General features: G+C 43.2%; 6 protein-coding genes and 2 long non-coding RNA genes across 22 annotated transcripts; 4 read left to right on the top strand and 4 right to left on the bottom strand.

The window, feature by feature from the left end:
- Nucleotides 1-6,955: 6,955 nt before the first annotated feature.
- Nucleotides 6,956-8,097, bottom strand: FAM181B (family with sequence similarity 181 member B). Its single transcript, XM_042778986.1, has one exon. It carries the CDS (start codon nucleotides 8,033-8,035, stop codon nucleotides 7,007-7,009), a length of 1,029 nt encoding a protein of 342 aa, XP_042634920.1. The 5' UTR covers nucleotides 8,036-8,097; the 3' UTR covers nucleotides 6,956-7,006.
- Nucleotides 8,098-33,174: 25,077 nt separating this feature from the next.
- LOC116992579 (ras-related protein Rab-30) lies at nucleotides 33,175-125,995 on the bottom strand. 3 transcript variants are annotated; one of them, XM_033052346.1, is made up of 11 exons: nucleotides 125,544-125,995; nucleotides 94,521-94,621; nucleotides 93,085-93,168; nucleotides 49,201-49,341; nucleotides 47,299-47,400; nucleotides 46,797-46,978; nucleotides 45,211-45,368; nucleotides 44,443-44,615; nucleotides 42,873-43,037; nucleotides 41,519-41,706; nucleotides 33,175-36,293 (listed from the first exon to the last, which is right to left on the bottom strand). In XM_033052346.1, exons 2-11 carry the CDS (start codon nucleotides 94,611-94,613, stop codon nucleotides 36,089-36,091), a joined length of 1,491 nt encoding a protein of 496 aa, XP_032908237.1. In that variant the 5' UTR covers nucleotides 94,614-94,621; nucleotides 125,544-125,995; the 3' UTR covers nucleotides 33,175-36,088. The 3 variants fall into 3 exon arrangements, with proteins under 3 accessions (XP_032908237.1, XP_032908238.1, XP_032908240.1); XM_033052347.1 differs by lacking the exons at nucleotides 93,085-93,168; nucleotides 94,521-94,621; nucleotides 125,544-125,995 and adding an exon at nucleotides 64,170-64,277; XM_033052349.1 differs by lacking the exons at nucleotides 33,175-36,293; nucleotides 41,519-41,706; nucleotides 42,873-43,037; ... (3 more) ...; nucleotides 47,299-47,400; nucleotides 49,201-49,341 and adding exons at nucleotides 77,820-86,265; nucleotides 88,172-88,355.
- DDIAS (DNA damage induced apoptosis suppressor) lies at nucleotides 64,818-76,283 on the top strand. 3 transcript variants are annotated; one of them, XM_033052345.2, is made up of 7 exons: nucleotides 64,818-64,847; nucleotides 64,945-65,148; nucleotides 66,965-67,093; nucleotides 67,851-68,012; nucleotides 69,092-69,209; nucleotides 70,933-71,601; nucleotides 72,183-72,359. In XM_033052345.2, exons 3-7 carry the CDS (start codon nucleotides 66,981-66,983, stop codon nucleotides 72,261-72,263), a joined length of 1,143 nt encoding a protein of 380 aa, XP_032908236.1. In that variant the 5' UTR covers nucleotides 64,818-64,847; nucleotides 64,945-65,148; nucleotides 66,965-66,980; the 3' UTR covers nucleotides 72,264-72,359. The 3 variants fall into 3 exon arrangements, with proteins under 3 accessions (XP_032908236.1, XP_032908235.1, XP_032908234.1); XM_033052344.2 differs by having other exon boundaries at nucleotides 64,823-64,847; nucleotides 64,945-65,069; nucleotides 70,933-76,283; XM_033052343.2 differs by having other exon boundaries at nucleotides 64,823-64,847; nucleotides 70,933-76,283.
- A 672-nt stretch (nucleotides 125,996-126,667) lies between the features above and the next one.
- Nucleotides 126,668-130,688, top strand: LOC116992003. The gene is made up of 2 exons (XR_004416964.2): nucleotides 126,668-127,871; nucleotides 128,114-130,688. It is a non-coding gene; the product is annotated as an uncharacterized LOC116992003 (long non-coding RNA).
- A 22,567-nt stretch (nucleotides 130,689-153,255) lies between these two features.
- PCF11 (PCF11 cleavage and polyadenylation factor subunit) lies at nucleotides 153,256-174,289 on the top strand. The gene is made up of 16 exons (XM_033051820.1): nucleotides 153,256-153,708; nucleotides 158,397-158,522; nucleotides 160,733-160,921; nucleotides 161,303-161,494; nucleotides 162,264-163,372; nucleotides 163,633-163,822; nucleotides 163,908-164,541; nucleotides 164,622-166,099; nucleotides 167,455-167,542; nucleotides 168,260-168,379; nucleotides 168,903-169,011; nucleotides 170,100-170,283; nucleotides 170,702-170,857; nucleotides 171,936-172,028; nucleotides 172,555-172,590; nucleotides 173,173-174,289. The coding sequence occupies exons 1-16, from the start codon at nucleotides 153,520-153,522 to the stop codon at nucleotides 173,380-173,382; spliced, it is 5,103 nt and encodes a 1,700-aa protein (XP_032907711.1). The 5' UTR covers nucleotides 153,256-153,519; the 3' UTR covers nucleotides 173,383-174,289.
- LOC116992336 lies at nucleotides 174,105-175,175 on the bottom strand. The gene is made up of 2 exons (XR_004417032.1): nucleotides 175,101-175,175; nucleotides 174,105-174,936 (listed from the first exon to the last, which is right to left on the bottom strand). It is a non-coding gene; the product is annotated as an uncharacterized LOC116992336 (long non-coding RNA).
- Nucleotides 175,176-175,410: 235 nt separating this feature from the next.
- On the top strand, nucleotides 175,411-193,847 carry ANKRD42 (ankyrin repeat domain 42). 10 transcript variants are annotated; one of them, XM_033051826.1, is made up of 14 exons: nucleotides 175,567-176,210; nucleotides 177,074-177,227; nucleotides 177,620-177,783; nucleotides 179,291-179,398; nucleotides 179,701-179,820; nucleotides 180,424-180,559; nucleotides 181,145-181,195; nucleotides 183,387-183,587; nucleotides 185,723-185,816; nucleotides 186,414-186,589; nucleotides 186,972-187,113; nucleotides 189,705-189,849; nucleotides 191,065-191,150; nucleotides 193,377-193,847. In XM_033051826.1, the coding sequence occupies exons 2-14, from the start codon at nucleotides 177,179-177,181 to the stop codon at nucleotides 193,384-193,386; spliced, it is 1,482 nt and encodes a 493-aa protein (XP_032907717.1). In that variant the 5' UTR covers nucleotides 175,567-176,210; nucleotides 177,074-177,178; the 3' UTR covers nucleotides 193,387-193,847. The 10 variants fall into 10 exon arrangements, with proteins under 10 accessions (XP_032907713.1, XP_032907712.1, XP_032907721.1 ...); XM_033051827.1 differs by having other exon boundaries at nucleotides 175,568-176,210; nucleotides 191,065-191,191; XM_033051828.1 differs by having other exon boundaries at nucleotides 175,569-176,210; nucleotides 186,987-187,113.
- On the bottom strand, nucleotides 191,951-202,622 carry CCDC90B (coiled-coil domain containing 90B). 2 transcript variants are annotated; one of them, XM_033051831.1, is made up of 9 exons: nucleotides 202,505-202,622; nucleotides 200,559-200,678; nucleotides 197,841-197,944; nucleotides 196,429-196,530; nucleotides 195,748-195,789; nucleotides 195,597-195,668; nucleotides 195,461-195,514; nucleotides 194,425-194,539; nucleotides 191,951-193,305 (listed from the first exon to the last, which is right to left on the bottom strand). In XM_033051831.1, the coding sequence occupies exons 1-9, from the start codon at nucleotides 202,617-202,619 to the stop codon at nucleotides 193,250-193,252; spliced, it is 780 nt and encodes a 259-aa protein (XP_032907722.1). In that variant the 5' UTR covers nucleotides 202,620-202,622; the 3' UTR covers nucleotides 191,951-193,249. The 2 variants fall into 2 exon arrangements, with proteins under 2 accessions (XP_032907722.1, XP_032907723.1); XM_033051832.1 differs by lacking the exon at nucleotides 202,505-202,622 and adding an exon at nucleotides 202,283-202,396.
- Nucleotides 202,623-252,660: the final 50,038 nt, after the last annotated feature.

Below are 252,660 nucleotides of genomic sequence, written 5' to 3'. Positions count from 1 at the left end.
TGAAAAATGAGGTAATTTGAAACCAGTGATATAACTAGCATGAACACAGGAAAAATATATCAATACATGTAATAATGTGGCAATATTAATACCTATTTCAAGCTCAGAAAGGATTATTGTGTCATCCAAACATGACACTAAGCCTGGCAATTTCCTGATACCTGAATCACTTCTGCCAGGAAAAAAAACCTTCACTTCTTTTTGCTTCATCACTTATGTCTCTCCCTTTATTTAACAAAATTTCATCTTATTTATAATTCCAGTTGGTCTGGATTAGCCAGGTAGCATTTGTCCTGTAGTAAAACATGTCCTTCCTCCCCTGGCAGGGCCCATCTATTGGCCAAGACAGTACATTGCTTGGAGTTGCCACAGGCTGTAGCACTGGCTTATCTCCAGGAGCATCCAGGAACCAACGTGTGGCTCTGACAACCCAAGGGGCTCTGAACAATACAGAAAAAATAAATTATATTGAAGTCAGGGCCATCCTCCTCTGGCCTGACTTTTTACTTCAGCCCCTGTGCCTGGTGTTCTGTCAGCTGGGTCTAGGCATTAAGGGTCATCTAAGCTATAAAAAAAATTAGTCACAGACTTTAGGAAAAAAGTAATGATGTCTGGCCATCACATTTCTTAGGAACACCAGGCATGTTCTTACAAGTAGCCACCCCAAATTAAGCCTCTACCCTTTAAGTCGTGTTCTGAGGCTTCTTCCTCACAAGCCCTGACTTCATGTGCAAATGGGAGACATTTGTTTTGCTGGCACTTCAAGGATGTGATGACCTTTCCATCCTGAAAGGAAAATCTTGATAAAATCGCTAATTAATGACTGAGCTTGAATCATTTGTCCCAGATATGTGGATAAACAAAGAAGCTAAAGGTCTGGCTATTAAACAGGAAAGAAAGGTTTTTATTCATAGAGCGAGCTGTTCAAATACCTAAAATGGTGGTAATTGATTTATATGCAATTATTGGAGTGCACAGAAGCAATTATAGCTGTTATTTGAAGCCCTGTTCTACTGTCAGGTGTTTCTATGCAAAAAATTCCTTATTAGTTACCCACTGATGAAAAATGGTGGTTGGAGAATGGAATTTCTCCTCATTTAAACTTCATACTAAATTTTACTCCTCTGCTTTCTGTATCTTGAGAATAACAGGGCTATTTACTCCAGACGTAACAAATCTAGCTGAAAAACCACTGGCAGAGAAGAGACTGCTGGCAGGGGAGGGGATTTGATCACAGAACTGTAACACTGCTGGTATTATTGAAACAACATCTGCCAGAGTCCAGCTCAACTCATAGTCACCCAGGCTGTATTCATACAGTCAGCAGTCAGAGCACTAAATGTTATTTAATCTGTAACTCCTGCAGATTGGTCTTGAGAATCACTGAGATGTCCAGAGATCTCACAGACTATGAACCTCCATCACCTTTCAGGGTGCTCAGCCTCAATACACAAAGAAACATTCTGATGAGCTTGGGAGCTGAACACATCAAAGAGAGATGGGAAGAGAAGGATGTAAGAATGCCATGCTAAGGGAGGGTCCAGGACAGCTCTCAGTACCACCCTGGAGTTTTGTGTCCACCTGAGTCCAGAACAGAGTCCTGAGCACACTCAGCACAAGCTCAAGCCCTTCACTAGGAAGTTTGGAAGACAAAAAGGGTCATGTCTACCACATCACTGAAATTAGTCAATGGGGACCAGTCCCTATAATTTCTCGTTTACCCTGTGGTGCAGAAGAGCCTGTATCACATTTTGAAATTTAAAAAAAAGGGACAAAATCTGGGCCACTATCTCTCCTGTGACACCATCCTTGGTCCAGCAGCTTCTCAGGCAGGAGTCTTCTGTTTGAAGAGTATTGTGGCAGCATCAAATTAAAAATCATTCACTGAGCTTTCACCACTGTGGAGGTGTACAAAGGGTTGAAGCTGTGGGCCTCTATCTTTTATGAAGCTGAACAAAAATAAAATTACTAGCAATTATGCCCAGCTTCTCCAAGAAAGAGCAGTCTGTATTCCCCATCTACAGCTACCAATAAAGTGATTTGTTGCCCAGTGTTCTAGGTTTAACTCACTCCCAGCCTGACAGCAGATTTGCTTCACTTAGCTGTGGCTGAAATGTCTGAGCTGAGCTCCAGCTATTCCAAACTGTCCTCACTTCACTCCAAACCTTCCTTGAGGATGCACTTGGGCACTGATCACAGGTTGTAGTAACAGAGGCACAAGTACAGTTCCCTTCAACATGTAGCTAAGGGATGGCACCTACAGCAAAGAGAGAGCAGAAAATAGAGACAGGAAAATGGAGACAGGAAAATGGAGACAGTCACCTCTTCATCTGGCACAGCAGGATTTGCCAGAATTTGTTCAGCAGAGCCCGCAGAATGAATTACAATTAGCTGCTAAGGCTGAAGCAGCCTAAAATGCCAGAGAGACAGGAGACATCCTAGCACACAAAACAGGGTACACCAGAACCTGTTACTACAAATCTTGAATCCTCTCCTCCCTCCCTCAGTACAGACCAGTCCACATTTTCCTATATGCCCAACGTTGGAGAATACCTGGAGGGAGCAGAAGATAAATCATGCCATTTTAGCTGCCTCTGGGAGGGTGGCACAGATTGTATAAATAAGATGTGATTCCCCCATTTCAGAGAAGGAAAGATGAAGGATCATCTGGGAAATGCTGCCTATTCTTCAAATCCCATACTGGCCAATTCAAGCAATTAAAAATATGTTCCACTGAGAGTAATGCAGTGACTTTGTGATCTCTGGACAACCATAGCTCTGTGGACTACAGTCATCACAACCCTAAAAATAAGGCTTAGACAGTGCCTTTACATTTCATATGGAGGGGGTCAAAAAAGCATAAATGCCTAAAAACCTGCAGGCTGGTGAAGTAGCTCTTTGCCAGCAAGGAAGGGAGGGGATAATCAGGGTTACAGTGAGGTATTGAAAAATACTGTAAAACACCTTCATCATTCATAGCATTACCTTTCAGCAATCTCCTGCCAGTCTTTACCCACACAGAACTGGGGAGAGGGCGCTCATTATAATACACTCTATTTTTGGCTGTTTATGTAGATGTTTTACAAACACCACCAGATTTTAAGGAAGTGTTCACCCGCCTCTTTGGATGACACAAAGCTATCCTAAAAGCATTCCCAGTTCTCACTTCATATAGTCAAGCTTCTAGGCTTGAACTCTCACAGTCTCATCTGAATTTCTTGCACATCTCTACAGAATTACTCCGCCACCTTTTTCCTCTTACAATAAGTGCAGAATGACCTTCAGTTTTTGCACTGTTGCCAAAAGCGGTTTATTTAGAAAGTCAGAAAACAAAGAGTTTACAATAAACTTCTGTATCTTTTTCACTAATGCTTTGATCAACTCTGTAAACTCAACGAAGATGATTCATCATCAGTGGCCAGGCTGTACTGGAGCATTCCCAAGATCAAGCCATGAAATAGTTAATGAGCCTGTTTCAAAACACTTTCCTTTTGAAAAAGGAACCTTTCTGCTTTCTGAAAGTGGCTTTGGAATAGAATCAGACCCTTTAAGTCACAAAATACTGAGGCACAGTAGTAATTATTCATGGTGAACCTTTACTTATTTGTCAGTAAATCATCATTAAGGAAAGGTTAAGATTCTCTCATTTAAAATGAGAAGCAAGGGTTCTTGTCATCCCCCTTTATAATCTTTGACTATATATGAGAAATTATTAACATGTGTATGCTTTCCCATCAAAATCTCCAGTTACATCAGGCAATGTGTGTAAAATACACCAGCAATAAAATGGATTTTAGTGTATCTGAGGATGTAAAATGAAAGAGTTTGGTAGCCTGACCTCGATCCAACCAAACAGAACCCATTTCCTTTCAAAGGGGCACACTTCTTTTAAGACAGAAAAGCTAAAAAGAATCAGCTTTAGTCCTTAGGGACAGACTCCTTATAAAAGTGCATCAAAAAAACCCAAAATATCTTGCTCAATTAGAAAAACTTTTATTCTTGCAGATGCTTAAGATGACGATCTTCAGTGTTTCAAAGGAGAAAACAATTTTCCAAGGGTGTTTCTGAGTGGCACTGTTAGGTGATGTTTTCAGTGCCTGCACTATTCAAGCTAGGGGAAACCACCCAACAAAAAGAGCCCACACATGCACAAAGGAGATCAAAGATGCAGCCTCACTAGATGGCAACCCCTGGGTTCTTCAGGTGCCCTCACCACCTCCATAGCATGGAGAGGGGCTCCAGGGCTCCTCAGGAGTTACACAGAAGTTCTTTGTTTGGTCTGTGTTGTGGGAAAAGCTGTTGTTAGCTCCTTCCCAGGCTTATCAGACTTCCCATGCCAGGTACTCCTCAAATACAAACACATCCTCTGGCAGTAATGTAGTCATACTTCGAAGAACACTGATTTCTAGATTTCTTTTTTTTTCTTTCAGAGTGCAAGCTCCTATAATGTGAATATCCCCCTTAAGGAACTATAGCAGGATAGAGGCTAAGCTGAAGAGATTTCTGCAGCTGCTGCTCAGTCAGCCTGATTCCCAGAGCCTGACCCAAAGTACTTGCAAGCCCCAAACTGGCAACACTGGGAATGGGCTGCCACTCCAGCCTTGGATCAGCCCAGCTCTGCTGGCATCCACAGAGCTGCTTCTCTCACTGGTTTTAGACAAGGTCTAACCCAAGAAGGCTGATTGATGCTCAATTCTGAGCACCACAGGTCAACATCTTCAAAGCAGCAGAGCACCAAATGAGCAAAAATCACCAGCTGAGCATATTTGTGGTCCTTCAGGGCTGTTTGGAGTAAGAAGGTGAGGCCTGTGGGCAGACTATTCAGGTTTGCAATGTCTATCCCAGAACCAATTCCTGAAAACCTCTTTTCGACTTTTTCTGAGGAAAATCTCACACCTGTGAGACAGCTGACAGGGTAGGCTATGAAGTCTTCAGGATGAGATCAATAAATCCTAAAAAGGTGGGTTTGTTCCTTAGCAGAGACCGCGGCATTATCAGCTCCCTCATCATTTGCCTGGCCTGCTGGAAGCCCAAATCTTAGATGCACAGCTCAGGGGAAAAAAGTGGGCACTGAGATTATTAGCACAGCATCATCAGAAATACTCTGAGCAGCTGCCAGAATGTGCTGTAAATTCTCATGCTTGAAGAGCTAAACAAACAAAAATATAATGCAACACATCTTCACCTGAAATAACCCCCGCAGCTGGTCTTGGCCAGGTAGTCTCGGATGCAAGCTCTGCTGGGAGCTGGCACTGTGCAGCTCACCAATGCACACTGGGAGGTTTGCCAAAGTGAAGAAGGCAGGACAGCTTACTGAGCAGAACATTGTCCCATCATCAAAACCAGCAGCAGGGCAGGATTAACCTAATTTGTAGCTACCTTGGCTGGACAGGCTGCTCATTGATTCTCATACATGCTCTCAAGAATCTGAGTGAAATAAACTGCTGCAAAATTGTTCTTGAATAGCGCATTTCCTCAACAGCACTCTGCTATCAGACACTGGAATGTTGTGGATGTTCATCCATGGTGGTGCCTTTCTGCACATCTCGTGGAGACCCTTGGGCAGCTTGTCGGGAGGAAAGAGGAGCCAGCAATTACAGCTCTTGATTTTAGAAGTAAAATTAAAACATTTGCCAGAACAAATTATCTCCGTTTATTTCCAGAAGATTTTGCTTCACCTCTCTACACTTCCCAGCATGCTTACCGCAAATCTCTGAAAAGTTAAGTCTGTGTTGAAGAATGAAAAAAAAAAATTGTTTTATCTTTCACATTATCTTTCAAACCATAGAAGGCCCAAGGATTTGTCACCACCGAGGGTAAAACCCCAGGCTGATCCCTATGTGGATCCGTTTAAAAAACAAACAATCCACTTGGGCCTGGCAGGGAGTCAGACTGCGGGACTGCCTTTGAAAACTTGCATCTCAATAGGAAACCTCCGAGTATTTTGATCTGTTTTCATAACTGTAACAATTTTCATCCCTTGACTTTGTAGCGTATTATCGCTCTTTTCTACTAAGTTACAGAAACAGACGGTACAAATGAGAGCAAAACAAGCATGGGTCGCTGTGGATAAAATACAGAATTTCAAAAGATTTAGAAAAGACAAAACCCGCTGCCTGTCTTAACTCCTGCCAAGAAACCATTACAGAGGATGGAGGCACGGTGAAAGCCCCCGAACGCCGCGTCTCAACAGCAGTAACAACCACATATCTCGGATCTATTGTGTAGCTTTATTTTTATAGGACCTATCATAGACTCTTTTACATAACTTAAATGATTATCAAATAATCTCCTGTGCACAATGAGACGGAGCCGCATTGCTTTCTGAGCTTTGACACATTCCTGGAAGAAATCCAACAGTGTAGGAATCACATGGCCGCAGTGGCTACAGTACATTTTTGTCCCGAACTTACACCATCAATTAACTTAGGAATCGTTGTAAATTGCCGCTTTGCAAGATCCTGCAAGACGCTGTTAAAATTTCAGGACACTGAGTTTTGGTAGCAGCATTTTTAATTTTGCTTCACTTTCCTGCCTTTGTGTCCTCAGCTGAACACCCACCAGCACTAGTGACAAACGTGAGCCTGGGAAAATTAAACGCACCTCAAGTGTTGACATGAGCTTTAGATTTGGACTGAAATCAGTGACGAGTTGTCCCCACGTCGCCTACAGGTACAGCAACGCGTCTGCCTACAGCCAGCCAAGCCCTGGCCCCTAAGGAAGGAGGATGAGAGGGGGGCACCGGCCGCTACAAAAACACCTGAAGAAACCCAAAGTTTCACATTTTATTTCCAGCGTCGCCCAAACCGCAGGAGAAGAAGACTGGCAGTGCCCAAGGGTGAATCCTGCGGGGGCCGTGGCCGCGGTTTCGGCCGCGGGGCTCTGACATGCAGCGGGCTGTGCGGAGCCCCGTGCGGCCCCCGCGCTGTCCCAGCGTCCGCCCGCCCCGCGGGGGCTCGGCTGCGCTCCCCGCCTGCCGTGCTGGCGGCCCCGAGCCCCGGCCGCCCTACAGCCCGGGGTAGCCCCCGCGGGGGAACCCGCCGCCGTACTCGTAGGGCGGCTGCGGCAGCGGGCACTCGGGGAAGAAGGGGGCGAAGCCCGCGGGCAGGTGCCCGCCGGGCTCCTCGCTGCCGCCGGGCACGGGCTCCGCGCCGCCGGGGTAGAGCGGGCGCAGCGGCTCGGCCGGAGCCTTCCTGGGCGGGCTGCAGGGCGCGGCCGGGCTCCAGGGCGGCTCGGGGTACAGCAGCCCGCCCAGCAGCGGGTGCGGCCCGGCGGGCAGCGGCAGCTCGTACAGCCCGTGCTCCAGCCCCAGCTCGGCGGGCAGGCGGCCGCCGAAGGCGTCGGTCGGGGCGGTGTGCTCGGGCAGCAGCGCGCCGTACTCGGGGCACAGCAGCTCGAAGAACTCGGCGGCCTCCGCGCCCCCGCCGCCCTTCTCCGGCTCCTTGGCGGGCGGCCCGCGGGCGGCGGGCCCGGGCAGCGCCGGCTCCGTGAAGAAGGAGGGCGGCAGGTTGCGGTCCCGCAGCGGCACCTTCCGCGGGCCGCCCGCCGCCTTCTCCCCGCCGCCCGCGCCGCCGCCGCCCGCCCTCGCCTCGGCGCCGCCCGCCGCGCCCCGGCCCCGCTGCAGGGAGCCGAAGAGCGCGGCCAGGCTCTTGCTCTGGAGGCTGCTGCCCGCCGCCTGCGCGGGCTCCCGGCGCGGCGGGGGCCGGGCGGGGCAGGCGGCGGGCGGGCAGGCGGCGGGCGGCGGGGCGGCGGCGGCGATGATGCCGGTGCAGCGCTTGATCTGCTTCTGCAGGTACTTCCTATGGTTCACCTTCCGCCGGGACTTCACCGGCCGGTCCAGCGCCAGCTTGATGTTGCTGGAAGCCGAGTCGATGAAGCTCAGCAGGTCCCGGGTGGCTTCTCTAAAGTCCCCCGCGTCGCCGCCGCCGCCCTCGTAGCCCTTCTCCAGGTCGGCATAGCCCAGGAGCCCGCTGGCGGCGGGGAAGCAGAAGGAGAGGAGGTGATGGGGGCTGAGCAGCGCGGCGGGCACGGCCATGGCCGGCGGCGAACGCCGCCGCCCCGAGTTCCGGCAGACTCCGCTGGGATGCGCCCGGCGGGCGGCGGCGGCGGCAGCGGGGAAAAGGCGGCGGGCGGGGAAGGAGGAGGAGGGGTCAGAGCGGGGCTGGCCCCGGCCCTCCCCGCCTCCCTGCCCGCAGCCCGGGGGCCGGGCTGGCTGCACCCACCCCCCCGCCGGCCCGGGCGGGAACATCGGCAGCGGCGGGGCGGGAGGAGCATCGCCCCGGGGCTTGGACACACCCGCCCCGGCACGGAGAGGCAGCGGGACAGGTGTGCACACACACCCAGGACAGGTGCGCACACACACCCGGGACAGGTGCGCAGGCATCCCCTGACCAAACACACGCAGTCACCCCGGAGCAGGTGCACAGCATCCTCCAGACTCCACCAGTCTTGGCCCTCCTCCTGCAGCTGCTCAGCTGGCGGAAAACATGTTCCTCTGTCTGGGGTCAGGCCCGGCACTTGCATGGCTCTGGGTGCAAGGGCGCGGCGACATGCTCCTGCTCTGGCAGCCGCCAGGATACACACACTTAAATTGATTTGTAAAGGATGCTTTTTTCCCAAGCTCATTGCTATGCACATTACATAGCAGATTCTCTGTCTCGTCAAGTCCTAAGAAAATTCAGAGCTGTGATCCAGCAGAGATTTCAAATGACTGGGGTGCATGGAGTTAAAGTCACAGAATCATGGACTGGTTGGATTGGAAGGGACTTCAAAGATCATCTACTCCAACTCCCCTACAGTGGGCAGGGACACCTTCCATGCTTGTGGTGTTGCATGGATTTAGCAATGCAGCACTATAAATCTTCTGTACGGAACATAGGAAAGTTAGTGAAGTGGCTACTTAAAGTACTGATAACAGCTCCTGAAGCAACTACCTTGTCCTTTTTTATGGGGAAAAGATATTTCAATTCACCTTCAGAAAACTCTTACATTGATGCAGAACAACCCTCAACACAGCTCCAGATTTATGTTCAGCAATTTTATATGTCCAAATTTGAATGAAGATCCATATCTGATTTGGCATTAAATAAAAGTGGGTTTTCATGGTCTGCATTGATTCATTAAAAGTGCAACAGTTTTGTATTGGAAGGAAAAAACAGAAAGCAAAACTGCAGAAGGAAAGTGAGATGGAATCCTAGGTCTGTAATTAGTGGTAAAATGGAAAAAACAGCCAAATTCACCTCACTGTGGTTTGAAACACTTGTTGAATGCAAAGCAAGTACTGCAAGGAGAAAAAAGGAGAAAGCACATATTTCATGAGAGGAAAAGAAGGCTCAATATCCTCTACAAAACAAGAATGCTGATTTTCTTGGTCTCTCACCAGCATCTCAGCAGGGTCCCAGTGGCAGGCAGAACCTCACAGTCCCAGCCACAGCCTTGGCTTGCCTGGCACATCTGGACCGGGTCTCCTTTGCAAAACTTGCTTAGCTGGAATCTCCCAGAATCTCTTATTTGGGGACTTGCTCTGAGTGTGACTGTGTAATTGAAGCAAAAAAAACCCTAGTAGGCAGAGGGCTATGGGAAGTTTATGTATCTGTCCATGTCAGAATAAGTATGTCTACATAGAAGGTGGATTTAAACTACTTAGCTCGAATACAACTGACAGGGATTAGCGGCCCGAGCTGTTACCCTCAGGCCCTGTCAAGCCCTGTCAAGCTTTGCAGCCTGCTCCAAGCTCCCTTATTGATGAGAAAATGTGAGGAACAGCATATACAACCCTGTGTGCTCCATGAAATAGTTTTTCATCCCCTCTGAAGCCACTTCGAGCTGCACATGGGTCTAGAAAACAGGGGGCACTATCCTTCATGAATGTGCAGACAGTCTGGGACTGTTTCTTATCTGAGCAGCACGAAATTATTCAAACAGAGTGGCAACAAAGTTGTCCTCAAATTAGTATCCGCTTCAGCATCGTAGCAGCAATATTCCGTAGCTTGTCTAAAGGGTTTGTTAATGAGTCTGGGTGGTATTATATGCAGAGTGGCTAAATATCCGGTGGCTCAGATAAAAAAGAGCTGAAAGCCCCAGCTTCTCTTCTGTAAGGCTGAATTCATTCAATTAAACAGCTTTGAGAGCTCAGCTACGGTTTAGCAGGAGACTTTATTACCTCCTAAAACTTGGAGCGTATTAAAACAATTGTCAGGCATGCAAAGGAGAGTTTGTATTCAGTTGTGCTAAGCAGCTGAATTTACATATTCTCAACCAGATCTGGAGATTTAGAAAGCCTTCATAATTGCATTAAACATGCTTATTCTCTGTGTTCTCTCAGGCAGAGCTGATTACCCCAAGTTGGGCAATGCCTGGAGGGAAATTTGCTAAGCCACATGATGTCAACAACTTGTAAAGAAACTTGATTTTTTTTTCAAGGAAATAGAAGTTTGGTTATTCCTGCAAAACATATCTCTTTTCCAGCAGCTGTATGAGCCTGCTCGTCTTCTGCCTGTGCTCTTTAAGGATGCTGATGCTCAGCCCACTCGTGGTGACTCTCAGGCCCAGCTATCCACCTCCGCTTGCTAGCAGGCTCTAATGTCCAGAAAATGCTGGGATTAGACCCACAAAATAGCCCCAACTTCAGGCAAAATTTTGGACCAGATGTCCTTTTCCCTTCACTTTACTGCCAACAGACTGTGGTGAGTGAAGCAGCTGCAGAATTGCTTCCACCACCCTAAACCTTCAACCCACAGGAGAGCACTCAGTGCTTACTAACAGGCTCCAGGGGTTCTACTGCTATTTTTTTTGCCCACTTTTGTGTAGGCAATTTATCCAGTTTTGTTCGGTTTTTTGTTTGTTATAGAGAGCAGCATCTCAAACACCTCTGGGGGTTGAACTAAGGCTTCTGAGAGTAACGCCCTTGGCATCAAGTTTGGCTTTTTTAGAGAACCAGGGCATAGTCACCCTGAGAATCAAAGGAAATAGGGGCATGCCCTGATCACTAATACCATAGACTGAGCTCATGGCCACACAATCAAGCCCTTCACAAGAAGAACAATTTCTAATCCTTGCAGACCAAGCTGGACAGCAAGGAGAGCAGTTTCCACAAGCAAGGAAGCCTTGCATGGTCAAGGGCCATGCTACAGTGCCAGCACTTCCGTGGAGCAGCTTCTCACTGGAGCCAGTTGCAGGAGCTCTGTCTGCCCTCCTGGTGCTCATGGAGCTTCCCAACTCAGTGTCCCACTCCAGGGTAAATTCTCCACCATGCAGGGGCAGGATCCCACCAGGATTCAGCCTGAAGGAAACATCTCACGCTGTGCCCCTTCACTAAAAGGAAATAGATTCAGGCTGATGGAAGCCTGAAGGAAGAAATGTTTTATGAAGAGAGTTGTGAAATGCTGGAACAAGTGCCCAGAGAGGTAGTTGATTCCCAGTCCTTGGAAGTATTCAAGGCCAGGTTGGATGAGGCTTTGAGCAAGCTGGTCTGGTTGAAGATGTCCTTGCTCATTGCAGGGAGGTTGGAACCAGGAGATCTTTACAGTCCTTTCCAACCTGAACTGTTCCATGATTTTATGATCACTAGGAACACCTTCTCCTAGGAAAGGCAAACCAAATCCAGCACTGAGCCCAGCTTTCACAATTCACAACACCCATTTTCCTTTCATCATGGCATCAGGAAGGCAGTATGAAAGTAAGAAAATCTCTGCAACAGGGCAGGGAGGGAGGGCTTTTTTTTTTTTTTTCCCCTTCCTGGTTGTATGGCCCATATGGTTATCGAGTTATGGGAAAATCTGGCTGTCCAAACAGGTGTCACCGCTCCCAACCTACAGACTCATTTCCTGATCGCATCTTAATCGGCGAGTTGGTTGTGAAAGTTGATTTCTTGCACATTCTTATATCAGTGGGAATTTCTGCCCTTCCCTGACAAGTATTATAGGCAGCCTTTGACATACAGCCCTACAGGACCTAAATAGGCTGCTATTCTTTCCCTACACTGAAAGGGAGCTTTGTGCCAGGGATTCATTAAACTGCACTGCACAGCCCTTCATAAATGGGCTCAATAATGAACAGTCGATTTAACTGGAAAAGCTGCTGGAGCTGTTAAATTAAAGGGAAATAAAGTGCACTTCAGGCTCAGTCTGCCAGAAGAAAATGTTGACCTAAAAAAAAAAAATCTTTATTTTACTCAATCTCTTGCAAACAGGCTAAAATCTTCAGGAAGTTTATACTTACAACAGTGGAAACAATTTTAAAACATCCCAATTTGCTTTGCCACTACTAAAGAAAGAATTGCAGTGAAATACTAAATGAAGTCAGGAGTGATGAAAGGCGTATTCCACTTAAGCCAAATTTAGTCCCCTTAACGTAAATTTAATATCTGTGTGTAGATCCCTCATCCCATCAACTTTATATAGGCAAAGTTTCCACTGGAGCTGGGTTCATAAAGTCATTAGGGAGATACTTTATTTCCAGTTTGCCAACATTTTCTGAAATTGGGGTCCAGTCCTTCCGTGTCCAGTTCTGTCATCACGTTGCTCATAATGCAGTGGTTGCTTTGCCCATGTGAGGTGTGCAGGACTCAGCTGAAAAACAGGCACACATGGGAGACTCCATTTAATCTTCTGAATGAACATGAAAGTCCATCATTCAGCTGACCCTGGCCCAACTCTTGGTTGTGGAGGAGTGAAATTCCTTATTTCAGTGAGGTTACTCCAGTATAAACCTGGAGCAGGGAATCAGCTCTTCCATCACTCTCCTTCATATGGACAGTTTTAAATCCTGTTCCTCACCTGTGTTCTGTATCTTATATATGAAATATTGTGAGGAGAATCTATCTATGTGAAGGTAGATTGGAAGCTTAAGGCCAAAAAGATCAGAAGAAGCATGCAATGGGGAAGGCACCACCTCCAAATCTAATTCCTGGGGCAGCTCATCTGAAAAGAAACCTCAGCGCCAGCTTAAAGAACTTAGTGTTGCTTTCACATTTCACACTGTAGCTATTTTTTTTCTTATAAAAACTTCGTGATTGGAGAAACCCTCATCTTCTTCATACTATTGTGATTTTTGTTCAAATCTTGTATATAATATATAGGGTGATGGCAGCAGGCTTTCAGCTCTTCACTGAAGCTACCTTCAGTGGGCTTAATATTTTTTCATACTCTGAAAACATGGAGCATTCAGGAAGAATGCTAAAATTAGCTGAAATACATCAGTCTTCCACCAAAATTGTCTATAATTATATAAAGTTTGATTATAAATTACCTGGAGTAGATCAAAATCCCACAAGAATTGCAAAATCATGAACTTGTCTGTCAAAAAATAGTGCACTTAGTAAGTTGATAAGCCACCTCTTATGCTGGTGACTCACCAGGGCAAGAGCTGTGCAAAAAGCACCACTGGCATCTTCAGGAAAGAGTTTTGGGGGTTGAAATTTTAAGTTTTATCATAAAGTTCTGCTCATAATCTGGCACTTGGCTACTGGTAGGAATATGAGGAAACATTTACAAATATATAAAATAATTAGAAAGAAACCACTTTTCATACTGCTGAGAATTTATTTTATTATTTATTTTGGTCCTCAGTTCTTGTGTATTCCTTGGAATTTTCAGGGTTTTATCTTCATTCAGAGACATTTCTGAAGGTAAATGTGTGGGGGTTAGGATCAGATTCCTTCCTTTATTTCTCTAGTAGTGTAAGTTGCTGCTTGGAAGAAATGTGAAATGCTATCAGGCAGAAAGTAATGTCAAGCACTGTCTTGTTTGCTGCAGACTATCTTCCCTCTAATGTTTTTTTTGGCTTGGCAGGAACCAGCTCATTTGCTCTCCTGGTCCCTGACAGGCTTTGAGGAGGAGCTGCATGGCTTTGGGGAGGACAAGAGCTCCTCAAACCTTACCTGATGCAAACAATGAGGATCTAAAAATGCTACAGAAGAGCCCTAATGTATCTCAGAATGGCCAGATACTAAAGGTGTTCAGTGTCCCTCAGAGGTCTGGCCATGCACTGGAGGGCCAGGTGCTGAATCACACACAGCTCAGCAACAGGGTTTCAGGAAGAAACCTTCTCTTCCAGTATTTATGCTCTGAAGTAAGGACCTGGTCCAATTCCCAGTGAAGCCATTTCCACTGAATTTCATTAAGTGATGAATAGCTCTGTTTGATGGATCTAATGTTCAGAATTGCTGGGCATCAGCAATTCTCATGGCTCTGGTAAGCCAGTCCCTGTCTCTGCCCTCTGTTTGTGAATAATCAATTTTCTTGAGCCAGGAAACCCCATGCCAAAATCTTCATATGATTTGTGGCATCTTTGCTCCATGTAGCTGTGAGTTGAACTCTGCTTGTCCTTCCAGCTCTCCTGTGGCTTGGGATCACCACTCTCTCCTGCTCTGAACAGCTCTCAAATGATGCTTCAGCCATGCTGACTTGGAGGTGACTTCTCTCTGACTTGAAGGTGATTTTCAGGTACTTCTGACCACAGCAGTGTTATCATAACTTTTCCTACTCCTTAATGTCTATCAAACACACCTGGTGCAGCTCAGCTCTGGGGAAACCTTAAAGCACCTTCAAGTACCTGAAGAGGCTCCAAGAGGCATGGAGAGGGACTTTTCACAAGTGCTTAGAGTGACAAGACAAGGGGGAATGGCTTTAAACTGGTAGAAGATAGGTTTAGGTTAGATATAACAAAGAAATTCTTCACTGTGAGAATGGTGAGGGTCTGGCATAGGTTGCCCAGAGAGGCTGTGAGTGTCCCAACCCTGGAAGTGTTCAAAGCCAGGTTGTGTGAGGCTCTGAGCAGTCTGGTCTAGTGGAAGGTGTCCCTGCCCATGCTAGGGGTTCGGAATTAGACCCTTAAGGTCCCTTCCAACCAAAATCATTCTGTGATCCTGTGTGACTTCATGGCAGACAACAACAGAACCCAATCCTCACAGATATTTACCCACAAGGAATTTTTTTCTGGTGTGTTACAATTGTTACGAGATATTTTCAGCACAAGTCCATCTGTAAAAATACTGTTCAGCAACATGTTCCAGTATTTAAATAAAAATAGTTAGTTAATTAATTAAAATAAATGAAAACTGGTTAAACCCTATTTCTTTACAAGAATATTTTTCTCATAAAAAGAAAAACAATTGTGGAGATTTTGTTTTATTTTTAACTTAGAAAGCTATCAAAACTGTGTCCAGTTTTGCCTATCAAAAATTGCCTATTAGGAAATTTCAAATCATCTTTAATAAGCTTAACTCAACAGGCAAATATGATTTTCTGCTCCCAGCCTTGCCACCCATCCACTGCAGCACTGGGCTGCTCTGAGGGGCCCTCCAAGATCTGGAACCAGATCAGGAATATGCTTTTGCCAGGGTGACATGAAGATCCATGTGAAAATTTATCGGGTGTAGGACAGCTGATGTTCCTTGTCTGAGCTGCTTCAGGGAAATCAAAATCCCAAATTAATTTCATGGTCTTCAGATACCAGGACCAATTTTATTAATGCTTTATTATTTTTTTTCACTCTTTATTTTCTCCCTTGCTGAGGTATGTCTGCAGGGAGTTTAATCTCATCAGGAGCAGGAATTGGTCCCAAGACCTCTTTCTTACAGTAGAAATAATCTTCTCAGTGGTGAGGCACAGCCTGGAGGCTGAGATGAGCACTGGGCATGGCAGGAGACTGCTGCTGCACAAAGAGCTGCCTTGGCCCACCATTGGCCACAATACATTCTCCCATAGGAAGCTCCAGACCCTAAATCACCACAACACCAGTGTCAGTCACCCAGGACAAGCTCTGGGTTTCAATGGGGTTGCTCTCCTGCTTAGATTTGGGCATATCTTGTGGAATGAAAGATTTTTTCCACAGCAAGAGGGGTTCAGAAACAGTTTGTAGGGCACAGCTACCTTTTAAATGGTACCTGTGGTAGGTTGCATCAGGAGTTTAGAGTCTAATATTTTATTTGCCTATAAATTGTCTAAATAAACATATAATAAAGACATATATAGCCAGAGTGGGAGTATACCGCAGTTAGGAGCTTTGCATACAGCCAATACTGTATATAGACTAAAATTATAAACTAAAAATGCTGTTAAGAAAAGACCTCTTCTTTAAAGCTAGAGCTGACATAAATATTGGATTCTTGGTTACCAGAAATGTTTTCTTAACCAGATGTTTCCAGACTTTTCTTAACAGACCCACTCACAGATTGTTCCCTGAATTATTTAATGTTTAGAAATGGTGTCTGGTTAAAAGAGAGAGGGAGACGGAGGGAGAGAGTCGCACAAACTGCCATTATCATGCAAATAGCTCCAGAGGAAAAAGGACAGTGAAAATGATAGCACTGATCTAATTATCTGCAGGCCAATATAGCTAAGTCACTGAAAGAGGCCCACAGAAAAGGCTGCCACAGAAACACAAAAAACAGCCAGAAAACAATAAGGAACTTAGCAACAGTATAAAAACAGACTTCTTTCTGTGCACAAAGACTAGTTTTATGAGCATTTTTCTTGCTTTCAGTTTGCAGAAAAGGTTAGAGCACATTTTAAATTCTATGCCAGGATATTCCCCCCCTTCAGCTCCTAAAGATCCTTTGGCACGCCGTCATATCACCCGGCGGTGGGAACGTGCTGCTCCTGCTTGGTGTGTCCGGACCGCCAGGCGTGCTGGGGGCTGGGGGGTCTGTGCCAGGTGGGGCCTGGCAGCTCCCTGCTCCATGGATTGGGCTCCACCACCAGATCCAAGCTTTGCCCTTTCCATGTGTTAATGCTCTCATCTTCCGCCAGGGAAGGATCCTCCAGGGGTTCCCAGCTGGAGGATGGAACGTTTGTTTGTTTGCTTCCCACCCTCCCTTTCAAGAGTCTCATCCCTCCCTTCTGTGGAGCCCCAGGAGGAGCCCCCAGCACCACAGCTGTGCCAGTCTGAATGGGCACAGCCATCGCCGTGATCCAGCTCAGCAAGGACCACAGGCCCTGCCCACCAGATTGCCAAATACAGACACTGACAGCCAAGCAAGAAATATTCAGAAGGCACAGAGTGTGGTTGTCAAAGAGGACCCTACATGATCTCACCCCTAATCTCTTATTCATGGGGAGAAACCGGCAGCTCCAGAGTACAGTTATTTCACGGCTATAAGGCACACCCTTTGACTAAAATTTTGATTGAAACCCAGAAATGCGCCTTATAATCCGTGCGCCTTATATATGAACAAAGTTCGGAAATTTGCCAACCTGGAAGTGCGAGCAGTGCGCCGAGCCACAAACCGCAAGAGCGCATGCCGAGCTGCAGGCCGAGCCACACCGCGAGCTGAGCTGTGAGCCGAGCCATGAGCTGCGAGAGCCATGTTAGCCGCGAGAGTCGCGCCAGCCGGCGCCGGGGGCAGGCGTGAGTGCCAGGGCCCGCGGCACGGGGAGGGGACCTGGGGCTGCATTTAAAGGCTACGCCAATTTGTGAAAAATGTTTGCAAATTGAGCACCTGCCAGTAAACCCCACGATCGTGCAATTCTGTTACTAATTCGTTACCTTGTTGCCCATGGATCCTCGCTGCAAAAATAAAGTGCACCGTATAGTCCAGTGCGCCTTATACATGGACAAAGTTTGGAAATTTGCTGACACCCGGAAGTGCGCCTTATAATCCGGTGCACCTTATAGTTGTGAAATTACTGTAACTTCCCTGCCCTGATTCAGCAATGCTGCTGACCTTGTTTTCCTGCTGACCTCAAAAGGGGCCCCGTTATCGACCTAATCAAACTAATCTCAACCAGGTCTGAAGAACTCAGGGAACCTGCCAACTTGTCCCAACATCCATTGGAGCTACAAATGTCAAGGCAGGCAGTTGCCCAAAATGTCCTGAAAATGGTTTTTAGAAATCCAGAGGTTACCATGCTTCTTTTTGAGAGGGGAACTCCCCTCCAGTACTTGCTTTTGTTCATTGCAGGTTTAAACTGGGCTGAGACCAAAGTTAGAAAGGGGAAAAACAAAGAGCACTTCTCTCTCCAAAATCCCCAAGTCATCTAATCTCTCTTACTCCCATTTTTAGGCTTAGAAAGTCTACTAATACAACAAAATATCCATAATTAGCCTCATGCCAAGAATGCACACTACAACAAGTAGTTGCCAAATGTAGTAAACCCTGTTCATATGACTGAATGCTCAGGAAAATGAAAGTGAGGAAAGGCATTATCTTCCAAACAACTTTTAATTACAGTAATTTCACAACTATAAGGCACACCCTTTTGACTAAAATTCTGGCCTTGAACCCGAAGTGCGCCTTATAGTCCAGTGCGCCGTATACATGGACAAAGTTGTGAAATTTGCCAACCCAGAAGTGTGAGCCGCAAGCCGTGGGGGGAGCTGGCAGGGCCGCAGCCGGTGGGTGCAGGCGGGGCCGCGGGGCCGCAGCAGTCGGGTGGAGGTGGAACCACGGCCAGCAACCACATGGGAGGAGCCGGCAGTGGATCCTCACTGCAAAAAAACCCCTGCACCTTATAGTCCGGTGCGCCTTATATATGGGTAAAAGTTCAGAAATTTGCCAGCACCCGGAAGTGCACCTTATAATCTGGTGCGCCTTATAGTCATGAAATTACTGTATTTATTGTGGGCCTATGGAAAAGGACTTTTAAGAAGGATGTGAAAGGGAATATGGAGCAGTCATTCAGCTTGGATGTGGAGACTCGCCAATATCGACAAAATTCAGTCTTCTAATGGCATCACAAGGAGGAAGAATAGAATCCACTGGAAAACCCTGAGGGATGAGATGTCTCAGACTACATCCTCAGGCAGAGATAGGGTGGGCACTTTTGCCAATTACTCAAGCCAGTTCTGAGCCTGTCCCCCTCACAATTAGCTAGACATGAAGGTATGGAAATACAAACACTGCACTCAATTTTGCCCAGACGAAGTTATGTATACCTGTTTGGAGTACATCTGGTGATACTTTTTGTGCAAGACACCATCTTTGAGCCATCTCTCCAGGCTGGAGCCTTCATCTCTGATCTTCAGGTGGGGACCACCAGGTGGGGACCCCTGCAGAGTTCACACATGGCCTAGATGCACTATTTAAAGGTGGTTTTCCTTACAAGCATGATTTTGGTTCGTGGGATGCTATGGGGCTCATGGAGGAAGAATCAGAATGAGAAAGAGGGCAGAAGGACTGTTAACAGAATTTTGGAAGGGGTGGGCAGATTCACTTGAAGAATTTCATTCTTGAGAAGGACAACTATCAGATGCTTAAAAAATCATTGTGGATAAAATGCTCCGATATCTATCCAGCAAGGGCTCCTTGAGACCCTGCCCAGTCTGTGTGCCAAAGGAAAAACTGTGGGTTTATAATGCACATGACTTCAGTGGAGATCTATGGACACTTGGGTCAGTTTCAGAGGGAATTGGTTAGGGCAGTAGAATCTTAGATTAGAAATCTGATCACGAGCCACAGGCACATCTGTGCACATCTGTCGTGGTCCTTCTTTTTTCCCTGTCTCAACCCCAGCTCTCACCACTGTCTGCAGCCAGCATCACATACAGCCCCATGGTGAGCAGCCCAAATTGCTGCTAAAAGATAAACCTGTCCTTTTTCAATCTTGACAGGTTCACCTGAACCCTGATCAAATCCCTGCACTGCCAAACCCTTGTACCAGCTTTTCCTACCTTGCAGACCTCTTGGAAATACAGAAAATCACAGAGGGAGGAAGCCCAGAAGTCAAGTTGGCATGAAGAGTATGGCAGGCAGCTCATTCTCCAGCGTGGCCATCTAACTGCACAAAGTCTCCCTGTATCTGAGGATACAACAGGCAACAGCAAATAAACAAATCAGATGAAGGAAACTACCACTAAGACAGAGAAATAACAGGCACTCAGCCCCTCCATCCAGCTCTCTGGGGCATTCATTACATCTTACTTTGATTTTGTAGTGCCCACAAACTCCATTTCTTTTCTAGGAGAGCTTTGTTAGCATTTATGCTATGGCAGGGGGAGCTGTCAGCTAAGGTCAGAAAACAGATTTTGGTGGCAAAATTGGCTGTGTCAGATAAATGTTAGTCATGGTGATTATCTGCCAGGGAGTGTGAACAGGCTAAAAAATGATAAGAGGAGCTGCTGGCACCAGAGATTCAGTTTCATTTTTTTCCATGGAATTTAATTTATGCCATCTTTGCAAACAATACCTGGTTGCTGTGTGAGATGGTCCAGCACCAGAACAGCAGCAGCCAAACTGGTACCCAGCTGAACTCACCTCCTTGTTTGCTGCACTGGAGAGAGATGGGAGGGAATCTGAGCCTTCTTCCTCACAGTTCTGTGCATTCTCTGATCTTCACATAGAAGTCTCTCCCCACCTGATACTTCAGGGAGGAACTAGATCAAGAACTACTTAGGTTAAAAAGGGCCATGAAAACTAGACTTGATTGTCAATATCTAAACCACCCCTAAACACTTCAGGAAGTGATGGGTTTAACTCCTTTCTGTGTTTCCAAGCTGCAGAATACACAGCAGTAATGAGCTTGATGGAGGTGGGGAGATGAGCCTCACAGTCTGATGCCCACCATCCGTGATTTGCTCCATGACCTGAAGGGCTGTGTAGAGAGGTCCAGCGATAACCCAACTGTCTTTAGGGCTCTGAGACCAGAAGCAGCTTTGGGAGGATGCCCTGGGTCAGGCACCATCATTAAGAGCTGTCTGTCAAGGCACTCTTCCCATCACCAAGAAAAAAAAAATGGCCTTTTTAAGAGTCTGGGATACACAGATCCTTTTCTGAACACATGGAAGATATGTCTGTGTTGGTAGCCCAGGGAACCAGTTTCCAGCTACTTTGACTGATAGTTTGATACCTGACTTGCCCTTATCCTTGCCCCACTTGATCCTTCTGGCCCTGGTCCACAGTTACTTGCCAAGGAGGGGATGGCTCTACCTCCATAACATTAGTCGAAGTTGGGCACTTGGGGCCACAGAGGCTGCCTGGGATGTCCAGACATGTTTAAGGAAACATTTCCAAGTCACCATTACTTGCTTTCCTCTAGGGATGGCTGAACACTTGCCTGCCCATAGGAAGTGGGGAATTAATTCCTTATTTTGCTCTATTTGTGTGTGCAGCTTTTTCTTCACCTATTAAATTGTCATTATTTCTCACTTCAGCCCTTCCCATTCTCTTCCCTGTGTTGCTGGGGGGTGGGGGGAATGACTGTGTGGCTGTGTGGGGTTGAGCTGCTGGCTGGGGTTAAACCACAAGGAAATGGTAATTTCAGAACCCAAGGCAGAAGAAGTTGACTTGCACCCTTCACACTGGTGTCCAATAGTTGAGATCCATCGGGACAGCAAGCTGAAGAGTTCCTGTAGCTTTGTGCCAAAGGCATGGGTTGTGAAGCCCTGAGTTCAGGTATTGGCTCCCAGTGCTGCTTTGTTATTTAACATGACAGAGGGAACTGTTGCCCACTTTCACTGCCATCCTCTCCATTTCCTCCTCGATCAGCAAAGGCTGATGTACATCTTTGCAATGCCAGGAAGGACCTTTGTGTTCCCTTTGTGACAGCAACTCTCTGCCTTGAGGACAAGGTCTGAAGACAAGGATGTCTCATACACTGGGGTTTTGGCTGGAGAGAAGATGCAATTTGCTGCACAGAGAGACTTTTCTTGTTAGGCTAAACCTTGAGGCTCAGACTCCTAAAGGTGTCTAATCCCTACCAGTTTTAGCATGAGTCAGGGAATATTGCCTAAAGCCAGAGATGATCCGTGGTGTTAACTCTCCAGGGCTGTGAGACTTAGAGGAGAATATGTGACACTGGGTCAGGTTCAAGCCAACTATACTTTAGAAACTTTGGAATTTTATTCACATTTTCCAGTTTTCCTTTTCTCCATCCACCACACACATTACCGTACTTTTGCTTTGGAAAAAGAGAAGGAAAAAGAGAAAGGAATGAAGAAATAGGAAAACATCATGCCCAGCTAAAAAAGAAATAGTCAAAATGTTTTAAGAACACTTGGTAAAACTAATCTCATTTAGCAATCTCAGCAAACTCTTGGTAACAAGTTGCCCTAAGAGTAGTGCCATATTCCTGGTTCTATTCCTGGAATGGCACATGGGTGCATCATTCACTCTGCCACTGCTGCCTTCCTCCACTGGCCACAGCCTTCCCTGGTTAGGGCCATCATGGAATCACAGAATCACAGAATATTTTGGGTTAAGACACCATTACAGGCCACCTAGTCCAACCCCTGACAATGAGCAGGGACACCTTTCACTAGTCCAGAGCCCCATCCAGCCCGGCCTCAAATGTTTCCAAGGATGGGGCAGCCACCACCTCTCTGGACAACCTGTGTCTCTATATCCTCATTGCAAAGAACTCTTTCTTATACCTAATCTAAGTCAACACTCCTTCAACCCTTGGTTGCATGCTCTGAGCATGTGTGCACATGTAAATTCCCATTCTAAGCCAGAGGCATTTTCTCTCAAGATGTGCGCACCTCACAGTTTGCTGCTGTCACTGTCCTCTTTCTTTTGAACATAAAACCTTGCCCAAAAGCAGTTGCGTAAAGAGGGCACAGCCTAATTATGGAGCCCGAAGCCACAGCACATTTTCAGGACCCAAGAGTAAGAGCACAGCAGTCACTGTGCTAAAATCCTGTTTTTCCCTCTGGAGTCCCACCTGTGCCCACGGTGGGAGCAGAGCCCCCCGTGATAGCGCCCAGCTATAGGTCCCAGCTACAGGTCCCAGCCCTGTGTGTGCAGCAGACACCTCTCCCAGGCTCTCCAGGAGCCGCTGGCTGACTCGCCTCAACCCAAACCAACAACGCCCGTCATCGCTCCTCTTCCCAGCTCCATCCCCCGCCCCGGAGCAAGGAGAAGTGTCGAATAATCCTCCTCCTCCGTTCGGTGTGTGGTCTGCTTCTCGGTGTCGTCATGCAGACAGTGCAGAGACAGGGGGTCAGGCGGGTCATCAGAATGCTAATAAGAAATCTGATTGATGAGCCAGTGCCTCGGGGATGAATGGGGTACTTAATTAATGACTTCTGCTCTGTTTAAGAAAAAGTTTCCCTTAACTTCCATCCCTCTTTTTCTAGGAAAAAAAAAATTAAAAAGGAGAAGGAAAAGAAGAAAGGGGGGGGGAAAAAAAAAAAGGAAAGAAAAAACCTCTATAATCCCAAGTTTTCCAAACAACATAAAGGGAACTTCAAAGACAGACATGGCCAGTTTTTATGTGTTGGGTTGGTTCAGTGATTCTTTCCTTTCTTTGTTTACAAGGGCAGCCAGGCTTGATTCCAAGGCTGAAAAATAAAAGGCCACATTGTTCAACCAGATTCTGGATTTTTACAAGAAATTTCCTCCTTCCCAGTAGGGCAATTAACTGCTTCATTTCTGGCTCTGCCAGTACCAAAACATGCTGCCAGGCCTGTGAAACTCAGCAGAGGTCAGTTCCTGCCAAAACACTGCTCTGCTTCAGAAACAAGATGTACTATGGAGATGCTATTGTCCCATTAAATCCAACCAGTGATCCGGGACTGGTTGTTTGTGGGGTGTTTTGCAAGGAAATAAAAGCCCATCGGGAAAAATACCTGGTAGGCACTTAGCTTAGGAACATTGGACTGTGTATTCAGGGCGATTCGAATGGGATTTCAAACCAGCAATTAGCAATGGGAAAACAGCAACAGTTGCAAATGATCTCTTCCGGATTGATTTGGAGGGTTATTTCATGCTAAATGAATAGCAGCAGGAAAGAAGATGAAAAGGGAGAAGGAAACCCACACAAATTATTTTTTTCCTTTCGAGTTTTTTTTTTTTTGAATTATTTTAGGAACAAAATATTTTTTATTATTTTAGGAACAAACAGCTGCAGCCTTAAGGGCAGAACAAACCACTTGGTATCAGCACCTGGGAAATGGGAAATGGCCACGAAGGGATGCAGAGAGTCATATTGGAGAGTCATGTTTCCCACACAAATTCATTCACCCCCAGAAGACAGTTCCTGGTCTCCCAACAAACAACATGAAGCCGGGCCCACAGTTCAGCAGATTTGTGGGATCTTGAGCCCCTTTGTGGACCCAAACAGGGAAGGAAGCTGCATCCCTCAGCCCCACCTGGGCTTCACCAGTCTTTTACTGAATGAAGGGTGTCCCAAATGCTAGGCCCATTGCAAGAGCATTTTGGTAGGCAGGAGCTGCTCATGCACCACTAGTCAGTGTGTATTTAAGTGCTTGGTTGGTCTGAAACCCATGGGAGGAAGACAAGGATCCTGACCAAGTCCATGACTGCCCCTGGCAGTGATGCTCAGCTCAGGGTCACAGGACCTGCAGGTTGCTTTTGGCTGGATTGCTGGATCTGAATTTTGATGCTGGTGTCTCATTTTTAACTTTTCCCTGTAATAATCCTATCCAGCAACATAAACATAACCTGCAGATATGTTCAGCTGCAGCTTTAAATACAATTACAGTAATTTCACGACTATAAGGCGCACCCTTTTGACTAAAATTTTCCCCCGAACCCAGAAGTGCGCCTTATAGTCCGGTGCGCCTTATATAATGTACAAAGTTGCGACATTTGCCACCCCGGAAGTGCGAGCCCGCAACAGTCTCCAGCCGAGCAGAGCCTGCCCGGCGGCGGCATCAGGCCAGCGTCGAGCTGGGGCAAACCCGGCAGCATCGGGACAGCGGCTGTGCGGGGGGGGACAAAGCGCGGCGGCACAGCCCAGGCAGAGGGGCAAAGCCGTCCGCATCAGGGCAGCAGCGGCCCAGCGCGGGCCTGCCAGCATCGGGGCAGCGGTGGCATGGGGCGAGCCTGCGGGCATCGGGGCACCCGGAGCGTCAGGGGACTTCCAGAGCGCCCGTGCAGCACAGGGTTCCCGGAGCACCAGGGGGGTGTGGGACATCCGGAGCGCCAGGGAACTCCCAGAGCAGCGGAGCCCCGAGGACGCTGCATGGAGCTGCAGCGGGCATAGCCCGGACCCAGGGACGCCCCACAGAGCTGCGGCGGGCATAGCCTGGCCCCGCCAGGTATAAGCGGGCCCGGGGGCCAATGGCTGCCGGGCTGAGGCAGGGCCTCGGCCAGCAACCAGCGTGGGGGGAGCTGGGGGTGGATCCTTGCTGCAAAAAAAAGCGCGCCTTATAGTCCGGTGCGCCTTATCTGATCTACAAAGTTGCGAATTTTGCTGACTCCCAGGGGGTGCGCCTTATAGTCCAGTGCACCTTATGGTTGTGAAATTACTGTAAATTAATTTATTTTTAAATGAGCAAGAGATTCTGAGGACACAGAGTTGGCATCAGACTGAATTTGGGCACATAATGGAATTTACCAACTGCAGAAGAAGAAAGGGCAGACATTAATTTAACCTGGCAGTCTAGGCTACTATTTGTCCTTTTTAAAAAATTGTGCATGAATTTTCCAAGTGAGTAGGCACCTGCTTTGGCCTAAGGGTTTAGAGCACTGGTTACTCCCACCAGCCTTGCTAGTTTAAATCCTCCTTTTCCAAATCCCACTTGTGGGATATAGGAGTCACTCATTTAGGTAGTTTATTACATAAAAATCACTGACTTATTTAAAGTGATAAGAAGGTTCAGAGTCCTTCCTTCTTCTGATCTTGGGTCCCCATAGCTGTGATTTTCAGTTTTGTAAAAGAGATGAACTGCGTAGAGCACCAACAAAGCAGGAACATAAAGGGTTCTGTTCTCATCTGGAACAAGTGTGGCCCACCTAACCATTATTTTAGGGAATCTGAGTGAGCCCTGGTTTATTTTTAGCCCTTCAGTTCTTTCTGCACAAAGGGTTAATAAAGACACAAGTTGGGCAACAGGAAGAGGAAGAGGAGGGCAGAGGTGTGGGAATGGAGCAAGTCTCTGACCCTCCTGGAGACCTTGCTTTGGACACACCAGCTAAAGGAAAGGGAGGAAAAGAAACAAGTGAGAAAAGACCTGCCAAGCAATGGTGGCCAGACAGGAAAAAAAAAACCAAAAACCAAAAAAACAACAAACCAATGGCCCAGAGCTGATTTGCATTTGTATTGGGCACTTGGGGAATAGGATAAAACACTCTTTATTTTTCAGGGGAGTTTGGGGAATATCAGTAGCAACATCCATGCATGAGCACAAAAGAATAAACAGAGGAAATAGAAGTATTTTGGTAATCCTGTTCTTAGGCAGTAACAGTGATAACATCACAATAACATATCTCTCACCCCTTTTTCCTGGGTCTCATCAAGAGAAGCAGCACAGGCACAAAATTACAGACACTTCTGGCAGTGCTGTGTAGAAGGGAGGGAGGTCACCAGCAATGTATTGCTAAACTATGAACAAAAGGAAGGGCCCAGAGCCTAAAATTAATATCAGAATGCCCCCATACCTCCTGTCATCAATGCCTGCAGTGCTGTGTGGGCCTCCTGTCTGCCTGATGGGCACTGGCAGCACAAAAGCAAAGCAGAACTGAAAACTCAAAAAAGACCAGTGGTCAAACACTGAAAAAGATCACAGAAAGAAGTCATTTGTGGCCAGTAGAACAATTTGTATGGGTGTGCTGTTTCTTAAACCTCAGGTCTGACTGCTCACCATGGGTGTAGGACACACTCATCTATCCTACTTGCCCCTGGTTCCCAGCCAGAAATCCCATCACTACATTTCCTTAGAACAAATAAGTTGAGTTGGAAGGGACACTTAAAGACCACCTAGTCCATCCCCCTTGCCATGGATAGGGGCATCTTTCTATAGATTGCTCAAAGCTCCACCCAACCCAGCCTTGAACATCTCTAAGAATGAGGCATCCACACATTTATAGGGTTGTCCCTCCCTATAATTGCCCAAGTCACAAAATGCCTGTCTGCTGGGCTTCCCTCCAGCCTGGTGGTTTTGCAGGTTCCTGGGCACTTCTCCTTGGTTGATGAACATTTATCAGCTGCTGGACCTCTGCTTAATTCTGCTTTAGTTACACAGACATCTGGATTCTATCCAACCAGTGAAAAAGCAGTGAATTGGCCATCTTCACTCCTCCCATGCCAGGCGTGCCCAGTGGAGGTTGAAGTTGTCCACCAGTGCACCTGTCCAGGGTACTGCCTGCCACTGGGCAGCTCCACATGGTCAGCTTCTGTTTGCTACACAGTTTTGTGGAGATGTACTCATTTCGCACTTTTAAGTGGCAAAAAGGACCACTGAGTTCATCTCATACCCTCAGCTGAAGTGTGGATGCTGCTGCTCCTGTCACAGCCAGAGATGCTCCAGGAGGGCTCTGAGCAGAGCAGGGCACCTCAGGCGTGATGGTCACTTCCCAGTCAGGGGTGGTGACCTATCCCCCACACATGTGGTGGGTGCATCAAGCAAGGACATGGATCTACCACCTCAGGAGTGCCTGAGGTACCAGCCCAGCTTCATCCTGGAACAGCCCTGGGGCTAAGGATCTTCTGCTGTAGGCCAGTGCCTGCTATTTATCCCTACATAACAGCCAGGAATGACTCCGATGCTCTAGAAGCCCTGGAGAATTACTTGCCCTCATGTTTAAATAAACTGTGCTCTTCTGCATGAGGAAGGATGAGAACCAGGAGGGCTCTGCTTGGCTGTTTATTAGCCACGTGTACCAGATCAAAGCAAAGCAGCAAGTAGCCCTCTGCTGTCATCTCCCAGCTGAGAAACAACTCAGGGTTACTTCAGGCTTGATTCCCTTCAGGCTTCTGCCACCTAACTCCTTATTGTGCATTTGCAGCCACCTTTAGACACGCAGAACTTTGACAGGAAAGTTCAGAAAATCCAAAGTGGTGTCGTGATATGATTTAAAAGTGCAGTTGTGCCAATGCCACCCTGTTGGCACTTGCATCTCTGGCACCTGCATGCCAGGGTCCACACACATTGCAAGGTGCTGCCTTCTACACCTTACATCCTATCTATCCACAAATCCTCCTTTCACCAAAAGGTATTTCTGCTGCCATTCCTCCATGTTTTGGAGGATGGGAGAGGGAAGGGAAGGGAAGGGAAGGGAAAGGAAGGGAAGGGAAGGGAAGGGAAGGGAAGGGAAGGGAAGGGAAGGGAAGGGAAGGGAAGGGAAGGGAAGGGAAGGGAAGGGAAGGGAAGGGAAGGGAAGGGAAGGGAAGGGAAGGGAAGGGAAGGGAAGGGAAGGGAAGGGAAGGGAAGGGAAGGGAAGGGAAGGGAAGGGAAGGGAAGGGAAGGGAAGGGCTGAGGTAGCAGAGGTCGAGCCCCTGGCTTACTCTGCTGATCAAATCCCAGGCTGCAGCATTACCTTCCCTTTCGGCTGACCCAGTCCGAGCACTGTGACTGCCTATTCCCACGCCACGTCAAAGGGAAGGTTTACATTGTTCACTGGATATTAATTTAAATTATTCTGGGGCGCTTGGAAACCACCTCCTCCCCCTGCTCCCGTTCAGTCTCCATGGGGACTATCGCAGGGACTGGGCAATAGAAATGAGCAGCACTGACACACGGATCTTCCTCCCCTTCTGCTGCAAACTGCCATCAGCCACTTCCACTGCCCCAGGGGACACATTCATATTTCACTGAATGACTTGCTAGGACAAGATAGATCAGTTTTTGGAGTCTGGTACAATATCCTACTAATACCATTTTCCATTTGTTCCTCAGGTTCACACGCTTGTGTTGTGGCTCCTTTCTTCACACCAACATCCTGCTGCTTGTTGATGGTATTAATAACACCCGCGGCAGGAGGCTGCGCCACCCGGGGTCCGGGCTGTCGCAGTAATTATTGAATGACATTGGGGTTGTTCTGTAAATTACTTTGTGACCCAGGAATTCAGCAGGTTACCGCTATAATTCAGGCTCTCACAGTTGATTGCACTCACCTCCTGCTGCCCCAACATTTATTAGTCTCGTTTGCCTAGCAAGCACTGGCCCCATCTGTGTGCTCACACATAGATACGTGTTCTGTGGAGGGGAGCATACTGTCCTCCCCTTAGACCAAAGGAACGGGGCTCACATCACCAGAACCTGCCTCAGCCAAGGAGCTGAGGGCAGCTGGTGCATCTGTGAGATGCTTGGAGGAGCACCAAGAGACATTAGACACTACAAAATGTTGGGTTTCTTCATAATAAGGCTGATGAAGGTGTGCAGGTGTGGAAGCAGAGCTCTGGGTGCTCTGGGAAGCCAGTCCTGGAAATAGTCACACACTGAGCTGTGCCTGCCATCACTCCTGATGACTCCTCAGCATCTCCCCAGATGTACTGGATAGCTTGCCAGGGAATGCTGAGCAGCCCTGGAGCACTGCTCAAGATTTAGACAGAGATATCACATTGAAATGTTTATCATTCCTTCTGAAGAAAAACAATCAAGACCTTACTGGTCTTATTGTGGTCCAAATCCCCTACTTATGAAATGGTTATATAACATCTGTGATGGAACACTGGTGATCCCATGCACAGCTCTCTCAGACTCGTTTGATGCTATGAACCCGCCTCCGGAAGAAATCCCTTACCCTGTGTATGGAGGCAGCCCAGACTGCTCCTCTTCCTCATCCCTGTTGCTTGGACATTGATTAACTGTTAAACCTGTCTCACAGTCCCTCTCAGAAATGACTGGGCCTTGTTTTCATTGCAGCACGGAGGCTGTGAGGACTGAACATCACTTCTACAGCTCAAAGCAGCCAAAGATTTTCCTCCCTTGTCCTGGAAGCTGGTCAAATCTCAGCTGACAATCCATGACAGGATTGATGTAGGGATGCAGACAGCAAGAAGGTGGTCAGCCTTTCAGTGCTGCAAGTTTTAGAGAAAAAGTGTTTTCAAAACTAGTCCTAGCATATCTTCTACAAGAGAGACAACGAAGAAGCTATGTTGTTCTCAGATTTCAAGTTCTTTGGAATGTCTTAGCCTTGCAGATGACACCAAGTCAGAGGGAAGAACTGAAGGAAGGATGGCCATTCATACATGTGCTGAAAGGAGACAAGAATTTCATGGCATTCAGTGAGAGCAAGCACAAAATCCTGTCCTTTTGGGAAGGAAAGACTCACTGCAGTGTTGCAGAATTGCTTTTCCTTCCTTCAGAATATTCAGTTTGATAAAATCTGGAATTGGTTTTTAGGTGGTGCGCTAAGTACTTGAACACTCTCTCTCTCCATGACAGAGAATCCAGCACCAAGACACAGTCAAGGCAGGTAGATGAGATAGAGAAGTATAGCTGAGTGTCTGTCTTCACAAGGAAGACACACTGATGTTGAGGTACCTCTTTTTCCTGTGTTGCTGTACTATGTGGTGAAAGGAGATTGTGTTTCATTCCAACTGGGACAAGCAACATCCTTTTCTTCTTTATGTGCTGTTTTGAGAATGCTCAGAAAACAAATTAGAAAATGCAACCTGTTTGTCTCCGCTGTAAAGCCAAATCCATTTGCTGGAGTCCCAGAGCCACTACTTGCTTTGGTAAATGCTTCAGCATTAATACATGGGGGGTTTTACTTATCTTGTTAACTGTTCCAAACAACAAGATTTCCTAATGTGTCTAAGATCTGTGCCTTCAGAAGGACACGAGAAAACCGAAGAATCACAAGCACAGGCCTATGAACAGCTGAACACCACCAGGCTGGCGCCAGACAAGGTCCAGCTGTGGCTGCATCCCACAGCATCACCCTTTGGTGCTGTCCTCCCTCCCCTGCTCAGGCACCACTCTGCAAAAACTTGTCTGAAGGTGCAAACCTTTCCAAGGGGTTCATATGGAAAACTGTACCTTTGGTCTAAAGCCCTGGATGGGCATGGGTAGGGCTGCTCTCCCAAAGCACAAAACCGGACAGGGTCTTGTCATCCAAGTAAATGCAGATGACTTCACATGCTCAGAAAGGAGAAGGAATCCCTGCATTCCATGCTGCAGGGAGTGTGGTTTGCAGGAGGGCAAAAGGGAGGACCCTCTATTCAGGTGGCAGTCAAAGGGAGCAGAGAGTGCTCAGCAGCCTGCCGGAATCGGTCCTGTATTGGTTACACCCCCAGCTATTTGAGGTAAAACTTGGCCTCTCAAAGCTCTCTGCTTCTCTCCTGCGCCTTTGTATTCTCTAGAAGGTGAAGCATAAGGGTATAAAAAGCTGCAAACAAGTTCCTACCTCTGGAGACCAGGCATTTACTCTAAGAAAGAAAGACCAATTGCTTCCCAGAGCATTGTCCACCCACATTAGAGAAAGGATTAAGCAGATACATTCAACTATTCTAACAGATTTTCTTTAAACCTTGAATACGCCTCTCACACTTGGTAAGATAATCACATTAGTTTTGTCATTAAAAGATCCCTTTTATAGAAAGTACCTAAACCGCTTAAACCACCCAGAGAGGTCGCATACATTAGAAAACAACAAGACAAACGGAAGGGATTTGCCATTCCCGGTCTCAGTGTTTCACTGCCCCTACTTTCTAAACTGGGGGGTGGAACCAAAAGATTTTTCAAATCACCAGCGCAGGGAAAAGCCCCTGAGAGCCGGGCAGCCCCCACCCACCCTAGGGAGCCCTGGATCCCCACCCAGGAAACACTGAGGACTTTGGAGAGAACAGTGTTACACATGGAGATGCCCACAGGTTACACCCAAAGCACCCCCACAGCTGATTTTCCTCCGCTGAATATCCGCACCCAAAACCCAACTGCAAGATCAGCGACAGCTGAGGCTGAGCTGATTACTGCCTTGCACAGCACAGCTGCGAGGTGAAGGAGCACATCCTCCCTCCTCCCTGCTGTGGTGTTGAGGGCATTGCTGCCTCTGCATCATGCCCCAGGACCACGGGATCCCCACAGGGGTGCAGCAAAGACAAAGCAGGTCCCCACCTCAGCAGGGCTCAGGGTAGCACTGCAATCAGCTGTCAGCAATCTAACTCTGCTGTAAAGCAACTTCTTCATTGGGCTCGTGCTACTGAAAGGATACAGAGATGGACACTGCCTTAAAGCATGTGGATCAAATGGTTTCAGATTTGCTGGTAAAATAAAGTTGGGCTGGGGGGTAAAACAAGAAAGGCTTATGTTCCTGCAGGGCTGGGAAATCAAGGAACCCAAACAATACAGGAGCACAAGTCTACTCAGACCAGTGGAAGCTCAAATGCCCAAGCATATTTAGATGATAAAATCTGGATTTTTTTAACAATAGAAGGGGGAAATTAAAAAGTACTTAAGCACTGTTAATTTACTGCAGTTATCTTCAGTTCATATTTTTGTCACTGCTTCACTGCATGTTTTCTGCTAATCTGGACTGCCAAAACAAACCATTTTAGGTTTTTTAACAGGCACAGTCTTAAAAAGAGACAGATTTGCAGTCATCTTTGTATGACCAAGGCTTTGGTCTAAAAACACAAAGAGAGGTTTGATTATTAAAAAAACTCCAAAACTTAGAGGCTGCAGTAGTAATACCCAGTGAGATTCCAGTTACAGCGTAACAATGATGTTCTGAATCAACAGGGGAGAGCTAAAAATGGAGGCTTGAAGTATACAATCCCTGTATTCCTTCATCATAGTGTCCTCCTGACTGCCAGAAAGGCACGATTCCACCATTAGTCTTGCAAGGAGCTAAAATATCCAAGTGTCTATGTGCTGTCTTTAACCTACATAAAGCTCTTTAGGTTACTCATTATTCCTTAGAGATTCAATTCACAACAGCTAAATACCCCTTTTAAGAGCAGAGGTAGAAAAAGAAATCCCTTTATTTAAAGCATAATGACATTTTTTGCAGCATCCTTGGTGGGCAGACATGTCGCATGAGAGACAAAAACTTCTCACTTTTCCTGTGATTTAGAATCCATGCTCCAGGAGGGAGTTTCCTTTCTATACACTCTTTTGATGACAAAATGAGCTACAGAACCTATTTAGCTCCTTCCCTAGAATCTGCAGCCTTAGCTCTGCCCTATTAACTGTTTGGTTAAAACCTCCTCTTGCCAGGTCGGTTACAGATCTGTCCTCATAACCTTCCTCAGTACGGACATGTGGGAAGTGTGTGTGTGCCTGGGAAAACTTCCAAAAGGAAAATGGACTTCTCCCATTGTAGGTATCTTGACTGCATTCAGTGTGGTCACCTACAGAGAACAACCAGCTCATTCACCTGCTCCTCACCAGAGCCAGAGCTCTGAAGTGAGAAACTCCCAAAGGAGTGCAGATTCACCATCTGTCATCCTGACTGCTGTGTGTGTGACTCGAGGATTCCTGTAACCAGCTCCCCCCCCACTCCTCAAGAGTCAAGTACAAACCAATGTCACTTGCAGAACTTGGAATCTGCCAAAGGATAAAAACTGATGTCCCTGCAAAACAAAATCCAGTTGCAGAAACTCAACATTATTTCAATGCACTTTTATTGATACAAACTGTAGGCTCACCACTAAGATTCATGCTTTGGGGAAAACTCTTTTTCCTTCTGCATTTTTCCCAGTGAGTAGGAAATATACAGTCTTAAATTCCAGTAGTTTCTGACACAAGCCAGGGGTTTACATAAGCCTGAGACAAAGTATGGCCCATCATCATATTCCTGGAAAGATAAATCAACCATTTGTTAAGGGCCGACTCGTTCTCACCTGTATGAAACACACAGGAGAGCCAACACTGAGATGAGGTAGCCAAACCACAAGACAGTCCCTTGGTAGCATTCACAGATGCATACACGGAAGTTAAGATGAAGTCTGAATGTTTCAGATAAATAAGACCTAAAGTTTTGACTACTCACTTTGATGAGAAAAAAGTAAAATCAACTAAAAATACCATTAAAAAAGTCACGTAATTCATAGGCTGGTCCAACCAATAAGAACCTGATCCAAAGTGCATTTGAATCAGTCTCACAGACAGAAACTGTATGGAATACAGTAAGATTATTAACATTGCCCCCCCCCAAACAAACAACACAAATAAAAACCTCTCTGCAAAAAATTTAAGTATCATTTCATTACACTTAAAGTTGAGAAATTGCATGTTGTCCTAAATGTTGTTGAAGGTAACTTTTTTGCTAATGAAAGGACTGAAAAGAGAGGAATTAAATTTTAAATTACTTATGCTGCTTGAAATTAAAAAGTGTTTTCCATACAACAAAGCAGCAGCTGTTTCATGAGACAGTAAGTTCACTAGCAGGGGAGAGAGAAGAGACACAAGCTGACTAATAGTATAGAATAGCTGTTAATTTGGGCTGTTCACATCTTTCCCCATACAACACGGAAATGCTTATCCCAAATTTTTCACTTGGAGTAGCACCCTGAGCCATCAGTGGGCTAGTGGGAGCAATTGGACCAGGATCTTACTCACTCAATTAAGTAATTTCTGATCCCCAAATTGATATTAACTCTTAGAGGTTTCATTCCCCACCCTACAGCAAAGCAGGACATTACCACACAGCAATTAACTTGTAAGAAGATACAATAGTATTTCTAAAAAGTCACTGTAACATAATTGATTAAAAACCAATATATTTTATTTGTTTCAAAAGAACCAAGGACATATTATAAAGTCCATGAGTGAGAGTCTGGAGTGTTTTTATAGCAAAAACTGGAACTATTGGAAACAGGCAACACCAACAGCTTTCAGTCAATAGGTTTCAGGCAAATCCTAAACAGCTCATCCTTTATCCCTGTAGCTCTTATCTGGCCTTGCTCTCTGGAGTCTCTAAGAAACTACCTTGCTCAAAAGCACAAGATGTTTAGACTGAAGAGTCTGAACATAAATGCCATGTTTAACACTAGATGAGGAACAAGACAATATGTTGGAGAGAAGATACACATGAGTGTTTGAAAATATAAAAATTCAGTGTTGGGTTCTCTTTGTTCCCACAGGACAGGAGACTGGAAACAGAAAAGGCCACCTGGGATCTTAGGAAAATACTCAACTATCAGGCATATCATCAAAGCTGAGAAAACTTTTCAAAAGAGATGGAATTTTAAGAGTCTGGGGACAGGAAGACTTGCCTGAGTCATTCTAAAATGGAGTTGTCCTTTAAACTGCAAAGAATCCTTTCTGAAGAAGGGCTGCAGTGTGAATGAAGCCAAAGCTGGAAAACAAGGGGACTGCCCCAGCCATTTATTAATGTCAAATATGCTGTCTCATGAATCAGGGTAGTTTGTCTGGTTTGGAAGCCTCACAGAAAACCCAGTGCACCTGGCTTGGCGAGCTCAGCATCAGGCTTTTAGGCTGATCCAAGGGAATAGCTGCATTCTGTGTTTTCAATAGTTTGTCCAGCAAACAATTTTTTTAAAGGCTTTTATTGAAGAGCCATCAGCAAACAGATCATGCAGGATTTGAACAATACACAGAATGGAGGGGAGGGAAGAACCCACACAAGGCACAGCCCCAATTATTTGCCACTTCATAAGATGTAGCCAGCACAAGTGTCACATTTGCTCTTCAAGAGAATAACTTCAAAAGCTTCCTGATTTTAAAAAGCTAAGTGTTTGTGAGGGACGCACACATATACACACACAAAATATACTCAGTTTTCTTTGGTAACTATCATCACAGATAGTGACAGATATCTCAGAATTAGGACTCACAGCAAAAGAAGAAATAAAATCCTGATGCAGATTCTGCATGCTCAGCCAGTTATCAGCAGAGTGAGTCGGGGCCCAGCCCTGACCATTCATTACAACATAGAATACAAAAAGCCACCGATTAATAAGCTGCTGAAAAATTAAGTAGGAAAAGAGTTGTATGTTTATTTCTTTTCCAACACTAATTCCAAAGGGTGAGGGCTGTTTAGTTTTCTTACAAACAGCACAGTTTCCCCAGGCCTTCCCTATCTCACCACCAGACATCACAGTAAGATGTGATTTCTGTTCCCACATTATCTCCACAGCAGAGGATGTCTGAAATTCAATGACATTGGAGGCAGCAGGAGTTTCACCATCAACAGCACTCCTATGTAATCCACTGTTGGATACGCCACCAGTCGGAACAATCACTCAGCACAGTGAGAAGGGCAACAAGCCTAGAACAGGAACCCATTATTGTGTAGTAAAGTACAGCATTTGAAAAGAGCAGAAGAGGAAAGCAAACCAGAGCAGGCAGCTCAATCCATGCATTTTGACTGGAGTTTATCATCTGAGAGTGCTCTCCATCCATCTGCTACCTGCCTCTCTCATGGACACAAGCAGTGACCACTGCTGTGCAGGTGAGGAAGCAGGGGGGAAATGCTCCAGTGACCATATCACAAGGCCTGGTCCTACTCCAGCAAAGCCAAGGGAGGTGTAATGGCCACAGTTGTTGCGGTACCACTTCAGTGGCTGTGCCTGGCCTTTTTAATCCACTCCTTCATGAGGGAGATCTCCATGGCTCGAGCTTGCTGTACAGACTTGGGGTCCAAAGGGTTCCGGCTGCGTAGGTCCAGGTGATGGGCTCCATCTGGGATCACAACTGCCACGAGGGAATTGGTGATGTTCTGGGTCACCCCACCTGCAGACCACGGATCTAGGTCACCATTGCTGGAAGAAAAGATTATTTCATTAGGGTACATATGCACAGCAGTCAACAGTGAGGCTGCAGCTCGCATCAACATTTCTACTAGTTTTGCATGTGCAGCACCAGAAATAGACCTCAGCCCTGTCTTAATGACTTGTGCCCACCCCTCTGCTAAAGAAGCATCTTCTTGACAGAGGTATGGAGCTATCAGCAGCTTGAGCAAGGCTATACTTCTCATCAATTATCTGCTAATTCAGATAATAACCTATAACGGTGCAAAAGCCTTTGAAGAGAAATCTGCTGCCACCTGCAATTGTCATAAAAGTTTCAGGTTTCCATCTACCAAAACATGCCTAAATTCCCAAATCAAAGCACTTCACTTTCCTTCTTCACAATCTGCCATAAACAAATTACTCACTGGACCTTTAGAGCTGAATTTTTAGGAAGTTCTACCTTTTTCTGTCTCAGCTGAGTGCCATCCTCCTTTTGCAAAGAAATGCTTGGATGGTTTGTTAGAGTGCTAACTTTAGTAACAACCACATGAAAATGAAGATTTTTATCCCTTAAAAAACTGTCTAAAATGACTCTTCCTTTGTGACAGGACAACTTAATACCATTTACTCCCCCTATTCTCTCACCCCAAATCAGTTTTAAAAATTCCTGACACTACAGATATGGCTCCAAATAGTACTCCATAGAGCAAGCCAATGGCTCAGCTGGAAGAGAGCTTTCCACCTCTCATTCCTAGCCTTGGACTTGACCCAATAACCCCTACTACATCTTATTTTCCTTCACTGCAATGCCCTTCCCACATGTGGCTCATCTCTCTGCACAAGGAAAGCAACATCCATATACTTGTGGAACTACACAAACCTAGATCTGTTTCTCACTTGAAGCACTGGACCTGCCCACAAAAGGAATTTTCAGAGATGGGCTGTGGTATGAGAGGGTAAATTTCTAGAAGGAGCTAAGAAATTAAAACATCCTTGGACACAGAGATGCAGCTAGAAAAATACCACAATGGCAGCATCAGAAAATAACAGTAAAATAATGAAATTTTAAAAAGCTTTTTTAGAAATAACCAGGAGTAAAAATCTGATGGGGTCTAAACTAATATTTTACTTGTTTCACCACTGGAAAAAACAAAACAAAACAAAAAACAACTACAGTAATTTCATGATTACAAGCCGCACTGACTGTAAGCCGCACTTCCGGGTGTCGGCAACTTTTCATTCTTTGTCCATATATAAACTGCACCTGATTATAAGCCGCACGTTACAATACAGAGTGTGATAAAAGGTATCTATTCTATCACCATCTGTTGAGGGTAGGGGCAGTGATCCTTATCTCAACGGCAGATATTCTGCTGATGGGCCATCCATTGAAACCAGGCAGGGCATTGTTCTTTATCTTTTCACAACCCATCCTTCCTCCAGCGAGTCATTTTCTGCTAATGGCCCACTGAGTCCCACTGGGTGACTGATAAAATTACTGCATCCCATTGGAAGTTGCTCCAGCCAGGGGGAAGGGCCCAACATTTCTTACCAAAATAAAAACAGAGGTTTTGGGACACTAAGGGAGCCCCTTTCTCCACTGGACTCCAGAGGAAAATCGGATTTCTCCACATCACCACTGGACCTCCAGAGGGAAACTGCACCTTCTGCAGGAGCACTGCTCCAACTGAGCCACATCTGTCACTGCAGGAGGATGCAGCCACCATTTAATTGGACTGCTACCAACACCCTGCCTGACGGGGTGTCAGGTTGTACTCTGACTTTGTCAGGGTTTGGAGTTTGTTTCTTTGTAGTACTGTATTTCTATTTTAATTTTCCTAGAAAAGAACTGTTATTCCTAATTCCCATATTTTTGCCTGAAAGCCCCTTGATTTCAAAATTATAATAATTTGGAGGGAAGGGGTTTACTTTACATTTTCCATTTCAAAGAGAAGCTCCTGCCTTTCTCAGCAGACACCTGTCCTCCAAAAACTAATACAGCAACTTTTAATTCTTTGTCCATATATAAGCCGCACCTGATTATAAGCCGCACTTCTGGTTTCAGACAAAAATTTTAGTCAAAATGGTGCGGCTTATAATCATGAAATTACTGTAAGTATTCTGAGTCTCTGTAGTTCTTTACTTTCAGTGATTCTAAATATTACTTAGGACAAGAGAAACATTTTGTATCTGCAAAACAAAAAGCACTGAGAGCTGCCCAATAAGCCAAAAGCATTGGATTGAAAAGGTCACCTGAATCAGCAGAGCACCTTGGCAACAGGGGGATGAGTTGCTGAGAAACCCATGATGCACATGAACTTGGATCTTTTGGTCCTAGTCATGTGAAAGCTAAGCATGCCACAGGCTTTTCTGTGAGCTTCTGGCTGCATCCTCTGCATCTCCTTCCAAAGGATGGCACCAGAGGCACTGACGCAGTTTGGGAAGTGAAATTTGAAGGGAGGGGGGGATGGAAGGCTCACCACAAAATCATACATCTTAGCAGTTTTTGCAGACTAAGATCATTCCAACTGGAATGAATTATTTATGTGTTAAAACTAAGCATCTGTGTAAGTACTCAGTTGTTCATCTCACAGGACAGAAAGAAGAGAAAGAATAAGTCAGACATTTCTTTCTAGCAGTGGCCAGGCAAGCAGGACTTCAGAAAAAAACTGATGCAAAAATCAGCATGCTACTCCTGTTTTCAATTCATATACTTCCTTGACTGCATACATAAGGTTCTGCCTATCCCACAGAACACAGTTCCCTTTCCTTCAGTCTCCTCAACCCTCCTGCCCTACCCAGAAGTTTTACACAATTGTAGCAGCACTGTCTGTGCATCCTGTTTTAACATGACCTCCCTCCACAACTGTCATGTTTCCTGTTAACTTTTTTCCCTAACTTTTTCTCTTCAGCCATGCATTGTTCTGCCTTCTCTTCTTTGCCTCCATTCCCTTCTTTAGTGCTAACAATTCTCCCTTCTGCACAGAGCACCAGAATCTCTTAAAACAGAGCCTTCACTTTTGGCCTCTCCCACTGCAGGACTGGATATGTGGGTGTCCTAACTTAGAAGCCTACAACTTAGGTGTGATTCATTGAGTTTGAAAATGTCCCATTTTTAGACTGTGCACACCAAATTTCATACTGTCTAATATAACTTGGGCTGATTGTGACAACCACAGTACACTGATGATGAGACACTACAACTGCTACAAGCTCTCTGCCACCATACATATGAACAGTGTTAAAATGTCACTTCCCCCCACTCTGCAGCACTTCCACACCAAGTACACAGAATGTTCCAGTAAGAGGAGTGAAAATGGCTGGAAGGGAAAGGGGAAATGGTGTTCTGAAACCCTCAATTTCCTAGTTTTAATAAAGATGTACTGCCCAGGACAGGCAAGTACCACCTGCCCACAGCCTAAGTAACCACTTACACACTACATAACTCCAGGAAGGTACCAGAATGGCAATGGAATTCCCTGCATTAATCCCACACAGTACAAACAACAGTGTGACTGTGCAGAGTGATGTACTGTTCACAGAGGGAAAAGCAGCAGTTCAGGCATCCTGGCCAAATCCCACTGTGTCTGGATAAATCCACCCTACAGTGGTTCTCTTCAGATGGAGTACTTTTCCCTTCCTGCATTACACTGTTGTGCAAGTTGCCTGTCACTTGAAACACAGTCCTTTTCACCCCACAGGGAGCCACATCCCCTGGTAAACACTGGGATGTTTTTTGTAAAGCACTCTGCAGTGTTTGAGGATAAAAGGCTCTTATATAAAATGTACAGTGTTGACAATGTATTTGTTTGAAGAGAAACATCCCAGCTTGAGATCCAAAAGCTTTGTGTGTACAGCACTACTTTAACATTCATTTGGTTGCTTTCAGGCCTTTCTCATTTCCAGCTCCTTCAGCTGGCATAAATTCTTAAACACTTATTTAGATTTGTTTGCTTGTCTATTGCTTACAAATCAGATTTCTACTGTACAGGGCTGTGCAGCCTTGGAAATAAGAAACACTTTGCAGAAACTAAGCGAAACCAACAAATTTTTCTTATTAAAAAGTTTCTCAAAAAAGGGTGGGATTTCTCACTCCAGAGGAGATATCCTGCTGGGACAGAAACAGCAAGAGGCAAACAAGAGGAAAGAAAAATGCATTTGCAGCCAAACAGACCAACACTAACAGCAGTGATCCAGAAAATAATCTCCAATTCAAGTGAGAACATTCTACTCGTACAATGCATACCTATCTAGTACATCCAAAAGACTAATTCTGAGCTTGATTCGTAGAAGTGGCAAGGTGTTTTATGAAGAGGCTTTGCAAAATTTAACCAGAACACAGAGGAATACATATCCAGGAGGTTCCCACAGTGGGCAAACAATGCAAGTCAGGATGAGGCCTCAATGGGTGTGTGGAACACCTCCCTCTCACATAAGAACCTGATGAATAGACAGTACTCACCTGGATCACCTCACAGCATATGTAAAACCATATGAACCTTCCTTCAAAGACAGCAGAGTTTGATCTTAAAAACCAGGGAAGCGAAGGCTGAATAGAGAGCAAGCGGCATAGACTAGTTTTTTGTGTTAGACTGAAATGTTTCTTTCATTTTTTTCTACATTCAAAGGTGTTTCAGACAAACTTCTGTTGTACTACCAGTATTCCTTACTAAAATGGAAGCATCTTAGTATTTGGCTCTTACACAAGTTTGTTAAAACTTGCCTAAATGCCACTAAAAGAAAAAGCTGTTGGCAGTAATAGAAAACCTCCCAAAGTTACTTCCCTCTCTTTTCTGTATCAAAGGGAAAAAGGAATGTCATGCCAACCCGTTCACAAGGCTATCACTCAGAGCAATAATTTTGGTGACCAAGATTCTGTGTTATAGCTAGAACTCATTTAGACTTTCCTTTTATGTGCAAGTAACAGTGCTTTGGATTCATAAAAGTAGCAATTTACCAACATGGGAAACCTGGATTTTGGTCACAAGATAAGAATGAATCCACATGGAAAGATGTTTGGCAGAATCCCAGCCCAGATTCTTCTTTTAGAGTCACACAGGCAGTAACAGAACAGTTGGTTTCTTCAGCCACTGCAGAATGGCCATTTTACTCTCAATAGCAACACAAAGCATGCCCATCATTTTTATTCAGTTGGAGTGCTGGAGACAGATCCTTTTGCAAGTTGGGGCAGATTCTCCACACTGGAAACCCAAACTGGTGGAAGACTCTACACTATCAGTTGAAACAAGGCTTACCTGAAGATGATGTTGCTGTGTGAACTGATGTTTTTTCCTCCATACATAGAAAGAATCCAAGAGAGGCGAGGCCTTACTCCCCACATCCTGTAACACTCTTCTGAAAATGCATCAAAGTCCCACTTCTGAGGCTCAAACATGTCATGGACACCATCCGTGCATAAGGGCATCACCATCTCAGTGCAAGCCTGAAAGAAAGGGCAGGTCAATAAAATACATTCCTATGAGAACATCCAATAGCTGTTACTGCAGTATTTAAAAAAGAAGGCTCAAACAGCATTTGATCACTAATTACTACCTAACTACTACAGAATCATTTAGGTTGTAAAAGACCTTGTAAGAACTGAGTTCAACCATAAACCACAAAGTGCCAAGTCCCCCTCTAAACCACGCACCTAAGTGCACAGTCTCTTTTAAAACACTCCAGGATGGTGACACCACCATTTCCCTTTGTAGCCTGTTTCAGTGCTTGACATTTTTTCTAATATTCAATCTAAATCTGCCCTGGTACAGCTTGAGGCCACTTCTTCTCATTCTACTGATTGTTACTTAAGAGACAGAAACCCACCTCCCTACAATCTCCTTTCACAAAGTTGTAAAGGACATTAAGGTCTTTCCTCAGCCTCCTCCTTTTCTCCAGGCTAAACACCTCAGCTCCCTCAGTCTCTCCTCATCAGACCCTTGCGCTGCAGACCCTTCCCCAGCTCCTTGCCCTTCTCTGGACACGCTCCAGCCCCTCAATGTCTTTCTTGCAGTGAGGGGCCCAGAACTGAACACAAGATTTGAGGTGCGACCTCAGCAGTGCCAAGTACAAGGGAACAATCCCTGCCCTGGTCCTGCTGGCCACACCATTGCTGATCCAGGCCAGGATGCCACTGGCCTTCTTGGCCATCTGGGCACAGGCTGCCTCATGCTCAGCCACTGCTGACCAGCACCCCCAGGGCCTTTTCCACCAGGCAGATTTACAGTAAACTCCGCCCCCAGCCTCTCGTCCTGCATGGGGTTGTTGTGACCCAAGTGCAGGACTCACCACTTGGCCTTGGTTAGACCTCATAAAACTGACTGCCCTACACAACTTGCAATTGTCTGCTGTACATAATTTTCCAGTCTATATGAACAGCTGACACTCAACAAGTAGCTAGATAACAAAGATACAATCTAAACCTCCTGAGAAAGCTGCCTTTCTTTTCTGCCTTGCCTTCCCCACTACAAACACACTTGGTTTGTGATTATGTTTGCCACCAGTACATCAATACATCTAGCACAATATATTGACAGCTAAATGACAATTCTCATCAGCTCTAGATCAAGAAACCACCACTGACTTGCAATTTAAAAAGATTAGTGAGCACACCTGGTAGAACCAACCGATTTCACCCAGACTCTTTGTTGCAGTCTGCGACACATCTAAGCATGAGGCTTCTCCTGTATAATTGTAATATAAATTTACTGCCTGAAAAACATTCTGCAGCAGCAATTTGTCAGAGAGACTGGGATCCTTCAAGAACTTGCAGACTTCCTGAAATGAAGAGAGAAGTAGTCTCAATCTATAGGAATTAAATATTAATACATGACAGCAGGTAGGATAATAATTTCTTTTTCCAAATACAGTCAGACCATTTCCAGAAAGAGTCTATGAAATTATACATCCTGATTATCACTAAAAGCAGTATCACATGTGTAGTGCATACTACTATAAGGAATAAAATCTTTTTCAAAAAACCCAACAGCAGCATATTAATATTTCAGTCACCACATTTTTCAATCCATTTCCCATACTTTAAAATGGATTACATTTAATAAATAGTATTTAGTACCTGTAATTAAAGACAGCACATAGAGAAGCTCCAGGTACAGACTGGGGTTCCCTGCAGTTTGATGGAGGTAGCTCACAGCAGAGAACAGATTAAACAACATACATACATATATATATCCAGCTACTCATTAAGGTTGGAAAAGACCTCCAAGATCATCAAGTCCACATCTTCCCTCCCACTTTCTTGCCCTCAAAGTCATAACAGAAAATAAAGTATCTTGACAGCTTATATAAATCAGATTTCATAGATTAGTATTGTCCAGATGGGTAGTGGCCTTTTCTGGGTTAGGCTATACCTCAGTTAAACAGAGGTAACATGGACAGTGGTGGAGGTGAATATGTTTCTTGGTTTTTTCAGACTGATAAAAAGCAGAAATAATTTTCAAGGTGTTTATCCTGCTCTTTGCAGACAGTCACATAGGACAGACAAATTTCCCTCTCTCCTCCATCAGCCAGCTCTACACAAAGGACAGATTTTGTTTTATAATTAACTACTGCCTAAAATACTTATATCTTACCCACCTCACATGCCTTACACAGTAACACAAAGTCCTGCAGGGAAATTCAGCCAGAGTCTTAAAAGAATAAGAACACTCCAAGGATAAAGAAATCTTGGAGGGGGCACTGTGGATAAACAGAACTGCACAAGCAAAGGCTCACAAGTGTAAAAAGAGGTTCTGCTTTGAGAAGAGACCCTGCAAGGAATATGTTTGTGGAGATGCACATTTTCTCTCTTGCTAGTATTCCCACATCAAAAAGGACATGGGCTCAAAACTTGTTCAGTTGCAAGCTCTGTCAGGTAAGTATCACATTAGAAATTCAAATCACATGTGCTTTTTGTGCAGTATTTCTGCTACTCAAGAACAGTTCTGCAGGAGAGCTGAGGTTTCTCAGTCATCCTTTTTTTCTCCTGGACTGTTGATATAACCTATTAGATCTACCAGTGGCAGTTAGGCAACAAACCAGCTCATGCACAAGATATTATCTTGGTTGTCATTTCTCAGTACACTGCTTCTACAGAGCCAAGAAAACAAAGGAAAAGTGCAAGCTAGGACAGGAAAGAATTAAACCAAACAGTAAATTCTACAAGATATTGGTTCTAAATTACCTGTATAGGCCAAGCTGGCAGAGGCTGCAAGAAGTCAGCTTTATAGGGATAATTCACCATAGCCAAGTTTACCCAAGTTTCACTCAGCCAATTTTTCAATACAGCAGCATCCTGAAGAGTTTTTAAGGGGCTGCACAAATGAAATGTGCTAGAAAGCCACTGCAAACCTGCATCTTTAATAAAAATAAATGGATAAAACAGTATTTAGTGTATTGGACCATTAACACAAATGTCAGCAGTGTTGCTACTAAACTATATTAGTGAAACTATTTCACACACATATCAGCACAGCAGATCAAGTTTTAGTCAGCACCTCACTACATCCTCTTTTCATGTAGTTGTATAATCACAGAATCACTTAGGTTGGAAAAGATCCTCAAGTCCAACTGAGTCTCTAACACTGAGTTCATAATGACTACAATCATTTTCTTTTCCCAAATACCTCAGCTGGCAAACAAAGTACTTGTTTTACTGTAATGACTATCTGGCCTATTTTGTCAGAAGGAATATAAGCCTTGAGGTTCTGATCTTAAGTCTGCTCTTATCTCACCTTAGGAATGTTTGGACCTGGATTCTGCACCCCTGAACACCAGGCCTGAAAGAAGTCTGTGATACAACAAAACAGGTATTTAAAAATAGTGCTAGGTTCACTAGGCAGTTTTCAGTACTAGGAGCAGAGTTTCAAAAATCCTAAGACACACACAGGTGAAAGTTATGACACACTCCTGATGATTACTATTCTTTGAAAAATCACTGGTGAGGTCTTACCTGTTGAGGAAAGGCGATAAATAGCATTCCAGGAATTCCGGATGCTCTCTGAGCAGCCCACGCCACTCTTTTTGAAATCATTGGTCACTATGCTGAAAAATGTGCCACATGGAACCAAATCACCAAACTGCCAGATCGGGGCAGAGGCTGCCAGAGCTCTGCAAAGGGACAGAAAAAGATCCTAAACCCCCACAAAATGGATGTCCATACCCTCCCCACAGCCACTATCTAAGCAGCATTTATAATTCAGCTTGGACACTGTGCTCTAGGTGAACTAACCATAATGCTGCAAAATTATTCCACAGGTCTATATGCAAAAGGCTGCTGGAGGATATAAGTCTTGGATCTTGTACAACAATATCAGCAAATACAAGAGGTAGAAATTCAGACTTGGTTAATTTACTGTTTTTCATTCACATCTATCAATTAGGTCTTTCTCACTAGGCATTGTGTGAACTCAAATGAAGAGAGGTATAGTCCAGGAAAATATACAGTAATTTCACGAATACAAGCCGCATTGAGTATAAGCCACATCTCTGGGTGTTGGCAAATATTTCGTTCTTTGTCCATAAATAAGCTGCACCTGAATATAAGCCGCTCTATCGTTCGCAGCGAGGACCCGTGTGCAACAAAGTTGCCAAATAGTAATGGAACCGCAGCAGGGCGGGGTTTACTGGCTCGGCTCGGGCTGTGCAGGCTCGGCCCGCTCGGGGCTGCCGACAGGGCCAGGTGGCCCAGCCCGGTGCTGCCACTTGGCGGGGCCGCTCGGGGCCAGCCGCCACTGCCACTGGGCTCGGTCACCACGGCCCGGCGCTGCCCCGTGGTGGCAGGCAGGGATGGGGACCCCGCCGCCTCCCAGAGCCGCAGCAATGGTGGCGCGGGGCCCCCGCCTCCTCCCCGAGCTGCGGCAATGGTGGCACGGGGCCCCCCCGTCTCTCCCCCCGGCTGCAGCAGAGGAGGGAAGGAGAGAGCTCTCCTGCCTCTCTCCCCGCCCCCCGTGCTGCCTGCAGGCAGCCAGGCTCCACGTGCGGTGCAACAGAGTAGCAATTTGTAACAATCGCGAAATGCCGGCTTTGCAGCTACTCTGCTCGGCACCCTGGTTGGCACTTCTGAGGTTGTAAATGTCAGAAAATTATTCACATATTGGCCGCTCCTGAGTATTAGCCACATTTCCGGTGTGGGAGCAAAGGCTTAGTCAAAATGGTGCGGCTTGTATTCGTGAAATTACTGTACTCTCTAGCTTTTTTCCAAGAGGGTAACTAGGTTACTGAAGAGATTAAAGACCTGCCTAAAGTCATCAGGAAGTCTGGAGACCTTAAAATTAGGTGCCAAGTCAATGTTCACATGTTGTTTTCAAAAATCTAATAGATAACTCTGACAAAATACACCATTCAGTATCTGCTGACTGACAGTTGCCTTTGTTAGGCAAACAGCGCCTCTTCCCAGATTCAAAGTTACTTGATTCCTTCTCCCAGTACTGAAAAATTCAAGCCAGCTTGAATTATGGTACTTCTCCCAGAGCAGTAATATTTGTAGCACAGAGGTAACAAATGCCTGCTGTGTTTAAGCAGGAGGAGCACACTCACCCAACCACCACATGGGGATATTTCATCCTAAACCAGGCTGCAAGCATTCCCCCATAGGACCCTCCAATAGCTATGACTGGACTGCGCTGGGCTCCTGCAATGGTTGCCTTCAAGTACTCAACAAGTACTGCAAAGTCTGCCAGAGCTTGTTCTGATGTCAGGTAATTGAGATGCTTGGAATCCTGAGAGAAAGGAGGCAGGTTATGGACAGCATGAGTGATTTCCAGTAGCAGTCACTCTATTTCCCACAGCAACTACAGCTAAGATCACAGGTCTAAATCTGCACCTGAGAACAAATGAAATATTCTTTGCAGGTGTCCCTTGAAGCACGAAAAAACAAAAAAAACCTCTAGGTTTTGAGGGTTTTTCACTCTAAAATTGACAGCTACAAAAAAATTACATGTTACTCAAGTTAACACTCATTGCCTGGGCAAGAATTAAAATACGCAGAATTATGTTCATATGGAGTACATTTATTAGGAAGACAAAAGATGACACTTACACTGAAAGACTCATTCCCAAAGGGCAAAGATTCTCCATAATATCTATGTTCAGCAAATACCAACATGGCATTAAGTTCTTCAGCCACATCCCACATAAAACCCTGGTTGGAGGAAAACAGACACTGAAAATAATTGATTCAACTTGTTTAAAAGTCTCTAGTTTCAGTCTAGTGTATTCCAATTCTTTGATTAGAAAGATATCACTATCAAAACATCACTAGAGAGACAGTCCAATCATTTAAGTAAGAAAACACACAAAATAGATATCAACCCAGAGAAGGTGATATATACAAAGACAGTATGTATATTTCAGTGCTCTGAAATGTTAAGTACAGTAGTTTCACGAATACAAGCCGCACCATTTTGACTAAAATTTTGCTCCCACACCGGAAATGCGGCTAATACTCAGGAGCGGCTAATATGTGAATAATTTTCTGACATTTACAACCTCAGAAGTGCCAGCCAGGGTGCCGAGCCGAGCACCTGCCAGTAACAGCCAGCATTTAGCGATTGTTACAAATTGTTACTCTGTTCCACTGTGGGTGGAGCCTGGCTCCCTGCAGGCAGCACGGGGGGGCGGGGAGAGAGGAGGGAGAGCTCTCTCCTTCCCTCCTCTGCCGCAGCCCGGGGGAGAGACGGGGGGGCCCCGTGCCGCCATTGCTGCGGCTCTGGGAGGAGGCGGAGGGCTCCGTCCCCGCCTGCCTCCGCCACCGCGGGAGCTGGGGGCGCTCCGTCCCTGCCGGCCACCGCGGGGCAGCGCCGGGCCAGGGCGAGCGAGCCCAGAGGCGGCGGCCGGCCCCCAGTGGCCCCGCCGAGCAGCAGCGCTGGGCTGGGCCACCTGGCCCCGTCGGCAGCCCCTAGCGGGCCGAGCCTGCACAGCCCGAGCCGAGCCAGTAAACCCCACCCTGCCGTGGTTCTGTTACTATTTGGCAACTTTGTTGCACGCGGGTCCTTGCTGCGAACGACAGAGTGGCTTATACTCAGGTGCGGGTTATTTATGGACAAAAAACAAAATGTTTGCCAACACCCAGCGATGCGGCTTATACTCAGTGCGGTTTGTATTCGTGAATTTACTGTACCCTTGTTTTGTGACAACACACAGGCAAGTCTAAGAGAACTCCTATGGCATGAGCTTAATCCACAGGAAATAAAAAAGGCTGCAGGAGAAAAGTGTGCATTTGACCTAGGACTACATTACAGAAAATACAAAACTTGTTTGGCAATAAGCAATAATCTAGAGCACTGCAATATAGTTATTTTCAAATAATAAATAAGTAAAACTTGATATTACTTGTTGATAACAATTTGCTACCACCAAACAGAGATCATCTGCTGGCAGCACAAAGCATGCAAGCAGTCTTTGGTGGCTGTGAGCTCAGCACATACCACCTCCTGTTATGTTACTGCACTTTGTATTGGAATGGCTGAAAAATACCCACACACTCCAATTTGCATTTGTATCAGCCAGGGAAGTAAAAACGTCCACAGGTACTGCAGAGAACAAGAATTAAATGGCTATGATTTCAAGCTCCCTTCATATTTTTCTTAAAACCTTCCATTTTACTTGGGGAATCTAAAGTACTAGAGTAAGTTTAATTTGGTCCAAAATTCTGAATTATTAGCTCAGGGCAACTATAATGTTTCCTCTAGAAATCTTTACTGCTCCAGGAATTTAATACAAGCTTATCCCTTTGGTTTGTTTGGGCTTCAAAATAGGACCCTGAACCCTCTCAAACTTTGTCTGTGCTTTTGTACAGCTTCCTCTTCCTCTATAACAATGACAGCAATCATTACAAACTTGTCTTTCAATGACTTTCTGTGAGTGTCTTCTTGTTCCTCCTCACTTTTTCAGTATGCCATTACTGGCAGAGAGAACTACAATCCCACTGTTTCCCATGTACCGTGTTGTTGCAGAACCACTCGATGTCTCCTTCATTGCCTGTGTAGAACAGTATTGGTCCATTGCCCTTCTTCCAGTACTGATCTGCTATCAGGTACCTCTGCTGGAACGTATGATTCTCATCAAAGCCAAAGTGATCAATCTGTAAGAACAAGCATCAGCAACACGTTCAAGAAACTAGAACTGATCCCAGAGTCCACTGGGAGTGCTGACAGTTACTTTACATATTTTTTAAAAAGTCATTAAATTAATTTCTACTCATCAAATTATTTCTGCTTCATGAAAAAAAATATTCAAAATTATAGGTATATATACTGAAGGAGAAATGCTGTTTTCAGCCATTAAGAAGAAAAGAAACAAACATGCCCTTTTTATAGCATCCTACTTAACACCAGACATTCTAAATATATTTAGGAAGCACACAAATCCGCTGAGAGGTCACAAAGTACCTCATGCAATAAAACTATCAACAAGTAAAAAGAGTCATCACAGGATGTTTTGAGTCTCAGGAAAATCTTACCAACCCAGTTATTAAAAAACCTGAAAAAATCAGTAAACTATACAAAAAAACCCTCCAAAAAGAAAACCAACAAAAAACCCACCTCTTCTTTCTTTCTTTCCTCCTTCTGGCATGAGAATTAAATTTAAACAGATTCTTGCTAGAAAGTGGGTTTTATTGCTTACCACTGCTCTACAAATACTGCCAGCCTATATACATAATACCCCTTAACCCACAGTGTTAGATTTATTCCCTCATTAGAAATTCAATTCCTAAGGTCATTTTTTTCCAGGTTTTACTCACACTGCTTTGCATTCACCATCCACATCAACCCTTCCCCTAGAATTCATCCAATGGAAATTTAATCCATTGCTTTTACAATTAACTCCCTGTATAGGCATAATCTTATTCTGGAATACCCATTCAGGCTATTACAACAATATATTAAAAAAATCAAACCAAACCACAGAATTACTCCAGAAGACCTATCCTACTTCATTACCATGTATTCACAGTTCTTCACTACTTTTATTCATCAGCTGAAGACGATCTGTAGCTTTGCAATTTTGACTTTCATCAGTGCATCAATCCACCTTTTCCTGTCATAGTTCCTGCTGGTGGTAACAGCCTGACATCTGCTGGCTTGAGGATCTCTGTTCGTCCATCCATCTGCCCTCACATCCAAATTCTGCCACTCCTCTCAGATGCTACAGCAGACAAATTTTCACATTCCATATTTTGGGAACATCTGCAAGTTAAAGTTGAAAAGCAGCAGACTGCCCCCAAATCCAAGCACTTGCTGTTATCACAGTAACATATCTGCTAGGCAGGTTCCTTTAGGCAGCTCAAAAAAGCCTAACTCTTGACCTGCAGGATCCAGTTACTCTGGTACTTATATTTGCTTTGGGTCGAAGAGAGCACAGGAACCTATTTCAGATGTACAGTCTGCTGCAAAATGTCTTTTCTGAACTCCCTCACTCCTGGACTCAAGTGGGAGGATGCGTGAGAGTGCTGCAGTTCCCTGCTACAAGAGCAGGAGCAGATGGAGGTCTGTGCATGGTGTGGACAGACATGAAACACAGTCTTTGCCTCCAGTAAGTAATTTCAGGGACTGCTTTCACACCCAGATAAATCTATTCTAGGTACTTTCACAGTTTTCCTCAGGGAGGCCATTTGCTCCTTACTCATAAGTACACAGTGATGCTATCATGTGTGTATTTAAGGGCTCTTTCACTGAACTTCAGTACTGACAACACACGCTGGGCTTGTTTCACACTGACAACTCACCTGCACAGTTATTCATTTCAGTTTCATCTGTTAACAGTGATTAAATGTAGAAAGGCAGCATCTGAAAAAGTCTCTGGTCATAAGACTTTGGGACAATTAAAGAGAACAAAAATTTAAGGCACATCTAAAAAGTCACCATATAGTTTGATATACTCCAACACTATAAGAAAGTACAACTAACACATCTTTTGTTCCATGTCTGTTTGCAAACGGGAGAAATTATTTTTCTATTTAAAATTTCTTGTTAGGTTGCTGGCCAGAGATAGGAAAAAGAGGCCCATGTGTCCTGCTTGCCTCTAATGGAATCATCTAAAATTAAATATTTAGATTTAGAATTTGATTATGCATCTTTCCTGCCTAAAGACAGCGTCAACTAGAGGACTACATCCCAAAAAGTATTAAATATTCCTAACTACGAAAATATATACCAGTGCAGACAGCTTAACATGCAAACATCAAAAAAGAGTGCAGAGGGAAAACTAAAGCAAAAACAAAACAAAAAAACCCAAAACAAACAAACAAAAAAAAAACCAAAAAGAGAAATTTTTTTCTATTGAGCTGAGATTATCCAATAGGGTATTGTGCAGAACAGATTGTAAAGCCCATCTTACTGGTCCTATTTCACACAGCTAGAAAACTAGGAGAGTGATACTCCAACATGCACATATTTTCCTAAATTATGGCTAGTTTTCTTTAGAGATGTGATTTACTGTAGTTTATCTGCAAATCTACTTCCCCAAAACAAACTGCATAATCACAATGCTCTAGTGAGTCTGTCTTTCAAAACCAAGAGGGGGAAAAATACAGGAACTTAAGTTATTTTAGTAGTTTTAGCAATCATGTTGAGCAAAGAGTCATGATTCTCTGTCTTTGACAGAGAATCTCTCACTGCCATCAGCCATGTTACTCTTTCCTATTTCTCCCTCAATCTGTAGAAATTTGATACTTCCACAACAGCTAAATTGCCTCTGTTCACATTCACCCCACATCCAACCATGGACACGTGTAAGATCACCGGTAGAACAAACACAAATCAGACTTCTCCAGACAAAAAAAAAAAAATTTAAAAAATGCTAAAGTAGCTATTATTCAGCTGAAGAGCAGAGACTCCTTTAGATCTAGATGATGAGGTTTCATATCTTGTAGTGCCTTGTCTTTGCAAGGGTAAGACATACAGCATAAGCAAAGAAAAATCCAAACCAAAACAAGACCTAATGTTTGTAAAGCAGTCAGAGAATAAAGTGTCACAAATGCTCGTTATTGCCAAGAAGTTTAAAATACAGAAGGTCAAAGCACGGTGTGGAGGTATCCCAAGGAGTATCTTCTCACAAGAGTAAAAACTGTGTTAAAATTTGTCAAGCCAGAGAGAAGAAGCCCAAGAATCAATATAAAATTGTGAAGTAAAAGGTTGGGACACGCAGAGAAAGCTGCAGTTCAAGAACAGCAGATGGAGCTGTTGTGTAGCCAAAGTGTGCAGCAGGAGTGTGCAGGGCTGTGCACAGGAGCTGCTGGGTGCCATTCAAACAACTGCTTCATTTCACCATTCTTCAGAAAACAGGCATGCAAACAGGTAATAAACCCCAGAAACTGCGTGAAGCCTACTGTAGTACTCAAATCTACCAGATATTTTTATAGCTTTTTTTCTTTAAGTCAGATGTTATTAAAAAGTTGAACCAGAAAGGATTTTTTCCCCACTCTTATGCAAAAGGGGTAAGATAAAATCAAGGACTTTTACAACCAGACCACAAGAGAAAAAAGAAGAACAATCTGTTTAGCTCACATTTAAAAGACCTTAACTGCTGGTTAAAACAATAATAATGGTATACTTGCAGATATTTGTTTTTTCCAGTTAAAATTTTCATAATTACAACTGTGTCCAGGATGTCAGCAGTAAGTACAAGGTCCTGAGCAATCCTAAACAATTTTTAAATTGGCCCTGCTTTGTGTGGGAAATTTGAAGAGATGATGGCAAAGTTCCCTTCTAAAACTAAACTATTCTAGAATTAATGCAAACCAGTTACTCAGCCCAAAGTTCTAAACTTCCGTAAGCAGGACTATCCGGCAAGTTTGGTAAACAATAACACAGTCATCAAACTATGATCTACTGATACAAGAACAGTCATTCTGATACTAATAAGAGGAAGAGTAAAATTAGAAAAAGCAGCACTGAAACTTTTAAGTTATGAATAAGTTTTTAAGAGAACTTATTCATAACTTAAGTAAAACTCTTGTCAGCTGAGGCAGGCAGGAGCGCAAAGTGAACACCTAAACTTCAGTTACACATACAAAAACCTTTATGAACACTGCTCGATTAAGAGAGCCTCGTATTTTCCTGCACACCTTTGAGTCCAAAGACTCACAAAGCATTTATGGAAAAAAAACCACATAGAGTAGGCATTGAGTCTACGAAGCTGATGAGAGCACCACACTGAAGTCTCAAGACAGCAGCTTTGATCCTTCAGCTCAGAGAAACTTTCTACAGAGAAGTGCAGCTCATCAGCTCAGGGTGAGGCACCTTCCCCAGACTGGTTTACTGAACAAACTCGCACTGGGAGGAATGGCCAAACTCCACCTTGGTGCCTTCTGTTTGAACTATGCAGCACCCTTCTGTAAATTTACTTTATAAGTGCACATGTACCGTGTGCTTTTGTTGAGCTCTGAAAGATCACTTATCTCAAGGTGGGTTTTTTTTGGAATGCACTTTTCTGCTATTTTAAAAGTCCACTTAAAATAAGCCACTCTGCCACACATCGCCCCTGGGGAGGAGACAAAAAAGGCACAACAGATGTTAGCCTGCTTAATGTACTTCTGGAAGTATTCAGGAACTTGGGCAATGAGTAGAGTACAAAGACAAAACAGGACATGTGGGCTAAAACCCACTTCCTTCTCAGCAGCACCTTAAGGTCATCAGTGACTACAGAGACAGGGCAGCAAAGCCAAGTCTTTACCAAAAAGAAGACTAATTCACAGGGCAGTTTTTAACCAAAAGCATCCAATACCATTTGAGGCAGCAAATCAGCACCTGACAGTTTTATGCTTTTGGGTTTCTGGCAAGGTTGTGAGCGTCTGAAAGCCTTTCTGTGATGCCTTGAATTTCAATCCTCTATGTGATAGCTTTATTTGCCCAAATTGGATATTCCACGTGAAATCAAGCCAGTTGTTTTACTGGGGAGAAGCCAGGGGATTTTAAATCATGCTTTACTCTCCACATGACCAAGGAGTTGTTTTGAGAGCTCATCCTGTCTGAATTATTTCCTGAGGACAGGAAGATACAGGACAGCCTGAGGATATCCTTCTCTGTGCATGGCAGTGTGGACCTTAGCCTCCTTGGGATTTCACTGATGTGTTTCTATTCCTGCTTTTACTTCTTCTGATGGGCTGGGGGGGATTCCAGTTCAGTCATCTGGCCCAACTAGTTTTGTTTCCTCTTATAACCTTTGCTTCCTCTATTCAAATTTGAAGTTCGTGAGGGCAGGGACTTTCTTGTCATGTCTGTATCACAAAGGAGAAGAGGGTGGGGGGCAGCATGCCTAGACCAAGGTTTCATCCCACCAGTACCAGTTAATATTTTCTGTTTGTCTCTGCTCAGTGCAGGAAAGGGAGAGGAAAAAAATAAGAAAATCAAGCTTAGCGTTGTTTCATCTTTTTAATTTTAAATGCAAGGAATGAAGTGTTTCCTTGCTTTCAAGGCTGATAATTGTGCAAGGAACAGCAGAGATTGAAGATTTGCACCCTCTGTTGAAATGCATAATCATTTGGTGCTCTGTGGAAGAGCAGGGAGATGGTAAACTCCACCTTTTTGCATCAAGTTGCACCTAACCCACTAAATGGAAAGTCTTAGACATAAAAAAAATACCAGAAATTTAAAAGAGATAGGATCATAGATAAGAGTAGTGGAACTGCTCTAGGCTGGAACACCACCATTAAGACTGAGTCCAACCATTAACCCAGCACAGACAAGCCCACCCCTAAACCACATCCCCAAGAGCCACAACCACACACCTTTTGAACACTTCCAGGGGCAGCAATTCCACTACTTCCCTAGAGACCCTGTTGCAGTGCCCAACAAGCCTATCTAATCTAAACCTCTCCTGTTGCAACTTGAGGCCATTTCCTTCTCATTCTACTTCTTGTTACTTAAGAGACAGACCCCCACCTCCCTACAATCTCCTTTCACAAAGTTGTAAAGGACATTAAGGTCTTTCCTCAGCCTCCTCCTTTTCTCCAGGCTAAACACCCCAGCTCCCTCAGTCTCTCCTCATCAGACCCTTGCGCTGCAGACCCTTCCCCAGCTCCTTGCCCTTCTCTGGACACGCTCCAGCCCCTCAATGTCTTTCTTGCAGTGAGGGGCCCAAAACTGAACACAGGATTGGAGCTGTGACCTCAGCAGTGCCCAGCACAGGGGGAGGTCACTGCCCTGGTCCTGCTGGCCACACCATTGCTGATCCAGGCCAGGATGCCATTGGCCTTCTTGGCCATCTGGGCACAGGCTGCCTCATGTGCAGCTGCTGTTGACCAGCACTCCCAGATCCTTTTACCCTGGGCAGCTTTCCAGCCATTCTTCCCCAAGCCAGTAGCCCTGCCTGGGGTTGCTGTGACCCAAGGGCAGGACTGAGCACTTTGCCTTGTTAGATCTGATAAAACTGGCCTCAGCCAACGGATTCAGCCTGTCCAAATCCCTCTGCTGAGCCTTGCTGGGCGCCAGAAGACCAGCAGCTGGATTTAAGCCCACTCACCACCACTCTCTGGGTTTAGCCATCCATCCAGTTTTCCACCCAGCAAAGAGTATGTTCATTCAAGCCAAGACTGACTCTGTAATTGTCATTTTCCACAAGCTACAAAATTCAAAGGTTTTGTTCATCAGATTTAATTTTATTTGTTAATCCATCACATTTACCAAACCATATGGATAACAATACACATGCTTTTCGACTATTTATTGTTTCTATCTTCTACTCAAGTATTGAGATGGCCTAGGTAACTGTTACCAAGTTTTCCTTGACTGTAATGAGCTTGCAGGCAAATATGACCCCAAAGCAAATGCAGGCTTAGGATTTTTGTAATAGAAAGAATCTATTATTGCAACAGTGTCCTTGAGAATACACTGGCCTTTGACAATGCATATGGGTTAATGATAAACGTGGCAGTGTTACATTACAGACAGACTTGATCTTAAAGGTCTTTTCCAGCCTACATGTGTCTATGATTCTACACTTCATGTATCTTTCTGGAGCTTCTCTTATACTGCAGCATTGCTCTTGCAATGCTGTTTAAAGAAGTCTGATTTTTAGCACTGATTTATCTCTTCAGTGATTAAAATACATGAACAAGGAAAACTTCAGACAGGAACTTTATCCCTGCCCTGAGTCACACAGTTTGGACAGGCACTTGAAAAGACCAAAGAAAATTTAAACAGCTACAGGATATGCGGTAGGAAAGTACAAGGGTACTCAGGTCAGCCCTTGTTAGAAACAAACAGTACATGATGAAAGGTTATTTTTATGTCGGAAGCCCAACCAGCTAATGAGAACACAAACAAATTGACTTCAACTTCCACAAACCATTAATAGTTTTGTGATGCAATTGAACCTCCAGATTCTGCTTACCATGCAAAAATCAAGTCCATAAACACATTTAGGACATTTTGTTTATTTAGGTGCAAAAATCTTCCAGCAGACACAGCGAAGATGGTAGTCTCTGTTAAAACTCCTCCATTAGGAAGGAGAAGTACCACAGGCACTCTCAGCATTTTCTGTCCTGGACTTGAGAGCCACAAAACTCCAGCACAATGGGGAGAATGGGTGACCAAGGCAGGAATCTCTTCATCAGCTTTACTGCTATCCTTCCTTAACGAGTCTCCATTCCCCTGCTACCTGGTTCTTTTCAGAGCAAAGAAGCTTGTACTGCTCAGACTCCACCAGCTCCGTAACTCTGCAACAAGCTACCATTCCAGTAAACACCCCAAATGTTCACATCATTGATGCTTCCATTCAAAGCATTATTTTCCTGGTGAAATTCTGCCACAGAACAAGGGATGGGGCAAGGCATAGGGAACAACCAGCTCGGAGCCCTACTTCACAAGGTGTGAAAAAAGCACAAAGATGCACTACACCAGCAAGAACAAAGTTACCCTTGTGCAAGGTCTCTCAGACCCCTAAAAGGCAAAGGCCACTAATTTTTTCCATGTGCCTTCCAGATTGAATTACAAATCCATCACATTCAGAGGACAGGGAAAAATTGGATGCAAAATGTCAGTATGTCATAGATTAAGCAGCATAAAAGCATTCCAGGTCTTTCTAGGATTGACGTAAAGTTCTGTGTAATATCTATTGTTTAAGCAAAAGAATTTGCAATGTTTCATCTTCTCTGAAGAACATGGTTTTCATTTGAAAGATTTAATCTTTTTTTTTTTAACAGACACAAGAAATAAAAGCATTTCAGATCTAAGATAATATTTTTATTTAGTCAAATTAAATATTTAAATCAACTCTACCCCTACCCCAAAAAGGTCTAGAACTGTCTACCTTGCTAAATAATTTTAAAAGCTTTAATTCAGGTTGCAATTGTTTTATTTCCCAGGTTTTCAGAACTACAGATAAATTTGCTTTATCATTCTTCCAGCCTTAGTTCAACCACCATTAGTTGCATTTTATTTTCTATTGCTAGTCCTACAATAGAGTATCCAAGGAAGTAGAGATGAACAGTGACAGCAAATAGGAAAACTGTCCTGTCATCTATCCAGATAATCTTCTAATTAGGCAGAGCAAAGACAAAATGCCAAAAGCTCAGTGCAGGGATGGCATTTTATCAATATTAAAAGGCTAAGAATTTTACATGTGCCACTGGGGATCATGTATTTAGTGGCAACCAATTCTGATGAACATTGAGGTGAGGGGAGAGAAAATTTCAGGAAACAAAGCAGGAAAGCAGAAATTACTTCTGCAGCTCTGATGCAATAGCAAAAATACCACCTAGCAACTGCTACTTTGGCAAACTTGCAACACCAAGGAACAACTTCTGCTTGCAGGGCTGCAAGAGGTTGGTAGACAGGATGATGGGGAAACCAGCAGCATTCAGGGAAATAACATCTGAGGCTCCCTGTACCACCAGCATCTCCGTATCAGTAATCAGAGGGAAAGGACATCACACACTATCATGGCTCCATGGTATCCCACGCAGGTAGGAGCCATCTCCTCTTCAGGAAAGGGACACATCTCAAATTTCACTCTGCAAGCACCTTTTCCAGCTCATCTTCACATAATCACTTTGGCTCTAAGCCTGACACAAGGGTGAACTTGCTGACTGTGCTTAAAAGAAATGAAAACCCCATTCTTCTGTCTATGTTTAATTCTCTGAATTGACATGACTAGAAAACAAATAAATTAACCATTTTTCAAGTATTGGTAAGATGAGCCAGTACAGCCTTGTTTAATCCACTAAATTTCTTGTAAGCTTTACTGTTTTAGATATAAAAAATAAATATTACAGTATGTATGAAACAAATTAAGGTATTCAGTTTCTGAGAGCTTAAAATTAAATAATCAAGTTTGACTTCTTGTCTCTCACCAGCTTGAAAAAATGCTACAAATTATCTGCATGATCTACAACAGCTTCTTATGCTGATGGTTGGTCTTGATCTCCTCAGTCAGATGAAGAAATAGATAAACTCATTAGCATAAAATTTCAGTTTTTACTTCATTTCCTCCATATCTCCCCACACAGTCACTGCCACAGGAAAAAAAAAAAAAAACAACGAAAACAAACAAAAAAACCACAACAGCTCTAAGATTTTGCTTCAACTTGTAGACTCTCATGGTACAAGTCAAATTCAATGAAGCTAAACCAAAGTTTTCATGCACATCTCCCTTGTATATAGCTTGCTATTTCAGCCATATGCAGTTCTGCTTATTGTTCTTTACACTGTCTTTAATCTAGACAGCTATCAGAAATCTTTCAGTGGCCTATTGCAGCTTTTAACCATTAATGTGAGTGAGATACGAAATCCTCACTTTCAGTGAGGGACTAGTGATCATTGATTTTTTTTGAGTCACTAGTATTAACTGCTCACTTGAAGGAAGGGGCTGCAAGTTGTGAGGAAATTGTTTCCTGCTTAATTTGAGAAACTGATGTCTGCATTGTGACCCCACAGATAAGTAGTGCATAAAAATAAAAATTCACTGACAAGCTTTAACAAGTACTTCCCCGTTTTCCTGTTCACTGAATAAGAGCTATTGTTCCTGCTTGTGGACCTGGTTTATAGCTTACAGTTCCCATTTTCAATCATGCTATGAAATCACAGAGTAAGAGCTGCCAAGTATCCCTGTACTACTTGATGAGTAAAACACATATTCCAAGTAATTCACCTCAGAGACAAACATCAGCATCACTTCTTCTCTAAACACCAGGATAACATTTAATTGGTACCAAGGGGCTCTGTAAAAAGCACTTTGTTTTTTCCTTTACCAGAAGCCAAAAGTGCTATTGTATTATGGTGCCAGGCTTGAAAAACAAATCCATCTTAACCATTCCCAACATCTGTTACTATTCTGAGACACCAACCTGAGTCACAATAAGATGCTAACCGCAATTAAAAATGATAACCTCAACCCATTTCAATGTCTTCCTAAGCAAGCTTTAAGCCTATGATTGAAAACTACTTCAGTAAGTTTAAAAAACATTTACATCCATTCTAATTTTCAATCAGGGTTTTTGTTTTCTGTACTTCAGAATTTCAGTTTGTAATAAAAAGCAGGGTATTAAACACTCCGGATAAAGCTAGAAAGGATCAAATTCCATTACTTTTTAAACTTCACTTTGATGCTTCAACACTTCTTCCTTTTACGTACACACAATATGAAGTGTGGATGCATTTCAGAGCACAAAGACTTGCACGTGAATTTATGATGAGATACTGACATAGGTGTGAAACCTAGGAAGTTATGAAATGTAATCAGAATCCTTATTTTGGGACAGGTGAACTAATACTGATATGTATTAGTTCAAATGACAATCTGATTGAAGGACCAGACTCAGTAAGTTGTTGAACAAATATTAATTTGTACTTGTTACACTGGTTCATAGACAAATTTACAGCAGTTCACAAACTGTGACTGAGGTGAAGGGTTCACCAGTACAGAGTCACACACCGCCATCAATTATCAAATTGAGTGAAGAGACACCACATCTACTCTCCTTTAGTGATTAGTTTATCACTGAAAAGCCTTCAAAGAAGGAATTTTAAGGCATCACACTCTCAGCAGTACAGCACATAAAGTACCACAAGTCCTCAGGCTGTGGTTTTTGTAACACTGCTACATGTGCCAAAGACAGAGATACCAAGGTATAAGAAAAGGCTCCCCAAAGCTCAGAACTGACTCCAGAGTCTCCTCAGTAAGCTGTAAGATTATTTCTACTTGGGTAAAGAGAACTAGATGGATCTCGGATGCCTCACCAAGTGATTCCAATGAATTTGAACTGTGGTCACAGGCACAGCTGCTTATAAAGAAGCCATCCCAACAGTGGTGATCCTGATACAGCTCTTTACGTTCTACACATCATTCTCTCTGTAAAGTTCCATTTTGGATGGATTAATTTAACACACAAATCACAACCAACTACTTAGGCAAGCAAATTACCACAGACTTGCCTACAAAAGTCACATTAGTACATCAGAAAACCTAAAAAGGAGATAATCATTCCCTAAACAGACAAAATTTGTTAAAGATGTAGCTGATGGCAGAGTTTCTCCTTCAAGGACCATCTCCTCTTCTAGGTCTGCATGAGGTGCCTTTTTACAAGGTACACAGGAGGAGTAGAGGGCTGAAAGACAGTTACTTTTGAAGGGAGAGAAAAAAATACCTCCAAGACAAAATAATAAAGTTATTACATACATACAACATACACAGGTCAGCAAACAAGCTAAGATGCTAGTCACACTGACACAGTCACTGCTTGACTGATTTCTCAACATTCTAGACTTTAGCCCCATCACAGATGCCTGACAAGGTGGTAAACAGGAGGAAGTTTAATGCAAATGAGCATTGAGCTTAACTCTGACCCTGTTATTTCTCCATTTTTACGAAAACAGACTTAAATGCACCGATTCACAGTAAAAGCTGACACTAAACCCTCAATGCTACATGTCTATAGACTGTCATGCCCAGAGGTTCCAATGTGTAGTAACAAATTATTCACAGTGATCAAGTAGTAACTTTTTAAGCAACAAATCATGTAAGGAATCTGTTTACACTTTCAAAGTTTTCTTCTGTAGAAGTATTAAATATTTAAACTATTTAGAGGTATTTTTAATATTAATAGGTATAAAAATGTTTCCTTTGTGACAACATAGTATTTTGCCATATTATGAAGTATTTTTTCATATTGAATGCTTTTAGATAAATTATTTCAGCTTGTGATGAAAACCACCAAAAGAGAGAAACAAGAATCAAAACGGGAACCTTAACTAAGAAGAAAGACTTGGCAGCAAGGAACACAGTCAGATAATTCGTGTCATAAGAAAAATAATGTAAGTAATTTAACTTCAACAATCCTGAGGGGTGGCAAAGTATCACCGCCCTTATTTAACATATTAATCATAGTTTTTATGTCACACTACAGAATAATAATGCGATTACAAATTCCCAGACAACAGCACTGAGTGTGTGTTTCATCAGGGCTGAATGCTATCAGTTCTACACACTGTGCTACTGATAGTGTGTCCTATGCTCTCCTTGTGATTAGACCTCTTGTGTCTCTCACACTCTGTTCAACAATATTAGTATTGGACAAGGAAAGCAAGGATTTCCAGGCCTGTGAATGGGCTCCCTCTTTCCTGCAGCTGCCACTCTCAACCAACATGATTTTGCTTGAAGCATTAGAGGAAGAGACAGAAGGGTGAACAAGATGTGGCATCAATATTTACAAGAGGTTGTTACTGTGACTCTTTCCTCCCTTCTCTCAATACCTGTCCACATCCCAAAAAACCCAGAGGTCTTGACCACACCAGTCGCTTTGCTGGCAGCTGGGAGGCACCCGGGCTGTCAGCACCAGAGCTGAGGAGAAAAGCCAGGTGACACCACAGCCCGGGAGGAGATGAGGACACGAGTGTAACAGACGGTGACAAAGGGTGGCTCAGATCACAGCGCAGAATTAGTATCGCTGATACTATGATAACAATGTGCAACAACCTGTGTGCCACAACAATCAGGGTTAATTACACCACTACTGCAGGAGTGATATCCTGGCCAACACTGGCCACACACTGCAGAAGGTATCTGCAGTATGCTCACAATACAAGATCCAGGGCTATTAAAAAAGTTAATGCAGGGACGCAAATCTCAAATCATTACCCGAGTGAACATGAGGCAGAGATGTTGTTGAGACACAAGAATTCTATAATTTATGCAGGGAGAGCCCTAGAACAGGAGCATTCCCAAACCAGTAACACTATCTGCAGACAACTGTAACCTCAGAGAATGGAATTATCACTAAAATCTTTCCCAATCTATCTCCACCTCAGATGACAGCAACCTTGACCTTAAAATTATTCCATAGCTATTCAGTATAATCTTACAAAGGTTAACTGTTTCCTTTACATCTATTCTCTGTCAGTGTAATCTTCCCACTTTGCTCACTCCATCATAACTTCACCTTGTACAAAGCTGAAACAGGAGATATTCAATCCACACGTCATCCAAGATGCCCAGCCACAAGTGGCACAGTTATCAAGCATTGGAACAGGCTTCCCAGAGAAGTGGTCAAATCAACAACCCTGGAGGTGTTTAAAAGAGGTGTAGATGTATCACTTGGGGCATTGTTTAGTGGCGCATTTGGCAGTAAGCACTGGGTTAATGGATGATCTGAAAGCTCTTTTCCAACCTAAATTATGCTGTGCCTGTAAATTAAACCTTCTCCTTTCCCACCATGCCCTATGTAGAACAGAGCATGAAATTTGGATGCATGCTACAAGCCTGATGCTAAACAAGCCAAGACAGTAGCAGAAAAACATCCTCCTCCCTTACTATGCCTGCCAGTAAAAAGAACCATTGCCTCCCCTGCAAAACCGAGCCACAGAACAGGGGACAATGCAGACACTCCCGGACACACCAAAGGAACTGTTGCCTGTTTGTATGAAGCCCTATGAACAAGGTGGGTTCCAAGTCTGATACAAGGAAACCACACCAACACTTAACGCTGCAGAGCCCTCCATTCTGCCCACATGCCATGGATTTTGCCAACAAGTTGCAGGAGGAGACAGGATGACAGAGCTCAAGTTAGAAATCTGCTCCTTGTTCCATGTTTGCCTTTTTTTTTTCTAACTTGGAAATAAACTCGAGATTATTTTACTAAGGAGGCAATATAAAAGTGCATCTTTATTGAAGGCTTTTGGAGGCAGTTTGGAAAGATGACCACAAAAGCCCAGCCCCACAGGGGCGAGTACATTTTTATAGGTTTTAGGACATTAGTATAATTGATAAAAAACACCAGTTAGGAGGACAAGCGGTGACACAATTCCCCCCTCAGGTCAAGTCCCTTCTCTGGAGCCCCCTCCGCTTTTGTACAAGTTGTACTTTGCCCATGAAACCTATCTCAAAGAGCTGTTCCCAACCTTGGTTCCCAGGAAGAACCAAGATAGGAGAGGGGCCTTGGACCCCCCCCAGGGCTGGGAGCTCTGGAATTTGTTTGGTCTTTTTGCCTACGGAAAGGCCACGGAAAATTACTGGGAAAATTAGCCATTAATACAATAGGCTACAGAGCTACGAATATATGTGTGAAGAATACGGAGAACGTATAAAAGAATTTAAAAAGGCGAAAACCAAAAGGGCATCACCACCCAGGGGAAAGTGCGGGAAGGTGGAGTTAGAGGGATCTTTACGGTCCCTGCCAACCCAAACCATTCCATGACAAACAAATGCCCCCACACCCGCTGTTCGCAGGCACGGTCTGGGGACAGCAGGGCCAGGACACGGTGCAGGGACACGAAGAGAGCACCTGACGCTTTAAACACCTGCACTTCACCGGAACGCCCAAGGCTTGGAGCGCTTTACCGAAGAGAACCAGCGTCCAGCGTTTCTTAAAATCCTGCGAACGGTCGTGTCCCGCCTGCGGCTCGTGTGAGGCTCATGACGGCGGAAAATGCCCCCAGCTCCCCGAGGAAACTCCCTCCCTCCACAAGCGGCTCCCACCTGCTGGCTCAGGTAGCGCGTCGCGTAGGGGCCGGGGGGCGGCGAGGCGCTCCGCCGGCGGCGGAACGGCGTGGGCAGGGTGCCGGCCGCGCCGAGGAGCGGCAGGAGCAGCAGGAGCCGCAGCATCGCGGGAGCGGCAGGAGGAGGAGCAGCAGCGGGCTCGGCCCCGCCGCTTTATACGGGCCCGGTCCCCCGCCCGGGGCTGCCCCGCGCGGCCCCGCGGGGAGCGGCGGCCAGCCTGGGGGCGGGGCCAGCCCCACACGTGCAGGGGCGGGCCCTAACCAGCGGCGCCTTCCGATTGGCTGCCGCTCGGCGTTCAGCTCGCGCTCGTTTCGCGGTTGGCTGAGGCGGTTTCCATAGGTGTTTCGGCCGCGCGGCCTCCCGCGGGGAGGCAGCGATTGGCTGCCCGAAGCACGTGAGCCGCCCGTCTCTCCCCTCCGCGCCGTGCGGGGGCCGCCGACGTTCTCGTTTTGTGATTGGGCGAGAGGGGCCGCTCTCCCCTCGGAGTGCGTCGCGATTGGCTGAGCGCCTCCTCGTCCCGCCCCCGCGGCGGGGCTCAGCAGCCGCACTTCCGCCCTTCCGCTCTGCCCTCAGGCCGTGGGTCCGCCCGGGCGGCCGAGCCCCCGCTGCTCCCCCGGCCCGGCCCGGCCCGGCCCGGCCCGGCCCGGCCCGAGCCCCGTGAGTCGGACCGGCAGCGCGCTGTCAGCCTCGGGGAGGCTCAGGGATGCAAACGGGAATGAGATGTGTTAATGACCCGCCTTTTGGTTTTCCTTAGGGAGAGAGCGAGGCAGCGGGATCACCAGAGGGCAGCAGGAACCGCGCTGCGAGCCGGGCCACGAAAGGCAGCGAGCGCGGCAGGAGCAGCTGAAGGGCTCTGGGATTCCCCGGCCGGGCGCTGAGGTTTGGGTTGTTTGGTTTATGACAAAAAGTTCAAGTAAAGCAGATCCATTCGTGCCGACCTCTTTCAGTCTGCGTCCAGGTAGTGAGCTCTGTATTTCTTCCAAAGGGAAATAGAGGTGGAGATCTTGAGTCTGTTTGCGCTTGACAGAACGCGTGTGAGCACTTAGACGCTGTGCTTTATCTCCCGTATTTCAGTTTAGGACTTGGGGTGTTCTCTGTTTTCTGGGGGATGCGGTTATGTTGGTTCTGGTCTTTTTGTGTGTTTTTAAATGTATTTTTAAAGTGCAGCTAACAACGACTATGTAAACTTTGTTTCTAGAGTTCTGAGTTGAAAACAGGTGGGAATGAAGCACTTGCTAATTTCTCCAAGGACATCTTTTCAGAAAAAAAAAAAAATCAGACTTAACTTTATTACTCCTTTTCTATCTATTTATGTATTTTCCATGTACGTTTTACTGTTATCTTGTACTAAAACAAAATCTTTGTAACTAAAACAAAGCAGTTCCCTTTTGATAAGAGTTGAAGGCATGCACCATTCAATATACTGGGTCAAATGAGTCTCTGTTAATATGTGCATTCTGAAGAGATTTTTTTTCTCATTTTGTTTGGCCCCCTATTGCAGCTTTTCCCTTTCCCTACCTATGTTTTCCAGATGTAGGGAATATTGGGATTCTTTTTTCATCTGAACTCCTCACAGTGATGAGTTCAGTCACATTTTTCTAGTAGTTAGTGTTACAGATCTTGTTTTTATCAGGATGCTGAGAAAGTTATGCCAGAGGGTAAAGGAATAGTCTGTAAGTTTAACTTTCTTATGGAAAATTATGAACAAAACACCATTGTTGATTATAGAATGTGGGATTTTTTTTTTTTTTAACCTGTGAAAGCCATACTTGAGTCTCCTCTATCTCTTTGGTCTTTTGCCTCTCAGAGAGTTTTGGGATGAAGATGTCAATTCCCTTCCTGTTCTGCAGTTTATTTCAAAGAGAGATTTATATCTAGCTACAGCTGTGATAAAAGAGCTTTTGCAAACATGGACTTTTAAGGAGTAATTTAATTCAGCTGTAGAGAACATTTTGGTCATTTAAGTTGGAACTCTGTGATTTGAGGTATTGGATGAGGCTCCAAGCAACTTGGTCTAGTGGAAGGTGTCCCTGCCCACAGCATTGGGGCTGAAACTAGGTGATATTTAAGGTCACTTCCAGCCCAAACCAATCCAGGATTCTGTGATTGTTGTCTATATTTTTCTAATATCTGCTGAGGAAAAAAATCTAAAATAGGGGAAGTTTCCTACAACTTGGTATTTTGGGGAGTATAGTATAATAAAATATAATAAATCTGCAGGAGAGTAATGCTGAATAAAAATGAATTCATTCCTATTTATTTAAATGTTTAGTTCATCATTTATTTGTCAAATCTCTGTTGACCTTTAGCTCAAAGAGTGTGATGTAGGAGCAAATATAGTTACTGTTGTGAGCCTTTTTCAAGATTTTCTGAGTAGCCTCTCCAACTCATTGGTGTTGGAACATTTTCAGGACTACAAGTGCAGAATCATTTCAAGTTTGAGCCTCATGTTGTGACTTTACTCTAAATTAAGGAAAATAATTAGAAAGCCATTTGCTGCAGTGCTGTACCCAAGGATAATTCTAATAAAGATCCCTAAATACAAGTGAGAATTTGCCTGATCTGTGTGCAATAGTGTGAAAATACCATGAACAGTTTCTTCATTTTACATAACTTTATCCTTTAAAAAAAAAGTTAATTAATAGAATTTTTATTTTCAAAGATCAAAATTTCCTGAAGACTACTGTTCAAAATGTTAAAATAACCCAACTGAAAGAAGTTAATATTAACATCTTGTGAGAACTCTTTGAACCATTTCAACTTACTTGTTTCAGGTGATGCTGTGAGCACATGAACAGTGTGCAGGGACTCTTGGCTGCCTCTGTGATTTCCATCCAGAATTCCTGCTTCGTCTATCCTGCCTGTCAAAACTGCTTTTCTAGGCTGGTACTGGATTCCAGGAGGTATGTCCTGTTTTGGGGATCATTTACTGATCTCTGTTAACTTGGGGATCTCTGTTAGCTGAACACAAAACAAAGTGGTGAAAATCCAGCCCCTCCAGATCAAATCCTGATTTTTTAATTTTTTTTTTCATCTCATTCTACATGTGCAGCACACCTGGTAGTCCTGTATGACTCTTCACTGAATGCATGTCCAGAAAGGGATGAGCTTTCTTTTTTAATTGCAGTGGTGGGTGAAATCTCTGACACACAGAAGAACAGTAAATCAATGAATGTCAGCACTAAATGGAAGGAGCTGACTTTGTAAAACAAGGATATCTGTTGTTTCAAATGCTGAAGTACAAGATAACGGTGCTGTCTCCTGATTATTTTTTTAAACCTAGGTATTTGTACTCAAGCTGCAGGGAAAAAAATCCCAAACCAGAATGAAATGGGGAAAAAATGAGCGCAGGGAATTCAAAATCGCACCCCAACAGTCTCTCAAAGCCCACTGTCCCTTCAATTTCTCAACAGGCTAGCATTTAATAAATCAGAGAAAGAAACCAGAGTCATTGTGTCATTATAGACACCTCTTGCTCTGAGCCTTTGGTAAGATTAATGCCTCAAGGAGTAAAGAATAAGAAAAAACTAGAGTTTTTTATGGAATATTTGATACATTATAGTAGTAATACTTATGGCTGCAGATTAATTCTTACCTCAGCAATGATTAACAGAAGTTCATGTATTAAATCTTTTTTATCATTTTACTGTCTTTTGTCAGGTTCAGCTGTCTAAAATGTGGCTGCACAGGTGAAGCTAAAGATGCAAGCTACAGATATAGATTGTCCCTAAAGATTGCTGACACTAATGATTTGTTTGACATCACTGTTTTTGGAAGTTGCTTAGATCCATTCTTTGGGGTCACCGCAGAAAATCTGCAGAGGTAAGGAATAGATTGACTGTATAGCTGCTGCTATTTATTCAGCGTAAAAAACTGCAGTGAGCCTAGATGGTGGGAAGATGACTGGGAAGTAACTGCTAAAGTGCTCCCTTCCAGCATTTCCTTGGTACTCATCACCTTGAGAAGGTGCTGAAGTTTGTTTCTGCCTGAAATCTTGATGTTTTGAGATGGATTACTTCTAGGTAGTAGAAGAAATCCTCCACTTGTCTATTGAAACAGCTACTACCTGTTAAGTGAACCTCACTGTTTGGTTGGTTTGACTTCTCTTCATGTCCCTTCTCCTTTTTATGAGATGATTGAATTCCCTTTGTTTAAGTAAGTTGGCTTTTCCAGACAGACCCTCTGGTTTTTCTTTTTTAACAGTTTGAATGCACCTTGAGACTATTTGGCAATATGACCAAATTTTCCTGAAGAAAGAAGGGATTTCTAAGAAAGTCTGTTAGTCCTCACATCCTGACTACCCACATTATAGGTTTCAGATTTGCTGAACTGTGAAACTGCCAGGATGGGATATTCAGATAGATTCCCTGCTTCTTTCTCTAGTCTGTTATTTTCCAATGTCTTGTGTTATCACTGGCTCAAAGATTAATTGTTTGTAATGCCATATTAGCAGCATTAATAACATACTTGTGACAGGCATAGGGCACTACACTGCTATACTGCTGTCAGCCATGAAAAACAGTTATTTCCATATCTTACATGGATACTGTCATGCTATCATGGGCAGGAAGGATGTGTAAGGAATAGCAGCATCTTGACAGCATTGTACAGTTACTGTGTTGGCAGAAAAATCACAGCCATGTGGGGAACACCTGAAAGTCCTGTGTGTACTAAACCTGTTTAGAGTGGTTGTTCTCTTTACTTTATCTCACTAACAAATTAGGTGAACTAAAGAATTTAATTTATAGGTTCATGGTTTTCCTGTTTTTCATTCTAAGTTTAGTTGAAGCTAGCACTAAATCTCCTTAACAAGTGTCTTCATTAGCACTATACTACAACTAAAATGCAGTGTAAGGCTTCTTCCTCTGTTGGTCCAATACTTCCATATGTTTTTATTCTAGGTATATTCAAGACTTCAATCAGCTGTCAGGAGAAACAAACACAGAGTCATCTACAAGAGCATTAGTTCAAGCAGTGGAAACCTGTTTCATTGGAAAAAGGTTTATATTCGGAGTGAAGGTAACTTTTAGTCCACATTGTGACCTTTTATTGAGTTTCTGTAGCCAGTTAGGGTATAGATTGAGTTATCAAAGTTTCATATACAACATCTTTTGGGAATTTGAGTAAATATAAAGCTAGGACATAAGAAGGATTCTGCTCCTTTTCCCCAAGACTCCTGTGGTTTGTGGGTTTTTTTAATGCGTCACATCCAAAAATCATCTTGAATGGCAGTAGTCAGCTTAACAGCTTGTCAGGGTGCTTTTTGGAGAGCCTGAGCAATGCCAGCTCCTGTGCATATCAGTAACAGCTTGGAGTCTGTAAAAAAACCATGTATGGTTGGAGCAAGAAACAGACTCTCTTTCCAAGCACTGCCCTACCTTTCCCATGCTATGCAGTCTCCAGTCTGAAATGTAAGGAAAAGCACATGCCCTTGATAGCATTTTAATATATCTGGATTTAAGAGCATTTTCAAAATGCTGTTAAAGTACAGCTGCTCAACATCTGCCTTAGTGGCTCTTTTATGTGTTTAACACACTTTGAAATATTAGTTCTTAGCAATATTTCTGTAGAAACAGTCTTCAAGGTTCTCTTCAAGTGGTGCTTATGTGAGTCATTCATATTATGGAATCTGTGAACTAAATCCTACCTGGCAGGTGTTTTGCCTCTCCCACAGGTACAGTGAGGTTTGTATCTGAACTGAGAATTTTCCTGTGTACAGCATCTTAGGTAATGAAGTAGGAGGACTTAATGGCTTAACTTTACTTACCTGGAACACTTGACCATGTCTCTTGGCCTGATGCCTTGACAAATGTAACTAATCCTAGATATCACAGCCCTTGGCTGTAGACATTTCTGTAAGTTGTGTTCAGCTGTGTGTACAGTTGTACTGTCCCAGATAATACTGCTGATTCTGATCAGCATAACATACTTTATAAAGGCTTACCTAGGAGGGTGTTGTCCTTGGCTGGCAGCCTTCAACCTCAAACCTTGCACAGACTCACGGAAGGAGGAGGGTTGTTGGAGATAACTGTATCTGCTTTTTGGCCATTCTGGCTTTGCCAGACCTTGAGGGGTAGATGAGAAAGGGTTTATTCACTCCTTAAAATATGAGCTAATTCTCTCTCTGTTCAATGTCATTTTTCACCCGTAATTTCGGTGTAGAGGGAAGCAGGTTTTATAAAGAATTGCAGTTGAAGCTCCTTTGAAACACTGCTCTCTAAAAAAATCTGAGCAGATAAAGGTTGTAGCTTATTTCCCTTTCACAGATCTAGTGCACAGAAAGTACCATGCTGGCTTTGGCAGCTGAGTTGCCAAGTCAAGTGTCTGGTACCAGAGTGTTTTGTTTCAAGTGCTGCCCAGTGCCTCCTGGATAAAAGCAACGCACTGGCCTTAGGCTGCCAGCCATTCACACTGAACTACACTGGAGGAAGCCCGGAAGCATCCAGTGCCCTAAAGGGAGGAAGAAATTTTCTGTGAAGTCCTTTCTCAGAGTCCTTGGTTGTTTTTCCAGCTCCAAAAGTCTGTAATTGCAACGAGCAAAGAACCTCTCACTGTGATGCCCTTTACAGCACTTGCCAGGGTTTATTTCCCAGGGACTGCCTTGTGTGACAGAGCGTTTTGTATTCTCTTCCCTGCAGATCCTGACAAAAAGCGAGACCTAAACTTACGGCTGACTTAAAAGACGTGTTAATATTTTTTTCTCTAAGTTGATCTTTTTTTTGTTTTCTTTCCCCCCTCTCAGGGTTGTGCAAGGGAAGATGGAGGGCATTCTGCTGCCAGCAGCGTCTTGCAGAAGTGTTCTAGAATTAATAGAAGTACAAGAAATCTTGTAGCATGCCAGATCTTCCTGCCGAATGCTGCACTTACTGGCTTTACTGTTATCAGCTACTTAGATCGTCTCCTGCAGTCGGCAAAATTCAGGAGCTGTAATAACAGCTCATATTTACCTGATGTGTCATCAGCTCCCATAGATGAACCTCTCAGTGAGCTCAGCAGCTTGTCTAGCCTGAGCAGGAGCTCCTGTTTTGTTCAGTCTAGTGGCAGGGAAAGTTTTTTAGGGTGCTGGCAGCAATCCTTTAGCCTGACTTCATCTGTTGCTTGGGTAACAGCGGAAGACTTTCCCACTGTGGAAGTGGGAAAGCTGGTGAGTGAACAGCATGAACAAGAGGAGAGGCCTGTCTCTGCAGAATTGGGCAGTGTAAGCCTCAACAATCAAACTCTTTGGGACTCACAGTTTCTGATCTCTTCTGTGAAGGAAGGGAATAAAGAGAAGGATAATGAATCAAGTTCACAGCTTAATCGGACTGACAGTATCTCTGCAGCTGATAAATTAGAGAGCATTGGCTCTTCAAACACCGAATGTCCACATGGAAACAGTTCCAAGTTGTTACAACATCCCTTGGAATCTGAGGTAAAAAATAATTACCTAAAAACTAATAGTAGAAATTATTGCTACCCAGAAAAATCCCACAACTCCCTTGTTTGCAAGAGAGATGCCTCAGCTCCTAATCACGTAAATGCAGCTGGAGTGTCTCGGGTGGACTCTATGCTCTGGGAAGAACTCCCATTCTCAGAAAGCCTAAATGAATTGTTAGTCAGAATAGAGGATGGCAGGAGTGTTGTAACATCACCCAGCCTTGATGCAGGCAAACATGTCCATCTTGAAAATGGCAAGTTGGGTGTAATTCTTAACAAATCATATTCCAGGCAATCTGTAGGTGGTTTGCCTGCAGCTAGTGTCTCAGGGAGGCTCTTGCCACCAGCAGAGAATGATAGTTGGGAGAACGCAGTGTTTGCTTGTCTTCAGTCAAATACAAACCCTCTGAGTGATGTTTCCCAATGTGAGTCTTCCCCTAGTGATTTATCTTCAACCCTCAAGGAAGGTGGCACATCTTCACCAGTTACACCAGAGCCTTCCGTTTCCCAGAGCAGATGCGTGCAGTCCAAAGAAGCAAATAGTGACCCTGCAAATTCATCTTGGTCTTTTATTAGGCTGCATGGAGAAACGTCCTGTGTAAAAAAGAGCAATACCTGGGTGCATTCGGCAAGTGGAAGCTTTTTAGCTGCTTGTGAAAATAAAGAAAACTGTTCTACACCAAGCCAGAAAACAGATCTTACACTCACAGGGCCCCAGGTCTTTGATCCACCAACTCCCAACAATGCAAGATGGATACATAAAAGAGAATTAAAACCATTGACAGAACTGTCAGAAAATACCTTCAAAAGTGTTAGTAGGAAAGAGATACAATGGAACAACATCTTCCCTGAAGGCAGCTACAATGCTTCTGCTGATCTCTTTGATGCAAGTGTAAGAGAGGTAGCAAAACCTGTGGAATTCTTAAATAAATCATGTAATTCTTTAATACAGGATGATACTTTGACAGAGAAGATCACAGCTGAATCAATACTTTCTCCTGGAGGTGTTCCTTGTAACAGTTCAAAACTGGACTCATCCCTACACAGGTCCCCTCATGCTTTCAGCAAGCACAGTACACCTGTAATTTCCTCCTTTTGTGACTCAGAATGCAGTTCAGTTTGTGCTCAGGACTTTGTTCCTTATTCACAGTCAACTCCTATGACAAAACCTCTGCAGAAACTATGGCCTGTTGGGGAAAGAAGCTCTTTTATCACCATCTTCACCCCTAAAAATCCCACTAAAATCCATTCCAAATGCAAACGATCCAGGTCTTCCTTTCAGAATACCCTGCTGCAGCAGCTTACCAGCAAGTTTGTGAAACGTGGGAGACCAAGGAACAGGGAAAACAAAGCAAGTGGTAGCTCTGCTTCTCAGCAGTTCCTTAACAGCCAACTGCCTGCCAGCTTGGAGGAGTGGATCCCTCCATCTTCAAACAAAGGGCTGAAACCAACTGCGTCTTTTAATTTGGAAACAGCTAGTCGGGCTGCTGACTTGCAATCCACCTGTGGGCCCATTGGCAGGAACCCTATTTCTGAAAGCAGAAAGAACAGTGAAAATGATGAAAATCTCATCCAAAGTGAGAGAAGCCCTGGGGATAGATCCAGGATTCTAACAATTCCTGTATCTGCAAGTGTTACCAGGACCTCATTTTTAAATGATCCAGTCCTGAAAACTTGTTCCCCTTCAGAAGGTGAGAATCATCTCTCAGGTGGAAATTATTCAGGGATTGTGTTGGAAGGGCCAACTGTCTGGTCCCCTGAGCTGTTCTTCCAAGCACGAACCCCTTTTTCCAATAAGCCAAAATACTAAGAAAGATACATTTGTATTCTGTGTTCTTTTTAATTTTTGTTGTTGTTACTTTTTGGGAAGGATCCAGTGGAAGAAAAGAGCTATTTAAAAGTTAGCTCACCTGTCAGCATATGTCTTGCAAAGAAGAGTTAGGTTTATTTTCAGACCTTTGTACCACAGAGATGAGGGAAATTACAATTTGTAGTTACTATATTTTCTTGAAAATTAATTAGGATGTGCAATAAACACTTTTGTAAATGTGTGAGTGTTGAGATCTCACTTCATAAAGTACAAGTAGGTGAAGTGTTTTAATGTTCACTGTTGTCTTTACATTACTAGAGCAGCACTGGAATCTGTGTCCACTCCAGATTCTTGCCCGATGACTCCTTTGGGAGAAGGGCCAACTTTTTATTGAGGATTTGATGGTGCCTTGTATGTGAGCCCATTTGGGATCCTGTGACAGCCTTCAGCTGGGTGAAGGGGGCCATCCTGAGAGCTTAGTAGCAGCTCCCAGTTTTCCTACAGGCTTTTTCAAGTTAGACTGCTGGTGGCAGATTCCTGACAGTGTCTTTCCTCTCCTTGCTTTATGGTCTTCCATATCCCCGACCCAAACCAGCTGCATTTAGGATCATTAAACAGAGAAATCTTGGATCTGCTGCATCTAAGCTTGTAAGTCAGGTCCTGCAGAAGGATATGGGAATCTGGTGGCACAGGATCTGAGCAGCCTGAAAATGCTGACATTTTATTGTGAATGAGTCTTTGAAGGTCCTGTTGTGGCCCAAGAGGGTGGAGGGGATGTACCATGCTTGTAGAACTAGAATCAGACCTAAAAGCACTTGCTGTGACTTTTCCTTTGAGTTATAAAATGAGTATGAACCATTTACATTGTGACTGATGACAGGGGGGGTTACTTGATTCCTTCTCAGCTACAAGGTGGATGTTTTTATCTTCCTATGTTTAAGGCCTCATATAATTTCTACAGCACTACTTAACCCTCCCTCTTTGTTCAGAAGAGTTTTTCAGGAATAAGTGCATTTGCACTACCTTGTTCCTTATCCATGATTTTTAGCATGGATCACCATCACAGAACATACAGAAATACTGGGAAATTTTTCAGTTTCTCAGTCTCTAGCCTAAGTTCTGCACCTTCTAATCAAATGCTTTTCCCTTTGAGGGATGGGAGGGAGAAGGATATTTGGAATCAAACAAGCTTCTGTGGCTGGGCAGGGTATAAATGAGGTACAGCCTCTCTTACCAAGGGTGCAGATGTGCTGAGGCTGCAGGCATTCCTGTAGGCCAATCAAAGAAAAAGTTACACATGGTTATGCAACAGGTCTGCACAGGTAAATTCATTCTACAAAGAAGCCTTTTCAAGTCAGCTTTGGTTTGGCTTGTTGGTTTTTTTTGCCTCCTTATTTACAGTTGAAATCTAGGCACAGGTTCAAAGACTAGCCTGACATTGAAAGGACATGGAGATCACTGAAAGACCTTCTCTCTTCTTGCTGTCCCCAGCAAGATACTCAAGCACAACACGAAAGTTCTTCTGGTGTTTAAGAGTCATGCAACAGCAGATGGCAGTGGAAAGAGGCACGAGATTTCTTCTGACAGGTCCAAGCCTAGAGCCCTGCAGTCCCTGAACCCTAGACATAAACAGCAGAAAAATGAACATTTGTTACAGCAAAGAGAGAGATAGAAAAAGAGCAGAATTAGACATCACAATTTTTTGCAATGTTTAATTGATAAGCAGATGATGGTTTAAACTGAGAGAGGGAAGATCTGGGTTAGATACACAGTAAAAATTACTCGCTGTGCAGATGATGAGGCCCTGGCACAGGTTGCCCAGAGAAGCTGTGGATGCCCTATCCCTGGAAGTGTTAAAGGCCAGGTTGGATGGGGCTCTGAGCAACTTGTCTGGTAGAAGGTGTCCCTGCCCATGGCAGGGGGGTTGGAACAAGTTCTTTAAAGTCCCTTACAGCCCAAAACCATTCTGTGGTTCTGTGACCAAGGTAAGCTGTGAATGAGTTGCTTGCTAAGTGTGGAGCCAGTGACAGCACTGTTGCAGAAAATGGCAGGGCTCTGCTGTAAAGGACACAGAGCTGTGCAAGGCTTCCTGGCACAGCCAGAGGGATGGGAAGTAACAGCAGAAGTTGTAAGGGCTTTGCAAGCTGCTGCTGAATTGACCAGCTGAGCTTTAGCCCAGCAAATCAGCACACCGAAACCACACCAGGGCTGCTTCATTCAGGGTAGGGCAGGGCTCTAGGATGAAAAGGCCTGGACTTGTGCCTGCATTTACCAAGTGCTGTGCCTATTGAAAAGATTTTATGTATTGCAAATCCTACTTCATGAACCCTTGGGGCAAGTGGAAAAGGATGAAGAAGTGTTGCCTTGCCTGGAAATTATGAATCTGCATGTATAGCTTATGTAGAAGAAATGAAGTGAAATACTGCATTACTCATATCCAAATCACTGAGCATAGGAAAGGCAATACAGAAGAGGTTTTAAGACATCATAACACTTGAAACCAGTTTTTTCTACTGCAGCACAATAGGGTACTGCAGTCATCATTGGCTCTTTAAGCATGCCCTTGTGATGAACTGGACAGATACCCACTCAATCACCAGGAGTCAGAACTGATCCAAGTGAGACAATAGAGACAATGCAGATAGCGATGAAACACTGCCAGAGCTTCTACATCACATACCTGACAGCATCTTGACATGAAATGTTTGGTGCAGCATGAGTGATTTTTTTCAGCAGACAATTCATTCACATACTACAGTAAGTGATAGCTTTGGTGCAGGCCGATGTGATTATAATTATAAGCTTGTACAAAAAGACTAAAGCTCAGCATGTTTAATTCTGAGGGTAATAAAACTCCTGAAAATGCATACTGGGTTTGTGATTGATTCCTTGCGCATAGAAATCCATAAATCAAGACTAGATTTTAAATTAGGCAGGACTGTCTGTGCCATACCATTGAAATTAAAGCAGGACACTCAGATCTCCTGTGCTTTGTGCAATAGGACTGCACACAGAGTGAGAGCAAAAAGTACTGTTGTGTGACAGGCCCCTGTCAGCAAGATGACATCTTCTGGGCAGAGCTCCCCATGAGCTCAGTAGGGAGACTTTGACCATGAGAGGATGGAAGAGGCAGAAAAAGCTCTCTGCATTTCTTCCCCTGGGCAGCTTGTTCCCTTTTTGCAGGGAGCCTTTGTGTGCTCACATTCATTTCACCCTCAGCAAAGCCTGGCACAGGCTGTACCCTTCCTGCTACACCCACTGAACAAGAAGGTTGCACATCCCACTGGTTAAATGTTCCTTGGAAGGAAGAGCTGCCACTCTTCACCTGCCCCTTACCTGTCCCCAGAAGGACTTGGGTTGGTTTTCTCCGGGCTTCACCCCTAAAAGTAACACACTCCAGCCCTCCTCTCTTTCAGTAAATATTCACTTCCCAAGAAGTCTGATCATCTGAAGGATGTTTTTTCCTTCCCCTCCCTTTGCCTTGTTCCTACCTAGAAGCATATAGGGACTTTTCCCTTTCCAAATACCTCTCTGCTCTCTCACTGATTCAAATTGCCAGCTTCCTGGGGAAGGAAGAGCAGATGGTCCAGCCCTCATGTCAGACATTTACCAAGGAAGGAGCTTCAAGGTCAGTGGAAGAGGCAATAAAAGACACATGGTGTCTTCAGGCTTCACAGCTCATTTCTCAGTGCAAGTGTTAGCAGGAGTCATCTTTGATGTGGGGCAGAGCACAGGGGAGGAAACCTGATCCCCAGAAGGAATCAGAGCATAAACTCTATGTCTTTACCAAAAGACAAAAGGCTTAAAATGGGAGACTTTGTCCAAAAGGATTCTAGGCCTTGAGGAAGGTCATTAGGGAACTCAGTGGAGTTCAGTGAGGATGAAAACAGCAAGTTGAAGGCTGAATAGAAGGAATGGCATTAAAAAATAATAATAATAAAAGGGGATTGGGTCAAAGAGTAAAAGACAACCAAGGCATCCAACCATCATCCGACACACCCTACACAAATCCAGCATTTTGCTAGGACAAGAGTTGGACCTGCCACAGGCTTGCAAGGTCAGTGAGTGGATGGTGCCTCTGTCAAAGGCCACCCTCTAGTGCCTGATGCTGGCATTTCTTTGGCATTTTAAACCTCTGTAATTTCTCCTACTTTGAGTATTTTTCTTCTCTTCTACTGCAAAGGGACTTCATTCCCATGGGCAGCAGCTCTTCCTCTGCTCTTCTTGTGAGGTCTCAGTGCAGCAAGAGCCTCTGTATGCTCAGCCCAAGCAGAAAATCCTGGGTAGCCATTCGTTTGCTGGCCTGATGTCAAATCATGTCTCTTGAATGCCTTGTATTTAAGGCAACTTTGCTTCACCGTCCAAATCAAAAACCAAACAAATCAAACACTTCGAACACTAAGTGGAAAGGATTAAACATTTATTTACATACAGATACACATGTCAGCAATTTCTAAGTATAAAAAGGACATTACAAATAAACATGAAGGATCATACATTCATCATCCTGGTCAATCCAAAACACATTCCTTTCTCAAGCCCACTGTACCACACTTGACCACAAGAACTTAAAGAAGAGACAAGCCAAATGCTTCTGACAGTGAATGGTTCACAGTTTGGTGATTTGCTAACACCTATACCCTCCCCAAAGACAGCACTACCACACCAATGAGATCAATTGTCTGACCAGCTGTAGTGCATTTTTTCCACTGAAGTGGTTGTGCTTGATCAACAAAAACCACATCCTCTCCTCATTCTTCTGGCCAAATGTTTAGGAATCAGGGTTCTTGCTAAAAGTCTGTACATTGTGCTAAATTCACAATTGTTGGTGAAAAGACAGCAGACCTTTGTGGGAAAAACTCCAACACAGAAAATTCCTTTAATGCTGTGACTTCCCTGGCATGGGAATCACAAACAAAATGCTGCTGTTAGTGCCTAAGCAGATTTTTAAACTACAATTCAAACTATAGTTGATGGTATAAAGCATACTTTGTTCATGCTGTAAAAGAAATCATGTACTTCCATGTTGATTTGATAGTAATCAAAGCTGAGGGTAATTCAGGTTTTCTCCTGAGGAAATGAAGATGCCTTTGTAGCATCTCTAAAAATTATCATAGCTTTCAGGAAAGAGGAAATGTTTTAGATTCAGAAGTCTAAAGGTAATGCAGAGCATGACAAACTTGTCAGTTAGATAACATTACAAAGGGAAACAAGCCAGTAAACATAAAATTAAAATGCCTACTCAAAGTATTAATGAATTTAAATGAGAACTGGGTGAGTCTTTCTGTATAGATCAAAAGAAGTTTGAAAAAAAATCTCATGATCTGCAAATTCACAGAACAGCCAAATATGTGCAGCAGAACAGAGTGAAGTGGAAATAAAAGAGCAGAAAGAGCCTTGTCCCATATTGACAGCTGAGTGACTGCAGCTGCTCCAATCTCAGGGTTTGGGGTTTTTTTTCCTTTTGTAAACAGCTGTGGAGAATAAAATGGATGTGACATATCTGCAGTGCATCGTATTATGCTAAAAACGATGGCATATTTTAAACTACTTCCCTAATATCCAGAGATATACTTGTCACTCCCAATCAGCATAGTAACAAGTGCTGGGCTTGCTCCATACTCTCATTAGAGGGACTTTACTCCACCAAAATGTTGGCTTCAGAAGTAGTTTTTCCCCCTTCAGTGCTGGCTGTGTGTGGGGGTGAGTGGTAACCCTTTCTTCCCAACAGTCCACAAGAGCCGAGGCAATGATAGTGCCCGAAATCATGGCAGCTCTCCCCACCAGAGACCAAGAATTTTATTTCCCCTCTATGAAAATGTAAAACTGGTATTCCCTCGCCTGTTTGCCCTTCTGTAAAGACTCAGCTGCTGGAACACGACATTTACTAAAGCTCTGTGCCAATAATGCAACCCCAGCCCTCAGAGACATTCACAGCACCCCCTAGCCACAGCTCCTCCTCACCTCCCCAAGTCTCACTGGATGGAGAGCAGCACCCACCTGCTCACTAGAAAGCAACTCATTTCCACCAAACTCCCACCAGTTTTTAATGTCTGAATCTCTTCTATTGGTCCTGTAAGAAAGGAAGTATCCCTTAAGGGGTGTCCTGGCTGGAAATGGCTTATTGAATTATTAACTTTACATCCATACAAAGAAGCTCGAGGTGGCACAGAAAATGAGCCTTTGATGCTCTTTGTTCTAACTAAAGCAGGAGTCAGATCCAGCGGTTCATGCAATCAGATCATCCCTCCACAGTGCTTGAGGCATGAGCAGTAATGAGAGAAGAGCAGATTCATTGATGAGAGGTGCCAGAGGAATCAAGCTTTGAAAAGTGCCGAGGTTTGCATTCATGTGACACCAGACACTCCAGAGCCCTTGACTGCTGCCCATGAAAGCATAAGAATACTTTTACCATCCCCTCTGCCCCAGGGAACCGTGCACAGCTAAAATCATGATTGACACAGGTTTTGGCCATGTCATTTTTTGCCCGAGGACCAGGCATTCAGAAAATGCTCACCAGCAATGCACCACCACCCTGTACTCACAAGTGTGCATGTCCTTGAGAATGTTATCCCAAGATAAGCAGAAGTGGAAAAACCAAAAGTGCAAATGTAAAACTGGTATCTGGTTTTGAGTAATATTGTAGCACTAACCAGACCTAAAATTCTCTTCTGAGCTTACTGGAAAAGGATAACTTGTTCAAAATATGTGGTCACATCCACCAAGTCCTAATTGCAATCTATTAATGTGAAAACAGAGACAATGTCTGAGAATTGTAAACCCAGCTCCTGTTCATCCAGACAGATAAGCTGAGTTGTTGACCCTGGCTGTGCTCTCAAAACTAGTCTAATTTTTCACTGACAACATTCACAGCCTAAATTACACTCACTGCCATCTCATTTTTTGCTCTGTCTGTGTTATCTTCCCCCAGTTATCCCATTGACTGTATTTGAAGGAGCAAGCTTCAGAGATGCGGCTGTTTTTCTGGATATGTGGCTCCCACTGGTAAAGAAACACACACCTGTGACTCACATGGTTTAAGTTACAGCTCGTTGACATGAGAGGAAAGGTTGTGATGGCATCTGTGAGTGACAGCAGCTGGTGATCTATCCCAGCTGGACGTGGTTCAGTACAGCAAAGGCAGCTCTGGGTCAGGTGAGTGAGGTGGTGCTTAGAGGGGTCAGAGCAAGGCAGCGTGCTGCTTTGGGAGCTCTGCATCACCGTCAGCATGACTACCCTGCTGTCTTCTTTCCCAGCCAAGACAAATCCTACACGGGGGCAGATGTGAGATCAGTAATCATTTATGGTACATTTAGCTACAGCTCAAGTGGATGATTGCATTTCAACGACATCACCAGTTCCAGTTGAGGCTGCTCTGCTTAGGATGCACTATTTGCTGATAAGAAATCAAGCTATTGTTTCCCCACCATTCATCATCATAAGACAATGTCCTTCAAAATGATGATCCTTGAACAGCAGCTACAAAAATTATTACCCACAGCAACAAGTGGACAGAACTGATGCAAGGAAAAAGGGTCATGTCAAACCCCAAATATGCTGAGATAACAAAATTTATAAAAAGAGGAAGAAAAGATTTTGATCTAACAGGGTTTTCACTACTAGAATTGATTGGAGTATTTCCTTTGGCTCCAGACGGTTTTCTGGTGAGCCCTTATGTACAGAGACATTTAAAAAAGTACAGTTTCCATACCTGCTCACTGGGAATTCACAAAGTATCCTCTAGAAACACCTTTTTCTAACAGAATTAACTCAAAAAAAGGACTTTGTTGGTAGGAGCCAATCACATAAGGTTATTGGATGCTTTGACACTAAAAGTAAAAGAATGCAGAATTTCAAACTAAATTTCAAAGCAAACCTTTATGAAAGCCCAGAGCAATCAAAATCCAATCCACATATGCAATTTTAAAAGAGGATAGGATCGAGAAAAACCTTGAGCATGTGGAATCATCTCTTTACTTGCACTTTCTACTCCAGAAAGTCATCTTTCCATTGCAGAAATAGCTGTAGCATTCATCTGCCCACAGCCAGGAGAGGGTTTCTGTGACAGTGTCTCTAGCCATATCTGACCCCAGTGGCACCAGAGGTTCCCAAAGGGCAGCACATCCTGCATGTTTGCTCAGCCTGTTTCAATAGCTAGAGAATTCCACCTATTTCCCAACTGAATTCAGTTTCTGACTGCAGGAATCATGCCAGCTCAACATTTCAGCCTGATTTACAGACAGCCCCTCATACTGAGAAGAGAAGTGGAAAAGCAGCCGAACAAATGGCAGTCCTTAGGGATAACAAACAAGGCAAAACCCAGTGGATTTGACTCTAACTAATTGCATCCCTTGTCAGCAGAAGCTCTGGAAAGCCTGTTGTCCCATGTGTGTGCACCCACCGTGCTTCTGCATCGCTAACTTCGACTTTCCCTCTTTTCAAATCACTGTCTCCTGTGTCAGCCCCTGTCTGCTGCTGTTATTACTGATGCTGAAGGAATTCAATAGCCATAAACTGCTAAACCTAGACTAGCAGGAGCCAACTGCTACCAAGACAGCCATCTCCAAAAAAACACAAACAGCACCAGACAGATTTTAAGGGCTGTTTCATGTGTTCTACAGCAAAGAACAAAGTATCTTGCCTGATAATTTGTCATGTGTACTTTTCATTACATAATGATCACAGAGCCATTTAGCACTCAGCACAAACAGGTATCTGACTGCATACTCAAACAGCTTACCTGGAGGTCACATCAAGACTTCAGGGCTCGAGGTAGGAAGAGGCACCCAGCATCCCCTTCCTTTACAGAGCTCATAATTTCATTTTTTCCATCTTATTTCTTTGACCTCATGGGGTTTTTTTCTGATTTGTTTTTTGTCCCCTAGCACTTTCATGGCAGAACACTAATACAGACAGAAGGGAGTCATGGCTTGTCTCAGCAAACTCTCAGTGTCAACACCCAATGCAAAACTCCACAGCAAGTACTTCACATCCAGTGATCTGAAGCACTGAATGTTCACTGGTTTACTCAAGATCAGCCTGACTGAATCAGTGGCTCCCACTGGAAATCAGAGTTTAGACCATCCGATTTTCAGAGATGCTTCTGTTAATCTCCGCAAACAGGCTTGCTAGATTAAGAAAACGTCTGTTCATCATCCAATATTCTGCTGGACATAATCATTGTGCTAAAAATGTCATGAAAGGGTCTCATTACAGGACTACTACAAAAATTAACATTCAGCCAGAAATAAGATTACTCCATGGCTGTTGACTACATCACCCTCAAAACACATTCAAATCCAGCAACCTCACTAAAGGCTTGGCTCTCGTGATAGTAGAGAACATTCCCAGTCAAATTTGGCCCTGTTGCATATCAAATCTGCATGGGTTTTGGATATTTTGTCCAGCAAGCATCACAAGGCTTTTACTGACAGCTCTCTCAAAAATCTAGCAAGGTGTTTATTTGGAGAGCCGATTATCACATAATTGGGACTTTTTGTTTTTCGGGACTCTGCAGTTGATAAAGTTCCTCTTCCAGTTGGGAAGCCTTCAGCAGTGAATGAATCAGACTGTAGAAGAGAAGATAAGCCCTCAGTGCTACAAGGAAAGTTTGGCTGTATGCACTACAGAGATATTCCAAGGTGTACAAAAGTAACTCCAGTAAAGGAATTACTACAAGAAAACATCACTTCAACAACAGGCATGTTTGCAAACAGCAGAAAGAGAAGTCAGTTTCAAACTACAGCTTTACACAGTCTGTGACCATGTAAAAAGCATTGCATATACCACCAATTTCCTTTCAACGTTTTAAGTCTACACAGATAAACACTGAAAGGAATAAATTCAAATTTGACTGGAGGAGTCAGGTCATTCACTTGAACATCAGCCCAACCACAGCACTCCACCCTGCCACAAAAGCACAGCACTGTCTGGAGATGGAGTCCCTACACAAAGATTCACTAGCAATAAAAACAGCCGGTGCTTTGAGGCCGCTAGTAGGCAGCTAGTTTCCAAAATAATCACCTACAGATTGAGAAAGCACTGGGAAAAGATTTATGTTTCTAGAAATCTCAAAGTAAATATAAAAAAATAAAATTAGCAATTTCTTCTATCAGCTTGTTCAGTCACATTCCAGCTCCAGAAATGGTGCAAAGAGCACTTTAAAATGCATTTATAGTGCTACTTGGCAGGGATGAAAAGTACCTGCCCAGCTCTGACCTTTTGGAAACCAGGCTGAATAACCCATGGGTGTTTTATTGGGCAGTCTCCTTCCCCCTTGATGAAGCTGATCAAAGAGCCCTGCCCTATTTATTATCAATTATATGCTGACAGGTCCAGGTTCAGGGAGTAAGAGCTACGACAAATTAAATACACATGGTATTGATTTTTAACTTGAGTTTTACCTGCCATGGAACACCCTGAGCCCAGCTCTAAAGAGCTACCTAAGGGCTCAGCTCAGAATCAGCTGTCTTGGAGTTGGGTGCTCTTCACAAGCTCAAGTGAAGCTGCATTTGGCAATTTGGGGAATGCTCAAGAACAAAGAGACTGCTCTTCAGCACAGGTTGTATCACATGGTCCACCACAGCAGAAGCCACCAAGTCCCACACATTTCCAAATCCTCCAGATTACAATGAGTAGAGCCTGAAATGGACCACAGCAGAGCAGCAGATGATGTGTTCCCCAACATCTCGCACTTGCAGAAGCGCTTTGCTAAATGCTACCTAAATGACAAACAAGCTTCATACCACAATTCTACATCTTCCTTTTGCCACTAATCATAAAAATGATCTAAAATTAGCAAGAAAATATATTAAAAATGGCCATATGACAAACGAATCCCTCCCTCTCTCTGACATAGAGTCAACTCCCCATTACATATCAAAGGCACAACATGATACAACCCAAAGAAATCTTTCCATGAAACAAAAAAAGCAATGCAAAATGCCTCTTTTTTTAATTACTATTTTTTTTCAAGAAGTACTTACTGGCAGTTTTTTATGTCAATACAAAAGCTCTGTTACAATCTTCAGTAAAAGCCAAACAATATTAAATTTATTAACTCTAAATTGCAGCATATCACAGCCATGTAATCGCCAGGAGAGATTTATCCAGATTAGCTAAACTGAACTCAAATCCCTACATGTAATTGTTTATGTGCACATTCACTATCTTCTGGTTTCGCTTCCATGCCAACACGTAAATTTGCAATGCACTGTATGGCACTAGAGGTGGAGTAACATCAACTCCAGGGTGCTTCCACTTCAGAAGTTCTGCAGGAAGAAGTTACATGTACCAGAGTTTGGGATTAAGGGTACAAAGCATCGACTCTACAGCCCTGAACGTAGAAGCTACCCTAAAGAAGTGACCTTCAAGAGCAGCTTTGAGAGCAGTTCCACAAGGTGAGAGCTGGATGGGGCAGACATGGAAGGACACCACTCGCAACTCATTGCTCTTTCCACGGACCATCAAACAAACCCTCCACAAATTTGTACTCCTGCCTTCCAACAAGAGCTGTATCTACAGGCTTTGTTTTGTTTTTCAGCTGGACACATTGTGGAGTGCCAGTTCACACTGTGCTTCCTTTGAACCCTCATACACCATCCACGCACACACACAACTGTGGTCATGACTGGTGCACTTTTGCCAAGTCCACCAATAATCTTACCCAAGGCTAACTTTCTACATCAGGACATGACTAATTACAGGAGGAATGGTTAATTAATTTATTTATTTATATTTCTGGAAAGTCTTTTCATCCTTTGTTGGATATCAAAGAAGCACACAGTCTTTTCCCACTATATTTAGGCCTAGAAAAAGAGGTAATGAGATTTTTTTTATTATTATTATTTTTATGAACAGTGCTTATTAGTGTTTTTTTCCTAACCAGTCTAAGTTACACATTCAGAAGACAGTAATGTGGTAAGACTACATTTGGCCTATGGAATATTTACTGAACTGCTAGCACCAAAGGGAGCAACTGAGCTGTATCCATGTCTTCATCATCTTGAAAACGCTGTTATATGTAACTTTTTTGTTTATTCCACGTTCATGAAAGTGCCTGAAGATGACAGACATAATACTATTTCAAACACCAGAGTCCTCCATGGAGACGCAGACGTTATGTACACTCCTAAGAGCTTGCTTGCTGACAGCCCAGAAGATTGCCAGTGTAGCCCAAAGTCAGCGTTCATTGTTGCGTTTCTTCTTACTTTGTTTTACTTGAAAAAGGGTCAAACACATTGTGGTGTAAGAGAGATTTTGATCTCTTCAGTATCTTCAAGAAAGGCTGGTCTACTCTCCCACAGAAGGAAACAAAACAGCTCATGCTCTGCATTACATGAAGCACTTGTGCAACTCTTCCTTTTCCAACCTGCTCCACAGACTGCAAGAAAAATGAAATTTAAACCCTGTTGTATTCTGCTACAATGCTATGCAGCTGGAGCCATCAGCCTGCCATGTTTCCAGGACTGTAACCTGACTCTGAGTAAGCCAGATGGGTCAGATTGGCAGGAATTCCTTCAAGTAGATAAATCCCAGCATAGAAAAAAAAAAAAATCCACTTGGCCCATGGCAGAAGGGGCAATCACATGCCAGCTCTTCAATTAAAATTACAGCAAGTCAAGTAGCTGATACTTTTCCCCTCTCCTGGTAAGGGGGATGAGACATTGTTCACAAGGGTGTTCTGTCGTGCCTCGCTGATCAACCGGCAGGCCAAGTCCAGGAAGAGTTTTTCCACATTATCCGATTCTTTTGCTGACGTTTCCAGATAGTACATGTCCTGTGCTTCAGAAAACTCTGCAGCTCTCTGCTGAGAGACTTCCCTCTTATCAGCTAGATCAATCTTATTACCTGCATTGATAAAATATTTTAGAAAATGAGTTAATTTGATTTGATTTGTTAGAAACTGAGGTCTGTTAAGGATAACTAAGAGTTTAGTTTGATATATATATGGACAGTGATTTGAATACCTAACTCCTAGTGCTTGCTCTCCCCTCCAAATAATGGATTCCCTGAAACACCCGAGTCCATTTAATATCAGTTCATGTAATGAAATATGCCCTGTGAATATCCAAGCCAGTTTGCTTTAATTTAGCACCAGTGCATCTGTTTGCTGCTATCAACCAACATTAAAGGATTTCCATGCTACAATCTATTGAAAATCCTCCTGTGCTTGCTCTGAGGAGCACTTAAAATGTCAATTATAGCATATGAGACACTAAGTGTGATATTAATCATGTAGTTACAAGCTTTTTAGAAAGCCTGGCAGGGAAGGTTCCCTATTTCAATATTCCAGTTTAGGACTTGACTGTGGAGGCTGCAAGAGGGATGGGCTTGAGGGACACTTGCAGAGTGAGGTGGGGCGAGAGACCAACCCTTTGGTTCAGGGAGATCTGTTTAGCAGAGAGTTGATTAAAGCCTCAAGCAAGCATCTGATATGATTATACACTATTGCTGGTCACTTAACTTCAAACATGATGTTTCTGCTGTAAATTAATCTTACACCAATTAATCTTACAATGAAGGTAACAGACCAGGACCAGGGCTGCTCTATCCACAGACTCAGCAGATTCAGGAGGAAACATCTCCTGGCCCCACTCCTACCAGCAATTTTGTGGGAGCTCATGGGAGGAGAAGGTCATGTTTCCACCCACAAAGCCTTGTCTCATTGCCTTCCCCTCATCCAATAGCTCCTTTCCCAATAAAGCAGTGTCTTGGACCTACTACCTGCACTGAAGTTACCCTTCTAAACAGATTGTAACTCAACACAAGTGATTTATGAGTGTTACCATCTTCAAAGGGTGCATTATGACTAAAATATGATTTATATGTTGTGCTGCAGATGCTAGCAATTAACTTAATATTCACTAAAAAAAATCAATTTGTTAGTAATTTATTAATTATTTCTGCACCATTTGTACCCAGGCCATACTCATGAAGCATGAGTTTCTTGTATGGAAGCTCTATAAACCCCATAGTTCACCTAAAGTAGCACTGGGGCATGTTAAACGCAAAAGATTTTTTTTTTCCCTTTAAAATAGACTTTTAGACACTTTTTACAATGACCTAGATTTTTTCATTTAAATAGCAAACTATTAAAGGTGACACAGTAGCATGAAACTTTTTAGCTTTCCCCAAATTATTTTTCCACTGTTCTTTATATATTCTTGGACCTTTAAAAGCCAAGTTCCAACTCTGAGATGCTGAAAGCAGAGCATGGAAAAGCACTGGTAGGCAAAATAACCTTCGCCTTGCTTGTAGCAGACAGATGGCCCGAGGTCTGCTTTGCCTTGAGTTGAAGCTCTGCAGATTAATATAACATTGAGTTGTTTATTTTTAGTTTCCCTAAAATCCATGCAAGAACATCCAGTTTTCCAGCTCTGCCCCACCTATGAATGCTATGATCCACACAACCATCATGTCCTGATGTGGCTTCCAGATCCTGACCACTTGAGACAAGACTGGTCGTCCCACACCTATGGAGTATAGCAAACTCCAGATCCTGACATGTTTGTAGGGATGTGAGCTTGGAGCCACAAGGGGAATGCTCTGCTCTTAGCTCGGTGGTGGCTGCACCATCTACACTTCAGACTGGTGGGAAGCATCCCCCTCTGCACACATTAGACCCAAACCAGGACCACACCTCTGGAGGTGGCCGTGGCATCCTGGTCACCACTTGGAGCATCCTGGGGCCACCTGCAGAGGGAATGCTCCCAGCACTGGAGCCCTGCTGCAGAGCAGGAGCAGGGTGGCTTACCCACGAGCACGGTGATGACCTTGTTGCTGGCGTACTGCTCGATCTCGCGCAGCCACTCGGGCAGGCACCTGAAGGACTCCTCGCAGGTGATGTCATAGGTCAGGATCAGCGCGTTGGCGCTGCGGTAGTAGCTCTGCGTGATGGATCGGAACCGCTCCTGCCCTGCCGTGTCCCAGATCTGCAGCTTTTGCCACAGCAAGGCAAGGAAGGATGGTAAAAGGAAAAAAAAAAATATTTAATTTGTGCTTTTTTGGGGGGTTTTTTCTGTTTTTTTTTTTAATAGCAGCACCATTTTGACCTAAAAAATCCCCTTCAGGGAAAGCACTTTGCTCTTCTCCCTTTGGTTTCCCTTCCCCCAGCATAATTTGTTTCTGTTCCTGCACTTGTGGATTGAAATGCAAGGCACAAAGTCAGCTGGCACTGTGGCTGACAGCCCTGGAAGCTGCAGGTCTGTCAGCTACCATGAAACTTCCTCCAGCATCTCCCTCTGCAGTGGGCAGAACTGCCAGCCTGGAAGGGCTAGAGACAGAAAGTCACTTCTCCCAGCCCTGAAATCCAACAACAGCAGCTTCCATTCCCAAGAAGGAGTAAGAATGCCTCTCCTCTAGCTCATGGAGCCGGTTGCAGTTATCCAGAGACAACGCAGTGAAGGGTAGAAAGCACAGGACTGAACAAGGAGCTCAGCTGAAGGCTTATCTAAGGTTTGGAACACATTTCCTCTCTACAACTTCAGCCATCTCATCCAGCTGCTCACTGTTTGCCTTCCGAACATGTAGAATTGGCTACACCACAGATTTCTAAAATGGTTTGAGTTGGAAGGGACCATCCAGTTCCAGCCCCCCTGCCATGGGCAGGGACATGTTCCACCAGACCAGGTTGTTCAAAGCCCTATCCAGCCTGGCCTTGAACACTACCAGGGATGGGGCATCCACAACTTCTCTGGACAGCCTGTGCCTGTGTCTCACCACCATAAAATCTCTTGAATGTTTGCCAAACCCTCTCAATCCATGAAGACAACATTTCCCAATACAAACAACACTTATATTGGTTTTATGTTTTAACCATCTGATAGTTTTTAGTGGGTCATCAAAACCTCAATTCTTCAAAAAGGAAATCTAAGAAAAACATCCAAGACTAACATAACTTCAAGATAAAAGAGTATTTCTCGGTTTCAGTTTTTATTTTTTCTAAAGCACCTCTCCCTGGAATTAAATATGTGGAAGGATGATTTCTAGCCAAAATCCTGTGTACTTTGGGAAGAAAAAGGTGAAGTATTTGAGATTTTTTCCATATATTCAGCAGCCTGTACAGAGAAAATCTTATTCTTGCCCAGTTCCAAAGCTGAGCTACGCCAGCCACTGATGATAAATATGTTAGCCTGAAATGAAAGCGCCCAGTAGCAGCTTTTAGATGTGGGGCATAATTTTGGAAGAAAAACTCCACTTATTTTTTTTCTTTTTTTTTTTTCTTTCCAGAGAAAGTAATTGTGGCTGGCTCAGAGCTCCTGGGCACCTTTGTGCTTTAATATCTTGACATAGTTGTACTTAAATGGCTGAACCTGGTATCTGTAAAGTGACACACAAAACCACAGGTGAAATGACTTGCACACGAAAACCAGATAATGACTGAATCCTTGTTAAAACAAACCAGCCTCCAAACTCTGGCAGATGGAAAGATACAGATAATTCTGTTGTTACTCAGCTGTTTCCCAGGAAAAACATTTAATCACTGTCTACTGGTAAACTCCAGCTCATATATGTTCTGCCTTTATTGAGAATATATCTAAATTAATAAAAACTTGATGTGAATATGTTCTGCCATTGCTTTAATCTAAGAGACATTGAAAGCAAAAGAGATTGCGTTGGGGAGAGCAGACATGAGTCTACCTGTGAGCCGGGTGCAGAAGGCAGGAAAGAGCCCTCAATCTTACATCCACCAATAAACTCTTCATGAATCCAAAATGCACATCTCACACTTTCCCTCACTGGTCATTTCTGTCAAATAAAATATTTCACAGCAACCGTTTTATTTGTACATTTTCTTCCCCCCAGAATAACCAAAGGACGGTTTCTGACTCAGCCTGCAGAAAATATAGATGTTTATTTTCTTGGTGTCAGCTGATGCTTCCCACCCTCCCAACATCTGCACACACATTTATCTTTCCAACAAGTCCATATAGCACAGCCCTCTGCTTGCAGCATCAGGGATGCTCGACTTTGACCAGCATGGTAACTGCTATCTGCTTTGCTTCAGTTTGTGGGCTCTCCTGGTACAAGTGCTGCACATATTTTTGGAGTTGATTGGAAGAAGCCAGGCAGATCAAAATCCCCTCATAACTGCAGAGTGCTCTCTCAGCTCATTGGGCAGTGAGCTTTGGTAGCTGCTCATATCAGGAAAAGCTTGCACACAGCTTTCACACTAGAGAGTCCCTCTCCACTGGCTTTATAATGCTATTTTGAAAGCAGGAAAATATTTTTCCCCAGAAATCCATAATGTATTTTCAAGTCTGAAAACTCTTTTGGTAAACAGCTCTGTTCCCTCATTCTGGATCGCAGCAGACACGCAGGGGAGGCTGCCCAGCACAGAGGCAAGAGAATCATGGCTTGGGCACTGCTAAATGAGCTAACAGCCAGAGCAGCTCTGTTCTCTGACTCATTCCTGCTTTCCCCTCTCATTAAATGTTTATTCTCACAAGCACTGCTTACTCAAAGAGTTTCAGCTGCAATACCACTGAAAAAAATCTGTTTGCCTTCCGGACTCCAGAAGGCTCATTCCAGTGCCCAAATGTATCATACTAAGATCCCACTAAGGCTTGGTCACAGAAACTAAGCTCCAGCAACTCCAATTTACTGCACTGGTGGGAGCAAGAGAGGGACTTTAGAACCCAGCATTGGCCACGTGAAATATAGCAGATACACCAGATAGCACTTGCTAAGGCACTGTGACACACAATCCTGCCCCAAGGTGATTAAGAGAGGACACTTGTGCATTCATCAGACATTTGCAGGACAGCAGAGAGTTTTCATTTAGCTTGTAGAGTTTCCCTGAACCATCCTTGCCCCTGAGACAACTCATACTGGCACAACTGCTTCCAATTTTCTCTTAAGAACTTTGCACCCTCAGTCCAAATTAGTCTTAGGATTAAATCACAGGAGCAACACTTCAAATGCAGACAAGTCCTGAGGGTAAGTTCACCAGTGCAAATCCCAGACCTCATATACAAGTGATGTTCTAAAGGCTTCAGCAGAATTTGACAGAGAACCAGATGCTTGAAAAGGAGAGGTATCTCAAGTGGATGGGATTCATGTACCCCAGTACTGCTTTTATCCCTCTAATGATGAGGACAGTCTTGAGGCCACTGATTTAAACTGTGTATATAAGAGAACAAAATCCAGTACAGACCAGATCAGCTCCGAGTTGCTTCACTGGAGCTGCTTTTGGCCAAGAGAAACATCTCTGCCGCCTGAGGAGCTTGGGACAAGCAACATTCATGTCCTGGCCAGCCCTGCTAATGAGCATCACAACCAGCAAGCTGAGCACCAGCACCACCTGGGCTACACCTGACCCTCACTGCTGCCCTGCCTGCAGCTCTGGCCCACCTGCACAGCCATCTGCTAAGTATAAACTTGGTCTTTATCAGGTGAAGGATTTTCTACCTCTTGTCCTTCACCTGCTCAGGTGGTAAGGTCTCCTGGTGAAGCACCACCATTTCCCATAGGTTTGTAAGCTCCTCACGCAGCACAGTCACAGCTTGCCAACATGACCACAGTTCTTAAAATATGTCCTACACTTACCAACACAACATCCCATTTTCTTCTTAAAACCTCTCTGTGGTGCTGTGGTACAGGTTAAAAAAATTCTCAGGGCTGAAAATCTGCCCAAGTCCACTGTTTCCATCCCATAACTCACAGAAGCTTAAAAACAGGTCTTAGTGTCACACTGGTGCCACTCTTGCATTTGCTCACTATTGGGTTTGCTAAAGACAGCAAGTGGGAAACTGCTAGTTTTCACTTTGATGCCCCTGAATTTCATGCAGGAGCAGCTCAGGGACCATGGACACCTTGGTCCTTATTAGAGGCTCAAATAACCACTTTTTTCTTATCTCAGAAACCACAGCACCTTAAGTGAAACCTCTACTAATGAACAAAGTGGTAGCAGCCAACATTTCTGGCCTCTGGAACCCAACCATGGACCCCATTAAAGCATGAGATTGGTCTCCAATCTCGTGCTTTGTGTGTTTTGGCTCAGGCAAAGTAGCTCTCTGCCAAGTGATGCTCAGGCTCAGTTTGGGAGTCAGCTCATGACAAGAACAGTTTCCCAGTATTAGGTTCCACCCTATTTTAGAGGGCCAAAGAGTTACAAATATGGACAACTTTACCCTTTGCAGTTCAACCTGTTGGCTGAAACACAAGTACTGTGATGAGCTCTGCTTCTCCCAAATCTGTAACTTGGTAGAAGCAGAAGATGAGCCCTCGCTGTGCAGAACCACACAAGTCCAGATGTCTGTTCTCCCCAATGGCCATCTTGGGAGCTCACAGGAGACTTTCCTCAAGCACATTCCAGTGGGAATACAACAAATTTCTGCTTACCAGAAACAGTGAGCAGAGGCTGCACTGAAATGCTTCTATGGGCTTCCTCAATCTGAGCCAGGCATAACCTTACTGTCTCCCAAGCAAGGACAACAGTTTTGCAAGGTCTCCCTGTTCCATTTTCTCCCCCTCCAGTAGGTTCACTGTTACAATCCTGATATTAATGGTGGAGAGGAGCACACAGATTGTTAAACCCCACATTGCCCAAGCCATGCCAGACAGCCCTGACCTTCCTAGGGTATCTTCCAGCAGAAGGGCTGCACCAAGAAACCTCAGCTATGGCACTGCCACATGAATTTACACTTTAAATCATCAGGTTCCTACCTTTACTTTTTCACCGTTTATCTCCACAGTTTTAATCATAAAGTCAACTCCAATTGTGGCTCCTTGCCCTGGTGGGAAAAGACCCTGGAAGAAAACAAGAGTTTGATTAAACTTATTTCTACAACAAGACAAAAGTATCTCTGGTGTAAATCCTCACCCTTTTCCTTCTTTAAAACACTTAAAAATTCACTCATTGTCCCCTTCCCATGACATTTAGTTCCATCACATTTAGAGTGTGACATTTCCCCAGCATGAAGGTTACCAAAAATTCAACCCTGTTATATTTTCCCTGCTTTATCCGTAGTTATGCAGCAAATCATTGACTTCAAAAGTGGGAACACAGGAAAAGAAAAGGAGGAAAAAAGAGGGGGGAAAGCCCTCCTGTACAGTTGGAAGAAGAGGGTACCTTCCATCCTACTTCCCAATGCATTGAAAGATGTGTGAAGATCTGTGTGGGACGAGACGCATTCGCAACCTCACGCCTTCCCTTTTCTCTCCACTGCACCCTATGGCACCAATAGGCATTTCTGGCAGCTCTCAACAGTGGGGTCACATCTGTGCACCGCATTTTGGGAGCAAAGCACAGAGCCAGCCATCACCAGTGCCACAGCAACGGCAAGGGACAGCACAATGCTGGTGGTACTTGATTGCAGCACCATCAGAAAGGAGCAGCAGCAAACAAAATGAGAGCTTTATGATTTCTGGTCTACCAAGTCCTGTTGATTCAGGGGCACATCTATCCCCTACAGCAGCTATCCTGCCAAAGAACAAGCAGCAGAAGTTGCCAAAAATTTTTGCTGTTAACCTTTCGGGTATGACTAGCTTTACTGCAATGGCTGCCACACGTTTTTGTAGAGCATCTAAAATCACTATAGCTTCAAAACTAAAATTAACAGCAAAGGGGAAAACTGCTGAAAATTCCTAGTGGAGAGTGCAACCAAAGCCCCACAATTTGTGCTTTATGATGTGCCATGCAAAGTCTTCCTTTGCTGTGGATCACTGACACAAAAAAAGACACTGGACTGACAGCTCAGGACCCAGATCATTAATTTACTAATGGCAAATAACAGGGAGTGCTCCGTGCAGCAAAATTTGGGGAGGAGACCAGGAGATGTGTTGGTCTTGTAACTGGTCCAGAACACCACTGAAGCAGGAGGAGTTGTCCTGGTGGTTTTCAGAGGGGACTTTCCATCTTCAGAGGAACGAGGTTTCTCCAACCCAAGCTCCAGCAGAGGGCCAGGTGCAGCACTAGATAGAGAGGCACTGCTTGTGCCGGTATGTCACCGTGTGATGTACACACCAAGGGTGTGAACAGCAAAATGCTCTGGAGCTGTGACACTGGCAGAGCCCTCAGTACAGAGTCACAGGCTCCATGCTCCCAGACCAGCGCTGTCCCCATCCCAACATTCCCCAACCCAAGAGCTGGCCAGCCTTACCTGAGTGAAGCGACGGACTAAGCAGGTCTTCCCCACCCCGGCGTTGCCAATTAAAACAATTTTGAAGAGGAAATCATAATCTTCCATACTCATTTACGCAGCTGCAAGACAGACAGAGAGCACAACACTGTGTGAACCAAGCCAGTGGGGACATGCCCTTTTATCCCTGCTGAACTTTATTGCTCCACATATTCCGAACAAAGGTCTCTTGGCACATGCATGGTTCCTCAGATAAGGGAGAAGAGCACTTTTCACTCTGATCTGGGGCATCCACGTAGTCAAAGTCAGCTGCTGTGAAACCTCGGCCCCATTTTGGTTCTTGTGGGCATCCAGGTGAGACCATACAAGTTAGAGATGCTGGTTTTCAGCTTTCCAAGCAGCGCTCCACAAATCAGACACACCAATTCCTAGATGTTCCCAAATGTTTACTTTGCTTTTGACTACATCTCCAAAGGACAGCATGGACTTTGTCACATTGTCTGAGAGGATCACATAATTTACTCCTGTTAGGGAAATACCCCAAACCCCACCATGAGCTCCTCCAGGAGCACGCTGGGTACAAGCAGAGCAGGGCTTGGACACACGAGGGCAGAACAGGTGGGGGCTCCATTTTAAAACAAGAGCAGCAGTGCTTGCCTTAAAAACAGAAAGGGTTCATGTGTTAAAAGTGTAGTGAAAAGTGGGGCAACAGTTTAGCTGAAATATGAGAGGTTTTTGGAAGAGAAGAAATAATAGATGCTATTAGGAATATTACTACTCTGATAATTTTCTTAAGTTTTGTGAAGAATCTTTAGATTGCTCAAATGGGAAGTGAACAGAGAGGAGCTTAGGAATTATCCAGCACACTCCATGCCTCAACTCCAACTCCATCCTTGGCAGGATGCAGAGACAGATATTTCAGCAATGTCACAAAAGATTGACAGGGTTGCCTACATGGGGGAAGATCCACATGGCTTCCTACATCACTCACAGCATAGGGAGAACCAAACAAACAAATGCAGAGCTGAGCTGCCGACAAATGCATTTGCTGCAGCTGAGCAAGTCATGAGGGATGAGAATCCACACCTCCATCTCCAGTGCTCCCAAGATTGCTGCCAACACTGGGCCCAGAAAAGGGGTCTGTAACTCCAAAGAAAGCAACAACAGCAAGAAGAGAGTCAGCTGGAGATTTTATGCAGAAAGAAAAACCCCGAGAGACAAGGAAGCAAAGGACAGTGTCCAAATCCAGCTATAGCCAGGAGGATCCAGGTATTACACATGGCATCAAAGACCTGTCCTCAAGATATCAGAAGAGACAGATTTACATGCCGTCAGTTCAGCTGCCATGTAAGGCAAAACCAGAACACCAGTACCTATAGATTAGGTAAAGAACAAGGTGACAGAGTCAAAGATGGCCAGTGCAGCAGAAGAATGGGGCAGATGGGTGGGGAATGGGGGGAGAAATGTATTATACAAGTGCTATCCTCACTAAATTCCTACATTGCTTAGAGGATTTTTACAGAGCTGATGAAGGGAGCAAATGCAGGCTGGGCTGAATGAGAAACTAGCTTCTCATGCTCAGTCCAAAGTCAGGGTGCTGTCTCCCACTGCCATTGTGACACACACCAGAAGGCTCCAGATACAGACTCCACTCCCAAACAGCTGTGATAGACTTAAGTCAAACAATCAGAGAATACAAGATAAAGCTGAGACTGCCTGTTTCTGCCTGGCAGGGAACATTGAAACACCTCTCCAAGCACCACCTAGAGTCTGGCAGGCCTGAGGGCAAAAGAGGTAGAAGACTGACTCAGCTGCTTCACATCTATGTGGCCCTTGGCCTTTCCAACAGCCTAAAAAAAGGGTAACCACACCAATTAGTGACTAATGAGCTGCATCACATCAGCAGATGGTTAGTAGGAACACAGCTGAGTCACTGCACAGATGTGTCACTTCAACCGGGTCAGGAGCACAGCGCAGCACAGTGCCACCAAACAGCAGCAGCTGCAGGTGTCCAGAGGATGCTCTGACTTCACCTTGCTCCAACACACAAGTCCTTGCAAATCCTTCCTCTTAGCAGGGTAAAAGAGTGGGATCTTAAAAAACAGCCCAAAAAAATGCCCTTTATTATTTTACTTGAGTTCTTCGTTGTGTAATAGTTTCCTATCTCTGTGACTGGCTTTCCCAGAGTGGGACTGGGTAACAAAAGCAGTATGAAACACACATTGACAGTGCTCTTAAATGAAGACTAAATTTTAACAAAGTTTCAAGGTTTCACACTAGCTTCTCCCATGAAGAAAAACATGATCATCCACCAAAAGCTATTTCAAGATTAATGACACTCACACAGCACTGCATAATTATTCCTGGGATTCTTCATACCCCAGAGGGTATGTTCCACCCAGAGAGATTCCAGTTCCATTACTTGCACCCTAAACAATCCAAAATTCAAATTTATCTTCTTAGGAAGCTTAAAAATAAACTTTCTCTGCAGATCTTGGAGGTCAGAAATGCTAAATGGCTCAGACATACCCTAGAGTCATGTCTGATCCCCTTCATTAGGCTCTAGGACTAATCATATGTGATAATGACCCCAAACGGGAACTGAAAGATGAGCCAAGACCATAAAACAAACCACGCAATGATGAGATGAAGTGCCAGAACTGCAGAGATACAAGAAGTCAGGGCATGGGAAGGGAGAAAGCAAAGGAAGCCAGCAGCAAGGAAGAGTGAGCAGTGCTTTGTGAGGCAGTGTGCGGGTGAAGCTGACCATCTATCACCCCACTGGAGCTGTTCCCTCTGAGTGCACACACCACCCCAGCACGCTGTCAGTGCTGGACACAAACACTGCTCTGGCCACGTTTTGAAATCCTCTCCTCCCGCACGCCAAGTGACCTTTGCTGCTGACTCAGACTCACACTACCCTCCCCTCTCCCCAGAGATGTCTCAACCTCTACCCCACTTACCACTGCTGGGGAATGTGCACCTCAGCAATACAGCACATTGCTCAAAAAAAACACATGCTTCAAAAAAACCCAAAGCAGACACAGAGCACAACTTCTGTTTTTGTTTTCTTGGGTTTTTTTGGTGTGGGTTTGGGTTTTTCTTCCCCCCTCTTTTCTTGTGTTTGCAGGTGCAAGGTTCTGCCTCACATCCCCTGCAGTGGTTTAAAGTGTTCAGGATGCAGCTGCCTGTCCCACCCTCTGGGAGAGACAAGACCCTGCAGCGAGGGCAGGAGATGGGATGCCAGTCCATGCCTCAGCCACCCCTCACCACATTCATTTACTACAGCACAGAGACATGCCCTGTCATGAGATGAAGCAGGAGTACACCCCAAGACTGGCAGCAGGGCAGAAAGTTTCGCTTCACAGCTGTTTTTCCCCAGGGCAGTTTATGCAGTTGGTATCCCAGCCAGCCTCCGTGGGCTGTTCCTGCCAGCCTCGCACAGGATCAGTTTTGTGGGGTTTCTCTCAGTTGTGCCACTGCTCTGCTTCACTCCATCATGCAACCCCACACACAGTCACTCTGGACAGAACAAGAGGCCAGGAGGGATAAATCGAAGCAGGGCAACCACCTGGAGAGGTGGTCCATCAGTGGGAATGCAGCTGAAGGACAGCAGGACATGTTTTAGACATAGTTTTCACTGATTCATAGAATCATTAAGGTTGGAAAAGACCTCCAAGATCACCATGTTCAGCACTACCAAGCCCACCACTAAAGCATTTCCATAACTCCCACATCTACATGTTTTTCATACACTTCCAGGGATGGTGACTCCACTTCCCTGGGCAGCCTGTTCCAGTGCTTCACCATCCCTTTAGTGAAGAAATTTTTCCTAGTACCCAGTCTAAATCTCCCCTGATGCAACTTGATGCTTCCTCTCATCGTAATGATTTCACATGACAGGAGATCAACCCCTACTTCACTAGAACCTCCTTTCAGGCAGCTGTAGAATGGGAAGGTCCCCCCGAGCCTCCTTTTCTCCAGGCTAAACACCCCCAGCTCCCTTAGCCACTGTTCATCAGACCTGTGCCAGACCCCTCATCAGTTCCACTGCCCTTCTCAGCACGTGCTCCAAAACCTCAGTGTTTCTCTGTTTGGGCAAGACAGTGCAATACGTGCTCTTGATATTCTCCAGCTATTAATTCCAATTCAACCAAAAGACTGTCAAGATGCACCCAAACCAAAAGCACAGGGACCAAGGACTTTCACCTCTCCTTCAGTCACCCCAGCTTGTACAAACAAGTCCCTGCTCCCATGGAGACACCTGAAAAGGGAATGCAGAAGCAGTGGGCTGCTTTCCCCATGCTCATGTTCAGCTGCTGTTGACCAGCACCCCCAGGTCCTTTTCTCTGTGCCCCCAGTCTCTAAGCTGGGCTTGCTGTCATCCAAGTGCAGGACGCAGCACTTATGCAGAACCTCATACAGAGCTTCAGATCCTTGGCCTCAGATCCAGCCTGTCCAGATCCCTCTGCAGAGCCTTCCTGCCATCCAGCAGATCAACATTCCCACTCCAGTTGATGTGATCCACCTGACTGCCACCAGCCCCCTGACTGAGGGTGCCCTTGATCCTCTCTCCAGGTCACTGATGAAGAGATTAAACAGGAGTGTCCCCAAAACTGAGCCCTTGAGACCAGCTGCCAGCTGGATGCAACTGCTTTCACCACCTCTCTCTGGGCTCAGCCATCCAGCCAGTTTTCTACCCAACAAAGAGCTGGGTGAAAAACAAAACAGAACAAAAAACAAACTATCCACAGCTGCAAAGGTTTCTTCCCATTTAAGGATTAAGACCAAAGCCATATCAAGCCATGAATGCTGATAATTTGCACTTCAGCTCTATCCCACCTCAAATTCCCATTACAACCTAGTGCTACAATTAGACACAGAAGGATCTGCAGCTTTCTCACCTGCTGGATCTAACCAGTAGCAGGTGTTGATGTATTTATATAGTTTTTAATAAACAAGTACTTTCTGTTCTTCATCATCCAACAGCTATAAACAAAAATAAATTTACCCAAACATCTCAAGTTCAAACAGCAGTAGTTATGTATACAGATATTACACTGATTGCATATGCCATATGAGCCACAAAATTCAAAGCTAAGGCTTAGATTTCAAGTAGAAAATTATTCCTCACAGGCCAGAAAATTGCAGGGAATTCAGGTCTGGACATGCTGCTGCATTACATAACTCAGGATAAAATATTTTTGTTTTCAAAGCACCTGCCAACCCAAGCAGGCTCCTGCACTCAGCAAGCATGAGCCCAGCTTGTGCCCCTCTGCTGGCTGGACTTCCCTCTGCTTCCTTGCCCACTTTCCTTACTCCTCATCTCCACAGGGTCTAATTTCACTTCCATTTACATTAGAAAAATTAAGAGGGACTTAATTCCCAAGAAAGTTTGGATCATGCATGCCTCTGCCGATGGTGGTAAAACCACAAGTGCATGCTCTTGGCGTGGTGCAACATGAAAATTCCAGGAATGACTTTTCCAAAATCAAGGGAGAAAGATTTACTGTAGGTACCTGGGGTTGACATTTCTCACCTCCTTCTACCACACCTGCCATTGCAGGTAAGCTAAATCCAGTAGCCTGTGCTCTGGCAATCACTTCAAGAAAGAGAAGATCCCAACAGCACTCAATAAATCCATCCAACAATTCCAGGAGGCATCAAGCAACTATGCAAATAGTGCAGGGAGGCATGGGGCTTCCCCATGCACAGCAGACTCAGCAACATTGGCTGATGAGTTGCTGATCATTCAAAAGTCTAGACATATTTTAGAAAGTGCATCTGGGAAAAAAGCCCCAGTTATGAAAGCCACAGCCCTACCCTATATGGAAAGATTCATGCTCTTCAATGCTTCAGTCAGGATGCTTCTACTACAACCAAGCAAGTTGAGTAGGTACAAGTCAGATGTATGTTTCATCCCACAGACATAGTTCTATAAACAAAAGGAAAGCTGAAGCTGAGGATCAAGATCAATGGCCATACAGAACACACAGGCCTTCCCTTTACCTCTTTTGCCACCATGGAAAATTTGCAGCTCTCTGAACTACTTTGTTGAGACCACGGCTCACAAATGAGTTGGCCTCCAGGAGCTTGTGCAGGTACTACAGAGGAACCCACTGACCAGCAACTACAGCTGCTTCACCACAGAACAAGCAGGTAAATCCAGCACCAATATCATCCCAAATAAGAGCCTGGAGCCAGAGCTCCAGAGAAGAGGATGCCCTGCTGTGGTGCTCCCACTTAACAGAAGACACCCCAGCCACGGCAGGACACCAGAGGTCACTGCCTGCAGACTGCCCTCTGCATCTGCCTCCTTGGCTTAACTCTAGAGCCTACAGACCTCATACTCAGGAACAAGCTTCGGATGTTCACATATGCCAGGCATCCCCTGATGGTGAAAAGGCTTTGTGTAGAGGCTTCACTTCTGAGGGAATTAATCTTTTTTGGTTGGGCACATCCTTGTGGATCTCAGTGACACCAAAGACCCTTGAGGAGAGATCAGGCAACTCACAGCTTGCCTGGTGCAGTGTCCCCATCTAACTCTCACCTCCTGGAGGGAGAGGAGACCCAGAGACATTTGTGCATGTCAGCGTTGGGAACAGCCACGAAGTGCTAAATATCACATGCAGACAGCAAGTTATATTCCATCACACTCATCTGAGGATTGAACTGTTAATAATTCTCCTCACACAGATAAACTAATCAGATTTCTGTTATGTAGGAACAATGAGTTACATTATTAGCAGTAGTTATAAAATGATAAGTTAAAAATTAATTTAAGATTAGAAAAAACTAGCTGACATGCACAGCCACAATGCCTCGGTGATGTCTGACCAAACCACATACCAGCACCCTCAGGGTACACACCATCTTCAGAAGCATGAGAACAGCCTGACACTCCATTTACCATCAGAATCTCAGTTTTCACTGCAAAAACGTTGGTACAGTATTAACACATGCTTTTATAAACATCTCTTAAGACATGCCTGGAGATGGGGACAATACTGCATGTTCAAAATAACACTCCATTGGTCTTGGCTACATTTTAGCACATCCTGCAACCACCAAGCTGTACAGTCTGCAGCAACACGTTTTTGTGTGTTGAAGCAGCTACAGCCAGCACAGCAGACAGGCTGACTTCCAAGTGTGGAAAAAACTGCATTGCCAGAAATCCAGCCAAAAAATGCTGTTTCATCCACTCAAAAACAACAGCCTTTTCCCAAAGGGAAAAAAAAAAAACAACAAAATTATTTTTTAAACTACAGCCAAGAGGAAACTGATACATACCTTGCATGGAAAAGCCAGGAAAGCTTACTAAGTCCAGCTCTCTAGGTGAAATAAAGCTCCCACACCAAAACCTGACCCACAAAAATGGGGGAGCCCATCAGCAACTTAGGTGTGATTTTGTGTCTTTAGAAACCAGGTGCAGGCTCAGGCTGAACCCCAAATGTCTCACACGAGGTTTCTGGGGACACTGCAACTCCAAGCACTCACAGGGAGGCAAAGCCAGCGGAGAAAAAAAATCCTTGGTTTAGCATAAAGGCTTGTGCACGTGAAATACATGAAAAGCAAATTAATCTCCTGATGCATTAGTTTGCTGGGCTGGTAGAGGTTTGAGTGGTACCATGATCAAGTTTTGAAACTGGGTGAGACAAGGTTCTGCTAAAAACTTGGAAGATTAGACAGCTTGACACCATTTTTGAAAATATATGAGACAAGCTACCATAACTAAAGAATTTCAGTGAAGTATTTACAGGAACATCATGACTCATGAGGTTGCAAGTGCAGAATTAGCACAAGCGTAACTATGCAATTTAGCAGTGACAATCATAAATGTATTGTGAAATATGAATGTGTGCCTTAGACACACTTTCATAACCCAGACTGTCCAAGAAAATTTTCTGGAGTTTTAACTGCAGTGACATGTCTTACTGCTGTTGACCATATTGTTTTCATTGTGTCAGAGTCTGTGGTATAAACAAAATAATAAAAAAAACTAATAAGGTTTTACTTAGCAAGAATGCTTTCTAAGTGAAAAAATTAGCCATTATTTCCATCTCTTCACTTCTGCTTAAGTAAGCTTGTGATTTACTGGCATTTACATAACTTCTCCATCAAACCTATTAGAAGTAATAAGTAATTAAACCTCAGCTAATTGCCTTTTCGGGTGTCGGAGGTCTGGGCTGTGCTTGGTACCTCACAGCTTGGGCTGTGAGCTCCAGGCAGCCCTGTGCAGGATGCTCCTCTGCCACGCCATGTCACTGCCACTGGCCAAGGCCAGGCTGTGCCAAATCAACAATGTCCTGGCATAGCAATCAAAAAGCTAACAAATGCTTTTGGCTCGAGATGTCATACCTGAAATCTAAAGATAGAATATATAAATATATTCCCCAAAAAATTTTTAATATATAAAAGCAGTAAGTATTTAAATATATTATATTTTTATGTATTATAAATATGTAATTTAAATATTGTAATAATAATAAATTAGCAATACCAGCAGCAGAAGAAGAGAAATATAAGAAAGATAAAAATCATAAATCCATACAATAGTTTGGGTTGGAAGGGACCTGTGAAAATCATCCCTGGAAGTGTTTCAGGCCAGATTGCATGAGACTAAGTAATCTGATCTAGAGGAACGTTCCCTGCCCATAACAGGGGAGATGGAACCAGATGATCTTTAAGGTCCCTTCCAAACCAAATCATTCTAGGATTCTACAATAACACTTCATTGAGGGGAGTTCAATTCCTAAACAGCTCCTCTCATACATTTTGTTACAGCGTGAAGTCCAGTGAAGCAGCCTCATCAAGACAATTGCTTGTTCAAAGGAACTTTATCCAGGACCAAGAACAAGATTATCAGGGGATTATTTTGCAAAGGTCAAGCAACCCATCTTCAGTCAGCCATTTGCATTTGGGTTATGGGGTACACTCTTCCTGGTGACTCAAGGTGGCTGTCATTCCCAGGCAAAACTCCCAGGCATGCCCCCTAATTCAAGGGCAACCTACTACTCCCGAGGTGGATTGTTAAGAGAAAAGAGTTCTTTGCTGTGGTATTTGTCAGCTTACACGAGGAAATAAAGAAGTGACCCTGTGTTTCAGCTGGAGGCTCCTTTTTCTCAAGCACACAAACACACCATCGTACGTGAGCCACACGTGAGCTCTGCATCCACCACAATAGGGAAGGCAGAACTTTGCCACAGCACGTCTGCATTTCAGAAATTTCTGTCCGTTATGCCTTTTAAGGGAAGGTTTCCTATCTAGAAGTGACAGGATTTTTGAACATGAAGTGGTAGGATAGGAGGAATACAATACAGATGAGTGTTACAGGCTTTTGCCCCCAAATATGAGCTTGGAATCCCGAATGAGGGAGTCCTCTCTGCCACTGAAGTTGAGATAAATTCTGACCTACTCCTCGGCTGATTACTGCCTCAGTGGTCCTCAATTTCCCACCTCCTATTTCCACATGGGAAGCACATTTTACCTCTACCAGGCATGCTCATGCACACAATGCTCCAGATTCCTAATGGAACTACACTACCAGCTCAAGCACTGTGTGTGCCCTCTAAGAAGTCTTCCCCTCTGAAAATGGTCTCATCTGATGGAAACCCCTCAGCTGGGATCAACCATCCCATCTGGCAATCGACTGATCTGGCAGGGAATATTCTTTGCATTTCTGCAAAGAAACATTGTGTTACAGCTTTAACTGTGGGTATCTGCCAGAGCAGCAGATGTTTCATGAAAACAAATTGTTCAGAGAGGGAAGAAAGTAGAAACAATAGAGACTTGGGTGTAGCTTCAGGACTGGCTTAAGAAGATGTTTCCAAAGGGAAGGCTTCCAGCCCTGCCTGCTCCAGACAGCTGCAGAAGAGACCCAATCCAGATGGAAAAAAAACCCCTGAGGGTGGGACAGCAGAATTAGATTTTACAGCCTGGGTTACACAATTTTGTAAAGAAGTATGTTTACTATCTTGAGTATCTCAATAACAGTAACTTCATATCGTGGCTACCAAGTAAGATTTTTATAAGGATATCACAGCTCTCTTCAGAAGGTAAGGAACATTATTCATGTTTTGGTTACATTTTAGCTCACACACTAACACACAGCCTATTTTCAGTTCCCCTTGTAGTTTCAGGTGGTTACAGTACTTTTTATTTACCCTAAGCCACTGCAAATGTACAGTTAATCTTCTAGGGCAGCTATCTCCTGTTAAAACCTCACCTCAGCTTTGGACCAGCTGCAATTCAAGAAACTGCAGGGGGTAAATCTGGCACTAAAACAAATCCTTAAACACAAAAAGTCAGCTCTTTAGCGGAAGCTTTCTGCTCCAAGCCTCCTACCCTGCAGGGACATCAGTCAAACAGCTCACCCAGAAGCACAAAATCTGAAAACATTGTTTTAAAAATTGTATTCCAGGGTCGTTGAGATTTATTGTTCTGAGCTAATGCAGCAAGCAGTACCTTGAGGACTAGGCAGGCAGCAAGCATCGTGTGCATGCACACACACGAAAAGATGGCACTGGCCACAGCAGCTCTCCAGCCCAGATAAACCATTCTGCACCTCTGCACACCTCTACACCCAGCTCAGCTACTCCCCATCTCCAGCCACATGGCTTAATAAATTATTGCAGAGATCTGCAGAGAAAGATTTGCATTTGGAGGAAAGGTGAAGGCAAAACCGCAGCTTCTGCTGCACCAGTGTTCACCCTTCTGATGCCATCAGTGACCAGCAACTCTGTGACACAGCCCAAGATCTCCCAAAGAATGCTGCTTTTATTCAAAAATACGTTTCCATCTCTCAGGGCTCTTCCAGTACAGACATAGCTGTATTATAGATAATAGCACATAAAAATTTATATAAATTTTTGCTGTACTACTACTATGTCCTGGCAGCAGCCCTCTGAAGTTTTTACCTCTTTGGGACTAAGATTAGGAAACAGCAAGTTAGTTCCTCTTGTCCCCTTAAAGCCAGCAGCAGCCAGTCCCTCGTAGACACTGATGCCAACATGATGTGTGCAGCCTGGGCACTGCTGCCACTGGGACAGGGACCTGCACTCGCAGCTGCATGGTCATGGAGACACAACTCGGCACGTCAGCACCATGTTTGTGACCACCTATTTTTATTCCTTAGCAACAGAGCAGCTTTTGGGGTCAAGCTTTGAGCTTGTGGGGCTTTTTTGTGTGTGTTCAATCTATATTTGGCACCCTGAGGAAATTCCTAAATAGAAGATAACAATTTTTAAAAGAGAGGATAAATGCTGGCACTCAGCTTTGCTGACAGCAACACCACCACCAGGCACTTGGTTAGTGTGAAGTGCTCCAACTTGGAGCCAAGGGAAGCTCTCACATGGATCAAACATCAAGGGTCACATCCCTCACATTTTCTGCCTTTGCAAAACCTTGCTCTGGCACAAGAACAGGAAAAGATTTATTGGCTCATAAAGTCTCTAAGCCATTTGTATCCTGTATAAACCAACATCTCCAAGGCTCTGAACCTCATCACTGCTCAGCAGCACTGATGGGTCCTACGATAATTTTTGTCCCGTGGGAGACGGTGCTACTGCTGAGCAGACCAGTCTTAAAGGGGGAGAGGGGCAGAGGGGGGAAGACTTCAGTACAATACAGCAATTCTGAACTAAGATACCATCCTTACCATAAATCATGGAAATATCAATACCCCCCCAGCTCTCTACAGCTCTTAAATAAAACCATGCAAATTAAATCCTGACTTCTCTACATGAGAAAAGCAAACAACACCTGATGTTTCCCAACTGTTAGCAACATGACCTTAAAAAATAAATAAAAAGATTTGATCATAGGAAGGATAAAGATATCACACGGCTTGGCAGTTTCATTGGTTGTCATGGCAAATGAAAATTCCTGACTCTCCAACTTAACTGTTTTAGAGGAAAGGAAACAACAAAAATGCCCTTTTTTATGACTAGAAAGGAATGTTTTCCTAATAATCACTCATGAACCCACACTATATATAAACAGCTGCTCCTTCCCAGGGAAAATGTTTGCTGTTTCTTACTGAGCAGCTCTCGAAGACCCAGGCAATTCAGCCCCAGCAGACATTCAGGCGCGGATAATGAAAATCATGTGCTCTTGGATGGGGTGGCTTTTTGCCTGCCAAAGGGAGCCTGAACTAGCTGCAAGGGCGGGGCGGGGGGGTCTCAGCTCCATGAGGGCTCAGCCACCAGCTCCCAGGGGAGGCTGCCAGCGCAGCATGGCCAGGAGAAGCTGGCAGCAGTGTGAGCCCCCTCCTCTGCTCCCACGCTCAGCATCACCGTGCCATTTCTTGCCAACATTATCCTACAACAGGTGTGTTTTCCTGTGTTCTCACAGCAAGCCAGAACCACAGATGTTTGTGTGAGTTTTGATCTGCCAGACAGGTAACAGCAGCAAAGACATCCCAGCGTTCACTCCCACCCAGGCAATCCAAACCACCTTGTGCCCTGCCTGCATGACCAGCATCACTCATTTTTCATTACAGTAGATTTTCTAAATACAGGGAGATAATTTGGTTGTTACTTCAAAAGCAGGTCCCCAGAGAGCCTGCACCTTCCAGTCACACTGCCTTTTGTTTTTGGCTGTATGCTAGAAATTTGGGAAGCTGAGGATATCCCCACAGCAGAGTCACATTACTCATTTCACTACCAGGTTTTAGTTCATCATTTTGTCTCCGGCCCTTCCCCTCCTGCAAACTGCTCGCCACTCTGGGGTTTCAGTGCAATACTCTTGTCTAGAAGGAACAAGAGGACCCTAAGGAATAATGCTTATTGTACAGTGTGGTAAGCAGTGGTCCTCTGTGGGCTAGGATTTTTCCAACACCCCCATCCAGTGTGATTGCTTGGCGGGGAGCAGAAGTTGCACCATCACAGATGGGTAGCTGGCTGGAAAGCAGCCCCCTCTCCAAGGAAAGCCACAAGCTCTTTCCCTTATCTTCCTGGAAAAGCAGCTGTGTCCCCAACAGCACCACTGCACTCCAACATTAGCTGTGTATGTACACCGAGGGCCACATCCTCCCAAAGCCCCCGGCATCAGTGAGCTTGCACTGCAGAGCCTTCATTCCAACAGCAAAACCGTGCTCCCGCACAAACCTCACCCATAATCAGGGATGGCCACACAAATTAGCTAAAGGTAATGAGATAACACAGGGATAACTGATTTGGATCCATTATCTTTTGGATATGAGGCAGAAGGAAGGCAAGCCATCGTTGTCCTCCCTCCGTGGCCAGGCTGTGCCTGCAGGACTGCAGATGAGGCGCCCACCTTCATTTGCAAGCTAGAAGTACCAAAACGAGGTCACTCTATCAAGTACCAGATAAATAGATTCCCACAATAACTTCAGCTGCAACACTGAGTTGTATCGCAAGCCTCATGCATTAACCCTTACCCACACCAAGGAGATGGAACATTCAGGTCACTGAAGTTACTAGGAACGCAGCCACGAGCCAAGAGGCAGAAGAACTTGTATTTTTCACCCATCCAATAAGCCAAATACACAGAAAACATGATTTTTCCATGGAGGATTCCAGCCAGACTACCCCTCATCCCACTGTTCCTGCAGCATACCCTCCCTGCAAGGGTTGCTGGCTGGCACACTCAGTCCCCCGGTGGTTCAGGTTCAATCCAGGGTGTTTCTGGATTCCTGTGCATGTGGGTGGCTGTGGGCAAGGGAGAGAGCATGGGACAAAGGGGAATGTGAAGGCATGCTGCAAAAGGAAAAGGGAAACAGAGAAAAAAAACCAAATCCAAGCAATACTAGCTCTTTTTGGGTATTACAGAATAACAGGCTGGTACTGTTGGATACCACACAGCTTTAAGTTGAAAGGATGTGACAAAAATATTTTCTGTCCCAACTAGGAGATTTAGTAGTAATTCAAGGTTACATCTAGTCACACTCAGGTGTTCAAGGTCATGACACACAATCCAGGAAGTGTTTCAGTCACAAAAAAGACTATTTTCAGCTTCTCAAATACATATATATATATATATATAAACATTTTGCTTTAGGATAGAGCTTGACAGTTGAGATGGTATAAGGCAGACAGACTGCTTCTGGGGGCAAGGCACATTTCACATTTGTTCATTCCTTCCATTTTCCCAATTTTGCACAAAACTATTTGGGCTAACACCGTTTGTTATTTAACAAATGGGCAGTCTACCCAAAAAATACTACTTGTAATTCAAAACTTAGCATAAGGCATTTTTATTTAGCAAAATAAAGAATTCCCTCACATCATGTTTCAGTTTGCCATTTATCCCCTCAAATACAAGCACAGCCTTGCTGACCTCCAGCATAGCAGGCTCCCACCAAGTATAAAGCAATGCACAAACAGCTCCTACTGCACAGCAAATTATCCTGAGTTCTAAAGAGATTTCATGTCTAACAGAGCCTGGGTAAAGCAAAGACAAGACTTCTGTAGAAGCTCTGTATTTATTTCCAGTTTTCTTCTGTATGTATTTCTATACTACATGTGACTGGAATCAGATATCCTGAGAACAGATTTTTTCCCTTTTGGTGCATATTTATCTTCTTAGCAGGTAAAAGATGTGAGGACCAAAACCACAAGTGAGAATATAAGATTTTTGGCTCTGCTGATGACTGCTTGCTGGACAGGTCCTATAGGGCACTTAAGATTTTATTCTTTCCAAGTCAACAGTCATCAGCACTGCCCTGAAATGGCACTGAAGCCCAAATACATCCATCCTGCAAAGCACTGTGCAAGGAACTTGAAGGAGAGCATTACCTTAATTCTTAATTTTAAAGGCATTTTATAAAAAGTCACTGGTTTTCTCCCTGAAAAAAAGAGAGTTTACAATGACTCGCACAATTTTATTGCAGTCAGCTAACTCCAGCAAGAACATAAGAATCCCAGGTTTGAAATACATTTTCAAACTACTCTCTCCCTCTATTTAGCTTCTCTCCAAAGGAAAAAGAACTTCCCTTTTAACATGTGCTGCTGCTCCCTTGTAGCCTAAACTGCTGAGACTCTCTGCAACTGTCACCTGCACAACAACTGAAATTGAGGTAACTTAAACTACTGGATATAGGTATGATAAAAAGCAAAAGAGAAGCTGCTGTGGTGGTAAAGAATCCAGGCAGGGTAACAAGGCTTGTAAAACTGGCTTCATCTGGACTGGGATATTTGCTAAGCCGGCAGTACTTTCAATTGCTACAGATGATGGTGAACAAACATGTTACAGCTCTAAAAATTTAGTTTAAAGAGGGAGGGCATGTGTTTTTAAAGAAACCACGAGGCAATTTCAGGTTATGATTATAAGGAGGAAGAAATAAGATTTCTAGGTTGAAAAGACAGGGGAAACAGGAAGAACAGAAGCATAGGGCATGAATCTGGATGGCTAAGGATGTCTAGGCAGATGCTGCTGGAGCACCAAGGCATGAGCCCAGCCAGCTGCACTGCGGAGAGGAGCATCCCTGCCCAGCATAGCAAAAAAGGGAAGGAAAAATGCTGCCCAGAGACAAAGAAGAGAAGAACAAATGGCAAATAACTATCCCCAACTCTGGAATGACACTTGCCGGCTATCTACAGAGATAGAAGCCATAGGGTTATCTCTGCCAAAAGTCAGAACACCCTCTGTTTTTAAAATTGCAAAGGAGGTGCACAACCTGGCAAGACAATGCGTTGGATTTGGGAATCTGAATTCAAACCCTGAGCATAAATCAGGTTCTAGTGCCAGGCTGAGCAACAGCCACTACAGCCCCACCTAACACACCCACCTGTTACAGAACATGTATTTGTTGGTCACAAATAGGCTTTTGGTTCATTGTCAAAAGCACCAAACAACCCACAACAATTGGGGAATAATATGCATTAAAAGTTAAGTATCCCATTTGTGGTGCAATGCAAGGGGACAGGTTTGAGTATGGTTTTGGCACAGCGATGTAGGTGGGCTTGGGGCAAAGCCAAGTGTTCCACATCCAAAAAAAGTCTAGGTAGCATTTGGAGTGATGAACTTCACCTCCAGTGGAGAGATACAAATTTTCACAGTGGGCTTGCTAACCCCATGCTAACCCACATACAGCCCGAAGTTATAGCCAGCAGCTCCAAGTGCTCCCTGATGCTGATTTGGGTCTCCTTGGCAATGGATAACCTCTTCTCTCCCTTCCCACAACATCGGGCAAGCACCAAGCAAGACTTCCCAGGTACAACACAAGAGTTGCAGATTATGGGGGTCACACAGAAAGCACCGTGTTTGCTTTTTTTTGTATATATTTATTACACTTAAGCAATCAGTGAAGACAATGCATGTTTTTTGGAGCAGGCCTTTGTCCACTCACGTCCGCCCCAAAGCCAGCAAAATAAAGTTACAAACATCACTCTCTTCACCCTCAACAGAAATACACCCTTGGACAGATCCAGAGTCTGGTGGTGATAAGCACATAGGAATTAGGAAGCCACAATTAAATGTATAATATGGAATAAAAGTAAATCATTACTTCATTCATTACAAGAACTGACACTGAAAACAAAACTAAGTCAAACATTAGCTGGGTTATGCAAGAGCACCAGAGGAGTGTTGCAGACCTTATATGGGTGATGCCTCTGCTTTACACGTTAGACTCTTCTTTCAATTTTGTTATTGTCTCCTTGTTGGTACCTCCGTGTGCATGAGAAGAGTTTTCTTTATACCAGGTTGTACAGAAGGTTGTATGGACTCCAACAACACGTGAGTTGTGCTTTGAGAGCATATCACATGGTCTTGGTCTCTCACATTGAAAGTAGCCTGTGGTCTTTTTAAATGTTGGAGTAAGAAGCCAAAACCTTAACTCAACATTTAACTATTCCAAGCACACTTTCCACTTCACACCTACCCCCTTGTACATCTTTAAATTTTAAAGGGAGAGCAAGTTGCTCATAAACAATAAGCACATATTCCCCTTTCCTCATCATTAACAGTAACTTCAAGTCTGTATCATGATAAAACTTGAATTTGAGGCTGATAGCCTGGCTATACTCTGTGCTATAGAAAAACTACTTACTAAGAATTACTGTCCATCTTTGAGCACTCAGTACACAGAAGCAAAATAGGGAAGCAGTAACAGGTCAGGTGACTTGTCCAGAGAGAGAAACTCAGGAATAAGCCCATGTAAACCAAACATGCCTCATATTATCTTTGTTGAGTTATTTTACCTCTCCAGCCTCTTCCTTGCTGATGTCCCCAACTCTGTTGTGCTTTTCTTTACTATCATTGATGAGTATCTTTTCATTCTGCAGTCTCAATTCCCACCATGTGCATTTTTGTCTTCCAAGGAAGTTGTAATAGGGTAGGGCTGGTATTTTTCTATGGGAACTATTTTCATATATTCAGGAAATCTCCCCTTTTAACTAAGTTTTGTATAAAAGCTACAGCTACCACAATAGAGAAAATAATACTTTCTTCTACCTTCTCTCCCCATTCACTCCTGGGTGCTGGAGGACAGGCCACCCATGATGGCCCAGCCTTTCCTGGGGTCTTCACTATTTCTCCATGCAGACAAGTCACATCTCACTGCTCTGCAACTGTCCAAATTCTCTCCCAGCCACTAGTGCCTTCGTGCCACCTCTGTCCCCAGACTCGAACAGCAGTGCTTTCTATCCTAATTTAATGTTCTATGTGCAGCAATGGAACTGGTTGATGCAGTTCTCAAGTAGTTGATTCTTACCTAAGAAGATTTCAGACTTCCTAAGCTGAATCCTAAGAAGATATCAGCTTAAAGCAGATACCATCCAGTTTCTTAAACCCTCTCCTCCCTTTGCTCATAGAACAGCCCTTCTCTTCCCAACCAAAGCCTCACCAGCCTGCACCTTTACTGCTCACACAGATCATTCACATGAAGAACTGGCTTAGTCACAGCTGGCAAGAAAGTTATTTCCTGCAGAAGTACAGCAGTGAAGCCTTCTTAAAAAAAAAAAAAAAAAATCAGGATTAATTCAAGCCAGCATCCTCTCACATCTCAGTTATTGCAATTGTACCTCTCTAGCCAAAATAAATCTCATCTTGGATCACTGGCATCCCCACACAAAAAAAAAAAAAAACAGAAAACAAAACAAAAAAAAAAAAAAAACATTATTTGCCCAATTTGTATCTTCAGGGTTTCCAGTTTTTCTTCTTCTTATGGCTCCAACTCCTGGTTACTACTTTGGACATTCATTGTACAGCCTAGCCTAGATCCCACTAATTATCCTTAAAGCAAAAGCAGCCCTGTCAACCATGCTCTCCCTCAGAGCTGGTCAGGTCTCCTTGAAAACACTCACTGAGCTTGCCCCTGCTTAAAAACACTGCTGTTATGTGGCCTTTTGCTATCTTTTAGTGATCATAACCTGTAGTCACCTACCAGAAAGCATTGAGCTCTGCCGGGTGGAAACTGCATTTGCCAGTGACAGCTGCTGTGAATGTTAAATGATGGACCACCAAATGCTGCAGCAACACAAAATGACAGGAGATAGAAGGAATCCCACTTAAGTGATCACTCTTAATTTAAAGCAGCAGGTCTCCCCTCTTGAGGCTTATCCAACTGCTCCTAAATGGCAATGTTAGGCTATTATGCCTGGGTTACTCATTTTCCTCCAGGTCTGACCTACAGAGAATGGCAATGCCTCTTGGATCCATCAGGCTGAAAGGTGATGGTGAGATGAAAGCATGTGGCTTGGGTTTCTTGCAAACAGCAGGAGAGTAGGGAATTATGGAGGATTTGAAATGTGACACAAGATGCATTTTTGATATTTTCAGGGATTTCTGTGACTTCAGAGGGAGCCCTTCCCACGCAAAAGCAGAAGTGTGATGGAGAGCCTACTTTCCCAGGAACGGCCAAAATAGCTGTTATGAGCCTATTCTTTGCAAGAAGACAAACAACCTCAATCACACACTGAAGCACACTGGGACCCACTTCAGGCTTAGGATAAAATCACAGATGTTCCTGTTTAAAACTAGAAGTTGGAGAGTAAAATACCAGGGCCTTGGACAAAGCCCTCAAATGCCAAACAACCTTCACATCTCTCGCACATGAGAAAGCCAGTGAGTTTCAGCACACAGCTTTTCCCAATGTACCTCTCTGCATCACAACACACATTGTGTGACTCAATACATTCTCCCTTTCAAAAGGGCACACAAGTTGTAAGCACTTTCTTCTTTCCCAAGAAGAGACAGACGCTGATTACAGGAAGTTCCCTATAATAATTCTCTTCCTAAACCATACCAATTGTCTTGCCCATTTGAAAGATGCAGTTGCTGTATAAGAAGAGACTCTTATCACCAACGTCTGAACCACTAACCATCAAAATCATTTGCTTACTGGGCACGTCACCTTTTCTGCATAGCACTGCTTGAATCCCTGTAGCACCTTGCCAGACAAAGTGCCATTAACATGCAAATGAAAAGTTCACACTCATCCTTGAGATGGTACACAATTATAGTCATAAGCTAAGGTAATGAAAGGCTCAAAACAAGACAGGTTGGTTACACATGTCACAGCACTGCTTGCAAATCATTCTCTCCTCTAATTACCAAAGCATTTCCAGGAAGAATCGATTACAGCAATATGGATGAATGGGATGCTCAAACTGAAAAATGTACTGAATTAAACATTAAAGTACTCATTGACTGTTATCAATATATACATTTTTAATGGTATGGCCTAGAAAAATACAGGACTAAATATCTAGAAAGACCAGAATCCTGCATGCTGAGGCTTTAAAATAGTCCCAGCAACACAATATACAAAAATATAAATTCATCCACCAGGTTATAATCACACTTTGAGTTTTGCTTTTGCTGTAAAGATTGATGTAAGCCTATAGCCAGGCAGAAAGCCAAGCCACAAACTGCGTTCTGTTGACTGCTGAGGTCTCCATTAGGTGCTCCTACAGAAATGCTCATTTGCCAAGACCAAGCCCAAACATGATACAGTGCAACCTCTACTCCATGCCAGGCAGTATTCGGATGAGCACTGCCAAACAAGCATCCAAATTCAAAAGCTCCCTGCTCCTCAAAGCATTATACATGCTTTAGCCCTGTTTTCTAAGGAAAACAAGCTTTTGCAATCTTCCAACCCAGCCAACAGGCTCAGAAGTTACTGAAGGAAAGAGCATTTTGGCAAAATTATAAACAACAACAACATTCTTTTGATCCCCATGTGGCTGGGATGAGCCCAAAATCAGCATCCACACTGTCACTATTTGGCTGACTTCTCCTCTTGCCATTTTTTGTTTGGCTACAGCTGGCTGGTTGTTCAGGGCACTGGTGCCTGTCAACCAAAAGCACACCTAGCAGCCATGCATTTCTTCTCCAGCTGCTCCATTCACAGCTTCCAGTTCAGCTACTCATTTGTGCTATCCAGCTTTTGTACCTCCCTCCATCTACTGCTTCTGAGCCCTTGAAGCTGCAGCACTCAGCTACCAGAGTTTAAAGTGCTCAAAACATTTCTAAAAGAGATGTTCCTGCATGGGACAGAAAAATTAAACCACTCCTTTATAAATAAGTGATCTAACACCTTGAGCCCTGTGCCTGGTTCCATTAAAACAAGAACTTGTCTGTCAGATTATATTGTACATGGTGGCGATGTTTTATCTTAACCACCTCTGAGGAATTAACCAAAATGACCCACTTCTGACTCTGCTATCTCTCTCCAATGATGGTGTCTGGGACCTAAAATAACAATAATGTTATTTAGACAATGCAATTGAGGCACCTATGATTCAGGGGAAAAAGCCACAGCTCCACCATTCAGTCAACAAACCTAATTGAATGCCAGCATCTTTGCAAAGTTATTTACACTTTCTAAAAGGATTTGGGATTAATGGGACATCACCTTCAGAGCAAAGAGGGTATGTTTTCAAGTCTTTTGGATCATACACAGGGCAAATTTCAAGCAACTGTGCCTTTTGCCTCTGCAAGAGGACATCACAGAGCCTGAGGAACCACTGAAAACACATTGCTGCACCCCAGCATTTGAATTAAGACATCCAGAAACACATATGCTCTGCATGTAAAGAGAACCCTAGCTGCTAGCAGAGTTTGTTCTGCTCAAGTTCAGTTGAACCAGTATCACAGCATCATGAGGCTGCAACAAAAATGCCACCTTTCACAGGAGAGCCACTCGATGCATAAGAATCAATCATGTCAAAGATAAAACTCAGAATTCAGGTAGTAGCTGCTGGTTTTCTTACTTCTCTCCTTATGTCACCTCCAACACTTGCAGAACTCCTTTTCTTTCTTGCTATCCCCTCACATCCAGCTGCACTGCAATATCCACCACACTCCCTGATAGCTGGTGGCTGCTGAGGCAATATTTACACTACGGTTTGCATTGCAGTTTATAAAATTCTTTGGAGTTCTTCCAAAGGGAAAGCCCCACATAAATCAAAGTTATTAGTGTCATCTACAGGCTAAGTCCAGTCAAGAATTTGCTAGAGCTCAGTGTGGAGACTGTGGATCTTTGAAATACCAATCAATGTGCAGCAGAGGGGCCAAGTAATAAACTTCATCAGCATTGCTGGTAACTATTTTCTTCAGTGGCATACAATAAATCACTGAAAAATATTCAAGGCAGCCCTCTGAGGTTATCTCAAATTTTATGTATGGAGGTAACCAAGAAACAGAAAGTTTAAAAGGAACTTGCCTATACACAGAAGAGAGATTCAGAATTCAATTGCCTTGCCTTCAAAGTACAAAATATGTAATTTCTAGAGGAAACTGTGAATTATATAAATTGATTGGCAATGAAATTAAGTAGACTGTTTCCCCAAAACTACTAGTGGCCAGTTACAGCATTGGTTACTCATATTACAGCAACACCTACAGACTGTAGAAAACTGCAGATTTTTCACTGTAGAAAGTGGGGGCTATCAGACAGCAGTTCTATCCCAAAGACCTTATAGTGGATAATAAAACTCAATCTACACACAAAACACAGGAGCACTCATAGAGAGATTAATGACTCAAAAACTGCATCAGAGGAAGAACAAGAAATGGATCAACCCCCTGGAGTACGAGACAGACATCAATAAATTCATTAGGTAAGCATCACCCAGCATTGCCCAGGAGATATTTTTAAAACCTTCCTCTGTAAGTCCAAGAACTGATGTCATCAAGCAAAATGAGAAATATTGTGAGAGATGTGCTAATAAGATGGAAAGAATTTTTATGTAGTTTCACACATTTTCCAGCAAGAAGCTTGACATTTAAGCAGAATGACCTGGTTACTAGTGGCTACTCCACAAATTGATGCACCATGCTCACCCCCACAGTGACTGACAGCTGCAGTAAACAAACAATCACTCACACCAGGTTCTTCCTCCCTGTGGCGACAGCTTTTGCAAAACTGCGGAAACTAATGAGATACTTTATTTAATATTTATTTCACAATCAGCCTCATTTATTCTAACAGAATTAGCTTCAGCCCACAATGAATGTTTTCCTTGGTTATCTCATTGTGCAAATCAATACTCAATTTATTTTGAATTTCTTCAGTTGCAAATTCTTAACTAGGGGGGATTTGTTTTAAACATGCCTTTGTTTATTATTATTGTTATTAAATACCAGCTAACCACCCACATGGCTGCAAAATTAATCAGCCTGAGGACGCTATCCCCAAAAGTTAAAGTTAATCTTTTTCCTTAGGTTAAGACAGACTTATCCAAGCAGTTTCTCAATCCAGAGGCACAACAGATCAGGGATAACACTGATAAAAGTGAGATAGCTTTTGACAAGAGTGAATATTCACAATGAGCAAGGTGAAGTTACTCATGATGGAAGCATGCATGAAGGTCAGGCAGCAGCTTGAGAAGGAGCTTTAGAAGTTCCCCGTGCTATATTCACACCTGCAGTAGAAAACTCAGGAATTGTCCCTAATAACCATGTATAATGGCACAGGACAGGGCAATCTCAAGCATCTCCAGCACCGGGATGTCCAGTGGGACCCAGCAGACACCTCTCACAAGCCATGTTTTTGAAGATATTTTTGTCAGTGCTTCCTAATGACCCGCATAGCTAAGTGCGAGGGCACCAAGACACAGCTTCCCTGTGACAACAGAACTGCTGCTTAAAAGAAAAGGAAAACAGACTTCCTAGTAGAGGGAAACACTCTACAGTAGCAAAAGTCATTTACAAATATAATGGAAGTACTGAGAAGTACCTCAGGATCCCAACATGGATACATTTAAGCTTATTTTCCAGTTTTGGGTGATAGGTAGAAGAGACAGAATTTGGAGTTAACAATTGCTAAAAGACACTGATTGTTTCTGCACTGAACATGCACTACATCCCTGCACAAAGTGTTCAGGGCATGCCAACCACTGGCCACAACACGAAACTTCACTCCTACAGATCCCACAAAGCAGGTTCCATCCGAGTCCTATGCTCACGCTATCTCCTCCTAAACAGATCTAGCAAAAATCCACTATCCTAGAGTTTAGAGCCCAACTTGAGACTTCTGTTTGCCTGTCGAAATTAAAGAGTTAACAGAAACCTGTGTTTATCCATGTGTGCACAAACACATCAATCCAAGTAAAATGCTATTATCACATTTTAGAAATGCAAATACTGCTGACTTGAAGAGAATGGGCACAGCTCCCTTTTCTGAAGGAACAAATTGTTCAGAACAATGATAAATGCAATAGAGAAATCAGGCACTGACTCTGTTTCTACAGTTTCAAGCTGCTGGTACATGTAACTCTGACACAGTCTTTATATGTTTGGTTTTTCCAATAGACCCAACATTGTTCAAGAATCCCCCATAAGTACCTAACACTCTCAAAAGCAAATATTAACAGTAAAGAGTTTTATGTTTTTATATGTGAGAAATTAGAGGGTATTAGAGGGTTGGCTACAGACAGGAGACAGCTACAGCCAACAAGGCTGGAGTAATTGCAATGGTGCAGATACTCACTGCACTTGAGTGTATTTTAGACAGAAAACATAGAATTAGCTGCAAACTGTGTCAAAACACCCCCTTTAGAGTAAAAGCACTTTCTGCAATTATGCCACAGAAAAAAGGATTGCAGAGAAGTACAGCAGAGCCCAAAGTCCTTATCACACAGGTTGAACTTGCTGCTGCATCTCCAGTGAACCAGATGCTGACTATTCTGACATCCTCAGCAGTCCACAGATACAAAGAAATCCCAAACCTGCCCTTACCTTTTAGCGACAGCTAGAGATTTCTCCAGTCTTTTCTGGGGTTTAAATAAACTCATTACCACAGGTTTATCTGAATTTATACCTTTTCTCCACAGGACACGTTGCACTGCGAACTTCAGGGGCGATGCAAGAATAAAGAAGCTAATGTTACTTCTCTTAACCTTCTTCTCAATATGCAAAAATGAACTGACACCCTCCCAGCAATTTCAGACTACCTGATTCTCTCCTCTAACGATTAATCTTCTCAGGATGGAATAATCTGATGTCTCCAGAGAATTAGCAGAGATACCAAATGAGCTAGGAAAGCTTTTTCAAGCCTACATTTACTTTTCAGGTATTTGTGTTAATAACTGTAAAGCAAGAACAATAGCAAAATAATAGTTTTTTTCAAGCGGTAGTTGTCCTTTCTCTCAGTTAATCAAGTTCAATAGATATTATAATAAAGTCTCAATCTCCAGTGCTGGAGAAGGAAGAATTTAGAACTCCCTTCTACCATCAGAAAGCAATAGGATAATAAGACCACACAGTATGGAGATGCCCTAGTGGATTTCTCTGTGTCAATTCAGGTTATACAAGGTTGTCTTAATATGTTTTAAGTAAGGATGTTATTTTCAGTAAATACTCCCATGCAGGCCCAACTGTCATGAAAACACCACTCTTTAGGCCCTAGAAGCACCATGAAGAAATTCTCACTAATTAGACACAAATCTGGCTTTCTTTAAAAACTTGTTAGATGAAAAGCCTTGACTGATCTATTTTCCATTTCTGAGTTCAGGCAATGAAATTTAAATCACAGAGAAGTGCTAATGATTATTTTTCAAGTCCGCTTTTCATTACTGAAAGCATTCTTTGCAACACAGCACACCCAAAATCTCTTTTCTAATCCTGGCAGTCCTTTAAGTTTTCTTTGATTGCTTGTAAATCTGAATGCTGGTGTTCACATCTCAACTAATGGCTAACATCCTGAGCATGAATCTGGGATTTTTCTGGAGCACAGACTGTTCTGGATCTCTCATCACACTCGTGTTTATGGATAAATGACTATTTGGAGCAAAAGAATGACCACTGAAAAGACAGGAGGGTTTGACAAGTTTCCGTGCCTTAAGTTTCATGTCTCATGTAGGGTGATCTACTAACCCGACACAAATTCTTGTACTCAGCACCTTTCATAATCTGTTTCCTATAGCATTACATATTCTTCAGTTATAGTCTCCATTTATGCCTACTGCTCAGATTTATTTGTAGTCTGGGAGTATCCAAGCTCCTGAAGGTGCAGCTGGGGTGGCTGCATTGGAGCAAGAGGCTCAGGTAGATGGAAAACAAGCAGGGAGAAAGCAAGTGGGAACAAGGACATTAGCAGTTCCCCCGGAGCTGGTGCTGTCTCTTTAGCAACACCCCGCTAAGTAGAGAAACATCCTGCACAACCCCACACAGCTTCGTCAGGGCTAGAAGAGCACTATGGAGAGCAGCAAAGGCTTTGGGCTTCTCCGGTTTGGAGAAAATGGGTGACATCATTGCTCCCTGAAGCTTCCTGAGGAATGGAAGTGAAGAGAGTTGCTGTGTTCTTCCTCGTGGTATCCAGTGATAAAATGCACAGGAATGGTTCAAAACTGCACCAGAGGAGACTAGACATGAGGAATTATTTCTTTACCAAGGGTATGGTGAAACACTGCAACAGGCTTCCTAGAGAGGGAGTCAATATCCCAGCCTGTCAGTGTCCAAGAGACATTTGGACAATGCCCTTAACATGTTTATGGTCAGCCCTGAATTGTTCAGGCAGCTGGACTACATGATCCTTGTAGGGTCCTTCCAATTGAAAATACTCTATCCTAACTGCTTCATTACTCTGGAGAGAGGTCCCATCCTTCCAGAAATTGATAACAGGGTAATCCCTCTGCCAAAGCAAAAAAAAAACCTTTTTTTTTTTTTTTGGCTGCAAGGATTTTGGTTCAAAACACTCAGGAAAGCACATGCAAATGATTGTCACTGTGGGGGAAGCGAGACTCTCATACGCAGTCAGATTCATTTTCTGCACTGTTCCAAAAAAATTGGCATCAAGGCTCAGCACCAGCCCACAGGATGGTAGTTCCATGACAATTCTCTTCTACAAACAAAAGCCTGGAATTATATCAAGAAATACTCCCACTTTAAACGCACACATGCTGCCCTTTGAGTAACTGAGATTTTGCTCAATCAAAAAAAGCAGAGTTTTGTTTTTGGAACCTTCATTGCAGAGGAGAAGCAGCACAGTGCAGCAGTGGGTTGGGCTGCTGGGGCCCTGCATGAAGTGCCTCTCTGTGGAGGGAATCTTTAGCAGGACACAGTAACCCAAGCACTGCTTGACTTCTGTGCTTTGGCATCTCTAACACCTCTTTTTTTTTTCCCTTCCCTTTTAAATTCAGCCTGCGGGATACAGTCTTTTAAAAAACCATGCAGAAGCTCATCTTTTTTCATGCCAGCACAGCCTTTCCTCCCTCATCTCTCTTCCCTTTTCTCACTACTCTTTTGAAAGTCTAAAAGAAAACACTATTCAGATACTTTAAGGTTACAGTTAATTTTTAGTTCAGCAGTACTCAAAAGACAGTATTTCTGCTAAAAGGAAAGAAAATAAACAGGGTATCCTGTGATGTTTAAAAGGACAGCAGCAGATTTCTGCGAGACCATACTGAAGGTTTTCTCCTCTGTTTGTACAAGTATTCCCTAATTATCTCAGGAAACTAATAGCTATGTTAAATATGTTTTAACTAGGTTTAAATTTTGCCTTAAGTATATTTAGGGAAGAGTGCACCTCTGCAGTGTAGTCAGAGCAGTAACTCCAGGAGAGGCAAGATGACAAATAGCAAGTGAATCTCAAGCTGTTCACAACCTAAATATCTCTCCTGAGCTCAAAGCAACAAAGTACTCTAATTATTTTTATCTATGCAAGGTGAAATCAAATGACATTACAACACAAATCTCACTAATACCTTATGCAGGGCCAACATTTAATAGCACAGATTAGTTATGAAACCACTGCAACAGACTTCAATGTGGTCTTGACTGTTTAAAAGCTGACAGTGATTTTAAGGGACAAATTTTATCCTTGTTCTGCCCTAATTATTTCAACATATTAGCACCTGAGGAATATTTGACTCAACCCCTTCCTTCCCCTCACTTTAAATAATTTATTCACAGACCAACCAGGATTATATGACAAACATGACAGATCACTTGTTTCCCACTGTAAGAGAGCCATTAAAAATAAAATGAGAATTTAGCTAGTTATTGACAGAAGCACTGGGAGGGAGCGGGAAGCTAAATGACTTGCTGCAAAATGAAATTGTGGAAACTAGAAAGTCAATCAAAATACTGCCTCAGGTCATCTCATCTGTCCTCCAGCCAAAGCAGATCTGTTGCTGAGCATCTCTGCCCTAAGACCTCTCCAATGTTTCCGGCGTCAGAAACCCACTAGATTATTTTACTGTTGCAAAGTTTTGCAAACATCCATACACGTATCAGTATCTAAAGAGCTTCACCACTGCAAGGTATGCCCAAGGTATGCTACTTTCCAAACTCCTGCCATGCCAGCCACACAGTTGCAATGAATCTCTCTAATTTTCTCACTGCCTGGGTGGTTGTTTGCCAATATGTACAAACTAGCACCTAGCACATTCCCCACTCCTCCTTCTGTACCCATAGAGAACAAGGCTTGCACTCCAACTGCTGGTCCTGTCCTTAAAAAAAAAGGCAATAAGCCTTAAAATGAAAAATGGAATCAAGCTAGATCCCTGCTATTAAAATTTCTTATCTGGCTAAATTTTTATGTAAAAAATAAGAAAATGCCAACAAACCTATTCCACCCACAAAAAATCCAGCTGCAAATTCATCTCTCTGGGACACACCACAAAACTTAGAGCAAGCGTCCCAATTTGCCAGTTGATGGATGCCAGCTCGGCTGTCCCAGCAAGAACCCAAACCAGCTCCAGAGCTGAAACCAGGAGCTCTCTACAGCTTGCATTAGAGAGTTGCCACACTCCAGCTCAGGCTGGAGCAGCACCTACCACTTGTAGCTAGGTCTGGGAAGATGGGAAGCACACAGCACAGACTGGCCAACAGAAAAAAGCTCTTTCACAGCAGGCTGACAAATGGGGGCTGTTTGCTTGCAGATGTCTTTCTCACCTTGCTTATTTGGGAAGCAACTCCACAGTTCCTCCCTGAAGCGCCACCTTCAGCCATCCACCTCTCGCTTCAGGAACTTCAACAGCCCCACCAGATTCCAACTCCAGGCTACAGAAATCCCTGTCCTCTCATAGCTCATCTCTGGAGCAAAGAGGAGAGTTAAGCTGGAAAGTCAGCAAGGCTGGCCCAGCTCTGGCTCTTCCCCCTTCCCCTCATCTCACCAGCCTTTGGGTTGCCCCATAATAAGGTTGGGTGACACTCAAGCATCCCAGGGCAGCAACAGCACAGGCAATTTAACACACTTCAGGGCACACAGGTGATGCTCATAAAACCAACTTGTGATTTCTGGCTTCACTAAGAAGCCAATAAATGGCATCACACTCAATTTCATGGGGAAAAGGACTAAAATACAAGAAAACTCTGCAGAGTATGACCATGAGACCACCTAATGCTAAATTTCCTTTCAGAAACTGGACACTAGTAAGAAACAGGGGGAAAAAGTAAAAGACCTGAGGGACTATTTAGTGCTGCCTTCCTGGGATTTTTTTTTTCTTCCAGCAACTGGCATTTTGGAGAATTCTTGATTCAGAGTAAACACATACACTGCATTTAGTCCTTTGTGGGACAAGAGAAAGGGTCCCCTAGCTCATCTGGATTTTTTCACAGCAATCATTGAGTGATTTTCAGCTTTTTGTCCCTTTTTATGCATCTGTACTTCAGTTTTTGAAAAGCAAAATTTAATCTGATTAACACAATAGTGTGTATTTCTGAGGTAGATTTTAAATCCACATCCTGATATAGTGTAATATAGCTTGAAAATGCTAGCATGCATTGTCACAAGTATTTCTAAATCCAACAAATTTAATAAATTTTGAAAAACACACAAATATGTATTACTATTTATGCTTGTTTTGTTCAAGATATATGCATATAGAAAGATGAAAACAGAATTTTAAAAAGATGGGCATCACAAAAATTGTATTATTTAAATGCAAAATCCCTGGCCGTGGATTCTTTTCTTGTCACCAATTTCTACATCAGCATTTCCCAGAACAATTCTCAGGCTACACTTCCAAATTATCACTTCATATCCAGTGCCTTCTATCCCAAGCTAAGAAAATCACTGCTGTAAAACCTTTCCTTTTACAACCAAGATGGGAAACACTCTATTAGATTATCTGTTCCCTCCCTTGTAAAATAAAGGGGAAAACGCCATTGCAGGAAACAAAAATGTTAAAAAAAGACCAACCAAAGGCAACGCCTGTGTGCACTGTTGTTCTTCCCTTTGAGCCAGTAGTAAAGAGGAAGGAAGGAAAAAACAGAGACAAAATAAATGCAAGGAGGTGTGGATGCAGCATGTTTATCCCACTTGAAGAGGGGAAACTGTAAAACGCCATCCCTTACATATGGACACCCCAACACTGCCTGGGTGTTTACAAACACTTTGAGCAAACTAAACAGGGAGTTGCATTGTCCCCACTGCACTCATGTCACGCTCTCCCCAGCACTGCGATTCCAGGGAGAGCCCTGCCAGAGGACACACAGTGCCAGTTACACAAGAGAAGCGCAGAAGCAAATATGCAGCAGAGGGAGGGAAAAAAAATTAAAAATATCAGCTCAGCTGCACACTCTCTTGCTGCTCTCAGAACAGCCTCCAAGTCGGGCTTTGGTGAGGATTAACTTTAAAGGGCACTGAAAGATACTGACAGACTTTCAGCAAGCAGGACCCCTCTGTGTGCACACATTTCACTGCCACCAGCACAAAATGAGCTGTCTGGGGTCCACCAGCATTTGCAGAAGCAATTTAGTTACAGAAGGGGGCAAAACCTTCTGAGGTCATACAACACCGAAAAACAATATTTGTTGTGCTGTGCTAGTATCTTAGCTCTATTCAAGTAAAGATCCGAATTGAACCTCACAAACAGCAAGGAACGGGGAAACGAATAAATAGCCACACTAAAATAAAGCTCTGCGGGGCCACAAAGTTTCTACAAAGTTTAAAATAGAGGCACTTCTTGTATTTACGATAAAACACAAGAAAAAGATCAGCACAGTAGTTTGGAAGTTGAAATAAAACATCAGACTGTTCAGCCAAGAATTTTTAAGAGACTAACTCATGATATGACTTGGAAAAGAAACCTGGACCAACTGCACGCAGCCAGGGCTGAGAGTTAGCTGGATTCAAATCTCCCCCGTTTCGCTGGAAGAGGTGGGGGGGGAATAGCGGTGTCAAAACAACGACAGCACACCAACGCCCCCAAAACCACCCTAAACCCTCGTATTTATTTTGTCCTCGGGAGCCCGGCTCTCGCAGGCTCTGCAGCGCTTAACGACAGCAACTCAAAATCCATCTCATGTTCCACTCCTATCCAGCGAGGGAGACAGGCGGCACAGGGCTCCCCGCCGCTCGGCACCGCGCAGCTTCGGGGCGCCCGGAGCATCCCGGAGTTGCGGGACTTTCCCGGGGGCTGCGGGACGGGACGGGGCGGTGAGGGGGACTTATCTCCGCGGGACGAGACCATGTAGCGGGCTAAGGTTTTTTCCACCCGCCTTCCCCGTCCCTCCGCCCCTCGTTTTCCAGCAGGACCAGGGAACGACAGCGCAGTCCCGCCCGGCAGCGCTGCTCCCCGCTGAGGAACACACGGTGCGGGAAAGGGCATCGGGAGATGGGGGCCTGGGAGGGAGGAGTAACAGGACAGGGAAAAGCACACAAAAAGAGAAGAGGAGCGCAGAACTCACCTGGTTTGGGATTTTTCCTCCCTCTCCACGACCATGAAACGAGGCGGGAGCCAGGAGCCGGCCGGCGGCGATGGGAAGAAGCGGCAGCCCCGGGCCGCCGCACGCTGGGGACAGCGGAGCTGGGCGCTGCAGCCCCCGCACGCCGGGCTAGGTGCTGACCGAGAGGAGCAGCCCGCTTCCACTGGGATGGGTGCTGGCCGCCCTCCCGGCGCAGGGCAGCTCCCCGGGATGGGCGCAGCGGGGCTGGGTGCAAGGCAGTCCCGCTCGGGGATGGCTGTTCGGTCCCCACCGCCCGTACAGCGCACCGCAGCGCAGCCCTCCGGAACGGTGTCGAGCCACGCTGGGGCCAGGACGCCCGGGACAGGAGGTGCAGGGCTCGGCGCAAGGCAGCCGTGTGCGGGGATGTGCGCAGGGCCGCCCGCCCCAGGCAGCGCAGCAGCGGGAGCGCGGCCCCCCCGCCGTGTCCGGCAGCGGAGGCGGCACCGGCCGAGCACAATGAGCGGCGGCGCGCGGCGCGCCCCCGCGGCCCCCGCTGGGCAATGACATCACCCCTCTCGCCCGCCGGGGCGGGGCCACTGCCCGCGCCGCCGCCTCGCCATTGGCTGGCGCCCCCTGGCAGCGGGGCATTCTGAGGTTTGTAGTTTCTTTACGGTGCTACAGCGCGGCAGGGTGTGGGGTGTGGACTCCATTTCCCGGCAGATCCCGCGCCGCGCGGCCGCGCTGGGGAGCGGGGTGGGGAAGGAGGCGGTGGCCGCCGCCATGTTGATGGCGTGGAACGCTTAGCTCTGGAGGAGCGGTCGGGGAGCCGGGTTAAGATGTCGGAAAAGGGGGAAGGGTGGGAATCATGTCTTGGTTTAAAAGGCAAGAAAGAGCTTGTACGAGCGGCTGAGCAAGAAGGGGGAGGCTGAGGAATAGCCGGAGGGGCGCGGCGGGTAGGGAAGGGGGGCCCTGAAGGACACGGCCGATTGTTACTCGGTGACTGCCGGCTCTGGGTGGGGCTGCGCATCTCCGTGGTAGGAGCGGGGCCGTGGCATGGGAATCTGTGCCGGGGCTTGGAGGGGCCCGCAGGGCTGCGGCGGCTGTGTGGCAGGAGCGGGCGGGCTGGCGGAGGGGCGCGGCCGGTCGCAGCTGCCGGGGTGTGTGGGCGCCGGGGCGGTGCTGGTGGCCGGCGGGGAGGCCGCGCTGTGCGGCGCAGCGGCCGGGGCGGGTCCGGTGGCCCTTGGGGCTGCGCCTTCCCGGGAAAGGGGCCCATGCCGGGCTGTACCAGACACGGTGCTTGGACCTTGAACGAAGTACGGACTGTGGGTTAAAGAGCAGGGCTGGCCTTGGTGGGGCGGCTGTCAGCAGGGAGCAGACTGCGGCATGACCTTGTCACACGCCAGGTGATAGCCTGCGCTTCGCTGGTTTAAAGGGTTTTTTTAAGGGTTCTGTCTCTGTCTGATGCCTGATAATTGCATTAATGGTGTCTCATTGTCAGGGACAAATGGCTTGGTGTGACCAGCAGGAGGAGCTTTGCTTCCTTTTAAAGTCCTTAGTATGTCTGGAAGAAGGTAGATTTAGATTAGATATAAGGCAGAAATTCTGTACTTTAAGGGTGGTGAAGCACCATCACAGGTTGCCCAGAGAAGCTGTGGACACCCTATCCCTGGAAGTGTTCAAGGCCAGGCTGGATGGGGCACTGGGCAGCCTGGTCTACTGGAAGGTAGAGGCAGGGGAGGGTTGGAACCAGGTGGTCTTTGAGGTCACTTCCAACCCAAATGTATAATTCTATGTCCGTAGACACGTAAATCAAGTGTGAAAGAAGCTGAGAGAGCAGATGAGATGGTATAAGGCATCTCAGCATGGTATGGGAGCAACCAAGCTGACTTGCTTCCCTGCTGTTTTGCCTGTGCTCTCTGTCTCATGTTGGCATGGCTTAGCCAGCTGGCTAGGTGCTGTCTTAGTTTCAGCCCTCTGGCTGGCACACAAGAGGTAGGCTGTAATTTTGGTTTTAAAGGCTTTCTTGTAGTGAACATTATCCCTGCTTGTGCTAGTCTTTTGTGCTGGGGAATGGGAAATATGTGTTCACCAAATGAGAGAGTAGTCAAAGCTCTGTGAGGCTTAAGGGGACTGGAGTTGCCTGAAACCATGCATGGAAGGCCTGTGCTCGAAACTGGAAGGGAAGATGGTCAAAGTGTAGCATGGCTTGTGAAATAATGCTATTTCTAGTTACAGCTGACTCCTGTGAAATAAAGCACTTTATTAGACCAAGAAGATACTTAAAAGAGTGGTGAAGAGTTGCAGGCTTGCTTGAAGTCTTGGCTGAAGTCCAGTAGTGATACAGCTCAGGTAAAATGGAGTTGCAAGGGTTTATTTCATACTTTGGCTCCTCCTGGAGGTAAGTACAAGGCATTTGCTCAAGGTATTGCTGCACAATAACTATGCAGGTGGTATGTTTGCCACAGGATACATGAGTGCCGCAGGAAGGATGTTGTGAGACGTTCTGTGGTGCAGACACTTCACCTGAACATTGCAGCCTTCCAAGATTTACTGGTACTACAGCAGTGTATGCTATTCTTTTATCATTTTAGATGCAGCTCCCTCTGTTAAAGAAGCTGAACCAGTTGCATGCCATCCTTCAAACAGTCCAGTGTTCTGAGGGTGCTTCTCCTCACAGCCAGGTTCTCCTGTTTCATCATATTCCTCACTGAAGAAAAGGAGTGGTGGGGGTGTAATGGTCTGCTAATAAAATTCATAGAATCAATAGTTCCATATATCTGGAGAATTCTGAATAACAAGTACAGTCCCTTTTATTTCCTTCCTGATTCTGTTTCTTCTCTACACTGATACCTGTACATTAGGTGAGCTGTGGGTAAAATAAAGGGCACTGGCATGATAACTTGTGTCAACAGCTGCTGTCCGCTGTAGACTTTAGACCTGTGCTTTTATCTCTGCAGCTGATACCTGGTAAAGATGGTAAGTATTGCAGTGGAATGGTTGGGTCAAGCTTGGTTATCTTTTCTATAATTGTCAGAAAAAGTGCTTGTGAAATTTTCAACCAAGATGGTCTACTGGCTGAATGACAGGGTGTTTTGTTAAACTGGTTTAGAAACAGTTGGTTTTACTTGCAGTGGTTCCCTTGACTCCCTCCCCATCCCCTTGGAGTCAGTGCTGCTGCTTTAAGGACCATGCTGTGCGCCCCACTTTACATATAATTGCATTTTTTTTATATGTTACTTCTTTATCTGTAGATGTGGATGCCACTAATGTCTCAGCTATGGTAGGAAAAAGGAGATTACTTCAGAAATCTACCCAAATGAGTACCTGGTGCGAGAGAAAAGTAGAACATATTTTCTCTGCATGTGTTGTTCACTATGGTCAGTTTTGGGGGATTTGATACTTGCCAGTGTATGGATCTTACTTGTTGGCCACAGCTTGTGAGAGATGTTAATGATGAAACTTGTGTTAAGTATCTCAGACTTGAATAATCTGTTCACCTGAAAGTGCTAATGTCCAAATCCTGACCCAACAGGTCTTAATTGCAATGTCTAAGAAGCTTGCAGTCCTATTGCAGAAATGAGAGGTGTGGCTGCCTTTCATATGAAAAGATAGAAGGTTACAGTAGAACTGAGAACCCACCTTAGGCATTTCTTAAATATCAGTATGCTCTGCTTGATTGCTGTTAATGAGAACCTACTCCAGTGTCTGCATGGTCCTCAGCCTATGAAGCTGAGAGGTTTGTGTGTACTTTACTATGCCGACATCCTGTACTGCAAAACCTATGGGTTGTCTTTGTTACTGAAGTGATTTTGGTCACTGTGGACTCCAGTAAGCAACCGCTCTGTTTTCTGACCTGGAGAATCAGTTGGAAGATCCTGAAGGAGGGATGAGGAAGATAAGCAGGAATGTGTGATGACTTCACTCTAAAGAAGAAAATGCTCAGTCTAAGTTTAATCCAAGTTCGTGCATAAAGCCTGTCTTCATGTCTCAGTGTTTGTTCTGACAAGTGTTTGCTCTTAAAGAAACTAAGCATTTGGATGCTTAAATTGAGTATTCACTGGGTAGTATACAAAGCCAGGCTGCATGAGAAACACAGATTTCAGGATGAAGTGTACAAATACATCATGTCATAATTTTTAAGGTCTAGGTCTACTATCACTGTCAACATCCATGTCAGTGAAGCACAGAGAACTGTTGGGGTTGTCTCAGTTCTTGGAAATGATCGTCACGCATAGTGTCATTCCTGGTATGCAAACACTGGACAAAGGATTTGCGTCTGCACTCAGAAAGTGACAGAAATTAGAACATGGTTTGTAAGAGTGATACTAACTATGCTAGTCTTGGCACATAAATTTTGTTTTAAGATCCTCTTTCCTTAATTATCCCAACTGTAAAACTTAGTTGTTGCAGTCTGGAGGAAGGAGTGTAAGTGTCACTGACCAACTGCTTATTTCAAAGCTTGTGGAGGAAGGGTGTAAACTCTTTCACATCAAAATTGCTGCTGAGATGATAGTGGATGAAGAAGCTGTGATGAAGGTTGGTTTATTTTAATTGTTTCCTGTAGAGCTGTTTTCCAAAAAGTTTCTGGAGTTGCAAGCAGAAAGGTGAGTGGATGAGTTCAGCTGGGAAGAACAGGTAAGTACTTGTATATCATGTTACTGTTTCCAAGTGTCTTAATGCTAAGAATACATGGTGAGCTTGGAAAAACACAAAAGAGTGGAAGGCTTCTGTGCCTCTTTGAAGCGTTCTAAATGAAATTGTGGGGAGGCAGCTGTTAAACCAGTATCTGGAAGAGCCTAGTATTTCTGCACAGCCAGAACAGAGGAGTGTAAAGCAACTCTGGAAATAATTCTAATGACTAATTATAAAGTGTTACCCTTTTTTTGTCTTTCAGCAAAAAGAAGAGTGCTCTAAGACCAGTCAGGAGTCAAGCTAGGATGGACGTGTTTTTCAGCTGAAACATGGCAACAGTTCAATAACAGTTACACAACAGGAGAGGGTGTGCAGGCTACTGCAAGTCCCTGTGTTCTTAAGATCTGCTATCTAAAAGAACTCAGTAGAGAGAAAAAGGTGGTTGCTCCCACAGCTTTGAACTCACTCAGTTCACTCGAATGAACTCATTTGAAAAGAGAGCTCATACAATACTGAAACAGGAAATTGATTTTATTTTAGTTATTTGGCAAGATAATCACAATATGCAGAACTTAAAAGTGCTAGTCAGGACAAACTAAAACTGCAAGTGGCTCAAGTTCAGGGGACTCCAAGACCCCAGTTGTGGGAAGCTCACTCTTGGAAGGCACACTAGCAGTGGGGAGAACTGGCTAAACACAAGGAGAATCTAAAGTTCTGCAGCTAGTAGCTACACAGCTCTGTCTCTTAAGGTGGGGTGGTCTGACATGACTACTGAAAACCATAACGCTGTAGGCAGACTGCATTTCTCTTAAAAGAATTTATGCCACTACCCAGTTCAGAATCACCCAAACAGCTTCAGTTTTTGCCAAATACTCTTAGTTCCTGGAACAGTAGCTTTTCTTGGTCCACCTAACTCTTGGCTGATTGCAGCTGTGCATTGAAGATAAGCCTTCCCCAGCCCTGGGTTGCTGGGTAGTGGCACACGAACATGACTCAGATGGACTCCAGGGCTGAGCATAAATCCTTTGGCTGCCACTGTTTTGGCTTTAATATACATGGTGGGTGCCCTGAGTACCATGTGGAACAAGAAACACTTGGAGTGTGTGTCTAGATGTACTTTGTGTGTGCACTGCCCTCTTCAGCACCAAAGGTTGATAAAACCCTATTGCATAAAGCAGGTGGAGGTATCACACCGAGGTTACGCTTGGTGAGGACCTGAGTCAGTTGCCATTAATCCCGGGAAGGTCTATTTTTATTGTGGTGTGGTAAACCTGAGTTGGTAACTGATACTGTTCAGCTGATGGGCTTTTCTCTGCCAGGAGAGCAGTCCATCAGCTGATAAACATTCAAGCATGGTACTAGCTTTTACTTCTTTCAACATAAAAGAATAAAATTTGGAAGGTGGGTGGGGAGAGAGCCGGGGATTTTTAAGGGCCACATAAATTCTACTGAAGTTAAAAGCTCATTAAGAATATCTTCATTGAAAGAATGCATTTTGGGAAATCACCTCCTTTGAAGAGGTGAGCCTTTGATTATGGCAAGTGTCCCAACACTGTTCCTTGACCCTTTCTTTTGTGAGGTTGTAGGGGAAGAGTGTTGGATGAAGTGAGAGTGAAAGCCATAACCAGAGATTAATACTTAATTGTAGCAACTGTTTTTATGTGAAGTGATGCACCGTTACTAATTTTCAAAGGAAGTCCCGCCCCTAAATTGATACACTGGAATCCCTTATTGTGTGTGCAAGCATCTTTAGGTTCTTCAGCTATTCAGTTCAGCAAAATTACACTTTGCTTCCCACATGATTCTGCTTAAAATACAAGCTTGGGCAGTGTGAGTACCTAAACAACAGTATTGCAGTCAGAGCATACCTCAGTGCACACAAACCATTCCCATTTGGGTTAGTAATGCTGCACTGTGAAAAGGCATACAGCTTCTAGGACAGCATCATTTGATTGTGTTGCCTGTGCCACAGTTCTGTGCGTTTTTTCTCTTCCTAGACCTGGACTCTTTAACCAAACTTCTAGTTTTTCTATACGTTACCACTGGTTGACTCTTATTTTTGGGTGGGTGGGTTTTTTTTGTTCCCTTTTTTTTTTTTTTTTTTTTGTGTTTCTTTGCAATTGTGTCTTCCTGGAAAACTGGCAGTGACAGTAACTAGCTCAGGTTCCTGGCCAAGTTTCCACTCACATGATTTCACTTGCTCTGTTCTGTCAACTTATTTACATGTGGTGTCCTAAGGATATAATTTAGTGGATTGCTTGTGAGGAGTAACCTTCATGTCTTGGCTGCAGTCTGCATAGGTTACACAAACCTGCTTCCTCAGTAATTCGGTGGCTATTCTTGCAGCTCTTGGTTTCCTGATGCACAACTTTATGAAAAAGATACTGTTACACTGCTCTTGCAGAGATCATTTTGATCACTTTACCTGCTGAGTTGCATGACCCAGAATGATTTCTGAACCTTGTTCTGCATACACCTAGGGCTCACAATGTGAGGAGGCTATGTTCTTCATGTCTTAATAGGTCTGATGTGCCACAATATAGGAAACGGGGCACAGAGATGTGTAGTTGATGACTTAAGCAACTTTGCTCAAGGTAGTCTTAACCCTCATGTTCTGGTTTCATGCATATCAGCATTGTTTTGTTTCTAGTAGAGCCTCTTTGGGCATGCATTCCCAGGTGGTGTAATTACTTGAATTCCCTGCTTCTGAGCTCTTGAAAAATGCAATTGCATGAAGCGGAGGCAGCAGTGGCCTTGGTAGTTTGTTGTTGCCTTCTGGCCTTGCTGTCCCATGCTGCAGTACACCCTTCCCTTTCACAGCGATGTAACTACCTGGAGCAGTATATGGAGCTATTGATGTCTTAATCAGGGTGTTAACACACACTCCTTACTCTGAGTATACTTTTCTGTGGGTCATTGGTGTTTGGAGGAGGTGGTTTGTGGTTTTGTGGCTTTCTTAGAACCTGAATTAGGTTTGTGAACTGGTTTAAAGCGTTTTTACCATGGCACGAAATCCAGGGGGGGGCTGGGTGCATGCCAGAAGTCCAAAGTCGTTGCGTTGTTGCTGAGGTCTGTGACTCATTAAACGATGCGTCTAAGGATGCTGTTAATTTTGTGTGGGGGAGGAGCAGCAGTGTCCCTTGTGCACGTGGGTGCTTTTGTTAACCATGTTTTTCTGTATTAGGTCTCATGACACAGCCTTGTTGTGGTTTTGCTGTATGTAGCCTTCTGACCAGGCAGCCAGCAGCTCAAAGTGACCCTGCTGTCTGTAAGTAGTATTAGAGATTGTTCAACTTACTCTAGACAAATCCTTGTGCAAAAAGAGCTGGAGTAAGAACTGTGGAACAGTTTTCTTCCTACATTTGGGGTTTTTTTCCTTACTGAGACTATCAATATATTTTCCTTTGATGGAACTAATCCTTATATATAGGGAGTTGTGTGTTACCCCTGCACATATAGCCAAATAAAATTTTATATATAATGGCAAAGTAGATCAGCAAAAGAGAGAATTAGGTACTGAAATGTTCCATGTATGATAGCTGAAAAGCTAATCCCTGTTTTCATTTTTTGCAATGCTCATGCTTCCAGTGAAGGCTGCTCTGCTGTGAACTCTTACTATGCAATTGCAATTTCTTTTCTCTGTTCTGGTGGTGAAGTGTTGCCCTCTGACGAGGACAATGAAGTGGCAGCTGTTTCAGGGAGACCTGCAGTGGCTTCACTGTACCTGCTCTGCCTCAGTGGATGTCAGCTAAGAGTAATTGCATCCCCCAAGAGTTAGATTGTTGCTGCTGTTAACCTTTCTGGAGAAACAGACGTGAAGTAGAGGCAGGTGTAATCCTCACATGAGTTGGCAGCCGGGTGGGTGTGTGTGTCACCAGGGATGACAGGCAGTCACACTTTACTGACTCTCAGTAGTGAGATCCATTTGGCCTCCTGAAAATTCCTGCCCACTGAAAGCTCTCATCTCCAGAGTAGATTGTGACTGGAGGAAATGCTGTCCCAGTGCTACCTCTTGGAAACAAGGAGGTGATGAAATGAAGTTTATTTTGGTAGGTCCAATGAGAATAAATTAATGTTATTAATTATAAATATTTATACAATAATTCATAAATACTTTTATAGAGTAAATTGTTTATAAGTACATATCTGGAAGTCTAGGCATATATGTATATAAAGTGTTGGCATTTAAATACATTTTTATACATTGTTTTATATAATATTCATAATTTAACACTTTTAAAAATACAAATTGGTAAGTTGGGAGAATCATGGAAAAGGAGAAGAGTTTCCTGTTGATGACAAACTCATGGGATGGAGAAGCTATTCCCTCTTGAGAACAAATCAAACACAAATGGCTGGTCCACAACAAATACAGTTGGTGTGAATTGTTTTGTTAAAACATCTGCTCACGTCAATCTTTTAAACTCACCCTTGAGAGGGTGGATTAACCTTGTCATGGATACTGAGATGTGACATGCTCGGCCATGAGAGCAAGGATGTGAGGGGTCTCACAAGTTTCTGCCAACACTTGAGTGATGTGGCTCTCTGGGATGGGTGGCATTGCTGCCATTCATTCTGAGTGGCGTTGCAGCCTCATTTGCATGGGTTTGATGGTACCTCAGTTAACCAGCCTTTTGCTATAGTCATTTCTCTATTACCTGAAGTTAAATTTAGATACAAATCACATCAGCCAAGATCTGCTTTTGGGATATGTCTGCCTCATCCTCTCTGGTACGAGTAGCTCTGCTTCTTGGGCACTGTTGATTTACCATCTTATTTTTCCCAAATGAAACACACACCCTGAACTTTCCTTGTGCTCTGCTTCATGTGTGCAGCCTCCACGGATGTAAGGGAGTAGCTACCCCAGTCTTTACTGAATTTACTGCTCAGCAGTGACATAGCAGGAAAAACAAGGCATTATTTTTGCTCATGTTCACCATCTACAAATGGCATTTGGTTTTCATCACCATTTTGTTTCTGGCTAATGTGTCTGCCAACACACAGGTTTTCCAAACTCCCTTTTATTTTTCCTTTTTGTGCTATTTCCTTGTCACCCATACATAGTACACTGCACTCTGTGTTTAGTGTATGAGAAACCCTAGGATAATTCTACATAGTGATTTGTTAGCTATGGGAAGATGGTGATTCTGTTGGCTGCAGCATTCCACCTGTAGCAGCCTGTCATTATAAAGAAAAAAAAAAGTAAGGTTGGAGGAAAGAGCCCTCCATGAATCTGGCTGGGGAAAGAGATGCAGTAAGACTTTAAAACTAGACAAAAAGTGCTCTTCATGTGCCAAGTTGCATATATTTTCATGTATTTGCATTTTAAAATTTCGAAGTTGTACCTTCTATTTCCTAAATTGATGACACCTGAGGAAAAACAGATCTCTGTAGCCAGTTGCTTCAAACACCTCCCATACAGAAGTGTTCTGCAGATGCCCAGGGAAGATGCAGACCCACAGTATTGCTGGGAACCAACCTGTCACAGCTAAAATACAGTAGTGCAAAGTCCCATCAGCCGGTTGAACAAACCCAGCCCTTTGTACATGTTATGTCTACAGTGTTCTGTTTGAAAGCTATTATCTCTTGGAAAACTTGCTGACACATTTTAACTAGGAGAATCAAAGACTTAGCAGTACCTCTATAGGACTCCCCTAATTTTAGCGCATCCATAATCATAGTCACTACAGCTCTCTCTTTGGTAAAGATTATATTAGAAGCCATCCGTAGATAACTAACTTCTCGATACAGTTTTAACTATTCACCCATTTTCATATGGCCTGGTTTTGACATCAGCAGGTGTGTTCACATTTCTGAGTCCAAAATGCAAGGTGGCTTTGTGTTATTTCTTTAGAAAACAGTGAAAGTCAGAAAAGAAGCCTTAATTTTCAAAACAGAAACATTAGATCTGTATTTTATGTTAATTAAAATGAATGCATGCAGGTGGTTGTGCAAGTCAGTACAGGATTTGTTCAGGCACAGTTTGTGGTTTCCTAGCCCACCTGTTTTGCCTGCAGAGTAGCAAAGAGAGCACAGCTTGTGTTAGTAGTCGTAAATCCTGTTCATACCTTCTGTCCTGGCAGACTGCTAGGGACACGGCTGTAAGGTGAGACTCAGGCTGGATGCAGCTGTAAGAGGAGGGAGGGAATGGCAGAGCTTTCCCTTGCAGAACCGGAGGCACCCTGTAACGTGAAGGGGCACAGAGAGGACCCCCCTCGGTCCCTTCAGCTCCCCTCGGGTCACACTGCCCCAGTCTTCAGGGCAGTCGAATACTACAAGGTGCTGCAAAATGCACATCAGGGGCGTTGATCTCTGCTGGCTCTGAAACCGGAGAGGCTGCTGGAGTTGCCTTAGCTGCTGGCCCACTGTACCGGTGGGTGTCCACCAGCAGAGGGTGGCTCTAAGACGGTTTATCTATTATTTTAATGTTTAAATACTCTGCAGCGTGAATATGGAGTGGGACAGCCTCAGTGCTTCCTTTAGTGCCTAATACATCATCTTTAGTTAGTCACTACAAGAAAGAAGTATTTAGCAAAGATTCTTGTTTCAGCTTTCCCTCGCTGATTTATTTTTGGATTTTTTTTTCCTCTGGCATTATTCTTCCAGGTAAGAATAACCAAATATAGTTAAATTTAGGAAGACAGGCTTGAAATAATGTTGGTGTTGATTGGGAACTACTGCCTAGGACCAAGGTATTTGAAATAAATAATTGCATAAGTTGTCAGTGCTCTAGCATTTATTAGGGATTGAAACATAAAGACACGAGTAGTGAATGGAAGTAATTTCCCTGAACTTCAGACACCTGACAGATGCCCAGTGTGTGCTTGGGCGTTCCTTGTGCTCTGTGGAGAGCACTGCATGCATCCCAAGATCGATTTCAGCACCTCTTACCCTAATTCAAGATCTCAGTTTAGAGAACACAAGCTAGCAGGAGCCTGAGCCCAAACAGCCCTTGTGCGTGTATAATTACTCTGACGTGGGGTCCCACTATTTGTTACAGTTAATGACTAGATAGTTAATTACGTGAGTAGTTTATGTAGGAATGGGCTCAATTCTTGTGTCTGTGTTGCAGGGAGACTAATTTGTCTGGAAATGTTTGTTCCTTTCTGTTAACCACAGAGGAAAAAGGGGCTAGACTAGCTCAAAGTTAGATATCTGACCTCTAAATCTAGCTGAGATGCAGCTGAGCCACTGTGCCTGCAGGCTGCTACTGCTAACATCGGGTAGTACTCTGCTTCTAATCTTTGAAAGTCTGCACACGCTTAGTAGATTTTTATGGATCTGATTTCACATCTAAGGGAATAAAGTGTAACAGTTAAAGTAATGTAATTAGTAGAAAGTCATTAACTTTTCTGAAATCAGTGGAATTCCACATGGGACCATGTATGTGTGAGTAAGTAGTTCAGGCTGTTGTTGACTGGAGATCTGTTGAGAAGCTTTACAAAATAAAAGATAAATTATGATGGAAAATGTTTCATGTTCTAATATATAATGATTTATATTCTGAATTAGATGTGTTCAGAATTTTCCTACATATCTTTAAGTAATTTTAAAAGGTTTGAAGTAAAATTCAAACATTTCTGTTCTTGATTTCAGTTTATTTGCCACTCAGAAATGATTTTCAAAATGGAATTTCTATCTAAAGGTATTTAATTAAAAAACCCAAACACTTGAGTACCAGCAGAACTATTGCAGAAGTATAACACAGATGCAGCCTTACTATTTACTAGAGTTGGTAAAATTCCTTTCTGTTTGAAGAAATAGAGCAACTTTTCTTCAACTCAAGCAAAATAATTAAAGAGGCATCTTTACAGAGTTACAAGCAGCAGATGGCCTCTGGCTTTCTCTTCTCAAAAGACAAGCACTACCAAACATGAATAAGATTCACTTCCTCCTCATCGGCAGGTATCAAGCCTTGTGAACCTGTTTCCAAAATTGTGTCCATGGTGCAAGAAGTGTGTTTGATGTATGTAAACACAGAGACATGCCACAGCAGTGATTAAGGGATTAGAGGAAAAGGGTCAGGAGAATAAGAGAAGGTTATTGCAGACACAAGGGTTTATTCATGATAGCAGCATACACAGTGGTTCTTCTGGAAGTTTCCCATCTACACCAGACTATACAGAGCTTTCTGCAGAATTTAAGTGTGCCCAGCACTTGTGCTCTGCTTGAGGTTAATAAGATGGAAAATCCTGTGTGTGATTCCTTGCAGTAATGACCTGTTTGTATACAGCTGGGCTTCCAAGTTATGGAAATGACCCATGACTTATGAAATAGCCTCTTCCTGTTTGCAATGATGCAATGAAATACTGAGTCATCTCTAACCCTTGAGCCTTCCCTGTTCAAGCTCTTTGTTGTTTGTAACCTGTCCCCTGGGATTTGGATTGATGATATGGACAACTGTTTTCACTTTTACCAGTTTTGAATGAATTGCTGCTCTTTCCTAGGGAAAAGGCTTGATCCACATCACTGCTGATTTGAATTATAATAACTAACTGAAAAATTACCTGTGTATAGTTAGGTCTAAATTAATAAATTCTTGATTTGGGGGTTTAATTACTTGTATTTACTGTATGTACCGGACTGTCCTCCCACAGAGTAATGAGTCCAGGGGTTCACAAAGTTCTGGATTATATTTCTGCTGGAGCAATCTGCTGGAGTGCTCCAGCAGATTATATTTCACTGCCTTTTGCAGAGAGGCCCTAATGCCAGTGAAATCTCAGCAATATGACATCTGACCCTTCAGGGGATGAAATAGAGTAGGTGCCTGAAACACAAAATCTTTCATGAGGTGTTTCATTGGGTATTTTATCCTTTCTCTACAGAATATAGCAAAGGCTTAGGTAGAGCAGGTTGGATGGCGCTAACTTACTGTGGTTTAGTCTAACTTTGACATAATATCTTGGCTGAAGAGCTGCATTTCTAGTGGCTGTGCAGACTGCTGAGTGTACTGCCAAATAGCTGGAGATTGCAGAGCAATGTTGTTGTTAATTTGTTTCTGCCAGAGAGACATTTCTGTTCATCTCTGGGACAGTGTTGTAAGTCACTCATTGGTTCTGTCCATCGCTGGACCCAGTGAACACAAGCATAATGTATATGCCCGTTTACAGCCACTGTGCCTTCCTAAAAGCAGCTCATTTTAGCTGCTATCCTACAAAGAAGGAGGAAAGAAGGTGGAACAAGCCAAATTACATCAGTGGTGTAAAAGAGCCAACAGTTTTCCAGGTTTAAAATGCAATGCCTTTAGATATTGACAACTGACAGTTGCTTCATCGAGGCACAGAATTTTGGAAAGTTAAGTACAGATGCAACACAAGGCATTTTCTTGTGGAACATTTTAATGGCTATTCTTGGTTTTCACAGTGGGATCTTACTTTCTTAGAGCAGAGATTTGTCACCAGTTAATTGATTTGTCTGAACTTTCTGCCAAAATCAACAAGGAAGGCATTGACAGGATGGACTTTAGAAACAGGGAAGTTGTGACATGTTTAAAGAGAACACCTGCTCAGAGGAGGGTCTACTTCTCTTTCAAAAAGCAGTTTCCTATCAGCAAAACAAGCTCTACTCTTTCCTGCACATATCTTGTCTCTGCTTTGCAGCAATGCTACAGAGATGCTTCATCTTGTGAGAAGCCAAGGGAAAGAGATTTACCAAAGAAGAACCTTGCACATGCTACTGCAACTCCAGTCATTCTATTGAGTTGAGCTAAGGCAAGCATTAAAGCAAGCTGAGACTAAGGATTAGAAGTCTTTGCAGTTATTACAGGGTCCCTTTTTCTACTGACATGCTGCAGCTTCTATGACAAAGGAAAGAGGTACATATTTGTACAACAGTACAGAAAAATATCACCTGCTGCCTGGTCATGGGTGGATGCCCTGGACGTGGGGCAGATGTATCAATCTCCTGAAAGAAATCAACAGTGCAAAACTGGGTGGTTGAAAACTGCCATTTCTTAATACTGAAAGATCAAACTTCAAGCAGTGGAAAATGTGAGGCAGTGCCCAGAGCAGTTCTATGTAACTAAACACAAGTAGCCAGGAGTTCAAGAACTAACTTAAAACAGAGATGATGCTACTTCTCTCTCCATTCTTCTCCTCATCCTTCCCTGAAACACTACAACCAAAATCAACAGCATACCATGTCTTCCCAACCTTTAATATTCACTCACACATAAAGAACATGTGAAGCTTTTTAAAATCCCATTGACAACTAGTACAAGAAAACTGTTTAGTTATGAGTGGAATGTCCTCTTACAAAATGCTAAACAGCCTTGTGTTTTTTAGGCCAAAAGCTAACAAGTTGAACTGTGAGCTCTTATTACTGTGAGCTCTTATTACTACTTCTGTTCCTCCACAGTAAGAATCTGGAGTGCTTTAAAAATGCTGAGAACATGACAGTGATTGACAAGAAAAGAAATGTAAGGACATACTGTGCTTTTTAAAATTTTAATTATTTTTGTAAAACAAAATTGATAGTGATGGAGGTCCTACAATTGCAGTTTGAGCCAGGAGCCAGGGTTGTTTTTTCAACCATTACCCTTACACACCGCCTTGCACCCTTACCCTTGGTAAAATCCCAGAGTAACTTTAAGGAGAGAGATCCTAAGAAATTAAACAGCTGCTTGAACCATTAATGTTTTAACTTTTTCTCGGTGAAGGCATATCTTAATTTTAGTGTGTACAGTGCATGTGTGAGGCTCTTTCCATCGTTTCTATTACTGGATGTGTGCGGTGATGGGTCTCCAAACATATGGGTTTGGTTCCAGTTCATAGTGGGCACGTGACCACCTTGCCATTGAATTAAGTATGTCTGGTATGGAGTTCATATGAGTTTTTTAACAGTTGGTAGCTGGTACCTAATTTGACATTAAGTGACAATGGCACAGAGAGAGCAGTAGTTGTAATGATATTAAGCGTGTCAGTAAGAAATTAGCAAAATTTTAGAGAAATTTTAACCAACAGTGTGAGTGAAAGCTGGATCTGCACCTTAGGTAGCAGTTTATGGTATATCTGCTCTGATGCCAAGGGCTCTAACGTTGGATTTATTATGTCATTAAGCCATGGCCAGATAGGAGGAGGGTGAACTGTGTCTCTTACAGTTGCTAAAAAAGGAAAACACTGTCACTGGTATGTTCTTCTCAGTGAAAAAGCCAGTGCTGTGTGAAAACTGCTGTTGGAGATGATTCAGCCATCATCTGTCTGCATGTTAAATTTTCAAAATAATCTGTAACTGCATAGAGGTAGCAAAAACAATGTGAAACTGCTAACATTTAAAAACAGGTAGATTTAAGAATGTTTCACAACCATTTCTATAGCTGCACTTGTTGAACTGAGCTTGGGTACAGTTCTTGTCTGCTTGGATCATTTAACTGGCCAAAGACCAAAATATACCCTTAATATTCCTCAGACACCTATGCCCAGTAATGACAGGGTCCTCCAGTGACACATTAATGTGATAAAATATTAACTAAATAGTAGCTGAGTTTTTCTGGTCAAAATAAAACTAGACCTTTGTTATATTCTAATAGAAGCTTTAAAAAAATTTACTGTTTTTCAATATGTGACCTGGTTATCCACTGTGGTAACCTGGTGACTGGATAATTTTGTTCTGCTAATTTGTTGACTTAACTGAAAACACAGCCTAAATCATCTAAAATACAGATCATTGCTTTGTTTTTGTCACAATGTTGAAATTTAAAGTAAATTAGGTAATATGCTTTGTGAGATTCAAGCATACATGGGACATGAGACGTATTTACTTCATCAGCTCACAAGCTGGGTCAGTCTGTGAGGGCATACAGCTCTGGGGTGAAATCACCAGCCTCTTGCACCTATCTCCACAGTGACCACCTACATCCCTTTCATTACACAGGCTCCACATCCCCAGTAAAGTGACCACAAGACATTGCTATCTTGCAATACTGACAGTGTAGTTGTTTATGTAGAGTACAAACATGCTTGTGCACTCTGGATGCACTAACGTGCCTTCATTTACCCACGTAAGTCAACACAAGACACGAAACTGCCAAATGTCTGCACTTGTAACAAACACTATCTGGACACACAGCTGGTTTGGAACAGGACAAAGCAGGCAGCTACAGAGCATCTAAAGTGACTGCTGCAGGACAAAGCCTTGAGCCTCCCTCTGCAGCTTGCAGGGAGAGTACCTGTTCTCTTCGTGTTCACTATCTATCGTGCTCCCTGGAACATGGTGTATAACAAAACATACAAGCTGTTGTTTCAGCACCAGGGAAGATGCTGCTCTGTCTTAGATGCTGCAGCTGTGGCTGGAGCCCTGAAAAGGGGACAAGATGCTTTTCTTTGGTGCAGTTAAGGTAGATCAGTTGAGTGATAGGATGGACAGAGAGAAGTGTTTGGAAGAAAAAAAAAAACTAAATTAACAAGAAGTTAATTTAGAAACTTTCTGTTCTGCCTAATGTGAAGAGTTCTTTTTTGTTGCTTTTGGGTTTTTTAAAAAAAGTATTCCTTTATGTTTAACAAAATCCCATTTCTGGTTAAGAGCTTTATGTTTTGGGATGTTTGTTTCAAGGGAAAACTGGAGGTAGGTCTGCCTCAAAGATTTGCTGACTCCATCAGAGTGCTAATATAATTATACATGTTTATTACTCCAAAATGAGGAAGTGCTTGCTTTAAGGTGTCTTGCAGGATAATATATAATGTGAATTTCTTAGTTAATTGCTCAGATGCTGTTCCTCTGCCACGTGCTTACTAGATTTGCATGCTTACATGACAAGAGCAAACTGCTGAACATAAAAATTTGAATGTAAACCCATTGCTAAACTTTGGCCTGGAAGCATCAAGTTGTTCTTCCAATCATTTGCAAGTACAGAAGGTGAGTACAGAGGTGAAGAGCAATAAGAGCAATAAAAGGGCAAGGCAAAAGAGGAGGACTCAAAGCACCTCAGCAGAGCTACCCTGTTGGCCTGTATCAATGAGTCTGAGTTTTGCCCTTTTAAATGCTTGTGCCTTTGCACACTTTGCAGCATGGGGCCCTTTATAACAGTTGCAGAGCTTGAACAAAGCATATTTGCAGCTCCTCTACCTATTTATGAGCTGGTGTGTGCACTTTGCAGTGTTTCACATTGCGTGAGTGAAACAAATAGGTGCCTTTATACTTCCTTATTCCTGATGGAAGCAGCAAGGGGGAAAGGGCAAAAGGAGAAGCCAGAGTTTCTGCTTTCAGGAAGAAAATGGAGATAGAGAAAGTCTTAAGATTTTATTTGAGCAACCTACTAATGTGTCTGCTTGCTAATGAGTTCTGCTGGAAATCACCAGCTTATCAGTAGGTACATATTCTGCTTATTTGCTGTATTTATTTGGTGACTGGATAATTCAAATAAGCAAATTTGTTGACTTAACTGAAATTGCAGCCTAAATCATATAAAATGTGGGGTAAATATATATATGGATTATTGTGGGTTGGTTTTATTATGGGGCTAGACTGTGTCTCCTTTCACAGCAATGAAGTGGTTAATTAGACACAGAAACACATAACTTTTACCTTTGCCTACATATGTTTAAAAATATGCTAAGATACCCAAACATGGTATTGTCACGTATAAACCCATCTCAAAGTAATAACCAGATGTGACAAGGCCAGTAACCTGTCCCAATTCTATCTCACTTGGCACATCTCCAAATGCTGATTTTCATGGTATATCCCAATATACCAGCTGCTCCCAGTACAAAGAAAACAGTTTGGTACAGTTCATTATGGATTCTTTATGACTGACAATATTTACTGCATGCACATTTTGAGCAATCAGGGTTATAAATAAATAGGGATATTAGGTAGCTGTATGTTCCTACACCATGCAAATCAACTGTAGCTGGAGTTTTTTTCCTGCTAGCAACTCAAGGCAAATCGATTGTGAAAGCAGTTGGGAATTCCTCCTGGACTTTTATGATGGTTGTGAAGCAGTACATTGTAAGTACTTCTATAATCATCATACTTTCTGTCCTCTCCATGTCCCCCACACGAATGTGCAGCCATTGCACTGATGTGATTGATGAGCAAGGTCTGCTCACACCTTTGATATAAGAAGTGCTGATTCATGTGGACCTTGTGTGGGACCCCTTAGGCAGGGTCTGCAGCGATGCTGTGGCTTTAGCCCCATCCCACCCACTGCCAACCACTTTCCGCCTCCTCAAAACTTCTGCAGCACAGTCAAAGGAACTTTCCTTTTCAGTATACTGAAGTGATTACTCTGCTCACTCGAGATGGTTTTTCCAAGAACTGTGGCTGATGGCATCTGTATGCAACTACAGAGTTCTGGGGATCTTCTGGAGATAGATGCAGGCAAGGTATTCCAGCTTAGAAGTCCTCAAGAGCAGCATAAAATGTGTATAGTCATTATGTCCTGTTTATTCTGACCCTGCACAAGATGAAGCTATGTGTCATATGCTTAATAGTAAATGGACTGAACAGGTTTCTTTTTAATTCTTTAATCTTCTTACAAGATACAAAATAGGCTTAAGTCAAAAACTGTTCCTTAATGTAAAAGGTTTGGGGGGAGGGGGAGGTCTTGCCTCCTTGGCTGTATTGTGATGATGACAGCTGTCCCCTAGAAGGATTTGGTTTGTCGAGCACTGAGACTACTTTCCTGAGCAGATTTATGCCTCCTTGCATAAAGGTTTCCATAAAGATTTCTGGGAGACAATTGCACATGTAGCAAAGGAAGAGTCAGAATATAGTTAAACCTCCCAGCCCACACACCATAACAGGAAAATCCTGTTTGAAGAATCAGGGAAGAGCCTTTTCTGGATAACAAGAGATAATGTGCTGATAATGCTGCAGTCCCCCCAGCTTCTATGTGGTTAATCCCAGTAGCGGAGTCCAGCTCACTGTGGTTTGATATTTTTCAGGGTCTGTCCAGGATGGGAGAAGGAGAGAAGAGGTTCTAGGAAGTGTTTCTGAAGTTGAGCTAGCAACAATTGTATTTTAATGAACACACGAGCTTGGGAGCACTGCAAGAATAATTTGTTTTCTGATCCATGCGTGGGTTTTCTTGTCCAGGCTGAAACTTAGAGAAGGAAGAGATGCCTTAGTAGAGAGATGCATAACATGGCAAGCCATCCAGCATGGGAGTGAGAAAAGAGAGGGAGGGCGCCTGTTTTGTCTCCTACTCAAGGTTCCGTGGGTGTTAATGTTGCTGGAACCACAGCTGTGTTAAGTAAGAGTTAAAGCACCACCCCAAGACCAGATTTGCTCTTCTCAAGAGAAATGCTGGAAACCTTCTGCAATACAATACACAGAAAAAGACTTTTCACCACTATACAAAGCTATTGTTGGGCTTGCAGAGTAAGCTGAACCCCAAAAATGGACACCTTCAGGTGTTCCAGATTTTTAGCCTCGAATCACAACAGTTCTTCCCAGAAAAATGCCCCGGGGAGCAGTATAAAATTCAATTCAATTAGAAGGTGCTTCCTTCTAATCTAAACAAAGAGCTAAAAAGAAAGAAACCCCCTACCTTATCTATCGATTTTGGGAAAACTACTTTGCACCTCACTGCCAAACATTTTCTGATGCACAGGGTTCTTTTGTTAAAAGAGGAATGGGAACTTTGCTTTCAATTAGAAAACACCAACCAAACAAAAATCCCACAAATATGCATTTTTAAAAAGTCTTGCAAATCTTTGCCAACATTTCAATTTCTTTTTTTTTTCTCACAATAGATAACAAAGACATTAATAATTAGCAACATTGAATTATCTGAAAAAAATCTTATCAAACCAATAGCAAACCTTGCATGGCTAAACAGATTGTTAGAGAGGAAAAAAGCACTGAAAATGTCCACTTGACAGGGTTGTTGCCTCCCATAACAGTCCCATAAGCAAAGCAGCCACAATTTCTAATGGGGTGCAAAACTGGTTGTGCAACTGTTCTCAGAAAATATTTATCAGTGATTCACTGTCTGAGCAGAGTGATGTGCACCTGCAGGCATCCATCTCAGGTCTGCTTCCATAAAGACGTAAGGGAATAGCTCTTCCTCTTCAGAGTCTGATGTTTACACTGTCTTTTTTATTCCCAATTGATTTTCACAGTGTTGGTGCAAAGATCAAATGCTCCTCTGTTAGTCAAGTCCTTGTTCACTGTGAGTAAGCAGTGGTGCAGGCTGTAAATTCATTACATAAATCAATTCCAGCATTTCTAGTGGATTACTGTAAGGTGTGCAACTTCAATAAGAAGTAGGGTTTGATGGCTTTGGTCTTTGGAACTAGCAAATTAAAGACCAGGCACCTTCAGTTCCTTCAATTCTGAGCAGATAAATAGTTACTTGTAAGCATTTGGAAAAATAACAAGGAGAGGAGTAGCAAAGTGCCATGGATTTGTAAGGTAAAAATTACATCTAGTAGAAATTGCAATAAAATTTCTTTCCATGATATACTAACAACTCATAAATAAGCAAAAAGTTGTCGATATCATCAGATATGTGGACTTCAGTGAGATTTTTGTCATCGTGCATGTTCATAAACTGACAGAATCCCACACAGGTCAGTACAAATCTGGTTTCATATGGTTTCAGCACAGAAAGGTGGTTACAGGGGTCTATCCAAGTTTTTTTCAATGTTTCACTAACAGTGCAGATGGAATAAAAAATACATGTCTGAAGTTTACCAATAGTGCAAAATTGGGAAGGCCACAGTTATAATGAAGGATGGGATTAAATTTCAAAACAAACTTGACAACCAGAGCAACACTTTCAGGACTGCAACTCAATGGGGACCAGCACACAGTCAAACACTAAGGCACGAACAATTAGACACACATGCTAAGTAGGAGCTGGTGAGCAGTTGCTTTTCCCAACAGGATCTGTGAAGTAAAAAGAATCATAACACACCTTCCATCACCTGCCATACTGTTGTCTCTGGCAGAAATATCAGTTGCATGAATATGACTGGATTAGGTCTTTCCTCTCATGTGGATCTGTGTGTTGTCACTGTTTGAAGTAGAAATCACAACCAGAACTCTATAGCTTTCCAGTCTCCTTATTCCACAGAGCTGGCAGACCAGGAATATTTCTAAAAAGGGACCTAGGAAAATCAGATGCATTCTCCCATACCAACTTCAAATACTTATTAAGCTAGTGCAATACACAGAACCCTCAAATCCCCTCCCCACAGCCAGAAACAGCTGTGATGAGAAGAACGGGGAGGCAGAAGGGGTGTAATTCACGTGGCAGCTCCCAGCACAATGATCTGGCACCTTCCACCTCCAGCAGATGCAGGTGACCACTAAAGACACAGGATGTTGTTGTGGTATGACCTTAGATGGCTACTAAGCCCTGTCAGCCCCTCACTGAGCTCCTGCCCTGGTGGGATGGGGGAGAGAATCACAGGGGAAAAGTGAGAAATCTTGTGGGTTGGGATATGGACAGTTTAACAAGTGAAGTAAAAGCTGCACACACAAGCAAAGCATAACTAGGAATTCACTCCCCACTTCTTACGGGCAGGCAAGTGTTCAGCCATGCCCAGGACAGCACGGCTCCATCACAGTAATGGTGACTTGGGAAGACAAATGTCTCCAAACATCCCCACTTCCTTCCTTCTTCTCCCAAGCTGTGTGAAAAATCAACTCTACTGCCAAAACTAGCACACACTTAAGTGTTAAAGGACTTTTCATCAGACCACACTGTAACACAAAAAAAATATGGACCATGATTTGAGCAGAGGCTAGTCTAGCTGCAGCCACATGAAACACTAAAACATCCCAAATACTGTTTAACTACATGGAATTTACTCACAAAATTCTTGGACAAATTCTTCTTCCTAAAGATGGACAAGACCTTGGCTCACCCAAACACTGCTGTAGATTCCATCCATCCAATATTCATTGACATCTCATATTCCTTGACATCCATCCTGCATTTGTTGACATTCATCCTACATTCATTAAAAATAGTTGTAAAAGGGGACGTTGTTGTAGAAGGAAGAGTTGAACTGTCAGAACTGAACAGCAGAAGTGTGGTTGAGAAGGGGATGGATTAAATACTGGACAGATAGTTTGCATAGATGGAAGAAGTCAGAGTGACAAGGGTTTACAACTTGTACAGGGGGAATCCTCTGGCATATAGAAGCAGCATTTCAGTTCTCCAGCTTCATGCCAATTTTAACAAGCACTTGCAGTGCCCTGTGTAAAAACAGAGCCTCAGCACTGTGAGTCCCTCACTGCTATGGGTACCCAGTGCTATCTGTGCCGATGGCTGCTCGTGGTAGATTTGAAACACCAGGGAATCCTCTCCAGGCTAATTCCATGGTGTTATGTGACTGCATGCCCTATCAGTGAGAAAGCCAGCTGCCTCCTAGGTGTCTGTACTGTGCGAGGGACAGCTGGGGGAGTGTGATGCCATGTGATAGAAGCACGTTTAGTTAAACCAGCAGTCTTTCCCATTATCTTTCTGAAAAACAGTTGACAGAGAGGCTTGCTGGGGTTGCCAGAAAAGAAAAGAAAAGAAAAGAAAAGAAAAGAAAAGAAAAGAAAAGAAAAGAAAAGAAAAGAAAAGAAAAGAAAAGAAAAGAAAAGAAAAGAAAAGAAAAGAAAAGAAAAGAAAAGAAAAGAAAAGAAAAGAAAAGAAAAGAAAAGAAAAGAAAAGAGAAAAGGAGAAAAGAAATTAGTCTCCAAAGCAAAATGTTTCCAAAATATAGTCTACTTTAGTAAACACACCTTTAACTTTCTAGATATTAGCTCCAGTTAATTGCAGCTGCTTTCCTTGGAGCTGCCAGCCTGTTTGTAGGGAAGGTATGGAGAGCTGGCCAGCAAATATGTGAATTATTTATGTTCTTGCTGAAAGCGTGAGTCTTGTCACTAGAGTCTTGCTTGATTGAATGGATCTGCAGAGACAGTTTCTGTAGCAACCCAGGACCTTGCCCAGCAAAATGTCACCCAGCTAACACAGAACAGTAATAAATATCTGTCTGGGTAGCTGAAGATGACACAGATGTGCCAGAGTAAAATATATCTGGGTTTTGAGTCCTCCAGTCTCCTAAGCCCCATCAAGACATCATTTCAGAAGGTGAGCTGGTGGCATGTCAACTTGGGTGCCAGTAACAATCTAGCTGTGACAACATGGGCTTTCCAAAGATTACACAAACCGTCCTGGGAAGGCAGCAAGCCTTTAGCACCAAGAATACAGGTAAAAAGGTGCTGGGCTCAGGCTTTTAGTGGTAGCCCACATGGTTAAAGTCAGTGTAAATAAAGATGTGCTTCACAAGACTTACTGTCACATCTTTGGGTGCTATGTCCACATACTACTTCTGAGTTTGATAACGGTGTCCAAAATATTTCAGAAATCTTTTAACTGCCATGGTATTTAGTGTAGACTGACAAAGACAGGAATATGTGGATTCAAGAGTTTCTTTCCTATCTATCCTTAGTCTTTGATCTTGCTGTTTGAGGTCTGTCTGCCTTCCTGTAAAGATGAACCCATCACAGTGAAAATGTTACACAGATTTCAAGCAGCCAGGACTATTTTGCACAGATTTGAAAGGCAATACAGGTTGGTACATTTGTCTAGACATACTAAACATATTTTTCACCATTTCTGTATTTGAATTTTTCCTAATTATCACCTCAGCAAATGATATTTTACTAAATATATTTATCATGTCTTAAGAATTTCTGAAGCTGTGAAACCCAAAACATACTAGAAAAGTTACAATACTCAGAATTTTAAAAGTAAAGAAATGTGAGTTGATGTTTCCTTCATCATGCATCTCCAGCTCAGCTGTATCCCTGGAAAAGTAAACTGCAATTTTTTTGTGCTTCCATACATCTGCAATTCCAGCATTTCCTACATTTTGACCTTATGAACAAAACTAGGCTCTCTGCATTCAGAACAACCCAGGCGCTTAGCTCTAAACAGGAGATAATCCAGTTATAAAAAGCTTGTGGTTATTTGGACAGAGGTCACCAAGGTACAACTCTAAAGGTGAATAAAAGTGAGGGAAGCTGCCTGACACCTATGTAACCTGGGCAAGGAGTAATCTGGCTGGCAGACAACAGGGACTTGGTTTATATTTAAAAGTTTTGCAGATTTAGCAATAGTAGGATGTAACAACACTCACCCATGGATACAGCTTTGTCAACAAAAACCCACAGGTTTGGTTTCAACAGCAAAACACTCTTTGCAATTTGGTATAAGCAAGAGACAGTTATTAAAGCAATTTAAATTGGATCCTGTCTCTAGGAGAGTTTACCAGGTCTTCTGCTTCAGCTACATCGGCAAACTGTCTAGGCAAGGCTGTTCCAGAAATCAGCTGCTGGAGAGTGCGAGGCCAATGTCAGCAGAGCTGCTTTGGAAGCTCGAGGAGCGTATAAAGCTTTGCACTCTCACCCTCTGGGAGGCACTCCGAGAAACACTGCTTCCTTAAGAGAATCTTAGCTGGAGAACAAAGGACTTCAGGAAGGGTAATTTGCATCTCATTAAACCAATATTTAAAAATCAACGCTGTTTGTTTCTCTAGTGTCTGTGTTTTCCTCTTCCAGACATGTCAAAAAGGATGCATTTTCAATTAGGGCTTTTTTTTTCCTCCCTCTTTTCCGGAATGAAAAGCAGCAAGAACATTTCTGGATGCCTAGACATTCTTCCCTCTCCCCAGGCCCCAATCCTTGTATAGCTATAAAACAGTTTAAAGGAATTTTATAAAGCTTCCTAAGAAAATTCATCTCATAACATAAACAATAAACACAAGCATGACTATTCTCAATCATCAATAGATGTTTTGGAATGTAATAAATTCTTAGAAGGTGTTTCACCTTCATATGTTTTCTTACATAGTACTATAATTTCACAGCTATCCAGCAAATTCCTTAATCATCAGTGGCTGGTAATACTCAAGTCACGTGTGCAATATGTGGGTCTAGTTTAGAGGCTTTTTAGTGGGTTTTATGCCAGCAAAACCTATAGTTGCATCTATAAAAAACCCTCAAACGACCCAAATATCCAAACTTTATCTGACAGCTATGTCAACTGTGATAAGAAGCAGTGGAATACAGCAGTACCAGAGGCATTTCTAGGTGATGCTTTCAGCAAATCTAGGCTTGTGATAGGAGGTTCAAGGCATGTATGAAGTGAGCTTTTGTAGACATAGAGAAACCCACACTCTGAGCACACTACTGGTACAACACCATTCCTGTAATAATGAAGAACACAAATAATAAACAATTCCATAATAATGATCAACTTTTCATTGAAGAGCCTGAGGACAGACTCAATGGGTATTTTTGTGCCACCCTCAATGAGCTGTTTCAAAAATCACTTCGAGCACGGCGCATTCCCACGACTCACTGGCACACAGGGGCTTCCTGATCAACTTCTCACCACCTGCCTGGTGACCTTGCTGAGGCACCACCGGCTTCACACGAAGCCTGGTAAAGGCACACTAATATTACAGTAAAACATGAGATCTGCTCGGGCACGTTGGGCGCACTCAATCTCAGGAAGACTCCGCGTTCTGGAGGCAGCAAACTGCTTTGCCTCACGCCAGGCTCGGTCCTTTCCTGATTAGTGAACAGCAAATCTGGTTATGAGAGTGGCCTTGGATATCCTCATCAGGGCTATTTTTTTTTCCATTATTGGTTTTGCTCCTGTAATTAATAGGAATGAGCATTCCAAGTACAAACAAGAGCGTTGGAGGAGGAGCTAGATTTCCCCACCCCCACATTTCCCCCCTAGCAGCAGAGCAGCATGTTCTGTTTTTGCCAAATACACTGGGTATATATTATGGCTTCATTCCTGGTACATAATTAATGTTCTTCATAGACAGCATGTCTTCAAACAGCTGGCTAGTATTTACTCCGAGAAAAGGTCTTGCCATCCCAGCTGTGAAAGCAGAGTGGTGTGTTCAAAGTACAGTGTTTTGAGGCTTGCAGGAACAAACGTGAACATGCAATTCCACAGGCAAATAGAAGATGCCGTTGCATTTCCTGATGCCCTCTTCTCTGTTTTTCATAAAGGGGATACAAACACGAATACAGAAACTAAATTTTTTAGCCATATAAAACAACAAGCAGCAGTTCTTGACAGAAATGGACCATATTAACGTTTTTACTATCTTTCTGCTGTATTTGCAGAATGCATGTGTCTATGTATATAGATATAATTTGCACTTTAAACACGATCCCACATGGTGTGTTTTATGCAGTGTATTTTAATGAAGCATTCACCTCTTGCCTGGTTTCAAATGCTGACAGTTCTCCGGTTACCAAGGAATATGAAGTGTGGGGGAAGGAATGGCTACACCTGAAAATGCTTTGCAAGCAACTTCACTTCCAAGAGATACCTTCGGGCAAATCTCATGACCGAGGCAAGGCAGGTTTTGTCACTTTTCTCTCACTCCCCCTACTCCTAGTCCTCTCCTGCGGCTCCTGGCTCTGTGCAGACCTGGGACACTGGTGCGAGGTTCCAAGGACGGCATCAGAGAAACAGGGAGCGCAGCGGTGCTCGCCGAGCTCACAGCATCCCGGGATTGCCAGGGCTGGAAGGGACCTCCGGAGACCGCCTCTTCCAAGCCCCGCACCAAGGCAGGGTCATTTCGAGCAGGTGACACAGGGTGGGTTTGGAACGTCTCCAGAGAGGGAGAGCCCCCACACACAGCTCCCAGGGCAGCCTGGCACACTCAAGGCAAAAAAAGTTTTTCCTCATGCTGAGGTGGAACTTCTCGTGGTTTTATTTATGGCCAGTGCTCCTCGCCCAGCCGCTTCCCAGGGAGCAGGAACACGCAGCGCCCCAGGGAGCGGCCGCTCGCGCCGCTGCCGTGTGGGGGCAGAGGGGGCTGGGCCAATGGCGGGCCCGGGGGCGGGGCTGCGCCGGCACCAATCGGCGCTCGGGACAGCGCGGGAAGGCGGGAGGAAGCGGCGGGGCGGGGCGGGAGACGCGGCCAATGGCGAGTCGGGACGCGCGTGCGGGAGCGGGACTTGGGCGCAGGAGCCCGTCAGCCTTGAGGAAGGGCGGTGCCAGCCAATCGGAGGCCGCTGTGGTCACCGGCGAGCCAATGGCGAGCCGCGCAGGCGGAGCGCCAGCCAATCAGGGCGCGTCCGGCGAACAAAAGGGGCTCTCCAAGGCGCCGGCCCCTCTCCCGAGCACAATTTCACATGACGCAACGGCTGCGGGAAGCGGTTCGCGAGCCGTGCCCGCCGCCGCCATTTTGTGAGCGCGGAGACTGAGCCGGCGGCGGCCCGAGGAGCGGCGGCACCGGCAGCGCAGTCAGCGGGAGCCGCAGAGCGGAGGATGCGGTAGAGGAGCCCAGCGGCAGCGGCGGGGGGGCGGCATCGGCATCGGCGGCGGCGGCGGGGGATCGCGGGGAGGGGGCTGTCGGTCGGTGGGTCGGGTCCTGGTCGGAGCAGCATGTCGGCCCCGGAGAGCAGCGCTGGCAGCAGCGAGGCCCGGGAGGACGCGTGCCGCGACTACCAGTCGTCGCTGGAGGACCTGACGTTCAACAGCAAGCCGCACATCAATATGCTGACCATCCTGGCCGAGGAGAACGTGCCCTTCGCCAAGGACATCGTCTCCCTGATCGAGGCGCAAATCGCCAAGGTTTTTATATTCCACCGACTACTACTCCTACCTATACTGCTGGGGGGACCGGCCGGGGCAGTGGGGTAGGGCGGCCTGGGGGCCCGCAGGACAGGCGCGGGGGGAGCCGAGCGGCGGAGGCGGTTCTGGGGGACACAGCAGAGCCGGGGACGAGAGGGCCCGAGGGTCAGGGTCGGGAATTGGGACGAGAGAAGGGGAGAGGCTCGGGCGGGGTGGGCATGGCTGGGCTGGCGCGGCGAGGGGGCCTAGGAGGTAGTGGCGGGGAGGGGGTGGTGTTGATAGTGAGGGGGCGAACTAGAGAGCAGGGTTTGATCGGATCTGGGGGAGGACGGGGGTGTAGGAGGCTGGGGGTCGCCGTGGGAGAAACAGGCGGATGAGGGAAACGTGTCTCAGCTGGGATCAGGGAGCGACGGGGCGAGGCGGCGGGCGGGGGCGCCTTCATCGCGAAGCTTAAGGGTGCTGGTGCTACTACTTCTATCCCCCTATCGCACAGGGAGCAGGGGACTCGAGGGAGGGGAGCAGCCCCCACACCACCCTGCTGGGAGTAGGGAAGGGTTTGGGACTCGCCCCAGGAAGAGCTGAGGGAGGAGGGCAGCGTGGCTCGCGCTGTGAGCCCCGCGTAAATAGTAGGCACAACATGGCGGCCTGGCAGTGACTGGGCACTGGAAGCTGCACTTCCTCGCCCTTGGAGTGGGGTTTTCCCCCGACATGCAGCCAGGATTCGGTGTCCGAATCTGGTGACTGAACCCTTGGATTTAGGTGGTTTCTACAGTAGGAGGATAGTGCAGTCAATAGAGAAGACCTGAGTAGGGGGATTTCGTGGAGAGTTGGGTTTTTCTCGGGGGATAGTGTAAAAGGAAAATAAGTTTAAGTTTCCAGAACTTGTCCGCCACTGACGGGCTGAGTGTAGTGACCTTTACGTGTAAGTTAAAGCTATTTCCCCAGTGCGGTCCCTGTGAGAGATTAATTGAGGGGTGGGGGCTCCCGTATATCGTAAAAAAGTTTGTGGGTGAAAGGTGATCATCTCCTTCGGTTAGAAAACTGTGTGGTGGTGATAGAGGTTGTTTTGCTCTGCCTCGTTAGAGAAAATTCTGTGGGCTTGGGGTAATCTGTTTGGAGTTCAGGTGATCTGTGCCCCGAGTAGCACTAGTGTTGTGTATGTATTTAATTTATTTTGGTTAGAGAAGCTTATTGGTTGAGGATATGGTAGAAGGAATTCTCCCTGATCGTAGAAACTGCAGCAGCCTGTAGGATCCTAACATGGCGTCTGAAAGGCACATGATATAAAAAGGGAAAGAGGAGGCTCCCTCCGAGCCCAGCCCAGGCAGTTGCTGACATCAGTCAGCCACTGTACATGCATGGGGGTTTGCAGCACCTTTTTAGCGAGCATTTCAGAAGAAAAGGGTTCTTCTTTCAATCCCCCAACCCCCCGTATTCGTGCCAGCCGCCCCTCCCCCGTTGTTTCCCTTGCTCCCTCTGATCTCAGGTGTTAAAAGGCTTTTTCTTTGGCTTTAATTGTGGTTTATAATGGTGAGAATTTACTACCCAACGATGGGGATGGGAAACATCTTTTAAGATACTTAATCTATCTTTCTATCAATGCAGGATGTCTTTTTAGTGTGCCACAGACCACTTCCAGTCTAGTTTTAAATGCTGCCAGTTGGCTGAGTTTTGCCATTCCTTGGGGAGGTGACCTCATAATCTAATAGCTCTCACCATTATATCTCCGAAGGGGCAGTAGATATGTATAAAATATTTGTGATAAATAACTATGCTGTCAATTTTTTTTCCATTTCTGGGTGATTTAGAACCTGCCCTGAAGTGTGGGGTTTTTTAAAAAGATGTCTTAAAACCTGTATCAACGGTTAGTTTTGCCTAGTTACTGTTTATGACTGTAGTTTATTCAAGGCAAGTTTTTAGTTGTTTCTGGGAAAGTGATCTCCTTTACTAAGCCACTTTTAAAAAGTGTTGCCTGGAGACAGTTTGTTTAGTGTAAAACTTGAGTGGTCTGCTTTACAATTTAATAAATGGTTCTGAAATGTGTGACTGGTATTATAAAATTTGTAAATAAAAAGTGTGAAATATGTATTTGTCTTTTTATTTACCATTGTATAGTGCAGAATTTGTTTCCAAGATCCATTTTGTGTACAAAGGTTTTTTTTTTTTTTTTCAAAACCAAATTTTTTCACAAGTGTGTGACTTGGGGTTCGATTGCCAGATATTATTTTAAACTTGAAATCTTTTAGGAAACTAATAAAAAAGAGCCACACATTTCCAACAATAGCTTTCCTACGTTATTTGAAGGAACAGTGGGAGTTTTGTAAAGAAGTCTTTAATATTATGCTGGTGAGCTCAGAGTTAGTGTTCTTCTGCGTTCGTTCTGGTGGTTATGCGGCGCCTCCCTGCCTTTTGGTTAGTGTCGTGCGGGCATCTTTCTTGCTTGGGGGTGTTGCAGAGACCTGAAAACGAAATGCATTCCGGTGTGGGATTCCCTTTTGTGTTATTGAAATACCTGCTAGATACCTTGACATAATAAACACTTCCAGAAGAGAAGACTTAAATATTCCAACCATATTTAAGTTACGTTTCTTAAAATGTGACACCTAAATAGCTTATATTTCAAGCTGGCTACGCTGCTGAGCTGCTGATTGTGCTCCGAAGTGTGAAGTCAGCTTCCTTACCTAGACAGGGTGTTTCCGTGTACGATTGCTGTAACAGTCTGGTGCATGATGAACGTGACAGTTAAACTTTATTCAGTGCTTTTGCTACTAATGGTTCCCCAGCATCCCAAACTTCCAGCTTAGCTGAGTGTAGTGAGCTACTTTCCTGCGTTGGCGAAATGGAAGAATTAAACTCAGGTAGTAGCTCTTGGGCATAGGTACTTCGGAGACAGCTCTTTGTGTCCCTAACACAGCTGACTAAAAGTCGGAAATGGTGGTGCACTGTCATTTTGTTACAAAGGAAGGCACTCAGAACTGGAGTGTTTTTAATGTGCCATTGAGCAGACTGCTTCGAAGAAGAAGCCAGTGTTTCACCGACGTCTTAAATAATTGCAGATCCACAGTCTTTTTTGTCTGAGACTTAAGCAATGCTTTTTTCTAACACTTGTACATTAAGTTGTTTACAGTTCAGTATTACGTCACAGTGTGAGATTGGCTTCTAATGTGCTGCAGTTAGTTTTAGCTAACTTAGCTTTTTTTTTGTCTTTTTATGTACAAAATGCATCCCTGGCCTGTTTCTACTTTTTTCCAATATGCTTGAAGGCATACCCCCCACCTTCCCACCCCCAACTAACAAGGAGTTCTGTCCTCTTCAATAATAAGTTTCAGGTCATGGTAAATTAGTACACTTTTAAGGGTGAGGAAGCACTCTGCCCATGTAAAAATACTGTTGAGTGGGTGCCCTTCTGTGAACCACATTAAAGGGGAAGGAATTCAGTTTAAATGGTGGAGTAGTAGCACTTCACACACGTACCTGGATAATGGGTCTGCAAAGTAAGGTGTCATTAATCTAGTAAGCTATTCTGTTTAAAATGAGCATTGAGGGAAGTTATTCTGACTTTATCCAGATGGTGAATGGAATTTAAAGTATTAAAAGTGGATGCTCTTCCAAGGGGATCATGGTCAACACATCATGCTTGTGTTGTCCTTCATGTCCTCTTCAGCAAGTCTGTGTACTTGCTGATGTTTTTTGGAACTTTGCTGTGCCTTCTGCTTTGTGAAAGCCATTGGCAAGCATTAAAATGACTTTTATTGGTCCCGTAATGCTTTCTGTAAATTGGAAGTTGCTGTAGCTGTCCAGGATCACCACACTTTTGTTGCACAAACTTGGTGTGAGTTTTGAAAGAGGATTTAAAAAACCCCCTGCCAAAACAAAAACAAAAAACAGAAGCCTCCTGTATCAAAGCTGTGTCCAGAGTTTGAAGAACTACGAAAATGGTGGTTGCAGTTCCTGAGATTGTCTGTGCGTTTACCCAGTCGACCAGATGATTTGAGTTTTAACTGGATTTTGAACTCTGTTCTGACTGTGTTTTTGCATGCACTTTGGAAATGAGAACCGTCACCATCTGCAAGTGCCAAGAGAGAATGGGACTCTCTGCTATATCCTGTTGGATTACAGTGAAATAATTGCAACCTATTCTACATGTAATTTATGAAAGACTGCGATAATCAACATATCATTTACAGCTACAGAAGTTCACTGACTTGGGCTATTTGCCAGAAGTCTTAATTTGTGTTCTGTGAAATCCAGAAAAATCCATCCAGGAGGTTTAATTTATAAACGATTTTTAGAAGTTCCTTGGAGTGCTGACGATGGTTTCCTGCTAAGTTACTTCCTCAAGGGAAAGGTTACACTCGGTACACTAGTGGCAATACGGTCTCGTGGGCTTCTTTTTTCTTCTTTTTTTCCCCTCCCTTTTTCCAAAGCTTTGACGCACAAACAAATTAACCTAAGGTGTTCCTTTTTTTTTTTAAATTTTTTTTGGTGATAGATCCACTGCATTATACTGAGTATCCATTTTTCAGATAAGTTTTTGTATAAAAAAGATCCCAAGCCAAATCCCTTGGTATTAATAGTGGCAACCAGAAAGAGAGGTCTGTATTTCTGGGATTGGTAATCCCTATATTGAAAAGGTTAAAGTATGTTTTTGTTGTACTAAACTTCTCAGTTTCTTCTTATTACTCCAGGCTCCTGCATCAGAGAAGCTACCCGTTATGTACCTAATGGATTCCATTGTCAAGAATGTGGGAAGAGAGTATCTCACTGCATTTACTAAAAACCTAGTTGCAACATTTATTTGTGTATTTGAAAAGGTATATACACTTTCAGAAAAGTATTCTAAGCAAAATTTGTTCCTGGTAAAATAAGTACGTGCTTTAAGGTTTGGGTTTTCTTGTCTGCTGAGCAATACAAGTTGATTGGTTTTTATAAATCTCAGTATCTATACTGTGAAAGATTATTTCTTCTGCTATCAAGCATGTAAGTTAGCTGAAAGATTAAAAGTATTAATTCAGTATGTAAACATCAGTAGTTTTTCTATCCAGGCAAGATTTTACTAACAGTATTTTGATTATTGATGCCTTAGCTGGATTTTCTGTTATGTGTAGTCCAATTAATTACAAATCGTTGGTTTATTTTTAAGATAGTTAATAGTCCTTATGCCAAGAATAGTTTGAGATTTGGTTTCTTGTGTCTTTCTCAAAGCCTCACTCTCCTGTAGTTAGGTTTGTCTGATTTACATAATTCACATTGTGCAAAATGAGTGTTTAAACTCAAGAGTGAGTAGCACTGACACCTGGTTCTCTCTGTGACTGTGTGGGGGAAAGACCTTAAAATGTATGTCTGTATTATAAATAAGTGGTTTAATTTCATTCAACATTGAAAGCTGCTGCCATATCTTTTAATTCTAGATCTAAATCGTGAAGCCCAGTGAAGTAATTGTGCATACTCCTCAGTGAGAAAAGCATATGCAAGTCCAGGGTTTGAAAGGCCAGACTTGAATGGGTTTAAGTTGATCAGAAAAGAAGGGTTAATTTTGTGGTTTCCTGTATGTTAGAAGAACGTGGCATTTCCTAAGAATGAGAGGAGTGAGGCTTTTGCATATTTATCGTTACTTATCAGTGAGGATCTGAAATCCCAGTATACTTTATATATGGTTTTCAGATGTAAAGTGCATGATGAAGTAAGGAATAGATTGTTACGATGTAGAAGATGTAAACTCCTGTGTATACAGCAGATAGAGGTAGATTTAGTTGGTTTTTTGGTGCTGAATTGTGAATACTCTTCTTAGTTGCATTTAAGGTTGCAGCTGAATGAAGCTCTGGATAATAACTAATCTTCAGAGTTTGATATGTGAACTTGCTTCTAAGCTGACTAGAACTACTAATGTGTACTAATTACATGTGTAAAGTGGCAGTAATTTCTAATAGCTTAGCTGATCATGTTAAAAGATGCGAGTAAAATTTCAGCACAGGCGTTGTTACAGGTTTAATTTTATCAGTAAATGGTCACTGAGGTATCTTTAGACACTTGAAGTTGGAACTGTTTGCTCAGTTATTCCTGCACATTTTTATAGTGAACTTCAGTGAAGCCTCTCATGGAAAATTGTATAGAGGCATCATTCCCCAATTACTAAGTGTGAATTACTTATATTGAAGCTCCTGCTCTTACCCAGAAAGTACCTCCAAACTTTCCAGAATGTTCTTTGTCTAGGTGTAACATCTGAAAATGGCAGCCAAAACCATCTACATGAGCAATACTTAATGATTGAATTGGAATTTTGAAATTGAGACAACTGCATGTATTTTGTCCTTTTATTTACTGGTTAAATGACCCACTCAAGTTATGAGATGAACTAAATTTTGCTTCATTGTAAAATTCTGATTTAGCTGCCATGAGATAATCTGATTGTAAAGAGATAAAAGGGGTCTCTGGTCCTACAAGTACATTTACTCTGTGACTCATATGTAGATGGGTCTAATTTTGCAGCTGAACTGAAATAATAATTGACTTCATTGTAGCCAATACTAGTTTTATTGCATTTGCTGGGAAAAAATCCTTCAGTGACTAAACAGCTGTGCAAAACACCTTTTTTTTTCTGTTCAGAGTTCGTTTTTTCTTGATTAATTTGTCATTATTATACTCCAGCACAAACATTTGAATAATGTACTGTCTCGGAGGCTGTTGCCTTTCAATTCTTTTGTTACTGTATTTTTTTCCACAGAAGTTGGGCCAGTAAAATGAGAATTTTGCTAATGGAAAAGTTGAAAGAAAATTCTCAGAGCATGGTAATATACAATAAAATTGTCAAATGGCCTTGAAACAACAATTCTACATTTGAACTTCTGTTACTGATCTTGTTGATAAGAGATGTGTTGTCTGCACTGCTTATAAATTTTGTGTAGCAAGTTCAGTTTGTTGAAATGGCAAGATAGAAATAGAAAATGAATTAAATTCTACAGAAAAGTTTAAGAAATTGTTCTATATTAACTTAACAAGCCATAGAATTGTTTTATTGTTTTAGGTGGATGAAAATACTAGGAAAAGTTTATTTAAATTACGCTCCACATGGGATGATATTTTTCCTTTGAAGAAACTATATGCACTTGATGTCAGAGTCAACTCATTAGATCCTGCCTGGCCAATTAAACCTCTGCCCCCAAATGTGAATACTTCTAGCATCCATGTGAATCCTAAGTTTTTAAATAAATCGGTAAGTTTTTCTGCCTTCTGTAAGAACAGATGGTAATACGTATAGTTTTCATTGTTTATATGCTGCTTTTTGACAATTTAGAATATTAAGAATGAAGTATCTGATCTGGCCTTTGTAAACAGGTAAGAGCAATTCAGAATATTTGAAGGGTTTGGTTCTTTAATTTACAAATTGTATTCTAGGTTTTGGAACATTGAGAAATCTGTATTAAATACCCTACACCTGTCAAAGCAGGCAAATCATTGTGGGGCAAAAAAATTGCAGTGTATAACTGCTGTATGAGCTAAGTCCCGGTACTGGATCATGATAACACTGAAAGGAGATGGATTTAGTTGATTTCATTAGGATTTTAAATGTAACTTTTCTTTATTTCGTTTTTAGCCAGAGGAATCTAATGCACCTACCTCTGCTGTCACTTCTGGTGCCTCTACTCCTCCAGCTGTTCCTGAAATACAAAAGAATTTGACACAGGAGCAACTGATAAGGCAGCAATTGCTTGCAAAGCAAAAGCAGTTGTTAGAACTTCAGCAAAAAAAACTAGAGCTGGAACTGGAACAGACTAAAGCACAGTTGGTGAGTAGGATAGTTGATAAAACGTTATAGTTGGGGTGTCTCTTTTGGAGAGTACTTGGCTGTACTGGTAAGTACAGTACATTGTTTTTTTTCCTCATGTGAGGCAAATGTAGCTATTTTAGGACTAGTAGAGTAAGGCAGGGTGATTTGGCATTCCTGCACAGTTTTTGTTACCTTGAAACCTTCAGTATATACACTTAAATTAAAAAAAATTTAAAATCTTGTGGTTTGGTTTTAATTTCTCTTCAGAATGACACTTCATTGTGATCTTCATCTTTCACCTCTTGCAAGTGACAGCGAGCTGGGCTATTTCAAATGTGTTTGTTCCTAAGGAACAAGGGAGCCTGATTGTTTGTAAACAAAGTCAGTTTTTTGGTCGACAGTAGTTGGAAGTCTTCCTGTGTTGGCAGCTGACAATACAAAACAAAGCATCTTTGAACTGAAGTGTGAAAATAGGGTACTTGGCAGCTGAGTTTCCTAGAGCATGTGGAATGTACAGGAAAGCTAGCACTGTAATTGGAACATGTGCCAAAGTTACATATCTTGCAGTATTTACTTTATATACTGATCATGCATTGTATTTGAATTTGATTTGTAATGATACTGCATTATTTTAGTGCTTGTAATTAGCAGTTAATTTCAGTTAAATGGCTACGACTCATAATTTTCAAGACAGAGCTATTACAGTTTTGTTTTTGAGACAGAATATTAGCGCCTCTGGGTACGAGTTGTGGCATACAGATTAATGCTGGATTTTTTCCAATTTCAGGCTGTATCTCTCAGTGTTCAGCAGGGTTCATCTAGTAGTATAGCTTCAGTTCCAGCACCTTCCAAGCAACGCATGTCTCCCACACCTCATATGACAGTTAAACCACCTCATCAGACTGCTGTGCCATCTGAAAAAAACAAACCATCCCCAAGTCCTCCACTTCATGATATCAAAATAGTGAACAGGGATCCTCGACTTAATAGGATGGGTCAACATTCTTCTCATACAAAAGATCAGTCTCATAGGAAAGAATTTTCACCAAGTGTGACCAGTCAGTCTGAGACCAAGGGAAACAAAACAGCACAGGCTGAAAAACAGAACTCATCAAAGTCAGAAAAATCAAAAGCAAGTGAAAAAACAAAGAAGGAACATGAACAATCCAAAGCAAAATCTAAATCACCATCCCCTTTGAAAAATAAGCTACCTGATACTAAAGACAGTAAAAGCCAGGAATGTGAAAGCACTAAGATTTCTGACATCAGTAAGCGAGATCCAAGACTGAAAAGACATCTTCAAGATAAATCAGAGGGGAAGGAAGAGGAGGTCAAAGAAAAGAGGAGAAGTACAGAGAAGAAGGAAAAAGAAGAGCATAAGACATGTGAACATAGACTGGTGGGGAGCAGAAATAAAGTGATTAACGGTGCTGTTCAGAAACAAGACACGACTACAGAGGAGTCAGAAAAGCAGGGTGGAAAACAAGGAAGATCAAGTAGTAGAAAACGGTCACGATCACGCTCTCCTAAGGCAAGATCACCATCTACACATTCTCCAAAAAGACGAGAGAGGAGATCACCTAAAAGAAGACTTCGGAGTTTATCTCCTACTTCATCAACTCCTAAAATTGGAAAGATACGTCAGATAGGCCCTAAGCAGTCTCACGTTGAAGAAGGCCCACAAGCAGCAAGAGATGAAAGAAATTCTAATAAGAGAAATGTTAAACAAGAGGTTCGTGATCCAAGGAGATTGAAAAAAGCCCAAGAAGAAAGACCCCAAGAGACAGCCACCCAGCATTCTGCAAAAGCTTCTCCAGATCCAAAGGAGAATGCAGAAAACTGGCAGGGATCCAAATCAGGCAAGAGGTGGAAATCTGGTTGGGAAGAAAGTAAAAAGTAAGTTACTATCTTTTAAACAACTTCTATGTGAAGTTAGTGGAAATTATCATCTTGGCTTCAGTATAGTTGACTTTGAGAGGCAGTGTTCAGATTGTTAAAATTGATAGGTTTAACTTGTTTCTACTGGTGAAATGCAGAGATGATGCATACGTAGATTCAAAAGTGATAGTGATGTTTTGCCATGATCAGTTCTAGTAGGAACCACTATGTCCTGAATAACGAAGTAATCTCTATTTTACATCTATTCTTGTTTTCAGCTCACAGCAGAATGATGAACACCAAGCACTTGTTAAATCCCCACACCAAAGACATCGGGAAAACTGGCCTGCTGGTAAAGGAATTCTGTCACCCCGAGCACCAAAGCAGCAGCACCGTTTAAGTGTGGATGCCAATTTACAGATTCCCAAAGAACTGACATCTGCAAGTAAAAGAGAATTACTTAAGAAGGTAATACTAATAAATCTGTCCTCATAGAAATGACCAAGGTATGGGTTCTTTTCTTTGAAGTCTAAATTTTGACTTTGTATTACAGGCTAATGACAGCTTAACATCTGGTGAAATAACACAAGATGAGTTTCTCATGGTAGCTCATCAGATCCGACAGCTGTTCCAGTATCAGGAAGGAAAGCACAGATGTAATGTCTGGGATAGCCCTACAGAGGAAAAATGTGGTTTGAAAAAGAAACCTCTTCTATCAGATGCAGAATTAACATATTATGAACATAAAGCTAAACTAAAAAGGACACAAGTTCAGCATTCATTGTCAAGGCTTGATCTGTTGGATCCTGATGATATTTTGGATTATCATATACCTGATGCATTACTTTCTGGAATAGAATGCGAGCAGGCAAAAGCCAAGCGAGGGGTGCAGTTTGACAGAAAAGAACCCTTTACAGAAAGATCAAGGAGACACTCTCCTGTAAGTGGCACTACAAGACCTTTTGCTGAAAACCTGTCATCACTTGAGAGTCGACGAAGACTTGAAGACCAGCGTGCTACTAAAGGAGCAAGAGGTTCTGATCCTTATGACAACTGGGGAGAATCGGATGAATTTAGAGATACTCTCAGACAACAGGGGAAGAGTACAGCAGAGTTTCAGAAAATAGATGGAGATGCACTCTGTAGGTTTGATAATCGTGAAGAAAGACAGCTTCTTGGGCAATCTGGTATGTATTTTACTTTATATCTGTTAAGTAATGGACTATATGTTAGTGAGTGGTTATGTGATTTGTTCTGGTTTTTTTAGGCGTTCGAGATGAACCAAGGTCGCCATTTGCTGAGCGTTTCAAAAGAGCTAGGTATGAAGATTCAGAGAAAGCACCATTTCCAGAAAGTCCAGGATCAAGATTTGGAGGTGCTGAAGCAAAGCAGAGGATAAGTGCACTGATGGAAGACAGACCTCTGTTTGATGGCTCACCTAGACCGACTGCTGCAAGGGTTGGGGTCGATGGACAAGGAAGTCCTTTCGTTGATGGTCCTGCTGGTGGTTCAAGTTCCAGAATTGATGGGCCAGCTGGACAGGCTGCTATGAGATTTGAGGGACCTTTGGTGGGGGCAGGTGCATCTCAGTTTGATGGACCACTGTCAGGAGCAGGGGGAGCTGGAGCCCTAAGATTTGATGGGCCAACAGGTCAGCTGGCAGGGGCTCTGAGATTTGAAGGACCCTCAAGCCAGGTTGGTGGAGGAGGTCCACTGCGGTTTGAGGGACCTCTTGGGCCTCTGCGATTTGAGGGGCCTGCAGGGCAGCCTGTGGGTGGTGCTAGATTTGAAGGCCCTGGAGTTGGTCTCAGGTTTGAGGGTCCCCATGGTCAGCCTTCAGGTGGTCTCAGGTTTGAGGGACCTCATGGTCAACCTATGGGGCCTCGGGGTCAACCAGGGGGTGGTCTCAGGTTTGAGGGACCCCATGGTCAGCCCTTGGGGCCTCATGGTCAACCAGGGGGTGGCCTCAGGTTTGAGGGGCCACATTTACAGCCATTGGGGCCCCATGGGCAACTTGGAGGTGGCCTCAGATTTGAGGGGCCACATGGTCAGCCCATGGGGCCACATGGACCATCGAGTGGTGGGCTCAGGTTTGAGGGCCCACATGGACCATCAGGTGGTGGACTGAGATTGGACGGACCACGTGGCCAGCCAGGTCTAGGTCCTAGGTTGATTGATGGACCAGTACACCAGGGAGCTGGTGGACTTAGATTTGATGGTCCTCTTGGTCGGGCTGGTCCGAGATTTGATGGCTGTCATGGAGCCGGGTTTGATGGTCAACCTGGACAGCTGTCTCTCCTGCAAAGATTTGATGGAATTCATGGACAGTCTGGTCCAAGGTTGGCACCTGGCCAACAGGCACAAGCAAGATTTGAAACAGCCATACCTCAAAGATTTGATGGACCTCACCAGCCAGGCTCTAGGTTTGACTTGCCTCTTGGCCTTCAGGGTGCACGTTTTGAAAATGTAGCTAACCATCCTGCCTCAAGACTAGAAATGTCACCATATGGACAAGGTGGTCCGTTTGTTGAACATCCTGGACAGGGCTACAATGGACCAGCTCATGGAATGCAGTTCCAGAGACCTGATATGTTTGATGGTTCACCCGGACCAAATTTCAATGGGCCAGCTGGCCCAGGAGCACAGAACTTCCCACTGAGAGGAACTGGACATTACTTTGAAGAAAAAGGACTCCAGGGTCCTCAATATGGAAATTTCAGTAATATGCCAATGGGAAGTAATCAGGTAAGAGCTGATTACATCAAATACTTTGCTTGCAGAAGTGTTTTTGTTACAGAATTAGTAGAATTTCTTCCTGTAAAAATGGAATATTAAGAGTTGGCAGGCTGAGTCAGTTTCAAACTAAAAAAGTCACTAGATAATTTAAGAAGGACATGCATTGCTATGTTTCAAGAATCCTTTTTGAAGTATTAGTCAAAATAGTGGATGTTTGCAGTTACTTAATAGTTCAGCATATGTCTTTGAAATCATTATTTTCGACATTAGCACAAAACCATGTATTTAGAAGCCTTTAGTATTTTCAATAAATTTCAACAAAGGTGAATTCTATATGAAGCATGAAAGGTAAATTAAGTGAAATATACATTAGGTTTTCTAAGAGGTGTCAAGTTAGACTGGACCAAAATAATAGCTATCTTTTTTCAGCTATTAGTACTGGTTACAAGCCAGTTTTAGAGATACCCATAGCTTGGGGGAATTGAGGAAGATAGGGCCATTGTTGAACTTTCTTGCTCAATTGCGTTATTGTCTTTTAAAGTTTTCTTGGCACCATCATGCTTTGTCAGTTCAGTTGTCTTTGTTGATGCCTCCTGGAAATGCTCTCTTCAAAAGGAGCAAATGATACTTTACAGTGGTGAAACTGATGTAATATCTTGCAGTAGATTAGAGATTTTGTTTTGGGCAGTAAAAAGTGAATGTTAACTGAAGTTAACTGAGTTAACTGATTGTTCAAAAGCAGGTAATGTGTCCTGCAGACGTCTGATGGGATAAAACTTTAAACAGTGTGTAAATCCAGAAAGCAGCCAGTTAGAAAAAAAACCCAAACATTTTTATTACAAGTGTATTATAAGGACTCTTTTTTCTGCCTACAGCTTACTGTAGCTGATGTGCTGAAGTGTTGCTTTCAAGACGTGTCAGTAGTGAATGCTGCAGTTCTTGATAAAAGTTAATTGTGGCATTTATTAATAGACATTTATGGGTTCCTTTAATTTCTTGAGGAGCTCTATTGTGGTGAACATGAGCAATTTAAAAGGAAGTACTGTGTTTGGAAAATGTGATTTTTAAGTAGAAGGAAAGGTGTTGAAGGTGTTGTGGTGGGGTTTTGTTTGTTCACTTGTTTTTTTAATATTAGACAAAATGAGGATGTGTTCTGAATTTTCCTGGTGGAAAATGAAAATGGGGGATATCATGATCAGTTGTTTGTTGTCTTTTTCAATACCAAACTGACATGGTACATTCCTGGAAGGAGTTCAATATATGTGAAGTTAATGAGAAATATGTAGAAGCTAATAATAACTTGTGAAAAGTAAGTTTATAATGGCATTATTATACAAAGAATACTCAAATGTTTACTTTTGCAGGTTTCTCTTATGTCTACTCAACCAGGACCTTATGGCCAAGGTCAGCAGTATTTGCCAAATCCTGGAAGTTTTGTCCAGAACCCTGCAGGTATGTTCCTTCTATTTGTTTTAGATTGTTTGTTCGTTTTGTGGTGGCCACAAAAATGACATTTTTTTAATGTCCTGATTTACTGGGTCTGTGTGGATTAAGGGAAGCCTCCTCAGTGAGGTAGGTGGCTGTAGATGCAGTATCTCTAGCACCTTCCGCTCTTAAGGAGCTTTTCTCAAACACTGGAGGCTGTTTGGTAGTTTTCATTGACCATATGGTTTGGGTATAAAGTTGTGCTGAAAAAAAACAACAAAAAAAGTTTTGATCTCTTTTTCTGGAAGGCATCAGTCTGTAGATCTAGATTGCTGTGCTGGGGTGTGCAAACATTTCCAGTGTATGAGTGGTTAGTAGTAAAAAACTTCAAAGACATCATAAAAGGTTAAACTAGGTGATGAAGTAGATTTGGTGAACTATCTAATCCAGGACAATACGGCAAGAACCACCATCCAGTAGAGATCTGTGTATGGGCAACCAGCTTTGATAGCACTTCGGAATACATCACGAAGGAAGGGAAAATCTTGTTACCAAGATTCCCTGTTGCAAGGGAAAAATTAACCAAACGCTAGATAAAGCAGAGAGTTGATAAATAATTTGTAACAAATAATTAAAGAAATGGGAGGCAACAGGAAAACTGTGTTGTGAAATATACAGATAAAACTAAAATCGATTTCTGATGCTATCCTTTTGCCACCTTTGAATGTCTGTTTTCTTTCCCAGGAGCCATTTCCCATTCATATCCTGATAACCACCTTGGACAGGTTGATGTGAATGAATTGTTTGCTAAACTGCTGAAAACAGGGATCCTCAAATTGTCTAAAACTGATTCCACTTCAGCGCGTATGTAGATTTATTATGTTCTGTCTAGTTTATCCACAGCTCAGTTGTAAATCTGAGTATACAAACTTTTGTGAACTCCTGTATGTTTTCTTTTTAAATTGAGCTCTGGTTTTGGAAAGGAACTTAGTGCATGTGATTGAGTAAATTCTTGGTATCTTGTTTAACTTACACTTCAGCTATCCAGAGCAGTCAGTTTTATCTTTGATGCTGTGCTTACATAACTTGTTCTTGATTATAATCAGGGTCTTTTCATCTTCTGAAATATTTCTGTGTCTGTGAAGACTGAATTTTAATGCCAAACACTGAGGTGAAATCTTGTTTTCCTCAATTGAAATTCTGGCTTATTTTCTTTTATGCTTTTTTTTAATGGTATCAGAAGATGATTAATGTAGCTGTTACACACTTGTGTTTGACCATAGTCAGATTGTACTAATAATGTTTTTAAAAGAAAAACTTTTAGGAGCACATAATTTCTTTCTGATGATGTACTGAAATTTTGATTCAATATCTTCATGGTTTCTAGAAGCAAATGAAACATCGACCCAGCCAACTGCTGAAGAAGAAGATGATGATCAGAATGAAGATCAGAATGTTCCAGACCTCACTAACTTCATAGTTGAAGAACTTAGACAGTGCGTATGGTAGAATGGGCCTACAGTAGGAATAACAGCATGGCAGTAGCTAGATAGTTCATCCAAGACAGTTAAAAGCTTTTAAAAGATTATCTCTCACTCTGTGATTCAGAGGAGGTTAAACCTGCATTGTTTGATGTCAGCCTCGTTGAAGTTGAGAAAGGAAAAAGATGGAAAAGTAACGTGAGAAAATTTAGTTTTGCACAGAGGTGCACGTTGTTACTTAAGCACTAAGGTTGTGATAGGCAGTGAAGCCCAGGCCTTGGCTGCATCAAAAGCTATGTGACAAGGAGGTCAAGGGAGGTGATTCTCCCACTCTGCTCTCATGAGACCCCACCTGCAATGCTGCTCTGGGGCCCCAATACAAAGAGGACACAGACCTGTTGGCATTGAGTCCAGAGGAGGCTGTAAAGATGATGAGAGGGCTGGAGCACCTCTCCCAGGGAGACAGGCTGAGAGTTGGGGTGGTTCAGTGTGGAGAGGAGAGGGCTCCAGGGAGGCCTTCTTGTAGCCTTCCAGTACCTAAAGGGGACTACAAGGAAAGCTGGAGAGGCTAGTAAGGCCACAAGTAATAGGACAAGGGCAAATATGGCCTTATACTGATGAACAGATTTACTGTAGATAGTAGGAAGAAATTCTTAAGTGAGAAATTGCAGTGAGGCACTGGAATAGGTTGCTCAGAGAAGCTGTGGTTGTCCCACTCTTGGAAGTGTTCAAGGCCAGATTGGATGGGGCCCTGAGCACCCTGGTGGAAGGTGTTCCTGCCCATGGCAAGGGGGTTGGAAGTAGATGTAGCTTGTAAAGCTGGGTGAAATGAAGGCACTGCTATTTGTGCATTATTAGGTGAGAAAAGCTAGTGGGAGTGAGACACAACACTAAAATGTTTCTCATGAATCGTTAATAAGAGCCCATTGTTTTTTGAATGTTTAAGTTGATTGTCATGAAAATCAGGTTGAATGTAGTCATATTGTGTACTTGGAGCAGATTCATGCTTTTCTCCTACTGTAGGCAAATGAAGCAATTTACTGATAAATTTCTTACTGTCTCTTTTTAAAGAAGTGTTACAATTTTTTTATCTCTTTTTGTAGGCGTTATGATAGTGTTATAAATCGACTGTACACTGGAATTCAGTGTTACTCCTGTGGAATGAGATTCACTACTTCACAGACAGATGTTTATGCAGATCATTTAGATTGGCATTATCGCCAGAACCGGACAGAAAAAGATGTTAGCAGAAAAATTACACACAGGAGATGGTACTACAGTTTAACAGTAAGTAATACAGTATTTGTGTGGGCAAATTACAGGCTGGATTCTGTATTTTACTCCTGCATGTGCTGTAGGATTGCAACTGAAATTTGCATCATCACAGGAGTTGGCTCTGTAATAAACAGTGATGTCTTAGATACTTCAAGTAGTCACAAATGCCTGTCAGAATACAAAAGGCAGTTGTGTGATGAACAATAAACAGTTTAAAGCTGCTTACTGCACTGTTTTCATTTACTGAGAATGGAATTTGAAGGATAGTGATACTTTGTGTAAAAAGTGTTTTTGAAATGTATGTACCATTGTGAGAAAAGAGTACACTGTGCTAATGCTACATGAGGGAAATACTTCCAGTTTTAACAAAGTAAGATTTGTTAAATACAATACTTTGGGATGTCAGAATGAGAATGAAAACTTTTCTTAGGACTGGATTGAATTTGAAGAAATAGCAGATCTAGAGGAGCGTGCTAAGAGCCAGTTCTTTGAAAAAGCTCATGAAGAGGTTGTGTTGAAGACGCAGGAAGCTGCGAAAGAGAAGGAGTTTCAGAGTGTCCCAGCTGGACCAGCTGGAGCGGTCGAGGTAAGTTTCAGCTTGCATGATAACAAGAATCTGTTTATCAGGCCAGATGGCAAGAACCTATTCTTTTAAAGGCTTGTACTGTGTTCTTGTTACTGAATGTAGACTGGAATATTGTACTTGGGCCTTTGTGCATCGGTCGTGTATTTGTATATGTAATGGTTGTTCCTAGGGGCAGGAGTAGTATAATCCACCTGTAGTTGAAAAGAATCTACACCCATTGGCATTATGTGGTTCTAGCAAAACTGAAATGGACAAAGTGTATTAATTTGCTGAATGTTTACATAGAGTAAATAGAGTAAGCAATTTGTCCTTTGATGGTTGTTGGTCATTAAGCAATTTGTCCTTTGATGGTTGTTGGTCATTCAAATTAGGGTTTACTGGGTTTTTGATGTTTTCAAACACAAAAATTTCCTTTTTGGTAACAGATGGGCATCCAGTAGAGCTGTATTTTGGTAGATGAGATGGTGTAATAATCAAATACAAATGTTGTTAGAATTACAATTTAGTTTTACATGCTAAGTCTCTGAGAAACTAACTATGAAACCAGAAGCGCCTTTTTTTTTTTAAATTTTAAAAAGCGGCTTTTGTGCTTTGTTCTCTGGGTTGATAATTTTTCACAAAAGGACTAAAATGCTAGTACTCCATCTAAAAGTTCTACCTTGTTTGACTTCCACTTGAAATTGCAGTTTAAGGGGAAAGAATTAAGATAATGCCATAAATAAAGCTAGTTAAATCGTTGTAATGGGTTGACTTACGTGACAGTAAGACAGCATAACACTGTTACAAAATGTTTTGCAGACTTATTAGCTAAAGGAGCAAAGCTTAACCTTTCTCAAGTGACAAAGAGTATTCAGGGGCAGAGGGTGATCCTTTCTGTGTCTGCAAACCATATTCAATTTTTAATTAAGGTTTGCTAATTATTAAAGTGATTTTTAAAGTGTGGAGGAAAGATCATGTTCTAGGCTTAATATACTTAATTTAAAATAATCTGACTTGACTCCTACTGGGTTCTTGAATTTCATGTGTTCAGAAAATTGCAATACCACCATTTATCTCTGTTACTCCGGTAACTTTTCAGAGCTGTGAAATTTGCCAAGAACAATTTGAACAGTACTGGGATGAGGAAGAGGAGGAGTGGCACCTGAAGAATGCTATCAGGGTAGATGAAAAGGTAATCTGATCTTATTTACATGTGATTCTAATTTATAGTAAAACCCCTGAAGAATTATAGAAAAAAAGCCCTAGGCAGAGGTGGTGTTCTTTTTCTCCCAAAGGATTCCTGTTGTAGTTTTCCTGGCTTCCAAATACATAAATATCTCTGCCTTTGGAAGTGCCTGAAATCCTGGTGTCATTGTTATGGGCTCACTAGCTCTCCCCTACACTGCAGTGCTCAAAGAAAAATGGATCTGTGTATGGATGTAGGTATGGGTTCAATTATTTGTGCATGCAGCTGTGCACAGATAATTCCCAACACTGTAATTCCCAGCACTTACCAGCCTTCTGTATGATAACATTTCCTAATAGAAACCACAGAATCTTGTCGCAGGTATAGTTGACACCATATTTCCCTGCTCAGACCAGTTTCTCTAGATGAATTATGTGATAATGTGTAATAGACACTGTTACGTTCATTATCAGTGATCCTGCTAGAATTTATTTTTACATATTTAAATGTATAACTTTTTTTTTTTTTTCAGATTTACCATCCATCTTGTTATGAAGATTACCAGAATGTAAGTGGATCCTTCATATTTTTGGAAGCATTTTGCTTTCAGTTTGTTTGCTTGATCTCTTGACTTTGCAGGGAGCAGAATGTGCTGTGGATTTCTCTTGCTTGAGAGTTGGAGGCTTTGGGCATGGCAAGTTTATAATACAGAATTAGCTGAGATGCATTTCTGGTTGTGATTTACCATGACAGCTTGTAAGCCATTAAGCAAAGACATGGTTTGATGGATTTAATGTGGAGTAACGCTTGTAATCTTAGGAATTTGTAACAATGGAGTAGATGGGTATTGGTGTGACATTTTTAATGCTTTGGGAGTTAAAATTGTCCTGAGGGCGGATAGCAGGAAACAGTTCATGGTAATGCATTAAGCATAAGTATCACCACTGCTTGGTGATACTTTTCAAAGGAATTGGAAAAAAAGTAATGCTATTAAAAGAAAATTAATTTGTTAAAAGTTTGACGAAGTAGAAGTTTGGACTTCGAGTGCTCAACCGTCAACATATGTGCATTTTGAAAAAAGGCAAAAAGAGTAAGGGGCTAAAAGTGGTTATTTTAGTGTGCTAATGCTACATTGACTTTCACTTTGCAGACATCATCATTTGATTGCACACCGTCTCCCAGCAAGACTCCTTCAGAAAATCCACTAAATATAATGTTGGACATTGTTAAACAAGAAGCAGAAGAGTCCTGTGACTCGCCTAAAATCAAAGAAGAACCTGATGACACCCCTCCTGCCTGTGCAGAAGAGAACACACCTGCATCTACAGAAATCAAAACAGAACCTGAGGAGTCTGTTTAAATAAACTGCGGTATGATTTTTTTTTCCTTTTTTTTTTACAGAAGAGCTGCTGTGTTAATTCTGGAAGGCAAATACTTTTTATATGAATAAAAATGTCCAACTGAGGCAGGGCCTCAACTACTGTTTGGTTAATAAATACATTTTTGTATTTGAAATTTCTTATTGCCTGCACAGTTTCAGGTGTCATTGTGTGAAAGTTCTGTAGATGCGTGAAAATTTAATGGTATATGTAAAAATGTAAAATTTTCACTTGTTGAAATGTAAATTATAAATAAAAGATATTTTTGCTATATATGGAGTGTAATGTTTATGCACACCATCAAATAAATACAGTGTTTCTGTACTTTTTTCAGTTTAAAATTAATTAAAATGAGTTTTTGCTTATAAGATTGAGAAAAATTAAAGCAAGTCTCTTCCTTCAGTTATCCCATAGGTGGGTTATCACGGGAAGGAGCTTCTCAAACAGGCCTAGATTCCTTGCCTTTTTAAAGTTATTTGAACAAACTTACATATCCAGATGTTTTAAAATAACAGTTGCAACAATGAAACAATAAGAAAAATCCACAAAAGAACTCACAAAATACAGTTCTGGGTAGAAGGGGAAAATTTAACAAACCAACTGGAGTGCTTGATTGTGGTGAACACAAGTGCCAACAAAAAATTAACAAACCAGGATGCCTGGTAGTTAAGACATTTTTAATGATTTTTTTTTCCATTAGTCGAACACAGATTTAATAAAGCTGAATTTTCTTTACATTACAGGGGGGAATGAATGTAAGAATGCTCATCTGAAACATGGTTAACATTTTCTTTTTTGTTGCTTATGACTGGACTTAGATGGTAAACCAGATATCCTGAGATGTTAATATTTCTTAAATGTTACAAATAAAACTAAGCATACATTTGAGTGTGCGTCTCTTCCTTTCAATGATCGTCTGGCTGGTGCGTTTGTGGGATTGGAAATAAAGTTGTGTATTTCAGTATACATTTGATGTTTATTCACTTTGTTAGTTACAGTGTGTATTTTTAACTTGCTGCACTAAAACTCAGAAAGCAATGTCAACAGTCTTAGTGTGTTACTCTTGCAGTGGGAATACTTGGGAGTCAGAATTCCTCCTTAGTGTGTAAGTAGAAATAATCTGCAGTGCAGGACATGTTGGCTGCAAAAACTTCTTCCCATGTTTTCATGCAGTTTTTAAGATGCAAGTAGTACTTTGATTCTTCTATTAAGGTTGGAGCTGTAGTTGTAAGCTTGCCTTGTTCTAGAGACTAGACTTAAAAATGCTGTTAAATTAGAGACAGTGCAGAGGAACAAAATTAAAATGGATCAGGGTGGTGTCAGTCCGTACAGTGGTGTGTGTGGCTGCTGGCTGTGTTGTGGGGAGCTGCTCCTGCATTAGTTATTGCAGCTTCTTCCTGGAGCAGGGATGTAGCCTGGTCCCCTGGCCCAAATACAATGCTTTGTGTCCTGGAATACTGTAAACTTCTAAATCCCACCAGCTGAAGTTCAGAGGAGACTGAGCAGAGACGTGATGTCTTTAAAAATGTAGAAGGCTGTTCAGAAAAGGGAACAAATTACTCTGTCTACTGGAGATAGAACAAAAATGAGACCTATAAATTGCAGAAGTAGGCTTTATGACAGCTCTCTAATGACAAGGATAATTAAGCCCTAAATGGTCCATTAAGCCCACTTGGTCCATGTAATTATCGCTCCATACCTGTAAATCTGACTGGGAAGAGTTCATCCTGTCTTGGAAAGAGCCCGGCTTTCCCCCAGGGTACCAGCTGGTTTTGACTAAGGGACCTGAGGAGCAGGATCACGTCATTGCAGGGAAGATAAGAGAGTTAAAGATTCCCACAATGTGACTGGAGTCCGATCATGCAGGGCACAAGCTGGTTCCATACCTCTCGGTCAGAGCATCACTGGGGGGTTCCGAGGTGGGAATTGGTGCTTGTCACACTTCTCCTGGGGGATGCCGTGAAGGCCGCAGTCCAGGGCTGCCTGAAGGCCGCGCCTCCCCCCCGCCCGCCATTTCCCTCCCGCAGGAAGGGCGAGCCTGGGGCCCACGGCAACGCCGGGGCGGGGAGCAGCAGCGGGAGCTGCTCCAGGCGACAGCGGCGAGCTGCCGGCCCCCGTGCTGCGAGGGGCCGCTGTGCCCCGCTCGGGCGGTGAGACTGCTCCGCCCGCCCCTCCTTGTCCTGCTCCTTCCCCCGTCCCCACCCTTGCGCCGCGGGGCGGGACGGGCTGTCCCGAACCCCCGGGTCTGTGGCAGCGGCTCCGCCGGGATCCGCACAGAGCACTGAGCAGGCTCCGTGTCCGCCACAAGAGCGGGGAAATGCGGGGTTCGGCGCTGGCCGGCCGGGCGCTCCCCCACCCGGGCCTGCCAGCTCCGCCTCCCCCCGGCGGGCCGGGCCGGGCCGGGCCCTGCGCTGCTGCCTAAGCCGAGCTGCGAGAGATCGCGTCTGTGTGCTACGGAAACACCGCAGCACCTGAATTGTGCCTTTCCCTATTCCGAGCCGTATCCTTCTTCACCTAATCTCTTTAATTGGGTTTTGGGCAGGTACCCATCTCAAAGTGCTTACTGGGTTCTTTCTGCAGTTTTCTCCCAGAACATCGAATGAGTATTTGATAACAGTTTCTGGTAAAAAAAAAGAAAAAAATTGCACTGGAATTGTGGATCCTGCTCTTCGCCTTGAACATCAGTGTATTTTTTAACAGAATACGTGTTAACAACTTTTTGCTGAGCTTCAGCCCCGGGCTGCTGTCTTTGTCTTGTGCTAAGAAGCCAATGCAGCCACCCCAACTTGGCATTCGTCTCCATACAGTAGTAGGTATCCAGAGGGGAGGGGAGACAAAATTCTTTCTGCTGGGGGCCTTGTTTTTTTGGTTTTTGTCCTGTGTTTTTGTTTTGTTTTTTTTTCCTCTGGGTTAAGGGAAAGGAAAAAAAAAAAAAAAAAAAGAAAGAAAAGAAAGATTGCCTTGAACTTGCTGTACTGAAACATTGTGCTAAACACATCAGAACTTTGCCGAGTAGTGTGATCAGCCAGGCCTGCCTCTGATGTTGTATAATTCGGCTGAAGTCTGTAACCCTCACTTGGAGTAATGAGCAACTACTTCCTTGGGGGAAAATTATGTCCTGGTGAAACTGTTCTTTAAAATAACCTAAACAACTCAAACCTCGAAACATACTTAGATATTTTGGAAATGTTATTTGGAAACATGAACTAGATGAACTCTTGAGTCCCCTTCCAGCTGGAATTATTCTGTGTTTCTGTGCTGCTGCTGTTTGTTTGCACCATGTTTTGCAGGATAGAGTCCTGGTTTTTAAGTTTTCCAGGCTTTGTGTAGGGCAGTGATGCACCTGCCAAGCTGGGGAGGTGGGGTGAGACACAGGCACAGGATCCAGCAGTGTGTTAGAGCACACACGAGGTGTGTTATTGTCAGACTGGAGTGCTGGAGCTTCATCTCCCTCTCTGTGGCAACCCCAAATCTGCCCGAGCTCCGCTGTCACACTACAGATTACATGAAAATAGGCACTGATAAACTGCAGAAGATGTTTTTAGTTATATCTAGTGCTTTTTTACAAATACGACAAACATGTTTGTGCAATATCTCTTTTATATTCTTTAATATTTTTTTACCTCAAATTGTGTAACCATGTTAACTGCTGCTACCATTTCTTCTCCACAGGCAGAGGAGCTGAGGCACTAATACCTTGAGATCTTCAGTTTTATGCTTTCTTGACTTGCTAAACAGTAGCCCAATTCTTCAGGACTTGCAGCAGTGTGAAATGTAATGAGAGTGTTGGTGCATTTTGGTACCAGAATGATGACTACTGCAGAAGGTGAATACTAATTGGTTTGGGTTCCTTTCACACCTGGCTATCTGACGTTAGGCCCCTCAGCCATTAGATCCACTTACATCTCATATTTCTGTTTACAAGTTTTGTCAAGGTATCAAGATGGTGCAAGGGGTTTGGATATGTAATTCTCATTGTTTCCAGTCATGTAGTTAATCAGTGGAAAGGCCTGAAGGGAGGACACAGGTTATTTGATCCCATGGTCTGCTGACAGAAGATTTATTTTTTTTCTTTTACCATACTGCTTCTACATTTAGAGTTTGATTCTGTGCCATGAATGTCAACTCTGATATTGCTTTGATTCATCATACATTCTCTGTCTCTTAAATGTTGCTGATTTAAGCAGTGGACTAATGACCTTTTATTTTCCTCACTAGTTGTCAAGAAGAAGCCAAATTATACTAGTGTGCATGAAGCAGTGAAAGCTGGGGACGTAGAACAGCTTGCATCGATGATAAAAAGTGGAACCAGTATTAATGAGGTGGATGTAGTTCACAAATTCACACCCTTGCAGTGTGCTGCCCACTCGGGAAGTCTGGAGGTAAAACATTACCTTAGTGTATAGGCATAGCTGGGCTTTTGTAAGCCTGTATTTCCTTCTTTGGGAGAGGCTGAAGACAACATTGCTTTGATCAGACTGAATCAATAATCTCTGCTTGTTTTTCTTATGAAATATATTCACCAAGAGCAGGAGTACAGGATTTTAGATTTTATTTTTTTCTTTCCAAAGCCCCAAGCAATTTACCTAATCAACTTTGCTGTATTTTACGTAATCATTGGTTTTCTTACTCTGGGCAGAATGTGCCTTATGGCCTCCCTTTCAGACTCATTACCTTCTTTTGTCCCTATTGCATTCTCTCCTTCTCTTGAGACACCTAGAACATCCTGTAGGATGTGTAAAATGTTCTGAAGGTGACTGAAACAGGTGAGAAGTGACATGAAAATAAGTTAATTCTCCATAAAAGTAGTCCTAATACATTTTATTTTAATAAATGAAAACGTTGAATAACAATGTAGAAATCAGCTGGTGCTTGCATCAGTGTTTTGAACTTTCAGAAGGACTGAATTGCTGTGTTCAGCACAACATTCACCTTCTTGCAGCCTCCTTGTTCATTGTTCATGGCACTCTAACCTTGAAGCAGCAAGGCCATTCATGTCCCAAAAGAAAACACGTGAAGTTATTACTAAACTCAAGAATTGCTAAGTGCAGTGCTGCTTCTGGAATGTAGCAACACTGTCAAGAAAATGCTAATCATCATGTCAGCCCCAAAAACAGATTGCTTACCCACCCTTTCTGCATCTTTAAGTTCTGCCATTTTTCATTTGAGTCTCCTACTTTGCAATCAGAGTGTTAGACTTTATTGAATTCTCTGTCATCTCTTTGTCACTAAGCTTCTTGGCAGAAATAGTGGAGGAACCAGAGCTGTAAGATGGCCTGAAAGAAGATAATAAATCATAATTATATATAATAAAAGGTTCTAACTAGCTGTCTTTGCATAGTTCATAAAGCTTTCCATTGCAAGCAATGATATCTGCTGGAAAAAGGTGAGACAAAACTAGGCCATGGAAGGATGAGAAGAGAGATGGGATTACATATGCCTAAGAAGCCAAATAAATTAAATGAGGTTTTAAATTTAGAACATGATATTTTTCCTAAATTTCCGTAATTTCAGCTGGAATTCATGTGAGCGTGTTTGCATTGTTTTTTCCAATACTTTTACCTCATGCCATGTGAATACTCACAGATTACATTTTAAATCTGGAAGAGTAAAATGAAAAAGTCATACTGTAATAGGGATGCTAGGATCTGAATTAGTAGGTTATTTGCACATTTTGTACCCTTGGGTGTAACCTGGAAAATATAATTTACCCATAACTTTCTAATGCACAGATACCTGTTTAAGGCATGCTCTGGGGTCTCGTATTCCGTAAGGAAGTATTCCAACTCTGTTTGGAAATGTAGCTGTGATGGGTAAATTCTAGTTGAGATGTGTCTCAGAGACAGGATATGAACAGTTACATAAAAAGCCCTTTGGTTTGTTGAGCAGTGCCTTCAGTGGTTGCTCTGGCACGGAGCTGACACCACGTGTGTGACTGTGAGAGGCTGGACAGCGGCTCACCTCGCAGCCATCCGAGGGCAGGATGCCTGCATGCAGGTACTGTAGATACTCACTCTCAAACAAAAGTTAGTTAATACTGGACAAATTCATTATGAACATTAGCTGAGCCCCTCAGGGAGCTATGAGCAGCTTATCTTGATGCCTTGACATTCAAATTAAAGTAGTCATTTTCAAACCAGAGCACTCATTTGCGCTGTCTGTGCAAACAGATCTATCTTGTGCAATACCAGGCCCCTGAGGTCAGCCCAGTTACCCTGCTGGGCACCATGAACCATCCTTCTAGGAAATGTTTGCTTTTTCAGCTTGTGACATGCACTTGTGCTTTGCATTTCTTTCAGGCCTTGTTGCTGAGCGGAACGGACGCAGCAGCTCGGGACGGGCGCGGGTGCACGGCCGCGCACCTGGCTGCAGCCCACGGGCACTCGTACACCCTGCAGACCCTGCTGCGCACGGGGGCGGTGAGACTCCTGCCTACTGCAGTCCTGCTGCACAGCCCAGCCCAGCAGCTCTTCCCAAGCAGAACTCTCCCTCGCTTGCACTGAGATTTAGGGCTGTAGATTAATTACTGTGGGGGAATTTATTCCGTGGGTAAATTTCCATTTTGTTAGATTGTGATGTACGTTTAGGGAAATGATCAAAAAATGTAGAGAGAATCGATACTGGGAGTAAATCACCTTCCACTGAGGATGTCATTAAATGAACATCAGGTACTGGGGTGATGGTAATTTTTTGCAGGTCTGAAAATCTTCTATAGTAAAGGAGACATAAACTTTAAAAAAAAGAAAATTAGTCCAGATACATATTTAAGGAATAATGACCAATACAGGATATTATGATGATAAAAACATGTTGAAAAATGCACCTTTTATAAGTGTATTAAGTAAAAGCAAGAACCTGTGAGAAGTACCAGTATTGAAACTGGAACTCAATATAATGCATAAACTTTGAAAAATGTTTGATTTAAATAATTTAACACAGTGAACAGTTGATTCTCATGTATAAAGTTTGTCTTGTATCTAAGATTCAGAAGTGAATGAATTAACCTGCTACTTTCATTTTAGGATGTAAATGTTTCAGACAGGAATGACTGGAAACCTGTTCATTATGCTGCTTTTCACGGTCGCTTGGGGTGTTTGCAGCTTCTTGTTCGATGGGGAGCCTGTGTAGATGATGTGGATAACAATGGAAACCTTCCAGGTATATCAGGATAAATCATGTTTTTAATTGGTTTACAGTTGTTGTGAAATGTGATGATTGAGCAAATTACAACTAATGCACAGCAGCAGCATTTGCTATTTGATTCCATGCAATCCACAGAGATAGTCCATTTTTCTAATGATGGGAGGATTTATAAAATCCAAAATATTGCTTTGCTGGTGACAGTATCCCATTCACTTCCTGCTGCTGCTAGCAAAGATGAGAGCTCACAAATACTGGGATGGGGGAACAGGCTGAGCCTGACTGGGAGCAGGTGAGCAGAATCTCCTGTGTGAGTGATGGAGCTCGTGGAGGAGGAGACAGTTTCAGCTGCTTTGTGCTGCTTGTTGAATTGGTACCAGTGTAATGAGGTTCTGGGGTGTTTGCATGCAAGTTTTTTACCCCACTGTTTCTTAACTGATTTTGTAAAACAGTTGTTTTCATTTTCCTGTGTTTTCTTCATCTTCATTTCTGGAATACTGTTTTTTCTGGATTATGTGTAATTCCTTTTCATAATTATCAGTGTATTTACTTTAGCATAAAAATTTTCCAGTGATTGTTCCTTGCTTTTTGTATTTTCTCCAGTATCCCTCTCGCTACCATGCCACTGCCTCAACACCTTCTGTGAGCTCAATGGTATGGTTCCTGTCTTGGATTCTCCTTGCATCTTTCCCTTTTAGCATTTTCCTTCTTACGGTTTGTCACATTATTTGTTCTGAAGAGCATATGTTTTTTTCTATAACTTGTGTACTTATCGTTATAAATTCCTTCTTAAAATCTTTTACCCTCTACTAAGGACAACTTACGGAGGAAATAGCCATGCTTTGTTTTGCAAACCTGGGTCTTGTTAAAGGATGTGAGGCTCCTGCATCCCAGCAGGAGATCTGGTGCATAAGCAATAAGGGGTCACGATATTAGGCACCCTGGGGCCAGCATGGAAAGCAGCTTTATTTGCACTTGGGAACACTTCCCGATAATAGACTTCTGTGGAGAGAAAGCAGATGCCAGCACAGTTCTACTTAAATGTTCTGTATAAAATGGTCAGCAGAAAACTGGTTTTGTTGTATTTTGATGTCTACAGAAGCTTGATGCTCCAACCTTTGTTCTGTTTAATTTGATCATATTATCTTCCAAAATACTCTCTTTTGGAACATGGCTAGTAACAGATTAGTAGAAGTACTGTGCAAACCAGCTTGTTGTCTGCTTGTTTAACAGGAGTGAAATTATCTTTACACACTTCAGCTTCAAGATTAGCTGAACCATGCTATAATTTTTCCTAAGAGAATACTGGAAAATTTTTTTGAGATTTACTGGAAGAAATTTTTTGAGATTGCAGTGGCAGGCACCTGAAACTCAAAAACTGGCTGCATCTTTTGTATTGTGTGTGTTACAGCAAAGGGTCTAACTATTTTTGCTAATTTGCTTGCTAATATTTTGGAAGAAAAAAAATTCTGTGGCTCATTCAATGTAGAGAATGGGCTGTGCTTATGAAATGAACATTTCAATTTGCTTTCTCTCTGTATTCATTTTTGGGTCAGATCTATGCTTCTTTTATTGCTCACTAGACAAACCTATTCTAAATATTTTTCCAGGCACAGTTTTTTAACTTGTGGCTTTGAGAAGAGTGAATATTGTTAGTCTGATTTTATAAAAGACAAGATGAAACACAGAGAAGTTGTGATTCAACAGATTTTGGGTATCTGAGAATGGATTCATAAGGGTTGAGTCAGTTTTTTACTAGCTGACTTACCTTTAGCATGGTGCCCTTCTTTCCCCTTCTCCCTGAGAACCTAATTCACTGACTAAAATTCAGGCAATAGCAAAAACTGTCCTTATTTCAGTGAAGCTCAGATTTTAAACATTCATCTGTACAGAGGTATTGTTATCTTGCTGTAAAACCAATATCCATAACCTTGTAGAGCAATTGTGCTCTGAAAAGCTGTGGATGGTTTGGTTTGCTACAGGGAACTTGTGTGTGCCAGAAATGAAGTGACGTGGGTTTTTTGGGTCCTGGGTACATTGTTCGTTGATTATGAAGATAGTGAGATTCTTACCTGGAGACAAACTAATCCTTTTGCCTCTAGAACATTAGCCAGCTGTTAATGAGCATTTTAATGGGTGATAAATCATAGTAAGCATTTGTTTTGCAAGTTCTTCTCATTAATGGGATTAGAGTATATTACTTGTGTTTGGTACCTCTTACTTTTGTGTAGGCCCAGCACTGTAGTAATATTAAATAAGTAAAACCTCTGCATAGCCTAAAGGTCAGGTGAGGAATGTACCTTAAAGTATTTTGTCCAGTAAAGCACCTATCATTGTCCACATTTTATAGGTGGGGTAACCAAGGGTGTGATGCAACTTATTTGTGGTGGTACAGTAGAGCCTAAAGCAGAAATGGCCTTAGCTCCTAATCAAGGACGCTGCTCACTGTGCCCCTCTAAGGAGTGTCCCTGGGACAGCGGGATCAGGCAGCTGCTGAAGGCAGAGATCCGTGTTCCTGGGGGAGATGAGGCCCCAGCAGAGCACTCTCTGAACTAGGCCTTGCTACTCTGTTGGGAGTCTGTTTTGTCTCCTGCAGTCAGCTCTGCCAGGGAATCCCCTTTGCAGATCCCATCCTTGGCAGCTTTACCTCCTTTGCCTAGAGCTGAACTGTGTCCTGGGTGAGAGCTGAACGTCCCCAGTTCAGCTGAGGCTGCTCTTCCCCTTGTGCAGTGTTGGATGGCTCATGTGCTGGTAGATGAGCAGCTCTAACCAGTGGTGAGAGCATTGCTTTCTCAGTGGGCAGCAGGGCTCAGCTCTAACACCCTTTGTTTCCCTTGTGCTGTAGCACATCTGGCAGCAGTGGAAGGACACTTGCATTGCTTTAAGTTCTTGGTCAGGAAAATGGCCGGTCTTACAGACACTCTGAAAGCCAGGAATGACCGTGGAGAGACTCCAAGGGATTTGGCTGAACGGTTCTATAAAGATAATATTCTGCAATATATTGATGGTGTGGAAAAAGAGAAGGAACATCCAGAGACACAGGAAGGTGAGTATGGAATAAGACACACTTTAAAAAGACATTATGTGTAATTCTGTAGAAGTACATGAAGGTGTACTTGTTATTTCAGGTCTGTGAAATTATTCTCTTAACTGTATGATATGCCTGTGGCCATAACCAAGACATGTTCAGTCAAGTGTCTGCTGAGCACTGCTGGTTACACAGATGCATTATAGCTGATTAATGAGCATTATATTTGCTGCTTCTGAAGTGTCCATACATAATTTGCTATGAGAAAAGTGAGCTGTGAGACAAATACCAGCATGTTCAGTAGAACTGCTAGCATTGGCTTGGAAACATGTGCATTTCATTTTCAGTTTTAGCTTTTCCAGCTCATGATGCTGCTTCCAAAGGGGACTTGTTAGTGGTTAGAAGACTAGTGAGAAGTGGAGTAGTCAATATTAATGAGCGGGACGATAAGGCATCCACTCTCCTGCACAAATGTCAGTAAATATGGTCTGTGTTTCAGCTTGTTAGTCTTTGTGGCTGATTTATTTACTTTGCTTTTCAAAGTGTGGCTGCTTATCAGATTAACTTAATGAAAAACAGCATCTCATTTCTTGAGGGCTTGGAAAGGCAACCCCAAACCTGGTATTTTGTAATGTGTGTGTGGGAGTCACTTTAAAAACAATATAACCAAGCTCAAGCCAAAAAAAAAGAGCTTACAATAGAGAGAAATCTAAATGGAAAACTAGATAGTTCTGACATGTATTTACTTACTGTTTGTATATCAATATCATGTCAGCTTTGTTGACATTAATCCTGATTTTCAGTGATGGAGAAAGAGCACATCAGGCCCATGAATTCCAGCTCTGAGTGATAAGCAAGGCTGTATTCTAGCTATAAAAGCTTTTAATTTTCACTTAATTTTATGTAACTAAATAGTTTTGGGTTTTTTTTTTTAATCAAGCAAGATGCGGCTTTTAGAAGCATTGGGCTGGCTAAGTATAAGAAGGATCTGTATTGTGGCCTGAGCCTTTATTTGCTGAACATATCAGTACCGTGGGGATAAGTTGTAAAAACCACAGCAAAGTCATTTGGTAGGATGCTGTGAAGAAGTGTAAACTTCTGATCGACACTTTGACATGTAGTAGACTGCTAGCATTACAGAAAAAATGGTCCTTTTGTGTTTGGGGGTTTCACAGTATTGTCTGAAAGAAGAAACAAAAGATGACAGAAAGAGGGAAGCATTTTTATAGTATGCTTTTAACACAATTCCTACAATTCTTTTTGACTCAGTATATGTGGTAGAATTTTTAAAAACATAATTGAAGTTCTCATTAAAAAAAAAACAACTGGTATGTAGTGATTTTAAAATCCCACTTTCTTTTCTTGGAATGATGTGACCTACAGTATTATCCCCAGTGTTTACATGCTGATGTTGTAATTTCATTTCCTTATCTCAGTAAGAAAACAAATATAACAAATACCTAAAAGGGGGTGCTGCCAAGAAGTGGATTTATTCTTCCTTGGCAAAGTCACTGTACAGTTTCATCTAGACTTGCCAAATACCATCTTCCATAAGAGAGACATTGTTCCTGGCACCACGTGGTGGGAGCAGTGGCTATGACAAGTCATAGGAGTAGGCTTGTGTTAGGGTGCTGCTGAGAGGTGCTGTCTTGAGTGTCTGCCCAAGAAATGCTGGACCTTTAGCTCCATCACAAAGCCCTGCTTCTGCTTCTGAGACAGCAGCACACACCACAGACTGGGGCAGCCAGCTGTGTCTGACACCTGGGAGCCCAAAGCCACGGAGAGCTGACAGTGCTTGGCTGCCAAACTGTGGCATAAAGGCCTTTCTTACTAGGGCAGCAGCTATTTGTGTGTCTTGTGCTTTGTACATGAGACTGGGCAAGTTTAGTTTAGCTTGTGTCCAGCAAGAGCTGCCAGTACATTTCTAGAACTAGAAGGAGTCACCAAACCACACTGCATATCTTCCCCAAAACTTTGTGTACCCAAGAGATGTCAGTGTCTTGACACAGATGCTCCTCTTGAAATAGATGTCCCTTGTGGTGTCCTAGTGAAGCCAATCTCTGACGTGTCAAACAATGGCAAGAGGAGCACGTTTTAGGTTTGAAACACTTCAGTTGAATATAATTGACCTATGTATGCCTTCCTTCCCTTAGCTGCTGAACGTTGCTTACAGTGGTTGGTTGAAATGGGAGCTGACTGTGACATTACAAATGATGCTGGAGAGACTCCAGAGGATGTAGCCAAGAGGTAGCAGTACATATCCTGTAGCTCTGACACTTATTTACTTACTATTTGTGTATCAATATCATCTCAGCTTTGTTGGATTTACTCCTGATTTTCAGTGATGGAGAAAGAACAGATCAGGCCCATGAATTCCAGCTCTGAGTGATAAGCAAGGCTGTATTGTACCTGTAATATTGTAGCTATAAAAGGTTTTAATTTTCACTCAATTTAATTTTCTTTATAATGAGATCAGACACAAAAGAGGAAAACTAGATCATTTGCAAGAGGACAGTTGTGAGTCCATATGCTCACTAAGTAAATGAGAAGTAGCAGAGGTCAGCTGAATTTTTGCATTAATAAAAATAATACAGATTCTGACAAGATTAAATTAAAAAAAACTTACAAACGGAAGAAATGCCTCTGATATAGGAGCCATTGCCATAAGATTCCATCGAGGCAGAGCTCATGCCGTAAGAATACTACAAAAATTAGATAGATAATTGTAGTGTGTGTACAGTGCTTCCTTTATTCCTGAAAGCCCTCTGATAAATGGAAACATGGACAGTTTTAGAGAGTTTCTACCATACGTATTTTTCCAGATTTTTACTGTTCTCTGTGCAGACTTGGCCATCTGGCAGCTGTGGAACTTTTGACACCAAGAACTGCAAACAATATCTCGAGTGATGAAGAACTGAATGCAAACAACATAAAGTTTTTTGAAACACATGGTGTGGAAGGGAGTACAGATAGCAAAGAAGATTTAACCCTGGATAAAGCAGAGAAAAAGAATGCACGCAGTAAGCACTGTATTTCCATCATTTCTTGTTTGCAAAAGTTGTTATCAAGACATTATAGTCCTAACTAGGACAATTCCTGCCAACTGCCCTGATCTTTTTGTTGTACAATGAGATGGTTGACAGGATATCTGTAATACTGAGCATTGAAACAGAATGTGGAATATTAGAAAGCAATCAGATCATAATTGTTACACCATTTTAATCCATGTTGGTGCAACAGTGTTGGATTGCTATTTGTTTTTGACATCTGCTTGCTGTGTGGGTGTCAGGTGTAGCTCAGTGTTTGCTGAGCAGTGTGATTTTTGCTCTTGTGTTTGTGAGACTATTTTCCAGACTATGGGATTCCAGCATGACTGTCTTCTTGCATTTTACTTACCTGGAGAACTTCGTCTTACAGTAAGGGCCTATCACAAGATTAAAGAACTTCAGCGACTTCTAGAAATTGCCTACAGCAACTACAGACAGCTGGGGGGAGTAACTGAAGAGGAGAGGAAGATGAAAAAAGAAGAAAGGAAAGTTGATAAGTAGGTCATTCTGCCCTGATAATGTTTAACTCTGTGGGACCCATTTTAAATCCTCCTTTAAAGCTGATTTACACTCAAATTTGCTTTGGCCATTCTCCACTTACCAACTTCAACTAAGCCAAAAGAAATGAACTGCAGTGATTTGTCTGACCATTTCTGAACTTGTACCACCAGGATCAGCCCCACAACAAGTGCTTGATAGGTCCATGATTCTTGTGCAAAATCATCTGTTTGGTCTTCAGGTTTTCCTGCAGATATGTGCAGTAGGTCTGATAGGTTCTGGCTCTTTTGTTTCCACTGAGGATGCCAAAGACATGTATGCCCTTTTGGAAATCTGAAAATAGGCAATAGTCTTAGCATGGCTTGGATGGAAGTGCATATACAGCAGAGATTATTCAATGACCTGCTAACATTTCTGTTCATTGGCAACATATTTCTGTGCTCAAGAAAGGATTTGCTTGTATCCAGACAACAGGAGGAAAAAACTATCAGCAAACCTTGCATGTGAAACATTGTTCATCATATCTAATTCTCAGTGTCTCCATTAAATCAAATGGTTCTGTTAGGTTGGTCAGGTGATTTGATGGACAGACTGTCTACTTTTCAAAGAAAAGTCTATTGAAGATTTAGAGATTTAACAATACTGCAGCCTCCAAAGACAGGCCTCCACCTCTGCCTGTCAAAGTTTTGGCTGCCCTCTGTTCTCAGTCTCTGTAGATACCCACCTCCATAATGTGTTTGGGCCAACCCAAACCATTGTCTTTATTTGGTCACCGAGAGGAGTCTGTCTGGGGGGCTTGTATGCCATCAAGGAGACAGCAGACTTAGCAGTCTGTGTGGATCTGGAGCAGGAAATAAGTGTCACAGATAGCAGTTGTGTTTGTTTTACAGCCATATCTGAGCCAGGAAAGTGAAGTCAGGATTTCTTTTGGTTTCAGATCACCCTTTGACTCGCTTATGCTGAAAGTCCATCTTCCTTAAACTTGATATGTATACAATAGGTAACAGACACCAGCATCTGAGTTAGTTATTGTGAGCTCCTTTTTCAACTTCATGGAGAGGTGTAGGCACTTCCAGAGCATAATTAGACATGTACTTCAGGACAAGATTCATCACTTCTAGAAGTGTCTCCTGGTTTTAAAGGAGGAGGGTGACCAGCTCAGGTGTTGATGCCTGCATTGAAAGGTCAGAGCAATCTGGTTTTAATGATGGAAAAGTCACTGTTGATTAATGGCAGACATGTAAGTTCATTTTGGATAGAGCAGCTGCTCAAAAGCTAGCAGTGTCTATCGGAAGGCCCTGCTGGGGCTTTTTAAGGGGTGTTGCTTTCTGTGGCATGTGTGGCTAAACTAGAAAAATCGTGAGACTCTCCAAAAGGTTTTTCCTACCTGTAAAGGTTAGAGAGCATCCCTAGCCCCAAACTACCCTTTTGAAAAGGAAATGGATGGCTTCTCAGCATACCTGCCTACCCTTCTCAGGGTACCTATCTGTGGATAAACCCCCAAGATGCTTGTATCATAGACCAGAAAACCTCATTAATTGATAAAATGCTTAATGACAACACCATTTTGCTAGATGTAAAGTAAGGAGTTGCCACTTGGGAAGGCCACTCTAGCAGATTTTAAAGATTTCTGCTTTAGTCCAGGTTTTTTGGCTGTAAGAGGCCTGGTGTGAACCACTTCACAGTGCTTTAACCAGGGTTGATTGCAGGAAATTGTCACCATGAATGCGCCACACAGTTCGGGAGTTGTGCCTCTTTAACTGGAAGCATGGAAGAGGTCAGGTGTCCCCTGAGCACTGAGCACAGGCCATTCTTGCAGTGTCAGTAAGGCTGATTGGTAGCTCAAAGGGCCTGAGTCAGGAATTCTTCGCTCTGGGAAACAGGGAAACATGCTGGGTCTTGCTGAGAGCTTTCCTGCCGTGCTGTTTGAATGCACAGGGTAGATATCTTCCTTTTACTGATCTTCCATCCTTATACCTTAAAATTAATCCTGGTACAGGAGAGAGCCAGCTCAACTCCAGACTCTCAGTTCATGTGTCAGCTAAACAGTTCCAGGAATCTCAAATAATTTAGGAGCCGTTGAGGGTGTGACCAGTGAGATCTTGTGCAAGTCTGTATAAGCCAGTCATGCAAAGCTGTCATCTGAGTATTCCTCATCCGCGCCTAAGCCAATCAATAGGAAGGGTGTAGAAGCTCCAGATGTGAATGAGAAAGCTGCCCCTGACCTTTCCAGAATGCTGCCGGCTTTGTGCTTTTTCTCTGTTTCATAATAACTTCGTTGCTGCCCGGGCACTTCTCCCTCCCCGCAGCTGGAGCTCGGCGCGGTCGGAGGCGGCTCGGGCTCGCTGTGTGGGCAGACGGCTCCACCTCGTGGTGCCATCGCGCTGAGCACCGCTGGCACCGAGGAGGGACAGCTGCTGCTCAGCGCTGTCACCAAGGCTCCGGAGCCTGAGCACAGCTGGCGTGAGGTGTGCTGCGCTGCTTTCTGCGTGACTGACCTGTTCCCTGGCAAAGGCACAGCACCACGTGGAGCAGTCGGGGCAGCTTTGGATGTACTTGGTGCTCTGCTTGTCTCCTTTGCTTTTGGCAGGGCTGTGCGGGAGCTGGAGGCCCAGCTGGAATTTGAGCGGGTCAGGCGGGAGAAGCTGGAGAGCCAGCTGGATGATTACCGTGCTGAGATAAACCAGCTTCGACAGGGCCGGGTGAAAACCCGCGCTGCCTCTGCTGCCTTCGCGGTGAGTGCCACACCAGCTCCCCTGGCCATGGCACAGAGCCACTGCCTGCTGCTTGTGTCTTTGTTCCCTCTACAAGGGGGCACAGTGCTAGGAAATGCCAGGAAAAATGTGCTACAGCTTTCAGCTCGGGACACTGAAGTGAGCAGGAGCCCTTACCTTGTCTGTCCTTGACAGTGTCTCTGCTGTGAAAGGATACCAGTTTCTTTCTGTACTCTGGCAGAGAAGCACCGCTATTCTTCATCTAAATGTTCCCAAAGGAGTGGACTGATCCTGAGTACTTCCATACTGCATATCCAGTGACTGGCAGTTCCCCTTGGCTGGGACCTGGTGTCTGAGACTCAAATGGTGTTTCAGGAGCGGTGTCATCACCACCTAAAGGGCTCTCCAGCCTGCAGGGGTGTAGAGATGGCTACCGTGGGTCCCCAGAGGGGGACAAATTCAGTAACAGGGACTTGATCCACATCACAGTGTCTGGAGTCAGTCAGGCATACTGAATGAGAGTCCAAGATCTCATAGAAAATTCATGGAGAGAGTTCAGTTTGTTTGCGAAAGGAACACTACATGCAGCACTAGAAGTTCTCAGACAGAGGTTCTATTTTGAATTAAAAATTAATCTCTTTTTGTGTGATAGAGACATAAGAGGGAAGAGGACACCAACACTGCAAGCAGCCAGTAGATGATGATGTTTCTAATTTTTTACTTCTCATCTGTACAGGCAATAGATGATGGTGCTTATATTCTTTCAGAGCCTTTTTTATTTCCCAGACTGTTTTCCATCTTTTTTAGTCAATTGCCTCTGCAGTTCCTTGTTTTCTGAATGCTAGGTGCCACAGCTGTATTTCAGAGAGGCCAGCTGCACTTTTTCAAGGATGTTTCTGCTTCTCAGCTTTGTGATTGCCAGGCTGGCAAGCATTTTCTTTGTCAGTATTTTTCAATGGGCAGTTTTTTCTTTTTTTTAAAATTTTTTATTTTTTTTAATTTTTTATTTTGTAATTTTCCCCTTCTAACCAAGCTGCCTTTCTGGCTGAGCAACTGCTACAGCCAAGCCATGGGACCTTCAAGTCTCACACTGCTGTGCTGCCATCCCATGCCCTGGGACTGTGCTCTGCCCTCAGCTTCAGTCTGAACACAGTAGTTTCTGTGCTATTCCCAGATGTAGATTTTTACATCCTTTCAGTGGTTGCTGTTTAATGCGTGCAGTATTCTTCGTTTCAGGAATCTGAGACAATCGCCAAGTCTTGCAAAGACAAAAACAAAGTAAAGAAGCAGCCAGTCTGCAGCCCAGGAGGAGTGAGACTACGGTGAGGAATGAACCTCAAAGGAGGGGCAGCAGACTGTGGAGGTATAAAAGCAATATTACAGATAATGCAAGGTGTTGGCACAGCCCAGCTCTGCAGATGAGTTGTGGGTTTCTACCTTTCACTGAACTGTTTTTACTTCTCTGGCCCAACAACAGGAAAGTCACAGGCCCTCGTAGTTCTGAGGAAAGTATCTCCATCCATTGGTCTATTTTGTACTACCTTAGGATGTACTACCATATTCCCATGTGGGAGCTGAATAGTGGAGAATTACCTCTCAGCTGCACAAAGTGCCAGGCCCCTTTTCATCTTTAGTCACTCCTAAACAAGGCAGGAAGTGACTCCTTCATGAGGTGCCAGATGACCTGCAGCAGTTGGTCTGAGTGTAACACAGGGCTGAAGGGTTTAGTAAGTTATGGGGCAGCTTGTGGTTAGAAACAGCAACCCTGACCTCTCCTCCACACCTAAAATTCATTTAATGACTACACATATAAAAGTTTTTCTGTCTGCTATGCGCTATTGTGAAATTATTTTCCCTCTGAACCCTCATTTTGGGACTTAAAAGGTAATTATTTTAGTGTCCTCTCCTTAGTACCAAAGAAAGCTTAAGCTCTGAGAATGTCAAAGATACTGAAAAATAAAAATCCATGTTTTTGTGTCCACCATGGAGAGGCATGCTGAGTTAATAGCTTAAAAACCTTGCATCAAGAGCCTAGTTCAAGGTGAAATGATGGTGGTGAGAAGCTGCATCACCCTTGGTGCTAAACTTTCATGCAGAAACTCTCAGATAGCCAGACAGCAAATATAAGAAACTAATTTTATTTTCTTGAATGAAGATAAATAATTTAATGCAGAGAATATAAGAAGTGTCAGAATACCAGCAAGTACAACTGTAAACACAATAAAACAGCAATAAAAAAACATTGCCACTAATCAGTACTATAGTCCTTAGCCCATAAAAGGCCTATTCTTACTTCAAAGTTAATCCAGAAAGACTTAAAAAAAAGTATTATTTTACTAAAAGAATCAAACCAAGCATCTGCATTTGTACTCAACAAGATGGACCTGCTTCAGTTTTGGAAGGCATCCACCTGTGTTGCAACTCTGCAACAAGAGTTGTCAAGTCCTTGACAGAGTGGTCAGGAGGGTCAGTGCGTCCCACAGGATTACAGAAGAGTCTGGAGGAGTGGGGAGAAGGATCACTGGCACCACTGAGATTCTGAGTATTTCCATATTAAAAGCCAGATACTATGCCCAGAAAATATGTGCAGGTTTCTTGGAAATACTCTGTGCTGCTTGAGGGGGGAAGTTAAGAGCACTTATCTGCCCCAGAGCTGTACACAGCTGCTGGGAGTGGAGGCATTTCCCCTTGGAAAGGCAAAGACAGAGAAGTTCTCTCATTCTTTTGATCTCTGGGCTTACAGAAATTGCAGAAGATACTAAAGAAAAGAAATCTGTAGAGACATTTTGTACATTAGACTTGGCAGTCACGTAAGTCAGTTTTCAAGGGAAAAAAAAAAAAAAGGGATTCATAGTAATGGCCTGGAGTCTGCTTTTACATATGTAGATTAAAAAAAACAAAGGGCCAAGCTTAATTTCATCCAAAAAGTGAGGAACAGACTGAAGGCAAAATCCTGAACATATGTTCAAGATAAATTAATTTACTCGGATCAGATTAGGTATGTTGAAGTGTGATATTAGCATCCCCAGACTGGGAACTATAATTTGGGAACTATATTCCCATTTCAAGGGTATATAAAATGTTTAATATTTCAATTTTGAAAGAAGTTGAGAGTGAGAATTTTCCAGACAGAAAACAAATTTAATTCTAAAAGATATTAAGAAACTTTCTGGTATAGCATAAGAAATACTTTGAAATAAATACAGTATTAATAGGAAGCAATGAAATATTACTATTTGGCTACTTTCCCACAATTATTTTGCTCTTTAGTGTTTCATATTCAGAAAACATTTTTATTATACAGGAAGGATATCAAAACAAAAAGGTGCCAAGGTTATCTACAGCACAACTATGATTGTCAGAGTGGTGATGCCTGGGTGGCCTTTCCTGTCTGTATTTAGTGCAGTCAGTCCATGTAGATCTATTTCCAGAACCTGTAAAATCCCAGTGCTATTGCTAGGCAAGTGAACACTGAAGCTGTTAAAAAAAAACAAGCAACAAAGAAAGGAGATAATTAGCTGAATGCTGTTGTACCACTTCATCCACAGAGGAAATTAGCTGCAGATGGAAGAACGTGCCAACTCTAGAGCAGAGTCCCCTAAACCTCCCGGATTGTCGCAGGTGCAACAGAACAACTCCAGAAGGCAGTGGCTGCTCTCAGATGCTGCACCCTGCACAGCAGCACAGCCACAGTGCTGAGATGGGAGGCCCAGTGCAGCAGCCTGAGGAGACACGTTTTCAGGGACACATCCCCACAGCTGTGCTGGCTCTCAGAGCACCACAGGCTACAGGGGCTTTCACTACTGTCACCCAGCCACTGCAAACTGCACTACAGGAGAGCTGGCTGTACCAGGGCTCACATTAGACATTTCAGATTTCCCATGCAGCCAAAATGACAATGAATTTGAAAGTAAGCTGTCAAACATGGCAGCACTCCTTAAGCCTGATGAATTGTCTTTTGGATTTGTTACATTGCTGTTTCAATTAGTGTTAGAATAAAGCTGATTACATTTTCCTTTGAACTTATTCTCACTTCCAAATACAATGCATTATTCTTTTTTTATTCAGCTCCTACACAATAAAAACTTCACTGGTTATGTACGTATTGAGAAGACTAATCTCAAATCAGACTGAAATTTGTTCTGCTTAGCAGGGGAAAGTACAAGTGCTGCCACACTGAAATTTTGTGTGGAGACTCAACAGGAGGCAGAACTGGTCACTCTCAGACCAGTCCTGAATGATAGCAAACTTTCAGGCTAATGTAAATGACCTCAGCAAAACCTCTGTAGCAACTCCATCACATCAATGGCTGCTGCAGTAAGCAGGGGTACTGTCAAACTGGATAAGGTATTTAGGCTTTCAATTTTTTTTAAACTATGTCCATATTTATCCTAATCCCAGTTCTGGGCACAATCCCAGTCCTACTGTGGCATGCCTCCACCTCTTCTGTGTTCTCTGTCACATTTCTTCCAGCTGGAGGGGGGAGGGAGATCTCTACCCAACACCACACTATGTCTCTTTTAGCATATACTCCTGAAAAGAATTTTATACATCCACAATCCAGTACCTGCACTCACCTCCTTGCCTATCACATACCTGCCAAATAGCGAATGGTATCAAGTTTATTCGATTCCATGAGTGTTTTTAAGGAAGCTATTTCAGTGTCAATTTTATTACTGATTTCTGAGATAATGCTGTTGGTATTTGCATCCTGAAATATAAAAAGATAGCATATATTTGACAATGGTCTCTAGCCCCTTCAACTTTCCAAAGCTGAACCAAAATACTATGCTACCAGAAACAATTTCCACCCTCTTTCTGCTAAGAGACATTAGAAGACAGAGAACATTGCTTTATACAGTCTGGGAAGATTGCTGAAGGGATAGAGACACAAAAAGAGAAAAACTCCAATGATCATACAGTCACAGACTGGCTTGGATTGGAAGGGACCTTAAAGACCTGCCAGGGCAGGGACAACTTTCACTAGACCGGGTTACTCAGAGTCCCTTCCAGTATGGCCTTGAACACTGTGGAAGGGGATGGATGGGGACCTCTCTGAGATCCTCTCTGAGCAACGTGTGCCAGTGTCTCACCACCCTCAAGACAGACTTTTGTCTCTGGTGTGCCAGTGCCTCCTAAAGGAGATACTCTACAGCACACAGAAGAGTATTCCTGCATTTTTGACAAATAAACGTTTAAGCATTCACAAAGCATATCACAAAAATGGAAGATAGGCTCAAGATGGGACACAGTCCCTCTTCAGCCTCCTAGACTTTGCTGTCCTCCAGAAGCTTGGAGGACTTCCAGCCCTTGAATTGCTTGGTTGTAGGCACCTGCACCATCCCTGTGGTGCAGCTCATCAGTTAACACTGGGAAAAGGGCAGCATGATAGCTCACATCCCAGCTGTGCCAGCCTGTGAGTACTTGGGAAGTGAGTGACAAGGCTTGTGTGCCTCCCTCTGCTGACTGGAGCTCAGTGTGAATCCCAGAGGCAAGAAGCACCTACAACAGCCCTCAGTGATAGAGCCTGGCCTTTGCTTTACCATACCCACAAATGTATTAGCTTTCACCAAAGTTTGGGGTTTACATAACATGCAGTACATAACTATATCCTGCTTTGTTCAATACTTACTTTTTTATGAAACTCTGTAGTTGCTTCCATCAGTTTCCTCTCCTGATCTGTAAACTGTGAATAAAAGATAAATCACAACTGTAGCAACAGCAGCATAACACAGAGCTAATAAGAGCATCTTCACAGACCAACTTACCATATCTGTCACCCTGCTCCTCTCCAGGTTTATGTCTAGCTTGCTGTCAGCTCGGATTTTACCGGTTTCAGTCTTTAAAACAAATTAAGATTATAAAAACAGCTATTTATTCTCCCTAATGGGAGTCTGTAGGTACTTGCTGTTTACTTACCATTAGCTGCTGTTTAACTTGATCTAATTCAATTTTCATTTTCTAAGTGCAGAGGGAAAAAAAAAAAAAAAGATTTTTACAAATTCAGGAAACTTAACCAAATGAATCAGTGATGTTAAGTGCTATCACTGCATCCATGTAATTATTCTTCCCCCATTTTTCCTCCCAATGGGGCAGTTTGTTCTTGATTAAATATCCTAACTAATGTGTTTGAATGTACAGGCATATATAATCTGCTGGGAATTTTGTTCAAAATAAAGGAATTATTTTGTAACAAGATGATCTTGTTATTCTGAGTCTAAAGACAGCAGAGAAATGCCCAAATACTATGAAGTAAAAGCAAAATGTGTCTCAATTACCAAATTAAATTGTTGCAAAGGAATGGCTGACTCCTTTCCCTGCACTATACAGTAAATGGCCAGAAAGCAGCAGTTACCCTTAAATAAAATTACAGAAGATGAAAAAAATGTACATATCTTGGAATCCTATACAGAAGATTTGAGCAGATCACAGCTCAAATATATTTTGATGGGATCTCTGAAGTTGTAACATAAAACTTCAATTCTGATAAAAGTATCCAGAATTACTTTTACATTTACATTTTGTTCCACAAAACTGTACATCAGGTAAAATGCAACAAACACTGCAACTAAACTGCTTAATGAAAATATGCATTAATACCTCGTTCTCTGCTCTCAAGTTTGCAAATTCACTTTTCTCCAGGATGACCATATCTTTTCGAATGGAATCCAAATGTGCCATTATCTGCTGTAAAGTTATTTCCTTTGAAAAATAAAACATGCCATTGATTAAGGTGCAATCTTTCTGGCAAGCAAAGAAAAAATGTTTTGGTCTGAAATGATTAAATTAGATATTGCAAAGAACAAAACTGGGGAGTCTCTCTAATAACAATATGACAGAAACAGACAATTCCATACCAGTTGTTTGTTTGAAAGACTCAAACTGTTTTTCTGTTGCTTTAATGCACCAACTCTGAACTTAAGCAAAAAGGCCAGAGGTATTAGTCCAAGTAGTGATTAAATGAAATAGACCTGAAACTGCAGGTCACTCCTGCAGTCTCTTCCACTTCATTGAACATTCAGTAGTCTCAGAAGCATTAACTGTTGGGCTGAATGCAGCTCTTACTAAGCAGTTCCATTTCTTGCCATTCATCAGAAGACAAAGCCTCTATGATATGAGCATCATACTGCCAGCTTCAAAGTCTGATGGACACAAGTAAAACACTGCTTGAAAGCACTGAAAAAAGCCTTCCTGGGGTTTCAACTAACAAGTTCAGAATTCAACCACTATGTATAAACACAGGGGAAAAAAAAAATCAAACCAGAAAATAAAGGAAGAAACTCAGTATTTTAACATGCTGAAAGCAATACTCCTTCACCCAGCACATGGAAGTTACCCTCCTATTTAGCATGGAAAATGACACATGGCTGTGGGATTCTTTGATGCACAGTGATGGTTTTCACCATTGCTCCAGAAGGCTGTGCAAGCTGAAATTATGTGCCATTCTTCTTCAATTACTTAATGTAACTAAGCTTCCATTTTTATTTGAATTGCAGCCTTTCTTCTAACAGACTTTTTTTCTTACTGGCATTTACTTGCAATAAAATTGTCTAGCTTCTTTTTTTCCTTTAAAATCTCAGAAGAAGACAAGAACTTCTGTCTCTGTGATTTTCTCTCATCAAAACGAAAACCTTTATTTTTGGAAATCCTATTACATACAAAGCATCCTAAACAGAATTTGCATGTAATTGTATTAGGTAGAAACACTGTTTTTCATAGTGTAGTAGGTGTTGATAATGAATATTTTAAGATGATAGGAGGCATATCAACTCCTCAGTGTAAATGCAACCAAGGATTTCCCAGGAGTTGTAAAAACTTCATTGTGTTCAATGAAGTAGTTAGACTTCAGTGGAAGCTGGTCAGGGCCTACAACTATCTGTTAAAAACCCAAGTGAAACTTAAGAAAACCTGGCAAGTTTTGAGTGTTTATGATACTAGAGAGAGCTGCTCACTTATGTTTTAAAGATGCAAACACGAGCCTTTATAGCTACACAGCACAGACGAGTTTTTACCTGCTGGGCCTGTGTTACCATGTCCTTATAGACGGTGTCCATGCTGACATTGGACAGGGTTATCAACGCTGACACAATGGTCTGTGCTTGCTCCTTCCCAAAGCCTAGGGGACAATTGAAGGATGACAGGTTAAGGTGGTATTAAAAATCTGGATGAGGAGCAAGAGGCGCTCAAGTGCCACACCTAACCACAGTGGCACACGGGAATTCACACAATGACTGGACACTGACAGCCAGGAGCCAGTCACTGTGACTTCAGCTAGAAAAAGACAAACTTAATCCTGCAAAAATCTGAAGCACAGTACCTTTTAATATACTGAAAGTCTAGGCATGGAGCTGACAGACCAAATTTCTTCATACAAGATCCAGCTGTTCATGCATTATAAAAATAATGTAGCAAAACTTTACCTCATAATAAACTTTCACAAACTGTTAAAACCAAACATTCCTTGAGCTACAAAGCATGCATTCTATAGAATAACAAGTAATTCTGCATCTATTGGAACTGTCCTGCACTGATAGGAACATATGCAAAACTGATTTTTAAACTGCTGTATCCATTGCCTCCAAAATGAACTCAAACTGAGATTTCTGCTTTCTGATGATAAAAAGTACACTTTGTCTGTAGCTTGCTGTAAATTTGTAGTGCTAAAGATGATGTGTGGAATAACAGGGGGAAAAATTGCTCTCATTTTAGCTGGATCTAGTCAAGCATTGAGGGCTTTTAATCTAAAGATTTACTTCCAGCAATCTGACTGATATGTTGTGTCTCAACTACCTCATTTTATAAAGAGAGCTAAATTAACATTGAAAAATGCTTTCAAGGCACGTTGTTTAGAGAACTGTGCCACTGCTCCCTTCTAGAATACTGCTACTGTCCAGATGCACCACTGGTTTATATGTTTAAAAAAGCTACACATGCTTTATGACAGCTTCCTTCCACTACAAAGTGTGATAGTATTCCTTCAGTTTCTCTGAATTTCCAGGTATGCTTAAGCTCTTACCAATTCCTTATGCTGCTCTTCCTTCACAGCAAGAAATTACTGTGTTTTGTGAAAGTTTAGAAAACGAGGAAAAATTTATATAAACAAGAGATTGGAGCCTGAAAACTGTCTAAAGCTTGGGAAAACTAAAATGGCTCTCTTACTTTTGAGGTTTTACCTATGAAAACCTGTGGTACTCAAGTGTTTGTAGAAGTTACAGAACAAATTAAACTGAGTAGCAACCAGTACCAGACAGACTTCACCCCACAAGTTCTAAAGGAATTCAAAGAAGAAACAGCTGAATCAGTCCCTGGGACAAGTAGCATTTCACAGCCTACCGTGGTTACCCATGGACTGGAAAATAACAGTGCCAGTTTTTAAAAACAGTTCTAGAGAGATGTAGGGAAGTACAGGCTGTCAAGTCTGACAAGCATGAAAAAAACAAACAGTTAGCAGACTACTGTAAGTCTTTTAACTACTAACATATATTATTATTATTATTAGACCCAAATTAGTGGAAACAGTCCTAACCTCTGACTGTACAAAGTTTCTATTGTCACTTGGGATTTTAAGACAATTGCTAGTCTGATGAAGACATCAGCTCAAAGTTCAGCAGGGATCAATAGGGCAAACCTAACCCTTTGAATTACTAGGAAAAGGAATAGAGAACACAACAGACACTTTTCTTTACTATGCAAATCCATAGGACATTCAGTTGTCAAATAATGCCAGCACTGTTCCCTGAAAACATGGAATGTAACAGAGGCAGAAAATATTAATAGAAGGACATAATGAATAATCAAAAATATGGAGAATCGACTGTTTCAGGAAAAATGCAACAAGCTAGGATTCTTCTGTTTGGAAAATGACAGAGCAATATGACAGAAATTTGCATAATGGTGAGTGACATGAGAGAGCAAATGTTCACTCTTTCTTCCCACAGAAGAACTGATCAAATTCACCTCACAGATGCCAGATTCTGCATAAACAAACCACGTGTATGTCTGAAGTTCCATGAGAAAGGATGTTTTGGATAGTAATCAGTTCATAGTGGCTCAGGGACTGCATAAACTTGTGAAAAGATTTCCACTGGAGGTTACTAAAACTCTCAACTGATTTAAAATACCTCCAGGATGACAGAAACTGGAAACTTGGAAAATAGAAGGGGATGTGTGACACACATGTTCCCTGTTATAACACCCCTCTGCAGGCTCTGACTCACAGCTGCTGCCGGGAGACAGAACCCAGGGCTGGATGGACCCTTTATCTGACTTCAGCCAGTCTCACTCACAACACAAGTGTGGGCATTGAGAATGTATCACAGCATCATGCTGCTGAAAATATTTCTCATTAGGAAAACACCCTTCAGTCACTCTTAGCAGGCTAGTAGAAGGAATTTCTTGAAGAGCTTCATTTTTGCTAAAAAACGCAATAAAATGTTTTGCTAAAAATGTTTAACTGTTATTGTTACTTTACATTTGTTGCCTGTGTTATGGTTCCTCAGCTGGAAGACACCACATAAACCTTGCACACAGCTACAAATGAGGCAAATCTAATGTCCTAGTTACTTGTACGGCACAGCATCAGATGCCTCTCCTTCACCAGCCTCTTCAAGAGGCTGCCAAAACATTTTACACCACCAGGTACTGGTATTCTGCAGAAACTGACAGCATTCAGAGTTACACTACTTAATATTAAAAGTCTTCCTTTGAATTATTTATCTGGTATCACTTACCATGAGCTTCCAGATCCTGCACTAAAGCATGGGTATCAAAAGTCACCTTCCTCTGCTCCAGGGGAGTGATATCAACTCTTCTGACATCATATGACTTCCTAATGAATGTGGCAGCAAAACCTGGAAATAACAAAACATGCCTTAATCTCACCTTGATTGGCTTATCATGCAATACACTCATTTCAATTCCTTTCATCGCAGAAAAGCGGCATGGATGTTGCAACAAAAAGCTGGGTTACAGCACACACCAGAAAGCATCAATCCATTTTCCACATGGAATTTAAATAGGACTTACAGTTCTGTCTTACGTACATCCATGTGACTGTGCAACACACAAGCATCCTGATACAGCACAAATAAACTCCCATAGCTAATTGTTTTATAGTATTTGGGAAACATCACTTAAATAATTTTTGTAATTATAAAGCACTGAATGACTTTATGCAATTAAGCATTCATTGCTATTTTATTTAAATTGCTGAGCCTTAATTCCAACAGCTTTTTATTTTATCACAGAACCATAGAATGGTTTGGTTTGGAAGGGACCTTAAAGATCAACTAGTTCCAACACCCAGCCATGGGCAGGGACACCTTCCACCACACCAGGCTGCTCAGAACCCCATCCAACCCGGACTGGAACACTTCCAGGGATGGAGCATCCACAGCTTCTCTAGGCAACCTATGCCAGTGCCTCACCACTCTCACAGTGAAGAATTTCTTCCTTATATCTAATCCATATCTAATCTCATTTTCAGTGGCTTGTGTGAAAATAAAGCTACAATTAAAATAAATAAAAATGCATGTCTAATTTTCATGATGAATGAATTTATTGGTTCCCCAGAAAAGTAACTGGGCAGTAAAGGGATATGATCTTTGTAACTAATACTTCAGAGATAAGGTATACTTAATCTCCAAAGAGGTATTAGTTAACCTCATGCATTAGTTAAAGATCCACTCTATGATGTGCCTTCCCACAAGCACGTTTCACTGCTTCTCCTCCTTTTATTTCAAGCACCATTCTCTTCACCTTATGTGTGTGTGGCTTTGCATATTACAGATTCTGTTCTGATTAATTCTTTGTTATCTAAGCAGTCCTGATACTTCTGAATCTGTTCACTTGAAACTCTATGCACTGCTAGCTCTCTGCCTTAACCAAATTGTTCTGTGTCCTATCCAGCTCTTTACTTAAAAGCTTTATATCATTTCATCAACAGGGAATTTATATTGTGCCACGACTGGATAAATCAAGTTATGTGCTATCTTACAAATACTACAAAGATCTGACTATAACTAAACCAGCCACAGCACTGTATTATTAAAGGCTTTATTAGAGTTAAGAGGCACCGAATGTTACATACAAATAATGAAAACCAACTCAAAACATCATTTTCATGGAGCTGTCCCAGCTTTTAAACGCACAGCTCTAGTCTTCTAAAGGCATTGGTGGATTTTTTCACTGGGTTGAACAGCTACATTGCACAGACGCTTTCTCAAGAAAGCCGATATTAAATTTCTGGTTGCTTGCCACGCTGCTCTTGGCCCCACCGCTCCACTCCTGCAGTCTGGACGGGACGCCCCTCTCCCAGCCCGGAGCTGAGAAAATCACTGCACAAAGCTCTACCTGAGACACCTTTCGGTGAGGCCCCGGCACCTCCTCCCGTCCCGAACCCCACCTGACAGCCCCACACGGCGCTCACCCGGCCGCTCCCGCCCGTGGAACTCACCCCTTGTTCCAGCCCTGAGGGAAGGCGCTCAGCGCTCCCTCACACAGCCTCAGGGACGGGCCCCGCGGCCGCTCCCACACCGAGTCCGGCCAGCGCCCTGTGCTGCCCAGCGCCGCCCACACACCCGGCCCGGGCTCACCCGACCCGGCAGCCGCGGGCCCGCCCGGCGCGGGAGCTGCCAGACGGCCGGAGGACCGAGCACGGCGCTGCGGCGCCTCTCACCTCTGCGAGGAGCCGGGGGCAGCCGGGCCGGGACCGAGGGCAGCCGGGCCGGGACCGGGAGCAGGAGCGGGCCGGCCCAGGCGCGGATGGCACCGCCGCTCCCGGCGCTCCTCATGGCGCCCCAGCCCTCCGCTTCCGGCCGCTCACTGCCGCTTCCGGCCGGCCCCGCGGGGCATGCTGGGTATTGTAGTCCGCGGCCGCACGGCACGGCTCGGCCGGAGGCGGCGGCGCAGCGCCCCCGTGCGGATTGGAGGAGCGCAGCGCTCCGGCCGCCATGTGCGCACCGCGGGGGCAGCTCGGCTCTGTGACACGCCGGGAAACCACCTTGAAGATCCAAACCCCTGACATGGGCAGGGACACCTTCCACTAGACCAGTGTGCTCAACGCCCCGTCCCTGACCTTGAACATTTCCACGTGGGGCATCCAGCAGCTTCTCTGGGGAGCCTGTGCCAGTGCCTCACCATCCTCACAGTAAAGATTTTTTTTTTTTTACAAATACATACAAGTCTAATTTTCATGATGAATGAATTTATTGATTCTTCAGGAAAGTAACTGGGCAGTAAAGGGATACGGTGTTTGTATCTAATACCTCAGAGATACCTTCTCTGGACAGCCTGTGCCCTTGACTGCCCCTCCCTCACGGTAAAGAATTTCTTCTTAATATGTAATTTAAACCCGTCCTCTTCCAGTTTAAAACCCTTGCGCCATGTCCTGTCACTACTGGCTCGTTTGAAATGTCTCTCTCTTTTCGTAAGGCCCCTCCAAGGTGCTGGAAGGCTGCAGTGGGGTTTCCCTTTAAGCTCTTCCTTACGAAGGTGCCCAGCTGTCTCAGCCTTTGTAGGAGCATTGCTCCAGCCCTCTGATCACCCTTATGGCCTCCCCTGGACTTGCTCCAACAGATCCACATCCTTCTTGTGCTGGGCCCCCAGGGCTGATGCAGCACTGCAGGTGGGGTCTAGCAGAGCAGAACTGAGGGGCAGAATCCTCCCCTCACCCTGCTGCCCACGCCGCTTTTGCTGTAGCTCAGGACACAAGTTGTTTCAGCTTTTTATAAATGAGAGACCCCAAGTCCTTCTCCTCAGAGCTGCTCTCAGCGAGTTCCTCTCCCAGTCTGTGCTCACATCTAGGATTGCCCCACCAGATGCAGCACTTGTTGATCCTCCTGAGGGTCGCATGGCCCACGAATCAACAGTTCCTGCGTTGCCGAGATACAGACAGTAGGAACAAACCCCAACAAGAGCAGCAAAGAGCTGTCACCAAGGGAGAAGAGGCGCAGACCCGCGCCCTCTCTGCAGGGATGTTTTTGTTCACAGTGTCACACGCAGGCTCAGGATGTTAAATGCTCCTTGAGCAGCGCACGGTTCTTTCCATCCGCAAAAGCTTCCCTGGCGGCGCAGAGAGGCTGAGTGCCCCGGGGTGCTGATTTTCTACTTGAGACAAACAGCGAGATGGCAGACTGGGTGTTTGGAAGCTGTGATTTCTGTCAGCCGGAACCAGCAGCTGAACTCGGTAGGTTTCAGCAATACAGAGAGCTGCTCCGGGCACCAGGACTGTTCCAGTTTGCCATAGGAGGGCAGCAGCCTACAGCCGGATGGGCTGGCGACGGGACTGTCTTTTCTGATCAGTGCACCCTTCTGCTCTGTTTTATGTTCATTTGTACACATACAGCCATTCCTTTGCTCTCAGCTGGCTGTTCTACAGCTTTTGCACGCACATAACTCACACATCTCTATATTATCAGTCCATTTGTCTGGGTGCAGGTCTGCAGCAGGGTTTACTTTCATGCTGCCATACTCTGAAAGGATGCTGTAGGGTAGAACTCTCTCCTCTGAAACAGATGAAAATGGGGAAGGCGAGTGGAGAGAGAAGAGTGTTAAAACCAGTGAGATGGTTGGAAAGAGGAAAAACAACAAGACACATCCTCTGCCTGGTGTTGAGACCATCCATCTATCATCCCTGTCTCAGCATTCACCGGCACACCTCCCTCTCAGCTCTGTTCTCCTTCACTTCATGGGGTAGTATTACTGGGAAGCAGAATTGGCTCTGATCCCTCTCTTACCACCCTGGTGAGACAAAACCAAAGTGTAAGATACAGCTTGGGAGGCAAAGGTGAATGACCTTCAGCAGCCTGGAGTGGGACAGAAGACAGCTTGTGTCTAGAAGACAGTTGCTATTAATCATAATTTTGTCCTCTAATTGTTTCAGCACTGGTTGGGATTGTATACATTTAAGAACATGAGACTTCCACGGTGTCTTGCTCAGGTCAAGGTGTTGTGCTCTGGCTCTCTTCTGCATTACAAAGCTGGGCTATGCTGCTGCTGGCTATTCAGTGGGCTCTAGTGCTTCAGCATCATGCTAGCAAACATCTCTCAGGATTTTGCTCTCATTTGCCAAAGGTACCTTGCAGGCAGGAGGTTGTTATCCAGCAGCTCTCCAGAGTTGCTTAAGCTCTTTTTGGGAAACCCAGAGAGAAGGGCTGGTGCATTCTACCCAGTTTTGAGCTGACTGGAGCTTAGGAGCTTAACTGTGCTTCACAAACATATGGAGACAAAGAGCAGAGAGCGGGTGGATAAATCCAGTGCAGATCAACAACAACAGTACAATAGATTCTGTATTACTCATACAAAAGAATTCACTGAGGCATGCATCCTGGAAAGCTTTCTTCCTCCTAAGGTACCTATCATAATTTGCTTTCCATCTAGATAAGCACATTTGCAGCAAATTAGATTACCTTCCAAATAAACATGCAGCGTGGGGCATGGGAGCCTGGGGTAGGATAGGTCAGTGCTCTGCATGATTAATTTACTTACATCAGGCTCATAAATCTTACCAAATTAAATTTAGATGGATATGGGCTGTGGACAGACAGACTTTGAAGCTGTGGTTGACATTATGTTGATTTTCATCCTTGTCGGTGTCTTGAATAACACTGAGACCCCAGTGGGAAGGAATAATAGGAGAGTGATCACATGTATTTGATTAAGTCTTGTCTAAGTCAGTGAGGTGGCTGCAGTCAATGGAACCGTGCTGATTTGTATCAGCAGAGGCTATTGCTTGTTCTTTATAATCTTGCAGTACTGAGAAGCCCAAAGCCTGCATCAGCATCTCACCGTATGTAGATTCTCCATGCAGACAAAGTCAATACAATTCTAGTGTGTAAATTAGTTAGGGAAAAAAGACTTTGGTCCTTGTTGCCTGATGCTCCTCTTGCCCATCTTTCTGAATTACCCTCTGCCTGCCCTTCACAAAATTGCCGTCTATCACCTGTGTCATGCTTTGGTGGTCAGGTGCACCCCTCAAGCGTAAGCCCACCCACATATTGAATCTTTCCCTATATGTTGTGATGTTTCATGGGCTCACTGAGCTACAGATAACTGACCCTGACATTCCCAGTCTAGGTCACTCCAGAAATCCAGATGGATTCTGCTCCTTTGTGTCTCATGATATTAGGTTATGCAGCATTATTCAAGAAAGCTTTCTACTTCTATGGGTCACATGCCAGGCCATCAAACCAGTGTTCTTGGATGGGTGCTGTGCAGCAGTGGTTTTCCTTGCAGTCCATGCATGTGGGCTTCTAGATCTGAGGTGGGCACATTGTTCCACTTCTTCATCCTCCTGATTGTGCAGGAGGAACCACAGGCTGGCATGGCATACCCTGGATCTCCCTTTCCCTCTGGCAGGACAGAGACAACTCTGTGGGGCATCTCTGTCAGCTGAGACCTAGACCTTTGGTCAGGGGGAGGAGGGGAAGTTCTATCTGAATCCCGGGAGCCATTGGAACAGTCACTCTGCAGTTAGTGGTTCGGGATCTGTCCAGTGCATCAGCCCCACGGTGTTGGCATGCAACACTGGTGAGTTACGTACACCTGTTGCCCATGGACTGAGTGCAGTCCCACCACCTCTACTTCCCTCAAGCACTCGATGCTTTTACAGTGGTGTTTCTCTTTCCCAGGCACTGTACCAAGTAATCCTGGAGGGATTTCATTGTCAACAGGAATTATGTCCAAAAGCTTCCCTTAGTCAGTTTTGGTGTCTCTGCTTAGGGATCCCACCTGCCTGGCTTGCTGGCTAACTCCTGACAGCAGACCCCAGTATCTTGACATTGGAGCAACTAGGCAGCAATCTGCTAACCTGGCTTGTGGCTGTAATTTTTCCACAGATCTTGCAGTTCCATTAAAACTTGGGGTTTATGGCCTGAGTGATTTCCACATCCTTGGTGACTTTGTCACTCCTTCATCCTGCCTCCTCTGATGGTGCTGGGCTGAGGCTCAGTAGGCACAGGCCAAGCCCAAAAACATTGCCAAAACTCATTGTGTCTCATTGGGTTAGGCAAAGCACCTTCCTTCAAGTGGTGAGCCAGTTCAACAGGTTTATATGCCTTTTCAAGTATAAAATCTCAGGCTTTTGAAGGTGATAACTGCTCTAGGCACCTTCCCAAATCCTCTCTCAAACCCTGCCAACACTGAGTGGCCACCTTGGTGCACATTTCTTTGCCACCTCACCAACAAGTTGTTTAATCTTGTGCCAGGACCTGGGCAGGTTCTGCAAGCCCAAGAGCAATCCAACAGTGCTAGAGAACATGATCAAACAGTGTGCATGATGATGTACAGGGAACTTGGGAACCCATGCAGAAGAGCTGGACACATCTATCCCAGAGGAGCAGAGGGAGGTGTAATCCCTAGTGCTTCCTGCCAGGGAGCTCACGTGGCACAAGAGGAACAGCAATGCCAGGGCCGTATGCCAGCTCTGGACATGGCCATTGCCTTTTACAAAAGGTGTCCAGGCACAGTGAAGTAAAGCAATAAGCAGCCCAGCAAACAGCAGAAACAGCCTTGGACTGTAATATACAATAAAGAACACAAGCTGCATGACCAGCACAGGACCTGCCAGTTAACAACCCTAAGTGCTGATAGAATGCTCGAATCGAACCCGTTATTTCAGGCCTCATGTTGTGCTTGGAACAGACTGTTGTGGGCTGACCCTGGCTAACAGACACCTACCCAGCTGCTCACTGACTCCCTTCCCTAGTGGGATGGGGAGAAAACAGACAGAGGGTGAGGAGATTTGTGGTCTGAGCTAGTGATAGTTTAATGGGGAGAGCAAAAGCTGCATGCATAGGCAAAGCAGGGAAAAAAGTGGAATCTATTATTACTTCCCACTGGCAGGCCAAATTTTTTGCTACTTCTTGACAAGGAAGACCTCAGCTTTAGTTGATAAGACAAATGCTGTAATCACAAACATAGCTTCACAGAACCACAGAACTACTGGCTTGGGTTGGGAGGGACCTTAAAGACCATCTAGTTGCAGTGCCCCACCATGGGCAGGGACAGCTTCCACTGGAGCAGGTTGCTCAGAGCCCCATTGAGCCTGGCCTTGAACACTTCCAGGGAAGAGGCAACCTGTTCCAGCGCCTCACCACCCTCACAGTGAAGAATTTCTTCTTAACATGCTCTGTTTTTCATCCTTCCTCTGAGGTTTTACTGCTAAGCATGATGTCATATGGTATGGAATATCCCTTTTGTCAGCTGGAAACAACTGTCTTGGTTGGGTCCCCTTTCAGCCCTTTGCCAACTCCTGGCCAACTTGCTGGGTGAGGTAGGCAGAGGAAGAAAGAGAGAAATCCACAGATGGTTTCTAAGCTCTGTGCAACAACAGAGTCAAAACATTGTTTTCCAACCAGCATGCTTTCAGCCACAGCATCAAAGCATAGCTCCACAGAGGCTGTTAGGAAAAAAAGGTAACTCCATCCCAGCCAGGCCCAGTACACTTGCCTTGCAAAGATCCTGAAGGACATGGTTCTACTGGAGAAACTGGCACAACTTCATAAACTGTGACCTTATTTACAAGTTATTATGGAAATGGCTGACAGCTCCCAGGGAGACAGTTTTTCACATCTCCTGATGATGCTCAGAAATTCTGATGGAGTCCAAAATGCTTTGACTTAGATTGCACAGTGAGATTCTAGTGTTTTGAGACCACACAGACACTGATGCATTGCCATGTAGGCATGAACAGCACCCACTCAACCCCAGTGGTCTGTATCATGGGAACAGCTTGCAGACCATTGTTTTCACAGATCTTCTTGCTTGAATAGGTTATACAAGAGCTAAGAGCTTTTCACAAAGCGATCAAGTGTATATGAGCCAGGAATCAGAGCAAATATATTTCTTGCAGGTTAATGTAAATCCGGCTGGGATCTTAAAAAATTTAACAGACGAGCTTCAGCAAGGTACACTGCTTGCTTCAGGACAAGTGGAGGCATGGCAATGTCTCCACTTAGAGCTCCCTCACACGCAGAGGGTACTGTCATCCTGGCTTGGCGAGGTGGTGTCAAGGGAGATGTGTCGCTGTAGCAGCTGTTCATTTCTAGATGCTCATTTCATCCATCTGCCCTGCAACCCATCGTGCTGTTAACTGCATTTGCCTGTGAGGACATTTGTCTTCTCAGCAATTCTGTAATGGTTAGACACGCTACAGCCAAATGCCACAGACCGTCAGAAATGACTGCAGTCATATGGGCTGTTGCATAATGGAGTTAGGTGAGGTCATTCTTCTCCCCTGTTCAGGTACTGCAGTTTGCACTGAGGAGCTCTGTCATCTCACCCAACGCTTAGTTAAACAGGAAGTGTCTAAACTGCCTGAGTAAGAGAGCCCATGCATGATCTTCAGTCCCCAGCAGGCTTTTGCTCAGTAGACAGCTGAATGACAGAGTTTCTGAGTTTAGGGTACACACATGCACACATGTTTAGGTAAATTTGGTTCCCATTAGCATGGTTATAAATTAGGAGCGTGTTTACTGCAAAACTATCGGACTCATTTGGCAGCAACCTCCAAAATGCTTTATAGTAGTTGAAATTCAGTTGAAATCAAATCTCTGCTGATGTTATTCAAGTTCTGATTGTTTTCCCCAGTAAGAAATTAGTCCCCTCTGTTGGTACCATGCATGAATAAAAGTTCTTTTGTTCCTGACCACAAGCTCACAAACCAGGTGAACAAAGGCTTTCTGCATTGGTGACCTCCAGCTTGGTTTGCTACAGGGATTTTAAGTGGGGATGAATAAACAAATGCTGCAGATTTGGGTTTTCTTCTACTAAAGAAGCAGAAATTCCTCACTCCAATGTTATGATGGTTCCTCAGCAATCAATCAAGTTTAAAGCTATAATGCTCTTTTTCAATAGTTTTTCAATAGGTAACAGATATGTAGAACATGGAATTAATTTTCCTGATGATGTTGTTATGCTGTTTCTCACACTAAAGGTGATAGGTTTGTCCCAACAAAGATAAGATTTATAGGAGCAAGTTATAAGTCTTTTTAATAAGTAGGTTTTGGCTATTTCAGCTTCCCTGTCTAGTCCAAATGAAAGTTTGGGTATTAGAAATTCAAATGTACAATCATCTGTCCTTTCCAGTTTGCAACTCCTTCTAAAATGAAAAAAAATACAGGTTTTGGAGTTGTGGAAGAGGTTGAAGCTATGAAGCACCTAGTAACTGCTGTCTCAATTTACAGGATACGTGAAGAAGTTATTCTGAGAGGGGTGCACAACAAATTCCTATCAACACCACCTATGTATGGCCAAGGAGATGAGGAGCACATGCAGCCATGAAGAAGCGGCATCTCAGTGACCATTCAAGGTCAGAGCTGCATCAGTGAGTTTCAGACTCTCTTGTGATATCTCTTTTTCCCCAAATGAAATTATTTTCAATATCTACAGGTAATGTGCAAAACTGAAATCTCTCCTACCCCAATAGACAAATCTAATTAAGACTTACATAAGATGTTCAAGGTGTTCATCATTGGAAATAAGGGAGTTGAGGCTGGATGGGGCTTTGAGCAACCTGGTCTAATGAAAGGTGTCCCTGCCCATGGCAGAGGATTTGGACTAGGTGATCTTTAAAGGTCTCTTTCAATTGAAATAATTTTGTGTTTTAATGATAAACCTCTCAGGTTTGATGTACCAAGAGGATTACTTCCGAATAAATGTTTTTTACATCATCAGTTTTAGTGTACAAGAGTGAATGTGATGCTCAAGATTAAACGTGAAAAAGATCATGTAAGGGGATGCCAAGAGAAAACTGATTTGGGGCAGGCTTGAGGTGAAGTTCAGACTCCTTTGCATAAAACCAGAATTTTTGGCATAGCTCTATGAAATAGATGACGTCTTTTGTAAGGAATGGAATGGAAACACTGCCTGCTTGTACCATTCACAGAGAGAACAACTGAGGAAATGAGGACACGACTCTGGCCAGAGGTCTGTAGTTGCTCTGTGGCAAAGATGAGCACAGCACAGAGACATTCTGGGTCCTGTGCCAGAGTCTAGTCACTTCATGGTGTAATATCTTTTTCCTTACTACAATTTAATCATTTGAGCTGAAGTATTCCAAGTTGGAAAATCTGTTCATGGTTGAATTTGAAAACTTGAGGCAGAATGGTTCAGATCTTTCCGAGCAGGCAGCTCTGGTACTCCCACATCTTGAAACAACACAGGAATTTTGGCAGAGCGTTTACTTGGGTCAATCCTTTACTTTCTCCTTCAGATTTTATGACAAGGAATTTAGAAGAATCTACAAGTTCATTACAGTTCTGCAAGTGGAGGGGTTAACCCATGCATCTGTGAACTACGGAGATACAGACCTAAACACTGAAAGATCACTGTCTTTATGACAATACCATGTGATCTTGTTGTTCAGAGCTGACTCAACACATGCACAGCATGAGCAGGGTAACCTTAACTCTGGCATTATAGTGCTTGCATATGCTTGGATTTGCAGGTTTAATAGCCTGTGTGTAATATATATTTATCTGTATCTGTGTCTATATACACAATATATGTGTATAAGCTTTGCTATGGAAAAGCAGCCAACCTCTGTTTCAGTATGGAATGACACAGAACAGTGAAATAAAGCCGCAGAAAGGATTGTTTTGATCTGAGATGTTATTCCTGTTCTGATTTCTCTTTCCTTTTCTTCCTTTGCCTTAATCAAAACTATTAACCCAAGATCATACCTCAGAGCTAAAGCCAGCCCATGGGGAGTTTCTGAAATGTTCAAAAGGAGTACAAAGAAGCATTTGTGCTTTATTTTGCTATGATTGTAGATGTTCTGATGTTGGCAGGTCTGGTCCCTCCTGTAGGCTCAGAAAAATTACTTAAACAGTCCTAATTGATGAACACCAATTAACAGGCATAGGTAAACTAGCATTAGTGTGCCAGCCTCTCCATGCACGAGATGAATCACCCCCTGGAACAGACTCAACCTAGCAACTCTGCTACTCGGAGAACTGTAATAAAATTATTTGAGTTTATGCATTCTAAAGTAACTCTTTGCCTCAGTGCTGGTATGTGGACATGGCTAGGAGCAACAATCCTGGTTGTAATAGGATTAAATTAAAGAGTAATAGGATTAAGGTAAGGAATGGAATATGAAGCTTCCATAATAAATTTCCTGATGATGAGACTCAACCTGACAAGTAAAGCTTATCGTCTGACAGTGGATCACTTAGGAAATACACAGTGCAGAAATTTGATAAGAGAAGGGATTAAATCTAATGCCTCTTCTCCATCTCAGAGTTTGAATGATTTCTATCTTCTTTGCAGCTTCATGTAATTTAGCATGAAGAAAACAATTAAAAAGAACAAAAACTTTTGCAAGTTTACTTTTATAAATCACCCCCCTGGAGAAAAGGTGGGCCTCTCCTGTTGTTGACTCTGAACAAAATGATCATGAGTTGAAAGAGAGGTTGAAGCAAAGCATAGTCCAGATATTCATATGAATCACTCACATTTGCAAAGGAAGAGGTCCTAGACTCTAATATTTCAGGTTATTCTATAAACCTACTCTCAACTTAGGCAAATCCTTTTTACTTATTTTAAATGCCTTTGGAATACCTTTAGTTATTTGTTTGTTGCTTCCTTGAAAATCAGAAAAGGATGATGTGTGGATGATTTGGCTGAAAAAAAATTCTTTTAAAGACTTTAAAGCTGGCTGTTCTCATATTCCTGAAAGACAGTGTTTTGTTAATATTTGCATTACAGAGGTTTCTATAGCTGACAAAATAGTTACTCAGGAAAAGGTTAATCTAGGTCTAGGATTGTGAGTCCTAAATCAGAATTGTACCTAGCTGGCAGTAAATGGGATATTTCCCTCCTGTCTCTCAACTTTATCCACAGGGGAGCTAAAGAGTAGGCTTGAAGACTTCATTTTGTCCTCAGAAATGCCTGGAGAGCAAGATAAAATACAGGGTACATGCTCACTCACTCGATCACTCACTCACCATGCTGCCTGCTTCGCATATGGATAGATTGGCAGCCTGCATCCCACATAAAGCTTGGGACACTTACGGGCATCTAAATGATGAGGAAGGATGACCATGGGCCTTCATGCATAAACAGACCAGGCTAAGCCTTTTATTTTTTTTCAGAATGTGCTCAAAACTGGTAATTGAGAGTGAAATTCATATTGAAGCAATTTGGATTCAAGGAGAACATGAGCTGAGGTGATCAGTAAGGCTCAGTTCTTAAAACCTGTGCCAGTATCTTAATTATTTCCCTTTTGAATAAGTGGGATTTTATTCACCAGAGCCAAGAATCACTTTATTCCATGGCAGGTGTACGAGTTGAAGCTACGATGAGTTTTCATTAGCTTAAAGCCATGATTTTTTGTTTCCTTGAAAGTGGGTTGGTGATGTGAAGGAACATAGAGTAAAAACAACTTTATCTTCCTTCATCTCTAGCCTCTCTCTCTTTTTATGAGGAAGTGAAGGGCCTCTCCTGTTGTAGGCTGAAATCATCATCTGCCTTCTTCAGGAAGCCTTTCCACACTAGGGATGCTAGGACAGGCATGTGGACATTGCTGTTTCTAGGAATGCATTTGTGAGGCTGGACATGATGGCCACTGCCTTGTCCTTGGGCACATCAGCCACACTGGTCAGTTCTGACTGGGATCAGCAGCAGCAAGAAGGCAGCTTTGGGACATAGTGAGCAGTTCAACATGATGTGATGAACTTCCTGCTGCTGTTGTAGAGTCAAACATTTCTTCATCCTCTCCTGTGTTAGGCATAGATAATAGGTTTGAATAGTAGATATAACATGGGCAAAACTGGTTAAAAACTTCCATTTTCCCATGAATCTGTCTGAAAAAAATTCGTATTTCCTAGCCAATGAGCTCCTGATACCTTCTGGTCTCTAAGAGTACATCAGCAGAGCCCTGTCTGCTTGACAAACAGACCTAATGTTATTTGAATTTATATCAACCGAAGAGCAATTTCGAGTGTTCTGGCTTGGCAGATATGAAGTCCAGGTGGTAACTGGCTTGAATTGGACAACTGTAGCCGTTACATCATAAAACAATTTCCTAAGTCACCGATAGCAAATAAATTTGAACTGTTTCTTTATGCTGCCAAGCAAATCCAGGAAGGTAACATGGCAAGGCAGTGGAGTGAGAGAAAAATCAATTTTCATTCAACTCTGCTGGGAGTTAACTGGAGTGTGAAAATTTGGTGGTCAATTCCTGCTACAGAGGGAAACTGTTCTTGTTGTCCTGAGGGGCAGAATTGTGGAAACAGCTGTTTTTTTGTATTCACAGCCTAAGTGAAAAATCACTAAAATTAATTTATTTGGGTTTGATCAAGAGCAAAAAGATAAACAACAATCTAACAGTTAAACCAAACGGCTTTCATATCAATTGGACCAGTTAAATATTTTTTTAACAGTTGAGAAAATACATTTAGGAATGGGTTAAGAAACTTTGCTTCTGTAAAAAAAATTCCAAGTGTTCCATTTAAAAAAATGTGGAAACAGGACCTGACACTTATAGTTGTTGAGAGCATCTGAATTCATAATCTCTGACAAACTGATCAAAACATTTCATGCCACTCTGCTCAAGAAAGTCTGTAGTGGAGCTACAAGCTGTACAGGGACAGGTTTCTGTATGTTGGAGCGGGGACTGCTAAACAATCCTTCCACCTCACATGACAAAAAAGAAAATATCCATGAAAGTGGAAGCAGCAGTACAGAGGAGACAGGCCTATAAAAGTTGAATGAGCACTGGCAACCTGGTGCTTTCCTCCTGACGTGGGTAATCATGAAGAGCAAGTCTGTCCCAGGGTTGTCAGGTTTTGCCTGCGTGTTCAAAGTGAGCTGATGTGAATGGAGGGGTGTGGAGAGCTATGGCTTGTGCTGTGCTGCACGTTCAGCTTGTGTGGTGCTGCATGAACCCCTGCCATGAGCCAGGTGATGCAGTAGAGTGGTCTGCCAGTTCTGTCTGTGTGGTTGACAAGGGCTCTTCTTTCCAATGGGCAGGACTTCGTTGAATTTCAGTTGTTGTTGCCTTCCTCCAGCCTGTCTAGGTCTCTCAGAACAGCAGTCCTCCTTCATTATGATTTTGCCCCGAGTGTGATGGAAAGAGAAGGCAGATGAAGAAATAGAGATGCTGTTGTTTCTGCTTCTCCTTTTTGTTTCTTGAGCTGCAAAGAAGTTTCTTGTGGGGACAAAATCAAGAAGCATTTACTAAAAAAGTGTAATTCAGGTGAAAACTGATCAGTAAGCTCCACTTGAGTTACTAAGCAATAATAAATCTATGGACAGGAAAAAAAATATGCAAAATTTACAAATTTAAAAAAGCTTTCACTGAATGTAAACCAGTGTGATGAAATCCGTGTTCCTGGTGCTCTTTGACACAGAATTACATTGAGCTGGTCAATCAAATAGAGGCAGGGAGTTCTGACTTCAAAAGTTTAGCTAATTTTAACAGCCTAACACAAGCATGCAATTGCTCTTCTGTGAAGATATCCTGGTGCCTACTAATCATCTCGTTCAGGCAGCTGCTGCTCCAAACTGGCTGTGAAATGGGTGGTGTCTAGAACGAATGGAAGTCAGTCACACTTGATGAGATAAATTATGGCATAACAGTTTTCTGCTCCTAAAATGGGAAAGACAGGCATTTTGCAGTAGGGAGCATGTTGCATCCTTTTTCCAATGCCATCACTCTGTGACAAATGAGTGCAAACTTTGTAAGAATCTGTAATATCCATTCACAAAGAGTTCTAATCCAGGTGTTACTGCATATGAGAGGAGAAAATACGATGCTCTGTGAGGTTTCTTTTGTCTCTGGTAGTTGTTTTACCCAGACCTGAGAGTGCTAATATCGATCAGCCATCTCTCAGGAGCTTAGATTAGCCAGCAGAGAAAGACCGGAGGCCTTACTTGACGAGTTCCACAAGAATCTTTATTTCTTGTGATGGGTGGTCAGGCAGCATCTCTCAGAGAAAAAGGGGAGACAGTCATATTTATAGGTTCAAGGGGGACTCAAACTACAGCCAATAAAAAGTTTATACAAAGAACAGCATCCAATCTAAGTCAAAAGTTCTAAAGGTGAACTGACCAATTATACAAACTAATTTCTAACCAATTATCTTCCAAAGTGTTAGGAGAGTGATCAAATTCTTAAGGAATTCGGCTCAGCCTTGGTATCTAGGATACCTTATCTATTATAGTAAGTTCCAGGGGCCAGGGGAAGATGGCTTTGGAGGAATTGTATCATCCACAATGCTCCTTGAAGAGATCTGCTTCTTTCCTTTGGAACAAAGTATTATTACCAAAGAAGAGCTCTTGCCTATTCCCATGAGCTCAGACCTACTTTTATCACGATAAATAACCAAATGAAAATTCTTAGAATTCTAAGGGGATAGGCAGGCCCAAGTATTTAAAATATTTGGCAGTTTAGAACAGTTAGAATTACTTCTGAATAGAGCTGGACATAGTAAACCATACCTTTTAATGTAGAATTCATCTCCTCAGGAGACTTGAGCACAGGAGCAATGTGTCTGGTCAGAAAGGATAGCCAGTGTATCCTCACATCCCAGCACAATAGCCTGGCTTCTGCTGCACGGTTGTGTGCCCTGCATCCCTGCACCCTCCAAAGGTTTAGCTTCTTTGGAGCTACTGGGTGCTGTGATTTATAGGTATTTTCAGCCTTCAGTAAATTAACTGGGTGCTCGTCTGGTCCACAACTGTAGGATTACAAAAAATGAATGTATACCATTTTCACAGTATACTTCAGAATGAAGGTGACGATTGAGTCTGAAGGCTCCCTCTGCCTCCTTTGAGCCTTTGGAGACGAAGTAAAAACACGCTCATGCTTTCTGCTTATTGAATATAGGTGCCCTTCGTGGCCATCAGCACAGCTGGATAATGCAGAGGGAAGCGCAGCTTAGGCCTATGTACTGATTGCATCAAGGACTTTCAAGGAGCAAGTCCTTATATCAGCTGATTTCCTCATTAACTCAACCAGTGGTTTTCAGCAGGAGAAGCTCAGCAGTCTTTTGTAACCATTGAAAGGAATGTTTCTTCATCCTTGCAGAGAAAAATGTAAAATAATGTGTTATCATTCAATATAGAAACTAGATTTCTTCTCTTCCATATTATGAAGCTATGAAGTAATTTGTCAGCCTTAGGAATGCAGATTAAATGAAAATAAAGAAGGCAAGGATATATTCATAACATAACATAACATAACATAATATAACATAATTCCCCTACTTGCAGATGTTGCTAATATAGTTTGTGTGGGGAATTTCAGTGCAAGAGTAACTATGGTTCATCTACCATCCATAACTTTTAATTATAGTTCTAACTATTCCCTTGCAAATGTGTATATGGCTCATAAACTGGAAACATCTATGCTAAAGACCACTAAATCGATGAGTTGATATAAACACACAAGAGATTAAAATCATAACTGCTGCATAATTGAAATACCTGTACAAATACAGAGCTAGAAATAATGGCAGATAGTGCATTTATTTGTAAATAACCATTGTATTTCTATTCAAATTATTCCTTGACTCTTGGTAAAGTTTATAGATATGAAACAGATATGCCTCACTAAATACTCAGTTTGAAACTGGGGTGGAGGAAGACAGGATGGGAGAAAAAAGAAAGATTAAAAAAAGGCCCAGCTGCAGCAACAATCAGAATCATTACGGTTGGAAAAGACCTCTAAGATAGTTGAGTCCAACCATTAACTTCTGTGTTCTCCACAAAATCATGTCCCCAAGTGCCACATTCACATGCCTTTTGAACATTTGCAGGGATGGTGATGCCACCACTTTCCCTGAGCAGCCTGTTCCAATGCCTGACGACTCTTTACATTAAGAAATTTTTCCTAGTATCCAATCCAAACCTTTTTCCCTGGTGCATCTATTTTTTGTTTTAGAGGGAGGAGCATTCCTCCAGCCAGGCCTACGGGGCTGATGCCCACCCAGTACACAAGAAAGGTGAAGTGCTTGAAGCAGACATTTTGTAGATGTGCTATAGTGACCGAAAGAACTCGGCGTTCCTCCCCTTCTGCAGAAGCCCAGCCCCACTGCCGTCTAGTCCTTCTCTGTGAAGGTTCTTATGTTCTTTCTAAGCTTTTAAGGATGTTTTTGTCACTGAACCATACATTTTCCATATAAGTTTGCAGATTACATGTGGTAGTTACATACTGTATTGTATGGTGCAGTCTGTTCCCTGACTATTGTGTGGCAATAGCTCTTAGTACACTTATATTCATCCTCTTTTACAATCCACAGCACCAGTCACAAGAGCAAGTAATTGTAAGATTTACTGGCTATGAGCACATCTTAATCTAAAATACCCTTGTGATTTATTACAGAGACATTTCAAACCTTAATGTATTAATGTCTACAGTAATGCTGTTTTAATGCTAATGCTCTATTATTCAATTAAGAAAAATATATGTTTTCTCATTCTGCCCTTATGTTCAAGGTCTTACATTTATTTCTCTTCTGCTGAAGTTTTCTGCATGTGATGTATTCCCCCATAATCAGTAGTGGGAAAAGAACAAGTCTTGTTATAGAAGAGATAGTGATGAATGCTTTTAGCATAGGTGAAGGGCTGATGAGGATGTAGAAGGTCTGTATTCAGGTCAGTCAAAGGGATTCCAAAAACATTCCTAATGAGAGAATAGTTTTCACAGCCTAATCAAGGCAGATGTTTTGGAATCTCTCACACAATACAGTACAATACAATACAATACAATACAATACAATACAATACAATACACTGATAGGTCTTTCCGTCTGTGTTTTAAACACTTTCACCTGTATTTTGTGAGCAGGCTTTTGGCCTTTTAGGCACTCTATGAGATCATGTGCTGATCCGATCAGGCCTCTCCGGGGTCTGTGTGCTCCTTTGCTTAATTTTTGTGTCTGGCTTGGGTAGAAACAGGTGCCAATGTAATGAGGGGGGGTGGAATATGCAGAATTCTGTGCAGCTGGGGAACTTCATGATCCAAACAGACAAGGTAAGCTGGATCTCTGCAATACAGCCTTAACAAGAGCTGCCTTGTTGAGAACTGTAAGAAAGTTGAGAACTTTTGGGAAAGCCAGCATTAAGGCTGGTTGTAAACTGCTTCTCACTTTAGCTTTACAGGGGGGATAGCCATTGTGCAATATTGCTTACTACAGGAACATTGGTATTTGCATTTATGAAATTCAACTGGAATGTCTCTTTGCTTGGAAGACATCTAAATGCCTCTAGGAGCATAACTCTGAAGGGTTACCCAGGGTCCAAGAGCAGGTTTACTGTCCAATAGTTGGTGGAAAAAGGTATGGCTTGGACTGCTCTGAACATTTTGATGGTTGTCAAGAGCAATCCTGAGAAGGGAAAACATCTCTACTGTTGCATTGTTCTCCAGGTGCCTGTTAAAGACTATGTGTTACACAAAGGGTTTCCCTTGGGGTGGCTCTGGTGACAGGGAGCTCCCAAATCCAGCTCTTGGGGGTTGCTTGGTAGCCAGCATGAAGTCAGAGGGTTGTTTTGACACGTTTGCACGGGCTGGAGTCAGTTAGATGTCCAGGATCCTGCAGCATTATGGTCTTTAGAGTCAGATTAAGGGAGTCTAGTATGATGGATGGGAATGAATGCTCCAAAACTATTCTTCAAACTAAAAAAATTTCTCACTGCTGTGCACAGCCCATAAATCATCACAGCTTTCTCCAGCTATTAATTTCCTGAAGAGCTCCACTTACTTTTTAGGGGAAATGCTGCTATAAGGGATTTTACACACCAGTGGCCAGGCCTAGCTGGGCACCTTCTAAGTATGACAAATGTGTTGTCCCCTATCTGCTCCCTTTCTAAGATAAAATCCAAAGTGATTTTTCTTCTATGAAATGATCAAGAAACTGCATGAGATCATCTTTTTGAACATGGCCATCTGGCCATGGTCAAAAGCAAGCCTGCAGCTGTGCCAACATGTGCAGGTGCTGTCGTTGCATTGCCTGCAGCCTACATGGTCTTCCCCTATGCAGAACACTTAAAGATGAGCTGTGTTTCCTGTCTCTGTGACCACACCAGAGCTCACACAGAACTGAGTAACTCTGCCAGGGTAGCCAAGTTGCCTGCACATCACAGAGGCACTTACACCTCTGTTTGCCTGAGGTGAAAGCAAAAATAACTCCCACTTTTGGACTAAGGGCACCTTTTCCATTTCGCAGCAAGTGCAATGAAAGCTCTTGTTGCTCCCATTAAAGGTTCTTGCTGACTCAAGCAGTCCTTTGCACCTATAAAGGTTAAAAGAGTAGTACTGGCTGCCAGATCTAATAGTAAGGGCAAGATGACATGTTTTACAGAATTACAGGATAAATCAATGCAGATATCTAATTTTCATGGAGAATGAGAGCTGTAGGGATTTACAGCTTGACCTGTGAAAATTCTCTCCTTTAATGTTGGCTGAATGTATTTTTCAGGCATTCACAATGTTTTAACTAAAATTCTAAATTGTTATTTGCACAACAGTTTATACAATAATTAAATTTGCAATTATTCATTTGAGTGCAGTTATGGATAAAGAAACCCTAACCCATACCCTTGCTGACTTGACTGATCTGCCTACCTATATTGACATATTTTAAATTGGTAAAGCAGCTCCTGAAGTTTAATTCTGTTAATATCCATGGAAAATTCATATGCTACAGGAGAATGCATTGCAATCTATTTTAGCTTTTGTATTACAAAATTGTTTTTACTAGTGGATGCTTTGCAAGTCAATAAAACCCAACCAACTTGACTTCCCAATTTTCTGCTGAATATACTGTCAGTTAAGAATAAGACCAAATTGATTTTACTTGCAAATTGGACAGATTTGTTGTGGAGTCATTGATCAAGTACAGCGACTCCAAGACTTGGGCTTTTTAAAGAGAGGAATGATATTTCAAATTTAATAATGCCTTTTAAATATGCAGTCATCGCTGCACTGCAAATAAACAAGCAACTATAACTACCTGGATGTTTCTCCCCTGAATACTTGGTAAATAAAAGAGGGAAGAAATGATTTTAAGAAAAGCCCAGCACATATTCTGTGTTACTCTCTGGGCAGCATGCAACACAGCTGCTTATTTTCTGCTTCTTAATTTCTAATGCATTTTTGCGTAAAAAGGACCATGTCTTTGCTGCAAGCACATTATCTTGAAATCTGGCTTCCAGGTTACTGCTGGGTGCAAACTTCTGTTTTATTCTGTGAGCTGGTAGTTTAAGAGGTTGAGCTTAGTGAAAAACAGCACTTATCTGAACTGTGGACTCCAGGGGACACTTAACATCAAGGCTTTTGTTGCTGGCAGCACAAAAGAAGCTGCTTTAATGAGCTTTAAAGTCACATTAGAATGCCATAAAAATCAGAGTTCTCACAGAGTGCACTTAGCAAGGTCTGCTCCCTGGATAGACCCTTGGTTAAGAAATTCCAAAGTGGGTTTCAGGTAAAAATTATTTTATTGTAAAGTTCCTCTGCTAATTATTTCCATTTTCCAACTACTTGTCCCTGGTGCTATAATAATGATGAGGAAGAAATTAATAGGGAATGATTTATCAGTGGACTTCACTGGTTTTAGGTGTTAGTTGTTAACCATTTTCTCAGAGTTCATTCAGTATTTAAAATCCATAGATGAGTAATTCCAGAGTGATATTTGGTCTTTAATTAGTTGGCAAAGACCTCATTGTGCCTCCTGGATGTGACTGATGGATGAATTTAAACAGATGTGTATGGTATGTGGTTGGTTTATTCTTTCATTGGATGCATTTAATAGGATAATTGTGTTCCAGTATAAAAAACTGCATTTAATTTAAAGGTTATGAATCTTAACTACAGTGGGAATATTTCCATTTCAGTGGGGATGTATCATCTGTGATCAAAATTAACTATCAAAATACTACAAAAGAACCCCCTGATTTCACATTTTCTGTTACTTTCCCTTCAGATGGGCTGAGACTTCTTGGTCAGGCTTAAAATTAGCTTTTTGTGATGTGCAGCTCTAGTGTGGTCAAAGGGAAGAGGCCAATGAAAGACAAAGTCTCCCAGAGAGGGTGTCAGGGCTCTGCCCTTCCTGCCACCTGCACAAAAGGAAGAAGTGGAGGTTTCTGGCAGTGGGAGCTGACCTTGTTCACACACCCTGTGGGCACCAAGGTGTGCTGGGAAAACTGCAGGAAAACTTTGTTTTAAAAAATGTGCTTTAAGACTCCTGAGCTGCCCTCTGTTACTGCAGTGGGTGGTGTGCAGGTGAGTGGTGCACTGGCAGAAATGCCTCTCGGGAGAATACACAGCTTGTGGCTACTATTTTTAGAACAGTCAAAAACCATTGGGAAAGATCCTCCTCCCAGCTGCTCTCTGAGCTATTATTTTGCATCCTTTTGTGCACTGAGAAATCCGCTGAGGGAAGGCTTGCGGACACGTCCCGGGTGGAAGAAATGAACATTTTTGGCTTTTTAAATAGTAAAGTAGGAAAGATAAGACAACATTTCAATTCTTTTTAAGAGACCAGGACATGCCTCCTGTCTAAGCAACTTTGCTGATGCCGGGTTGATGACATCGCAGGTGGAGTAGAGGCACTTGCTTTCCCTTCATAGCCTCCCTGCCTGTATTTCTGACCATCTCCTCACACACATGATCCTTGTCCACACACAGTACAAATTAATCAATAATACCTGATTTCAAGTCAGCTTGCAAGTTTATTAAAAATAAGAGCCATCCCAGTGCCAAAGCCCAGAACAACATGAGAACCTCAAATTTTTATTTTTGGGGTCTTGGATCATGTATGGCTTACCTGAGCTTCCTCCTGTAGAGCAGACTCAGAATGACAGCACCAGAAACTTGTATCACATAGCACATGAACTGAGTCAGCTGTTTCTTGTCCAGGGTCTGTGGTTATCCACACTTTCAGGTAGCTGCTGGAAGAGCAAAGCAATGGTAAATGAGAACAAAGGTCCAAGTACAAAGACTGGGACTGTGGAGCCATGCCATGCACTGCATCTGCATCTCCAGCTCTCTTGCGCATAACATCATGTAGCGGTTATTTCTCCTGCTCCTAATTCCCATTAATCATTGTACCAGCCACAGTGCACCTGATGTCATAAATGCTGGTAGCCAGCCTGTGCTTCAGTGTACTTCACAGTCTGCTGATTTCAGCACAGCCCAGTGAGTGCCAGACCTTGCAATCTGCCATGTTGAATCTCATGAGGATGCCATGGGTCTGCATCTTGAGCTTGTCCATGTCCCTCTGGGTGATATCTCATCCTTCAGGCATGTCAGCCTCACCACTCAGCTTGGTGCTGTCTGCAGACTTGCTAAGGGTACACTTGATCCCACTGTTAATGTCAATGATGAAGAGATTGAAGACTGGTCGCAATACAGAGCCTTGAGGGACACCACTCATCACTGATGTCCATGGGGACTCTGAGCTGTTGACCATTGCCTTCACCCACCAAACAATTCTCCCTTCAAATCCACATCCCTCCAATTTAGAGAGGAGGAATGTTGTCAAAGGCCTTACAGAAGTCCAGAGATGTGGTGTCTGTATCTCTTCCACTGTCCACAGATGTAGTATCTCATCAGTCTGTGTGTGTAGACTCATGTCAAGTAGGGTTCTCAAGAACCCAGCTCAGTGCTACTGAGTATAGTAGAAACTGTATCTATCCATCTGCTATTGTCTAAATACAGTAATTTCACGAATACAAGCTGCACCAATTTGACTAAGATTTTGCTCCTAAACCGGAAATGCGGCTAATACTCAGGAGCGGCTAATATGTGAATAATTTTCTGACGTTTACAACGTCAGAACTGCCAGCCAGAGTGCTGACCCGAGCAGCTGCAAAGTCAGCATTTTGTGATTGTTACAAATTGCTACTCTATTGCACCGCGGGTGGAGCCTGGCTGCCTGCAGGCAGCACGGGGGGCGGGGAGAGAGGTGGGAGAGCTCCCTCCTTCCCTCCTCTGCCGCAGCCCGGGGAAGAGACTGGGGGGCCCCGCGCCGCCATTGCCGCGGCTCGGGGAGGAGAGAGGGGACCCGGGCCGCCACTGCCGTGGCTCTGGGAGGCGGCGGGGGACCTGGGCCGCCACTGCCGTGGCTCTGGGAGGTGGCGGGGGACCCGCGCCGCCATTGCCGCGGCCCGGGGAGGCGGCGGGGGGCTCCGTCCCTGCCTGCCACCACAGGGCAGTGCTGGGCCGTGGTGACCGAGCCCAGTGGCAGTGGCGGCTGGCCCCCAGTGGCCCCGCCGAGCGGCAGCGCCGGGCTGGGCTACCTGGCCCCATCGGCAGCCCCTAGCGGGCCGAGCCTGCACAGCCCGAGCCGAGCCAGTAAACCCCGCCCTGCCGCCGTTCTGTTACTATTTGGCAACTTTGTTGCACGCGAGTCCTCGCTGTGAACGACAGAACGGCTTATACTCGGGTGTGGCTTATTTATGGACAAAAACCGAAATATTTGCCAACACTCAGAGATGCGGCTTATACTCAGTGCGGCTTGTATTCGTGAATTTACTGTACCTTAAAAACTCATTAACTAATTGAGTTGCCACTATGTTTGTCAGGGATTAATTCAACTCATTGTCTGGAGAGAAGTTTTCCTCCTGTTTATGTGGCTGTAAAAATTCAGCTCAACATGACATCAGCTCTCATTCCTCAACAACTGCAGTAAGATTTATGACAGTGTTTCCAGAAGCATGTTTCTTCTGCTGTTAGAGACAGAGAAGATGAGCACATCAAAGGCATGCCCTCATCTAGCAAAAGGCAACAAACTTTACATAAAGCAGCACGCCATTTCTGTCTCCCATTTGCTGCTAATGTGTTCTGTAATGTGGCAGCAGCTGTGACAGGAGCAGTGAAGGTTCCTGACCCGTAACCTCCTTCCAGTGCTGGCGAATGCTGCAGAAATACTGTGGGATGATGGACGTGCAGTCTCTTTAGGCAAAACATTATGCTCTAGAAAACCTTACTTACAGGGCTTGATTTGGCTGCATAGATGAGGGACTTCTACACAGTTGGTTTAGTGCCATGTCTCTTTCCTCTCACTTGTGTGAAGGAGCTTTATTTACTTTGACAATGGTATCTGCTTTGCCAACGTATCTCCCTCATGCTCTTCCTTGTGCTGCCCCATGACGGCTTGCTGATGCTCTCCTTCATCTTACCCTTGCACCAGATAGCTGCAAGTTGAGTGACTTCACTCATGGCTCTTTTCAGCTGTACATGAAATGTAAACCCCCTGTTCCAGACAGGAGATGAGATCACTGCAGTAGAGAACCAATTTATCCCGAGGTGTGACTGCAGATAAGGAGAAACTATTTAAATTTGGTGTTACAGGAGTCAGAAGATAAGGATGGAGAGGGTTCAGCTCAAATTCAGTTCTATCAGTGGAGTTTGCAACTAAGTGAAGTCAAAGCAAATGAGGCAGCCAACCTTACGGCTTAAAGACCATTGAGTTGAGACAATGGCAAAGAAGGGTCAGGAAGGAGGTGTCTGAAGACAAGAAATAGAGATCAGAGGGCATGTTCAGAGACAGGCTTCAGATCTTGCTGAAGTGCGATTGGTGTAATTGCTCAAAAGTTAAGAATGCTGATCAGGATGATTTGGTGGGGTTAACGCATGATCACAATTTGTTTCTCCCTGTCTTTAAGAAAGCACAAGATCTCCTCAACACAAAGCTGAGACATTCTTAGGTGTGAGGCAAGAATGCCATCTTTTCAATCGAAGTACAGTAATTTCATTATTATAAGCCACACCATTTTGACTAAAATTTTGGTCCGAACCCGAAGTGCGGCTTATAATCAGGTGTGGCTTATATATGGACAAAGAACAAGAAGTTGCTGTTTTAGTTTGGAGTACAGGTGTCTGCTGAGAAAGGCAGGAGCTTCTCTTTGAAATGGAGAATGTAAACCCTCTCCCTCCAAATTATTGTAATTTTGAAATCAAGGGGCTTTCAGGCAAAAATATGGGAATTAGGAATAACAGTTCTTTTCTAGGGAAATTAAAATAGAATTACAGTACTACAAAGAAACAAACTCCAAACCCTGACAAAGTCAGAGTACAACCTGACACCCTGTCAGGCAGGGTGTTGGTAGCAGTCCCATTAAATGGTGGCTGCATCCTCCTGCAGTGACAGATGTGATTCAGTTGGAGCAGTGCTCCTGCAGAAGGTGCAGTTTCCCTCCAGAGGTCCAGTGGTGATGTGGAGAAATCCGGTTTTCCTCTGGAGTCCAGTGGAGAAAGGGGCTCCCTTAGTGTCCCAAAACCTCTGTTTTTATCTTGGTAAGAAATGTTGGGCTCTTCCCCCTGGCTGGAGCAACTTCCAATGGGATGCAGTAAATGACTCGCTGGAGGAAGGATGAGTTGTGAAAAGATAAAGAACAATGCCCTGCCTGGTTTCAATGGATGGCCCATTAGCAGAATGTCTCCTGTGGAGATAAGGATCACTGCCCCCAGCCTCAACAGATGGTGATAGAATAGATACCTTTTATCACACCCTGTACTGTAACGTGCGGCTTATAATCAGGTGCAGTTTATATATGGACAAAGAATGAAAAGTTGCCGACACCCGGAGATGCGGCTTATACTCAGTGCGGCTTATAATTGTCAAATTACTGCACTGCCCCCTCTAGCTACATCTTCTGTCCAGGTTCTGATTCAGCTTAACAGTCAAGGAATAATTTGAGGTACTCTCTTGATCAACACTCCACACAGGGCAGAATGGTGGAATTTCTCATTGACTGCTAGAGATCAAAGGAATCCGAATATATTTATTTTGCACCTCTTTGAGTTCTTTTACTTATTAACAATGTTCTTTAAATGAAAGTCATTAGTTATTTCTGCACACGTGTTGAAAAAATCCATATTTAAATGCTTTGTCATCAAGCAACTTTCAGTTTACTGGTTTGGAAATGAAAAAGAGACATCAATTTTCAGTATTAGACGTGTTATGACAATCAGTCTTTCTTCCATGTTCACTGTGACAGCTCTTCAGACAAGCATCAATCAATTGATGTTTTCCAACTTCAAAGGCAGTGTTTGGCCTATGACATCATGGACTTGTTCATCAAGCAAAATATCCTCAAGAGACAAAGTAGCATTTAGACGCTGTGACTTGCCTGGTAAATATATTTGTTCAATAAACAATGCAAGTAAATAGCGTCATGCTTGGAGCTTCCTAAAAGCCAAAACTATAAATTACTAGTAACCTTTGGCAAAGCTTAATTTATGCATTCCCATTCATGCAGTAGTCATGTCTGACTGCATCTGTTTACAATTGATCTCAGACTAATTTCTTCTTCAATTTCACTGATGCATGCAGTAATAATCTCTATTTTTGCTAGTGAGTGTAGAAGGTGAATCAGCTCCCTATTATTCTCAATCTTTCCTCCCACCCTTGGGTTAATTATGCTCTAGAGAGAGATGAAGGCAGGAACTGGGACTGAACAGAAGCATTTCATTCGCAGCTTCGGGTAGGTATATACAGATATATTCCTTGAAATGCAAATTTATACAACAAAGTTCTCATGAAGTTAAAAAAAAAAGAAAACAAAAAAACCGCAACAAACCAACAAAAAACCAACCAGCCAACCAACCAACCAAACAAAACCCACAATAACCATCAAAAACTTTAGGTGAGGTAAAGAACTAGTCTTCCATAATACTTATTCCTATGTTGTATTTTCTGAGGAAAACCAATAGTTAGAACACTTTAGAAAGGAAAAATTATTGGAAGTTCCAGACCTTTGCCAAGACAAGCAGTTGGAAATCTTGGTGTCTGCCTCTACAGTACCCCAGGATAAGGGAGCTCCAAATCACAGCAAAAGCAGAAAATATAAGAACCTTCCATGTAGGTCATGCAGGACTTTTCCTGGATAACTCTTCCAATTAGCATAATTTTATTCCATCTTAATCTTTTGATTAATAGAGTAAGATGCATTCTTTTACCCTAAATCTGATCTGAATAAAACATAGGTACCTGGTTAAGATAAGGGAGCATCATTCCCAGCAAGAGGTGAACATCGTTATCAAGAATGGGACTGCTCTGGGTATGTAGAGCTTACCATTCTTTGGGTCTGCTGGATGCTCTTCAAAAGCACTGGAAGGGCCAGGCCAAACTGGTGGTCTTGTGCCAAACCTGGGCTTAGTTTTCCCTTGTCCTTTCCCATCTATAGCTCTTAGCTGGAGAGTAGGGAGAAGGGATGAAACTCTGGGATTACTCTGAGCATGCCACACTGTGTCATATACTGGAACAGGGGAAGTCTACAGAAAATTTCTAAGAGTTGTCAGATTTTGTTTGATGGTGATACAATTACCTTTAATCACTTTTGGTCTAGCTGTGAAAGCCCTTCAGGGAATGATAGTTTATAATAAACACATTTTAGAAACTCATGAAAAAAGACTTAAAACAGAATTCTGTTTACAATGCCCCTTTTTTAGTGTCAAAATTTTAGAAAGATTCGATCATTTCCTTGTTGGAGAGGTGAAATCTCATTTTCCTTGTTGAGTAGAAACACAAGATATTTAACCTTATGTTGTCACTGATGCAGGACTTTTTTCTACATCCATTCTTTCCAGGTCAATGAAGAGGTGGTTGGGCTGGATGTCTGAGGTTACTCAATAGTTTTATATGGTGACCATCAAAATCTTGAGAGAGTGTTTTCATATGCATGGGAAATACCTGAAGCTGCATGCCCATCACTGACTCCTATACATTTAGTTACATTTCTGAACTTTCTTAGGATTTGTAATTGCATGGCCTTGACTAGTCTTCGACAATTCCTGAGAGGAATTGAGAAGTAGGAAGCAAACCTCCCTTGCATATCCTATGAGTATTTTGCCAGCTGTATTTTAGAGGTGAGAAGTGAGATACGTATGCCTAGAGAAATCGAATGGTGGGTTGCTGGAACAGACTGTTCAAAACTTCTTGTATTTGTACAGAGAAATGTTTTGGTGGATACTGCCTGGTGAAGGACAACTTAGACTGATCCCCATGCTAATGAGTTACTCAGTGCTTAGATTCAAACAAGTTTGGTACCTTTATTTCCTCACACTCCCTTTTCAAAAATACTTTTAAAAGGTGAGTCTCATCTGACCAAATGGAAACACCTACACATATGATCTCATCATCTCATCTATTTTGGAATCAATGGGAGAGTATTGGGCACTTCAGCTCATGCCAAAATAGATACTGAAAATATGCCAGATGTGTCATAACTTACAAGTGAATGTTTCTCCCTGTAGAGTAGAAAGAGAACCGATGGGGAGTATTTCAGTTACAGATATTGATACTATGGATGTTTAAGGCTAGATTAAGATCCTGGACCTGTTCTTGCAATGCTCAGCAAGACCTTTGGAACTGAAATTTATGCTAGGTTTCTTTTTATTTTTTTGTTATGTGGTCTGAAATTGTGGTCATGAACTTTTCATAAAGGGAGGCAAAAAAGTTTAAAACACTTTGAGCATAAAAGTTGCATAATATTACTTTAAAAGTTGCATACTACTATACTAATGGCTATAATGACTTATAATTAACCTCTCCATCACGCATTCCCTACAATATCTACTGTATTCATTGTAGTGCTTGCAACTGAGGCTAAATGCTGTTGATAGCCATATTTTTTCCACCTTCTTCTCTGTGATTCAGAAGTATTCACTCAATATGAGACATGGCAGCTGACATTCTCGTCATAATTTGCTTGGTGCTGGTATACACTAAGTATGGAGTAGCAAGAATGGAGTAGAAAGAATTATGTCAATACAAACCTGCATGTTCAAGATCAGAATTTGGCTCTTTTTATTTCTTCTGAACAGATAGGCCTCCAATTAAGCAAGGTCTTTTGCAGTAATACTGGTAGGAATAGTATTGAGGATTGATTAAATTTCTCAGTAACTTTCCTACCAATACCCTCATTCTTGGGTATTGAAAGTAATGTTAATTGATATACTTTCCTATGCTTAATGTAATAACCCTTCTATAAAAAAAATCTTCTTACTCAGAAATGTCAGCAGATAATAATGTCCATGAGTGACTATATATTTGAAAACTGAAAGAACAGCCTCACAACACAACAGAACAGACATGGGACTTTGATTGAAATCCAATTTTTCCTTCCAAGCTAAGGTTCTATTTATTATCTAGAGCAGTGAGTGCTTGGAGATCTTTTGCAGTCATCCAAACTGAAAAACAGTGGAGTGATTCAGACATCAGAGGATGCACAATATAGCAGCAAATACTGATACACTAATTGCTGTGCTGCTCTTGTGTTAATTGAAAAAAAATCTGTCACTATTTATTCCTATGACTGATATCTAGCTTACAGGCAAGCTCTATTAGTAGCTGCTTTAAAAATTAATTGACCATATCACATTATTTAGAAAAAGCTACACTCAAAAGAGTTGCATGAAATTTCTCATTGTATTTCTCTGCAAAACCAACAAGGGTAAGTCACTAAAGCACTCTTGATGCCTTTGCAGACTTCAGTTGTGTCCAGAATAGAAAGACATAGGAATATAATAACATTTAATGGAGTCACATGTTCATACTAACTCTTACACTGCAAAGAGCTACAACATTTTATGACCATAAAAATCCTAATCAGACCAGGAACCAAAATGTTGGGTGATCTTAACGTGCATAGAAAACCAATGCCTCCATCCGTAATCCTTAGCAGCCAGGTCTGACTTGGTCATGCCTTGCCTGCCTTTGTAGAGGAGGAACTTCTGACTTCCTTGGATAGATACTGTTTATTCCATCACCTCCATTCTTAAGTATCTGCTTCACTCATGGCTTGAAGGACCTCTTGGGTCCTGTGGTCTGAAGGCTGAGCCCTTCTGTGCCTGCCTGCCAAACCCTCTATGATTCAGTGCAGACTGCAAGGGCTTCAGGAGAAAGAGTTATGCAAACCAGTATATTTCATATTCCGGCAAAGATGTGAATGGAAGTGCTAACCTAGCATTGCCCTTGGCTCTAGTGCCTAAGCATTGTGCTTTCTCATAGAGGAATGGGGATTCTCCTGGCACTCGGAGAGCAATGAAAATGAGAAAGTTTGCAGAATCATAACAAACAAAGCTCAGAGAACCACAACAGGAAAGTTGTTAAAGCCATCTGTGAAGCTGTATTCTGCCTTTTGGTCATGCTGTTCTCTCAAATATGCAGCAAATAGAGGACACCTAATTAATTTTGGGTTTACACCTGCACATATAAATTCCGGTTAATTTTCAAAACCACTTTATTATATTGGTCCCTCCACAAATAAAAGTCAAATGTTTGAATTTGTGTTTATTTTATTTTTTGAAAGTTTTCTGCATGTATTTTTCATGTTTAAGAAAGACTTTCATCCAGCAAACTTCTCAAAGATTTGCTTCAGCTCCCTCCGAGTTGCAAACAATATTAGTGACGTATAAGTTACAACTGGATTATTGATAGTTCAAGAAATATCAATTGTTATATCAAAAATAAATTAGCCATTTGGGCAGTTTCAGCTCTGTTAATGTTTCTCTAATCTAAGCTATAATTGCAATCCCCTAAAAAACTCAATACCATAACAAGCAATCTCAAATGCTTTCAGATCTATCTTGCATATTACACTGATCCAGTTCCAAGGCAGTTATTCTCATTAACAGAAATAAAATTATTAATCTGAATGCTTTTCATGTCCTTGTGAAATACCCTTTCTGATATATCCCAGTCTTTGTCTGCAGGAAAGGAAAGAAGAAAAGATTTCTCTACTAATTAAAGTAGCCTGGTCAGAAGAGAGTCGATAGCAAAAGTCTAATTAATGGCAAGAGAGGCAATACTGAATTAAAGCTCTTTGAGAGACCAATAGATTCAGCAGAAATTCAGGTCATGTTGCCCTCTCATTCCTACAAGTCTGTTTTACAATTTTTAAGTAGTCATTGTCATAGAATTCTGTTTGGTATCCAGTGAATGGAGGGAACTTGCCTATTTATTAAAGCAGTACTTATCCTATTTTGGAGTCTCCAGGTCCCTTTTTGCTGTCCTTGTTTTTCTTCAGCTTTTCTAGCTTTACTGTGGGCATAATATTTAGTCAACTTTTAGGGCTGTTGTGCTTTCCAGAAAGGTGGCCCACAAGAGGTACTGGTGCCTGGGACTATCCCACCCCTGGGACAGGGCTTTCTGTTTCTATTGTTAAACTTTATGAGGTTTCTGTTGTCCCACTTCCCCAACCTTTCAGGACCCTCTATGAATGGCAGTGCAACTTCTGGTGTTAGCAGCAGCTCCTCCCACTTCATCTGCAAACTGCTCAGAGTGCAGCCTGTCCCATCACCCAGGTCTTTGATGAGCATGTTAAACAGCATTATCCTCAGTGTCCATCCCTGACACCACTAGTGCCTGCTCTCCAGCTGGACTTTGTAGTGCTTGTCAGAACCATCTGAGCAAAGTTCAGCCAATTTTCAACCCACTTCACTGCCTGTTTATCCAGCCTGTACCTCACTGATTTGCCTATGAAGATGTCATGAGGGTCAGAGTTGAAAATCTAACTAAAGTCAAGACTAAATATTGTGAACTTCCTTCACCACATCCACCAAGATAGTAATTTCATCAAATAAGGCTGTCAGATTTGCAAAGCATGATTTCCTCTTCCCAAATCCACTACTCCTATAATCGCATTTTCATTCACATGTGTGGAAGCAGTTATCCAGGTTATCCAGAAATATGATGCATTTGTTACTATTCTGTTACAGAACTTGTTTATGCATATAAACATGTATATATACATAAAAGGGAATCAGAACACATAAATCTGCAAAGCCATAGATTGTAAAAATACTAAATAGTAATGGAAAGAGTTTGAAAGTAGGAATTCGTAAGAGAAAAATTGCCGATGCACAGGTAGGTAAAGATACTATATATAGTTATTCTCCTGCTTAAATTTATGTGACTCTATTTGTTCTATTTTCTGTTGTATTAGATAAACTCAAGGAGGAGCCTGAAAGTCATCTCCTAACAACTGCTTTCAGTTCTCTGGAGAGACCCATGGCTAAAAATACTCTGCTCACGTATATTGACACTGAAGTATTTGTACTTAAAGGAAAGAATAATAGCTCTAAGGTCTGTCTTTCTTCCTGTCCTCAGCACAAGAAAGGATTCCTTCAGCAGTGTATTCTTTCCACTTGTCTGATCGATGAACTCCTCTATCTGTTGTATGTAGTCTTTGCCCATTAATCTCTTATCCAGTAAATCAGTTTGATTTTGACATTCTTTGTCTTTTGAACAAATCCTCCAGGGTGGAATCAGATTCTTGCTTTCTAATTCTGGAAATGAGTCAAGTGGAAAGGTTCCTCCAAGTTGTATGACAATTTTGGGAATTTGCAAAGAACTTGTTTTATCTTTTGGACGTGGGGGACTTTTTTTCCATATCTGTGGCATGCTGCAGAGCTCTACCTGATGCACAGGGCTGTCTGTTGCTCTCATACCTCCTATGGGCTGAAACTCCAGGGAATTGAAATTTGATAATCTCTCTGCCAAGACTGAAATTTGATAAACATTGTTGACTTAATAATGTGGTAACTCAGCAGCATATTCTTGGTGGATTAAAATTTAAGTTCAGTGATGGGATTTAAGCTGCTTGATGGGATGGTAGTGTTACATTTAGATGTGGCATAAAAAGTACGGTGTGTGGTAGCATTCCTGCAAAGCATGGAAATAACTTTTGACCTCTCAGGGTCTATTGCTACTACGGATTTCTGAGCTGCAATGCAAGCTGGAAGAGCTCCTTCCCTCAGCCTTACCGCTGCATCATACTGGTGGATATTTGTGGGACCACAAAACGTCAGTGGTGGAAGTTCAGCTCACTAGCTGGTTTTCCCATAACAGCCCATACTTGGTGTATTGCCACAAATGAAGGGATGTCTTGGGGACAGGAATGAGCAGTCAGGGCAGACTGTGCTTAGAACTGCAATGACTCTGAGTTTAAAAATGACCTGGATTTGTCTCAAGAAGGCATTGAGAGGAAAACCAAATATCTCATTCTGCATAGCATGTCGGGTTTTAAATCTCACCAGGATACAGCTTGAATTGGTGCAACTCCCCAAATAGGAAAAGAAGTCCCAAATAAACAAAATCAAACCAACTGACTTAGTGCAAGGCTACACTTCAGAAAAATCAATTGGCTCCAAAAATTCACTGAGTCAGTGAATAGTGACTTTGTGAGCAAGGCATCAAAGTTAAACACATCAAATCCTGATCTTCTTTTACAATAGCAGACTAAATGAAGCCTCAACTTCCATCTGTGAAGATGACCATCCTGGGTCCTAGCTTTTTAGATCTGAGTTACTGTGCTGTGGAACACTCCGCAGATCATGGAATGATTAATACTTAAAGGAACTCACCTGGCAAGTGGTATATGTCTAAACAAATCCCCAAATAGGTGAAGTCACTCCCCGTTGCAATCTGTAGTTAGGTAAGTGGCTTTCTGGTTTTAGGTGAGTGTCATGAGTTGGTCTCCTCCTGTTTTGGTGTTATCCCAGCTGAGGCTGCCGGAGAGCAGCAGCACTCCCTCCCTGTCAGAAGTAGCAATGGCTCTGCTCACAGAAATCTTCCACTGTTTCTTACACAGACAACATGATCGGAAAACCTTGCACCGTTTTTGGTACCACTTGTAACCAGTGTCACCTGTCTTTTTTTTTTATTGGTCTCCTGCTATCTCTTCATTGACTGCTCTGACCTTGCCCATGGCAAGATGGCTGGGGCAAGATTTTTGGAGCACTCTCTGTGGGAGTTCTTTCCTCCTGACTCTTTGTTTCCAGTATTCCTCAGCTATGTGTGCCTATGTGCAACTGGAGAAACAATGGTGCCTCTACAAATTAATTCCCACTTACATTTATTTTTCTAGAATCATATGTTTATAGTTACCTGAGCTGCTGCTGCCCTTGCAGGCTAGTGTAAAGTCAATCACTCCCTGCCACCTTTCATCATGCTGTTTTATCAGTGAATTGCTCCAAATGCACTTACCTTGCAAATTGCACAGCATGAATTCACTTTTCCTTAAGGGTCATTTAAAAAATAGTTTTCAAGAAGGCTTCTTTTTCTAGTTCAAATTGCTTCTTTTTTCTTTAAAATAAAAGAATACTGCCTATGATGTCTGAGCAAAAAATCCTGAATTTAAACATGCTTTTATTTCAGGCTGCTTCAAGTCTGGATCCAGACTAGCTGGCTAGAGTTTCTTCTACATTTTCCATCACTCCCTTGAAGATTCATCTGTTTTCCTGAGGCTTATTTATTGGTAGTGGGCAAAAGAAAAATGTGCTCTTATGCAAGGGAGGGAACCTTTTAATGAGTAATTCATATTTGGAACAATCCAATTATAAGTATTCTTTGAAAAAACCAAAAAGAATTCTGAGCTACCTTTTCGCACAGCCAGTGACTAACTGAAGAAATAGAGAAATTTATGTAACTCATAAATCTGTTGCGTTTTGCAACTGATGCTGAATGGCAGATGTTGTTTATTTAAGCACAAAACAGGTTAGTACTTTTCTTACCTTTTGCTTTCCCTATCTCAGAAAGATCAGATTTGGGGTATACAGCCAAGGTAGTTGACCTCCAAATATTCATGCACCCTCCATTCCTGGAAGCCCTGTGGCATAGGACCCAAGGCTGGTAGGGTAGGACTTTTCCACCTACAGCAACCTCTGCTGGTGCAGAGCTGCACGGACCAGTGAAGCAGTGTGCTTCAGAGGGAAACTGTTTTTTGGATACCTTTTAGGCACCCAAAATGAAACTCAACAATTGAAAGAAATACGGAGCTTCTGTGTTTTGTCATTTGATCACAGATATGCTTGCTTCCTACCAGCTTGTCAAAGCCTAGTGACAGTAGAAGGATCCTGCCAGTTCCTCTAACAAGCAGCTCTAGATAAATTCTTCTTTTTGTTTTCTCCCAAATAGACCTGGATCTGGACATCTCCAAAAGCAGTAAGAGAGCAGAGTTAGTGCAAATTGGAATTGAGTCCTGCTTCTGAGTTGGAAGTAGGGTCAAGAAGTAGAGCGAGTCTTCAAGGGGACTTTGTGATGTCCAAAACCCAGAGCCAGGTCTGGATCTGCACAGTGTGCCTGAACAGTCTCAAAGCACTGGCTGACTGACTTGCCAAGATTTTACTCGTCTGATAAGCTGCAGAAAGTATGTATTCTCAGGCCACTGCAAATGTGAAATAAATTCCATTAGCACAAATCTGCTTTTATGTAAGAAAATGCTTTTAGAGGGATTGAAGAGACCACTTTTAACTTCATATTTTTTTAAGGGGCTGAGAGCCATCCATCAGCCTATGACTGAGTCACGAGCAGCAGCTCCTTAGGCATCAGTATCTTCATTGCTTTTGCTTTGATGAGTGTTGCTGCTTGCACTCTGATATACCAATAGCTGCATTTGCAATGGCCAGATTTCAAATGGCACCACAGCTGACTACCCAGCATTGTCTTCCAGTTTCAGGTTTGATGGTCTATTTGGACAGTTAGTACTAGTCCTGTGCATTATAATTACTTTCTTCTGGAAGAAAAGTTCTTAAGTTTATCACTGAAATAAATTATTAGAAAACATGAAAATAATTGCTCAAGACCTGATTTCCATCTGATCGTTTCATATTGAGAGGCACTTGTACCCTAATCAGTAAGATTTTTATTTTCTATTTTAATTTTATTATTTATTTTATTTTAAAATTCAATTTAAATAATTTCTAACTCCTAGAATATTTGTAATTTAATATAGCTGTGTGTATATTGTGGCTGATGGCATATAAAAATACTGATGAGCTGTTTCTCTTTGGATTTTTAGATTTAACTAATTTTGCTTTGTGCCACTAACAGCCCATTCCTCAGATGTGCTCCACAAATGTCATCAGATATTTCCTTGTTCCAGTTTATGACACTCTGGAGATAAATTTACCTGCTGAAGTCTGAGTCATCACTTCAACTACATCATGTTGTATACACGCTATCTTCTCCCTAATCCAACCATCCCAGTCTTCTCAGCTCTTCCTATGTGCCATTAAATATTTGCATTGCTTATCCCCAATTACTCTGCTTTTCACTGCATTCTCTGCAATAGGAGAACTGGGTAGTGGGGGGTTTTTTTGGTGTTTTTTTTTTTAATTTTCTTTTTTTTTCTTTCTCACTACTGCAAGGCAGTACGGAAAGCAACTGCAGTAATGATGAACTTTCAAGTGAAACTGGAAACGTGCAAAGTAATAACCTAGCAGTACACTTTTATTTGTGAAGTCCCTGACCTTTGTTAGCACTGCACTTTACCTGCTCTCAGCACTGCCTGTCTGTCCTTGCAGCAGGATGTGAAAGACTTGGGGATTTTAAATTATGGGAAGCTCAACATGTCCTGGCAATGTGCACTTGCAACCCATAAAGCCAACTGTGCCCTGGGCTGCATCTTAAGCAGCAGGGTGAGGGAGGGGATTCTGTGCTCTGGTCTTATGAGACCCCACCTGGAGCACTGCATCCACCTCTGGAGCCCTCAGAACAAGAAAGACATAGACTTGCAATGAGGAAGTCCAGAGGAGAGCCATAATAATGATCAGGGGGCTGGAACACCTCTATTATGAAGATAGCTTGAGAGAGCTGATGCTGTTCAACCTGGAGAAGAGACCTTAGAACACCTTCCAGTACCCAAATGTGCTACAAGAGAGCTGGAGAGGGACTTTCCACAAGGACATGTAGTGATAGGATGAGGAATAATGGCCTTAAACTGAGAGAGTTTAAAGACTTGAATTAGTTTAAAGACATTAGGAAGAAATTCTTGACTGGGAGGGTGATGAGCCAGTGGTACAGGTTGCCCAGAGAGCACATCCCTGGAATTGTTCAAGGTTGGATGGGGCCCTGAGCAATCTGGTCTAGTGCAAGTTGTCCCTGCTCTTAGCAGGGGAACTGAAACTACAGTAAGTTCACAACTATAAGGCGCACCCTTTTGACTAAAATTTTGGTCTGAACCCAGAAGTGCGCCTTATAGTCCACATGTGCCTTTTATATGGACAAAGTTTGGAAATTTGCCAACCCAGAAGTGCGAGCCGTGAGCCGAGCTGGGACCCGTGGGAGCCGCAGCCGCCGGGCGGGGGAAACCGGGAACTGGCGCGGCCACCAGGTGGGGGGACACTGGGATGTGGCGTGGCTGCTGGCCAGGAGAAGCAGGGAGAAACCACGTGGCTGCTGGCTGGGGAGAAGCCACCCGGCCGCTGGCCGGAGGGACGCGGTGTGGCCACCAGCCGGGGGGACCGGCGCAGCCACCAGCCGGGGAGATGCGGGGAGAAATGGCACGACCGCTGGTTGAGGGGAAGCTGCGCGGCTGCTGGCTGGAGGGATGCGGCGTGGCCACCGGCTGGGGGGACCGGTGCGGCCGCTGGCCAGGGAGAAGCGGGTAGAAGCAACCTGGCTGCCGGCTGGGGGGAAGCCGGGACCTGCCGCGGCCACGCCGGGACCCTCCGCGGCCGCTGGCCGGGGGAAAGTTGGGACGCAGCGCAGCCATGCAGTGGGAGCTGGGAGCCACAAGCCATGAACCGTGCCAGCCAGAGGTGGGCGGGAGTGCTGGGGCCCGCGGCACGGGGAGGGCGCCTGGGGCTGCGTTTAAAGGCTACACCGATCTTTGAAAAATGTTTGCAAATTGAGCACCTGCCAGTAATTCGTTATTTTGTTGCACGTGGCACAGCTCCTTGCTGCAAAAAAAAAAAAGTGCGCCTTATAGTCCGGTGCGCCTTATATAATGTACAAAGTTGTGAAATTTGCTGACTTCCGGAGGTGCCCCTTATAATCCGGTGTGCCTTATGATCATGAAATTACTGTAAATGAACTTAAAGGTTATTTATAACCCAAACCATTCAGTGATTCAATGATTCTTTGGTCTTTGACCTTCTGGTTCCTGCCCCCAAGCCTGTCATCCACATCTGGTGGGAGTCCTTGTGCTCTCTCCCTTCTTCTGCATGAACAGTTTGCTGTCAGCCACCACCCTCCATTAGGTGGAAGAGCTTTGTTTCATCCCACTGCAGGCTCGTGTCTACAAACCATATGGCCTTTTCTTATAGAAGGCTGAAGGTGATCCATAACCACCTGACAGCACCTTCCAGGGTCTCACCTCATGGCTGTTGCCATGGCATCCATCTCCAGTTGCATGCAATTTTCTATTAGATCCTCCTTTATTCTTGTAAGGAGACTATAACATCAAACCACATTATCCTTTTACACAGAAGAAGAAGATTCAGACTCTTTCAAAAGCAAACGAATTATAGCAGTGGGCAGGTGCTCAGAGCATCTAATTTACAATTTGTTAACACCAGTAGGCTTTTACTTGGAGGTTATTTCGCCTTCCACAGCTACTGCCTCTCTGACAATAATTATTAAAAAACAAAAAGTCTTGGTTAGAACAATACAATTTCTTTGCCAGAACAGAGAGGCTTTATATTTGAGGTTAATAAAATGTAACATTTCATTCCAGAGATCACAGCTTGTGTCTCATACTGTAATACTCTTTGCTTAGAAACATTTTCCTCTGGGGTGGAAAATGGCTAGATGAAAGTATTAACACAGAAACACTGCTTTAGAACTGTCCATGTCTATATTTGTTTTCATGCAGAGGCAAAAAGGGGGCTCCTAGACTTAGCAAGCTACAAGCTTCAAGAATTACAGTAAGATAATATAACCAGACAAAAATGGCAGAAAAATACATCTATTTTTCAAAAAGTGTCTAAAGAAAGTTCTTTTGACTCTTAAAAAAGAAGTTTCTTTTAGTACAGAGAGATTCTGATTTCAGTATAGAGGGAGATGCTTTGCTGTATGAGTCCTTACCCAAAAGACAAAGTGCTCCTTGACTGCACTTAGATGAACACAGAAAATACAGACACTCTTCTGCCCTACTTGGAGAGTGAGACTGATAGCAATAAAATGAGGTTTTTCTCCAACTGAGGAGAAAAATAAGGGTGAATATGAGCAGTGGAGGCAAGGGCAAGCAGGTCAGAGATAAAGACTGGAGATGGGTATGGAAGGGACAGCTACCCCTTTTTGAGATTATTTGCTGCTTTTAAAATGTGTTAGACAGCTTCATTTAGAGCACTGATATACAATGGAAGGAACCAACATATAGAAAGAAAATAAGAATTTTTGGCATGAGATGTCTAAAAGTGTAGCATTTGGTGAAGACATCTATAAGAAAGCAGCAGCCAAGATCAGCAGCAGCAACAGGAAATGCATTTTGAAGTGCTGAAATCAGTACAGCTTCATTATCATCTCATCATCTCATAAACTCACAATTTAGCAGCTAATGTTCTCCCTGGTAACCACATACAAGAACAACGTCATACTTTGAGAAAAGAAGAATCTGAACAAACTCTTTGCTCTTCCAAAGAGCATGTGAGGGATGTGACGAATCATAGCATTTTTATGTGAGGGATCATAGCATTTGTCCTACATACATTGTTCTTTATGGACTTATGGACTGTTCTTTATGATCTTGTTCAACAAAATCACTTCTTTTTGGTAAGACCCTATTATGTGCCCAGAGGGCTTTGGAGAAGACCCATGCACACAATATGGACCTGCTGGGGTGCTCAGGTACAAGATGAAATGGGGAGAACCCAGTGAAGAAAGTGAGATATCCCACAGTGAGATTGCTTTTGTTTCAGTCATAACATCTTTTCCACCTCATTCTCCGAGGTGCTCCATAAACCACAGAATCACAGAATATTCTGAGCTGGAAGCGACCCACAAGGATGGTGAAGTCCAACTCTTAGGTCAATACCCATGCAAGGAATGAACCCACAACCTTGGTGTTACTAGGCAGATTATTTCTGCAAATCCCAGCTTTGCAAACCTCCCTTCTTCAGGCAGTTGGGTTTCTGAATGCTCCCTGAAAGCCATGCAGCTCAAAGTATCTTTCTCCCACAACACTGGTGTAATCCCCTTGCTACCTCATGGAGGGGAGGAAGGAAGAAGTGGCTGTGGACTCTGGAGTCTCTGACAGAGAAGAGGTTTTCACTGTTGCCATATCAACTCTCCCTCTGTCTTACTATGAAGCATCTTGTATGAATGAAGGCACCTCAGCATTTCTCACCTAAGCTGAAAAATCATTGAACTGGGCATCTTTACACTTCAGTTCATAATGTAACCCTGTACAATCATACTGCCAGAGACCCAAGGTCAGATCTTGGGCAATTTCCTATTTGAAGGTAGCAATTTCTCTTCTCTGACTATGGGCATACATGCAGGCAACACCCTTTGTCATACCTGTTATCTCTAGGCACAGTCAGAGATCTGGATTAATGCTGATCTGGATTAATGCTAAATACAGTGAAGACTGTGGTACAGCCTATCAGATAGACCCAGCCACATGACTGTCACCCTGGGCACAATGTGTAAGATTGACAGTACAGCCTTGTTTGGTTCTTGTGGGGTTTAGAGTTGAGATATAATCCACTATGAAAACTCAGTCAGGAGCTGGTAACAGGAGAGCTTTGCCTTCTATTTTAGATGGATAAAGATTTTATGTGTGGTTGAATACTTCCAGGGCTGGTTGACATTGGGGTGGGACAAGCAAGAAAAATAGTGGGTTAGCTGGGTGAGACTGTGGCTCAGAGCTGTAAGACCTGCACAGGGCCAGGGTGAAGTCATCGTTTTGCTTTAAAACGTGGCTTAAAAGTTTTGTCCCACCCACCGGTGATTGACAGATCTTTGGTCTTTTGCATAAAATGATGGGAGCTCACTGCTGCACCTATGTCCTGTCGGCCTCCTTCAATTTCCTCTTCCTGGCAGAAAAATTGCTCTTCACTTCTGGATGCTACAGGAGGGGGTTGGCTCCCCCGCCCAAAACCCTATGCAAGCTCTGAGCTCCAGTAAAAGAGTGGGCATTGGGGGCGGTAGAAGCAAAGGCTTATTTTTGTGGAGTGCCACTCTAAGTAGTGTATTTCAGACAGATAAGGTCTGTTGCTCTGCCAAATGCAAACTTAAGTGTACAGCCCCCACCTTGCAAAATGGTATTTGTATATTTTTTTTCTTTAAAATTACCATAGTCTCCATCTGGTAGCATCCTGCAGGTCTGAGCTGTATTTGTGAGGATATTTGGATCAGGATACAGAGTGCAGCCTCTTCTTAAACCTCCTGTTTTAGTTTCTGTTTTGTGTTTGTGCAGTAGAAATAAATGAATTCATGCCATCTGCCCCCACTTCCAAACAAAACACATCTGTGTTAGACAGCAGCAGAGGGATGTGCAGGGCTGGTGAGGTTTCCAGCACAGATCCTGCAGTGTCAACATTCTGCATCCCTGCACATCCTGAGGAGAGTGGCCAGGCACTCTGCACTTCCAAAGAGATGCCAAATAATGGATATGGGAGCCATACTGCGGGCACCACGTTTGGAAAAACTTGCAGGAATCTTGGCACTGTCTCCTAGTCTTGCCTGGATATAACCAGAAGTTTTTGTCAAAAATCTGCCTACAGATTCCCCCTCTTCATTTTCTCTCCTGACTGCATCTCCAGATGAGAGCTTTAGTGCTTCACATTATTACAGTTTTTTTTTTTCCTGCCAGCAAGAGGTCTTCTTAACGTACAATGAATATATAAATAATATATATGGCTTTGGTGATTTAAAAAATTAGGTAGGTCATAGCTCCTTTCATGTACAGTAATTTCGCAACTATAAGGCACACCCTTTTGGCTAAAATTTTCCCCTGAACCTGGAAGTTCACCTTATAGTCTGGTGCGCCTTATATAATGGACAAAGTTGCGAAATTTGCCAAACCGCAAGTGTGAGCCACAATGGAGGGGTGGTGCCGCGGGAGCGCCGAGTTGCAAGGTGGGGTGGGAGGGGGCAGCCACGGCTGACAGGAGCCACGCGGGGAGGGAGGGAGCTGCTGCCGGCCCTGGCCTGGGCGCAGGGGGAACAAGAAGCTGGGTGGCGCCACCCTGGGCGCAGGGGCGGGGGGAACGAGAAGCCGGGTGGTGCTGGCTCTGGCCCGGGTGTGGGGGAAACGAGAAGCCGGGCAGCCCCGGCCTGGGTGCGGGGGGAACGAGAAGTGCGAGCCTGCAACAGCCGTGAGCCGAGCAGAGCCCGCCCGGTGGCGGCATCAGGGCAGCGGCGCCGCGGGGGAAAAGCCCAGGGGGGCATGGGCCTCCCAGAGCAGCACACGGCTCCCGGAGCACCGGGGGAGCCTGGGGCTCCCGGCGCGGCACGGGGCACCCAGAGCTACACGAGGCTGCTGGAGTGTCGGGGCGGTGCAGGGAGGGAGGGAGTGGGCTGCTGCAGAAGTCCCGAGCCGCGGCAGCCCCAAGCGCTGCCCCGCCAGCTGGTGCTGGGAGCAGGCGGGAGTGCTGGGCCCCGCGCACGGGGAGGGCGCTTGGGGCTGTGTTTAAAGGCTGCGCCAATCTGTGAAAAATGTTTGCAAATTGAGCACCTGCCAGTAAACTCCATACTCACGGGATTCCGTTACTAATTAGTTATTTTGTTGCACGTGGCGCGGATCTTCACGGCAAAAATAAGTGCGCCTTATAGTCTTGTGCGCCTTATATGATCTATAAAGTTGCGAAATTTGCCGACTCCTGGAGGTGCACCTTATAGTCTGGTGCGCCTTATGGTCATAAAATTACTGTATAACAATTTTCTTCACAAAAATTTGAGTGTGATTTTTTTTGGAAGATCTCCAGATCTAGCAAAAGGAAGAGAGATTGAATTGCTGAGTGCCTATACCACCAAGTCTCTTTTCCAGGTTTCCTGAAACACCAACAGTAGAGCTGGTTTTGAATTTTGCCTAAGAAAGGAAAACAAATGCCATGATGTGCAGCTCAAAATTTGGTTTTAAGGTTTTAAGAGAGTTTCCTCTCTTCTTCAAGTACATATATGTCTTTCCTGCTCTCTACTGCACTCAATGTATTTCTACTGTGATGATTCTTCACATAACCTCTTTGGCAGCCACAGGAGAAGTTCCTGCAGCTCAGACTGCATTGTCATTTAGGTCTCTTGGAACATCAACCGCTGCATCTGACTTAATGAGGCACATTGAAGAAAATGGGGGGGAAGCTGCTGGCCAAAAATATTTTTTTGCAAGTGGTTCTAAATTATATTTAAGCTGTTAGTGCCCAAGAGCACCTCCCTGCTTTGCAATCCTTAGATGGTCTTCAAACTGAAAGTCAGTCTAAGACCCAGGGATGCCATATGTCTTTGCTTTGGGAGAAAACCCTGGTGGATGGAGGAAGTAGAAGATGCTCTAGTGTGTCCTCAGTCTCAGGGGAGAGAAGGTCTATATGGGTGTCCTGGATGTATGGTTTTGTCAGAGACTTTGTGTCATCTTTAGGCCTAAGCCAGATGCATTATAGGAACAGAGAAAGAGTTAGAGGGTAAAAGGAGAAGAGCAGTTCATGGATTAGTGCCTGGTGAGCTGAACTCAGGATCCAGTTCATGTATGGTTAGAGCTTAGGGCTACTCTCCAGTATACTTTTTTGTAGGTAAGTTGGGAAGAAAATTGTTCTCTGTTTCCCAGGTGAATTGAGAGATGCCAAAACAGAATAAATAGCACTATGTAAGATAGGTCAATGTGTTTTTGGATAGCCTAATGCAGTAAAAAGTAAAAAATAAAGGTAGGCATGATCTTTCCTTTGTGTATCTTAAAGCCCTCTAGAGGCTCTGAGGTCTGATTTATATAAGAAACATTAATAAACGTAATAAAGGCATGTTTTTAATAGGAATGAGCTCTTTGTACAGTAGAACAGCTCACACTGATTTCAGTCAAATTTTTACTAACTCAAATTAAAACCATATAGCTTACAGCTTAGCAAAAAATAAGAACATTAAATTGTTTTAAAATGGGTTTAATGTAAACCACTGCACTTCTCATGGGGGAGATAAACCTAAAGAACAGGATTTTCAGAGGAGTTGATCTCTAAGCAAGCTGCTTTTGGAGTGGCAGCAGGAGATACTCAGTGCCTCCTAAATTGGCTCCTGATTGGCCTCTTCTAACAGAAAAACACATCTGGACAAGACCTTGGGAACTGCTCTGGTTCCATCACCAACAAGTAAATGTGCATAGGTGATGGCCAGAGAGATACACAAACATGCATCTCTAAATCACGGTCTTGTTTTGTGCTTCTGGGGACCATTGCACCATAAAAAACCACTTCCTCAGAGTGGTAAATGATTCAACTGGATGCACACTCAAGGGGAAATGTTTGCACTAAAGCCAAAGAAGTTCAGATTTTTAACTAGGAGCTACTTGTTTACTCAGTCTTTTACATTTTTTATATAATCCCTTTGCTATTACCAGAATAATTTGTGCATGGACTGTGCATAATATAGGACTTGAAAAACTACTTATCAATGCTGTGAAAATTGAAGTCATGCCTTGTAAGAATACTTATGTATAGAAAATGGGCATGAAGAAATCAGCCAGTTGAAAGACAAAGCTTTTGGATCCAACCTGTCTATCCTGCAAGATGTCTTGGTCTTTATTAAAAAAAATGTGGTGTTTAGGAACATGGTTTATTGATCAGCCTGTCAGAGCTGTGTTATTGGTTGGATTCAATGATCCCAGTGCTCTTTTCCAAACTCAATGAATCTATGATTCTATGACTCTATTTAGCACTTATTGTTGCATTGTTGTATGGCAGGGAAAAGAGGCTAACAGCTACAAGACAGCTTATCAGCTGTGGGCAGTTTCTAGGCTTGGTCTAGAATAGGGATCAAGAATTAAGAGTTGCCTGGGGAGATTAAGAGGTGGGACAGTGGCTGAGATGTGTAGGTCTCAGAAAAAAAGAGTGAGGATATTGTCATCATAAAAATACCTTGTTCATCTCCATCTTCATTTTCCTTTCTCAGATCTCACAGTCCCATCTAGTGAAATTCACCTGCTCATTGTTCTTTTCCAAAGAAGTTTTCCCTAAGGATTAAAAAATTACACCCATTTGATGCATAAAAATTTTTGGTTTTTATGTATTTTTCATATATTTGTATCTCTGTAGGCTACTATTACATAATCATATAGCTCCTGTTTTTTTCCCTATCCTTTCTCTTAGGTTTTAGAATAATAAGCTAACCTTCTAACACATTCCTGAAATACTGTTTAGTCTTTTCAAGAAGCCAGACAAAGACGTTTTGCTTTCCAATCAAAATCTGAGGAGAAACAACAAGAAACGGGACAAAAAAGCCCCTGGGACAATTCCAGTGGGGCAGAACCCAGGGAAAATTACATAACCAAGTACTCTGGTATTTGGACAATACCTATTAGGTATGCTAATTTGCTAAACTTTAAATATTGTAGAAATCTTATGCCTGGCACACTCATGAGCACCGGGACATCTGGGAGCTTCCAATAAAGGTCTGCTTTTAACACTGTTACAAGAGTTTTTGTCTTTTGATGATAGGCCACACAGTGAAACATCACAGCTTTGATTATTTGTCAGTTAACTATTTCATGTGCTAGCTGGCACGAGAGTTTCCTGTTTGTCAGTCGCAGTCAGGAATGGGTTCTTCATTCAGCTCCCTAGGATGTGTCCCCTCTGTTGCAGGAGCGTTGCAGCAAGTCAGGTGTGTTCACAGAATTGTGGAGTATCTTGAGTTGGAAAAGACCCACAAGGATCATCAAAGTCCAGCTCCTGGTCCTGCACAGGACAGCCCCAAGGAGCACACTATGTTCCTGAGAGCAGTGGCTCTCTGAGAGCACTGGCTAAGCCAGAGAGCAGGCTTAGTGCTGTGACCACTTCCTTGAAGAGCCTCTTCAGCTACCCCTTCTCATATATCCCGTTCTGACCTATAGGTTTTCATCTTTTAGAATCCAGGGCCTTTGCATGGATAAATTGAAATGTATTTTCTCTAGATGGACAAGACACTGTACTGATGGTTTGCAATTACCACTGTTGTAATCTGCTCTCTGCGCCTACCAAATACAGTCCAAACACATAAAAAACCCAGTGTCCCTTATTGAAAAGGTGTGGAGAAAGGGGAAGGAAGGAGGCTCCATGCAGAGGCAAAGTCAGGCCACTGAACTGGCTTTTACTCTCTCCATGAGCACACTTAGGAGAGGAAAAGCTAGACCTGGAGCAAAGTAAAGCAGTGGAGAAAGGTTTGTGGATGCCAGCTGTTGGAGTTTGGATGAAAGTAACTTAAATTTTATAGGTAGAAGATGGCCCAGCTGCTTCCATGGGTGGGATTTAAGTAGCAGAGGTGTGGAGGATAGAAAAGAAGATCTGGGAGGTGATTCCAAGCTGCTGATGTAGCAGGATAGGTAGATGAAGTGATAATGGAAAGAAGAGGCTATGAGCTGGTGGTGAGGCTAATGTAATTGTCATGGATGTGGGAAAAGACAGTGATAGAAGGCTGAACAAATTAGAGTATTTGCTCATGCAGATCTGGGCAACTGAATGCATTTGGTGCAGAAAATCTGCCTGTCACCCAAGAACAGTGTTTGTAACACTTAATGAGGGTGGAAGTGAGACTGGCTGATATTATTCTGAATTTCCATACTGCTCATAATTCAGGTGAGCATGAGGGACTTCAGAAAGACCATGCCTTTGTCCTTGCCTGTCCATATGGTATGTGCATGTGCCAAAAACAACATTCCCTAGAGAATTCATCAATCAGATAAAAAAGAAGAAAAACCTGTTGTGTTTTGAAGGTTTTTATCTCTTACAGTGCTGATTACCATAGTATCCAAGTGCCTATTTGCTAGGCCTGCATAAATCAGGGCTTTTCTAACAGCCTCCTGAGGGAAGTTTTGTCTAATTTATTGGGACTCACATAGAGAAACACCAGGTGGCCAGGAGCAGGCTGGCAGGCATGTGCTCTGCTCCAGTAGTCCCTGCTGCCCTCTGGAGCATCCCAGCCCAGGGCAGGGCTGCAGGGGAAGAGCCATGAGTGCAGCTGAAGTGGGTGAGGGCTGATGTCCTGCTCTGCAGTGAGGAGAGCTGAGAAGCACTGCCTGCTCTGTCCTTCCTCCTTGGCTGTGGCATTTCGTGGCCCAAGGGTTTTGAGGAAACATAGCACGGTGGGAGCAGTTTAGTGCCCATCTCCTGCACAGAGCTCTGTGGGCATGAGTGGTGACAAGCAGCATGATAAGGGTGCAAAAGGAGGAAAGGGTGTGATGGGGAACAGTCCTTTTGAATGCATGGCACAAGCCTTTAATCCTACCTGAATGAAACATGAGTCTGGCAAGTGTAGCGAGAAGCAGCATTCTTTATCCTCATGAAACCACAAGACCAATTTTCCTTCACTGACTTGATGCCTTACTCTAGCCAGACCCTTTCTTTTGATAGGTATGGCGTATTTTCCTTCCCATTGTCTTCATTTGTTTGTCTCTTGCAACCTCTGTCAGATGGAGATGCCTTGTGCTGTACATGCTTGCTCTGCTTTTAAATGATTTTTTGAAGTCTGGGAGCAAAATTGTGCTATGTTTAGGGCTACATGCAAAGTGTCCAGGTGTCAAAGGATTTAGGGATTTGAAAATATATGGGCTACCTCAAAGGTAATCCTTTGAATATTGAAAGCAGAAAACCTGCCAGGCCACTTTGCATAACATGCTGTATAATCTGGGAAGCGGTTCCAAGGTGCTTGTTACCATGGCACCTCTTGGAGAAGCTTAGCAATATTAGCAGAAAACAGCAGTGGTGGGTTAAAGCAAGAACTGCAGCTCTGGGCTCAGGCACACAGTGGCTGTGCCTCAGCCAGCTGCTTGCTGAAGTGGACTTGGCTGTGATTGTTTTCTTACTTCATCACAAATGCTTGTTAAAACCCATCATCCTAAACCTCTTGCACTGCGACTTTAATCTGAACCTGCCTCTTAACTAATGCCCAGCTCAGTCGTGCTTCTTGACTGAGGTCACCATTGTCCATCAAACCTTGGTAACTTCTCTGTGTCTCTGCAGTGGATTTGAATTTATGTTGGATCTCCCTTTGTGGTCAGGGTCACTCCTGAGAGTTGGGATTCAGCTGCCTCACTGTAAATGTCTACTTCTGAGCTGGCCTCCTGTTTATTAAGAATGGAGAGAAATCAGCTCCCCTGGATACTGTATATCTCATCCTAAAATAAATCCCTAGAATAGGCCACCTGAAATATATCCTGAACACCATTTTTCCTCCTGGTTATAAAGGAAATCTTGAATCATTCGCTTAGTTACTGCAGGCAACCATATTACTGATATTTCCATGATTCAACTAACCAGATGGGGGCATAAAGCGAGATGCTCTAGGGAACTGACACATCTGCATGGAGTTGGCAGGCATGACATGAGGCTGGGAGGAGACACATGTCCTTCAAGAGAGGCAGCTTGAGGCCAGGTCGCAGAGAGTGTCTCAAATGGCACAAAATACCAGCAATCAGCTGGAAAATTAATAGGGTACTTTGGGTAGGATACAGCTCCAGCCTAAGACACTTCCAAGTCTTCAGGTAAGTGCATGTGTACTCAGTCTCTAAGCATTCAGGGTGAATGATTATTGTGTCCAGCTCCTCAGCTACTACTAAGGAAGAGTCAATTAACTTCAGGTCTCAGTACAGTTACACTCAGAGATGTGCAACATTTTTATATGAGCAATGAGTGAGCATGGATTAATTTGATATAGGAACTTTCAGACACAGTTTTTAGTACAACTCAAAAAAAAAAAACCAGACACTATTTTGTTTTTCAATGTGCAGACTTATGGAAAACCCATGCCTCAGCTGCTAGAGCCCCAACTTCCAGACATATTTGTCTTTCATCCCAAGAGGGAAAACCTTTTGCACATCCTCAGGGTTGCTGTTAAAGCACTACTGTTTCCATGAAGTGTGATTCATCGTAGCTGACTTCTGCTGTCTAAAATCCACCCAGAGCCTGTTCAAATTCCCTTACAACCACTGTAGCTGCAAAACATTGTTTGTCCTGCTCTCAGTCCTAGTTACTCCCTGTGGAATGAAAACAGAAATATTCACTCTTTTCTCAGAAATATTTACTGTGGTTTGTTTTGTGGCTCAAGCCAATAAAGTTTGTAAAAATAAATATGACCAATATATTGTTATGATGGTTCATGAGAGAAATTGGAAAGATTCAGTTCTTGCCAACTCATTTATAATTTTTTAGATGGTTAGTGATGAAAGTTTTCCAAAATGTACGAAGACAACACCCTTGGATCTGTCAGAGGTAGAGACAATACATCAAACATCTGCTTGGATGGGAGTAGAGCTCACTGTCTGTGCCATTATCTCCTGTGACCATTTGTGGTTATTGCCCGCTCTTGATTTGTTGCAAATCTGCCAACTTCTCCCTTCTTTCAGACTCATTCACTTCTATTTCATCACCTTCCAGGGAGAAGTCTATGATCATAGTTTGGATATTGAAAAAAGGAAGTAGCTGCCTCAGTCTCTCCTCTGCCACATTTGCTTTGTAATTTTATACTCAACCACTCATCTGCTCACACCACATCTCATCCTTTGGTGCAGTAACTTTGGTGAAAAATCTACACCTAGCCATAATGTACACTTACCTGCAACAGCCTGCTGCAGTGAAATAGCTTGTTTATGAGTTGTGTTTGAATATTTGTAGCATATTGACTTGCTTTTTTTATTTGTTCAGTCACTCAGAAAATCACATGGTTTTTTCCAAGGTTTTATTCAATTGACTTCAGTATTAATTGGAAATGCAAATAATTTGATATTTTTTATTTGAAATTTTGTTATTGATATCAATATTTGATTATTTAACATTTGCTTTCACCAGTTTTTGACAGATGGAGACTTTCCAGGGGAGAAAAGGTGGTTGTACAGGGTTTTGATTCTGTTAGATCCATGTCCTGGGATGTGCTATTGTGCTTCGGCATGAGCTGAGGCTTTGCTGAATTATGAATGTGCTTATTGAGTACACAGGGTAAATCAGCTGCACTGTGTCTTTTAAGAGATACTCCAGCAGCTCAGGCAGTTAATGATTTAAAAACGCGTTTAACATTAGTGGTCTCAGTGAGAAAATAAAATCTCACCAAAAACTTAGGTTATACAGAAACTGATTTTTTCTTAATCAAAAATATTTTGATGGAAATTCCCTACTGCTCTCCTGAGAAGAAGAGTTACCATGGTGTGGAAACTGCAAACAGTGTTAACATACTAATGAGGTGATTCAGAGCCAGTGTGGATTTCACTGCAGATACTGACCTATCAGAGCATTTTGATGATGTTTCCCATGGTATAGAGCTTTTGTGAAATTTTGTGGTTTTCTGTTAATGAGGAGTCCTAAATTTTGCTCTAAGTAGTTGATTTAAATGTCACCATTCCCCCCACCTCCCATCTCTGAGTGTTTAAACTTCTGCCTCAACCTCCTTTAGACAAACTAGATTCGGCTGAAAGTCTTGTACAGCTCAGATGCAAAAGTTTGCTAATAGTGTGTGTGGAAATCTTCATGTTCCCAGAGGAGGTCAAGGATAGATTCCAACTCTAACTCTCTTGCACAAGTTGCTGAGACACTGAATTTCAAATTTTGTTCAAATTATAAATGCATTTTAGGACACAGAAAAGCAGAGCGCTTATGAGTCATTATGTAGAGGTGGGGAATATCTGCTGGATTTGCTAGATATCAGCAGGAATATTTTTGTGGAACCAGTTGTTAAACATTGGAGTGGTCTGTCCAAGGAGGTGGTAGAGTCACCATCCCCGAAGATGTTGAAGAAATGACTGGATGTGGCATTTAGTGCCATGGTATATTTGATAAGGTGGTGATTGGCCAAAGGTTGGACTTGGTGATCTCAGGGGTCTTTTCCAACCTTAAAGATTCTGTGATCCTGTGAATTGATGGCAGACGCAGTCACGACATGTAGAATCTGGAAAGAAGCACTGAATGAAAGTCTATTTTATGCAGAATGGAAAGACACTGCAATATACAATAATTCCTCATGAATCATGTAATTGGCAGTTTGTAAAGCAAAATACAAGGTGTGCTATTTTGTTAACAATGAGTAGAAACTAATTTTTACTTTCACAATACAGCAACTTACTGCAAATGCCATGGCAGATGGTTTCATTAGTAGACAAAGAAAACTTCCTTTGCTGCCAGTCAGGCTTTTTTTTGCTTCTGAATGACACAGGTGATTGCAATGCTTTGCTCTGTGCTGCCAGCAAGCATCTCTGCAATCTCTGTTTACAAGAGATAAGAAAAATTTTTGAATTATCAGGGCAAAATGAGGGCCTTTCCTTTAGGAGATGACACCAGGGATGTCTTTCTTGGTAAGGTTGCATTGTTTTCTTAATTTTTCTTACCTGTCGGTACAGAAAAATTCTTGCACCACTCCACAGCAGAATATGCTGATGAATGGGAGAATACATTTGAATCCTTTACTAGTTCATCAAACCTAGCAGTAGATGATGCTTCTAAATAGTGGAATATATCCTTAATGTCTCAGCTGTGCAGTGATGAGTGGGAAGAGTCTTTTTTCCTGCTTCCAGGACAAATAGCCTGGAGGAAGAGATTTGACTGTCTTTATCTTACCACATGTAAAACATTACTGGTCAGAATGTTCCCCAATCCTTTCAAAAGTCTTTTTGTGGAAGCAAGCATAAGATAGGGTTGGAGCATTTCCCAGAATTGATTCCGACCATTATGAATTGAATCTTCTCTCTGCCAGAAACTGATAAGAAGCTGGGTTGTCAAAGAGGAAGGTAGCATGTGACAATATTCTGAATCTGCTCTGTTCACTTGAAAGCCAAAGGCAACATTTTTTACTGTATTCAAATGAAGTAGTGGTAGGGTGTTAGAATCATAATTTTGCTGTTGCTCATCCCAGTCCTAAATTCCCAAAGTGATATTAAAAGTCTTCTAATTACAGTAATTTCAAGACCATAGGGTGCACCGGACTATAAGGCGCACTTTTTTTTTGCAGTGAGGCCCCACCCCCAGCTCCCCCCACGCAGTTGCTGGCCGAGGCCCCGCCTCAA

Source organism: Catharus ustulatus, chromosome 2 (assembly GCF_009819885.2).
Source record: "Catharus ustulatus isolate bCatUst1 chromosome 2, bCatUst1.pri.v2, whole genome shotgun sequence".
Classification (NCBI taxonomy): Eukaryota; Metazoa; Chordata; class Aves; order Passeriformes; family Turdidae; genus Catharus; species Catharus ustulatus.
The sequence above is the reverse complement of the archived record's forward strand: the minus strand, read 5'-3'. Positions and strand labels throughout refer to the sequence as shown.

Coding starts and splice junctions, on each gene's coding strand:
- ANKRD42 (XM_033051822.1), top strand. CDS start 177,179: ATGAGAGTGTTGGTGCATTTTGGTACCAGAATGATGACTACTGCAGAA. Junction 177,228..177,619: donor AATGATGACTACTGCAGAAG/GTGAATACTAAT, acceptor TTTCCTCACTAG/TTGTCAAGAAGAAGCCAAAT. Junction 177,784..179,290: donor CCCACTCGGGAAGTCTGGAG/GTAAAACATTAC, acceptor TTTGTTGAGCAG/TGCCTTCAGTGGTTGCTCTG.
- DDIAS (XM_033052344.2), top strand. CDS start 66,981: ATGAACAGTGTGCAGGGACTCTTGGCTGCCTCTGTGATTTCCATCCAG. Junction 67,094..67,850: donor CTGGTACTGGATTCCAGGAG/GTATGTCCTGTT, acceptor GTCTTTTGTCAG/GTTCAGCTGTCTAAAATGTG. Junction 68,013..69,091: donor ACCGCAGAAAATCTGCAGAG/GTAAGGAATAGA, acceptor TTTTTATTCTAG/GTATATTCAAGACTTCAATC.
- LOC116992579 (XM_033052346.1), bottom strand. CDS start 94,613: ATGAGTATGGAAGATTATGATTTCCTCTTCAAAATTGTTTTAATTGGC. Junction 44,616..45,210: donor TTATCGCCTTTCCTCAACAG/GTAAGACCTCAC, acceptor TTTTTATTAAAG/ATGCAGGTTTGCAGTGGCTT. Junction 36,294..41,518: donor CACAGCAACATCATCTTCAG/GTAAGCCTTGTT, acceptor CTTTTCTTCCAG/CAATGGTGACCTAGATCCGT.
- CCDC90B (XM_033051831.1), bottom strand. CDS start 202,619: ATGAGGAGCGCCGGGAGCGGCGGTGCCATCCGCGCCTGGGCCGGCCCG. Junction 196,531..197,840: donor TGGTAACACAGGCCCAGCAG/GTAAAAACTCGT, acceptor TATTTTTCAAAG/GAAATAACTTTACAGCAGAT. Junction 195,515..195,596: donor GGAGCAGGGTGACAGATATG/GTAAGTTGGTCT, acceptor TTTTATTCACAG/TTTACAGATCAGGAGAGGAA.
- PCF11 (XM_033051820.1), top strand. CDS start 153,520: ATGTCGGCCCCGGAGAGCAGCGCTGGCAGCAGCGAGGCCCGGGAGGAC. Junction 158,523..160,732: donor TTATTTGTGTATTTGAAAAG/GTATATACACTT, acceptor TTATTGTTTTAG/GTGGATGAAAATACTAGGAA. Junction 170,284..170,701: donor GATGGTACTACAGTTTAACA/GTAAGTAATACA, acceptor AACTTTTCTTAG/GACTGGATTGAATTTGAAGA.
- FAM181B (XM_042778986.1), bottom strand. CDS start 8,035: ATGGCCGTGCCCGCCGCGCTGCTCAGCCCCCATCACCTCCTCTCCTTC.